Genomic DNA, 262095 nt, shown 5'->3' on the forward strand with positions numbered 1-262095 from the left:
CCTCGGAGCTCGCCTGCAGGCGCAGGTGCGGGGCCCGGGGCGCCCGCAGGGCTGCAGCGCTCCCCCCGCCCCCCGCCATCCGCCCCCCGCCCCCCTCCATCCGCCCCCGCCGCGCCCGGCAGACGCTCCCCCCCCGCCCCGCCCGGCCCCTCCCAGCCTCGCGTCCCTCGCGACCTGCGCCTCCCGCCCGCGCCTCGAGCGCCCGCCCCCCTCCCTCCCGGGGCGTTGACGCGCCGGCGGCCGGGCCGCGCTCCCACCACTCACCCCCTCACGCGCGCTCCAGCCCGGAACATGGCGGCCCTCAAGCTCGTCTCCGCCGCGCCCCGGCTCCGCGCCTCCGCCCGCCTCTCCGGGGGCGTCCGGGCCAAGGTAAGGTGCCGGCGAAGGGGGCCCGCGCCCACGCTCCGCAGCCGCGGTCCCCGGGGCGCGCCGCCGTCGGCCTGGCCTCGCCGCTCCCGCTGCCTGCGCGCTGCTGCCGCTGCTGCACCCCCGCGCCCCCCGATACCCCCCGGCCCCGCGGCAGGGCCGGGCCGGGCCGGGCCGGGGCCACGAGCGCGCCGAGACGCCGCAAGGGCCCCGAGGGCGGCCGCGTCCTCCCGGCCCGCATCTCCGCCACGCGGGGCTCGGGCGGGCAGGGGGGACGGCGGCGGGGCACGGGGCGGCACCCCGCCCTGGGGACCTGGGGACCTGGGGCGGCGCGGCCTCGCCGTGGAGGGGGCGGATGCGGGGCGTCGGGGGCTGCCACGCGGTCCCCTCCGCGACCTCCCGCACTGGGCTGCGCTGCACCGCGGCGGCGGCAGGGGGAGCCCGGGCTGGAGCGCTCGTCCCGGCCCCCCGGCCCCCCCGGCCCCCCCGGCCCCCCGGCCCCCCGGCGGCCCGGCCCGTGGGCTCGCGCGCGCCCTTGGGGCGCAGGCATCCCGGGGGAGCATTGCCATGTTCAAACTCGGAAGACCCTGTGCCGCCCCTGCTGTCGGCGGCCCGCCGAGGGGTATCCAGCGGCTCTTTTCGCCGCGACTGCTGGTTGATGAGTGGGTGCCTTGTTTGGGGCTTTTTGCGGGGCTCTGTCGGGACCGGTACGCCCACGCTCAGGCTGGGTCCCGGGGTCGAGCCCTCCGAGGTCAGTCCTCGCCCCGACGTGCTGGGTCCTGGAGGGGACCCGTCCTAATCGCCAGAGCCTCTTCCTTGCCAGGGAAAAGAAGAAAAGTGTGCTGCTTAGTGGCGCATTAAATACTAGTTTGGAGCTTGAAAGCCTGCCTTGCACGAGGTGCGTCCTCAGAACTGCCGCGCGCCCCATTTGCTCTGTCTCTCCCGCACCCAGTCTCTTATAACGATGAACACACAGGGGCCACCAAGTCCCTTAGGTAAATTCTAGGGGATGACTTAGAACTGGAACATTTTACTCGTAACTGCCTCTTAGGGAGCATTTTAGTAATTGCAGATAGCTTTGGGTATGTAAATTATTAGAAGGGCACTTGACTGACCTTCAGTCACATTGCTGCGGTCGGTCGCTGAGACCTGCAAACCAGGGCATTGCCATACCCTTGGATCCTGGTCAAAAACATTCCATCTTTTGGAAGTTGGTTATTTGCCCAAGTGTAATTTTCTCACTTTTCTGTACTTTGGAATGGCATTAAACCACTCAGGAAGCCCAGCAACCCTCTTCTTAGGTGGCAGAGTTACAGATTAGAGGCTTCGTTGTGCCTCACTGAAAGTTGGTATCCGGGTTCAAACTTTCCCCTTTTCGGGTTTGATTATCACAGGTTCAGTGCCTGCTTTCAAGTGTTTCTTCATGCTTGGCACTTGGTGTCCCTGCTGGTAATTTAGTCCTAGAGTTCATCTCTAACTTGGCTTAAACTGGAACATTTGTGTGCTTGTTTAACTTTTTTCAAATTTATACATTGGCTTTAAAAAAAAAAAAAAGATTTTGTTTATTTGAGAAAGAGAGAGAGAGAGAGAACAAGCAGGAGGAGGGGCAGAAGGAGCCTACCAGCAGACTCCCCGCTGAGCTGGAGCCCAATGCAGGGCTCCATCCCAGGACCCTGAGATCATGACCTGAGCTGAAGTCAGACACTTAACTGAGCCAGCCACCCAGGCACCCTCACATTGACTTCCTAACAAGATGAAAGTTTCTGGTTGTTAGGGACGATATTATATGCCTTATTCTCCATCCCTCTCAACATTTCACACATACTTTCAGACATAGTATAGTCACTCAACACATGTTTAATACATGGATGAAAGAACCCTGTGAACAAACTGGGTAGTAACCTTGAGAATTTTTCTGCTAAAAATAATCAACAGCCCAAATGAGATGGTGTGTGTGTGTGTGAGAGAGAGAGAGTGAATGAATGAATGTGAGACAAGTCTCTCAAACTTTAATGAGCCTCGATTATCTGGAGGCTTTAGCAAACATGTTTCTGGGTCCATCTCCAGAGTTTCTGATTCAGGAGGTCCTGTGTAGAGCCTCATACTTTGCATAGATGAGTTCCCAGGTCTGAGGATTATATTTCAGAACCATTGGCATGGGCTTAGAGTTGAGTAGACTATCTGAAGTTATCTTTCTTCCTCCATTATTATTTCAGAGGCAGTATTTAATACTATTCTCCATTCACTGTGGAAAATTATTACTGGAAAAAGGTCCTGAAACTACCATCAACACTTTATCTACCTTCCTTCTTTGAACCTGTTTTTTCCTAGGTCTCTCTCCAATACCATTTTCCCCTGAGCTGCTGACCTGGTACAACTTAACAGGTCGACTCCACCTGAATGTCACTTAGTGCTTCAAGCTCTTTCTGACCCGGAGTGAACCATAACCCATATCCAGCCAATGTGTAAGCTAGAAATCTTGGACCCCTTCTTTCCTTTCCTCTTTCTTCCACGTCCGGTCGATAATCAGTGTCATACATGCATCTTTTCCTGAAACTTCTTCGGGGTTGTCCTTGGCACTCTTTGCCAGCAACCATCTATTTCTTCCTTGTAGCTCCCCGGTGGGATATTAACATTTGTATTTAACTTTTTAATTGATTAATGACTGTTATCCTTGTTAGTTTGTAAGTTTCTTCAGTTCAGGAACTATGCCTGAAGTGGGTTTTTTGTTTTAACTCTGTATTCCAGTATTTAGCAGATTTGTTGCAAAATGGACATTTTTAAACAAATGGATGAATGAAAGAATGATTTCCTCTGTGACTTTCCTGTTTCAGGCTTTCATATGAGTTGTGACATCTCTGTTTCAAAAGTTTTGCTGTCCCTTCCTCATTGAAGGATGAAGTCAAAGTCTAGTGTTGTCCTTAAGGCCTTCTGCAGCCTGCCCCAGTCTCCCTTTCCAACCCGATCTTCACGAGCTTCTCTCCATGGGACCTGATCCTGCACATCCCTGAGCACACCGAGCCTTTTCACATCTCCGTATCTTTACTCATACTGCTTCTCTTTCTGGATTCCCCATCCTCATTAGTATTTTAACTCTTGGAAAATTCCTCAAGCTTTCTAACACACCAGGGAGAATGCATCATTCTTTCATCTGTGCTCCTTTAAAGTGCTGGGTATCACTTTCTTGTTGGAATAAAAAGAACATGTATGTTCCTTCGAAAACCGGCGACTACTTTAGAGAATTGGCCAAGTGACTAGTAACTCACTGTGAGTTCCTTGTGATTTGTTTATTCATATCATAAGTACATAACTGGTAGTGTTTAAGGTGAACAGTCTCTTGTTGACAGATTCTGGTCCAATAATGGACAGCTAAAGCATTTCAACACATGTCACCACCTCTGTTTGGCAATGATTGTGTATTCCCTTGCCAGGTGTGTAGGTATGTGTATCCACCTGTATATTACTGCCTTTTCTAACAGAGTCCTCTTCATTTCCCTCCATATGGCTTTTCCTCTCCACTTCTGTTTATCACATTTTGATGCTGGAGTGGGCAGTATCAATCTTTCTGTGTCCTGATTTATTTAACTGTAACGTGACAAGGTAAATATCACCGGGGTGTATATTTCCATATCATTAAGATAAGATTAATTTAAAAATAAAAAAGCAGTATGCTATATGGACTTTCCCTGAAAGACCTTCAACATGAAATGCATTTTTTCTAAAAAAAATTCTGGAGTATTGAATGACAAGAAAGAAATTTAGGCAAAAGAAAAAAAATGATAGAAGTGATTAGAAAGAAGGAGATTCTGAATTTGGAAGTCATGAGATTTAGCCTCAGTAGTGGAATCAGACCTCAAATTCTAAATGTAAGAATTTGAACTAGAGGACAAAAGGTGAAGATGGAGAGAATTTTTAAAAAGAAAAATAGAAAAAAAATTTGTTATGTAAGAATTTTGATTATTTCTTATACCTCAGTACCTTGACTGTTCTTTAACAGTACAGTCATTATATGTCTTTCCTCCAATAGTAATACCAGAAACTAGTGGCACCATAAAATGGAATTCTGCAGAAGGTGAGAGTGTGGAAATACAAAATGAAAAATATTACGTGGATGTAAAGGAAGACATTGGTGAAAAAAATCATCCCCAGGATACATAGATGGTAAAACTGCATAGTTCATTATTCTTCATTATTTTAGGTAACCTCTGCAGACTTGAAGGCTATTTATTTACTTGTGTGGCAGGTGGTGCTTGAGTCTTTTCACGTTATTGTTTTAGCATTTTAAAAGGTAGAGGTCAATTTTTAAGCAGTGTAGAGCTTCATTTGAATCAGGCATTTACAAAAAAGAAGATATCTCCCCTACTCTGTCTTAGAGAGTATTGGCAGTGATGCTCCTTGACTCCCAGAGGCTGGGAGAATGGGAGAGAATGTGGGCAGAGAGGGAGCCTGTTCATAAAGCAAACCCAGAGGCTTTCTCTGCAATGCTGTCTGCGAGGCTTTCAAGCCTTGAAGAGCCACAGGAAACATCCTGGTGCAACTAGTTTCAGACATCCTTCCTCTTTGCCTCACTACCTGAATTCATACTGCTGGATTGCCCAGTGATCTTGGAATACTTAGAATGGCAAACCTGACTACAAACAAAATACACATATTAATCTTAAGGCTGGAACCCATTTTTCAAAACCCTCAACAAAGATGGCATGGATTAATTTCCCACCGCATAGGTCATGCTAAAAAAAATTCTTTGTAAAATCAGTAATACATGGCTATGTGTATAGGTAAGGTAAAAAGAGGAGGTTAAATATGAAAACTAAAGCCCAGTCAATGACAAGTTAATCTTACTGCCCTGGTAGGGAATAGAGATGGTTGCATCCCCCAAAGGAAGCTAGCATCCCCACGGTATCTGCTGTAGTACAAACACAGGGTCGAGCGACTCTGATATACCATTACTTAATCCTTACTACATCCTTAAGAAGCAACTGTCATCCTTTTGTAAGCTTCCCATCAGCACCCCCATGTTCAGATTTTGTAATTTTCTCAGTTTCATGCCATTGTGGCTGAATTTAAATTTGAAACAAGGGTATTTTGTCCCTAAGATTACTGGAATGTGGCCCATTATGTCACACTATTGATTTCTCAGCAAATAGATATCAAATGTCAATATAACCAATAGATAATGAAGGTCAACAAATGTTAACTGAATGTGTGAAAAATGAAAAAAAAATTGAAGTTGGGTATAAATTCTTCATTAACCTGAGCCATTCTCACATTCCCTGTAGACATTTCATTTTTATTTCTTTTAGCTTTTGATTATCTGGATAAATGTGAAATACTTGAGTCTTTTTAAAAATACTTCTGAAGTATTTTTTTAAAAGATTTTACTTATTTGAGAGAGAGAAAAAGAGCAAGTAGGGAGAAGAGCAAAGGGAGAGGGACAAGGAGACTCTGCGCCCAGTGCAGAGCCCATCATGATGAGGCTCTAGCTCATGACTCTGAAAATGTGACCTGAACTGAAATCAAGAGTCAGATGCTTAACCAATTGAGCCACCCCAGTGCCCCCTTCTGAGGTAATTTTTTAAGGTGTGGGACAAACATTTCAATAATTTCTGTTTGTAATGAGAAAACTAATTATCAGCCAAAACAAAGCAACAGAATTCCTAACAAGTTTTGTTTTTCCTTGTGAATCCAAAAAGCGTCCTGGATCCATAGGAGAAATGACTTTTCTTTTGACTTCTCTACAGGACTCATGTTTCTTAGTCAATAGGTAGTTCAGAGTGACTGCACCCCCCTGACTACTTAAGGGTAGATGAGTTCTTTTATTTTCTTCCTCCGGCTGACGCCCTGACTCTTAACCACTTTTTTTTGATCTTTTTGTTTTGTTTTGTTTTTTGGTAAGAGATAAGGTTAGCATTTATTTATTTATTGCATGTTTTTGCATCTTTGATTTTTTTCCAATTTTATTGAGGTATAATGGACAGAACAACATTCTATCAGTTTGAGGTATACAGAGGAATGACTAGATTTGTCCTTCACTGTTTAGAAAAGGTAATGACAGTAGAGTTCTTCATGAAAAAATAGAGTACTCAAAGATTTGTTAATCTGTAAATAATCAAATAAAAGTAGAATAAGATTAAGGACTTTTAAAAAACATGGAGAGGAGCATTTTGTGGTAGAGGATGCTGTCATGAAGGCTAGAACCTGGGATCTGCTCCTGCTTTAACAGTGTTGGATACATTACAAGATCTTGCTCAGCTTCAGAAACCTGACCTGTGAAATGAATTGTTTAGATACAGTATGTGTTTTTTTTTTTTTTTTTTTCTATTTTTGAGAAGATAACCTTGACTTTTTATTTTACGATTCATCTTTTGGCCTCGTTATTGAGGTTTTCGAACTTTTAATTTCCAAGATTTAAAAAAATATATTTGTGCGTGTACATCTGTGTTTAAACAGAATCCGATAAACACCTTGGTACTGAGGATAGGACAGAGCAGTAAGCTCTCTGCAGCTCAAGCTTGTTCCTTGCTAGCTCTGCCTCTACTTATTTCCTGGTGGTGTGCCAGGATAGACCACTCTGTTTGCCAGACCCGAACTAAGGTTGAATTTAAGGGGACAAAAGTCATCCATGAAACCTCTGCCTTTGCATGTCTCATTTGACTTTCAGTATCGTCCTCTTGAAATAGGCTTATTAGACACTTTCTGTGAAAGAAATTTATAGAGGAAGAAAAGAATGCTAGAAACTCAATAATGCCTTTACCTTGATCCCATAGAATGTCAAAGACTGATAAGGCCCTGTGTGAGCTTACATTTACCGACTTGTTAAGGTGACAGCATCTGAGGAGTCAGGAGCCTTTCTCTTCGCTCCCTCTCTTTTTAGGTTGAATATATAATAAGAATGAAGGAGAGGTGATATTTATTATGGATGGTTACAACTCAGTCAACTCTAGTTTTCTCCTATCCATTTTGCAGATGAAATATAAAGAGGGAAACTGTTTAAAACTGATGATGAATGTTCACTAGATAACCTGTTTTGCACCAACTAGATCACTGTGGTATGACTAGCCATGCCTCCCTCACAAATAATCGTTTACTACTTTACTCAGCAAATACAAACCTAAAGCCCCATGGGGGAATGGGTCTTTTTGTGTACTGTTCATTATTTGTCCCCTTAGGAGGCATTTGCTGACCTAAGATTGGGTTAGGGGCCCAAGTATGTATTTGTATTTTGGTCACACTGTATTTGATGTTCTACAGAGCAGCAGTCATGTCTTAATATTTACTAGATGGCAGTAAACAGAAGCAGAATTGACACATAGTACGTTCTCAGTATTTGTTGACCAAATGCAAGGTTAGCTCACTATCAGAAACTGATGATTGATACCATCATTATTGTGAATTTGAGTCCCAGTTCATCAGCTATCCACTTTCAGTCTTTGGCCATATATGACACAGTTTTCATTTATACAATGGAAGAGAAGACATCCACCGTGATCACAATGGGATTCGGTGATAATCTATGGAGAGAGTATGTCCTTGTTACCCTAAAGATGAATTGCTTGCAGCCCCACTCTTTGTTTCAAAGAGCAGATAGTAAAGTTATCCTTGTATATGTAAAAAAGCAAATACGTTGGTATACATGCAAAATATAGTATCTCCAAATGATTTTCACTTACAATTTTTTAAAAATGTTTTAGGGATGTGTTTGCTACTTTTCAACCAGCACACGTCGCCATACCAAATTTTATACAGATCCAGTGGAAGCTGTAAAAGACATCCCTGATGGTGCAACAATACTGGTTGGTGGTGAGTAGTAGTACTGTTTTCCTTTTGGTAATGGTAACGTCCTTATGTTTTTAGCAAAGCAGGGAAATCAGAGTGGCAAAGCTGTGGAGATTAGAAATGCCAATTATTTTATTGCTGATTATTATTTTTATGAATAAAAATTTATTGCATATTATATAATTATTTTATCAGTGTCCTCATCTTGAAAATTTAGCAAGGTTTAGCACTTAATGTTTTACTTTTTCCTTTTGTGTTTCTTTTTCTATTATTTTGAAAAGCCAAAGCTTTAAATGATGATATCTCATTAATAGGTTTGAAAACACTCCTAGATCCTTGGGAATTCTACTTAACTTAAAACATTTGCACTGATCTCATTAGCTCTTACCCAGCCACTCCTTTTGTCATTCCTCATCCTAGGAGATAGAAGGCACATAAGCATCTATCTGTTGTTAAGCTTCTGGGTTCTGTTGTTGCACCCTGTTTGGAATGTCTTTTATTTTTTTATTTATTTTGTTTATTTTTTTAAAAAGATTTTGTTTATTTGAGAGAGAAAGGAGAGCATGAGCAGGGAAATGGGCAGAGGGAGAAGCAGACTTCTCTGCTGAGCAGGAAGCTTGATGTGGGGCTTGATCCTGGGACCCCAGGATCATGACTCGAGCTAAGGGCAGGTGCCCAACCAACTGAGTCACCTACTTGCTTCTGGAATGCCTTTTAGAACCACTGTCTCACACTCATTAAATTTGCTGCCTAATTCTTATAATTTTTTTTTGTTTGTTTATTTTATTTCTAGGCTTTGATCCCAGGAATCTAGGCTTATTTTTAGGACTGCTGTTCATTCATTCATCCATTCAACTGATCAGTCATAGAATGTTCCTTTTAAACTCAATACTATTTGACAAATTGTGGAAGCTATAAAGAAATAAAAGTCATTGTTCTAGGCTTCTGATTCTGCAAAATCTATTCAGGCACATGAAACAAACATGTTGAAAAAAGTTAAAAGGTTGAATTATAAAGTTGGGTAGTAGTAGATGTGTAGTTAAGTGCAAGATGTGCAGCATGTAGCCATATTAACTGGTTGAGCTTGGCTTTATTCTTATGATTTAAGGATTTGATGGTTATATCTGGTGCTATCTAATGGTGCAAAACATTTGGGTAGTTACTGAGTTGCTGAGATACAGCTATACATTTCGCTTAGTAGACCTAATAATGTGTTTTGTATTTTTTTTCTTTTTTATGGAAAAAGATAACCTACATTTCCCTAAAAGAATGTTACCATTTTCACAAATTGTTTGTCTTTTTCACTTACAGGTTTTGGGTTATGTGGAATTCCAGAGAATCTCATAGGAGCCTTACTGAAGACTGGAGTCAAAGAGCTGACTGCAGTCAGCAACAATGCAGGGTAAGTGTGCATATTTGTAACATGTGGCTTGAAAAAGATGACACTTCTTTATAATATTCATATAAAATTTATGAATGAAATGAAAATTGTCCTCATGAGCAATATGCACAAGCATCAAAAGACAGTTTTTAACAAGCTCAAAAGTTGGAGGTTACATTTCTTGAAATATTTTTGATACCACCCTTCATAATCATACATAAATCATATTTGCATAAATGTATATCTTAATCTGATATGCTTTTATTTTTCTAAATTTTAAATATATTGTTAAAATATATATACTTTCAATTTAAATCTTGCATTTTATAATTTAGAGACTTCTCTTTATATTACATTATTATAGATCGTTATGTATAGAGGATAATTTCAAACAGTTTGAAATCTGTTTCAAGTTTTTTAGTTATGCCATATTCTATAGGATATATAAGGATATCATTAATCATTAAAAATGTTGCTGGTTTTGGTGGAAGGAGGAGGATATGCAACCAGCACAGTAGGATCTCCTATCAAAATGGTTAACATAGCCAAAACATTTTAATAATGACATATATATCAAGATATATTCTGTTATGAAGAAAAAAAGCTACTTCTATATAAGATGATAAATTATCAGCTCTCTCTCAACAATGAAAGACTTTAAAGATCTTTAAAAAAAAATTAAAAATTAGGGGCTCCTGGGAGGCTAAGTTGGCTAAGTGTCTGACTCTTGATCTCAGCTCAGGTCTTGATCTTAGGGTGGTGAGTTCAAGCCAGGCACTAGGCTCCATGTTGGGTGTGGAGTATAGTTGAAAAAAAAAAAAAGTTAGCTATATTGGCAGTTTAGCCAAGCATCATAAGTACAATTTAGAAAAATAATAATTATTTAGGACATGGACCTGATCCTAATTTTTTGCTCAATTTTCCTTTGTTAAGTTTATTTAAGCTGTTATTTGCATTTCTCACCTTTTCTCTGCATATCCACAGTATTCCCATTTTTCAGGATCTGCCTTGAGTTCCTTTCTGAGTTCCTTTGGATACTTCTGGCTTTTCTTTGTATACTGAATTGTGTTCATTCTCCAATATATATTATGGACTGATTGTTTTGCTTATAGTTTTCTTTTCCCCATTGTGCTGAGCCTCAGGCTCAGTACAGAGTAGTGGAGCTGGATGGGACTGTAGAGATCATCTGTTCCAGTTCCCTCATTTGTAAATAGAGAAGTAACTTGTTCATGGTCACTTGACATTTCTTAAACACATCCTGTGCCACTTGAGCTTACTTTGTATTTATTAAAAATACTTTTGACTATCAGTACTTTGTTTCCAGATAGCTCAGTGCTTACAAGGGATGGTGTAAATCAACATAAATTCTTGATATAGCGTAAATACTGATAACAGTCATCGTTGAACACAAAGAAGGCATTTTGCACATGCTCATTGGCAGTTTATTGTCTTAATTAGGTGGGTTTAAACCCTAGAGGTCTATAGCAATGAGGGCTTTGTTTTGGCTATTAGAGTCAGATAAATGAGGAAAACTTACACCATTGCTTTGTGGGAGAACCAAAGACAGTTGGAATTATTGAGTAAATAGAAATTAGAAGTAATAACTGCTTTCTTGGGGCACCTGGGTAGCTCAGTTGGTTAAGCATCTGACTCTTGATTTTGGTTCAGGTCATGATTTTAGGGTCCTAGGATTGAGCACTGTGGGCTCTGTGCTTGGAGTGGAGTCTGCTTGTCCTTCTCTGCTCCTCCTCCTTAATACTTTTCATTTAGAAAAAGGCCTTTTATGGAAGGATCTGCCTGTGTTGGAAGATTTTCCAAAGCTAGGGACTTCTGATTGTCTGTTTTTGTTTTCTTTCCTTTTTGATTATCAACCTTTTGGCCATGAGGTATCACTCACCTTGCTGTGGAGTATTAACTATTATCTTGATGAGAAAAACCTTCTCCCCTAGGATCACTCAGATAAATCAGTACTTGATATGGATTGATTAGGAAGGTGGGAAAAATTGAAAACCTGCTTTTCATTGATTTTTTTTAAAAGACTTTACATAAATTACAAACCTGTATGAACCAAAAATTTTTCAGTAAACTATATATGTCAACGAATTAAATTAGAGAAGGGAGGAATACATGTATTAATCACGCTCATTTCCTCATGACAAAATTATTTTTTTAAAAGATTTTTTTATTCATTCATGAAAGACAGAGAGAGGCAGAGACATAGACAGAGAAGCAGGCTCCTTTTAGGGAGCCTGATGTGGGACTTGATCCCAGGACCCTGGGATCACGACCTGAGCCAAAGGCAGACATGTAAACACTAAGCCACCCAGGTACCCCATGGCAAGATTATTTTAGATTATAGTTCTTCAAAGTGGGAATTGAGACAGCTCCAAGGACAGCCCAGCTTCCATGTGGAAGCCTAGTTAAGTACAATGTGATGATGTGTGTGTGTGTGTCTGCTGGTGGTTGCAGTACTATTACTTTTATGTGGTATTACGTAAATCAGCTATGGGAATTTTATGAGAACCCAATGAGCAGTTTTCTCCTACACCAGTGGTTTTGAACCACTAGATAAAGGCAGGTGGCTTCTTTGCAGTGCCGTCTCTATTATTTGTTGAGGCAGGTGCAGCTCTGAATGGAGAACTGTAGGCCAACTTGTCTGATATAAGCATTTCCCCAAGATTAGATTATTTTGTCTTATAGTGGAGGACTAACCACTTCCTGGGATGTATACTTGAACTTCTCTGCTCAGCTCATGGAAGGGAGTATTCACTTGTTCCATATAACTGTGTCATAAATTAATGCTCTATCCAAATATACCATTTTTCTTTTGATAGTCTTGTTATTATCAGAGTAAATATAAACTGTAACTGAGATTTAAGTATGTCTAAAATGAGAAGAAACAAGAAAAATACAATTTGGTAAATAGTTGCAAATTCATTTGTATTAGAATTTTGTTTTGACAAGAATTTCCAGTTAATGAGATTTTAGATTCAGAAAAAGAAAAATATTTGTGGAACATTTATGTCTCCCATGAAATATTGTTTTGCTTTACATGAATATATCTCTTTATTAATTCTTGGCTTTAGACTTCTTTTAACCACTAAAATGTTTGAAATCTGCATTTGTTGTACTATACGAGAATGGTCAAATCTCTCTTTAGGTGTACTAGGAAAATGTTGGCTCCTAAATAAAGGCAAGCAAGGTAATCTCTTTGAAAGTCCATCAAAATTATCTTTGATATCAAAGAACTGCAAGATGTTTTAATATACACGTCTGTTAGAAAGGGCATGTTTCTCATTTGCAAAAGATGACATGTGTCTGTCTTCTTTCTTTATATTGTAAGGGCTTTGCCTTTTTTATTTTTGTATCATCAGTGTCTGATCCACAGTAAAGAAGGGATGCATGTTTGCTGAATATGTGAATTGAGAAGTATGTGGCAAGAAAGACACTCTTATTATAAGCTACCCAACAGCATGTTTTGAGGCATAAATACTAACTCTGTACCTGGTCAGGGAGTAGCTTGGGCTGAGCATCTTAAGCACTGCTTGGTTGCCATACCAGGTTGCTAGTCCAAAAAGAGAGCAAAGCCAAATATAGCTAGTTTCCAGAGCCAAGATCAACAAATAAAGAGAGGTCATCTCTAAACAGAGCCAAGTTCAAATGTGTTGAAAAGCCAAACAGATCCATGAGAGAGCAGTTAGAAAAATCTCTGAAGTCAGTGAATTGGGCAGGTACATTCTGGTGTATCATATGGACCTATATACATGGAGGGAGTTTAAAGTATTTGAAACTACAGAAAGCAACTGGACTGTATCCACTCTCATGGGTTATTTTATTGTAATGACTTTATTTAGATAGGGCTCCGGAGCATATCAGTGGTACTCTCATATTGGGTAACTGAAGAGAGTTTACCAAAGGGACTCTCTTTAAAGGAAAGGTCAGGTTGAGGGAAAACAACATGAGTATTGAAGTACCCTGAGTTAGTAACAGGAGAGCGGTTACCACCAGCCTTAGGCCTGAAGAGTGAGGGGAGGAAGCTGCCAACACCTGCAGGTAAGCTTTACGGAGAGGGCTGTCCAGTGTGCTTCAGCTTGCCAAGGAGGGAGTCGGGGGAATCGAAATCCTGACATCCTTCTCACACCTGAATCCCTTGCCATAGGGCAAGGTATTCAGTCTACACATCAGCCGTTCTAGCATAGGGCAAGCTGGAGATTGGCAAATAGAAAATATCCAGCATAAGGATGCGGTGATTTTTATTTTTTGTTACAGATGAGCCAGTGAGGAGGGGGAAAGTGAAATCAAGTAATAAATTCATTCAACAAATGTTCCATAAGTGTTTGTGTAGTACCTCTATATGTTGTGTAGACTTTTAGGTGGTTGGGAGTACAGAGGGGAACAAAACAAACCAAGTTCCCTGCCTCATGGACCTTATATGCTAGTGTAAGGAGAGGCAGACAATAAATAGCAAACATAACAAATAAGTAAAATTTCCAGTATGTTATAGTCTATGGAAAAAAAAGAAAAAAACAAGAAGGGGACTGGAAGGATGAAAGTGGAGGGGCAGGTTTCAGTATAAAATCCGGCAATAAGGGAAGGACTCATTGAGGGGACAGTTGACCAGAGATTTGAAAGAAGTGAGGGGTGAGTCTCTTCTGGGGAAGAGTTTCAGAGACAGAGAAAGGCCAGTGCAAAGGCCCTGGGCAGTATGCCTGGTGTGTTTGCCGGGGTAGCGAGGAGCTCAGCAGAAGAACAGCGAGCAAAAGGGAAGTGGGAGGAATGAGGTCTGAGATGTCAGGAGCATCCCATCTCTGGAGCCCTGCAGGGCTGCTCTAGAGACCTCTGCTTTTACATGAGTAGATGGATGCCATTGCAGTGTTTGAGCAGAGCAGTGATGTGACTGGACATATTTTGTTTTGTACTTAATCGTTTTGGCCACCATTTTGTGAGTGGATCGCAGGGGGCAGGAGTAGAAGCAGAGGAGTTGGCTATATTTAGGCAGGAGATGGTGTAGGTCACACAGGAGGAAGTGAGAAATACTCCCATTCTGAATGGATTCTGAAGATATAGTCAGGATTTTCCGATCTAGTTGGTAGTGTGAGAGAAGGGACAGATCACTCCATTACTTTTTTACTAAAGATCTGCAAGGATGGGAAGGATGGGGCAGGCTGCAGGAGCCGCTGAATTTAGGAGAATGGAATTGTTCACCTGAAGAACTGAAGGCCCGGCAAGGTATTAATTAGAGGTAGGTAAAAAACAGTGAGAAGGCATAGTTTATGAAGTGTGGGGAACTACTTTTCCAACAGAGACAGGTAATCTGTAGTGATGTGGAGCCCTCTAGTGGACAAGCATATTATTAATCTTCCAAGAATTCTCTGCATATTTCACAAGTACACCCTGGAAAATACCTGTTTGGGCTTTAGTTTTCTTCTGAAACAAGCAAGAATCAATCATGTAGGCATTCCTTTTATATTCATGGTGAGTCAGAAACATTATTAGATTCATAATTGGAAGGTTAGAACTATAAACAAGTTTAGCAAATGGTTGACGGTTACCTGGACTACGTTGAGGTATTCAGTGTGTTTGGACCTCCTGGTCTAGGTTAGAGACTTGGAAATGATACATCCTGGGAGGTAGGAGTCTGTTGAGTGGGGATGGGCACTTGTGGGCACGAGGAGTGTGAGGATGGACAGTGAAGCAAAGGTGGGAGAAAAGGAGGTTGTTAGGAGAAATGTCCATGGTTTGTCACACAGGGTACCGTACCGTCCCTCTCCAGGTCAAACATGGTGTGTCACTAGGAATTGTAGACTAATATCCCACTAGTCCATTCTCCCACTGTGTTCCACTGCCAAAGCCAGAATTCTGGAGTGGGTCAGCCTCTACATCAGGATGGGCAACAAACCTATGACTTTTTTCTCCCCAAATAGTACTTGAATTGTCCCATTTCTCTATTCCTATTGGGGCTACCTTAGTTCACACCCTCATCTTTGCCTGTTTGGATAATTTCCAGCCTCTTAACTGATCTCCCGGCCTTTTGTCACTGAATCTCTCCCAATTAATTATACACTCTCTTACTTTCTACTTAAAATTATCCACAGGGTCTCCCATATCCTTCAGGATGTAATAGTCCTTTCTTGGTGTGGCTCACGCAACAGGTCGCACGCTGGCCTGCCTTCTACCTCTTTTGCTCACTTCTGCTTCCAGTCCACACTACAGTCACACTTAATACGGAGCCCATCAGACCACTGTGCACCTTTGTGAAGCTGCTCATCTGCGTTTCTGGCTCGCTGCTTCCACACTCTACACTGCTCTCAAAAGAATTTTCTTCAGCTCTGTTCAAGTGTCGTTTTCCATGAGCCTTTTTCTGGACCTCTTTCTCCTCTCAGTTGGGCGACCTTCAGTGTTCTCATTACACCTGATGCAGACCTCTCTTGGCATGTCTCTCCTTCTGTTGTAATTATAGGTTTACATGTTACATGTTACTTGGGTCATGATTCTGGAGTCCCGGGATGGAGTCCCGCATGGGGCTTCTGCATGGAGCCTGCTTCTCCCTCTGCCTGTGTCTCTGCATCTCTCTCTGTGTCTCTCATGAATAAATAAAATCTTTTAAAAAAAATGCTTTGCCATAGTATATAATAAAGAGTAACACAAAAATATGATCCTGTCACAGATATAAAGTTTGAAGGATTTTTACAGGCTGCCAACCTATGTAACCAGCCCCAAGTTCTTTAAATGGAACATGACTGGTACCCTAGAAGGTCTCCCTCACACTCCTGCGAGTCACTGTTTTCCTTTCCCACCACTGAACTTAACTATTATCCTCATTTCTGATCTTATCCATTAGTTTTGTGTGACTTTGAACTTCATGCAAAAGGAATAATTCACTAAATACTCTTTTGTGGTTCTTTGGCTCAACATTTTGCATGTGGGAGTCCTCCATCCTTGCCAGGGGTTGTAGCTGATTCCTTGTCACTGCTGTGGAGTATTCCATTGTGTGCTCCCACCATAGTTTGTTCTGTGGTAGAGTAGTCCTGCCTATGTCTCTGCATCTCTCACAGATAAATAAATACAATCTTAAAAAAAATGTGGTTGGGATCATTTGACATTCCCCTCTTCTGTATGAGAGTGCTGGGTATTCTTGCCAATGCTTGGTAGTTCCTTCTTTTTTTTTTTAAGATTTTATTTATTTATTCATGAGAGACACAGAAAGAGACAGAGACACAGGCAGATGGAGAAGCAGGCTCCATGCAGGGAGCCCAATGTGAGACTCGATCCCGGGACTCCAGGATCACACCCTGAGCCAAAGGCAGATGTGCTTAACCGCTCAGCCACCCAGGCATCCCAGTTCCTTCTTATTTTTTTATTTTATTTTATTTTATTTTATTTTATTTTATTTTATTTTATTTATTTTATTTTATTTTTGTTTTTTATTTTTTATTTTATTTTATTTGTTCACGATAGACATAGAGAGAGAGAGGCAGAGACACAGGCAGAGGGAGAAGCAAGCTCCATGCAGGGAGCCCGACGTGGGACTCGATCCCAGGACTCCAGGATCATGCCCTGGGCCAAAGGCAGGTGCTAAACCGCTGAGCCACCCAGGGATCCCCTCCTTTTTTTAATATATATATTTATTCTTTCATGTTTACAGTAGTGTCTCTGTGGTTTTCACCCTATTTTTTTTAACTAGTTTTATAGCTTAAGTGTACTTCATTACCTGAGAAGTGCTTTCTTTAAGTGGCTAGAGTAGTTTTGAAACTCTTGAAGAGCATGATAAAGTGGAAAGGTATTCAGTCAATTATTAATCTGTCACATTGACTTTGCTTGAAATTCTAGGTTTGGGGATGCCTGGGTGGCTTAGTGGTTGAGTGTCTGCCTTTGGCTCAGGATGTGATCCCAGGGTTCTGGGATCAAGTCCCACATAGGGTTCCCCACAGGGAGAGTACTTTTCCCTCTGCCTGTGTCTCTGCCTCTCTCTCTGTCTCTGTCTCTCATGAATAAATAAATAAAATCTTTTTTAAACAAAAGAAATTCTAGATTTATTTTGCTTTGGAAAAGAATAGAAATAAAACAGGCACAGACTTAGAAACCTTCACTTAATGAAAAAAGCCAACAGTACATGCACCATTTCTAAGAATAAATTGAACTCCGATGTGTCAATGTAGGCTTACCCTGGGTAACAAAATGTACCACTCTGGTGAGTGATGTTGAGAATAGGGTAGGCTGTGCATGTGTGGGAACAAGGGTATATGGGGAATCTCTGTACCTTCTTCTCAATGTTGTCATAAGCCTAATGTTGCTCTAAAAAAATGTAGTCTTAAATGAAAAAAATCTTAAAAAGAATGAATTCAACTCCAACTTAGGTAGAGGTACTAAACTGTATTACATGTAACTTAGCAGATAACAGCATTATTCTTGCTGCCTGTAAACTTTTCACTGATTTGTGATTAATTTCCTGATTTTTTATTATTTTATTTTTTATTTTTTTTAATTTATGATAGTCACACAGAGAGAGAGAGAGAGGCAGAGACATAGGCAGAGGGAGAAGCAGGCTCCATGCACTGGGAGCCCGACGCGGGATTCTATCCCGGGTCTCCTGGATCGCGCCCTGAGCCAAAGGCAGGCGCCAAACCGCTGCGCCACCCAGGGATCCCAATTTCCTGATTTTTTAAATTAAAAATGTTTAAGCATTTTTAAATCTTCAGCTAAATATCTATGATAAAGGGAAAATGTTCATAGTTATTTATGATTTGGTTCTGTATTTCCAATGTATGCCGTTCTTTTCTAATTTAATTTACTTATTTATTTCAAAGAGTGTGCTTGGGCTCTCATGAGAGGGGTAGAAGCAGAGGGAAAGAGAATCTCAGGGAGACTCCTCCCTGAGCACAGAGTCGGATACGGGGCTCAATCTCACAGACACTGAGATCATGACCTGAGCTGAAATCAAGAGTCAGATACTTAACCAATTGAGCCACCCAGGTCCCCCCCTGTTCTCTTTTTTAAATATGAGAATGCCTTGTTCACTTTTTAGGACAGAATGAATTCCTCTGTTTGGAGCCAGTGGAGGTTATTAGAGTGGCATTGCCTTTGCATTTACATTTTTTTTCATAGCAGAGGGCAAGATCCAGTTTGCTTGTCTTCTACACTAGTATTACTTGGGAGCAGTGGAAAGAGTGAAAGGTGCAGGGCAGACTTTTAGGATTGGAGTGGATTTGAATACCAGCTACGTCACTTACTACCCAGGATATCTGTGGGCAGAAATCACTGAAAGGCTTTTGAGCTTAGTTTCCTCAGCTGTAAATTAATAGTCACCTTGCAAGGTGGGAAAGAATATGGAAAGAATATGCCCAGCAGAGGGGATTTCTTTAAAGTAATAATATTTTATGTTTTTGGAAGTCAGGGATATTAGTGTTCTATCCAATGCTCCTTTGACTGCAGTTGCTTGCATTTTCTTCTAGGGTTGACAACTTTGGCTTGGGCCTTTTACTTCGATCCAAGCAGATAAAACGCATGGTCTCTTCGTATGTGGGAGAAAATGCAGAATTTGAACGGCAGTACTTAAGTGGTGAATTAGAAGTAGAGCTGACACCTCAGGTAAGAAAATTTCTCTGCTCCTCTTTTACAGTAGTAACTTACCTTAAAATTTACCCTTTTCCTCTCTAGGGATTTTCTTTTGCAAGAGAGGTAAGGCAGAGAGGATGCGATTTTGCCAAAGAAATTTGTTTGTAGGTCACACCTGTTGATTACTAGAGGACTAATATTTTCTGTTGCTGTGCACCAAAAAAAGGGAGGAATTTCTAGTAAAAATGCCTGAGCTACAGGATAAATTTTTAAGTTTGGCACTAGGATGTCTTGTGCTGGCAGTGTGCAGTAGGACTTGCTAAAATGCTTGAGTATTGTCCTAAGAGTCGGTTCCTATGAATCATAGAGTTAGAAAACCATGAGGAATATGCTCCTGCTGAGACATCAGGAAGGTGAAGTCCATGGAGAGTAAAATGACTACGTCACAGAATAAGTGCCGGAGTCAGAGCTCAGGTCTCCAGGGATTTGATGTCCTTACCAAGCAAGCAGTTATTGCAGTTAACTCTAGCCAGTTTCCACTCATTTCATATTCTACATCTTAACTGGTTCAAGAGTTTGTCATAGAGAAAACTTCTGAAGCCATTTGGGTAAAACAAGGGCCTACAGGTTATATGCATTGGTCTTCTAACTTGACATCATCTGTCTTCATCTCTGAAATTGAACCTACCCCTTTCTTTTTGTTAACAGAATTATTACCACTAACTTCACTAGATTGGTGATAACGTGATAGAGCAGAATTTTAAAAATTAGTAATTAACTCCCAGGAAATGCTTGTCTAGAGAGAGCATGCAGGGGAGAACTTTTCTACTGAGGCTTCACAGCATAACTCAGGTCATACCTAATCCCTCTGCAGTGTTGGCACCTGTGCTTGTCATAGCTTTGCACTGTGCCTGTTATTTATCCAGTTTTCATTGAAAGTTTTTTAAAAATAACAAAAGGTATCCTGTCTTAGTCTACTTGTGCTGCTATGACAAAATTCCACAAACTGGGTGGCTCAAACAAGAGGGAGTGGTTTCTCATTGTTCTGGAAACTGGGAAGTACAACATCAAGGTACAGGCTGACATGATTCTTGGGAGAGGGGAGGAGGGGGAGGGAGAGAGAAAGAGGATGCCCTTGTGCGAGTACTCTGGGGCCTCTTATTATAAGACCCTAACCTTTTGGGTCAGGGCCCTACCCTTATGACCTCATTTAACCTTAATGATCTCCATAAAGGCCCTGTCTGGAAATACAGTCCCGTTGGGGGTTAGGCCTTCAACATATGAATTTGGGGTGGGAGGGGGCACAATTTAGTCCATAGCATATATTTTTCCTCTCCACATTGTGGGTTCAGGTGCGATTTCCTTTGGGTTCTGGAGTCTTTGAAAATTAATCTTTGAATTACTTCTATTATTTATTATCTTTTGCATTATCCCTTATTTTTTCAGAGGGCATATAAATGGAAGTTCCTTAGGATTTCTTTTATATTCCTTTTTTATTTTTATTTTTTTAAAGATTTTTATTTATTTATTTATTTATTTGGGGGGGAGCAATGGACATACATTTTTTATTGTGTTGGTGGTTACACAGGTAATATATTTACCAAAATTCATCAAACCATGTGACCAAAGTGGGTGCATTTTATTGCATATAAATCACATCTCTTTTTTTTTTTTTTTTTTTTAAGATTTTATTTGTTTATTCATGAGAGACTCAGAGAGAGAGAGAGAGGCAGAGACACAGGCAGAGGGAAAAGCAGGCTCTATGCAGGGAGCCTGACATAGGATTCAATCCCAGGTCTCCAGGATCAAGCCCTGGGCTGAAGGCGGCACTAAACCGTTGAGCCACCCAGGTTGCCCTACAAAACCGACTTCTTCAGGAGAATTTCCTTTATAATATCAAGTCTGTAAATTTCATTCAAGCACAGTGACTACTCAGTAGAACAGGGGAGACCACATTAATCTACAAAATATTCATTATTTGCACTAACCACATCAACATAAGCAGGAGAATCAATAGGGCTGCAGGTCTCAAGAAGATTCTTAAATTTTACCTACAACCCAAGACTACTTCCTTATAATTTCGCATTATAATCTGTGTTCCAGAACTCTCCAAACTTGTCCCCAGACCTTCCTTTAAGGCGGAACAAGTTGGATCACACCTAGCTTCAACTCCAGTTACTCTCTGACTTGTTTTCTTATGGGTTTTCTGTATCATTAACTTAAAGAATAACTGATGCCACTGAGGGGGAACTTACACAGTTTATTGTAGTTGGACCATCGGCTCCATTAACTTGAACTCCAACAATAAACGCTCTGCAATCTCTCTCATCTTTACTAATTTTCGTCCAACATTTCAATTTTAGTTACTAATTACATTTTAACTAAATAATACTTTTCCTCCTTTTATTTTATTTTTTTTCTATTTTAATTTTTTTTAATTTATTTTTTATTGGTGTTCAATTTACTAACATACAGAATAACCCCCAGTGCCGTCACCCATTCACTCCCACCCCCCGCCCTCCTCCCCTTCTACCACCCCTAGTTCGTTTCCCAGAGTTAGCAGTCTTTACGTTCTGTCTCCCATTCTGATATTTCCCACACATTTCTTCTCCCTTCCCTTATATTCCCTTTCACTATTATTTATATTCCCCAAATGAATGAGAACATACAATGTTTGTCCTTCTCCGACTGACTTACTTCACTCAGCATAATACCCTCCAGTTCCATCCACGTTGAAGCAAATGGTGGGTATTTGTCATTTCTAATAGCTGAGTAATATTCCATTGTATATATAAACCAGATCTTCTTTATCCATTCATCTTTCGTTGGACACCGAGGCTCCTTCCACAGTTTGGCTATCGTGGCCATTGCTGCTATAAACATCGGGGTGCAGGTGTCCCGGCGTTTCATTGCATTTGTATCTTTGGGGTAGATCCCCAACAGTGCAATTGCTGGGTCGTAGGGCAGGTCTATTTTTAACTGTTTGAGGAACCTCCACACAGTTTTCCAGAGTGGCTGCACCAGTTCACATTCCCACCAACAGTGTAAGAGGGTTCCCTTTTCTCCGCATCCTCTCCAACATTTGTGGTTTCCTGCCTTGTTAATTTGCCCCATTCTCACTGGTGTGAGGTGGTATCTCATTGTGGTTTTGATTTGTATTTCCCTGATGGCAAGTGATGCAGAGCATTTTCTCATGTGCATGTTGGCCATGTCTATGTCTTCCTCTGTGAGATTTCTGTTCATGTCTTTTGCCCATTTCACGATTGGATTGTTTGTTTCTTTGCTGTTGAGTTTAATAAGTTCTTTATAGATCTTGGAAACTAGCCCTTTATCTGATATGTCATTTGCAAATATCTTCTCCCATTCTGTAGGTTGTCTTTGAGTTTTGTTGACTGTATCCTTTGCTGTGCAAAAGCTTCTTATCTTGATGAAGTCCCAATAGTTCATTTTTGCTTTTGTTTCTTTTGCCTTCGTGGATGTATCTTGCAAGAAGTTACTGTGGCCGAGTTCAAAAAGGGGTGTTGCCTGTGTTCTTCTCTAGGATTTTGATGGAATCTTGTCTCACATTTAGATCTTTCATCCATTTTGAGTTTATCTTTGTGTATGGTGCAAGAGAGTGGTCTAGTTTCATTCTTCTGCATGTGGATGTCCAATTTTCCCAGCACCATTTATTGAAGAGACTGTCTTTCTTCCAATGGATAGTCTTTCCTCCTTTATCAAATATTAGTTGACCATAAAGTTCAGGGTCCACTTCTGGGTTCTCTATTCTGTTTCATTGATCTATGTGTCTGTTTTTGTGCCAGTACCACACTGTCTTGATGACCACAGCTTTGTAGTACAACCTGAAATCTGGCATTGTGATGCCCCCAGATATGGTTTTCTTTTTTAAAATTTCCCTGGCTATTCGGGGTTTTTTCTGATTCCACACAAATCTTAAAATAATTTGTTCTAACTCTCTGAAGAAAGTCCATGGTATTTTGATAGGGATTGCATTAAACGTGTATATTGCCCTGGGTAACATTGACATTTTCACAATATTAATTCTGCCAATCCATGAGCATGGAATATTTTTCCATCTCTTTGTGTCTTCCTCAATTTCTTTCAGAAGTGTTCTATAGTTTTGAGGGTATAGATCCTTTACATCTTTGGTTAGGTTTATTCCTAGGTATCTTATGCTTTTGGGTGCAATTGTAAATGGGATTGACTCCTTAATTTCTCTTTCTTCAGTCTCATTGTTAGTGTATAGAAATGCCACTGACTTCTGGGCATGGATTTTGTATCCTGCCACGCTACCGAATTGCTGTATGAGTTCTAGCAATCTTGGGGTGGAGACTTTTGGGTTTTCTATGTAGAGTATCATGTCATCGGCGAAGAGGGAGAGTTTGACTTCTTCTTTGCCAATTTGAATGCCTTTAATGTCTTTTTGTTGTCTGATTGCTGAGGCTAGGACTTCCAGTACTATGTTGAACAGCAGTGGTGAGAGTGGACATCCCTGTCTTGTTCCTGATCTTAGGGGAAAGGCTCCCAGTGCTTCCCCATTGAGAATGATATTTGCTGTGGGCTTTTCATAGATGGCTTTTAAGATGTCGAGGAATGTTCCCTCTATCCCTACACTCTGAAGAGTTTTGATCAGAAATGGATGCTGTATTTTGTCAAGTGCTTTCTCTGCATCTAATGAGAGGATCATATGGTTCTTGGTTTTTCTCTTGCTGATATGATGAATCACATTGATTGTTTTACGGGTGTTGAACCAGCCTTGTGTCCCAGGGATAAATCCTACTTGGTCATGCTGAATAATTTTCTTAATGTATTGTTGGATCCTATTGGCCAGTATCTTGTTGAGAATTTTTGCATCCATGTTCATCAGGGATATTGGTCTTTAATTTTCCTTTTTGGTGGGGTCTTTGTCTGGTTTTGGAATTAAGGTGATGCTGGCCTCATAGAACGAATTTGGAAGTACTCCATCTCTTTCTATCTTTCCAAACAGCTTTAGGAGACTAGGTATGGTTTCTTCTTTAAACGTTTGATAGAATTCCCCTGGGAAGCCATCTGGCCCTGGACTCTTGTGTCTTGGGAGGTTTTTGATGACTGCTTCAATTTCCTCCCTGGTTATTGGCCTGTTCAGGTTTTCTATTTCTTCCTGTTCCAGTTTTGGTAGTTTGTGGCTTTCCAGGAATGCGTCCATTTCTCCTAGATTGCCTAATTTATTGGCGTATAGCTGTTCATAATATGTTTTTAAAATTGTTTGTATTTCCTTGGTGTTGGTAGTGATCTCTCCTTTCTCATTCATGATTTTATTAATTTGAGTTTTCTCTCTCTTCTTTTTAATAAGGCTGGCTAATGGTTTATCTATCTAATTAATTCTTTCAAAGAACCAACTCCTGGTTCTGTTGATCTGTTCCACAGTTCTTCTGGTCTCGATTTCATTGAGTTCTGCTCGAGTCTTTATTAACTCCCTTCTTCTCTTGGGTGTAGGATCTATTTGCTGTTTTTTCTCTAGCTCCTTTATGTGTAAGGTTAGCTTTTGTATTTGAGTTCTTTCCAGTTTTTGAATGGATGCTTGTATTGCGATGTATTTCCCCCTTAGGACTGCTTTTGCTGCATCCCAAAGATTTTGGATGGTTGTATCTTCATTCTCATTAGTTTCCATGAATCTTTTTAATTCTTCCTTAATTTCCTGGTTGACCCTTTCATCTTTTAGCAGGATGGTCCTTAACCTCCACGTGTTTGAGGTCCTTCCAAACTTCTTGTTGTGATTTAGTTCTAATTTCAAGGCATTATGGTCTGAGAATATGCAGGGGACGATCCCAATCTTTTGGTATCGGTTCAGACACGATTTGTGACCCAATATGTGGTCTATTCTGGAGAAAGTTCCATGTGCACTTGAGAAGAATGTGTATTCAGTTGAGTTTGGATGTAAAGTTCTGTAGATATCTGTGAAATCCATCTGGTCCAGTGTATCATTTAAAGCTCTCGTTTCTTTGGAGATGTTGTGCTTAGAAGACCTATCGAGTTTAGAAAGAGCTAGATTGAAGTCACCAAGTATAAGTGTATTATTATCTAAGTATTTCTTCACCTTGGTTAATAATTGATTTATATATTTGGCAGCTCCCACATTCGGGACATATATATTGAGGATTGTTAAGTCCTCTTGTTGAATAGATCCTTTAAGTATGATATAGTGTCCCTCTTCATCTCTCACTACAGTCTTTGGGGTAAATTTTAGTTTATCTGATATAAGGATGGCTACCCCTGCTTTCTTTTGAGGACCATTCGAATGGTAAATGGTTCTCCAATCTTTTATTTTCAGGCTGTAGGTGTCCTTCTGTCTAAAATGAGTCTCTTGTAGACAGCAAATAGATGGGTCCTGCTTTTTTATCCAGTCTGAAACCCTGCGCCTTTTGATGGGGTTATTAAGCCCGTTCACATTCAGAGTTACTATTGAGAGATATGAATTTAGTGTCATCATGATAACTATTCAGTCCTTGTTTTTGTGGAATGTTCCACTGAACTACTTCTTAAAGGGGAATTTTAAGAGTCCCCCTTAAAATTTCTTGCAGAGGTCACATATTCTTTTAGTTGCTGCCTGTCTTGGAAGCTCTTTATCTCTCCTTCCATTTTGAATGAGAGCCTTGCTGGATAAAGTATTCTTGGTTGCATGTTCTTCTCATTTAGGACCCTGAATATATCCTGCCAGCCCTTTCTGGCCTGCCAGGTCTCTGTGGAGAGGTCTGCTGTTACCCTAATACTCCTCCCCATAAAAGTCAGGGATTTCTTGTCTCTTGCTGCTTTAAGGATCTTCTCTTTATCTTTGGAATTTGCAAGCTTCACTATTAAATGTCGAGGTGTTGAATGGTTTTTATTGATTTTAGGGGGGATCTCTCTATTTCCTGGATCTGAATGCCTGTTTCCCTTCCCAGATTAGGAAAGTTTTCAGCTAGAATTTGTTCAAATACATATTCTGGCCCTCTGTCCCTTTCCGCACCCTCGGGAACACCAATTAAATGTAGGTTTTTCTTCCTCAGGCTGTCGTTTATTTCCCTTAATCTATCTTCATGGTCTTTTAATTGTTTGTCTCTTTTTTCCTCAGTTTCCCTCTTTGCTATCAACTTGTCTTCTATGTCACTCACTCGTTCTTCCACCTCGTTAACCCTAGTCGTTAGGACTTCTAGTTTGGATTGCATCTCATTCAATTGATTTTTAATTTCTGCCTGATTAGCTCTAAATTCTGGAGTCATGAAGTCTCTTGAGTCCTTTATGCTTTTTTCTAGAGCCACCAGTAGCTGTATAATAGTGCTTCTGAATTGGCTTTCTGACATTGAATTGTAATCCAGATTTTGTAACTCTGTGGGAGAGAGGACTGTTTCTGATTCTTTCTTTTGAGGTGAGGTTTTCCTCCTAGTCATTTTGCTCAGTGCAGAGTGGCCAAAAGCAAGTTGTATTGGGAAGAGGAGAAAAAGAGAGGAGAGAAAGAAGGAAAGAAAAGAGAAAGAGAAAAAAAAAGAAAAAAAAAACGAAAAAAAAAAAAAGAAGAAAAAGAGAAAGAAAAAGAAAGAAAGGAGAAAAAAGGGGGGTGGGGGAAGGAAACAAATCAGAAAGCAAAAAAAAAAAAAAAAAAAAAAAGAACCACGGGGGAGTATCTTCTGATTCTGTGTACTTTAAGTCCCTTGGCTTCCCCTGGAAGTTGTCAGTCAGTCTAGCTGGTGTTCTGGGGGAGGGGCCTGCTGTGCTGATTTTCAGGTGTTAGCACTTGGGGGAGCTGCTGTGCCCCTGCCTGGTGCAGGGCTCAGTGGGGGTTGTTTACCCCGTGAGGCCCCAGGAGCAACAGCCCCAGTGGCGGGGCCAGCTCTGGAAACCTGGATTCAGCCCCCGCAGGAACTCCGGAGCTCTCCGTCTGCAGGGCCTGGAGGCTCCGGGGCGGGGCCGCTGATCTGCTCAGCTCGGGGCAGGAGCGTCCTCGCTGTCCTGGGCCCTCCCGGCCTCTGCCTGTCCCGGGAGGAGGCCGGATCCTGGGCTGTGTCCCGGCGCCCAGTGCTCCGGAGCCTGCGCTGTTGGATTCGCGTTCCCGGGCCGCCGCCGTGCAACCCCCTCCGCGGAGCCGCCGCCCGAGCCCCTCCGAGCTGCTCCTGGAACCGCGCAGGCCCCTCTGCACGGAGCCTCTTCCTCTGCCCGAGCCCCCCCGAGCTGCTCCCGGGGCCGCGCAGCCCCCTCCGCACGGAGCCTCTTCCTCTGCCTGAGCCCCTCCGAGCTGCTCCGGGTCCCGCTGTGCGCGCTGCAGCCCTTAGGGAGCTCGGCGCACTCTCCTGGGCGCGCAGTTGCTGTTACTGTCCCAGGGAGCCCGAGGGCATCCCCGCCCTCCTGGGTCCTGCTCCACCTCCCTGGAGCCCCTTTCCGCCCGGGAAGGTCGGTGCAGCTCCTGCGTCTCCGGGACGGGGCTCTCCTGTCCTGGGGACACTCGCCCCGGCCTCAGCCCGGCTCCTCGCGGGGCCCCTCCCCTTGGATGCCTTTGTTTCTTTACTTCTTTTTCCCCGTCTTCCTACCTTGATAGAAGCGTGAACTCTTCTCACTAGCATTCCAGGTGTTCTCTCTTTAATTCTCAGGCCGAATTCATAGATTTTCAGGATAATTTGAAGGTTTTCTAGGTAATTTGGTGGAGACAGGTGATTTGGAGACCCTACTCTTCCGCCATCTTGCCCCTTACCCAGATTTTTATTTATTTATTCATGAAAGACACAGAGAGAGAGAGAGAGAGAGAGAGAGAGGCAGAGACACAGGCAGAGGGAGAAGCAGGCTCCATGCAGGGAGCCCAACGTGGGACTAGATCCCGGGACTCCAGGATCACTCCCTGGGCCGAAGGCAGGTGCTGAACCACTGAGCCACCCAGGGATCCCTCCTTTTTTTTTCTTTTAAGATTTTATTTATTTATTCATGAGAGACACAGAGAGGCAGAGACACAGGCAGAGGGAGAAGCAGGCTCCCTGCGGTGAGCCCAGTGCAGGACTAGATCCCAGGACCCCAGGATCATGACGCTGAAACACTGAGCCACCCAAGAGCCCCTCGTTTATATTCCTTCTTTAAGCTTAGAGACGTCAGTGTCTCTTTCCCTGTCTTAGTGGCAGGTAAATAAACATTGGCTCTGATAACTTGTTTTGCAGCCTGTGAGCCAGAAAAGTGTTGATAAAATGGTAAGGAATAGGATTCTCTTTGGGATTTGCATGTAGGGGTTGGTGGTAACTGCAGGGAGCCTCTATGTTGGAATTGTCCACTTTTTTTTTTAAGATTTTATTTATTTATTCATGAGAGACAGGGAGAGAGAAAGAGAGAGAGAAAGAGAGGGGCAGAGACACAGGCAGAGAGAAGCAGGCTCCATGCAGGGAGCCCGACGAGGGACTCCATCCCGGGTCTCCAGGATCAGGCCCTGGGCCAAAGGCGGCACTAAACCACTGAGCCCCCCAGGCTGCCCAGAAATTGTCCACTTTTAGGTCTTTGCCAAATGGGACAGAGACAAAGTATTCAAGGAGGGTAGACATAAAAAATATCTTACAGTAGGGAGGGTTGTTATGGTTGACTTGATTATTTAATTTTATGTATGTTATTAACTCAAAATACAGTACAAAACAGAGTTATCTCTATTAGATAGAATAGAGAAGCTGTTGGCTGGAAGATTGTCAGTTATGCCTCATATCCTGCCTTCCCCAGATTATCCCACCCACTTTGATGACTCTGTGTCTGAAATCCCATCTTTTAGTTTCTGCTTTAAATTTAGTATTTAAAGGACCCAGTTAAAGTAGGAAATTGTTTTCAGGTTGAGATAATTTTAACATACTATTACTAATACTGAAACCAATTCTTACTATTGATTGACCAGTTATGTAGTGTGAATATGATGTAATTAGACCAAAACAGGTTTCAATGTTAGGGGGGGTGTTAGGAAATATTCAGGGCCAGAGTTATTCCCCAATGGGAAAGCAGTTAGAGGTGAGAGAGAGCTAGGAAATCAGGTTTGAATCACTGTTACCTAGGGAGGGGGTAAAGATGATCAAAAAAAGGTGCAAAGAACTTTGCAAACAGTACATTCTACTCTGAGATAAAATTTGAAATACTCTTAGCTTTTAGAAACCAAATTAGCTGTACTCTTCGCCTAACTTTGGATTTTTCACTAGTCAGATAATGTAGTAGATAAAATGCTTATAAGAATGTTTTAGAATAAACTCTAAGTAAATGAACTTATTACATTATTATTTATAATAACGGTAGTGTTATTCATGATAAGGTCAGGCTATATACGTAAATATGTCACACAGTAAAACACAAAATTTAAGCACATGTTTTAAAATACATATGGTTAAAGTGACATACTTCAGATTTGAAAATTAATTTTAAAATATTACAAACAGATTGACATAGAATATGATGTCAGGAGAGCAGTGGGAGACCAGAAAGCTGTGAACACAATTATACAAAGAAGGAGTTACATTTGAATGTGGATTAAGAATTGAGAGATTATTATCTAGAGGAACAATACTTGTTTTCAACTAATCTAGCATATAGTTAGTGAAATACACTAATATGCAATGCTAGGTACTATTTAGAATGCTAAACTTCTAGAGAAAGGAACCATGTCTGTAAATGTTTCTATATCCACATACAGAAGTACACTTAATGAACTTCTTATGATGTGTTGGTTGCTCACTTGCAGGGCACGCTTGCAGAGCGGATTCGTGCAGGTGGGGCTGGAGTTCCTGCATTTTACACCAGCACCGGGTATGGGACCCTGGTGCAACAAGGAGGGTCCCCGATCAAATACAACAAAGATGGCAGCATTGCCATTGCCAGTAAGCCCAGAGAGGTAAGAAGTACCCGCATCCAGGTAACACTGGGATACCTCTTTCAGCGTAGACTTCCAGGTGGACTCAGTGGGTAGACAGGATAAAATCACCTCTGTGTGAGAAGAGACACTGTCTTTCATTTATGTGCTTATGCTAGGTACAGTTTCTAGCTAAAACAGAGCATCTGCCAGTAATTAAAATCACACAGAGAAACCAGAATAAATAAATGAGAAGAAACAAAACTGTAATCCATATAAGATGTGTGAGTCAAGATTAGTTTTATGGTAGGTTTTAACAAATGTAGGAGGATTTATAATTTTTGATTATGCTTATGTGAAAAAGAGAGTAGATATATCATTGTATCATAGTAAACTTTTATTCTCAAGCCCCTTCTGGATGTGGATGAAGGAGGAAGAAAAAAAACAAAGACATCACAAGTTTGTTTACCATTTCGAAAAGCCAGGGGCAGTTGTAATTACATAATAAAATAGAGCATTTGTCCTTCATTTTATATACTGGACATACTTGAGCTAACTGAATAATTTAGTTTTATTTAAAGTGCTGGGGAGGTTGGCGTATCTTTCTACCAGGTAATTTCACTCACATATTAGAAAAGAACAGACCTCTAGATAGATACTTGAGAAACTCAGATTTGAGCCAGCTGTAAAAATTACACAGCCCAGTATTCCATTACTATAATTTTAGTCCTTCTCCCTTCTTCCTGGCCACACAGCTCAAGAGTGTTAGTGTAGGCTGGAGAAATACTGTGCATAGCTCAAAGGAAATGACAGCTTCATAATCAAAGGATCTCTTAAACCACTTGCTTATAGCGATTTTTATAAAATTTTTTTTTGCTTATAGGGATGTTAGCTCTGCACCTCCATGTTATGAGAGAAGATAAAAGGTCATCGAACATGCCCCTTGCTGTTCAGCGTTTGTCTCTAGCAGTGTCCTCCATCTGGAGCTTTGCCTTTCTGCTTAGAGTGACCTATATTGACTCAAAGCTTTGATTAACATTTTTTTTAATATTCTATCTTGCTTCTCTGTTTACTGCCTAATGGAGATTAAAAAGTTTTTGGGAAATAAGACAGGAGCCTAATTATTAAAATGGATCTTAGTAATGTAGATAATGATGCCTAGAAAAATTGGGTTAATACCTTGAGAGTTTGCTAGAAGTTAGAGCGTTAACTCACCCTGGGAAAACATAGGATAGACTAGAGTCTGTCCTGAATGCCTGGATTCATCTTTGCCTGGAGTCCGATGCACAAATCTAGTAGTTTTGTACTTTTATCTGAATTACCTAGGAACATGACAAATAATTTCTTAAAATGATTGTTGTTAGCTCTTTATTTCTCCTACTTATGGTAGGAAGAGGAGGTGAGTAAATCTTTTAATTCAGTGGTATTTACTGAGATCCTACTTTTTGTCAGGCACTGGCCCAAGTATAGTTAGAAAGGGTGATGATCTAGACCAAGTGCGCCTGCTAGTGGAGGAACTAACAGAATGAATTCATAAACATATTTTGTTAATAACAAAAGTGCTGTGAAGAAAAATCAAGTAGGGTAAGGGCAGAGAGAATGCTCACTGGCCAGGGAAGTGGTGTTCCAGATTGGGTACGGGGAAACCTCTCCGAGGAAGTGACAGTTGATAGAGATCTGAATAAAACAGGAGAATGAGTGAGCAAAGATTATAGGGTTGTGCTCTGGTCAGAAGGAAGAGGAAGGACAAGGTCCTGAGGCAGGCTAGCCCTGTTTGTAGAACAGCAGGGCAGCAAGACAAGAACAGAATGAATGAGGCAGAGAGCAGTAAGATGAGAGGCTGAAGGGGGGAGGTGTGAGAGCCAGATCACATGAGTTGGGTTTTACTGAGTGGTGAGGGCACAGTAGAGAGTTCACAGACGGGAGAATGAAGTGGTCTGAGTTACATCTTGGAGGGATCACTGTGGCTGCCAGGTGGAGAGTTTTTGGGAAGGTTCCAAGAGCAGAAGCAGTGAGAGAGATTAAGACACTGTTGTATTGACCCAGGTGGGCAAGGAAGTGGTTTAGACTGAAGTGGTTAACAGTGGAGCTTGTGGGAAGTGGTTGGAATCAGGACATATGTTGATTTACCAATGCATTGGTTGTGGGGCATGAGGAAGAACAAGAACCATGCATGCTGCTTATGAGATGGACAACGTATGGGAGTAATCCAAGAGCCTTGTCTAGGACTGGATGTATTTGAGACATCCTCTAGACTTCAGCAGAAGTTGCTCAGTAATCTCCAGCTGGTCTCCAGCTTGGGGAGGGTTTAGAGCTGGAAGTTTAGAGCTTTGGAGTCTTCAGCATCTTTAAATCTGTGGGACTAGCTGAGTGTCTAGGGCTGGATTACAGGCAGTGGATACCTCCTTTGCATTTAAGAAGTGGGAAGAGGAAAAGAAGCAGCAAAGAAGAATGGGAAAATGTTTAGTAAGTGAAGAGAAAAGCAAGGGGAATCTAGTAACTTGAAAGACAAGGGAAATTTTACAAAAGAGGAAGTGATCAGTTGTGTCAGAGTGAGAAGTGGGACATTGGCTTTAGAAACATGGAGGTCATTGGTGACCTTAAAGAATTTTTCTGAAAGAGAGGATTTTTTCTGCATTGGTGAGAATTTGATTGGAGTGGATACAAGAAAGGGCTGAAAAAAAGGGGGAAGTGGTGACCAGGAAACCTACAGCTCTTTTAAGTGAGTGTAATAGCCAGTATGACAAAACCAATCCTTTCCCTGTTTTAAAATTTTAGAATGGCTGGCATAAGCAGCTGCTGGTTTGTAGATCCATCAGGAAATGCTATAATTGGAATAGGAAAAAAAAGTCAGTTTTTTCACATTGCCTTGGATTAGCATATATTTAGATCTTTATGAAGTTTTCTAGATCTGTATACAACATAACATACCTGTCATCAGTCATCATTGGTGTTGGCAGTAATGGCTTTGAAATACATAAAACTCTTTAAAAAGCTACGTATTGATGTACAGTTTATAAATATCTTTAATATGATTTGTCTAAATTTCATGTTAATAAGATTCTCCTTATTCAATGATCCCATAAATTCACTGGAAAGTGGGGTAAGGTCTTTAAGGAAGCTGTTCTTTAAGAAAGGATTTCTGCTTTAAACCATAGTTGAAGAAAAGTCAATATACACCAAACTTTCTCCCGAAGCTTCCCCTGGTATGCATGCTGTTTGTCCACTAGAGGGTGCAGTACGAACGAGGATGGAGCTATGCCTTCCCAGGCTCCAGTCATGTGTAGGATGGATGTGTAGTATTGGCATTGTTTCCTCTCTTCTTTGTTTGAAATCCCAGAGCTAAATCCCTGAGAAGAAAAGAGGAACAAAATGCCATGGCATAGTTTTACTTTATGATTCCTCTCCCCTCTTCCGCCTCTATCTGTAGTACAATTAAAAGGCAATGCACATACAAAAATCAATAGCATCCATTAAACCAGTAATGACAGAAGAGGAGGTATAATAGAAGAACATAGAATACTCATAGTAGCATCAAAAACCATGAAGTGCCTATGAATAAACCTAAAGAAAATATATACAAAGCTTTTTTGGGAAAAATTAAAAGCAATTCAAAGAGGTAAAAGAAGACTTCAAAAAACGTGGGCATATGCTCTGCTCACAGGTGGAAAGTTATAGTATATCAGTTCTCCAGTTTTATCTGCAAATTCTGGGAATTCCAATTAAAATTTCAACAGATGGTTATAGATTAATTAGGAGAGATGAATAGATTTTTGTAACTATTTTGTGTTCAAAATACATTGGCCATTTTATGCAGCTTACATAGTTTTGGTTCCCCCTCCCCTGAAGTGGAAGGAAAGATGGGCTATTTTTCATGTTCTGTATATATAACTTATGCACACAAATAATAAAATGAGTGCTAACCTACAGTCTATGCCTTAAGCATGTAGAACTTCTAGTTCCTCAAGTTTACCAAGCTCTTTCTTGCTGCTGAGTCTTTGCATATGCTGTTCCCTCAGTTCCCCTTCCGCTACTTTGACTAAATCCTAGTTGCCTACCACTAGTCATCCTTGAGATCTCCATTTAGATTGTTCTCTCTCTGAGAAACCTTCTCTGACTAGATTTGTATCCTTATTGTCTGCTTCTGTCAGAGCATATAACCATGGCCAACTGGAACTCCTGCAAATACCTGACAATGCCCTCTTTGTCTCCTGCAGGTGAGGGAGTTTAATGGTCAGCATTTTATTTTGGAAGAAGCAATTACAGGAGATTTTGCTTTGGTGAAAGCCTGGAAGGCAGACCAAGCAGGAAATGTGATTTTCAGGTAGTATGATGGTTTTAAAAAATTTGAATGAAATGCATTCCAGCAACTTTACATTTCCTAAATTATGATTACAAAAATGGATATATTGATGTGTTTGGTGTTTAAAAACTTATTTAAAAAGTGGCTTACGACCAAACAGGCCCACCTGTCAGCATATGTATGTGTGTGCAAGGCTACTGCTGTGCAGTCTTGGTGATGTGGTGTACTTGTGGAAATCTGTTCTAATTGGTTGGGGCCCACATTGTACTGCTTGTAAGCTATTTTGAATCTAAATACTCTTGTATATAGTCACATACAAACTATTTTTCCATGTGGTATTTTAGTTGCCAGGACAAGTTAAGTGTTAAGATGTACTTAGCAAATGTGAGAAAAGCACACAATTGTATTTAATTTTGAAATTGTTATTAATATGCATTAAGGTAAAATGCCTAAATTTTTTTGATATTCTGGAAAGATCTTGCTAACAACCATTTAGGTCGCTTCTTTTCTAGTCCTGTTGGTGTCTACTAAGAAATACTTCTGTAGGTTCTATCTGAAAAGTTGATTAATCTGGATAATGCTCAACTTTCATTCTTGTTATTTGGATAGCCACAGATATTAAACCACAGGCTTAATAGATTTCAATATCTTTTGATTACCCTAAGCGTATTAAATACCAAATATTTAGTATCTTAGATTTATACATTAAATGGTTTTGAAAATTGTACTTTTGAATATACACATACAAGTTTTCCAAAAATTATTTATTTATTTTTCCACAAAATAAACAGTATTTTTGAAAATATACATACAAGTTTTCCAAAATGTTTGGTCTTGAAGACTTTGCTGGTTAGGTTACAGAAATAATTTTGTTTCTTATAATATGGTTATTTACTGTTTTGGTAATAATGTTTATCTTTACCAAATGCACCTTTGGTGAGATCATAGTTAAATTCTCAGTGACTACCCTCATGTTGTTTTGTTCATTTCTGAAGACCTTATATGATGTCAATATTATATTTAGTTTCTTGAATTCAGCCAGGTTTTGGTTACAACTGATTTTGGCAGGTACTCATTTTGCCTCATGTCTGCCTTATTTGACATCTTGGTGTAATGTTTGCAAAGTTAAGTTGCTTTTTTAAAAAGATTAATGAAATTGTAATAGAAGCAAATGGAAATGAACTATTTAAACTGTTTCCATGAATTTATCATGTGTTTCACTGCCTGGCTCTGATATCTAAAGACTGCACAAGGGCTCTTCCCATCATTGACTTATGCCTGTGGTTATTGACAGGAGATAAGACTGCTCATCAGCAATGGTCAAGTGACTTAAATTCTTAAAATACTGGTTTCTTTCTTTGTTTTCTTTTTTTTTTTTTTTTAAGATTTTATTTATTCATTCATGAGAGACAGAGAGAGGCAGAGACACGGGCAGAGGGAGAAGCAGGCTCCATGCAGGGAGCCTGACGTGGGACTCGATCCCCAGACTCCAGGATCACACCCTGAGCTGAAGGCAGATGCTTAACCACTGAGCCACCTGGGCGTCCCAAGATACTGGTTTCTAGGATGACCTTCACTTCTAATGGGACAACTGGTAAAATGTCTATCTAGGCCATCATTAGGACAGCCCTGCACAGCCTTGCCTCTGGCCACACTGCCCTTGGGGGTTTTGATGTTGGGCATGCCAGACATCTAGTGGAATCCAACATAGCAACTTGTGAAAGAAAGTACCCAAGGACTTCTCTCTCAGGGACACACCTGTCTTTATATTTATTCTTGAATCTAAGTGAGATAAACATTGGTGGCCTAAAAGAGCTAGTAAAAGAGAGAGATAACTTATTTTCCTTTATCATGTAAGTTTTTTTATCGACTTACACTCTCAGAAACAAAAAGTATATTAAATTTTTTTATGGATGGTGGTGGTGCATTAATTTAAGAACTTGAGTGCAAAACCATCAGCAAAATTGTCACTTTCTTGAAATTTTTACACCTCAGGGTCTGATGTGGGTGTTGCACTTCAAAAAATTTCATTAGAAATTGGTCCCCCAGAATGATCTTTATAGATGACTCACGCATTACCAGTGAATGTTTCATTTTATTTCAGCAATAGATTTCTCTTTAATAGAGAATATAATTACTATGCCTTCTCATACAAAGCCCTTGCTACCTTTCTTAATATTTTAACAAGAGCAAGTTTAGTGAAATATATAACTATAGAAATAAAGTGGCACCCGGTTAAAAGATTTAGGCAAATTAGTTTTAAATGAGTAGATTTATTAATATCTTTTTTATCTTTCTGAATGTAATCTATATTAGAATATGAAAAATAGTCCCTCTTTCCTTCAACCCCATAAAAGGTATAATTGAATGAAATGGGGCCATTATTTTTATTTATAAAATTAACACTTAGGAAAAATATAATACATTCTTTTTAAAAGATCTTAAGATTGTGGTTTATAGAAATTCTTTTAATCTGTAATCAAAGCTGAGAGAAACTCTTCTTATTTTTGGTTTTCTTTCCTCCTAATATAGGAAAAGTGCAAGAAATTTCAATTTGCCGATGTGCAAAGCTGCAGAAACCACAGTAGTAGAGGTAAGAGAAGAGGTCATTTCTGTTTTCCAGAGGTTGCTTTTTAAACTTGCTGTTATGTATTAGTTTAGAAAATTTATAACAGTTCATGTGTTTTCTGAAAGATAAACAATGGCCACTTTTAAATTTGGATATTGAAGGAGTCTATTTAAATATGTAATATTTGAAATTTTACTGTAACATTAGTTTTTTTGGGATCAAGTCATGAAACTAGCCAGCTTTTTTTTTTTTTTTTTTTTTTAAGATTTTATTTATGTATTTGACAGCGAGAGAGCTCACAAGCACTGGGAGTGGGAGAGGGAGAAGCAGACTCCTCACTGAGCAGAGAGCCTGATGTGGGGCTCGATCTCAGAACCCTGGGATTATGACGTGAACTGAAGGCAGATGCTTAACCAACTAAGCCACCCAGGTGCCCCTGAGACTGACTAGTTTATAACAGTCCTTTGGTACTTGAGTAAAATGCTCCTCTTTGGGTAAAATTGCAAGATGGATTTTTATATACAGAATCCCAGAAAAATAGTAAGTTATATCATTATTTTATATACAGAATCCCAGAAAAATAGTAATTTATATCATTATCTTATTGTAATTGATACCGTGAATTCTTTAAAGAAGAAGGAGGGTAATATAAGTAATTGCTTTGATGTTGTTTTGTTTGGAGCATTTGAATTAAGGAACTGACTCTTCTTTGGGCATCTCATGGTGTGTGGCAGAGACATGACTAATTCTGGAGCCTTTCTAGGGTTAAAGCTCTGGGATAAATCTAGGTTGCTTATACCTAAACCCTGACATTTTGTATTATATGTATTTGAACCTGAAAGGAGATTCCAAAATGATTCTTAACTTGAGGCTTTGAGAATCACCTTGGAGCCAAATTTTCATGAGTTTGAGTTAACTTCTCCTTGGGAGAGTTTTTTGTTTTTTGTTTTTTTTAAAGATTTTATTTATTCATAAGAGACAGAGAGAGACAGAGACACAGGCAGAGAGAGAAGCAGGCTCCATTCAGGGAGCCTGATGCGGAACTCGATCCGGGGACCCCAGGATCACACCCTGGGTGGAAGGCCGACGCCCAGCTGAGCCACCCAGGGGACCCGTCTTTGGGAGAGCTTTATAGAAACCTATCATGGGATCTGGAAATGAGAATATATGTTCATGGTTTTTCTCGTGGTGGTAGTGTCATGTGTGACATCTTTTGACTCCTGCATACATTTGGCCAAGATGATATTTCATGGAGGCAGTACCGTGGTATTTTTGAAAAATCAAATGTTAGAATTCTGTTCTTCTCTTGGAAAGTAAAATGTATTATTTTTAAAGTTCTGGAGGATGTGGTACTTTCAACCTAGGCATGGTGGTTTCTTTTGCAACAGCTTTAGTATATTTTTTGCATTCAAAATGGACAATGTGTTTTACTCTCACTATGCAATCTGTTTTTTTTTTTAAATAAATTGAATCATCTTAATGACCTGTCCATGGCACATGCGCGCACATGCATACACACACACACAACACACACACATATAATATCACTGAAGAAAAGCCTATAACATAGCTTAAAATAACTGGTAGTTTAACCCTATTGATTTTACTTCTGTAATACTTCCTGGAACTAATATTCCTTCTCTGAGTACCAAGGGCATTATGCATTGTCCTGGCTGAAGTTCTTTTTTCTTCTTCCTTCTTCCTCCTTCTCCCTCCTTCTTCCTCCTTCTTCCTCCTTCTTCCTCCTTCTTCCTCCTTCCTCCTCCTCCTCCTCCTCCTCCTCCTTCTTCTTCTGCTTCTTTCTGCTTCTTTCTGCTTCTTTTAGCCAATCTTGTTTCTTCTAGGAACAGAAAATGACCCTCTCATGTCTGAGAATCACTGTAGATAGTAGAAAAGAGAAGAGGTTTTTTGTTTGTTTTTTGTTTTTTGTTTTTTTTTTTGGCATAAGGGAAAGGAGATGAATTCCTTTAACCAAACCTGCAAATATGGTAAAGGCTATTCCCCTTGTCTGAGAACAGACATCTCGGTCAGTGCACTCTTTTTTGCTAGACCCAGACTCACTGTGGGATCCTTTTCAATATGAGACTTCAGTCAGCCACTCTCAATTAACTATGCCTGCAATGTCCAGCATGGTGGCCACTAGTTACATGTGACATTTGAATTTAATTAATTAAACAAAGTAAAATTCATTTTCTCTTCAGTAGCTGCATATGTCTAGTGACTACTTTTTTTTTTTTTTTTTTTAAGATTTTAGTTTTATCTATTCATGAGAGAAAGAAAGGCAGAGACATAGGCAGAAGGAGAAGCAGGCTCTCTATGGGGAGCCTGATGTGGGACTTGATCCCAGGACCCTGAGATCACACCCTGAGCCGAAGGCAGACACTCAGTCAGTGAGCCAGCCAGGTGCCCCGTGACTACTGTTTTGATCAACACAGATCTAGAACATTACCACTGTGAAAAGTTTGATTGGACAGAGCTTAGTTAGAGTGATGAAGATGAAATCTAATTTGTCATTCTAGCTTAGGAATCTAAGCAAAACAGCTTTTAGATAATGGATTATCATAAGCTCAATAATAGAAGAGATCCGAATGCTCATAACCTGAGTTATAAGAACTGTGTTCTCAAAAGAGGAAAATCATTTGGAATTGTGAATGGTGAGTAGATGGAATATTTTCTGATGTGAAAATTCCATCTTGACTTTGTGACTTCTAAGTCTGTGTTATTCTAAGTCTAGTGAGTACCCTGGATCTGCAGCTCCTCTTCTTTGCTATGTTCTGTGTACTGTTACCTGCATTGACCTCCCAGATTCTGTAAATCACATCTCTTCCTATCCTGCTTTATTTGATGGGGATCCTAGTGGAATGGATGATTATGAGCTAGTCTCTGTAGTGTGGTATTTAATAGGAATCTTCAGAAATCATAAATTACCCATATTTTATCTTGCCTGCTAGTTATTAACAATAATAAAATAATAACAGCTACTGTTAATCAAGTATTTATTATGTATTAGTCACTGCTATAGTCTTTATGTGCATTATTATTTGTGTAATTTTTTTTTTAAGATTTTATTTATTCATGAGAGAGAGAGAGAGAGAGAGAAAGTGAGGTAGAGACACAGGCAGAGGGAGAAGCTCCCTCCCATGCAGGGAGCCCGACGTGGGACTCGATCCCGGGTCTCCAGGATCAGGCCCTGGGCTGAAGGCGGCGCTAAACCGCTGAGCCACCTGGGCTGCCCCTTGTGCAAGTCTTATAATAGTCTTTCTTAAAGGTAGGAACCAATATTATTCTTAATTTTACAGATGAGGTCTTTAAAGTACAGAGATAAGTGATAAGTTTAATATTTATCTAAACTACAGATAAATATGTGACCTGATGTCACACAGCTAGGTGGACCCAAGACAGAAACACAGAGAGATTGATTCCAGGGTGTCTGTTCTTTTCCATTATTTTGTGAAATGTTCTCAAATCATAAATGGATGACTTTTCAAACTTTTGAAAGATACTGAATCTCTAGGAGTAGTACATTTCAATGCTATTAGAATCAAGTGGAGAGGTTTTTGGCAAATTTATTCCTGTCTCTTGTATTTCCTTGCCAGTTATTCTGATCATGGTCTTTTTCTCCTCCATGACCATATACCTCGGAGTTGGCTTTGCGAGAAGCCTCATCTTGTGATCAGTTGCTCTATGGGACCATTCATTCTTTAATTTGGTTCGTTCTATCTTGTAGCTTCTCTGAACCTTGCAGCTCTTCACAAATTTCCCTAAATACGGTGATTGAACATCTGTTCTAGTAGTTTCAGACAGTCGAAAACTTTTTTAGAAGTCTTAGCACATCTCCTTTCTCTTACAGAGGAGGAAATAGAGGACATTTCTGAAGCAGAGCCTGGGCTAGAGCCTGTCTTCCGAAGCTCTGTGCCGCTCCACAGTGTGGCATCTTTGTAGCCTTTCTCCCTGTTTACATCCTGTAACTTGAGTTTGAAGGAGGTCAGGATAGAATTATAAATACATATTAATGATAGTTCCCTTAGGCATCTCAAAATTGTTTTTGGCTTTAGAAGCAGAGGGGCAAAGGAACATAGAAGTCACCTCTTGCTTTTGTTGTTGTTGTTCATAGTTTCTTCTCTAATTAATTTACAGTAAATATTTTCTATCAATAAGTAAACCAGAGTGTTTATCTTGAATTAAAGAGAGCATAAAATTTGTCCTCAAAGTGAGTTATTTCCAGTTTCTCTAGAAGGGGAATGTTCCTCCTTTTCAAAAAGTCTCCCCTTTCAGATGTGTTCTTCATAAGCTTGTGAGTAGTATAAAGCCAGTGAGGTGACCAAGTGTGTGTATTTTCTCCTTTAATAAAATCAATATGAATATTGCATTCATATTTCTTAAAACCTGCAGCCACTTGCATGCTTCACCACAAAGTTGCAATGTAGTGAATGTCAGCTGTACTCCCCCTCCCCTGGCCACCATCCCCTTAAAGAACTGATTTGCTACTGGGAAAAATAGTACAAGTGGGTGCACATATTGGCACACATGCCAGAAAGATGTTTCTCTTTTTGGCCCAGATGGTGTTATTTCTGGACCTCCTTCTCTTTGAGTGGGTGTAGTCATCTTCCCTGATAAACTTCACAAGTTTAAGTGCAAAACCAGCCAGAGGATGACTCTTGGCATTGCATTCTGTGTGTATAATGAGAAGTGAGGACTGTCACGTCTTCCTACGGGAACTCATTTGGCTTTTGTAGGGATCGTCTTAGCTCCTCAATTCCCTGTGAGAACTCTCTGCCAGTCTCTTGGGTGCCTATCCCACCACCCTGGGTTTTACTTTAAAGTGACCATTCCTGCATTTTTTTAAAGCAACTTATAATAGGAAACTCAGGGGGAGGGGCTGGAGTACTTCACTCAGGAGACTGTTGAGCTTTTGTCTCCTGCAAGCAGCCTGGCATGCTGGCTCTGTCAGAAAAGGTCATCTGACTCAGCCACTGAAGGCTGTTGAGGCTGTCTGCGACGGAAATAGCCCAGCTGGCTTCGTCAGGTTGTGCCATGGCTGGTGTTAGAAGACAGCACATTTTATACAAAGCCTCTTCTAGTTTAGCTAATTTCAGCTTTTAGTAAAGCAATATATTTATTATCATGGTTTGAAAAAAATTTTTTTATTATATTCACATTATTGTATATTTATATATTTGCATATGAAAGAATTGCTTATATTATATACTTGATGCATGCAAATGTTGTATAAATGTAACCTGTGTGGGTTATGAAGCATAATAATACTTTGAACACCTACGAACCCACCTAAGGTAAGAATTAGAAGATTGCTCATACTCCTCATCTGCCTGCATCCCCTGCAGCCATAATTATAATCATTATCAGGAATATGGTGTTTTATCAGTCCCTTGCTTTAAAAAAACAATGCTCCAAGATGGAAGGTTATGGACATACTGAAAATTATTTCCCAGAGCACTATCCTAAGACTTCTGTTAAAAGAGGCAGCAAGCCTTGGGAACCCTGACTTCTATGTTCCAATGCTTGGCACATGCCATCTCTCCTTAGGAGATTAACTGGAGGAAAAGATGGCACATCTGCCATTCTTCTGAGCAGATACATGTTGTTTCTGATTGGTGGGTGAGGAAGGGCAAAGGTTGATTGCAGTATAAATGATATTAATTTTTAAAAATATTTTATGTTTTTAGATCTTTATTTTTTTAAGATTTTATTTATTTGAGAGGGAGAGTGAGAGAGAGAGAGAACATGATCAGGTCAGAGCGGGAAGCATATTCCCCACTGAGCAGGGAGCCTGATGGGCTTAATCTCAGGACCCTGGATCATGGCCTGAGCTGAAGGCAGACACTTAACCAGCTGAGCCACCCAGGCACCCCCCCCAAAATTTTTGTTTTTGATGTTCATTATGAAGGATGATAAACCTATACAACAGTAAGAAGAAGAGTAATAGGGAAGCCCCCTGAGTGTACCCCTTAGCTGCAATGACTGGCAGCCTATAATCACACCCGCCTCATCTACATCCCCATCTCCCTTTTTCTCCTCCTTTATTATCTGTAAAGAAGCACCAGACATTATATCAACCCCATTTTAGGGAGAGTTCAAGGAAGTTCAGAAATTCTCATGTGCCAGGCACTTTTGTAGGTTCTGGAAGTATGGCAGTGAACAAAACAGAGAAACAACCCAGCTCTCAATGGAGCTTACGTTCTGATGCTCAAGATAGACATGAAATACAAAACAGAAGGGAAGTACGTGGTATGCCATATGTTGATATGTGTAAAGGAGAAAAAAACAAAAAGCATGAAAAGGAACATAAAATGTCGGGAGAAGAAACTGAAATTTTAGGTAAGGTGGTCAGTAAAAGGCCTCAGGGAAATGACTTCGGTTAGAGACTCCCAGGAAGTCAGGACACCAGCTCTGCAGCTCTCAGAGGGGAAGAAGTCGAGGCAGTAGGAGTGGTAGGTGGAAAAGCCTGTGGCGAGAACATTCCTGGTGGGTTGGAGGAGTAGGGATGAAGTCTCCCTCGTTCAGTGCAGGGTAGCAGGCTGAGGAGCATTACATGAGAGTAGCTTTCTTGAGGGTAACAGCAATAGCTTCTTCTGAGGCTATGGGAAATATGATTTGTATTTTTAGTTCACTTTGTAAGAGTTCTCAAGAGATGATTAGACCTAAATCTGACTTTAAAACTCTGAGATGAATGGGGAATGATTTTGAGATTGGAGCCTCCTGGCTCTTGTGACTCTGTCCCTGTTTGGAGATTCCTTGTGAATCATCTTAAAAGTGATCAAACTGGTTGTTATTTCACTTTACGATTAGAAGGTGGGAACACAGTGGATTTTAATGGCATAATCACTTCAATGGATTCTACGAACATTTAATCTCCACCAAGCAGGCCAATTAATGTATCCATGTTTTAGAGTCTTTGGTTATCTTCCTTCCTGCTTTAGAGAATACAAAAATGCCTGTGGGATAAACATAATTCCTTTCCTCCTAAGTGACTTTTATTCTTAATCTTGACATTGCTAATGCCTTATGATATTACAGCTTCTAAAGCAGTGAAACTCATAACTTGTACAAGAGACCGTAAAAAGAAAAAGCATAGGTATAAACAGAAAAAAATTAAAGCTTTTCTCCACATAAGACAAGCACTTCTAACCAGTTAAGAGACCTCATTAGATTCAATTTCAAGCAAGCACATCCATACCCAGGCAACTACTGGTCCTGCCCATATGGAATTCATTCACACATACAAATCTCTGATTAACATGTGGAAGCATGATATTTATGAGAATTTGGCTGGAATGTCAAGTCTGACATTCACTGTATGATGCATAATATGCTAAATGTCTTTTACTGCCCTTAAGTATTTACCTGGTAAAGCTCTACTTCAGTTAGTTAACTAGAATGAGGACAGGAACTATTTATGCCAATCCTCTTTACAGCATCCACCTGGACCAGTTGAGTTGAACACTTGACACATATTCTTTTTTGAAAAAGGGTGGGAGGAGGTAAAAGAGCTGTTTGATACAATGTAGAGAGAATGAATAAACTCTTTCCTCCAACCCCCATAACCCTGGCAACCCTTGATCCTAAGGGAGAATGCAGTCACTTGCCCAGGTGTTAACTTTTCAGATGGTTGTGATAAGCAGTGGATATCACTTACATCAGTTTTTGTTTTTAGACCTGTTAAATTATATATGATCTTTTAATTTACATTTCTTTCTCTCATAGTTTTATTGTTGTAAGATTTTATTCATGCTTTGTATTTCATTTTATAATTATTACTAAATCACTCTGAAAGAGGTATCTCTAAGTTCTTATGCTATTAACCAGATATACAGTCCTTACATAACTGACTGAACTGATTAACTCTACTTATTTTAAACTATTAAAGTATTTAAAGATCATTCATGACTATTAGAGACCATTGAATTTTCATGAAATGCTACATTGGTTTGAAAATATCTGAATGCTAATAAAGATGTATTTAACAAATTGTAGTTGAGTACTTTGGCAAAAATTACCTCAAAAGTAGAATTACTCATATTAATATCTGCTGTTTCCACCAAAGAAGCAGTAAATACTAAAAAAGAATGGACTTGGTGAATGTCCGGTATTAACTTTACTGCCTTTTTTTTCTTGTATACCCTTATAGATTACTAAATATAATTCTTAGACTAATGACCATTTGCATCCAGAAGAGTAGCAGACTAGAAACATGGTTTATTGATGATAAAAATATATTAAATCAAGTGCTAATCCTGACATTTTATTTCCTGTTGCTTGGTAACAATGTAGCAACTATGTAAGAGAGTTCCATTATCTCAGGTACAATGGACTTCATTGCATTGTGGGGTAGAAATACCAATTACAGCAAGTCATTTGTATGCCATTATCCTTACAAAATTTTGGTGCTATTTTTTATTGTTAGTGCAGAGATCCTGAAAGTCATTTAATAACACATGGATGGATGTATTATTTTGATGGATTGGTGAATTTTATTCTATTTTTGGCTTTTTGACTTTGTATCTATTTATAATTTTTAAGGCTTTATAAATTTGTATTTTATCAACTTACACTGTAGAACGTAGGCTTTCGCATTTTACTGTAAGTATGTATATTCTAAAGGATGATTCATTAATTCTTAGTGAACATTTTTTATCCATGACCACCTAGAGAGGGGAGAAAAAATATCTGGGCAGAATTTCTTGCCTCACGAAAAATAATAAGGGTGTATTCCTCATCCTTCTCTAATATAAAACATTCCTAGTTTAGTACCTACTTCAGGAAAAGGAAACCTGTGGAACCAGTATGATTCATTTTAAATGAAAAGACTGATTTATATTGTAACTATGTATGTTCTATACACTGTTAGTTCACAGCTCTTATTTAAAAGGGTTGCAGAACTATTGCCCGTGGCCTCTTTTTTGTACCACATAGAGCTAAGAATGTTTTTATATTGTTAGAGGGTTATTTAAAAAAGAATATATGGCAGAGTCCACAAAGCCTACAATATTAACTGCACTTTACAGAAAAAGTTTACAAAACCTTAGTTCACAGCATGATTTACATTTCTGTAGTCTGAATGTCTTAAATGTCACTCAGTATTATTTCTTGAAAGACGCAGTGGGCTAAAGTAGAACTGAAATAGAATAATAACTGGCTTGAAAAATATTAATGAAAAATTAAATTGAAGAATTTATGTGGTAGTGAAATGAGTGTGCAATCTAATCTGTCAGACCTTTGGGAGACAACCATAAAGAAAGGGAGGTCAAATACAAGAGCTTGTGTATCTGCCCACAGTTGTTACTTTCTTTAAGATCTCAATGCTTTTGTCAGTAAATCTGACTTTAGTATTATCATGAATCTGGACTGATTTTATTAGAAGTGTCTAGCCTTTTCCTGCCTTTTTAACTTGTCTCATACTTGAAGGCCAGTTTCTTGTGTACACAGTGCACAGCCAGGTGAATGTTGGTACCTCAGGATTTCTGCAACCTGAGCCATGTCCAGCATGCAACTCCAGCCTCCGCCGACCGGCAGAGTTTCCAGAAGCTGTGAAGATGGTCTGGAGTTGGAGTCATCCTCTATTCATGGTGTTGGGAGGGGCCCTACAGCCCTGGACTTTCTTATTCTGTGGAATTGTACTCTCTGCATCCCAGAGAGAGGAAGGAAGAGAGTAGAGAGACTTTGAGCCTGTTGAAGTTGATTTTCTCAGCTTTCCGAACAGTGGCTTTTAGCTTCCTGGTTTTTTTAGTCAGAAACACATTTAATATTTATCTGGTTATTTCTTATTTGTTAGTAAGGTAAATCTGGAAATTTGGAATTTAACCAGGGCTGCCATGTGTTTTCTTATATAGCATCAGTCCTCTTGAAGGGATAGATAAGGCTGGAACTAGCCTAAATGGGTTCTAGTGACAAGAGGCAAAAGTCTGTTAGGTTAGCTAGATTTAACTTAACTCCTCTTTCTTCTAAACAGAAGCTCAGAGAACTCCATACTTGAGTAGCATTTCTGCAGTAGCATGCTTTTTATATCACTTTCTGTTTGTGTCATGCTTTATGTTTTTCAGAGCCCTTTGACATGTATTAACTCATTTGATCCTCTTATCACCAGGTGACATAAGAGAAGCAGTTTTATTACAATATTACAAATGAGAAAACTGAGATATGGGTAGGTGTCTGGGGACAGATCACTAGGAACTTGAATGGCCAAATGATAAGCACACTTGGAAGACTTGGTTTAAGTCTTGACTTTCCATGCTCCATCTGCCACTGGCAGGCAATCATAGTACCAAGGCTTTATTTTTGAGATGCTCATCAATAAGAAGATTTATAAAATTGAAAACATAGGTAGGTAGATATGTGGGATTTTACAGGAGGTTGGACTTAAGCACAAATGAGAGTCATGATTGTAGCTTAAGTACTATGTGTAGAATGGAGGTTACAATGACATGAAGGGAGGCAGGGTGACAAGTGAGGAGATGTCTACACTGATTCAGGCAAGAGGTGATGGTGGAGTGCAGATAGGGAATTGAGGTGGGCAGTATTGTGCAAGAGGAATCTATCAAACTTGCATTGAATATGGGGTGCTGAGTAGAGGAAAGGCAGAGATTGACTGGTTGTTCTAACTCTTGAGCAATGATGTGTCACTTCCTGAGATAGGAAACCTGGAGGAAGGGGAAAAGCAAGGATTCTGCTAGGCTTGAGTTGGCTTTTTTAGACATTCAGGTGGTAACTTTGCAGGTGCACATGGTCATGTATGTGTAGTGCTCAGTGGAGAGGTCTGGAAGGGGGTTATACTATTGGGACTAACCTACATATATTCGATAATTAGTCATGGAATGGAAAAGACCATTTAGGGAAAGAAGTCCTGGGACTAAGCCCTTAGGAGTCTCAGTATACTCAGTATATTTCTTTTTTTTTTTCTTTTTATGAACAGAATTTGAGATTAAGAATTGTGTCTTTGTCTCTCACGAGCATAGTGACCTTGAACAAATTACTTTAGAATCCCAGCTTCTTTATAGTATTTCCTGTCTGCCCATTTAATGGGTCTATTTTGAGCACAGATGAAAAAGGGCATTTGAATATGTTTTCTAAAGTTCTCAAGTGTTATGTTCCCACCTTGATCCCTCCTGCTGCTTTAGTCAGTAAACTTCTGATGACTGCTGGTGTTCTCATTGACCCAGTGAGGGTGGCTTTAGAACTCTGCAGTGGGTGGCAGCTGGCAAGCCTCACCTTCTTTTCCATGTCTTCCAAAGTTCTTGAGATCCAAGGGAATGAAAATTCCATAACGTCTCCAATTTCTAAAATCTTAACTGTGTTATCAAAAAACTAACCTAGATTGTGCTTCAAATATATTGTTAGCTTTAATCATCAGTAAATTCCCTAATATTTAAGGCTCGTTATAATCACTCTAAATATGTTGATCCTTTCATTCAAAAACTGTGATGACTTTTAAGGGGAAACTCATGGACACCTTGGAGAAAGGAAGTTCTTATAAATCTGTCATAAGCCTAAGTTGCATATGCTCAAAAATTGATGAACTCTCTTAGCTGTCATGTTTTAAATGAAGCATTAATTAATGACCTACTTATCTCTTTCTGTACTTTTGTTCAAAAGATTCAGATATTTTGGTTTGGGTTGAAAACTAAAGTTTGTTCCTGAGGAAACTTGCTTGTGCTGACTATCCATCTTGACTTCTTTTGAATGAAAGTAGCATTTGTTACTCTTTTGGGAGCAAGAGAAACAAAATGAATAAAGAGTGACTCAGATATTCATGGATGATTTATGTTCAACCGTGGGCACACCACTGCCTGCAAACATCAGAGCGACTAAATGTTCAAAAATAGATATTTTCCATATTCCTTAGGATGGAGCACACTGTTAAATATAAATAAATTAGACTGCAGGTGTGTTTTCACTGCTTCCTTATGAAAGCTTTGCCTTACTGAATTTTTACAAACTCACGAAAAAAGTATGTCTTATTTTGTTTGTTTTTAGATGAAAAGGTTTGAAACCATTACTTAATTTGGGAGAAATAATGTAAGATTAGAAAACAAGAATAATTTAACTGCTAGAAAGTAAAGGTTTTTGACTCTGTGGTTCATTCCATAAAGAAACCAAGTCCACTTATGTCCAAGAATGGAGGTAATGTCTTTCATTCAGTTTCTGAAATTTAGTATGAGGACGTGGTGTTTCTGTCACTGAGTAAGTCCACATTTAATTGCTTTGAAGAGAATTTTAAATACAAATCTCATGGGAGGAAAGAAGTTTAACAGGAATGTGAAGAACCCTTTTCCATGTTTTCTGTGAAAGGGAGCTGGGTTATTCGTTTAAAGAAGCTATTTTAGTTTCCTTAATAATTGGGGGGAAAGGATACAAGTTTTGCATTGTATTGTAAAAAAGTTATTTTCAGTTTAGAATTTCATTTTAAATTTTGGAAAAGCTTTGCTGGCTTAGACAAAACTCGGGGAAGAAAAATTCATCATTACTAAACTCAGACAAATACAGGTTGAGTATAAAAAGCTGCAGGATTAAAACTGTTGAATTAGAAAGTTTTGGTATAATTTAAATTTCTCTCCGTTTGAGGAATTTACAAACTGTCATTCATTTTGAGAATTGGCCAATCTCTGAAGTGGAATTAGACCTTTAGAAACAAAGGAAGTATTAAATTGAATTTTAAAGGCGTTCTATAAATCCATTCCTGCTATGAAAAGTATTTTAGCTGCTGAGTTATTAATAGCTTTTTTCCTCAATGCTTTTGGCATTATGTTTGCACTCAAAATGTTTTTATTTTTCTTCTTTGCTCATATTTTTAAATATATAAAGTAGCATTTTACATATACATTGATGGGAACTAGGTTTTATAAGGATGTAGGAAAATAGAATGGAAAACTTTTTCTTCATGAAATTCATTCTTAGGAAGTAGAAGGGGCAAAAGAATGCTCTAAGTAGAATGAATACAGCTAAACTATGCCCTACACAGGGTAGTAGACTATCATTGAAATATTTTCAGCAGTGACGATAGCAGGTGAAGGAGTTATATAGCCTTGCAAATAATAAAAATAACAACAGAGACAAGTACTATTTATATCATGCACTTAAGTGCAAAGCACTTTACTTCATTATAATTATCCAGTGAGTTAGGTTTTATTGTCCTTATTTTATGGAGGGAAGAAATGAGGATAGGGAGGGATGCTTGGGTGGCTCAGTGGTTGAGCATCTGTCTGCCTTTGGCTCAGGCCGTGATGCCAGGGTCCTGAGATCGAGTCTCACATCAGGCTCACCCTCACCTCAGGGAGCCTGCTTCTCCTTCTGCCTATGTCTCTGCCTCTCTCTCTCTCTGTCTATCTGTCTGTCTCATGAATAAATTTTTTTTTTTAAAAAAAAGAAAGGATAGAAAAAAACTTCATGATAACAAAGCTAGTAAGGGGGGAGGATTAGATCTAAACCCATTTCTTTCTGCAGCGGCCGAGATAGCTCAGTTGAGAGAGCGTTAGACTGAAGATCCATTTCTTTCTGCCTCCAAAGCTTATATGCTTTAGCAAAAGTAAAGGATAGAAAGTATATTTTAAGGTGCATTTTGTTTTATACTTTGCAGTATTAATGTTTTATTGTAATTTACTGCCTCCTTGCTGGCAGGGTCATAGATCTTCAGTGAATTGAATTTTTCAGTCAATTCAGGGTAGCTGCAGGACAAAGTGAATACTTTCATAAACACAAAATTAGAAATCATTCAGTAATACTAACTTCTTAAAATTATAAGGTAAAGTAGTCCCCTAAAAGCTATCAAATGAGAGCCCTCACACTTGGGAAGCTAGAATGGTTTTTCCTTCAATTAAAAATGAGGTGGATAGTGTTATACAATGGTTTGATTCTAAGCAATGTTAGGATTCTATATGATAAATATTGGCAATGATTATCTATTTAAAAAATACAGAAGACCACCCTTCCCATTCACAGTTTCACTGTGTATGGTTTCAGTTACCTGTAGTCAGTTGCAGTCTAGAAGCAGATGACTCACCTTCCGATGGTCAGTAGGAGCCTAACTACATCAAAACGCCTACACCATTCACCTCACTTCATGTTCCTGTGTAGGCATTTTATCATCTCATATCCTCCCAAGAAGAAGTGAATACAGTACAATAAGATATTTTAAGAGAGTGAAAAAGACCACATTCCCATAACCTTTATTATAGCATATTATCATAGTTCTATATGATTACTAGTTATTAATCTCTTTCTATGCTTAATTTATAAATTAGACTTATCATAGGTAAGCATATATAGAAAAAACCATAGTATATATAGGGTTTGATACTGTTCTCAGTTTCATGCATCTGCTGGGATTCTTAGTCCATATCCCACATGGATAAGGAGAGACTACTGTAGGTACTTCCAGTTTCTGGTCTGGCATCTAAGGAGCCTAGAAGTCACTGGGCCTGTCTTCACAATAGGAAAAAACTGAACAAACTAAAAATCAACCAGTGTTTCTTATAGATTGATCAGGGAATTGAGGTTGCAAGGAAAGCCATTGGCTCCAAAATGGGACAACAGGCTGAAACAGAGAATCATAGCATACTATTTCATACTATTTCTGCCCAGGACAGAAATCTCTGAGGGAACCAATACTGCGATAGGAAACCCTAAACTAATTGATGAATTGCTAGAGGTTCAAACTTGAGAGTTAAAAATTTTTGGTGGCCCCATCTTGCACCTTGAGTTGGTGGGGTACACTTTCTTAGGTTTTACCTCTAGGCTCTCTAGCAGATTCTTACTATAGAGATTGGAGAAAAATCTCTCTGTGCTTCTGGTGGGAGGAGGGGGAAGTAGCCATATTGAAATACACCCAGAGCATTCTTACTTTATTCTTTTAAGGCCTGCCTTCAAGGGAAACTTTTTCACCAGAGCCGAGCCTAACTGACTTGAGGAAAAGTAGCCTTCTGGTGTGGGAAGGGGAATACCTAACCCTGCCCTCCTCTTATCTTCCTGTTTCACTTAAGGAGGGAGAAACCACAAAACTGAGAAGCACTAGTGAAAATCACACTAGTGGGGTAGGGGGCAAAGGCTCACTAGAAGACAGACCTAAACACAAAACTATAGATTTTTCCCTGTCCTCCTCACCATGGTGGTGGTCACCATGGCTACCGCACAGCAGAGCTCCTATATCATGATAGGGAAATATAAATCTTCTTGTCTGAGACCTCATTTAAGAAGTCTCTAGGAAAATCCAAAACAACAGAGGAGACAAAAATAAGGACATTGCAGAAAAATTTAGCCTCTGACACCTACTGCTACAGCAAACAGTAAGCACAGCTTAATCCCGAGCTAGCTCACCATAAAACCTGACATTGAGAGCATATTTATCTCAGTTTCTTTTACCCAGTAATCATGTATGGTTTCCAACAATTTTTGTTGGAAACCAAAAATTATAAGGCATGTTAATAGCAAAAAACGTTTGATAAGAGAAAGCAAGCATTAGAAACAAACTTAGATATGGTACAGATGTTGGAATTACTAGAATGGGAACTTAGAACAACTAGGACTAATATTCTAAGGGTGCTAATGGAAAAAGAGGACAATGTGTGCAAGAACATGGATAATGTAGCTGAGAGATGGAAATGCTAAGAAAGAATCCAAAAGAAATGCTGGAAGTCAGAAACACTCTGACAGAAATGAAAAATACTTTTGATGGGCTCATTAATAGACTAGACATAGCCAAGGAAAGAATTAGTGAGCTGAAAAAATGTCAAGAGAAACTTCCAAAACTGAAATGCAAAGACAAAAAGGAATGAAATAGAACAGAATATCCAAGAACTGAGTCAATTATAAAAGATGTAACTTGTGTAATGGGAATACCAAATGGAGAAGAAAAAAGAACAAGGAATAGAAAAAAATATTTGAAGCAATAATGACTGAGAAGTTCCCCAAATTAATGATAGACACCAAACCACAGATCTGGGAATTTCAGAGATTGCCAAGCAGCTTAAATACCAAAAAGATTTACAGTTGAGATATCCTATTCAAACTGTAGAAAATCCAAGATAAAGTCTTGTAAGAAGCCAGAGGAATAAAACACCCTATATATAGGGAAACAAGGATAAGAATTAGATCAGATGCAGATATTTATATGTCATGTATTGTGAAGGAGGGCTAGGACTCCAAGCATTTGGCACTCTCTGTCTTGGCACACAGGTCTAAGGATATTTGGGTGTAGATGGGCCAAAATGGGATACAGAGACACTTCCTGCACAGAACCAAGGGCCTTGAAGGAACAATGGAACTGGACATCTCTTGGCTTGATTTCTTTAATGCCTATTCATATATATTATGAAATTAAGACCATATTGTGTATTTTTTACTACATAAAACATTAGGAATGCTTTTATAGGTCATTAAATATTCCTCCCCAAAAAGCTATTTCAATAGTTAACAACTCTGTTATTGAACTTCTATGTTGTTTTCTATCTCTCCCTATTACTGACAATATTTTAGTGAGTATCCTTGTTTCTGTGCACATCTGATTATTTTCTTTGACAAAATTCCTAGAGGTGAATTTTTTGGGTGTTTGCATCAACATTTTACAAACTTTGGATAAATATTGTAAATTGAAGGTAATTTCAGTGATCCCATAGTGACATATAAAAGTATCACTTTTGAACCATTCTTGACAACATGATATTATACTTAAAATTGGTTTGATAACTTGCTAGGTAAAAAATGCTGCCCTCTGGTTTTAATTTGTTTATCTTTGATGACTAGGGAAGTTGAGTATTTTCTGGCTATTTATATTTCTTTTGTGATTTTATGTGTTGCAGGCATTGCTGTCATTATTTTAATGAGGATGGCTCTGGTATTTCATCTCTAGGTTCTTGAATCTCCTTAGATGAAGAATTGTATGAGGGAAGAAGAGGGAGTGCAAGATTGTGGTTGATGTGTGATCTGAAACTAAGCTCTGTGGGTTTGAACCCAGCTTCCTGGGGGCATCTTCCTCTGCTCCATGCTAGGGAAGAACTTGATTGGCTCTAGCTGGTAAACTAGAAAAGGAAGAGCATTGAACCCACAGCAGTAATTCGGTTATGGAAGTAAAGAAGGATAAGGCCATTAGACGTAACCATGATTGGCAGCTATACTCAGACCGAACCCATTCCTAAAATAAGGTGTGAGTCAAGTGCTCTGTTGATTCACTGTTTTGAGACAGCTCTGTAAAACTTATGGTCATGATTTCCCACAAAATCGTCTTGCTGCAAATGAGGACATAGATTCTGTTGAGAAAAGGAAGGCAAGAAAAGGCCAGAGGAAATTCCAAAACCATTATATTATGTTAGAAATCTTCACCTATGATATCCTCTCCCGAAGATTATTGAATAGCAAGGCACAGTATGACTGACCTAAGGGATACTCTTACAAAACTGTCTTATTGCAAGAAAGGACAAAGATTCCTTTTACTAATTTTACTTTCTGCTTTAGTTTACCTAACAACTTTTGACCTACTTATTGATTTATTCCATGTTGGTGTTAAGAATTTAGCTTGTGATTTTAAAGTCACTCCTATTAAAATAATAGTGGCTTTCCTCACTCCTTCCAGAGACCTTGTCAAAAATGTTATTTTTTCCACCTCAAATATAGATCTCGTCTACAAATACTGAAGTGATAATTAGGGCTTATGCAAGATTGTTTCATTTTAAAAATTAGTTGCTTTTTTTTTTTTTAAAGGAGTTAATTTCCTAATCTTTCTTGTTCAAGAGTATAGCTTTAAAAAGAAGGCATTTTAAAGTCATGGCTTACAGAAATTATTTAAGTAAGAATTGTGTGAGAGGAAAAGTGATAAATATTACTCATTGACTCCTTTTGTGTTATTGGTTATATTTCTTATAAACGTGTTTCAGCATGTATCATTATTGTAGTTTTAGCATATAGCATATGGCAGCCTTCTAAAATTAGAATATATTCAGATTTCCAGGTGGCCTTTTAGTAGGCTCCTAGAAAATCCAGGTGCAGAACCAAAACTTAATAAAAGTGAGAGGATGTAATTGCCAAGTTGTTAAAAATTTCTTTTCTGGAGAGAAGCCACAGTATTCAAAAGAAACTGTCCTAGCAACATATTAGTCAAGGTGAACACTCTTGTGAGTTTTTTGAAATACGAAGGAAATCACATTTCTTTTTTGTTCAGGATAGCTGTTGCCACTTCTGATAGCTTTTCCAAAATTAGGTTCCTCATCTCATAAAATAAAATTTTCAGACTTCTTTCTGCCATTCCCATTCCTGCATGCCCTAAATCTCTTCATTGGTACCCTCTTGCCACATTTCCCAGATCATGTTCTTTCCTGACTCCAGGACTTCACTCTTGCCATCTCTTCTGTCAGAAATGCCCTCTCCACTTTTCTGCTTCCTGAGTGGAGCTTTCCCTCTGTGGTAGCATTTATCACCATGCAATACTGTGATTAGCTGTTTACTTGTCTCTTTCATTAGACTGGGAGTGCCTTGTGGGACCTTGTCCTACTCATCTTTGTATCCCCAGCACCTGGCACAATGCCTGGCACATATTAGATCCTCATTAAATGATGTTTGAGTCACTGAGCCAGCAATTTTAAAATATGAGCATTGCTTTGCAGGCTTAGAAGTGTTCTGCCCACATTCTACTTGATTGGCATCATTATCCTGCTGTGGTCTAAGGAAGCAAAAATGCCTTATACTCAGTGGTTCTTCCTGACAGCTTTATATTTGAGGCCTTTGTCAGGCCCTGAATTGAGAGACTTGATAATCTGCTGCCAGCTGTTCTGTAATTCCTTTCCTTTTACTGTGACTAGCTTCCTCTGGCTTCCCTGGGATCATTTTATCTCAAGGTGTGCCTTTTAATGCTGCCTGGGATAGATAGCGTGTCTCATTCAATAGGTTTTTATTACGCAGTTAAAGCAGAACAAGCCTTATGGTAGTTAACTAGATATGTAGAGGGTTATCAATTGGTGGCAAATAAACTGGCCTTGTAAATGCAACTGCCTGTTTACTCAGGTGAGAATTGGCACAGCAAACATGCATGTATGGAGGAGTATTGAAGGTATACTAAGTGGCATGAAATTAAAATCATGTGTTGCATTTAACAAAGTACATCCAGTAAGAGGGGGATGATTTAGTTCAACAACCTAGAGTAATTAAAAAGATACATTAATTTGCATACTTCTGGGTCTTTTTATAGCACATCCAGGAACTAACATAGACTTACAACACATAAAGGCTGGAAAGAATATTAGACATCATTTAAAACTCAACTTTAACATTTTGGAGATGAAATGACCTTATGGGGTTCACATAAGAACCACTGCTAAATGACATTAGTTGATAATTTTTTTTTTTTTTTTACATTAGTTGATAATTAAAACCAGAATTTACATCTTCTGACCCCAAGTCCAGTACTCTGTGTCATTCTCTGTTGTCTCCTTATTTTTTAAGTATAGAAATCAGTAAAATACATAGCATTAGAATTACATGGACAAAATCAATCTCTTACAAAGTATTGGCACCAGCAAATTACCGTTTATTATCAACCATAGCCACTTGTCTTTAATGGGGGGAAATTCTGTTTAAAAGATGAAGGTGCTTCTTTAAGTTATCATTTTTAAGTTTTCAATATGTTGTTGAGTTTCAGGGATGAGCTGTACATGCCAAAAAGACGTTTTAGATTTGGGAGTTCATCAGCTTCATTCACCATAGGTGTTTCAGTCATTTCAGTGAATGATGATATCGGAGGCAGTACTGGCTCTGCTTTCCTAGTGATGACTAGAGGAAATTTTTTTGTAGGAAAAAACTGGAACCAAGTGATACCAGCCATAAAACTGATTGTGTGTACCTGCTGTTTGTATGAAGGAAATGGCCATTGTTGTTACTGCTTTTTGTTTTTTGATTACTAACATTACAGCTGAGAATGTGATGAATATGTTTGAATTTATTTAGGACTTAGAGATCTAGTTTTAGAAATTATACTCATGGGGTGGGAAAAGTATCTTGTTTTGAAGTTCATTTAGTTTTGCATCTTATGTCTACCTTTCTTATACTAAATCGGGGAAAAGAAACATGGCATTTTAATATTTTTAATGAAATTAAATAGGATTCTATTTTGCTTACTGCTTTATAGAAATGAAAACATATAGAGAACATTTAAAAGGTAAAATGAAAAAAAAAATCTCTTGTTCTATCCACATGGTAAAGGATTTTAAATTTAGGAATTATTGAGTCATTCACAAGGTAGATTCTAGTTTCTGCTAGATTAAGCAACCAGGAACTGTGTTCTGGAAATGCTAGAGTTTAACCCAATTCTGCTTTGCAGTTTATGTGTTAAATACTGAGTTCTTACATTATGAAAAGCTCCAAGGATGATTAACAGCCCCAAATTGAAGAAAACAGTCTTAAAGACTTTCAAAGTTTTAGTTGGTTTGGCATCACTAATAGGCAGTTTTTCAGTGGCTGTAAAAACCCAACACAGACTTTCTTTCTATTCCTTCCTGTTTCTCCATAACTCTCTTCATTGAAAAGTGTTCCTAGTTTAATTCTTTTAATTATATCATGTCTCCCTGTTTTCCTTGGGGTATGTGATAATGGTGTAATTTTTTCCTTAGTATTGTAGATAAGACTGGTGCTTTGAATGAATGTGTTAGAAGTGTTTTAATTCCTCTGGGTAGAGGTACTCTTTTTAATTACTTCTCTGGATTTGCTATAGCCCTAATAAAATTTCCTTTTAGAAGAATATATGACAAATACAATTTGGATATTTATAATACTGCCTGAATGTTATTAAATCACATACTTAGTGAAGATGGGCATTTTTGGTCAAATTTTTTAGAAATGCTAGCAAAAAAATCAGCATGGACTAGACTGGATATGGTATTAGATTGGATGAAAATGAAAAGAATACTTTTAAATTTTTTCTTCTTAATTTTTTAAAAGATTTATTTACTTTAGAGAGAGAGAGAGCATGAGCGGATCGGGGGGCGGGCAAAGGGAGAGGGAGAGAGAATCTTAAGCAGACTTTGCACTGAACATGGGGCCCAATGTGGGGCTCGATCCCACAACCCTGAGATCATGACCTGAGCTGGAACCAAGAGTTGGCCGCTTAACCAAGTGTGCCACCAGGTGCCTCGTATTTAAATTTGTTTTTAAAAAATGATCTCTCCATTACAAAAACCATTGGGATAGTCCATGAAGTAATATTCCTATTTTTATTGATCAATATGGCCTATTAATTTCATGGCTAATCATAGTTCCAGTAAATTAAACTATTTTTAGGTACAGCTTTCCTTTTAATGAGTTCAAACTGCTTTCATCCATTTTCCTTCTCATACCATGTTTCAAATGAGACATTATAGTAAGGAAGGATTGTTTCTATTTTATTATGAGGGACATTAGGCTGAAGGTGTATATCCTGAACTCTGAGACTGGACACAAGTGGAGAAAGGAATATTTTTCTGGCATTTTTTCGGTATTTCTGTCACATGTAGTTTTTGTGCTGGTGCTTAGGTAAACCCTTTTAATTTGCTCTTCCAAAAAATTATTAGGCCAGATATTATTTTACATAATGTGTTCCCTGTTGAATTGCATTCAGTTAAAATGGCCCATTTTATTTTCCTAGCCAGTAGAGACCTGATGGTATTATTTCTGTCTTAATAGTATCCACTCTTTTTCTGGCCTTGTATCAATTTGATAAATGTACTATTTAATTTTTACCGATTTTGTTCCAGAAATGATATAAAGTAGCTTACAGAACATACAAAACAACATCATTTAAAAGTAGGGCTAGGGACTCCTGGGTGGCTCAGTGGTTGAGCATCTGTCTTTGGCTCAGAGCATGATCCCAGAGCCCCAGGATTGAGTCTTGCATCAGGCTCCCTGAATGGAGCCTGCTTCTCCTCCCTCTGCCTATGTCTCTGCCTCTCTCTCTCTCTCTCTCTGTGTCTCTCATGAATAAATAAATAAAATCTTTTTAAAAAATAAAAATAGGGCTATAAAAAGAAAGAAAAACAATGGTAGGGCTTGAAAATGGAGCTGAAATTACACTGAAAAATCGTACTGTCATGGCAAACATGTATGAGCACAAAACGTCAAGTAAAAATGAAAGTACTTATGTAGTTTGATAATATATACCATTATGAAGGAACCTAATGGTCAAATCAGGTGAAGTATAACTGTTCTTCCCATTAAACTAGACAATTTTATCTTGGCACCCTGTTTTAATTGCGCAAAAGAACTCATTTGATTGTAAGAAGGAGAAACTGACTCTCTAGCAATGATATAAAGATATTGGTTGCTCTAGGGGTAGGCTCTTCCTGGAGCATTAAAAAACTGTTTGGACTCCTTGAGTATTGTTTTTGCCATTCAGACTTTTGCTAAATCCTTGGGAGGTCATGGGCCTGAGATTGTCTTCTCTGACAGAGATGGAGATATTTCTGTTCAGAATTGTCCATTACACAGAGACTCTTTACTTTTGCCACAGTAGACTCAGAATGTGTTCCCTTTCTTTGCTTAAGGCTTTGATAAAGATGTTGAACAGGATGGGACCAAAGACCTTACCCCACTAGAGTGGAGTTCTCTTCAAATCTGGAGTCTTGCTGAGGCTAAAGGGTTGGGGGGGGGATGTTTATGGACCAAAGCCCTGAAATCTCATGAAGAATTTTATAAATAAGGAACCTTTTGTGTGTAGCTTTCACCAGATTTATAGAGAACTACACATTTCCCCCAAGGTTAAAAACCACAGCATTGGAGACTTCTAAGGATTTGTCAAGCCATCAAATCCTTCTGTGATTCTTCAAGTACTAATCTACCCATCTGTACAGCACATCATAGCAGACTTCCTGTTTTTTTCATTACTGTATCTAGTAGGAACTTAATTCATATTTATGGATTTTTAAGTGAATGTCTCCAGGACACATTTCCCTGCTAAGTCTGTACAACTGTTTTGTGAGGAACTTGGTCAAGTTCTTTGTGAAATCACATACTGCTTTTCTCCTGGCCTACCAGTGTGCTAACCTGATACGCAGATTAAGGCAGTTCATTCTGCATGGTATGGTCCAGAGGAAACTTGTACTGGTGCCTCACAATATTCTTTTTTTTTTTTTTTTTTTTGCCTCACAATATTCTTGTCTTTGTTTCATGACCTTATAGACTTTTTGTTTAATAATCCATTTTAGAATACCATTGTGAACCAAACCCCTGTTTTGAAAAGGAGTCTTCCATCTGCCAACATCGCTACCATTTTTCACTTGACTAATTCTGTGACCATATTTTCAAGGCCTTTAAGAATCCTGGGATATCATTTTGCTATGGCCTGGCATTAGTTTAGAGAATCTATCTATCTCTTCTTGGAATTCAATTCCTCCTTAGCTGTATTAGTATTGCCCTTTCCTTTTCCCTGATAGGGAAGTCAGGATCAAAATGGAATCGAACTGCTGTCCTTTTTTCTGTCATCTGTCTCAAGCAGTGCTGATTATCATTTCTGAATTCTCCATCAGCAACAGCAAAATCACCCCAGAAACCACTCTTTCATCATCTGTAGCATTTTGGATATGACTCGTCGCATTCCAATTTTGTACCTTTTGACACACTTCTGAAGGTTTCTTGTAACTCCCATTTGTCCCAGATCATATTTGTCTCTCTTTTGTATGAGCCCTCATAAGAAACGAGGAAACACATAGCTATCCACATTATACCTCTTAAACTCTTCTTCATGTGCTATTCTCTTTATTGTCGGGCAGTCCATTTTCATATTGTCAGAATAGGGATTTTGAAAGCCTCTTACATCTATTTGTCATTTAGAGTTTCTGACCACTTGATCCTGCTTTTTTTCTCTCTCGACTTTTTGAAATCATTTCTTCAAAGACCAGGATACATTTCTATGTATGTCCAGAATTCAATTCCTAGTCTATTACAAATTCTAATTTTACATTTTGACTTTTTCTTAGGGTTTCCATCATTTCTACTTTACCAAGTTTATCTTTATTCATTAGAATCTTGATTTCTATCACTCCTTCATTCTGAAATACAGAACCTGTCAGAAGGCAATACAGAATTTATCAGAGGAATATGATGAACAGAAGATGTTCAAATAATTAGTGTCTCTCATGATATAACTATCTTGTTTCTGAACCAAGAAATTTCTATTTCTATTAAAAATATACCCTCTACATCTTTAGTTTGGTGAGCACTGATTATATGGCCATTAGTGTGTTATTCTTTCTCCTTCTGAACTCACTTTAAATATACTTCACCGCATTTCAACACTAGGTCTGTGTTTTCCCGGGCATGTGCATATTTTTCTTGAGGTAGCATGTTCTTCTGTCAGCTTGTTTTTGCTGAACATTGTAGAATATCTTATTGGCATGAGATCCAGTCAACCAAATTTCAATAATGACTATGTAATCATATTTACCACTGTTGTAAGGTTCAACTTTCTTAATAGGTTGGAGCCTATTAAGGTTCCAAATTCCTTAGTAGCCACTTATCTTTTCAGTTTTTGTGCATTTGTATATAGATATCTAAGACCATATATAATTTGTACCAGGGCCTTTTAGCTTTCATGTCATTTCATCTTATAATTTTGCACTAATCATATCATCCCTGGCATGAAACTCAATGCAGCATGCACCTTCCTGCTGCTTGAATTTTTTTTCTCCTTTGGATTCTTAGGAAGGATGCCCTACATGCTCCCCTCCCTTTTTCTCCACATTTTCTCTTCATCGGACCTGGAAACATCCAGAGCATTTCTGAATCTAACTTGTAATGTTTTCTATTATTGCTCACTGCTTTCCCCTTCCATTTTTCTAGTGTATGACAGCTTTTCCTAATTTGGGATCAGTGTTTTTCATGATTATAGACATTAGTTGCTTGTTGTTGTTGACTTTTTTATTTCTTGGCAAAAGAAGTATGTTCCTCCTAACCTGTTTTGAAAGTTAAAAGGACTCAGCAAAAAAACCTGCAGTGTAATTCTCCCCCCCCCCAAAAAAAAAACAGCCCACAACTTGTATCACAGTGAGGTTTGCAGGGTCAGACCCATTTTTTGTGTCTATCATAGATTCAGGTTGTCACTAAGATAAAATAAGAAAGTTATTGCCTTGCAGCTCCTCTGTTCCCTTACCTGAGTTATAAATAATGTTTGCCAAGTAAAAGCAAAAACATTGTCGCCCAAGGATGAATTCTTATCCTTCTCTGAGCTTTAAAATAAAACTTTTCAGAATTATGAAATAGAGTACAGGGCAGAGAAAGCAACCTTTTAAAATAAAGTTCAAATCAATAATAATTAACATTTCCTAGCCTCTATTTTCCTGCTAATGACTGAAGACAAGTACTAATTAGAGAAGCCTCAAGTGTCTGGGTTTCTAGATGAACCAGATGGTGCTGCATAAGAACTACGCCTAGTGCCGGGGAGGAGTCTGGGTTCTTAGCTACCTGTCCTACATCTTGATCTTGTCTGAGGACACTTATTAAATCTGCTCACTGCTTTGCACTGAGACTGTTTCTTTGTTCCTTATTTTCTGTCTTGCCTACTTCTGATTTCAGGAGGCACACTTCTGCCATGGTTAGTGAGTACTCTTGTGAGCTTTTATTTTTACTTTTTTCTTAACAAGCTCATTTTATTCCTCTTTTTTTTTTTTTCAGATTTCCTTTACCTCCCATGTTATCACCTGATTTCACTAGACTGTTTCCCCCACATTGATTCTTCCTCAGAATCACTCAAGACCGCAGAAGGCTGCAGTCCCTTCAATAGCTGTTATTAAGATAGTTCTTCCAGTTTTTTTTAAACTCTTCACAGATTGTCTGAAAACATATGTTTCCTTCTTTTGGTTTGTACTTCAAATGTTTTCTTCCTTTGCTATTAGCTCTGCTAACCAACTCTGAGAAAGTTTTGATTTTTATATAGAAATTTTCAGTGCTGTTGAGTGTTGATACTGTTTGGACAAATGCTGCACATGTATTTTCTACAATAGGAAAATCATTTCTCTCAGGATGACAAAACATAGAACTGATGACATTTAACCAGATTCTTGCTTCCTTCTAAGTTCTTTTGTCAGGACACATTCTCTCACCCTATTTGTTGTCAAAATCATAATGTCATTGCCCTCAGTAAGGAAACTTTGTCTTAATTTGGTGTTTTTTGGCAAAACTTTCTTTATTGGAATCAAAAGACAATAGTGATTGGTTATCATCAGCATTTCTGTATTAAGAGAAGTATTACTATTTTTTTTTTCCTTTTCCATTACGTTTCTTGTCCTACTGAAGGGCAAAGGCAAGGAGACCAATTAGGAAGCTGCTGTAGTAATTCAAGCAAGAGAGATGAGGGCGTGGACTTTTGGAACAGCATCCAGCATGGAAAATAATTTGTATTATCTTTAAAAAGCATAGGAAAAAGAGGTTCCTTAATTTATTTTATAATGTTGTAAGTGCTTTTAGAGTTTAGAAACCACAGTTTTTCTTTGAGTCCCTGTTTTCTTTTTACATGTCCTTTTGGTATATGTCTGACTAATTAAGGAATTTATGACATCCTCCACTTAATATATTTTCTAGTTTGGGAAACTCCTTACTTAATGTCTGCTGCATCTTAAAAAAAATATGTAGGTTTTCCACCCTTTGATATAGAAGTAAAATGAAAGAAAAATAACTTGGACTGTTACCCAGAGATAATAATTATTAGCATTTCGGTGTATTTCCTTTCAGTCTTTTTTGTAGGTATAGAGACAGTTTTGCCAAAGAGCATATTAGTAAATATTTATTTGTACAAAATCTTGCATTTTATGAAACATTAAATTATGACATGTCATTATGTATTATGAAAGCAAAGTATTGATCTACCATGTGGATGTATCATATATATTTTACCATTATCCTATTGTGGACAACTTAGGTTGTTTCCAACTCATTATTATTTTACCAAATGCTTTGGCCAATATTTTCATGAATAATAAGTCTTCATATCCTCAGGATATGAAGTCTTCATTATCCTCAGGATAATGAGTTCATGTATAAACAAGTTTTTAAAGTCCAGAACTTTTTTGAAGGCGTGAATTGAATAAGCATAAAAATATGAATAAACCCTACTGGCTAAAAGTTCCAACTACTGGAAGAAGTGTGGTAATAATGCCTAGCTGCTCTGCATTTCCTGTATCCACCTCCTCTTTACCTGGTAACCACCCTGTGGGGAATACCAAAGCATAGAGAAGTCTTGGTGGGGGAGATATAGATTACAGTGATGGGGAGTCCCCTTGCTTCCCCCTAACTCATTCTCAGATGAATGCACGTCTACAGCTCTGTTAACTATTTCAACGTCGATGTCAACATGTTTACTGACTCTTATTTGGAGTTTTTGTTTGATTTTGGTTAGGACTCTTCTAATTATCATTGAAGATAGCTTTTATCTACCGCATCCTCCCCCCCCCCCCCCCCCCAGCTATTTGGGAACACTGCATAATAACTAAAATGACCTTTGTAATCCCTGGTATTCTTTCATTGGAGGAGGAATATGGTATGGGCATACAGGTTAAAATAGCATAAAAAGTGCCTCTTCACCTCAGAATTTCGGGAGGTAATTTCAGATATTTGTTTAGGTGGCATGTTTAATATAATTCACCTTGCACAAGTTAGATTATTTAAGCAAATAATTCTTTGCTTTGGATATGGCATATACTAAACTGAGCATATATATGACATCTACTGAAGAGTCTTTAAGATAATATTTTTTCTTGACACCAAAAAGATAATTCTTTGACCCCAACAACATTGGCCGTAGTTTTTCTTGATCATTGTTATTCTGAGGTTCTTTTTATGTTGATATAAAAATTCTTTTTCGTCTTTTTTTTAATGAATTATAAAATAGACTAACTTGGAGTATTTCATACTGCTATAAAATGACCTTTTGCTCTGTGAATGACTTCAATTCTAATTACATTGAGTATTTCTAGTTATTAGTTAATATTTCCTTTTCAGATTTCCATATTGAAATTAATGATCTGTCTTTAAAATTATTTCAGCAGTTGCAATTCTATCATGATTCTATGAAGCTAATAACAGAAATAATTAAAAACTGTTACAAATAGCATTTGTATCTATATTTAAAAAGCTCTTCAATTGACCAAGCAGATGTTGTTACAGATTTTTGTCTTTGATATGATAAATCTCCCATTAAATTTGAAAATCAGGGTTTAAGGGATGTGCTTTCAAGTTTTGAGCTGCAATTTGTGAAAGTTCAAGCAGCTGTACTGAGAAAACATTTGACAAATCTGAAACTGAGACTCTTTTAGGCAAAGACTAAGTTCTGGAGCTTTATGTTCTGTATTTTATTTTCAGATGCATGTATTTGAATTTCTTTTTTGTGGGTCTAGAAGTGTCTGTGATTAGTGTACTTTATCTCTCTTTGATATATATATGTGTGTGTGTATTATATTATTTTTTAAAGATCCATTTATTTATTAGAGAGAGAGAGTACATGTGTGTGCACACACGCACTTTGGGAGAGGGGTGGGGAAAGAGGAGAGAGAGAATCCCAAGTACACTCCCTGCCTGAGTGTGCAGCCTGATGCCAGCTGATCTCACAACCTCAAGATCATGACTTGAGCAGAAATCAAGAGTTCGATGATCGACCAATGGAGCCACCCAGGCATCCTTATATATATATTTTACATTTTATACACAATCTTAAGTTGGAAGTAATGATGCATATACTTCATTTTTTTTAATAAAAATGTTCATTTTAAGCTCTCACTAAATTTTTTTTCTTTTTACCTAGGTTGAAGAAATTGTGGATATTGGATCATTTGCCCCAGAAGACATCCATATTCCGAAGATTTATGTACATCGCCTTATAAAGGGAGAAAAATATGAGAAGAGGATTGAGGTAATTGATTTAGCTTAGTATATATGAATCTGATTATCAGAGAGAGGTGCCACTGGGGCCATTCGAGATGATAGGGAATTAGAGCTGAATGGAAAGTCTTGCTTTGGATTGTAGTAGGAGCTTCTCGTGTGTCCATCCTAAGAGGACATGATTGTCTATGTTATTGTCCAGCTCAACAGTGACTTGTGTTTACAAAGTGTATATCACGAAGTTATGGTATTCTCTAGGCTGTCTTCTAGTCTTCTGTAACTCTCTTAATTTACAATGCATAGTTTTGACTGACTGCCCGAGCATTGAGGTTTTAGCCTGGCTGCACTTAGTGTTTGATTATCCTGAAATACCTGTCTTGAAGATGCTTTGCACTTCATAAAGTCCAGAACATCATTCCCATTAGCATCAGGCACTGGGTAGCTGGTGGATATGAGATTATGTCAGTAATCTCCAGGAGCAGTGGAGGTATTCTTAGGCTACTGAGGGCATGAAGAATGCTCAGCTGGGCCAGAATTGATATCAAGATTCACAACTGTCTAAAGTGTAGCAACAGAATAGATATCCAGTAGGAGATATTGGGCAATCAGAGATACCTTCTGCCATGTTTCAAAGACATCTTGCAATTTAATACTAATGTCAGGGGTCTCAGGAGAGAAGATGTGGGACATTTGCAAATAGGAACCAGAGTCTATGTCAAGGAGATTTAGTAATGGAAGTAGTTTCCTGGCTAGTTTCTGGATATTTTTATGATTCCTGTGATGCTCTTGTAGCAAAACCAGTCCAGACTCTGCAGGTGGAAATATGCAATTGCCAGTAGCAACACCTCATAAAAAACATTCTGACAACCCTGCAAAAACAGAGTCCCAAGGTCTGTTCCTTTTCTTTGTTCTGGTTCAATCTTTGAGCACCTGAGAATTCAGTTTCAGAAGTCTTAAGAGTGATAGTAGTAGCAGTCAATGTGACAGTAACAGGAATTATTTGCTTCAAGAAACAGAACAAGTATATCTTCTTCTTCAAACAAATCTGACCTCTTTCACTTTCTAAAACATTTCTGTCATCAAATACCACCCATGTTATTCTTTTAAAAAAAAAAACCTCTCTGTTCTCTTGTAGATTTACCTCATAGTAGTAATGGGAGAGACTTAAATTTTTTTCCAGTAAAATTTTATATTTCAGCAGTGATAAAATACAAGGTATAACTCAACTATGAGTAATCTATTTCTGTCTATTTTAAAGCGTTTATCAGTCCGGAAAGAGGAAGATGTAAAAACCAAATCCGGTAAACCTGGAGATAATGTAAGGGAACGTATCATCAAGCGGGCAGCTCTTGAATTTGAGGACGGCATGTATGGTATCCTTTACCTATTCTGGGGCTGGACGGAGACATAGCCCTCACTTTTTCTATATTCATCAGCCTACTGGGCCTCCTGCTTAGTGATTCTTCTTGCTAGTCCACTGTAACTTTTAAAGCAGTGGCTCAATTTTTACAAAATGCGGCATATAGCCTAAAGATATCAAGATCTATGAAATTGGAATTATAATGTTTGCCTTCTTGAAACAAAAGGGCAATCAAAATTTGCTTAGCTATTTTCTAATATACAATGGATTTCAGTACAATTTGGCATTTTGCTAAAGGTTATTGGGAAAAGAGATTACCCAAGATGAGAGTTTCAAATCTCAGAAGTACTAGTTACAACAGTGCTATTTACTTTCTCTGTGTTTTGATATTTGCATACTCATTGAAACATAAGATCCAACTTCTTAACAACCCTGGTTTCCTTTGACAAAGATCCCAGGAGTGTACCTTTTTATGTCTAATGCTTTGTAAGAGTATTCAAGGAATGATTCAAATTCTGCTTTAGATACTTTGTCAAAAAAAAATAAAAGAGGTAGGTTGAGATAATTTAGTACAGTTATTTGGTTTTTGACTGTGTTTAACAGTGAGTCTCTTGGCCATTTTGCTCATTTTCAATATGTCAAACATTGAACTATACAATAACAAATATTGCATGTAAATACAAATAGTGTTTGATAAAATAAATATTTGTTGAGTGGTAAATACACTAAAGCCATAGTTAAAGGCCTAAAGGAGGAGCTAAAAATAGGACAAAAGTGTCTACGTTCTATGAGCTTCCCCCACCCATGAATATCATCATTCAGACTGATCCTGACTGGGGAAACTCTTTTTCTACTTTATTTTTACCTCTACTGTTTTATCTTCCTTTGTTTCCCAGTTTATACCTTGTGTTACGGTGAGAATTCACATGGGAGAGGGGAATATAATAGCACTTCCTCTTTAGCTCCTGTGTCTGCAAGATAAAACGTCAACCAAGTTAACTTAGCCATGAAAGCTGGCCCTGGGTTTTCTTCTGACCCCTAGTCAGTTGTTTTCCCAGTAACATTTAAACACTGACTAAATGATAACACTGATTTTAGATAACAATGGCTTCTACATGTTCTTTATTCACTGTTCTTGTACAGCATATGAAAAATACTTGCTAGTTGATATAAATGGTCTTTTCATACCACCCACTTTTTTTTTCAATCCAGAGTACACAGACTTCTTTATGCCTGATATTTGACCCACTAAAAAGCATTAACAAACTGGAAAAATTATAGAATATGATGAAAGAATTCAGGCAGTGTCTTGGTTAATTGAATCTTCCTGCCAGCCTTCATTGTCTCTAATATTGCAGCATATACAAACTTTATTTTTTCTGGCTCTGATGCATAAAGATCTCACTGTTACTGGAATCTCATCAGAGCGCCATCATTCTTTGCACTAGTTCTGGTGAGTACTGCAGTGTGAGGTGGTGGTGGACAGCATGAACAGCAGTTCCAGGCAATGTGAGTATCTCTGATCTGGTTAGCCTGCTTGTGTTGAGAGGCAAGATTAAATCTACACCATTCAGACAAATTAGGACCCAATCACTTTAGGAAGAAGAATCAAACTCTCAGCTCTTTGATGACTTAGCTCAGCTACTTTTTATATGGTCTCAGTTATATTCACTGAAACTTGGACACCTCCTCCTCCTTCTTTATATCTTAGAGAAGATTCAGTTTCCAATGAATGTTATCTCAGTGACCCAAAGGAATCATTACGGCTTTAGACAGACATTTTGGTATTGTCAGAAACTTTCTTTTTAATTTAAAAATGACAGCCATTTTTGAGAATATTAAATCATTGTCATTTTTAGTTGGGAGTTTTGAATAGTGAAAATTACTTTTAAACAAAGGTCAAGCCATGTTTAATAATATGTCAGGCATAATAAGTCATAATACACCAGTTCAAATTTGCTAAGCACATTAATGAAAATAAAATATGTCTTACAATAAAAATGACCTCTGAAGCTACTACTTTGATATCTTTATAGGAAAGCATATTAATGTTATTGGAATTAGGATTTTCTTTTTAAAAAAGATTACAAAATAGCACCTGGAAGGTGATGGGAGAATGTATTCCATGATTACATTCAGAACAAGTGCCTTTAAAGTTCAGATTTATACATGTGGCAGATTTATGGCATAATCTCTCTACCTTTTATTCAGTGGACCTTAACATCTTTTTTCCCCAGCTAATTTGGGCATAGGGATCCCGCTTCTAGCCAGCAACTATATCAGCCCAAATATCACAGTTCATCTGCAAAGTGAAAATGGAATCCTGGGTTTGGTAAGGCAGAAATTAATGTTTTATTTATCCAGTCTTGATGGAAAAATGAGATAGTCCATATAGTAAAGTCTTCTGAGAGTAGTTAGCTTAAAGTTCTCAGCATTATTTTTAAGGTGTCTGACCCCTTCTGGCTGTTCCTCCTGGGTCAGTTTGTCGGTGTGTTCCTGCTTCAGAGAGCCCTCACAGTGTCCTGTTTACATAACTTTCTTTTGTGTGATTGGACAAAATAATGAAGGTTATCATTCATACAGAATTTATTAAGAATTCTGTAGTAAGCAATGACCGATAAAACTCTGAATGAGAAATTGAAAAGTAAGGTTTTTGCTTGAGGAAATGAGAAATTTTTTGACAGTTGATTAATTCAAAAAGTTCTTACCTGATTATTTTGAGGCCATGTTGTTAAAAAGGGAAATTTTTTTTCTCTTCCTCAAGATTAACCCTGCAGATGAGTTCAACATTCTTATAGAATTTGGACATACTTTTAATTCAGTCCATAATAATAAGAAATACTTTTGCTTCCTGGATGACATTTTTTATGTAATATTAAGTATTGGCAGACATTATTTATAGTTTGGCCTATTTATAAGATTTCTAATCTTCTGTTCTCAGTAGATCTTAATTATTATTGTATTAAAAATTGTATATAGGGAAAGTGTGTATCTAGTCTTTAAAACATAAATAATGAGGGGCATCCGGGTGGCTCAGTGGTTGAGCATCTGCCTTCAGCTCAGGTCGTGATCTCGGGGTCCTGGGATGGAGTTCCACATAGGGCACCCTGCAGGGAACCTACTTCTCCCTCTGCCTGTGTCTCTGCCTCTGTGTCTCTCATGAATAAATAAATAAAATCTTTTAAAAAATAAAACATGAATAGTGATCATTAACATAGTTAATACTGATTGAGGCAATAATCATGACCATCCTTAAAAGCATAGAACTGATATAAGTCTGGATAAAAGATTCATATTGCAGTCGAAGACTCACATATCTTTAAAATGTGATTATTTATAGAGACTGGTTCTCTCATTTTCAAGACAAGGGAAATGAGTTGATATGTATTATCCATGGTCGGTGTTTAAAGGGAAAATTTACGTAGTTCTAAAACATTAGTTGCTACTTCAGTTTATTTAAATGATAGTGTTTAGTCTCCCTCTCTTTTTCTTTTTTTTAAAGATTTTCTTTATTTGAGATAGAGCTAGCAAGAGAGAGGCAGAAAGAGGGAAAGAGAGCATGAGTGGGGAGAGATTATTTTGAGGCTGAGGGAGAAGGAGAAGCAGGTTCTCTACTGAGCAGGGAGCCTGACTTGGAACTTGAGCCCAGGACCCTGGGATCATGACCTGAACCAAAGGCAGATACTTAACCAACTGAACCACCCAGGTACCCCCACGGTCTTTCTTTTAAAAGTATGTTAGAATTTCCCAGCTCAGATTTCCTCACTCTTGGTTCTGTCTTATGCCTTCCCCTGCCTTTTTCCATTTCCTCCTGTTTCATTTACTGTATCTTATGTTGTTATGAAACTACTCACCCCATTCAAGTAATGTAGATGCCTTATAAAAATACATATAAAATTAAAAAGCAAAACTGAGAGTAACCAAGGAAAGGGAAAATATGGGCATCAAAACTTAGGTGTTGTGAGAGATGAGGTCCAAATTAGAACTTTTAGATACTGCATACCTAAAGGATGAAATTTTGCCTCTCTAGGTCCTTCTAGTCAAATAAGGCAGACATTTTTTATTATAGTCACTGATACTACCAGGAAGATTTATGAGTAATGTTGACTGCATAGTAGGTACTAAATAATTACTTTTTGTTTTACTGACCTATATTTCTAATAGCTCAAATTTTCTTTCAAACTTTGGTTATTTTTAGGACATAATTTTTATTTATCATAGTTATTAGTATAGGAAAGACTAATCAATATGAGAAATAGCCATGAAAATACTGGAATTATTTTTAAAAGGTTCACTTCAAGTCTTTTGATAGGAATTTCCTACCGTTTTTAGAGAAGTTATTTATGTTACGATTTTAGTGTATAATTCAGTGAGAAGCTTCTTTTACTAATTCAGTGTGTGCTTTCCCAGGGTCCGTATCCACTACAAAATGAAGTTGATGCAGATCTAATCAATGCAGGTAAACTCCTTCATCACATGTTTTTCTAGTGTTTTCCTTTGCTGTTAATTTAGTTCTTTGCCGAATAAGAGAAAGGAGTTGGACTTGATTCTTTGTCTTTTTCCCGGAGTGTGCTCCATTGTGTTTTTCACTGAGGCGGGAAGAGAAGCCTTCCTAGTCTCTTCTTTGCCTGGTTTGCTCGTAAGAGATCATCTTTTAGTTAGAGAAGACTAGGATAGGGGAGAAATTGCAGGTGGAGCTACATATAATGGCACCCAGGCTGAAAAATGTCTGCCTTTTTATGATGAGGAGGATGACAAGTGGATCCAGAGGCCAAAGAAAAGATCTGTCACACTGGGATTTTTATTCTGAGCAATACTTAGTGTCCCTTCATCATCATTGAAGGAGAGCATCCTTCAAAGGTTCAAGGATATTTAAGGATTTATTCTGCCACTAAGTACAACCCAGTGATGTGAACAATAGTTTTTTTTTTTTTTTTTGAACTGGCACTCTAGTCTCTCTTCTTAATTTGCACATTTATATGCTTCGCCTTTTATTATTAAGCCTTTTATTTGACTATGACATAGAGTTGCATGTAGTAAGAGCAGCCCAGAGGGGGAAAAAAACCAGGCCAGATCCTTTGGCCATCATTGCTGCCCATACTTGAGGCAACACTGCCACCTTGTTGGGGCTGAAGATTATCTTAGATTGGGGCTCCTCATAAGAAGTGAATTCTTATATTCCAGCATGATTTTCTTTACCTTTTTACTCTTCCTCATTCTACCCCCACAAAAGTATTACTCTTCACATTCAAAAGTAGTACATGTAAATCTCAGAAGAGAAGCAATATTAGCTGAACATAAAGGCCAGCTGCCATGTGGAATTGATGTTTGATACTTAGAATTTTTGGAAGTAAAACCGCTTCTGGTTGAATAGTTGAATTAGCTAACATGACTCAACCCTGAAAGGCCCACTGTGATAAAGCAATGACATTTAACTAAGGCTGTAATTTAATTGTACTGTACCCTTTAGCAATAGCTCATTGATCTGTGAAAATATTTGCTGCTTGGTTTAATTAATTTATGATGTTAGTGAGTTATTTGCAAAATGAATAACTTCATTTTCCAAATTTTCGGCCTGAGTTCATAAAACCCACTTTCCTTAGAAAAGTAGTTAATCTTTTCAATGATTATTGGACAGTAGGCATTTTTGATTCCACGAGCTTAAAAGTAGCTCAATCCTACTGAAGCCACTAGTTTAATATTTTAACTCCCCAAATACCATGTGTAACCTTAGACTGCCTTGTTAAACAATAATTCATTGCTTTTTGGGAAGCTAAGCTACAAATCCATTTACTAATATTTTAACTCTTTGGTCAAAGTTCTGTTCAGGATTTATGTTGCTTTGGATTTTGGAGAACTGCCTAAATTAGGGAGGAAATACTTTGAGTGAAAGAACCCAGAATACATATTGGTAGTCTCCTCAACTCCCCAAATTTGTAAGTTACCTGGAAGATTAGCCCCTTGTTTGTGTTAATTTAAAAAGATTTCTATAGAAATCTCTTGTAATGAGTACAAAAAGTTCTATTTCTAGCTATAATCAGTGTTTTAAAATAACTATTTCTAGGTATCCCTTCTAAATAATAATCTCATAGGTTATGTAGAAATAAATTATCACCGTATGGCACTATTTGGTTTGGAGCATACTTTTTCATACTTATTATACCATTTGAGCCTCAAGTGAAAACTTATACAGATTGGGAAACTGAGGCCCAAAATAATAATATGCTATATACCCAAGATCCCATTGCTAGAGACTGGACTCACACACAGTATCCTGGCCTTTTCCTCTACACATTGAGTTATACCCATTGCTGACCTAAGTTTTACAAAGGTACAGAAGGCAGTGCTTAACAGCAGCTTTTCAGAGGTCCTGTTAGGATTTGCAGTATTCCGATGCAATTGTGAAATTTCCACTGAGTCTCACATTTTAGCTTTCATACTAATGTACATTTTGCATTCTTCTCCATTTCTTAATTGTCTTTTACTATACCAATGGTGTTTAAAATGACTTACCTTTAATTGAAACTGCTTTAGAAAGAATGGCCACATTAATCTCATGAATAACCTTATAAATATCCCTGGCCCCTGCCATGTGCCTCTAAGGGCAGTGGTTCTCAGTGAGTAAGTGGGGGTGATTTTACTTCCCTGGGGATATTTGACAATGTCTGGAGACATTTTTGATTGCGAGTGTTATTGTCAAGTAGCAGGTAGAGGTCAGGGATGCTGTTAAGTTATCCTACAATAACTGGAACAGCCCCGCCTCAAAGAGTTCTCCAGCTCCAAATGTCAGTAGTGCCTTCTCTAGAGGCCCTTGTGCCACAACTGAAGAATCACGGACCTGCAGACTAAGGTACAAACAGTATAGCATTCAAGATCTACCTGATAGTCACACCTGCTCTCTCCAGCTTCATCTTCCATTACACCCGCAAGGATTTCTGTATCCACCCATCCTGGACTACTGGTTCTGTTCTGATTATGACTCATGCTTTCCTTCTTCCATGCTTTTGCTCTTCCTCTGCCTGTCACCAGATTTTTTTTTCTGTCCCCTTCTTTTTTCATCCCCATCTCCTTGACAGTAATTTCCTATCAAAATGTGTTATTCCTATTCTTCCAGTTCCAGTTCATTTGTCCTCTCCAGATCCTTCTTTGGTTCAGAAATGCCCCTCCTTTGAACCTGTAACGCATCTAGTGTCTCACATTTTGCTTCGTAATTATTCATGTGTATTTATATCTAGCTGAATAGTATATTCCTTTTACTTTAGGGCATTGGTTCTTAAAGTGTGGTCCCCAGACCTTCAGCCTCAGCATCAGTATCACCAGGGACTTATTAGAAATAGAGATTCTTAGGCCCCATCACAAGCCTATTGAATTACAAACTCTGGCAATTCAACTCAGAGATCTGTTCTCCATGAATTCTCATAGATGTTAAAGTTTGAGGAGTTTTGGGTTAGGTCATCTGTGTTTGGTTTGTAACACTGTTCAAGGCACATAGGAAACATTTATTTAATATTGAGTGAATGACACATGCTAAATCATGAGCCAAAGGACTCCATAAGTATGAAATTAAATAGCTGTTTTTGCCAAAATATTGTGAAAGTATTTAGACATATACAGAGAAAAACTGGAGGAAACAAAAATCAATCAGGAATAGTCAAATAAGAAAGTTCTTTTTCTTTAAAATATTGATTGTATGTTGATTATAGTTATTTCTTAACAAATTTGAACATTGTAATTGAAAAACATGGGTTCAACTTTAGGATATCTATTTTTATTTAGATATTGTATATATAAAAATACTGACAACTAACTTGGCTTCCAGAGAATGTAATTTATAACATGCCAGAATGTATTAGCAGGTGCCTGACAACTGTTTTTTATGAGAGTTGTTTTCTGTGCTCTTAAATAAAACTATGCTCCATAAATCACATGGGGAGAGTCAAACCTCTCTCACTGATCTCCAAGTTTCCTGTGAGTGGCAAATAATGCCTTCTATGTACGGTCAGCTGGCAGAGATTGCCCTTTGGAAGTCATTGTGATTTAGCACTTGGAGAACAAAGAATTGAGATTTTTATGTTTCTCTGCTTTTTTTTTTTTTTGTCCTACACATTCTTGCTCCTTGTTTATCTACCTCACAGGACCAGTAAGGAACAAAATTTGCTGGATAAGGAAGTTGTGTTAGGATCAAGTTTAGTTGTGTTATGCCTGTCCTGAAACCTCCAGCTCCCAGGCTGGGTGTATAACTCTGCCATATAAACCAGTTGTTGGATCCTGTAGTATTTATCCCTAGAGGGGCGATGGCATTGTCTCTTTTATAAGTAGGTTTGGAGTGATGAATAATAAAAATGACAGTAATAAAAGCTTATGTTTATGGAGTCCTTTCTTTGTGCCAGGTGCTATGCCTGCATTATTTCATTTAATCCTCCAAATCTTATGTGCTTCTTAAAAGCCCCTACTGACCACAGCAGAAAGTATTTTCCAAACCTTTCATCTTTATAGTACTTTGAAAGATGTGAAAATGTTTCCCCTATTTAGAATCAAACCCCTTTGGGGAATAAATATTTCAGCATGATATATAAATAGCCTCTTTCTCTCTACTTGTGCTCAGATGGAGAGGGATATTGATAGAATTTAGCTTTCAGGCAAGGCTTGAGAAGCGGAGCGAACAGCTGTGTTGCACACCTGGGCATGCATGGTCTGACCACTCTGGTCCTGTTGTATCTGGGAGCTTTTCTCTCTTCCAAACCTGGAATCATAACTCTTCTTCCCCTTCTTTTTGACTGCTTTATTACACTGGGGTAACGCATGGAGTGTTCTCATACAATTGACTTCTATTTGCCAAAGTAGCATGTGAGCATTTTTCTAGTTAAGATCAGAAGCTTCCTCCTAGGCAGTGTACACACAGAAAATGGATCACAAAAAGAAAGCAGCTGAAATATATGTCAGGTGATATGATTGGTTGTTTGGGGACTGGATGACCCTGAAGATCCTGTCCAGCTCCGAACTTTCATTCTGAACTATAAGTTTTGGAAGAGGTCTTCCCAAGAGGACCTCTTGGAAGTTACCATTAAATATGTGAGGCAGTATTAGGGTGCTATTCCCTGATCTCATCAAAGTCCTATGATTTTATGAGAAACTTAACAGGAGCAAGAAAGGAAACATAAGGCAGAGAGAGAGAGAAAAAGAAGAGATTCAGGCCTAATGATATTAAAGAAATAAGGGGCACCTCACTTTCTAGATTATTTCTTGATTTCTAAGAAATATCTGAGGAGCAGATATTTGTGTCCTTCCCTTCAGAGTTGGGTTTCTTCATGCTTTTTCCACAATCTCTTTGCTCCAGTGACTTATAGCAGCACTCGATCCTGACAGGTGCATCCCAGGGACTCCTTTTCCCTCACTCTCATCAGCATTTAGCAGGGAATTGTGGAGGGAGTGGGGCTGGGGGCAGGTAGGAATGTTTAGAAGCAACAGGGGGTGCTTTATCTGTAGAGAATTTCAGAAACAATAATAAAATTAAAGTTGGTTTGCTTTCTGTTATCACCATGCAGGGGCAAATCTGAACATTGCCACTGACGAAGTACTCCTCTTCATAGGGCAGCAGTGCCCACTGTGTCCCCCGTGCCCCCATTGACACTGTGGTTTGGTTAAAGAGGCCTTAGTTCTTTAGGAAACAGAGAAGGTAGAGACCTCTCTCTGCATGATTTCTACTCTTAGAAATCTAATAGCTTTTTCTTTCCTTTGTTTCCTTTCTTATGTATGTGTATTTAGGCAAGGAAACAGTTACTGTTCTTCCAGGAGCCTCTTACTTCTCCAGCGATGAATCATTTGCGATGATTAGAGGGTACGTGACAACGGAGCCCCTCGTGTTCCACATGGCATGGAATGGACTGAGTCATCCCCTGAACGTGTTAGCAAGGCTCCAAAACGTAACCACATCTCCCAGCCAGAAAATGGTCATAGCTCATTCAGCTGCACCAAGATGTGAAATTATTCACATTGAATGTTGGGAATTGGAACATTGAGCTCACAGTTATTAAAAGAACCCCCCAAATGGAATCTATATCTATGTGCTGAGAATACCAAAGTCAACATTTTTAAAGTTCTTTCTGAGGATCCCAACATTTCCTACAAAATTGTGTTTTCATTTTCTAGCTAGCGTTTCCCTTCAAATCAAGCCACATTCCCCTCACGGAGGGAAACAAACGCACTGTGTACACCTGTTTTTAATTTGGTTTTGGAGACTATTTAGGCTATAATTTTTTTTAAAGAACTCTTAATGGTTATTTCTCTATATCAGCTTGAGCTGATTGATTTGGAAATAGGTGTTGGTGGGAGAAAGCAAATTTATTTTGGAGGGTATAGAATTATTTTAATTGCTGGCAATTTCAAGCAAATGGGACATAAAGCTTGTGAAGTTTGCTTTATATTTCCTTTTTCTCTCTCAGGGGGCATGTCAATCTAACAATGCTCGGAGCAATGCAAGTTTCCAGATATGGTGACCTCGCTAACTGGATGATACCTGTAAGTGGACATTTTTCTTTTGAGTTGTGCCTGGGTTGCCATAATTATTTTTTAAGAAAAATCTTGTTGCATTGCTGTGCTATATTGTTCTACAATATAATGTAGAAATAAGGACATATTTTAATAATGACATTTAATATTTCAGTCAAATTTTGGTAAAGCAGCTACTGAGAACTATTTAACTTTGCTTATTTACTGTCTAGTTGCGACTAAAAAGGTAAGATCAGGGCCAAAACCTAATTTTCCATGAGGAACAGAGAACTGGGGAAGATTAAGAATAAGTGGGTTAATTCTGATCAAAATAAGAAATACCAATATTTGTTATAGCTAAATTTTTATAATTAGAAAGAACAATTAACAAGTTCATTAATTTTATGTTAATTCTATATTTTCTTATGGTGATTAAAAACCTCTCTTGATCGGTCGATCATAAATAATCATTCACATTGTCTTACCTCATAAGTAATCAATCACATTGTCTCCTGTAACGGAATACAAATCTTATGGTGTTTAAACATGCTTGTGAAATGCAAACAATTTTCATTTACTAACAGCCTAAATCAAGGAAAAACCACTTAGAATCAGCTTTGGAAGAAGGACTATAATCAGTAGACTTAATTTATGAGTGTGTTTTGTTATGTTCCAGCTTGTTGCTTTGTGATATGTGTATGGCAACAAGATATAATTCATGTCTGTGATTATGAGCTCATTTTGGTTGGTAACTCAGGTTATACTTTGTGTGTACTTAAGGATTTGTGTGGTTTTTCTGTATTGTCAGCCAAAAGGAATTTGTTTAAATAACTGATACTTGTGTTCTATGATTTGAGAGTTTTTCTGAAATCTTATATTTTTTCTCCAGTAATTTCTTGGGGAAGGTAAATTAATATACTTGATGACAGTGTTAGATTGTGTTTAGCTCTTTTGATCTAATATACCATTAAATATTATTTTAAAGTTTGAATAATGATTAAAGTCCTAGTTCTCAACTTCATTGCATATTAGAATCACTTGACAGTTTTAAAAAATATTATGATCCCAGAGTTTCCAATTTAACTAATAAGGGATGTAGCCTAGGCACTGGGCATTTTAAAGCAACCTTGGTGATTATATAGCCAAGTTTGAGAATCAGAATATTAAAGAATAATAAGTCACATTTAAAACATAAGGAAAAGGGGCACCTGGCTGTCTTAGTTGGTAGAGCATGCTACTCTTGATCTTGGGGTTGTGAGTTCAAGCCCCACACTGGGAATAAAGTTTACTTAAAATAATAAAGTGTAAGGGAGAAATATGATTGAACCATTAAAATAATAAGAACCTTAGTAAATTATGGAATATATTGTTATTTTTGTTTAAAAATATTCATCATTCTAAATCAGCCATCAAGAGTTGACATCAGGGAAAATCTCCTGAATGTTGTACAGTGAATCAGATTGACAGTTTATGGGAATACTTATTTGTGTAGATAATGAGAATATATTTTTATTTTTAAAATCTAAAAAAAGGCCATATGGAGTAGTAGAAGGAGTGTAAAAATGTAAGCCCTGCATTCTAGCCCTGACTCTATGCAGTAACCAAGGTGTGATCTTGAACATGTCACTTAAATTCTTCATGTTAAACCATCCTTATCTATAAAATGAGGAATTGAGACTAGATGATTTCAGGTGTCCTGTCTGGCTCTCATAGCCTAGTGGTGAAGAGCAAGGGCCCTGTAGTGAGACAGATGTGGGTTGAAACCCAATTTTTGTCACTCACTAGCAGTGTAACTGAGGCATTGCCTGCTTTTCTTCATCTGTAAAATGGGAATGATAGAATACTACCTACTTTATAAGATTACATAAAGAAGTAAATGATACAACGTATATGAAGTACTTAACACTTTGTATATGATGTATAGGGGTTGATGCATACTTCAAACTAAATAAATGGCTTGTTATTATTTAAGAAGGAGAAGTTGGGGGTACCTGACAGAAAAGGGAATAGAATTAGTTACTATGAACAGAAACAATAGAGATTTAAATATGCCTATTTCTCTGGACTGTTAACAAGTTTTGAAATCAATTTGCACAGTGGTCATGAGTATGGAGCAGAATAATGTTCAACAATGTTCAACACATTTTGCCTTCAGGGAACATGGGCATCTTTAAAAAGTCAGTGTATGTTTTGTTTATATTATAGTTTAGCACATGGGGAGGCTAGAAGCACTCAGAGTATGCATTCTGTAGTTGCCCTATGAAGGAAAGATTTTTCAGTATATATCACATTTTTACATATCCTGTGAGTGATTAAAATATCAGTGTTTGTTACTTTATACTCTTCTTAATACTCTAAGAACTTATGCATTTCCAAATGACTGGACCCTAATAGGGCAGTGATGGAGAACTCTGGAGGTCTAAAGGAACAAAAACGAAGCATGAATTGTATTCTTGTGTCTGTTTCCACTCTTCTTGGTAGTGGAAGTTGATAATGTCATTTCTTTTCTTTTCTTTTCTTTTCTTTTCTTTTCTTTTCTTTTCTTTTCTTTCTTTTCTTTTCTTTTCTTTCTTTTCTTTTCTTTTCTTTTCTTTTCTTCTTTTCTTTCCTTTTTTCTTTCTTTCTTTCTTTCTTTCTTTCTTTCTTTCTTTCTTTCTTTCTTTCTTTCTTTCTTTCTTTCGAGAGAATGTGAGCAGAGGGCAGGGGTGGGCACAGAGGGAGGGGGAGAGAGAGAGTCTTTTACAGGCTCCTGCCTACCTAGCTCAGAAACCAACATGGGGCTCGATCTCACAAATCTAAGCTCATGACCTGTGCCAAAACCAAAAGTTGGTTGCTTAACCAAGTAAGCCACTCAGGCACCCTGGTAGTATCATTTCTGATGAGATTTTCTTTTGTTCCTTTAGTAACTGATAATCACTTTTGGATTCTTCATATGTGATGCATAATGTTTATTTTGACTCTTTTGAATGCAGAATAGCTTAAGAGTCCAGACCATGAGCTTCAGTTTGTAATAAATTTGATTTGAATTTCAGTTCTCTCCCTAACAAATCATACAATCCAGAGTATGTTTTTGTTAGGATTAATTGAAAAGAAAATGAAAGTGGCCACTAAAAGCACTGCATAGATACAGTGGCTATTATTTTTTTCTTCTTCAGTGCTCTATTGCTTAACGTTAAAGAGAATATTTGCCCTAAAGTACACTGGCATAAGCAAGACTGTGTTTTACGGAAGCTAGTACAGACTGCTTATCCTGAGTTCATATTCAAGTACCAAAAATTAAACCCTTTGAGGATGCATTTCTTGCTCTTATTGGTTATGGGTAGGATATAGCCTGTCCTCTTTAAAGTTTCAGTGAGCAGTCTATTTCTATTTGTCCCAAAGATTTATGTTGATTATTAAAATGTAGATATATTTTTATTGCAAGATCTGGCAGTTAAGAAGCTGAAAAGTTCGGCTTTATTATATCATTTTTCATTTACTTTTATCTTTTTGCTGAGTTGAATAATCTTTCAATGGTTGTAAAGCCTTGAGTTTCTCTGCATCATGGCATCTCCATCAATCATCACAATGTCAGATTACAATAAACATTAAGCTTTTAAGGCAGGTGAATGGTATGGATACTATTTGTCTTATCCTTTAATAGCTTCTTTGTATGCAGTGTTAGTCTCCTATACACAGATTTTTTATTTTTATTTTATTTTTTATATTTATTTATGATAGTCACAGAGAGAGAAAGAGAGAGGCAGAGACATAGGCAGAGGGAGAAGCAGGCTCCATGCACCGGAAGCCCGATTACACAGATTTTTTAAAATTCTGCCCTGAGCATCTGAAGAGAGAAAATGTGACAAAATAGTAGTTGGCTCCTTCAAGTTCTCTGATTATCGTGATGATGGTAAAACCCCAGGCAAGCTACAAAAATGTGGACAGATGTGTAGCCCATTGAATCTGCATTCAGAACTGTTCTGGCTTTCCTAATGCCTATTTTTGGAAAACAGCTGCCATAGATTATTGACTTGTGAAGGGAAGCAGATGTGCATGAACAGCAATGGAAGCTGGTTATTGAAAGCATGCAACTGTGGCCTGCTGGACAGGGCTGCTATATGGGAGTGACACAATAGCCAAGGGCTTGCTCTTTTTGTGTGGGGAGAATTGAAACGAGGGAGTCTTAAGGCAAAGGAAGACAGGATGTATTGTGTTTGTTTTTCCCTCACATTTTAAAAATTTCTTTGTGCCTTTTAAAAGAAGAAGTACAAATTGATGTACTCATGTATGCTACATGTATGAGTGCATAATATTGGTTTGGTATTCTAGTTGTGTCTTTTTAAAATAAAGCTAACTCTCTAGTCTTCTGTTTGTACACTAAGGAGGTTTGTGTTCAAGATTTAAATGATGTTAATGATATCTCAGTAAAGCTGGGAAAAATTTAAAAATTAAAAGATTTAATCTAGTGGTTTAATTGCATCAACTATAGTCTAAATATTAAATCCATAGATGATATAAATATAGAAATATAAAGATTAAACTATAGATAAAGATAAAAACCTACAGATATAGAGATAGATTTAACATATTTGTCTTGTTCTGTAAACCATAGGTAAGGAAAATGGTGGAGAAAATATGTATATATGGTATTATGCTTTTACGCTTATTTGGTAATACTTTTACCATAGTGTAATTGTAGTGGAAAGTGTAGAACTTTGGAGTTAGACTGCAAAATACTGGTTCTGTCACCTATTAGTGGTAGGGCAGGTGATTTTATTTTGGTATACTCATTTACAAAATGATAGTGTTTAACTCATATGCTTGTTCTGGGGATTGCATTCGTTCATTCAACAAATATTTATTAGGCATGTATTAAGGGCCATGTACTGTTCTTGCCTCTTAAAGATGCAGCAGTTAACAGAACAGATGAAATTCTTTGTACTTACAGAGCTGATGTTCTAGCAGGGGTCAGCACATATGGCCCATGTGCCGTACCTGACCCACTGCCTCTTTTGGAAATAGTTTTACTGAAACACAGCCCCATCCATTCATGTATATATTACCAATAGCTGCTTTTATGCTGCAACAGCAAAGTTGAGTAGTTGGAACAAGAGACTGTATGGACCGTAAAACCTAAGATATTTACCATTTAACACTTTATAGAAAAGTTTGCCAACTCCTGCCTTAGATCATTGGTTTGAAAAGTTTCTTTTCTAATATAAGCATGTAATGGTATAAATTTCTCTCTACATGCTTTATTAGTCACATCCTGCAAATTTTTACATATAATGTTTTCATTTTTTCTTCAAAATATTTACTGATCTCCCTTTTTTATTTTTTTCTGTGACTTAGTGGTTATTTGGAAGTATGTCATTTCATTTCCAGATATTTGGTGATTTTCCCACATAACTGTTAATTTCTAGTTTAGTTCTCTCGAAGTCAGAGAACATAATTTTATGTAGTTTCAGTCATTTTGAGTTTGAAATTTGTTATGGCCTAGGATATAGTCTGAGTGACTGTTCCAACTGCATTGGAAAAGAATGTGTATTTTGCTCTTGTTGGGTTGAGTGTCCTATAACTCAGATCAAGTAGGTAGATAGCATTCAAGTTTTCTATGTCCTATGAGTTATTGAGAAAGGAGTAATGAAATCTTAGCTATAATTCTGCATTTGGCAATTTCTATTTTGAGTTGCATTATCTTTTGGCTTTGTATATTTTAGAGCTCCATTATTGGTTGTAGGAGTACACAGTTAAAGTGGTTATACTCTTTTAACAAATTAACCACTATATCCCACATTATTTCTGGTAATATTTTGTATTCTAAAGTCTATTGTGATATTAATATAGTAACTCCATATGGTATTTTTTTTTCCATTCTTCTACCTGCAACTTATTTATGTCTTTATATTTAGGTGAGTTTTGTAGTTAATACATAGTTAAGTCTTTCTTCATACTTATAGAAGTCTTACAACCTCTGACTAATTGGAGGTTTAGGCCATTTACATTTATTTGATTGTCAACATGGTAGAGCTTAAATCTATCACCATGTGATTTTTTTTTTGCCATTTGCGCATATGACTTTTTTTCCTGCTATTATTGGGAGAGTCAGTGAAACATTTTTTTATGATTCCATTTTATCTTCACTATTGACTTATTTTTCTTATTTTTTTCTAGTGGTTCCTGAAGGGTTTTATTTATTTTATCTGTATTACATACCTTTTGTTTATCACAGTCTTAGTAATACCATATCACTTTACAATTAATGTATGAACCATATAACTATGAACTTCTCTTCCCTGCCGTTACCCTGTTTTGCTGCTATCATACATTTTATTCTGCATTTGTTTTAAACCCTGTGATGCTTTGTTACTATTTTTGTTCTAAACCATCAGCTCTTACTGAGTGTTATTCTATATGTTGGCAAATTGAACACCAATAAAAAACAAATTTATAAAAAAAAAATAATAAACCATCAGCTCTTTTAAAGAGATTGAAAATATGAAAAAATGTATGTGTTGTATATTTTTATTATATAGTATACTTCAGATATAAAAGTTATATATTCCTAATATTTTTGCTCTTTCCTGCTCTTCTCCTTGAAGGATCTCCTTTGATGTTTCTAACAGTGCAAATCTTATAGATGTCACTCAGGTTGATTCTTTCAATATTTGTTTTTCAACTTTGTTAACGTTAGTTGAGAGAAGGCTTTAGTTTCAGTGGAGTTAGCACCACTACTAACGTGATTTCCTTTTGAGCACTCTACCTGATGCCCCATGTATTATGAGGCCTTTCCCCTCCAGTTAGCAGGAATATGTACTGTTTCCAGACCTCTGTGAATCCTGGACTTTTTTTTTTTTTTAGTTAATACCTCCTAGTGGCTCTTTTTTAGGCCTTAAATAATTTCTTCTCATGTGTATATGCACATCGGTACTCTGCCAAAGACTTGAGGTAAATCCTTTGCAAATCTTGTGAGCTCTCTTTCTGTATAGCAACCTCTGTTTTGGTATTTTGAGATATCTAGTCAAATTCTAGTTGATTTGGTCTCTCTGAACCCAGCAGGACTACTGGGTCCTGCCTGAGTTCCCCTCCCTGCACTGGATTCTTCCTTCCAGGCAGTAGGCTGAGGCATGTACAGGCCCACTCCATTGGTTTTCCTTCTCTCAGAGATGACAGTTCTGTACTGCCTGTTTTCTCCTATCTGAAAGCTACTTTTTCCCTTATTCAATACCATTAATAATATTTTTGAACTTATAACTTATATCTTCATATATTTCTTGGATGATTTTCTTAGTACAAATCCCTAGAAGAAGTATATGTTGGTCAATTTTTTAGGGTTTTTGATGCCTAATTAATTACTGTACAGAAGAATTATCCCAATTCATACTCAGAATGTTTTCATTCTGTTACCAGTGCTGCTGTTTTTTCTTTTTATTTATTTTGTATTTCTTTAAACTGCCATCTAGGATGTCTAAAGAGCCAGCAGTGCCTTACTCCGCTGCCTTACTGCACATTTAACCTCTTCTCTTTTGTTCTGGAGGCCTTCCTTTTGGCTTTTAGCAGTTATTATCTCTTACCAAATATTGTTCAGTGCTGCTGTCTTTGGTCATTTTAAAGATCACATTCATGGTGATTATTCTCAGTATAGTGAATGTCTCTTTACAGACCACTGTAACAAGCATGTGTGTGTGTATTTTCTGTATCCAATATGTTGAACAAGCTCTACCTGTGGGATAAAATAAAAACACAACTATTTTTATCTCCCATGGTGTCTTTATTTTAGTTAGGGAAGCTCTCCTTCTGTGTGACATTTCAGCTCATTCTCTGATTATATAATAACTATCACTGGGTCACTTTAATATACAAACTCCACTTTGATTCAAGACTTAAAGAGTCCAGTTTCCTAATATTTTCTTAAAAGATCTAGTTAGTGTCCTTTGTGTACACTGAACCAGATGAGTGCTGATTTTTTTCAACCTATAATGATTTCAGTGAACCAAAAAAAAAGGATGCCTGGTGGTTCAGTTGGTTAAGCATCTGCCTTCAGCTCAGATCATGATCCTGGGGTCCTGGGCTCAAGCCCCGCTTCGGACTCCCTGATCAGTGGGGAGTCTGCTTATCCCTTGCCCTCTGTCCCTCCCCCGGTTTGTGCTTTCTCTCTTAAAAAATAAAGTGAACGTTGCTTCAACATATTTAAAAGCAATGTATCTCCCCTTCCTATGGCTCCCCAAGTAGAGGCAAGGCTGGCTGGCTGGCTGCATTTGGGAAAGGTTTTGTGTGGTGACCTGCTTTTTCCTTCATTCACCTGCTCCCCCCAGTTCACTGTTCTGCACCTACCTGGGTAAAAATCAGGAGAATGAGAAGGCAAAGAAATAGGGCGGGAAAGTTCTTACACGGTTGGTAATGCTATGAGCTGGTTCCCTGCTCTCTGGTCCTTTCAGAGAAAGTGGATCATTTTTCTTTGTGGGGGGGTCTTTGGGCCCCCCCATCTGGACCCCTTCTGCAGCATCTGTCCTAGAGAACAATGGCTGAGTGCTTCTCCTGCAGCTCCCAGTTTTATTGTGGTCCACTTCACACATAGGTTCTCATTTGTGAGGCATCCCATTGAGAAAATGTTAAGAGCATCTTTAGACAGGCCTTCTTATGACTCATACCTGGGAAGGATCACACGTTTCTTGTTCACTTTCCATAGCAGTAGTGTAGTTACTTCTCCCAAATGGTCACTTCAGCTTCCTCAGGTAGAAGTCACCATTCCCCAGTTGTGTCCAGACTCCTCTTCTAGGGGTAGGATCCTCTGGAGTTGTCATCCAGGCTGTGCTGCGGGTTGAGCGAAGGGCACACATACACTTAGCCCTCTCCTTAGTTGCTGGGGCCGAGGGAGTAGGACCACAGCATGCTTTTCTTCCAAATCCTTCACACACAATCCTCTATGCTTACTGAATTCTGATTTTGCCGAGCATTCTGCATCTTGGAGCTTGTTTTGGACCATTTTCTCTGTAAATTCTGCTTCTGAGATCTACCTCACATGCAGGTATCTCCTAGCTATAGTACTTGTACATTCATCAAAAGCAAGATAACCAAAGTTCCTATCTCTGGTTCCTGTACATCAAGACGATCCCCCAGCCTATTCTGATTCCCAGCTGTCCTAGACAGAAGAGAGGACCATGGATGAACCTAGCCCGACACTGTTTATTCTAACTGGGAAATAAAAGCTGCACCAACCCCTAGTTTGCCGGGGAGTGGGGGGAGCGTGGGGGCGGGGGGGGGGTGAGAGAAGAGGAAGAAGAGGAGGGGGAGAGAGGAAGGAGTGTCAAAAAACAAACAAACAAACAAAATTGCTCTGACCCAATGAACAGAACTTTACTTGCTGTGCCAATTTAGAGACCGATTTAATGTTTGCAAAATTTCCAAGAGCAAAGAATGATTCTTTCCTGTACAGCAATTTAACAAATGAGCATACATTTTTTAAAAGACAAGTTAGTATTTGTGAAATTTATTAGAAACATAAGCTGTTTATTATTGCTCTTTGCTTGGATACTATATTTAGTTATTCAAAAATGCTTTTATCTGTGACTATCTGGAAAACATCTTGAAAAAAAATTTTTTTAAAGATTTTATTTATTTATTCATGAGAGACAGAGTGAGAGAGAGGCAGAGACACAGGCAGAGGGAGAAGCAGGCTCCGTGTAGGGAGCCCGACGTGGGACTCGATCCCGGGTCTCCAGGATCACGCCCTGGGCTGCAGGAGGTGCTAAACCGCTGCGCCACCGGGGCTGCCCCAACATCTTGAAAATTAATCCTTAGTTTTATTATTTACATCTAACATTTTTGGGCTAAAAGTATATTTATAGACTAACATATTTATACATTAGTTTTATAAGGAATTTTCCTCTTACATGGAGGATACTGTGTGTTGGTGATTAAAAGCTATGATTAACGCTCAAAAGCCACAGCTAAATTATAAGTCTAATATTTTTACAAGGAAGGAACTAATAGCTATTGAGCACATGCCATTGGCCAGGTATTATTTATTTGTATATTTATTGTCATTTAATAGAATGTTGTGAGTTAAATATAACCATTGCTGTTATAGGTGAAGAGATATATCAGGAGTTAACTATTCAAGTTTATATATGTAACTCAGTTACGAAACAGGGATTTAACCATAGTTTCCTTTGCTCTTATTTATTTTGTATTGCACCACAGTGTTCTTTTGGGAAGTGTTTGATTAATGCCTTTCATGGTAGAAATAAAACTACCTGCAAAATAAATAAATATTCTTACAGCATTTCTGGAAGCTTGATAAATTATTGTTTCATTGTGTGGAACAAAACTTCTATTGCAATTGGAAGGATATGGGCTGTATATATGATATTAGTTCAAGCTGGAGTTTTGAAAGGTGCTGATTGACCATTTGCATGTTCTTTTTTCTGCATCTTAATCATTTTTTAAAGTTCGCACTCTCAAATTCTAAAGTCTTCACTGCCTAATCATATAAAAATAGCATAAACCTCATGTATGAAGTATTCTATCCATTTTATTTACCATTTTGTTTTAATTTACCAATTGAAGAGTTCTTTGGAAGAGTTCAAGTCTTCTACCAGGATTTTCAAAAATAATGTTAGCTTTTAATATTTGTTAAATGGGAAACATTGAAACATAACTGTAAAAATATGGGAATTATTGCAAAGGGGAATACTAAATGGAAGTTTAAAAAAATTAAGATCAGGAAGGAACAATAGCAAATTCATTGGCAAGTCAGGCTCACTCAGCCTAGGTGCCCACCAGTGTTAATCTTCTAAGTAGGTAAAGGGACATGAGAATGTGTAAACTTTTCTTTTTGGAAATCTCAATTTTCAGTGATCTTAAAGAAATGTTGTCTTTTATTTGCTATCTGGGTCTTTTTGGGCTCTGGAGGAAAGGAATTCTTTCCCTCCTTGCTATGTTGTGTATGATGTGTTTGTGAACAACTGCTTAGTTCTAAGAACTTCAGCTGTGTATTGGAACTCATGTATTCAAACCAGAAGCTGAAAAAAAGGTTAGCTAGAAATCTGATTGATTCCAAGCTATGGTGCTACCTGGCCTCCCAGCAGCTATTGTAAGAATTTCTTTGATCATATACCTTCCATTTTCTCTGGAGTTAGAAGACAGACCGCTGTACAAAGAATGGGAGTTTGGTCACTTCCTCATCTTCTCCTTCGTAGTCCTCCTCCTCCCTCCCCTCCTCCTCCCTCCCCTCCTCCTCCCTCCTTTCTCCTTCTCTTTATAGAAAGAATGAGCAGTGAGTGAGTTTGATATATGCAATTATTATCCCTTTCATTAGTGATGTATTTGTATGACTGCAACAGCCTGTTTCATTAAACAACCCACTTAAAAGAAAGGGAGGAAACATTACAAATGCTAGATGAAATCTCTCAGAAAACCATTTATTAATAATTTCATAAGTAATGGTGCTGCCGATATAACTTAGCAGGAAATAAAACTAAAGGGCTGAAGACGTGACCCTGCCACTAAAGGCTAATGAATCTTGAAGACTAAGTTTTATGAAATAACTGGATTTGGCATTTTTAGTTGAAGTCTTTACTTCTTGCTTTACTCTTTTGGTTTAGAGATCATTTTTGATCAGCACTTTTATTAACATAAAAAGTTTTATTAGAGAAAATTTCAAATATATACAAATATAGAATAATAAAATATATACATCCAGTTTACACAATTATCCATTCATGGCCAATTTTGTTTCATCTATATTCCTGTTCACTTGCCCCTTCTCTCCAGATTATATTGAGGTAAATACCACATATATGATCCTACACCTTAATGTTTTAGTATTACCTCTGAAGTTCCTTTTATAAGCCACAAATCTGTTATCCCATTAACACGAAGGAGTTAAGGATATAATTTTAATATTATCCAGCTATACAGCACCCTAATTTTATTGATGGAAAACTTGAGTCCAGAAAAATGATGACCCGACTGAGGTCACAAAACTAGTTAGTAACTCAGGAAATCCTGGAACTCATCTCTCCTGTTTTGTAATACAATAGGAATATTGTTTCCATTATGAGGAAAAGTTTACTTTTGAAAAATAACATGTCAATACAAAGAGCCTCCAATTTTCCTTTCAAGTACACTTTGAAGTATTTCTCTATCTGTGGAGTTATTTAACCTTTTGAGACCTCAGCTCTTTTTTTTTAATTTTTTATTTTATTTAACTTTATTCATTCATGAAGGACACCGAGAGAGAGGCAGAGACATAGGCAGAGGGAGAAGCAGGCTCCATGCAGGGAGCCTGATGTGAGACTCGATCCTGGGACTCCAGGATCACACCCTGAGCCAAAGGCAGACACTAAACCACTGAGCCACCCAGACATCCCTAGACCTCAGCTCTTTATTTTTAAAATGTGGTAAATGAGATGGGTTTTATTCAACAAATTTATTAGGAGTTGTATTAGGTATATTAACCACTTTGGGTAGAGTACTAAGCAAACTTAGTACAACCTTTCTCCTTAAGAAGAATCTTATTTCTGTGGTGAATATGGTAAAAACGGGGTGAGTGATGGTACTGTGTAAAACCTTTTGTGCACTAAATATTAAATATGTTGATTCAGAAATAACTGACAGATGTATAATAGTTAAGTCTTCTGGTCCAGGAATATGGTGTATTTTGTCATTTATTCGGGTTTCATTTTACCTCATTCATTACCTTTATTCCTAATTATTTTTCAGCTTTTGCCAGTGTGTCCAGTTGGATATTTCATTTCAGTTTCTAAGTGGTCTTGCTAATATAAAGGAAAACTATTGGTTTTGTATATTTATCTTGTATTTATTAACTTTTAAAATTCTCTTATTAGCTAATATAATTATTTTAGTATTTTCTTAGATATTCTATGAAGTATTCTTATCTATAAATTTTTTTCTTTTCTAAAGTGCATATCACTTACTTTCTTTTCTTTAACATAATATCCAAAACAATATAAGTAAGTAGTAATGATTGAGGATTTTCTTGATTTCGATAAGAATTCATTTAGAATTTTCACTTTTAATATTATGCTTGCTCTTTCTATTTTTATACTGTTTATACTGAATGCCCTTTATACTGTTTTAGAAGTTTCCTTTTATTTATAGTTTTAAAAGTGAATGGCTGTTCAATTTTATTCAGTGTGTTTACTGATTTAATCACACAGTTTAACTTGTTAATGTCATTATTTAAATAAGATATTGATAGATGTTATTTTTTAATACAAATGATCAATTTTTAACAATCTGTAAGATATTTTTATGCTAATTGGTCACCTCAGATTTTGTGACCTTTCTTGTGGCAGTTTTGTTCATTTTTATTTTGCTAGCAAGCATATCTTTTGGATTGTCACATTTATTTGTTCAGAGCACTGTGCAATATTCTTGTTTTAACTTCTTTAGTATCCTTAAAAACTGTTACTATATCTACTTTTTATTGCTAATTCTGTAAATGTGCATATTCGGTCTTCTCTTTTAATTAGACTTGTAAGAAATTTGCCTACTTTAAAGTTAGTCCAGTGTACTTTAAGAAATCTGTACATCTGGCGTCTGAGTGGCTCAGTCTGTGAAGCAGCGACCTTTAGTTCAGGTCATGATCTCAGGGTCCTGGGATCAAGCCCTCTGAGCCCCATGTCATCAGGCTCACTGCTTGGAGGGGAGTCTGCTTCTCCCTCTCTCTCCTCTCATCCCCCCCCTTTCAAATAAATATATAAAAAAATCTTTAAAAAAGGAAATCTGTAATTTATTAATGTCCTTTTTCTTATCTAGCTTCTATTTAATGTCATACTAGTTCTAGATTTATAAATTGAGTGCTTTATTTTCAGGCTTTCTAATTTTTTAAGTTTTTTTTTTTTTTTAATTTATTCATGAGAGACACAGAGAGAGAGAGGCAGAGACACAGGCAGAGGGGGAAGCAGGCTCCTCCCAGGGAGCCCAGTGGGGGACTTGATCTCTGGAGCTGGGATCACTCCCTGAGCTGAAGGCAGATGCTCAACCACTGAGCCATCCAGGCATTCCTTCAGGCTTTCTAGTTTTAAAAACATTTAGAGTTCTGCATAATTTTATATTGCCTTCTATAAACTTAGATATAAAACTCTTATATTTATTCATTTCTATGTAATTTTTAATTTTAGTTTTGATTTCATTTTTGATTCCATTATTTTTAGAAAGTGTTCCAGCATTTGATCATATTAGCCCTGGGATGTGTATTGGTAGACCCACAGAAACAGTGCTAGATCTGATCATGGCTATATTGTTAAGAACCACGTAGAGCAGCTAGCTCCTTTTTGGGGGTCATAAGATATAGCAACATATCTTGCAACCCTAGAGATAGCTCCGTAAATTCACATTATGAGAGGCATATGACTTTGTGACTGAGTGAATATCAGTTTGACATATCACATCTTATCTCTTTCTAGACCTTCATTATTAAAATTGAATGCCAGGCAAAATCATCAGCATTTTACATTTAGCTTTCTTCCTCCTTTCTTTTTCCCTCGTCAGCCAATATAGTTGAATTTTCCTAAGTAAAAGACAAATAGCATTTTTGAACTTTATTATACCCAGTATACTCAACATTGCTTATTTTATCACTTCATAATAACTCAAATAGATTATTAGAGTATTAGTAATAATACTTTAAACAATATTCCACATATATGATTTTTTCAAATTATATATATCTGTGTAAGTCCAATTTCTTTAAAAAATATATGGAAAACAGATCACTAATTTTGTTACAGTTATGCATAAAAAGTAAGTAAATATGTTTTTGCATGAAGTCCTGGCACAGAGTCCTTTGAGGGAGACCCACACACTTTAATTCAGGAACATGGAGATTTGACATATTTTACCCATTCATTATCTGTTTTGCATATTTCTGGATCATAGTTACAGCCCTTAAAATTAACAGTATTGGATAAGGAATTTCTTTTTTTTTTTTTTTTTTTGGATAAGGAATTTCTGATTGGTGAGTTTTCAGTATGATTTAGGTGCTAGTAGATCTGACTATTTTTGTTTAAACTGAAACTACATAGGACATTCTCCAGGATTACTGTCTGCTTCTTGACTAACTCTATTAATACCATCTAACAGATTAGGAACAGTAAGAAAGAAAAATAGTGCAATAAATTCAACAAAATGAATATTTTAAAATAAGAATCTTCTATGGGGATTCAATTACCTCTTTCTGGAAGCTAGAGACTTTATCCAATTTTTTTTTTCTGACTTGCTCTATAACTTTAATGTATTTAACTTTTTCTTGTTGATTTTTCTTTTTGTAAAGGAAAGCAGCTTGAATTATATCTATTTTCTGCAAGTACTGTTTAGGTGAGGAATTATCTTCATAAAATTGTGTTTATTAAAAGATGCTTAGCATGGAGAAAGTAAACCATAACAAGAAAAAATAAATAACAAAGCAAAAAATAAAAATGGTATTTATATGTCATAGAACAAAGGTCCAGTCTATATTCTCAGTTTTTGCAAATTTGTGATAATATGGCTGCAGAACACTTTTATAATGGTTTTCTTTACCATGTTTGATTTTTTTCAGACTTTCTCAGAAGTCTAAGCTATCATTAGGACAAGCTAATCAAAATAATAGTAACTTGGATAGTAAAGTTTATATATTTGGGGAAAAAATAAAACACAGCAAGGGAAACTATCAAAATGAAAAGGCTGTCTACCAAATAGGAGAAAATATTTGTAAATTGTGTATCTTATAAGAGGCTAATATCCAAAATATACAAAGAACCTCTACAACTCAATTGCACCAAAAAAAAAAAAAAACAAAAAAGACTACAAATGGGCAGACGTTTTGACTACTTTTCCAAAGAAGACATCCAGATGGCCAACACACACATGAAAAAGGTGCTCAACATCTATAGTTATCAGGGAAATGCAAATCAAAACCATAGTGAGATACTGCCTCATACTTGTTAGTATGGCTTTTATCAAGAGGACAAGAAATAACAAGTGTTGGCAAGATTGTGGAGGAAAAAAAGGGGTCCTTGTACACTGTCGGTGGGAATGCAAACTGGTACACCCACTGTAAAAGACAGTATGGAGGTTCCTAAAATAATTAAAAATGAAACTACCACATAAACGAGCAAATCTCTTTCTGGGTATTTATCTGAAGAAAATAAAAACATTAACTCAAAAAGATATATGCACCTCTATGATCATTGCAGCTTTGTTTACAGTGGCCAAGATATAGAAATAGCTTAAGTGTCCATTGATGGATGAATGGATAAAGAAATTGTGGTAAATCTACAATGGAATATTATTCAGCCATAAGATATGAAATCTTGCTGTTTGTGATAACATGAGTGGACCTTGAGGACATTATGCTAAGTGAAATAAATGAAAAGAAGACAGATACTATATGATCTTTCTTAAATGTGGAATCTAAAAAACAAAAAGCAAGTTCATAAATACAGAGAACAGCTTAATGGTTGCCAGAAGCGGGTGATGGAGCCATGAGAAATGGGTAAGGAGGGTCGAAAGGTGAAAAGAAAAAATTAAAAAGACATTAACAACAACAGAAACCCACATATGCAGTTTTCAGAACTATCTTATTTTTTATCCAGCTACTAACTTGTGACTTTATGTTAGAGTACTCTGCAATGGTAAATGTTGGGTCCTGCAAAGAAATAAAGTTCACTTATGACAAGAAAAAAAAATATTGTAGCCAAAAACAAAGCACAGATTCATTTAACCATCATAAATTTACTTGTTTTTAGGGAGTTAGAGTTTGCAGAGTTTTTTTAGCAATAAACTGGAAGAGTTATTAGAAGAGGCCCTCACAGAGGGAAATCTGAGAACTAATCTCCGTGTTGTTCTTACTTTGATGAAAAAACAAAAACCACAGGAACAAGCCACATACTGAGATTTTTAAAAAAAAAAATAAACTGTATTTTGGAATAACTAGATTTTTAGAAAAGTTTCTGAGCTAGAACAAAGAGTTTTCATATTCCCTCCCCCAATTTCTCTCATTATTACAGTATTCTATTACCATAGTACATTTGTCAAAACTAAGAAATACACAATTACAGTGGAGTCAGGATAGGGTATCCGTCTTTTTTTTTTTTTTTTAATTGTAGTAAGAACACTTAACATGAGATCTACCCTCTTCAATTTTCAGGTGCACAATATGGTATTAGAGCTGTAGGCACAGTGTTGTACAACAGATCTCTGGAGTTTATCTTGTATAACTGAAACTTTATACTCATTGAACAGCTCTGCATTTCCCACTCTCCCGCTAGCCCCTGACAACCATGGTTTACTCTCTGCTACTATGAGTTTGATTACTTAGATACTTTGTGTAAATGGAATCCTGAGGTATTTGTTCTTCTGTGACTGGCTAATTTTACTTAGTATATTGTCTTCTAGGTTTATCCATGTTGTGGCATATGGCAGGATTTCCTTCTTTTTAAAGGCTGAATAATATTCTATTGTATGTATACACTGCATAGTTTTTATTCATTTGTCAATGGACATTTAGGCTGTTTTATATCTTGACTTCTGTGAATAACGCTTCAGTGAACATGGGAGTGCAGGTAATATTCCTTTTTAAAAAAATTTTTTTTTTCTTTATTTATGATAGTCACAGAGAGAGAGAGAGAGAGAGAGAGAGGCAGAGACACAGGCAGAGGGAGAAGCAGGCTCCATGCACCGGGAGCCCAACGTGGGATTCGATCCCGGGTCTCCAGGATCACGCCCTGGGCCAAAGGCAGGCGCTAAACTGCTGCGCCACCCAGGGATCCCCCTTTTGATATTCCTGATTTCAGTTTTTCTAGATATATGTCCAAGAGTGGAATTGCAAAATCATGTGGTTATTCTGTTTTTAATTTGGTGGGAAACTACCAAACTACTCAAATTATTCTTTATGAGTAGCTGTACCATTTTATATTCCCACCAATAGTGTACAAGGGTTCCAGTTTCTTCACATTCTTGTCAATACTTATCTTTTGGGTTTGTTTTTGTTTCGGGGGGGTTTTTGATAATAGATATGAGATGATACTTCATTGTGGTTTTGATTTGCATTTTTTTGGTGATTAGTGATATGGAACATCTTTTCATTCAACTGTATGTAGGCCATTTCTATGTCTTCTTTGGAAAAATGTCTATTCAAGTCCTTTGTCCATGTTTTAGTTGAGTTCAGTTTTTTTTTTTTGCTGTTGTAAGAGTTCCTTATATATTTTGAACATTAACCCTTTATCAGTTGTATGGTTTGCAGATATTTCCTCCCATTCCTTAGGATGCTTTTTTATTTTGTTGTTTCCTTTGCTATGCAGAAGCTTTCTAGTTTTATGTAGTCCCACTTGTCTACTTTTGCTTTTGTTCCCTTTTGTTACTCCATAAGATTCCAATTTTATTCTTTTCCGTGTTAATAATCCAGTTTTTCCAACACCATTTGTTGAAGAGTCTACCTTTTCTCTGTTGTGTATTCTTGGTACCCATCCTGAAGATCAGTTGGATGTATATGGTTGGATTTACTTGGGGCTCTTTTCACTGCTACATTACTCTTAGTCTGTTTTTATGCCGGTATCATTTTAATTACTGTAGCTTTGTAACATTTTGAAATGAGGGAGTGATTTCAGGAAAACAAATTCAGCTTTGTTCTTCTTTCTCAAGATTGCTCTATTTAGGGTCTTTGTGCTTCCATATAAATTTCAGGATTGTTTTCTTCTTTTTTTATAAAAAAATTCCATTGGTATTTTGATAGGCATTGCTTTGACTCTGTAGATCACTTCAGGTAGTGTTTTTTTTGTCCAAAATATTGGACATTTTACCAATATTAGGTCTTTGAGTTTGTGAATATGGGATGTCTTTCCATTTATTTGTGTCTTCTTTAATTTATTTCATCAGTGTTTTATAGTTTTCAGTGTAAAAGTTTTTCAGGTACGTTACTATTAATATCAATTTTTTCCATTATTGTTCTCTTTTTTAGGATCCATAAAAAAGAATACCATATTACATTTAATTGTTGCATCTCCCTCATCTTCTCTGGGAGAAGACTGTTTTTCTGAGAAAAAGACTTCTGTGTGATAGTTTCTATTCTTGCCTTGTTTTTCATGACTTTGATAGTCTTGAGAAGTACTGGCCAGATGTCCTGTAGAACATCCCCCACTCTTGTATTATACATCTCCGTCACAATTCCTGGGTGATGAGGTACATTGTCAATGAGCAGTAATATTTTGAGAGAACTCTTTTTGTGTGTGTGTAGTAAGTCTCAACAGTAGGCTTAAAATATTTAGTAAACCATGTTGTAAACAGATGGGCTATCATACAGGCTTTGTTGCTCCATTTATAGAGCACAGGCAGAGTAGATTTACCATAATTCTTAAGGGCCCTAGGAGTTTTGGAGTGGTAAATAAGCATTGGCTTTTTTACAACTTCAATTCACCAGCTGTATTAGCCCCTAACAGAGAGTCAGCTTATCCTGTGAAGCTGTGAAACCAGACATTGACTTCTCTTCTCTAGCTATGAAAGTCCCAGATGGCCTCTTTTTTCAAGAGAAGGTTGTTTAATGTACATTGAAAATCTCTTTAGTGTAGCCATCTCCGTTATTTATCTTCAGCCAGATCTGGATTGATGCAGCTTCTGCATTAGCACTTGCTGCTTCACCTTGCACCTATGTGTTAGGAAGATGGCTTCTTTCCTTAAACCTCATGAACCAACCTCTGTTAGCTTCAAACTTTTCTCCTTCAAGTTCATCACCTTTCCCAGCCTTCACAGAATTGAATAGAGATAGGGCCTTGTTCTGGATTAGACTTTAGCCTAAGAGGAATGTTATGGCTGGTTTGATCTTTTATCTAGACCACTCAGGCGTCCTCAATATCAGCAGTAAGGCTCTTTTACTTTCATATTATTTGTGTGTTCACTGGACTAGCACTTTTAATTTCATTCAAGAACCTTTCCTTTGAATTCACAGCTTCACTAACTGGCACAGGAGGCCTAACTTATGGCCCAGCTTTCAACATACTTTGCTCACTAAGTTTAACCATTTCCAGCTTTTGATTTAGAATGAGATGTGTGGAACTCTTCCTTTCACTTGATCATTTAGAGGCTATTGTGGGGTTATCAGTTGTCTTAATTTCAGTATGGTTATGTCTCAGGGAATAGGGAGACCTAGGGAGAGGGACAGAGATGAGGGAATGGCCAGTGGGGGGAACAGTCAAGTCAAAATACCCACAACTTAATTAAGGTCATTATCTTATGTGGGTATGACTGATGACACCCCAAAACAATTAACAACAGTAAAATCAAAGATTACAGATCACCATAATAATGATAATGAAAAAGTTTGAAGTATTGTGAGAATTACCAAAATATAACACACACATGAGTTGAGCAAATGCTGTTGGAAAAATGGCTCCAGTAGACTTGTTCAGTGCAGGGTTGACATGTACCTTCAATATGTAAAAACATATAGTATGTGTAAGTACAATAAAACAAAGTATGCTCATACTAACCCACAGTCATACAGTTTTAATAATAAAGGTAAACAACTTTTTTTAGAGGAAAAAAGTAACTCCTTCCTGAACAGCTATGTGTCCGTGATTACCAAGAAACTGTTTCCTTCCAAATTCCAGACCTAACACAGTATTCTGTGTTTTTATTCTTGGGAATAAAAATAAAATAATTTCTAGCAAGTACGTCCCAGCTCCAAGTATTTGCCATGCATGAGTTCCAGATGAATGTGAATCAATACAATTGATTTTTATTTTTTATTTTTTATGAGAGACACACAGAGAAAGGCAGAGACATAGGTAGAGGGAGAAGCAGGCTCCCTGCATCAGGAGCCTGATGCAGGACCCGATCCTGGGACCCTGAGATCAGCACCTGAGGACAAAGGCAGATGCTCAATCACTGAGCTACCCAGGTGCCCCAATAAAGTTCTTACTGCAGCTCTTGCTACTCACCTGAGGATATACTAAATTTAAAATACTCAACTTAGGTTCCAAATAAAATGTATCTGAAATAATCAAGTTTTTTTACTCACACATCGGTTTTTATTTTTTTAGAGATTTTATTTGGATTTTATTGGACAGCACAAGTAGGGGGGAGCAGGAGAGGGAGAAGCAGTCTCCCTGCAGAGCAGGGGCTTGATGTGGGGCTCAGTCCCAGGACCCTGGGATCATGACCTGAGCCTAAGGCAGATGCTTAGCTGACTGAGCCACCCAGTTGCCCTACACACGGGTATTTAATACTATTTTCTCATGTATGTGATATCCATCTCTAGTATTGTGGAAGTTAAATTATCACAACATCAAGATCAGAAACTTATGAAGTTTAGGGATTTAAAACACTGGTGTATCAAGAAATGAGTTAAAGTTTCTCTATATTTCTACTCTTGATCTTTGTATTTTACTTCAAAAAATATTTTAAATTATTTATTCTATTCTCAGTATTTTGAGAATGAATACTTCATGTGGGATGCCTGGGTGGCTCAGTTGGTTAATCATCCAACTCTTCATTTCAGCTTAGGTCATGATCTCAAGGTTGTGAAATCGAGACCTGTGTTGGGCTCTACGCTGGGTTGGAGCATGCTTGAGATTCTCTCTTTCCCCTGCCCTCTGCCCCTCCCCTCTGAGCTCTCTCTCTCTCCCTCAGTGTCTCTCTCTAAAAATAAATAAATATTTTAAAAACACCTCACTTTTCCTTTTGTTCCCCAGCATCAGCTCTCTTGTCTCTCTCTCTCTTTCTCTTTGGCCATCTATGAGCTGGCTCTTGAAAAGATAAAGTAGAAATTAATGTTCCCTCAATGTCCCTTGTTATGTATCTTTCCAAAATATTAACTTTATGGCAAATTCCCTGAAGTAATTCTCTCAACCTATTATAGTGTCTGAAAAAGTTCTTTGTTTCTACCTTATTCTCCCCAGTTTGAGAAGGAGCCGTTTTGCCTTTTATGCACTTTCAGTTCCTAGGTCCTCAAAGGAAAATTTATGCTTTTTGATTTCTGATGCCAGTGATGTTAGTGGCTTCCTCCCGGCTCCTCACCACCCCCTCCCCCCCCCCCCCCCCCCCCCGCCCACCTCAACACACACACAGTGACATTACTCCCTAGCTTTCTCTGTTGTTCTCAGAGGTGGGTTATTCTCAAAAAGACGGTGTGCTTCTCCTTCTTGGGGTTAGACTACACACTGGTCCCAGGATCTGACTCTACGTGAAATGATGTTGCCCATGGTTCTCCTAGTCCTGAAGATAAGGTATACTTTCTGAGAAAAGCAGAAGTGAGACTTCCCTTCATAGGTCAGAGCCATCAGGTGGCCCCACGTTACAGATCAGGACTTGCACAGGGAGAAAAAACTTAAAAGACTCTTCAGTAATGACTTATTTACTTAATACTTATTTATGTATAATAATCCTTAATCATTTTAAATAAAAACAAATCCCTTCATATGTATCCTGGAGTACTTGCTCAAGTTCTTTCCATTGATGTCTTCTCTAGGAAGCCTGATAAAACAGGTGAACTCTCTTAGCCAGGTTCTTTGATGTCTGTTTTCGTCTCTGCAGAATTATGAATTAACTCTATGAGAACTAAAATCATACCTTCAAAACAGAATTTTTCCCCTGTTTATTTAACCCAGTAAAATAGAACAGAGTGTTAATCTATCTGATCTTACACAAAGAAGTTAACCTATGCAAAGTGCCTCATTTATAACCAAAAGAGGCCTAGTCACACACTGGTTATAATTTAGGAAAAGAAAATGTGAAAGTTTCATACTTCTAACTATTCACCTAATAAATGCTTACTAATCTCCTGTATAAAGGTGGAGTTAATGATTCACAGTCGATTTTTCTGTGTGTTGTGATTTTTTCTTTACTTGGAGTGATGAGGTTTCAGAATTGAACTATGAAGACACTACTGAGTGGTATTTATACTTTTACAAAATGAGAAAATTGGGGCAGTTAATAGCTAGGAACAGAACTCACTTTTTCTATTTGAAGTTAATTGATTTCTTTAGTGTACAGGCACTGACTAATCCAAATAAATATGGTCAATCAGAATATGGTAGTCATAGCTTTGGAGCCCACCATTGTATTTTCAGTTGCTAGATGATAGTGGAATTGGGAAGAGACTGCTCAGGGATTAGGGTTCCTCTCATGAGGAAGAATTTCAATTATAACTACCTATATGGCCTGGCCACTACCTGCCAGTGGAACATCAACCCTGATCTTAATGCGGGTCATTTGGCAGATTCTACAATAGGGATAAGTAGGGACGCTGTGAGAACACCCAAGAGAGATCCCTAGTCAAATCTTGTTGATGGGGTGGGACAGAGGCATGTAAGTAAATACATTCTGGAAGAAGTAGTTATGTGATATGTAAAGAGTGAGCTGGAGTACACTTAATAGAAATGAGGTGGGACCTTATGGCATAATGTGAAGCCATATGCAGTCCATAATCAACTCACTATTCCTGGCACAGAAATGGGATCTGAGGTGTGAGGAAATGGGGAGGGTTGAGGCAAGGTTGTTCCAGGCCTTGTATCCCAACTGAGGTGCTTAGGCTCTGCCCTGGCACATTGGGGAACTACTGAAAGGTTTTAAGCAGAGAAAGAACAATAAAATACTCATTTTAGAGAGATTATAGAGATTATAGTCATGGCTATGGGTTGGAATGGAGAGACAAGGCTGGACACAGGTTGACTAATAGGTATGTTATAGCACTGTAGGGAGAAATCATAAGGCTCTTAAGTGAGAAAAGTTCGAATTCAAGAAATACTGGAAAAATTGGAGTTTTTTGTGATTGAATGGCTGATTGCACATAGATAAGGAACGGCGAGAGATAAGGAAGTTTCTGGTGTGGACCTTGATGTGAATGATTGGCTACTAACTGAGATTGGGAGTTAGTAGGTAGATGAGATTTGCCTTGGTAAAGATACTTATTTTTGACCGTACTGAGCTGAGGCATGAGTTGAGGTAAAGGTTTTTTTTTTCTCACACAGAACCGAAAGAAGGATCCCTGATTAGCAGCCAGCTCTCTTCTGTGCAGTAATTTGGGGACTGAGATTCATTTATCCATGGCTCCACCATTTTCAACATGTAGTTGACAGATGGGAAGAACATGGAGCATAGTTCTTGAAAGATTTTATGATCCAACCCTGGAACTATTATGTCACTTTCACCCACTTTCTGTTGGCCAGAACTTATTTACATGACCAACCCTAACCTCAAGGAAAGCTGGAAAATGTCTGTGCCCAGGAACAAGAGGAAACATTTTTGGGAATTAGCTTATAGATTGTGCCACCTGATGACTAGAGACAGGGGAAGATGGAGAAACTGGAGCAAGATCCCTGAGAGAACAGGAATAAGAGAGTACTAAAATGAAGTTTTGAGTTTGTCCAGTTGCAGCTTTTTGACAAGCTTTTCTTTCTTTTTTTTTTTTTTTTAAGCCCATATTATGATTGGTGACTGATGTTTGTTATAATTTGTTAACTTATGTGGCAATAGAGACTGTAATTATATTTCTAGCTCCATACTAGCTGGTTTACATGATCAGTCCCTCTATCCTGGGAAATACAATTAATCTTTGAAAGGAAAATCACATTTTTCTTGTTTTTGAATACAAAGTATAATGCAGAAAAGAGAAATATTTGTGCTGTAACTTTGTTATAACTTGGCAAAACTAAGATAAATTATAAGTCCTTTTCTCTAAAACAGAAGTCTGACTTCTCCTTTACGTTTAAACACATAATGATATTACATTTTTTTATTTTCCTTCACTCCTGCCCTTTAGCTAGGAGCATGTTTAGAGGCCCTTTCTTATTTAGAGCATTTTTTAATAGTGGGGAAGTGAGATAGAAATAAAGAGGCTTACATTTGGATTGAGGTGGGTACTTAATGCTCTGGTGTTTCATTTTGAGCCACAAATCCTAGTTTTATTAATAAATCACTCTTCCCTTTTTCTTCCAGTCAATTAATGGTTTTCAGTGAGTCACATGGCATTAATTTAAAATGCCTTAAAAATTGTTTCTATATATTGTATGTTGTTTCTCACCTAAGACCAGAATATAGGTGACAAATCTGCAGATAAGCCATTACTACTTATATACTAATGATAAAGGTGATGGAAGACTCATTTTTAGTATGTTTTATAACGTATTTTAAACAGCACTTCACAGAACTATTCAAATGTATTCATTTTACCTTTTTTGTAAAAACCTTAAAACATCACCAAAGGTCATGTTTAGAACTTGAATTACTGTCTTTGGGAGTGCAATTTAATATTTGTACTTTGATGCATTGAAGGTTTTTTTTAATGTTTTTTTTATTTTTTTTAAGATTTTATTTATTTATTCATAGAGACAGAGAGAGAGAGAGAGAGAGAGAGGCAGAGACACAGGCAGAGAAAGAAGCAGGCATCAGAGAGCCTGACGTGGGACTCTATCCAGGGTCTCCAGGATCACGCCCTGGGCTGCAGGCGGCGCTAAACCGCTGTGCCACCGGGGCTGTCCTTTTTTTAATGTTAATAACAATTCTTTTACTTTCAAATTCTCGTGTTAGGAAATAGGATCAAAGTAATAAGTATATTATATTTAAAATAATTGATTTCAGTTTAAATCTACTTTCTAGAAATAAGTTAGATATCTGTATTCATCTTTTATTCTTAATTCCTATTTTGGTGCCTGGTTTATAATTGACCTTGAATAAAAAATATTCATGAATTGAGGATAATGCTTGAGTCAATATCTTTTTAGGAAACTTTATAAGTGTGTCATAATAAAGCATGCAGCATTTCTAGTTCATCTTATTGCTGTGTTCTTTGCATACTTGATACTGGAGTCAGTCCTTCACTGTGCAAAGATGAGTTGGCCATGAAACGAGTATCCAGCAATCATCTCTCCATTATGCTAGCCAGAATACATTTCAGAGCTGAAGTTGCACCATTCAAGAAATGTATGTTTGCTGATGAGACTTTAAAGAAAGCCACACTTTGTGTCACTCTGGCCCAGTTCTTCAATCATGCCCAGAATCTCTTCTTCATCACAGGCCTATTTTTCTCCAAGAATCACTTTCCCTCTTGTGATTTATTTAAAGGTATATTTTTAGCTTCATAACCTCTCTGTTTTATCAGCTTCTTGTTTGTATGTCAAATAGGATGTTGGATTTGGAGGAGGGAGATAGAGATGGCTGTAAGGTCTGTATCTCATCTCTATAAAATGGCAAGCATTGTGTTGGACATCTGGATAGGTAAATTTTGGTATCTGGCACAGTCTCCTGCTTCAAAGAGCAGTAGTATATTATCCTCCTAAGAGACCTGCTCCCTCCTCTCTTGTGCAACTGTAACAGTTTTAACTCTATGCCATAGAACTCATTTAGATGCCACATTATTTTATCAGTCATACTAGCTGCTATAGGAAATAGGACTCCCAATTTCAGTGGCTTAGCACCTTATGTGTTTACTTTTCACTGTTATTGTATAGCACAGTGTGTTTCTAAATAAGTGGGCTCTGCTGTACCCAGTCATTTACAGACCCTGAAGAACTCTGAAGGAGCTCAGTCATTCTCCAAGGTCACCTTGGATGTCAGTGTCCAGATTGCAGAAGGCAAAAGAGCATGAGGAATTGCATGTGAGAGTTTCTTATGGGCAGGAGCCTGGAAATCAGATATTACCTCCCTTCATTGTCTAGAACTCAGGTACATGGTCACCCCTGACTGTAGTACAGAATCAGAAAATGCAAGTTGTTGAGTCCCAAAAGAGTGGCTGCTAAAATGGGTTGAAGAGAAGTGATGAATTTCCCACCTGCATTGGAGAGTATATGCCTCCTCTAACCCTGTTTCTTTCTGCCGGTATAGATAGAATGAACTGTTTTCCTTCAGTAATTGATTCTGTTTGAGAAATCATCTGGGAACTGAAATGGAAGGAAATAGGTTATTTTCTTTTTCAATACAATGAATTTACTTTTAAAAACAGGAAAACCAAATATTTGAAGGTGTTTCTGTTAACCTGCTAGAAATACTTTCCATTAGGCGATGCTGCTGCTCTCTTTGCCATGTGGCATGGTGCTGCTGTGAGACACCACCTCTGAGAGATCCCCTGCCCGGCACCAGCCACCTCTTCCTGCCTCTGCTTCCCCAGGCACCATCAGCATGGGCATCCTCATTGCTCTACTAGGACTTGAACAGGCCTATGTTATTAGTTTGATCCATTCACTCCTCACTCATCCAAGCACTTATAAGATGGGGGAAAAAAGTGGAAATGCACTGTGTTATAATTATATCCTAATTAGCAAGGATGAGCAGGGAGGGGAAAAGGCACTTAGCACTAGGCTCTTGGGGATGAGGAAGTGGTGGCAATGCTTATTTTAGATGGAGGAAGTTTGGAGCACCCGTGTGGCTCAGTCAGGCATCGGACTCTATTTCAGCTCAGGTCATCATCTCAGGGTCATGAGATTGAGCCCTGCATCAGGTTCCCTGCTCAACAGGGAGTCTGCTTCTCTCCTTCTCCCCCTTCCTCTTCTGTCACTCATACTCTTTCTCTCTCTATCTCTCTCTCTAAAATAAATAAATAAACCTTTAGAGGGAGGAAGTTTGCTCCAAATTTCCTTAATTACTTGTGGACGCTTTTCCTTCCCTCGATGATGAAGTTTATAAGAAGCCTGTTGTCATCAACTCTAACTCTAGCACTCTGTACAATGACAGGCTCGTACTAGATTCTCAGTAAACCGAATAGCCTGGATGGTGATATAAGTCAATGAATTTATAAATTTTATTTACTCTTCAGTTTTCCATATATCATCTCATGCACTCCTCATAACAGCTCTATGATAGGGCATTCTTACTCTTGGTTTATAGATAATGGATTCAGAGATAATTCAGAGAATTTGCCAGTGTCGTACAGTGGGTTCATAGACTAGATCTCAAGTGTTCTGCACCTAATCTTAGGTATATGGGCAAGAATGTTCCTTTTAGCAGAAACAGAGATGGTTGTTCTGCCATGTTCTGTAGCTCTTTCCGTTCCTGCCAGCACAGTGTTTTGTATCCAGTAGGCGCTCTATAAATACCTTAAAATAATTGACAATGATTTAAAACATGTAAATGGGGCAGCCCGAGTGGCTCAGCAGTTTGGCACCGCCTTTGGCCTAGGGCCTGATCCTGGAGACCCGGGATCGAGTCCCACATCGGGCTCCCTGCATGGAGCCTGCTTCTCCCTCTGCCTGTGTCTCTGCCTCTCTCTCTCTCTGTATATCTCTCATGAATAAATAAATAAAATCTTAAAAAGTGAATAAAACATGTAAATCAGATTCACCTGAATTGGGACATGCTTGTTGTTAGAGGCTGGCATAAGCTTTTACCCACCATTATTGTGCCACAGGCGAAAAAATTTGCCTCTGGTATATTCTAATTCTAGGATTTTTTAAAATGCTAGCTTAGTTTCTGCTTTTCTTTGACTTCTTCATTCTGCTAGCACTTATAGTCTTCCCAAGGACACTGTCTTGTGGAAGCTGAGACTGGCTGCATGTTCTTACCACAACAGGTTAATTCATTTTCCAATGGACTTGCTTTAGTGTCCTTGGCCCTAAAATCTCAAACTTCCTTAGTATTGGAGTTTATGATAAATATTCATTGGTTCCATCTCTGAATTACTCATATTTCATCCCATAAAGGTAGAGAAAATATATTTCTCTACAGAAACATTATTTTTATTTTATCCCATAAAGGTATTGGTGTTCTCTACAGAAATACTATGAAAATAATATACCTAACTTATTAAAGTTGCAGCTAACTAATGAAGGCATGGCTCCTAGAAGTATAAAATTACACATTTCCATGTAGGTATTCTCACTCAAACGTACATGTCTGAAGACAGACTTACTTTGTACATTCCATTTCTGTCCTCCTCCCTAACCCCTTCCCCCGCTACCCTGCAGCCATTTCCAGTTCCTGCCCATCTCATTTAGTGGCAGGCTCCAAACCATGAAGACATCCTGACCACTTGTTCCTTTCCTTTATATAATGCACATCTAATTCATGTTCGTCCAGTGTTGGCATTGACCTCTAAAATTTTTCTGAAATCAGAGGATCTGAGACCTCTATGTTTGAAAGCCAAGTGTGAGTGCATTGCCTAATCTCCTTGTAGCTATGAAATTTTGGGGAAGGAGCTGAGAGTTTACTGACAAATCAGCAAGAGGACTTGGATTAAAGAATTAAAAATTTAAGGAGATTTCAATGTTAGAAGACATTTCTCTTCAATATATTTGAATAAGAATTTATTTCATCGTCTCTGGAAACACCTGATTTTTCCAAGACTCTGTAACCAGGAGACAGAACAGACAGTGGGAATTATTCAGAGTATGTGGCCTGTAGAATATGGCTGGTAAATGTTTAATGAATCAGGAGATGGACAGGTGAACAAAAATAGAATGGTGATGGTGAAAGTCCTGAACTCTGCTTCTGTTTTCTGTTTTTGCTTAACAGAAATAAACGTTTTGTTTTGTTTGGCTTATTTTCCTAGGAGCAAGATAAATGCCAAGTTTTAGAAAGGCAGACCCACCTCTTTATATTAATCATTACTAGGGAAACACCATTAGTGCCTTAGCCTACTACCTAATGGCATTTTAATCTGCAGGAAATCCAAGAGAGTGCTTTAAAAAGTGTTTGTAATTGAAGACTCAGTGGTGCCGATTATGTGTTTAAAAAGAAGGAAGTGCATGTCAGGGGTATGTGGATTTCAATCTCCTATTATTGCAATAATGATAAAGTGCCAGAATTCTGAAATGGTTCTTAAGATTTTTCTTATCCACTGATTGTCTTGCTGCCAATATATCATCAAAATACCATTAGCCACATATAATAAAAGTAATATCATAGTATTTGTCCTGAACTTATCCTTCAATCATAGAATAATGGACTAACAGAATATTAATGTCGTGTAGCTACTAGAACTAAGCAATAAAGGTCAATGAGTTTTTCTCACTCATTAGTCCAGTGACTTATTCTTGCCAATTAATTTAATTCTGCCACATACTAGAAGAAGTGAGAAAGAATTATATCTTCTTTTCCATTTCTGTTTTGTAGGGGAAGATGGTGAAAGGAATGGGAGGGGCTATGGATCTAGTGTCCAGTGCGAAGACCAAAGTGGTGGTCACCATGGAACATTCTGCAAAGGTAATGTGTGCTGTGTTTGGAAATTCCCAGTATGCCAAAATCCTATATACCAGGCCACACAACCGTGGTTTTTATTGTTTTCTCAGGCTTGTCCAAATTGATAGCATTTATATTTTAGAGAGAAAGGTTGCAGATAAAAGCTGTTAGTTAGGATCTTCAGCTAAATGGTTCTTGAACTTTGAGTGAAAGACACAGTGGGGTGTCTTTAATTATTTGCATATACAGTAAAAGTAAAAGCTATAATGTCTTCAAACTCAGTGAAAATGTCAGGGCAGATGTTGAGATTTGGGTTTAAAGATGATTATTGTGGCTGCTCTCTGCACGCAAAATGAAAAACACAACAGAATATGGCCTTTTCACAACATTTATTTTCAAGGGGACAGTATGGCTTCTTACCAAAGTTGTGTGGTGCCATTTTGGGAAGCGTGAGAAAATGGTGGGTGGTGACAGCAAGTGTCCTTATTTTGAAAAGTATGATACTTTTATTTTGATAAATTATCAAATATTTATTGAGTGCTGATTATGTGTTTAGTACAACCAAAATTATACAAAAATCATGGATCTTATGGAGTTTACATTTGGTGGTGGTGGTGATGATGATGGTGGTGGTATCATCATCCTATGATAATAATAGCTACCATTTGTTGAGCTTACTGTGTACCAACAGTAGACTAAAGCACTCTGTATATATTTGCATGGACAGGCCCATGAACCTGATACAGGTATTTTTTATGGTTTCAGAAACAGCTTCAGAGAAGTTAACTTGCCTGAGGTCACATAACTAGTGGAACTGAGATTAGAACTGAGTGTCTGTGATTCCAACGTCCAGTCTTCTAACTCTAGAGCTCTCAATGTAACTATGTTCCTTGTTCCCAACTCAGTGTCCTTGAATCAGTTGAGTTGAGCCTAATTGCCTTCTTGACCTGAATCCCTGGGTTTCTGATGATTTATAAAATTGATACTGGGTGGTACTTTCTTCATTGTCTGTACCCTTTGTTCATTCACCTTTATTTTTTATAATTCTTAGTTTTGTTTTGTTTTAAAGATTTTTTATTTATTTATTCGTGAGAGACAGAGAGAGAGAGGCAGAGACACAGGCAGAGGGAGGAGCAGGCTCCATGCAGGGAGCCTGACGTGGGACTCAATCCTGGGTCTCCAGGATCAGGCTCTGTGCTGAAGGCAGGCACTAAACCGCTGAGCCACCCGGGCTGCCCTAATTCTTAGTTTTAACACAAAATCTACCTGTTCTCACCTTGAGACCTGCAAATTTGAATGGAAGTGTTAGTTCATTTGTCCGGTTTTTTCTTAATTTTTTAATTAATTAATTAATTTATTTATTTTTGAGAGAGAGAGAGACAGAGAGCATGAGAGGGGAGGGGAAGAGAGAGAGAGAAAATCTCAAGCAGGCTCCACGCCTAGCATGGAGCCCGGCACCAGGCTCAATCTCAGGACCCTGAGATCATGACCTGTGTTGAAATCAAGAATCAAATGCTTAACCAACTAAGCCACCCAGGTGCCTCTTGCCCTATTTTTATTTGGAGATGCAGTATCATGGGAGAGCATGGAGCTGGAAGATTTGCATCTGTCTTGCTTCCCATGAGGGAGTTCTGTTAGAGTGATGTGTGCCATGAAATGGTTTTGTTGTGAAAATTGTAATAAATATGAAAATATCCTAAATTGTTTTGTAAACAGTGGAAAGTGAGCAGTAGAGCATAAATATGAAACAATAGAAATGAAACCAACACAGGTGACTTCCGAAAGATGCCTTGCAAAAGCATCCAGAATACTTCGTTTCAGAGGCAAAAGGATGCCAAGCATGCAAATCAAATCCAAATCTTTTCTGGAACATAATGTCTAATTTGGAGAAAACTCATTCTGACTTCCTTTTTGTTGTTACTTTAATGTTGATGCATAGGCATTGAAGTGCGACTCATTTTAGATTATTTTTGTTCATTCGTTTTCTAAACATTGAGGCCTGTATTTAGCAAATTCTTTCTCTTTCTCTCAATTTTTTTTCCAAAGTCTTTTCTTTCATCTCAGCCAGAATTTCTAAAAAGAGGAAAAGAAATGATTCTTCAAACTTTTGATTAGAAATCCCTTATTAGGGATCCCTGGGTGGCTCAGCGGTTTAGCACCTGCCTTTGGCCCAGGGCGTGATCCTGGAGTCCCGGGATCGAGTTCCATGTCGGGCTCCCGGCATGGAGCCTGCTTTTACCTCCTCCTGTGTCTCTGCCTCTCTCTCTCTCTCTCTCTCTCTCTCTCTCTCTCTCATGTCTATCATGAATAAATAAAGAAAAAAAAATTAAAAAAAAAGAATGAAGCTACCAATTTCCTAAAAAAAAAAAAAAAAAGAAAGAAAGAAATCCCTTATTAAAATTTTTTACAGAAGCAAGTTATTTTTACTATTTTCTTCTTTTTAGGCAGAGTTTTTTGGTGTCTAGCTACCTTTTTTCTAAGGCTTCTTTTCATCTCCTCCTTCATGTCCTCCTTCTTCCACCCTCTAAAAATGGCAAGAAAATGAAGGAGCGGTTTGAGTCTTCATTAGCTACAAGTCCCTGTGCTTGGCATTGTACATACTGAATCTCGTCAGCTTCTCAGTGACCCTCTTCAGTAAGACTGGGATGTGGGCAGGTTGAGAAACTTGTCCAGGTACGTGATAGAGCTAGGAGTCTCACTCAGTTGGGTCCAGTCTGTGTTCATCATACCCCATGCTGCTGAGGACGATGCTATGTCCTCACCAGAGCTACCTCTGCACCAGTGTTCACCCTCATCTGCCCTTTTCTGGAAGTTTCAGGTCTCAGAATGTTCACTTTCCCTTTTTGAATTTCCCCTAAGGCCCTCCTGCTTTGGTGAGACAGATAACCTGCAAAAATACCTGTTACTCTAGGCCCAGAATGCTATTCCTCAGATACCTACTTCACTTGCTCCCTCAGTTCACTCAGGTCTCTGCTCAAGATATCACAGAAGCTTTTCCCCAACTATTCTAGAAAACAGAAGTACCCTTCTCTTGTGATGGACCTTCATCACCTTCTTCACCAGAATGTAAGTTCTGTGAGGGCAGGGGTGCTATCCATTGTAAGAGCTGAAGAGAATCATGTCTGATGCACATTAGGACTCAGTAAATACTTGCTGAATTCATGAATTCTTCAAATAAAAATGATACTTTGAACAAGTAGAGCACTTTTAACTTTTTTGAAGCAGTTTCATTGCTACTGCCTCCACATCTTATCATTACAATACTCTTGTGAGGTAGGTCTCGTCGTTTCCCTTGCAAAAGAAAACAAACTCAATGTCATAGAGGTTAAATATTCCCATAAAAGTTAAGTACAAAATTAGGAGCAAAATCAAGCCAAGAATCCATGTATCCTGCCTTTGGGTTCCCATTTTTTTTAATAAGCTTTTTTGTCTGGCAGGTACCATCACCACCAACAATATAAAAGAAAGTGTTTTGTTCTCAGTATTGTGCACTGGAAATGTTTCCTAAGGGTATAACTTTCAGAGCACAAAAACAGAGAAACTCAGTCATAGTTGTCATTTATTGGAAACAAGCAAAGCTTGGGTACCTATTTTAGGTAGAGAACATAAATGAAAGCTCTATTTCTAAAACAGGTTTAGATTTTATTTTTATTACAGTAGGAGGCCTGGATCCTGAAAGGATAAAAAGAATCATAATTATATTGTTAGGATGTTGGGAATAAATCTTTATGAATAAGTTTTGATCAAGTCTAATCTATATCTGATAGCAAAGGTGTCATACAGAAATCTTGAATGCAGTTTTATGTTGTCTTTACTTTTTATGGAGAGAAATAATAAAAAGTAGTTGAAGTTTATTAGTCCTATTTATTTTGGACCAAATGTGTTACCAAAAGCCAACAAATGTGAAAGATTTTTTAAGAAAATTCTTCCCTGGGAAACATTCTTTCCCTGAAAATAATTTTCAGCAGCATTGAGAAGTATATTCCAAGGTAAATAAAGTATTTCTTTGTTGGAATAATTTATAATTAATATGATTTCAGCTGGTTTAATTTTTTTCATTCATAAAAACTTGTAAATATTTTATAATTTGTTAATAAGACTATTTTGTGACTAGGATCTGTTAGAAAAAAAAATATTTACCTTTAAAAAATAGAAATCTGGGATGCCTGAGTGGCTCAGCAGTTTAGCGTCTGCCTTTGGCTCAGTGCGTGATCCCAGTTCAGGGATTGAGTCCCACATCAGGATCCTGTGAGGAGCCTGCTTCTCCCTCTGCTATGTCTCTGCCTCTCTCTGTGTGTCTCTCATGAATAAATAAATAAAAACTTAAAATAAATAAATAAAAATAAAAAATAGAAATCCTTACATGGTTTTACCTTTTTATTTTTCCATTAATGATGGAAATGCCTGCCAAAAAAAATTGTATAATGGAAAAGAAAAAAAGCAGAACACAGTCCAACAACCAATAAATCTCTTTAAAATGTCATATAGAAATTTAATTAAGCTAATAAATCTAAATTCTGAGGCTTTGAGTATCCAGTTCTTGAAAGGAAAACTAACTCACAGAGAAGCTTTCCTGTGTACCACAACAATTCATGAATGGAAAGAAAATCATTCCTGTTCACGCCTGGGTTGTACCATCCTTAGGCTAGAGATCATAGGATGCAACCTTTAGAGAGAAAATAAAAGGCCATGATAAAGATTTTTGTGTTATATTTAAGAAAAACAGCCTTCTAGTCTAAGATCTCAAAGCCCTGAAGACTGTTTTCAGGGTAATGCCTTGCTGTTTGTACCGTCTCATTTGGTTAGCCTTCCCCTGGAGAATGTGCCTGTAACCACAAACTGTTATTACATCCACATATAAAAACTATTTGTAGTAGCACCTGTTCTCTACTTCAGAGCTCACTGACTCTTTCTACTTAAGTCCTTTGTGCTTTGTTGGAATCCCTACCAAATAAGTGCTGTGCAAAGGCCAAAAATACCCCAGGAGCATAAACTCCATGTGAGTCATATCATCTTGTCCTTTTACCCTGCACACCCCGATTTCCTTTAGTTAGCCAATCCCATTTTTCTTTTCTGCTTACCACACCAATTGTCATAGTGATCTGACAGTACTATGTTTTGTAATATGACATTCCCTAATAGATTATGTCTGTGAGATGTGTGTTGGTATGTGTCTGTAATATAGAAGCTGCTTTTCACTTGGTTTAAGCATTGAGATCAGTGGGGAGAAGGAAACGCAAGGGACAGTGACATTCAGGCTTCTTTTATTATGTTTTGGCAAAAGCCCAAAGAGAGATCTGTCATAGGTTTCGTTGTGCCACCAAAGTATTGCATATACTCTTGTAAAAGTTCAGCCTATGCAGCCCCTGTTTTGAGTGAGTTAATGCCAGCCCTGAAGCTTTAGGAAGGAGTAACCAGAAAAGATAGAATAACCGTAATTCACTCTGCTTCTCTCTTGACTTACAAATTTGTATGCTTCATATTGCAGTCCTGAGATGTCTTTGCTTCTCCCTTTGATCATACCTTTATTTATCTCCCCAAAGTCTTATAAGCCCTGTCACACACTTCTGCTGGCTGTGCTTCTCCTAGTGAGCTCGAATACGTTGGGAATATTCAAGTATCTTGAGACTAGAAAGCAGCCTCCAGTGGTCCTTAGATACTCAGTCACATGGTATTTTACAACGCTAACTCTGTTGGAGTTCCTTCAATCAGAATTACAATATTCAAGCAGTAAGTCCTGAAGAATAGGGTGAGTGTTACCATTTGAATGTGGGGTGATGGAGTATGTGGTGGTGTTTGTTTCCGGTAGCATGAACAAAAAAAGGCTTTAAGATTTGGTTCCTTAAAGAACCAACTTTTAGAATTTGCCTTCTCTGCACTTGATCATTAGAGCTTTCCCAAAGAAGTTTCTTGAACGAAGAATATGTTGTAGCCACATTTAAAAAGCATGTAACAGAAAAGATAGGCATAAGATGGTGTTTTATGTAAAACAAAATCTTACTACATGCACGCTCTGTTGCCTCAGGTGAATAAAAATGCTGATATCAAATGCAAAAATCATCCTGTTGTGAAAAAGCGAGCTTTTGTTTGGGATTAAGTTAATTATGATAACGTGAAGCTTACCTTCATGATAACAAAAGTGATTTATTATCATTTAACTGGAGTTGTTTGTTACTGAAGAATTTAGGTGCAGGATTTCACACAGATATCTAAAGAATTAAAGAGAAATCACCATGAGGCAAATAATAGAAAGTACTGAGACCCTAAGTCATTTAAAAAGAAAACAGTGACTTCCCAGGTCTTGCATGAAGTCTGTAAGGAATCAAGGGGGGAAGAAGAGAAAAACGAGAGAAGCAGATGGAAGAAAGAGATTTAGTTTTTCATCAAGGTTATAATGAAGTTAGCAATAAAATAAAAAGGGCATGATGAAATCAGGAGCCTTCGGGGCTAGTCAAAACATTTTTAATGCTGCACTTTGTATTCGCTCCTCTGCTTTTTCTGGCATTTCTTCACAGGAGAAGACAGAAAGAAGCAGAATGAGAAGGATGCACCAGACCCCACTGACGCTAAATATTTGTGTGTAGATTCCACCTCTCCTACTTTACTGCCCTTTCAGTCATTTTGTGTAATTCCTCCAGTGATCAGGGAAGAAGACAAGGCCATCATAGAGGAAACCACAACACAAAGAATTGAAGGGACCCAACAGACCATTCAAAGACAGATGAAAGAGAAAAATAGTCTTTGGACTACACTGTATCTCTTTTTTAGGATTTATTTTGAAAGGTTAAAAGCTCAGCTTCTTTGTGAATCATTGATCTATGCAGCTTCCATGCCACATTGTAAGGCTCAGCCCAGCATGGTTAGAATAGAGCGCTAAAGTAGAGGTTAGTCCTATTTTGGCTTCATAGCTAATCTGTTTTGAATATTGAAATTGTGACATTTTTCTATTTTTTTGCCTCTCGTTTTTTCTTTTTCCTTGATCTGGGTTGTGTCTTAGAGCTAAATGCGAATGGAGTCCTCCAGCTACATTGTTCTCACTGCAAGAATGCCCTTGTTGCCAGCGTCCTAGGCCAGCCATATATGGTTTCATTAGCTCTCTGGGTCTCAGGAATTGTGCTTAGGCCATTTTCTGCATAATTACATGTCTAACTTCAAATAGGAGTTTAAGAGCTCCTAAGGAATTCCCTAGTAGACATGTTAAATATGTTTTGTATAAACAATAGTAGCAAACACTTGCTGAGCACTGATTAAGTGCTGGACACTTGTATCTCATTTTGCAGTAACCCCACAAGGTAAGGCTGATGGGGCAGTGCAGGCATAGGAACTTTGCACAGCCAGCAGGGAACAGAGCCAGACTTTACCTTCAGGTTCCTTGGCTCTGGCCACACTCTTAACCATAGGCTATACTGTTTATATAGTGGATAGTCTATAAAAGGTCTCTACTGGCAGCATGCAGCCAGTTCTGTCAGTTAAAATTCCTAATTCCTCCTAAAATGGAGTTGGTTGTTCATTAAAATCCAAGTAGTTACTTTCACACAAGATGCAGATCTTGCTCAAATAATGAGAACAAAGTAAGAGCACCCTGCAAAAAAAATGTTCTTCAGAGGCCCACAGATTGTTCACTTTGTTCCCAGGCAGGCCCGGAATTCATTGTGACATGCCTTATTTGAGTTATATTAAATGTAAGGAGACCTGACAACTGTACAAGCTTGAATATTCATCATTAATTTCAGCTCTTTAATTAAGCTTCTCTGACACGTGCAAACTTTCTTTGAAACTGGAAGGGAAAATAGAGCATTAAAAATGAAATGAAAATGAGGTTTTATTTCTACAGTTATAAATATTCTTATACAGTAAGATTCAGAAGCCTATAACTTGTTATTAAAGGTGTAATGTCTATTCTATATGTATTTTGCACTCATTTTGATTAATAGAGTAATAGTTTGTCGTTTTGAAATCCATCTGGGATTCCCAACAGACCTTCCATTTTCCTCCCCATTCATTTATTCAAAAAATACAGAATACTTTTTATGCCATGCACTGGGGTAAGTACACTAAAACCTTTTAATTCCTGGTGCATTGGTGAATTGACAGTTTATCACAAGGAGCAAAATCTTTTAAATTAAACACAGTTATCTGAAAGTCCTTGCTTATAACTGTATACTTGGTCTGACAGAAATCTTGAGAGAAAGATAAACCAGGTAGCAGGTGCATATTTTAGTAGTAAAACAGCCAGATAGCTAAAGATGATGATGACATCATGTGTGGTGTTTTTAGATCCAAAAAGAAACAATAGAAGCATTTTGCCATTTTTTAATAGAAGATCTATAATATGATGGGGTAGCCTTCAGCCTCAAGGGAAATACTAATTTAGGCTCCTGTTGCCTGATACTTAGAAAAGAGTTTAATCATTATCATAATCAGATCATCAGAGCTAATGTTTACAGCTGTGTTCCATACATGTACCCAGAGGCCACCTCTATATCTGGGATGTGGGGAAGGGGGATAATGGGGGGGGGGGGGACTGCTTCCCGTTCTTTTTTTTTTTTTTTTTTTTAGTATAGTTGACACACAATGTTACAGGAGTGTCAGATGTATAGTATAGTGATTCACCAAGTTTGTATGCTCTGGTGAGCATAGCATAATGTACATCTGTCCTGATACATGTATCTATTGTAGTATCATTGACTGTACTCCTTGTATTCCTTATGCTGTGTCTTTAATTCCTATGACTTATTCATTCTGTAACTGGAAGCCAGTACCTCCCACTCTTCTTCACTGACTTTGCCAACCCCGTACTCCCCTATCTGGTAACCATCAGTTTGCTCTTTGTATTTATAGGTCTGACTCTGCTTTTTGTTTATTCATGTTTGTTTGTTTTTAGATTCCACTTATGACTGAAGTCGTATGGTATTTGTATTTCTCAGTCTGACTTATTTCACTTAGCATAGTAACCTCTAGGTCCATCCATGTTGTCTCAAATAACATGAATCCCATTCCTTTTATGGCTGCATAATATTCCTCTGTATGTGTGTGTATGTTACCATGTAACCACATCTTTATCCATTCATCTATTGATGGACACTTAGTTTCTGCCCTATCTTATAAATAATTATAAATAATGCTGCAATAAACATAGAAGTGCACATATCTTTTCAAGCTAGTGTTTTTGCTTTCTTTGTGTAAATACCATGCTTTTTACTCTTAATACTTTTTTATTTTATGTTTGAAGAAAGGGTACAGTAGCTAAAAGAAACTGAAAAAATACAGATTTCAGCCAGCTCATACATTTTACTAATGTGAACAAACTGAGTCTCAGACAAACTCCAGGAAAAGCAAATAACTGTATGAGAATGTGAATATAATCATGGTATACTACGCTGCCTGGCCCTGCAGTGAACTGTATTACATGGTCATTTAGGGAGAGTGATGTCCATTCTAACCAGGAAGTTAACTACAAATTGTGACCTAGCTCTACTGAAGAACTGCAGAGAATGGGGAGAATAGGGTTTTATAAGAGAGTTAAGTCTTCATATGCCACAATAAGAAGTTAGTAGATAATATCTAAAATAGATTAAACAAGAAATAAATAGCATGGTAAACATGATATTTAAAAATGAAGAGGTAACAGGAAAATATGTAGAGATTTAAAAGAAAATGCTAAAAAAAAAAAAAGTAAAATGGTTCCTGTTGAGAACAGGTTTAACTATAAAGGGGAGGCTAGGCACTGCTGTTTTCATATATGTTTTACTTTTCTAACAAAACTAACTTTATAAAGGGTATTATACATTTGTGTTTCTTGTGTGTTTCCTATCTTTGGTGAATAGTAGCTCATGTATGTCAAAGAGACCCTTCCTTCCCTGAAAGAGAAAAATAAGCAGGACACTAGAAGTGAAATTTTAGAATAGGAGGACTGGGACTTGAGAAGTCCAATTTGTAGCAACATGTTTCCCAACTAAGTCGTTTATGACTTTGGCTATTCATTTGGTATTCTTCCTATATTCTTTTAGGAACAGAAGCTGTCGCCAGAAAGAGCAAAAGCATGACTGTGCAAACATTTTGAAATAGCCTGTACCTAGGAGATGATTTCTCTGATAGTTCCTGTTTGTCCTATTGTTATTCTACTTCTAAACAAGAATTGCTCCCTAACTACTACTCTTTTTTTTCAATGTTTCTCCTTTAAAACAGGGAAATGTACATAAAATTATGGAGAAATGTACGTTGCCACTGACCGGAAAGCAGTGTGTCAACCGCATCATTACTGAAAAGGTACGGTGCCTGTTTTTATTCCCTCTAATGCCTACCACCACTTTTTTATTTATAAGGCATTCTTAGAAATTTTTTGCTACCCTCTAAAACTGTGTTGTGTTGATAGTCATAGGATTAATTTAATCCATGGGTAGCCTGAATAGGAAAATTCATCAATTTAATGTTTCTAAATGTAGAATCCTTAACGTGCAAGTGTCTGGAAATATGCATATACAGGCTTGAACTGCTGTCCTTGGTAACTTTGACAGTGTATATAATCAAAAGTTTTATTCATCCTTTTACTTGGACTATTAGATGTCTAAAATGGATGATACGTATAAAATCAAGAATATACTAATCATTCCTACCTTTCTTTGTTGCTTTCTCAAATCACAAGTGCAAATTGTTGGATTTCATTTTGGGAGAGTCAGTTGAAATTCCGTTTTAATCATGTGGGTTCAAATTGCAGTAAAAGTCCCACAGTGAGCCAAGAAATTTATTCTATGGTTCTTGCATGCTTTTAGTTCTCTTTTGTAAGTGGACTTCAGAACACACCAGCCATTTTAGTGCTTCTCTAGATTTTTTTTCTTAGCTGGAAAATGTTGGCTAATGGTACAACTCAGAGCTGCTCAGATCTGAGAGCAGCCTCACTGACAGTTGTCTGTAGTCATTTTTCTGACCCAGATTTGAACCTAGGATGTTAGAATGATGTAATTCTCAGATGGGAGCCTGGAAGGTGTCTTTTGGATTCGATCTCTTGATAAAACCAAAAAACAAAATTATCTGTATCAGGGTTGGTTTGTTTGGATACTGTTCTTTTTGCTGGAGCCACAGGGATAGCATCCTGGCATGAGTCTGGTTTGCTGCCCCTCACTGAGGTGTGGTAAGAAGCACCCTAAAGCAGCCCTGTGAGGGGGGAAGTTCAAAATACTTTACACACAACACAAAAAAAAACCTTTACAGAGCCACATTTTAAACAGCATTCTGTTCTAAAGGGTGCCTTGCCCTAGGACTGTTTAAGTGGAATTCCATAAAGATCTACTTATGGAAAACAGAAGTTGGATAAAAGGGCAGAATATTTTATTTCACCATTTATTCACCAAATCTCACCACTTCTTGAACCCTTCCAAAACTAGGTGATAGGACTTACGGGAAAGAATCCATTACTTTGAAAGTGAAGACAATGTAGTCCTCGACTCTGTTATCTTTGAAAAGTGGTAAACCTTCTAAGGATAATTCCAGCAACATTCCCCACTTGCTCTTCTTCTCAGTAAGCCCCCTCCCCTCTCTGCATTCCGTCTGTGCTCTGGCCTTGTCCTTACCAGGTCAGTGCTCTGATCTGCAGGACCTTCCACATGACTCTGCCTCCCCAAACCCTGTCCAGCCTTTGAGTCTAGTGGAGTTTTTGTCTCTATCTGTGGCTTCATCCTTACAGTGATGTACCATTCATTTTGGCCCCTACATTTCCTTGTGATGTAACATATTTAACTTTACTGCCATATTTAAAAACTCGAATATCCTTTCTTCCCATCCACATTATTGTTTTATACATTTATTCATTTAAGAAGCATTTTGTAAGCATTTTGTCTGAACTAGAGTATTCTTAACAGTGTGCTACAGGAAAGAGAAAGACAGTCTCTGCCACGAGGGAGCACATTCAGGGAGGCTAGACACCACCATGCCTCCAGCAGGACCCGTAGTTTGAGCCGTATACGTGATAAGGGCCAGGATAGTGATATGTGTCAGATGGTGAGTTAGGAATGTGCAAGGAGGCTGCCCAACAGGCTGGGGAGTGTCGGGAAAGCTGCTAATGGTATCAAATACAAAATTTTCTTTCTTCCCTTTTTTTTTTTTTTTTTTTTTTTAAATGTTTTATTTTTATTTTTATTTATTTATGATAGTCACAGAGAGAGAGAGAGAGAGAGAGAGAGGCAGAGACACAGGCAGAGGGAGAAGCAGGCTCCATGCACCGGGAGCCCGACATGGGATTTGATCCCGGGTCTCCAGGATCGCGCCCTGGGCCAAAGGCAGGCGCTCAACCGCTGCGCCACCCAGGGATCCCCTTTCTTCCCTTTTTTAAAAATAATCATTTATTTATTTTTAGAGACAGAGCATGAATAGGGAGGTGTGGAGGGAGAAGGAGGGAGACACTTAAGCAAACTCTACCCTCAGTACAGAGCCTGACACAGGGCTCCATCACATGACCCTGCAATCACAACCTGAGCCAACACCAAGAGTTAGATGCTTACCCAACCGTGCCACCCAGGTGCCCCAAATATAAACTTTTCAAGTGTTTTGCAAGGCATTTTACAGACTCTCCTTCTCCTATCTCTGTTTCTCTCTTTCTCACTTCAGCTGTATTAAAATGGTGCGAATTATGTTGTCTTCCTCACCTCCCCACCCCACCCCCCACCCCCGTGTTCTCCTGAGACTGCACATCCTGTTTCTCTTCCTGGAGTTGCTCTTCCCACCCTTTATATCTGGCTCATTTTTGCTCATTTTTTTATGTCTCAGTTATATTTTTCTTTCTCGAGTCTTCCCTATCTCTTCAAAAGCTTTGTGGGTGCTTCTCTGAATCCTAGAACATGACCTAACTCAGCACTGACCACTGTATTAAAATAATCTCTGAGCTCTGCCTGTCTCACTCATTACTGTTTATCCAGTATTTTGCATGGTGTTTGCCTGTACACAGTGAATGCTTGTTGAATAAATGTACTCCACTTCTCCTAATGAGAAAATTGATTAGATGAGTGATGAGTCTTGAACGGTAAGTAGGAGTTTACAAGTGAGAATAAGACCAAAGAGGCCCTTCTAGGTGCAAAGGAAAGAAAATAGGCAGTATCATGGTGGTTTACAAAATAAATAGCCTACCCAAGGACCTGCCAGTGGAACAGAGTAGAGTGAGGGCAAGACCAGGCTCCAAAGGCTACCATTGAAAAGACAGTGAAAGGCTAAATTTATGAAGAAATGTGGGAGTGCCTGGATGGCTCTATCAGTTGAGCCTCCAACTCTTGATTTCAGCTCAGGTCATGATCTCAGGATCATGAGATCAAGCCCCATGTAGGGCTCCTCACTGAGCGTGGAGCCTGCTTGATACTCTCTCTCCCTCTCTCTCTGCCCATTCTGCTATCCCTACTCACACACACACACTCTCTCTCTCTTAAAAATAAATGAATGAGTGAATGAATGAATGTGAATGCCTTGTTAAGAAATTTGGGTTTTATCTGGAAGGCAGTTGGGAGCCCTTCGGTGTTTTTAGATCAATTAGATGTGCATTTTAGAAAGAACCCTGTAGTTTCTTTTTTTAAAAAAAAGAAAAGATAGATTTATTTATTTATTTATTTATTTATTTATTTATGAGAGAGAGAGAGAGAGAGAGAGAGACACAGACGGGAGGAGAGAGAAGCAGGCTCCATGCCGGGAGCCTGACATGGGACTCAATCCTGGGACTCCAGGATCGTGCCCTGGGCCAAAGGCAGGTGCTAAACCACTGAGCCACCCAGGGATCCCCGAACTCTGTAGCTTTTATGCATGCAAAATAGAGAGAGAAGAGATGAGACAGAGTCCAGTTAGAAGACTCCTGCAGTGATCTAGGCCAGAAATGTCAAGGTTGTAAGCCACAGGACAGAAGGACAGATTTGAGAGACCAAGATGAACTCAACCTAGCTAGATGGTGAATTGGACATGGGTGCCAAAGCAGAGGATGCTTCCTAATATTTCCTAATGAAGCCGAGACTGTAGGAAGAGACGAGGAAGAGCAGTGGGAGATAGGAAAAGAATGGGTTCTGTTTGGATATACTCACTTTGATATTCTTGAACATGTTAACATCCTGAATATCCAGTCAGAGATATTTTTTTTTTAAGATTTTATCTATTTGTTAGAGAGTGAGCATGGGTGGGGGCAGGGGGGAAGAAGGAGAAGCAGACTCCCCACTGAGCAGGGAGCCTGACACAGGCCTAGATCCCAGGACCCTGATCATGACCTAGCAGAAGGCAGATGCTTAACCCAGTGGACCATCCAGGTGTCCTTCCAGTCAGAGATTTCTGATAAACAATTAGAGCTGTGGGTCTGGAGCTCAGAAGGGAAGTCAGTATTGAACTAAACTTGTGGAAGTATTAGCATATGGGGATAATTGGAACCTTTACTATAGATGACATTGGATAGCAAAAAATGGACAAAGTGAAAGGCAGCCGTGGAACTTCAGGTAAGGGAATAGTGCATATTTACCCCTGTGCTCTAGACACAGTAGGTACTCAAGAAATCTTTGTTGAATGAGTGAATGAAGATGCAGTACCATTAAGGGCAGTGAATGCTTTAAGCCCTGCCGTGGCAGATGTGGTACTAGAATTCCATTTTCAACTTTGAGGAAGATACCATTGGTTTGCCACTTGAAAGAGGCCTTGGAGATGTTTTGACCCTGATTTCCTAGTTTGGGGCTGCTAGAATGAGGTTGTGAAAGATGCTTTCTTCTCCAGAAGCTGGGCTATGATTAACTGCTTTATCTGTAATGTAGCCTCCATTTTTATCAAGGTTTTGTTTCTACTTTACACCGCTAAATGGAAATCTTCCTAAATATTTCAAAAGTAAATTTCCTTCATTTTAATAATAGATGCTTGGCTTTTCAGTATATGACCTTGAGAACTAATTAGGGTTTGGTAAAGGTGTTAAAAGTTTTTTAAAAGCCATAGATTTTTCTCTCCCTGATCACTGAAGCCTTATATTCATGATATCACAGTTATCTTCTCAAATCCTTCCCTGCCTATTCTTAATAACACAGTCTGGAGGCTCTTTTTTTTATTTGCTCCATTTTGATAAACTTATAGTTGTTCATAATGCAGGAAAAGGAAAATCAGTACGAATAATGTTCCAGACACATTTTCTGTAAAGCAAAAGTGTCCATTTAAAATTTTTTTAAAGTTGTCATTTTAAAATTAAATAATCTAATGCAGCATTCAGACGTTCCAAAATGACCATTTTTTCCCCTCTCAGAACACATATTTCTGCTGGAAAAAGAGGGTTTTTTTAGGAATATAAAAATGTGCAAACAGGAAGATAATTTGCCAGAATATTTCCTCCAAAATTTAAATCCTCTTTTCCAGTAAAATCAATCAGGTCATCTATGGATGCATGAAATAGAGAATGCAGGTATCACTGGTCCTCTTACTATTTTGCTTGTGGGCAATAGCCAAACTGTGGAAGGAGCCTCGGTGTCCATCAAAAGACGAATGGATAAAGAAGATGTGGCTTATGTATACGATGGAATATTACTCAGCCATTAGAAATGACAAATACCCACCATTTTCTTCAACGTGGATGGAACTGGAGGGTACTGTGCTGAGTGAAATAAGTCAATCGGAGAAGGACAAACATTATATGGTCTCATTCATTTGGGGAATATAATAGTGAAAGGGAATAGAAGGGAAGGGAGAAGAAATGGGTAGGAAATATCAGAAAGGGAGACAGAACATGAAGACTCCTAACTCTGGGAAATGAACTAGGGGTGGTGGAAGGGGAGGAGGACGGGGGTGGGGGTGAATGGGTGACGGGCACTGAGGGGGGCACTTGACGGGATGAGCACTGGGTGTTATTCTGTATGTTGGCAAATTGAACACCAATAAAAAATAAATTTATTATTTTAAAAAAATGTTTTGCTTGTGGGGAAAAAAAATTAGTTGACTGGAGAAGAATAAACATTTCAGGTCTTTGATTTGAGTTCACACACAAGTGGCGATAAGTTAAGCTATTAAGGAGAAAGAGCGTGCAGTTATGGTGCCCCTGCTATGTCTCAGGCATGTTGCTAGGTACTCAGAGGATGTTTATTATATTTGTCCTGCATAAGGATCTTGGGAGATAGGGTTTTTTGATATCCATGTATACATGCAAAGACTGGTTCACCAAAGACCAATTAGCTAGTGTGTGGCAGAGCTGGAATTCCAGTCTAGCTTGAAAGCCAGAGTCCTTTTACTCTACATGGGGCTGAATCTTCAAATTAAGCCTCCTAACTGGGAGTCTGTTTAAAATGGCAATTTAGGGTTTGACTTCCAAGCTAGCTGAAAATAAAGATCAGCCTGTGAATAATAGTTGTGAATATAAGGTAAATTGGAGGAGAAGAGGGATATGGGAAACATAATTAAATCTGGGTAAGAGGAAACCGACTGTGAAAGCCAAGAGAGGGAATAGTGTCTGTTGCTCTGGAAAACAACTTATAGATCCAGCAAGTGGAATTCGGGGGGAAGCAGTTTGGGGCTCTCATGGTCAGAGCTTCCCATGCATTGATCATCTAATCTGTCCTGAGGCAAATGGGCCTGCTGACACAGAAAGCTTCCTAACAGAAAGCCCCCAGTGACCATCTCAGAAGAATGTTTTAAAGGATTCCTGAGTGGGAGGTTATCTTAAATGACTTTGTCAGTCCCTTCCACTCAGGTTGTCATATTGCATAGTGTAACAGCAGGTGTCCTGAATCAGTTATGATAAATTGAGTCAGCCTCCTGAGGTCACAGTATACTAGTTGGCACTACCATCATGTGGTGGTACCAACCAGAATGTTGTAAAGGAAAGTTTGCAGTGGGAGGTTCGCCTTCTCATGTTTGTCTTAAACATAAGCATCTTCATTTGGTGTGCATACCAGAGAGAGATTCTCATGATATCCTCTTGGACCTGTATGTCTTCACAGGACTTAAAGGGAAAGTTGTAATATTTAGCTGATCTTTCAGGATCAGGATAACTCTCCATTTATAATTGCTCACAGGCACTTCCGAGTGCCTGCCTGCCTTTTATTTCCTGTAACTCTTTACCCAGCTCTCCCCACCATCCTTGTGCATTTGCCTTCCAAATTTCTCCTCCCTCCCTACTTTTCTTCATTCCTTTCTTTCTTCAAATCATCGTTATTCATGTAATTGAAATTTTGACCAGAAGTGTTAGACCTGACTAAAGGAAAGTAGTTAAACCACAACAACAAAAATTGGTTAACAGAAGTGGCAAGTGCCATCAATAGTCAACACTCATTTATTTTCTGGCATCAACAGTGCTCTGCAGCTAATTGCCGATTAGGGAGTTGGCATTTATTCGCACCAAAATATAATTGTTAGAGTTGACATTTTCTCATTGCTGATTTTCAGAGTCTTTTGTCCTGGATCTTGTCTCTTCTTTAAGAACTTGAGAGGTTATTTCTGTTTTGTATTATAAAATAATTACTGTAATAGAAATTGTCATCATTTTCTTGATTCCAACAGGCTGTGTTTGATGTGGACAACAAGAAAGGCCTGACTCTGATTGAACTCTGGGAAGGCCTGACTGTGGATGACATAAAAAAGAGCACCGGGTGTGATTTCGCAGTAAGTGTTTCTGTGAACAAATCCAGCCACTTGTCCTATATCATGGGCTTGATTAATGGGTGTTTACAGGACATGAACCATTAATTTGTGATCATTTTTGGAGTTGACCTTTACAGAGAACAGGAGTGAAAGGGAGGGTGCCTTCAGATGAGAGCAGGTGGGAGCAGGAGCGGGCTCTGACTCACGGCCAGTGTTTGGCTCAGGAGTCAGAACCACCAGGGGCTGCTGGAAACAGGAACTAGGCTAGGCTAGGCTAAATTAACTCGAAAATTTGAGCCACACACGTGGAGAAATGGTACTGCCTTATTTTAAACTTAGCTATGACTTATGGCTTTCTCTTTGATTAACTTTGATGCCTGATTATTCCATCCATTGAACATATTAGAGTGTTGAGCTCTGACATTGACTTATAGTCACAAAATAGGTATATCCTGTATTTAAAGAAAAACCTAGGGCATAAAAATTAAGACTTATAAAGCACATAATACTTTAGGGGAGTATATATTTAAGAAATCCCAAATCTCTTTTTAAAATGAAGAGAATACTATTATAATCACTCTTTAAGTGCTTGTTAATGAATCACTGGTCTCCTACCTAATGGGAATTGAGAGGATGGCTCAGTCCATTTGAAGTTAATCAAAAGTAAAGGTGAAAAGTCTCTGAAAACCTGCAGGAAAAGAATTTGCTTCTCACATACCTTTTTAAGAAGGGATCTACTACTTAAAGTGAAATATATTTGTAATGGGAAGAAATTTGCAGCTACCCAAACTAGAGAAAGCAATTTAACAAAACTTACTCGATAAATCATGCATATATTTCATAGACTTCTTCCTTAGGTACTACATGCTTGGCTGGTACCTATTAGTGCATAACAAATGTCTGTAAAAACAATTTTGCTGCATAATTCATTATCCACATATAACTGTTTCTGGTCCTGTATGAGGGTCTTTGTCTATTAACCTTTTTTGAATTTCCCTTTGGAAAAAAGAAGTCTGTCAGCAATACCTAGCACAAAAAGCACATCTTTAATTAGCTTTTCAGTAACCCCTGGGGGGAAAAAAGAGATTTGTTTATACTTGAACTATTTAGAATTCCTTACTCCAGTGATAAAAACAAACAATTCTTCTTACATATCAGCTCTTCTTTGTATGTTTTCCCTCTGCGGATAAGTTAACCTCTTCTTCATAAGGTAACCATTTTGAAATCTACGTCATGTTCAATTCTTTGCTACAAAAGAGAGTATGCAAAGAAAAGACCCTTACTATCTTTTTTTTTTCCCCATTCATATATAAGTAAGTCAAGATGAAAAAGGTAGAGTTTTACAGTGTTTGCTTTTTTTTTATTTTCTTTTAAGTGGTAGTTTTCATGTCCGGGTGCACCAAAAAATACTTCTGGTTTCTGTTTTAGTACCATATCACCCCTCCTTTTCTTTGGACATTGACATGTAATCGTGTTTCCTCCAAATTAGGCTGTTGAGATAAAATGTTAATTTGTATGTTAGCATTGTCCTGAAAATGAAAAGGTGTGGTAGCAGCTGAACCATCTCAACAAAAGAACTCGCTTTTGAGGATCTGATGATCAATGGCATCTCTTTAGACCCTGACAGATGAAATCACATAGAGCAGATTGTTTTTCTGTAATGCTAGGGACTGGAATGTTCTAATTAATAACATGTTCTGTGGAATAGCTGGGTTATCGATAAAATACATTTAATCATAAAATTACCTTGAAGATAACATTTCCTTACTTGATAATTCAGAAGATACTTCATGTCATACTTTAGAGGCTATTCCATATGATTATTACTGTATGGGCAGTATTTTAGTCTCTATGTGACTTTATATAAGTTAGTCAGAATTTCTTCTTGAGAAAAGACTCACTCAGTCTTTGCTGTGTATCTGGTAATAAACATTCTAGAAGGGAATAGTTAGACAACCAGGTTTTTGCATAAAAAAGGGGGGGCAGGTAAAAACCTAGGTCAAAGTAATTTTGAAAATGTTTAGCTAACATCTTCTAATACTAAAGCTGTGACCAGTTAATGAAAATGTCAAATTTCTGTATATCATTCACTGTGTTACTGCCAGTTACTTGATGTGCCAAAGTAGAAAGAAAAGGGGAAAATGATATCCCACCACTTAAATTGAATTGTCTCCAAAGTCTCTCTTTCCACTGTGTAGTTAATTCAAATGGTTATTCATTTCTTTCTTCTTTAATACATGCTTATGTTACATAAAATAGTTTTTTTCTTTACCATATATGTCTGTGGACTTTTTTGAAAAATAATATTTCCTTCTGTTTTTTTTAATTAAAAAAATGTTTTTAAATTTGAGTCCATATTTGAACATCATATGGTAAAGTAAACTTCCAGAGGTCATTAGTAATCCCTGATTATTTATTAAACATCCAGTTGTGTCCCATATTGAGTTATGAAATATGAATAAAATAGAACAAATTGGTATAGTTCCTATTCCCAAGGGCCTTGGTGTAATTAGGAATACACCTAAAACACCAGTGGCAAAAAATTAAATAAGAATACTGTTTATTCACCACTGCTATTCAATATGTACTGGAAGTCCTAGCCTCAGCAATCAGACAACAAAAAGACATTAAAGGCATTCAAATTGGCAAAGAAGAAGTCAAACTCTCCCTCTTCGCCGATGACATGATACTCTACATAGAAAACCCAAAAGCCTCCACCCCAAGATTGCTAGAACTCATACAGCAATTCGGTAGCGTGGCAGGATACAAAATCAATGCCCAGAAATCAGTGGCATTTCTATACACTAACAATGAGAATGAAGAAAGAGAAATTAAGGAGTCAATCCCATTTACAATTGCACCCAAAAGCATAAGATACCTAGGAATAAACCTAACCAAAGATGTAAAGGATCTATACCCTCAAAACTATAGAACACTTCTGAAAGAAATTGAGGAAGACACAAAGAGATGGAAAAATATTCCATGCTCATGGATTGGCAGAATTAATATTGTGAAAATGTCAATGTTACCCAGGGCAATTTACACGTTTAATGCAATCCCTATCAAAATACCATGGACTTTCTTCAGAGAGTTAGAACAAATTATTTTAAGATTTGTGTAGAATCAGAAAAGACCCCGAATAGCCAGGGGAATTTTAAAAAAGAAAACCATATCTGGGGGCATCACAATGCCAGATTTCAGGTTGTACTACAAAGCTGTGGTCATCAAGACAGTGTGGTACTGGCACAAAAACAGACACATAGATCAATGGAACAGAATAGAGAACCCAGAAGTGGACCCTGAACTTTATGGTCAACTAATATTCGATAAAGGAGGAAAGACTATCCATTGGAAGAAAGACAGTCTCTTCAATAAATGGTGCTGGGAAAATTGGACATCCACATGCAGAAGAATGAAACTAGACCACTCTCTTTCACCATACACAAAGATAAACTCAAAATGGATGAAAGATCTAAATGTGAGACAAGAATCCATCAGAATCCTAGAGGAGAACACGGGCAACACCCCTTTTTGAACTCGGCCACAGTAACTTCTTGCAAGATACATCCACGAAGGCAAAAGAAACAAAAGCAAAAATGAACTATTGGGACTTCATCAAGATAAGAAGCTTTTGCACAGCAAAGGATACAGTCAACAAAACTCAAAGACAACCTACAGAATGGGAGAAGATATTTGCAAATGACATATCAGATAAAGGGCTAGTTTCCAAGATCTATAAAGAACTTATTAAACTCAACACCAAAGAAACAAACAATCCAATCATGAAATGGGCAAAAGACATGAAGAGAAATCTCACAGAGGAAGACATAGACATGGCCAACATGCACATGAGAAAATGCTCTGCATCACTTGCCATCAGGGAAATACAAATCAAAACCACAATGAGATACCACCTCACACCAGTGAGAATGGGGAAAATTAACAAGGCAGGAAACCACAAATGTTGGAGAGGATGCGGAGAAAAGGGAACCCTCTTACACTGTTGGTGGGAATGTGAACTGGTGCAGCCACTCTGGAAAACTGTGTGGAGGTTCCTCAAAGAGTTAAAAATAGACCTGCCCTACGACCCAGCAATTGCACTGTTGGGGATTTACCCCAAAGATACAGATGCAATGAAACGCGGGGACACCTGCACCCCGATGTTTATAGCAGCAATGGCCAGAATAGCCAAACTGTGGAAGGAGCCTCGGTGTCCATCGAAAGATGAATGGATAAAGAAGATGTGGTTTATATATACAATGGAATATTACTCAGCTATTAGAAATGACAAATACCCACCATTTTCTTCAACGTGGATGGAACTGGAGGGTATTATGCTGAGTGAAGTAAGTCAGTCGGAGGACAAACATTATATGTCTCATTCATGTGGGGAATATAAATAATAGTGAAAGGGAATATAAGGGAAGGGAGAAGAAATGTGTGGGAAATATCAGAAAGGGAGACAGAACGTAAAGACTGCTAACTCTGGGAAACGAACTAGGGGTGGTAGAAGGGGAGGAGGGCAGGGATTGGGAGTGATTGGGTGACGGGCACTGGGGGTTATTCTGTTTGTTGGCAAATTGAACACCAATAAAAAATAAATTAAAAAAAAAAAAAAAGAAGCTGACCTGACAGGGAGAATAAGAAGGGCCTGAGTTGGAGGTATGGGGAGACCAAGACAGACAGAGAGACACAAAAAGGCAAGCTTTTAGAAAAATGTTCTATTTGATTGTAATGATAAAAAGTACTTTTTGGAAGAGTTTTTGAAGAGCTCTTGCTATACCCAGATGTACAATGTGGCCTCTGAATAAAGAGAGAAATCATGGTTAAAAAAAAAAAGAATACTGTTTATTTATGTTTGCAGTGAAATATGAAAGAAGTCAGCTGTAGATATTCTTTGCTAAGTTGAATAAATTTATACTCAGTACCTGTTATGAACTGACATTATACCAGAATTAAAGAGTATACCATTGGGATTTCAATGGACTGGAAAGATAAATTGTTGGCTTACTTTCTATGCTTAAATCATATAGTCTTATGCCGCCCTGTAGATCACCTTAGTGGGATAATCTTGCTTGAGCTTAAGATGAGCTTAAGATGTTGATGAGACTGTGAGAGAACAGGATGAAAAATGGTTGTTAGGTAGATGTTTTTCATTACAAAAATAGGCCAAATCAATCTACATAAAGCTTCATCTTTTTCTTTTTTCATAGAGGTCAGAGTCCACATTGAGGATACAAATGATAGTAAGAACCCAAAACAAGGTCAATATGCCAAGGAAAATTATCAGATGTTTAGTTTATAAAATTAAGATGTCCAGTTTCCTTTTAAAGGAAATGGTACAAAGCATCTATTGGAAATTATCTTTTTCCCAGAAATATAGTTTTATTTCATTAAATTATTTCTACAGATGCTCTGTTGTTTAAAAAAAGAAAATGGGTTGTTTGTGAGACACACTTTCTAAATACTCAAAGCCATATGCCTTTTATTCTTTTCAGTAGAGTTGAAGATCTGTGCACATGTGGGCTGTGATTTTTGTCTATTTATTGTATGTCTATTATTTTGTCTATTATTATATATCTGCTCTTGGAACTGGCAAGTCTGAATGAGCTGTCATTTATTTTAAGCTATATATGAAGCCATTATTCTGATCATGTCATTCTTTGAGTAGAAAAATGGAAAAGGGGGCATTAACTCTTGACATTGTGAAGAGTTAATACAGAAACAATTTATAAGTGAACTAAAAATATTTAACCTCATCACAGCCAAATAATTGCCTACTCCTTCTATTTTTAATACTATCTTAACCTCTATTAAAACCGTTCTTCTGGTTTTCTGAAGCTTATTTAATCCTTGATTCATTCCTTTGTTCATTAATTAAACAAAATGTTAACTGTTTATTCTGGAAGGCAGAGTGCCAGCTATGCTCACTTCCATCACTTCATTCTTGAGGTGCTCAAAAAAATCATTTGAATTCTAATATCTCTTATTGTGCTTTACATGGGCACTGTTCCTTACTAGGATTCACTGGATATTTGCCAGATTGAACAGAGACATCTCTACCTGGCATTACACCTTGAAAGATACTAAGTCAAAAGATACAGTCAAAATTAAGCTAAACCACTTACAGTTTGGCTAAGTTTCTTTCTTCTTCCACCACCTCTACCATTGATCTAGACCTGCCCTCATTTTTCTCTGCTTCAAGGCTTGTAGGAATGCATGTACTATTCTGTATATTGATAATTATGGTCAATCTTTAATATTTGTAATGCTATTACCTCCTTTTTAAAAACAACTTGGAATCTTTTTACTGCCTTTATATCATTTCCATTCTGAATATGAAATTTCTGATAAAATTTGCCACATCATACTTCTCTTCATTCATATATATCCAGTTTATCCAATGACTATATTGTTTCTTAACAAAATTGTGAATTGATGACTTATTTTTATCATTTTAAGACTTGTGCTTTCCTCAGTGTCTTGTTTTAAGTAGTCTCAGAGGAATCAGTCTCAGAGCTCAGTGGAGAGCTTGGTTATCTGAACCCTTTATTGTCTCCATCTGCTCCTTCTCCACCCCCTATTTGTTGCCAGTCTTAACGATCCTTAATTTAGGAACTATAATGTGCAAAAAGGTTACAAACTACTAACTACACAATATGTAAACAGAAAAATTATCAAATTGATTTAGAATGGAAACTAATGAGGAAACGCTCAAAATGTAAATCGAAAAGTCTGTCTAGTTGGTTTAGAGTGGAAAATAATGAGGAAACTCTAGGTGATGTCCATGGCAAGGCTGTTTGTTGCCAAAATCATTCAAGTTTGGAGTTGTTTATGCCATGTGGTTATTTTTACAATTTGGTCATTTTTTTTTCTCTTTCTTTTACCAGGTTTCACCAAAACTCATGCCAATGCAGCAGATCACAACTTGAAATGCGGCATAGACATTTGTCCCACACTGCGTGTTTTTCATTTTAATCACATAGGATTTCATTGAAAAGATATCAGTAATCATAATTGTATATCTCATGAGCAGTTTTTGACTAGTTTTCTTTAAGCATTTTATACTACATATGGCCATATAGACTTTGTTCTCTCAAGTGTGCTATGACATTTAATGAAAGACAAAAATATATATATAAATGATTATCTTACTTGTTTTATAAGTGCTGAGAAGGCTTATCTTTACAGTTGGTGCTCACATTGGATTTATCTTTGTCTTTTGTGATAGGTACACTTAATTATACTCAGATGGGCCCTTAGGAAGACTTTCTTTGATGTTCTTTTCCTCCTAACTAAATCATAACATGTAAAAAAAAGAATGAAGGAGAAAAATAACTCCACCCAGAGTATACCCAAGGCAGCATTGTACTAGTCTTGATTGATAACATATGTGTGAATTTTGAGTAGGAGACATGCTGTCATAATGATAATGTTTTTCTTTTGGCCTCCTGTGACTTTTCTTTTAGAGCCTCTGATTTTGTGATTGCATCTTATTTCCCTAAAGCATCCCTTATCCTCCCTTATTTGTATAACTAAATAGATGTGCAGTAAGGCAAACAGGAACACCTCTGTATAGAAGAAGTAACTGGTTTATAGGAGAGACCAAGGGGTACAAGGTCTTTTGGTGCTGATGTCCAACCAAGAAGTTGCCTTTATAAACCAACCATCTGTGCTTTGCTAAAGACTAAGGTTTATCCTGAGAAGAGGGTTGTAAACCTAATTGATTTAGTCAGTTTTATCATTTTAAAATAGTACAATATTTGTGTGTATTCAGAGGGGTCCCTAAGAGGCTTTTTCCATGTTATTGAGGCCTAGTGGGCTACTTGTACAGACCACCTCTGAGGCCACGAGGGGCTGTGGGGTAATTTATCATGAATCCAGTCACAATAACAACAGAATTAAAAATTATTTTTTTCTTTCTTTTCAAGCTCTCTTATTTCTGTTTCAAAAAGTTTCTAAATATTGAATGCCTTTTTCTACAGAACACAGTTCTTTTTTCTGCTTAGGCTATTTCCTTGAATAAACTACTTTTAATTTAGCTTTATACAAATAGAGGAAATGCTGATGAGCAAGTCAAGGATTTGAAGAACAGTGAATTTTTATTGTTAAAAGAATAAACATGGTGAAGTGGGTTGTGTAAGGAAGTTGTCCTCAGAAGTGTCATCCTTACCACCCGTTTGCCCCAAGGGATACTCTAAGCTCCGGAGTATCAAATGGGGGAAAGGTCTAGATAGCCTAAAAATGGGTCAGACGGCTGTCCTCTGGACAGAGGTAGGCACATAGTGCAATATATCATTGCTCTGGCACCAGATATAGGAATTTTATGCATATTTTTGGGTGATGGTTATCTTTAAAACTCACCCAATCTTCAGGTAGAACTACAATTGTGTCATGTATCATATTAGAGGGGAGAGAGGATTTTTTAGTATCACACTCTCTAATATAGTCTTAACTGACTGGCTGTAGGATTGAAGGCATATTCTCCCAGTACTGATAAAAAGGACTCTCTTGGAATTTGTGAGGCCCAGAGAAGAATACATATCTGTTAGAATTATAATTTGGAAAAATGTGTGTTATTGATGGTTGCTATATTTGCAGACTTGGTTGCTTATAATTCCAATCCATTACTTTAGGATAATATGATTCTAAGAATGTTCCCAACTTTGAGTGGTAAAACCTAAGTAGATGACTTTATATTCTTGATTAAAGAATTCTATAGATATTGGACACATTAAGATATAGTGTAAATAATCCAAACTGATGTAGATCACTGTGATTGTCCTTTTTCTTGTTTGGGAAAATATACTAGAGCTTAATGGAAAGACCAACAATAAATCGTTCACATACTTTACTGCTTCTTATCAAGTTGTTGCTTTTTTTGTTTGTTTATCTCACCAAAGAACGTAATTTCTCATGAAAGAATAAATGAAATGTGCATCTTTCACCAACACTCCCCTTTCCCCTTCTCTCTCTGTCTCTCTCACAAATGCATACATACACACATCCTGCCAGCTAAAGTCCATTTGGACATGAAGAAGCTGAAATACAGGTGCATTGAGTTCTAAGTAAGGAGCATCCTAGTGGGATTTGGGTTCTTGGTTCTCAACATGCCTCAGGCCAGCTTCCCTCCAGCCATGTTTTTGTATGAGCCCACAAGTCTCCCATTTCACTTGGGGTGGGTCTTTGTCGGTTTTTGTCATCTGCAACCAAAGTATGAACTCAAACAGCTTTTGTATTTCTTGAGTCTTGGGAGGGATCTGGTCTCCTGCAGAGGTGATACAGACAGAATATGTGTAAAACTGCTTGTAGCTGGGCCCAGAGAACACATATAAGAGCAATTACCTGTGTTACCAGTGGGTAGGAAGGCTGTGGTTAGAGGTTTTCTTTTTTTTACATTGTCAGTATATTCAACACAACTTTGAAAGTTATTCCAATGGAAGTATAGGCAGAGATTTATTCAGTGGATGGTTTTCTCAGCACTAATCTTTTTCTCCCAGGGTGCAATCTTCAATTTCTTAAACTTACTTGCAGATTCTCCGTCTTTAAAATAGACAGTATCTACTGCTTTTCACTATGGCTCTGCATGGTATAGTTAATATTCTATAAAATTAACACATAATATATTGATTAATACATTAGAAAACGTTGCAAAAATTCTGATAGATTTTTTTAAATGCTGTGTCATAATATTACCTTGGGACAGAATTGTTCCCATCCTTTTATTGTTTTTATTTCTTTTTCCATCCTTTTATTTTTTAATAACTACACTGCCTTCCCACTAATTTAATACTAAATATTAAAGTGGGTTTAAGCATAAATATCGCTAAATGTCATATGATCTAAAGGCATGTCTGTGTGGCATACACTTGAATTCTCTTGTTTCCATTATGTTAGATATGTCTGTGAAATCACCCAAAGACACCCTTGACACCCTTTATGGACCATGCAGCATTCTATGAGAGGGATGCCTACACCAATCCAGATAACTAGTTAATAAGACAGTTTCTTCTCTCAAAACCATAATCAAACAAAAATGATATTTGGTTTTAGAGGTTAAATATGCTTGATTATCATGGTCACTATTGCCTCTACTGGGGTGCTACTCTGTCTGGCCCTTGTAAATGACCACAGGCAACTATCCTTGGCCTTCTGCACCATGACTCACACTGAGTCCATGGGAAACACTACTGTTTCCACTGACAACCTATTGGAGCCCGGGTACCTGACATAGTCATTTTATTTCTTTGGCTCATTCCTAGGCATTCTCTCTCTTACCCTTTAAATTTTTCAGGAGGAAATCTGACACCAGTGCAGAAGTTCACATGTAAACTCTGATGTTCCCTTTGAAACCCTTCTTTCTTAATCCGGGCAAAGGAGGTAGCATCTCCCACCTACCCTTCTTGGCATTAGAGTACCAAACAGCTACTTCCAAATTTTCTCCATAAATACTCCTCTAATCTCCAGTCTCTAAGCCCCGTATGCAGTCAGTATAAGAGTTTAAGAGTTGTCTAACTGGTTCTCAGCCAAATAATGGTTCAAAATGTATGCATAGTGGCCTCACTGGAATGTGACATACATTGTGTGTGTGTGTGTGTGTGTGTGTATTTAACATCTTGTATATTTTTGTAACAGATCTATGACTTGTCCTTGGTAGGTTTCCAAATATGTATATTGAATCAATTTCCTGTTGAGAACATGAGGTGATAGTAGGCCAGGCGTAAGGATTTCCCTCAGCTAAATAATTAGGTAAGACCTCTACGGAAGAGATAGGGAAAGACACAAGAGATGGAGTCTAGAAACTACAACAAAGGAAGTGATAATCACTTATATTTGTTTAGCATTTAATACTTTACAAAACACTTAGAATATGCTGGCTAGCTTATTTCATTCTCACAGTAATCTTCTAGGGAGACATTATTACCTCCATTAAAATTAACTTCATTAGTCTGAGAGAAGTAATGTCCATCAATTCTTTAATCAAATTAGCCTTTCAAAGCTAATGTTGGGTTTTGCCAAGGTAGTTAATGAGATGTGAATTAAATCCCCTGAATAGAACTAGATTTGTTGCTCTCTGGTAAGCCATAAAACAGAGAGTCAAAACCTTTAAACCTAATGGGATAGATCTTGAAGCTTTGTTCTCCTTGTTCATACAGCTCTTGTGTACAACCCAGTTTATAAGAAAATGGGTAGTTGTCAAAAAAAAGGATAAGGGCACCCACTAAATGAAATGTCACTGTGGAAGACTTGAAATTACTGAGATTGCTTATATGAAAGGCCCTGTCCTGTGTAGGCAACCACAGGTAAGAATGCTCACCTGGCATCAATAGGAGGAGCTGATGAGCATTGCTTCATTTCTGAAACTAAACACCTTTCTGAAATTTAGTTTCCTGGGCATTAACCTTTACCCATGTTCATAGTCAGAGTTGTGGTGCAGATCCATTCAGTTGAACTCCAGAGAGGAGGTTGAAATTGGCAGCCTGAAAATAAATGTTTTTGGTGACATGGAGGAGAGTATCTCTCAGTGAGATTTAGTGCCATTCCCTTCACTGAGGAAGAAAGGGTCCATGGAAAGAAGAAAATGGGTCACAGCACTGGAGCCTGTGGAGCTATTGGAGGTAGGTATAGGGCTGGGAACACCTGAGAGTCATCAAGACATCATATGAGAACATCTGTTACTACCCTTTCTTTGAATATAAGATACCATCAATTTTTTTATTGTAGTAAGAATGTTTAACATGAGATCTACTGTCTTAAAAATTATTGTTAACTGTAGGTGTAGTACAACAGATATCTAGACTTACTTGTCTTCTATGATTGAAACTTATACCCATTGAACAGTAACTCTTCATTTCCCCCTTACCCCATTCCCTGGGAGCCACCATTCTACTCTCTGTTTCTATGAGTTTGATTGTTTTAGATACTTTCTGTAAATGTAATTGTGCAATATTTGTTCTTCTGTGACTGGCTTATTTCACTTTGCATAATGTTCTCTCAGTTTATACGTGTTGCATATGTCATGTCCTTTTTTATGGCTGAATATTATTTCATTGTATGTATATACCATATTTCCTTTATCCGTTTATCAGTCAATGCACATTTAGGTGGGATTGCTGGATCATATATTATTTTTAATTTTTTGAGGAATCTCCATACTGCTTTCCATAGCAACTGCCACCATTTTGCATTCCCACCAACAGTTTACAAGTGTTCTAATTTATTCACATCCACATCAATACTTGTTTTTTTTTTAGGTTTATTTATATTAGCACATGCATGTGAATGCGGGGGAGGGACGAAGGGAGAAGGAGAGAATCCCAAGCAGACTCCCTGCAGAGCATGGAAGTCCAGTGCAGGGCTTGATCACACAACCCTGAGATCCTGACCTAAGCCAAAATTAAGAGTTGGACATTCAACCAACTGAGCCACCCAGGTGTCCCTTCTTCTTTTTTTTTTTTTTTTATGGCTATCCTAATAGGTGTGAGGCTATGCTTTATTGTGGTTTCAATTTGCATTCCTTGATTGGTGATGATAAGTATCTTTTCATATACCTGTTCGCAATTTGTATGTTTTCTTTGGAAAGATGGCTATTCAAGTCCTTTGCCCATTTTTTTAATTGGGCTACTTAAATTTTTGCTGTTGGCTTGTGGAGTTCCATATATATGGCCCCACTATTCAATTTTTGTTTTTGTTGCCTGTGCTCTTGGTATCATATCTAAAGTCATTGCTAAGACCAATGTTTGGACTTTATATGTTTTCTTCTAGGAGTTTTATAGATTCAAGTCTTAAGTTTAAATCTTTAATCCATTTTGAGTTGATCTTTATGTATGATGTGATATAAGGGGCCAATTTTGTTCTTTTGTATATGGATATCAAGTTTTCCCAACACTATTTGTCGAGACTCTCCTTTCTCCATTGTTATTCTTGGCACCCTTGTTGAAGATTAGTTAACTATATATGCATGGATTTATTCTTGGGCTATTCTGTTCTGTTGGTCTGTGTACCTGTGTACCAGCGTCAAATTTAAAATGCATTATGATTGCATTTGCTTTTTATCATTTATAAATTTTATTGTAGACATATTAAGATTTTTTTAGCCTTTCAGTCTCAGATGAGTTTGCTTAGTATTTCTTTTTTGTATTTAAAACAAAGAAGAGTTGTTAATGGATGCTTTATTCAGCTAATAGATATCATGAGCCATTAATGGCCCAAGGCAATCCACCTGTCTTAAAGTGTGTGCATTTACAGTCCAGGTGCTTCTCACTGGGAAGGGTTCAGATTGTCCAGGGGACAGGTTAGGGGTGTGAATCAGGTCAGAAGGGTGGGAGGGAGCTGAGGTGCCTGCCTCAGCTTCGTCCAGAGCAGTAGGGCTGCCAAAAGATGAAGGAGCCAAGTGAATTGTAGGATACTGTCATTTGTGAAATGCATTCAAATTTCAGAGATGTTAAAATGTGGGAAATTATTCATCTTAGAATCACTAAATTTGAGGCGGTCATGTAAGGGCTTTCTCAATTAGCATAATGTTTTATTTAAGAATATGTTAAAGAAACATTTTATTATGACTTTTAAGTATATACAGAACTGATTACATAGGAAAAGACTCTTAGGGACCTCCTTTCTGAATAGGAAAGAATCAATGTTTGTAGTAGTGTATATGTAAATGGTGCTTTAAAAAGTTCTTCCTAAGTAGTCGGAGTGCTTATTACATAATCTTTCTATCATGATTTGCCTTCCAGGTAATTCTCTATGTTCTTCTACACTTTTATCCTTTCCATAAACAAAATTTTTGTCCTATGTTACACATTTACCCTAAATGTGAAATGTTTTCATTATTGTAATTAAAAGTTTTTAATGTATCACAGATATCCAAATACATGAACACACATATAGAAGGCCAAAACATTTGAGGATGCACTTACATTAAGTCAGTAGTATCAAACTCTATGTGAGCATTAACAGAGAGATCAATGGTATTTAAGATGAAATTTCTGTTAAATAAATGTCTCTTCCCCCAGCTTCCACTCAAATTCATATGTTGAAATCCCAGTCCCCAGTATGATGATATATGGAGGTAGAGCCTTTTGGAAGTAATGAGGTTTAGAGGAAGTTAAGCAGGTGAATCCTTCATGGAGGAATGAGTACTTTTGTAAGAAGGGGGCCCATTTCCTCTCTGCCATCTGATGACACAGGAAGAAAACAGCCATCTGCAAATGAGGAGAAGGGCCCTCAGCAGACACAGCATCTTAATCTTGGACTTCGCAGCCTCCATAACTATGACAAATAAATGTTTAAACCATCCAGTCTATGGTATTTATTATAGCAGCCTGAACTAAGACACATGTGATGAACTTGGTGAATGCTCAGGAAGATAAAGAATTTAAAAGAATCAAAGTATGGGGGAAGAATAAAGTACTTGGAATATTTAGCTGAACAAGAGAAGCTAAAAGAGTGATTTAATAAGAACTTAAAAGAAGTAGTGTGTAAAACTATTGAAGAATGCCCTCAGTCCAAGAAAAGAAAAGAAAAAGAGGGGCAAGGAATTTAATATAGACATTAAGCAACATTTCCTGAGAGTGAGATTTTAAAGAATAGGAATTAAATTACTTACCTATTTGCTCATTCATTTATTTATTGATTTAATTGGTAGGAGTTGAAGGGAGAGGAACAGGAGAAATATTGTGTAGTCTGATTTAAAGGCAGTCTTAAATCTAGTTTCCTAAAATTTTGATATTCAAGGAAATTTCTATGGGCTTTAGAGTCTAGATTCTCTTTTAAATTTAATAACTTTCATAATCTCAAGAAACCTATTGACATAGCTCAGCAAACTTGTTAATTTTTGGTGATGGGGTGAATAGAATGGATGAATTATTGAAAATCCAGTTGCACAGGATCATAAATTTCTGACTCCAAATAACAGCAAATAAATACTCAACTGGTTTGAGTTATGACAGTAATAATTTGGGGGTCTCTCTATTTCTTCTTATCTCCCTCCCTTTCATTTTTTTTCTCTTAGGTTTTTATTTTAACATCTTTTTTGAGCACTTTATCAGGTCCAATCAGTAGACATTACATGGTAAATTGAACGGAGAACTTTTAATGTAAAGAATTGTTAATTGTAACAGAATTTGAGTATTGAAGAATTAGCTAGTAAGAAGGAAATAAGTCTCAACAACTCATGAATAGTAGATTTAAGGATCAGCCATAACTCTGGGTTTGAGGGTGACAAGACATGAGCGACTCCTAACTCTGGGAAACAAAGGGTAGTGGAACAGCAGGCGGGTGGGGGAATGGGGTGACTGGGTGACAGGCACTGAGGAGGGCACTTGATGGGATGAGCACTGGGTGCTATACTATATGTTGGCAAATCGAACTTCAATTTAAAAAAAAAGTTCTATTGACAAAGCTTAATGTCATGCTAGTTGACAGAGGAGTACTATTTGCAGGGCCCACTCCCATCATCTTGGAGAAGACAATGAAGAGAACATTTGGAGCTGAGAGGCTCCAATTGATAACTGACATAAGTACCTGCTGTAAGCAAGCAGTGTGCTGGGTTCTAGGGATCTAGCAATATGAATGTAGAGAAATAGCTCTTAATGAGATGATTACACTTAAGAGTAAATTTATAATTGTGCTTAGTTTCCCTTTTCTATGAAGAAAAAGTATGTGCACCATGAGAGACTGTTTAGAGGGGTCTTGAAGTTAGATTTCATACTTACCTCTGTTCAGCCCATCCTTAAATATGTGATAGGTTGTTCAATAAAATGTGTAACCATGTTTCAAAAAAAAAGCTGAAGTGACTCTTAACAATCAAAACCAAGACAAGCAAGAGGCATACCACTCAATGGCTATTGTAGTCATTTGATTTTGGATGTCTTATTTTTGAAAGATATTACATAGATATAGTCTGTTCTGGGAAAGGGCCAGTTGAAATACTGTGGTGATTCAGGAAACGTAGCAATGAGAATGTTGCTGACAAAACTGAGCCAGCTGTGTTTTCCAGAAAAGAAGCAATTGTGAAGTGACCTCATTGTCATATAGTGTCATGGAAAAGCAGAAATGTTCCAAGAACAGCTGAGCTTGTGGTAGAACTGGACATCTTTACAAAAGTTAACTCAGGCATAAACTTAGAAGTTATATTCTTATGGAAGAAGCGGAAAAAATGAGGGCTTAAATTCAGAGTCATATACATAGAGTAGATGCCTATGTTTATCTCCTATGACTTTCCATTTAATAAGGAAACATGTTTTTCATTTTTATCAGCCCCACAGCAAAAAGACTGATCTATCTGTATGTATATAACAGGAGTATGTATTCCAGAAAGAGTAATTAATTCAATAAAATAAAATAATTCAATAGAAATAATTCAATGAAACTTTCCAAGGAGGTACACCTGCCTAATCCTGTTCTGCAAGCATGAATTTTTTTTCAAGAATACAAGAAGAAAGCATTTGAACCTTTGCCCTGTAATCAACTTATGGCCTTCAGCCTATGACTTGACCTCATCAGGAAAGGTATTAATTTGTGGATCAAGTTATATGACAGGGACTTGGTTTAAAATACTCTGGCAAATGGGGGCGCTTGGGTGGCTTAGTTGGTTCAGCATCTGCGTTGATCATGATCTCAGGGCCCTAGAAAAGACCCCTGTGTCTGGCTCCCTGCTCAGTGGAGAGTCTACTTCTCCCTCTCCCTGAGACCCTCTCCCCACACTTGTGCGCTCTCTTTCTCTCTCTCAAATAAATAAATAAATAAGTAAATAAATAAGTAAATAAATAAATAAATAAATAAATAAATAAATAAATAAATAAAATCTTTAAAAAAAATACTCCGGGGAAAAAAAACAATAAAAATTGGGAAAGAAATTATAGATGGCAAAATTTGGGTAATTATTGAAGCTGGGGGTAATTGGTATATGAAAGTTCGTTATACTGTTCACTTTATGAAATTTTTCATATTAAAAAGGCTTTGAAAGGAAATATATAAATGAATATCCATTTCAACATCTTTATAATAACTACAGTTCTGAATAAGGAGATTTAATCATGGTTTCTTGGATTTTGGATAAGAAATTTAATTAAAAGGAACTGGAGTCTCGATGGAGGAGAGAGTATGAGGATGGATTCTTCAGATTGTTTTATTCTTCCAAACACCAATAACACAAATTTCAGCGCTAAATAGATTAAAACAAGTGCAAAAAGCATAAAAAGACAATCAGCATCATTAACCATCAGGGAAATGCAAATTAAAACCACAATGAGATACCACTACACATGTATCAAAATAACTGCAATATAAAACAATGATGACACCAAACGCTAAAGATGTGGACATACTAAGTAACTCCTACGTTGTTGGGGATGTAAAATAAGATAGCCACTCTGGAAAACAGTTGGGCAGTTTCTTTTAACACTAAACATGAAATTACCATATGTCTTAGCAAATACTACTGAGCATTTATCCCAGAAAATTTAAAACTTACGTTGATACCAAAACCCATACATAAATGTCTATGTTGTTTATTTCATGAGAGCCAAGAACTGGAAACAGCTCAGATGGATGAATGGTAAAACAAACTGTGGTAAGTCCAAAGTGTGGAATACTACTTAGCATTAAAAAAGGAATGAATTTACAACAACAAGGGTGAATCTCCAGGAAATTATGCTGAGTGAAAAAAGTACCAAAAGATTATATGCTATATGATTTCACTTATGGAACATATTTGAAATGATACAATTTTAAGAATATAGAACAGAAAACTAGTTGCTAAGGGTAAGGGACCTGGGAGGAAGAGTGGAAGGGAGGTGGGTGTGGTTATTACAGGATCACTTGAGGGGTCTGTGCGGTGATGGAACTCTTTTGTATCTTACCTGTGGTGGCCTATACAGACCTACACGTGTGATAAAATGCTGTAGAATCAAATATACACCTATACACAAATGAGCACAAGTAAAACTAGAGAAATAGGAGAAAGATTGGCAGATTGTATTAATGTCATTAGCCTGGATGTGATACTGTAATATAGTTTTGCAGGACAGTGTCATTGGAGGAAATACATGTACTGGAGAATTGGGCATCTTAGTATTATTTCTTTCAACTGAAAGAGAAATAAAATCTCAATAAAAATTTCAATGAAAAAATTAATGCAAAAATAACAAAGTTCAGAGCCTGCTTGTTTAATTTGCTTAACACATTGGTAGATATTCTTTCTGGTTTCCATGTGGAATAAAGAAAAGGTTGTGATCTCACGTTAATTAATAAGTAGTTGTTTTATCTATGTCACCCGCTAGTTGGATGTCTCTGAACAAGTTTCTTAAACTCATTCGGCCTATTTTCTAATACGTAAACGGATATAATACGGACCTTTCCTCACAGGTCTGTCCTTGGTATTAAAAATGTATCTTAAGTGCCTGGTACATGGTAGCCACTCAAAAAATTCCCCTTCACATGGGAGATTTTTTTTTTTCATTTTTAAATTGTTTTTAGGACCTTGCTTTTCTATTTTTGGTGTCTTTTGCCTTTGGAAGTTTTCTTTTGTGTTTGTGTGTCTTCGAAACATGAAAAATATTTATGTACAATAAACTCTGTTTAAAAAAATTGAGTTTGGAGAGAAAGTTTAAAACCAGTGGCCAAAAAGAGATATTGAATTATCTGTGGTTTTCAATTATCTATTCTCTTCCTGGCCAAGTGTAGCATATGAATTCAAGAATTACTGGTGATTTAAAATGCTGAACAATTAAGCCATTAAAGATGAATGTAAATTCTCATGGTCGTCTCTCATCAGTTTTTATTTATCACCAAGGACACCTGTTGATTTAAAAATGTAAAAGTACTCAGTGAGAGCTTGTTCCTGGCCTTATAATGAGAAGTTTTGAAAAACCAGCATTGCACCATCAGTAATTACGTGTATTTCTGAGTCTGCTTACTTCTGTGAAGCAATGAAAGAGCAAAAATGAGACCTTTTTTTGAAGGTAAAATGAAAAAAAAATTACTCTTTTAAAAAGCAAGCAAGCACAGAATATTTTATTTCTAGTAATGGTGGTATAGATTGCCGTAGATGAAACTGGCCACAGAAAGCAACTGGAAAAGCTGAATAAAATACCCATCACCACCACCACACACAAAAAAATGCCAAAGGTATCAGAGTATACAATGAACCAAAATTTTCTGAAGCCATAAAGCAGCACAGTGCAGTTAGTCTTATATTCTTAAGCTTGACATTCTATGGCATTTTTCCCCTGGAGGCATTTGGTAATTTATAAGATTTGTAGACCCAAAGCACTGAAAAAGTAAATATAAAGTGACAGCCTAGGAGTCTGAAAAGCTTTGAAGAGCTAAAACTGCCTCATGAAGTTGGGACGACAAAAATTAGGAATTAGGGCCAGCTGAAAAGGAAAGATCTTAGTAAATATCTTAAAATTCCACTTAGTTCCCCAGAAGGGCTGTACCTAAGACGTAAGGATGGACCAGAAATAGACAATCCGTTATAAAGACAAAAATCCATCTTCAAAACCTCTCAGTCCCTGAGTAAAATAAGGTGATCTATGCCATGATATGACCACTCAACAGAAAGATAAAAAACTCTTCTCAAGGGGACCTCAGAAAGAGCCTTAAATTATTGCCTCAAATTTTAACAGGTGATTCAGATATTAGAATTCTTGGACACAGTCTTTATAAAAAATTAATATATTCAAACAAGTATATGATGAGATAGAGAATTTAACCAGAGAAATTCTAACATATAATAAATTGAAATTAATTAGTAGATGAATGTAAGAGCAGACAGTAAAGGAGAGGATCAGTAAACTGGAAGATAGAATAATGCAAATTTTCCAGACTGAAGCAAAGAAGGAATAAAATGATAAAAAAAAATACTGAAAAGTGTGTGACACATAGAACAGAGTAAAAAGATCTAGTATCTATAAAAATGTTGGAGAAGAAGAAAGAATGGGACTAAAGATTTAATGGGCAAGATACTGGCGAAGAATTTTCCAAGACTTTAAAAATAAGCTACATATTTAAAGAAGCTCCACCAAACCTAAGCAGCATTAAAAACACCCAAGCAGCATTAAAAACAAAAACAGTAACCTAGGCATATCAGCAGCCAGTCACTAAAAGTCAAAGACAAAGAAAAATCTTACAAGCAAACAGAGGAACAAACGACACATTAATTTTAAAGGAGGAAGGATAAATTGGAGAGTGAATTCTTAAAAAAAAAAATTGATGGAATTAAGTTCCATCACCTGTGGGGCATGCTGGCAGGGGGTAGGGGTGGCGATGATTGGGGGGTGTGTTCCCACATAACACCCAAGAATTCAATTCAACTCATTTCTGACGCTATCTACCTGGATATAACATCAGATTCTACAGGTTAAGGATTCCTGCCTGCAAGACTGCTCCCTACACCCTCCTACTTCAGATACCAATCACAAGCCCAAATTGTTACCTATACTTCTGACTGGTTGTAAGTCAGAGGTTCCCAAGACACCCCTCCCCCACCCCCGCCTTGGGTTCAATTAATTTGCTAGAGTAGCTCACTGGACTCAGAGAAACATTTTATTTACTAGATTACCAGTTTATTGTAAAAGGATAGAAGTCGAGAGCAGCCGGAAGGAAGAGATGCATGGGGTAGGGGATCAGAGCTTCTATGCCCTTTTTAGGTACAGCATTCTTCGAGCATCTCCAAGTGTTCACCAATGCAGAAGCTCTACAAACCCTGCTCTTTTAGGTTTTTATGGAGGCTTCCTTACAATCATGACTGATTAAATCATTGACCATTGACAATTTTTTTAATAATTTATTTTTTATTGGTGTTCAATTTGCCGACATACAGAATAACACCCAGTGCTCATCCCGTCAAGTGCCCCCCTCAGTGCCTGCCACCCAGTCACCCCCCGCCCTCCTCCCCTTCCACCACCCCTAGTTGGTTTCCCAGAGTTAGGAGTCTTCCATGTTCTGTCTCCCTTTCTGATATTTCCTACCCATTTCTTCTCCCTTCCCCTCTATTCCCTTTCACCATTGACAATTGATTCAACCTCCAGCCCTTCCCCCTTCCCAGTGGTCAGGATGTGGAATTGAAAGTTCCAACCCTCTAATCACGTGGTTGATTCTCTTGATCCCCAAGTGGGAGCCAAAACAAATCACCTTATAACATAACAAAAGACACCTTTTTCACTCTCAACACCTAGGGAATTCCAAGGGTTTGGGGAGCTGTGAGCCAGGAACTGTGTGGACAAAGACCAAATGTATATGAAAAATACATTTTGATCATCTGAATAATCAAACATATATTTCTTATAAATCACAATATTGCAGTCTACTTCCTGGTATTTGAGCATGTATTCCTTATAGGAAAACAATCATAAAAGTCAAAAGATAGCAGGATACTACTAAAATCTCATTCAGCTATTAGAAACTATTGAGTCTAGCATGTATCACATGAAAATGTCTCCCAGAGCTGGGCTATTCAAGTTTGTAGGCTTCCATTCGATCTAGTTAGGTTTCAAAAGCAGAAATGGTCTCAGTAACATATAGATTCACCCCTTGCCTTCCCATTTAGCAAGTCCAATGCATAATTCTTGAAGAGATTTTCAGGTCTTCTCTTTTACAGTACTAAGTAGGGAAAATATTCCCCAGTAAGATCCAATGTCCATCCCCATAATACTATCAGGTAAAAGAGTTGCAACCACTTCACATAAAGCCTGTTCAAACATTCAGATTCTCCTACAAACTTCCACCTTAATTCTATCAACTCTTATATTCCTAACTCTAGCCTCCAGTAGGGCTTGTATCAACAGGCTTTGATTTTACAATCCTGGGTAGGGGAAGTGTTCCCTGGCCAAACATAATATCCATTCCCATAAAGCTTTCAAGTAAAGTTGACACAACCTCCTTATATAATACTGCTTACACATGCCAACTTTTATAACCCTATCAACTCTTGTACTTCTACAGTTTCTCATTCTAATTATAGACCAAATCAGGATTTCACCAATGGATTTTGGTACCACTGTTCCTGAGACCACCATATCAAGAGGAAACTTCTCTAACCTCTGGTCATTTTAGCTACTTTTGGGTAAAAGACTTTGGGTCCCCAGTGAGGGATTGAGGGATCCAAAAAATGATAAAGGAAAAGTTATATAAGACACTAGAACAAATGGAAATAAAATCATAATGGCATATTTAAGATAAAATACATCAATAACCACAGGAAATGTGAATATATTTGTTCTGTTAAATGAATAAATTATAGATTCATGACTGTAGCCACTAAAAAAAATAGTGAAAGAATATAAACTAACAACAAAAGTGGTGGATTAATTCAAAAGAGGGCCAGAAAAAAGGGGAAGTAAAGTAAAAGGAATATTGAACATGTGCAACAAATTGAAGAAAAAGTGGTATACAAGCACAAATGTACCAGAAATAACAATAAATACAGAATAAATATACCAATTAATTTCTTAGTGGGCACTTGGGTGACTCACTGGTTGAGCATCTGTCTTTGGCTTGCACTGTGATCCCCAAGTTCTGGGATTGAGTCCTGCATCAGGCTCCTCACAGGGAGCCTGCTTCTCCCTCCACCTATGTCTCTGCATCTCTCTGTGTATCTCATGAATAAATACATAAAATCTTAAAAAAAAGAAAATGAAAAAAAAAAACAGATTTGAAAAGATACATGCACTTCTATGTTTGCTACAATATTATTTATAATAGCCAAGATATGGAAGCAATCCAAGTGTCTCTGTTCATAGGTGAATGGATAAAGAAGATGTGATATATAGATATAGATGTCACATAAACACACACTGGAATATTACTTAGCCATAAAAAAGAAAAATCTTGTGATTTGCAACAACACGGATGGATCTAGAGTATATAATGTTAAGTGAAATAGAGAAAGATAAGTACCATATGATTTCACTCATGTGGGATTTAAGAAACAAAACAAATGAAAAAAAAAGATACAAAAAAAACCCAGATTCTTAAATATGGAGAACTTACTACTTGTGGTTGCCAGAGGGGAAGCATGTCGGGGGATGAGTGAAATAGATGAAGGGGATAAAGAGTACACTTACCATGATGAGCACTGAGTAATGTACAAAATTGTTGAATCATTATATTGTACACCTAAAAGTCATATAACACTGTACGTTAATTATACCTGAATCAAATAATTATTTTAAAAAGATATGTAAAGTTTGAAAATACAATGGTAGTATTTGCATTAGTATTTATTCAATAAAGCAGAACCACTAAGAGAAAAAAGGAAGAGACTTCTAAGTCTCTTAGTAAGTAAATAAGTAATTAGAATTTATACAATTAATGTGAGAGTTAAGGTAGAATTTTCTTTTTTTTAAGATGGGCGAGGAAGAGAGAGAATCTTAAGCAGGCCTCATGCCCAGCATAGAGCCCAACCGGGAGCTTGATCTCACAACGCTGAGATTATGACCTGAACTGAAATCAAGAGTCGAACACTTAACCTACTGAGCCACCCAGGTGCCCCCATCACCTTACTTTCTATAGGAACTTAATTACAGGTGTTTTAATTACAAGTGATAGTTTGAATGACTGTTCTTCTACTGCATGCCATATACCATCAGTGTTCCCTTTACCTCTGGACAACACAACCACTGATTTAAGCCTAATCAAAGTCTTTAAGCCTAATCAAATTAGAAAACCATTTCCAGATAAGCCAGAACTTAGAGAACCTAACCTTGTAGTTCTGTTCTGCTAGAATTATTACTGGTACCAATATCTGTATCAATTAGGGGAGTAGAGCCATATTGAGTGATAGAGAATAAATAATTTATTATCAGAATTAGAATGGACACAATGAGGAATGTACAGGGGGAAAAAGTTGCTAAATAAAGTCTTCAATCTATTAATTATGAAACTGGAAGAATGATATGACCAGAGACCTAAATATGGAAGCAAGGATGAGGGGAGAGTTATGGGATATTATGTTTGCCAAAATAGAGGTGACCTGTAGGTATTTAAAAACAGAATTAAAGGAAGTTACAATGTAAATGTCTCTGAGATGATTACTATATTAATAACTTAAGTTTCATAACAAGTACTTAAAATCATGATCTAACTCACAAGGAACATAGACACTGAAATGGTATATGGTAATGGTAAATGGTATCATTGGGTAAAGATAGAGATGTGGTCATATAGATGAGTGTGTAGATATCTTCTATATGTCCAATGACATTACTTTACCTGAGAATTACATTAAATTTGCTTTAAGCTCCTATTCCCATCAAAGGGAAATGCCAACATACTCTCCAAGATGTCCTCAGATTCTAGGGAGTTTACATTCTCATGGTCAGACTTTGCTGTAATTTCTTATTCCTTCTGAGCTCTTCATTTCACTCATGCCTCATATCCACCTGCTGTTCTCTTCTGTTGGTACATCCATGGGATACAGTTGCTTTCCTCAATTTCCCCATATCTTCACCCACACAAGTAACTTTTGGGCATAAAGATTTAGCTTAAGTTTGGAATGACAGAGAAGAGGTGTTTAGCAATATTTAATGGTCATCTGGCTATCTCTGCCCCCAGAAATCTCTCTGCATGTGATATTGCTCTGGAGGTTCCTGCTGCTATTATGATGAACAGCTCCTTCCCTTCATTCCTCTCCAACCCCCATTTTTTTTTAATCTTCAAATTTCTTTTTACTTTGTGTTTGTGGAACAGTTTGGTTCTCTCTTTATTTATATGTCTCCTTCCAGATGGTTATCTGGGGCCCCAAACTAGTTGATCAAGATATTTAACCAAGCAAAAAAACATCTTCTTCCCTAAAGATCAATAAAGCCACTGTAATAAAGCCACTGTAACAAATTATGGTTTAAATAGCAAATATAAAGCGATAGATAGATAGATAGATAGATAGATAGATAGATAGATAGATAAAGGAAGGAAGGAAGGAAAGAAGGGAGGAAGGGTGGAAGGAAGGAAGAAAAGTGAGAAAGGAAGAGAGGAAGGGAAATAGGGAGAAAGAACTGACTATCCACTTCTTCCTTTCACCATTACTCTCCTTCCTAAATATAGAATTTTTTTCTTCCCTTCTGAAAATATCAGTAGTGATAAACATAAATCATAAGCCTTTAAAAACAAGACAAATAAGGAAACTTGCCCTAGAAACAAGTCTGTAAGTTGCAGCTGATTTACTTGAAATGGGGCAAAGGTCCACTTCACCATTGCCCCGTCTACAGAAAGACACAAAATGTCATGAGAGAATTTAAGAGTGAAATTCAGCTGTCAGAATTTGTGTTGTATCTCAAAGCCTGGAAAGTAAACAAATTTCTGCAGGAAACAGGTTCTTTTAGGTGGGCACAGCTGAGGTCTGTAATGACAAATACAACTTGTATATGGTGATGGGATGGAGTTAGTGGTTATCCTAGAATGGAATACAGTGTTATTAGTAGAGAATGCTATCATTGAACAGGTTGAACAAATAATAGTTATTTTAGGTTTGGGCTATTTGGTTATTTTTATTTTTTATGTATAAAATGTTTTATTTTAATTTAATTTTATTTTTATTTCAGATTTGGTTATTTTTAGATTTAGATACTCAGTCATTTCCGTGAAAGTCATTCAGTCCTAAACACTGTGTCTTGTACCACCCTACCCACTACTTTTTTTCTATGCTACTTCCTACACACTCCTGTAGTAATTAGGGAGCCACTTGTTTGCAGCCTATACACACTCTATGCTTGCTCCTGTTTTGATATAAATTCTCATGCATTTTCACTACCTTTCTTCCTCTTCACTTAACTTCTACCTTAAGACCCAGATGGAGTCCCATCTCTTCCAAGCAGCCTGCTCAGTTTAATTCAGAGCACTTTATTAATCTCATATTTTCCATTAGTCTCACACAGATTGGAAAATAATTGTTCCCTAGGCTTTGTTTTTCTTTTGGAGACCCTATAATGCTCCCTCCCCCACCATACACACACAATGAGAGTCCATAATTTGGTGATCAATTAATTGGTTAATAGACTGATAACAATGATTAGCTTCTCATGCTTTAACCATTCTCCAATACAGAGTAAAGTTTAGCCATGGCCAACATTAAAGCATTGGAATTTTCCAGTGAAATTCCATTTTCAACCAGTGTTTTTTTTTTAAGGAGTGACAGTTCAATTTTTAGATAGGAAGGATTCTAGAGAAATAAGCAAAAAGCTATGCAAACTGTGAAATTCCACAAGTGTGTTGACATCTCTGTGCTTGCTAGAATGGGCCCTGATTAAACTTATTACCATTATTGTTCTGGAAAGTAACGGTTCTCCCTGCAGCACTGAAAAGGAAAGAGTGGAGGTGGGGGAAGCATGGTCAGCATGGTGTAATGAAGAAAGAGTACAAATAAAGGCTAAGGGATATAGGTTCTGTTTCTAGTTTTGCCATTTAACTGCTTTGTGACCATGAGCACGTGCCCAAATCTTGGAAGTTTGTTCCCCTTTTCTGTTAAAAGCACAGACATCCACTGTCCTCTAAAAGCAGCCTCCCTATAGACAATAAAAGATGCCTTTGACAATGGCCCAGAAAGCCTCTTGGACTCTTTAATAGTGGTCATTCCAAACAACACACAAAAAAATCTAGGGTCAGAGAGAGAGAGAGAAAAAAATTAATTTGATAGCATGAATAAATGTAGCTAATGCTTCATGGAAAAATTAATCTTAAATATCATGGATTCAGAATTGTAAAATATGGGCAACCCGGGTGGCTCAGTGGTTTAGCGCCACCTTCAGCCCAGGGCGTGATCCTGGAGTCCCGGGATGGAGTCCCACATCGGGCTCCCTGCATGGAGCCTGCTTCTCCCTCTGCCTGTGTCTATGCCTCTCTCTCTCTCTCTGTCTCTCATGAATAAATAAAAATCTTAAAAAAAAAAAAAGAAACAGAATTGTAAAATATAGATGCTGTTACAGTTTCTACAAAAACTACTTTACAATTATATACAGTTTTACTTTTTTTTTTTTCTTTTCCAAATGAATCTTGGGAAGGCTTTTACATGAAAGACAGCAAAGTCTTGGCAATGAGGAAAAACTCAAAGGTAAGAGAATTATATAATGGCTTGAATGAAAGTTGCAGTAGATTTCACTGCCATTTTCAGGTTTTTATACTTAATGGAGACCTGAATATATATAGTTATACAAACTTTTTGTGTGTCTGTATTCCCATGTATTAAATGGGAAGAGTATTTTATGACAGACGAGGGTATCACAAAGTTAAATATCTACAGGGACCAGAAAGTTAAAGGAAATGGATAAAATGAGCAGTAACAGGGAGTGGTGGGGAGTATAGTACCTTAGAGGTTTAAATTTAAACAACCTGATTGGTATCCATCGAGCAAATTGCTTGGCACAATATTGTAATTTCCTTTGATTTTTCATGTATATTTGATATGTGAATCTAGATTTTTGGCATTTAATGAAAACATTTGATCGTTGTGCAGACCAAACAAAGCCTGTCTGTGAACTCTACCTTAGAGTGTACCATCAAAAAAAGGGCATTAAGAGAAGATCATACCTGATTCTGTCTTCAGTTCCTCACTTTATAAGTACAGAGACCAAAACTACGAAAAACCACCTGGCCAGTAAGCAATTTATGTAATCAACAAATATAACAGACATTATGCTAGAGACTGGGAAATATTTAGTGAACAGGAGAGATATAGTCTCTAGTATCATGGAACTGTCCAACTGGACCAAGAAAACTATATCTCAGATATCAAGACTCTCAACAACCAATATAGATTCCTTCCAAATCCATTCTCGCCTCTCATAGTACAGAATCTGATGTTGCCCTAGGCTGGATCATGCACTGTCAGTCACTGGAGTGTTCACATAATTAGAAATATTCTGCAAGGTGATTAGGCTGTGTCATAGCCTCTTTCTTCAGATGATAAATGGTAGTAGAAGAAATGTATTGAAATGATGGTAAAGTCTTATTTTTTTTAGTACTTGATAGAAATGGCATTCATAATTTTAGCTTACATGGTAATTTCCTAATGTGATATAATGGTCTTAAATGTTTAAATAAATCTTTGGGAAATAAGTATTGTGTTACAACTTGGTGAGTGGTTGTTGAAATAGCAGAACAATTAACACCTTATTGATACTCATATGGTCTTGATCCATTCCCACTTAATAGCTTTTGCTCATTCTCTTCTCTCTTTACCTTTCTGGAATGCTTTTCTACATGTTTAAATCCTACCCATTCATCAAGGTCTTGCTCAATGGTGTCTCTTCAGAAAGTGGTTATCTCTTCCTCTGCTAAAACCTCATTGTGTTTATTTCTTATTCCAGTAACATGATGAGTTTCTTTTTTTTTTTTTTTACATGATGAGTTTCTTAAAGGCATAGATAAATAAGTGATTTTTTTTGCCTAACATTATGGAGTACATCTTCTTGTGTTTAGAATGATAGTATCATCTCAAATTGTGTGTTCACTTATAAATCTGTTCTACTGAAGTTCTAGTAGGGAAATGACAATAAATACAATAAGAATTAAGATAAGTCCCCTATAGCACTATGAAGGGCATACATAATGCCTCTCTCATAGGTTGAAAGGAAAATGCAATCTATTGGAGTGGGAGGATAGAAAGGGCCAGGAGAGAAAATCACTTTCAGATCTGCATGGGAATTTTTTTGTATGTAGTAGGATAGAGAAAAAAAAACTAATTGGATATTAGTTACTTCAGTTTAGGCAATTCCAGAAATAAATCATTTACTCTTTTTGTTGGAGAAGAAGCATTCTTTTGCTTCTCAGTACTTTTACATCATTCCATTTTCTCTTTCTCCTGTAAAAAAAATCTGCTAGATTCTACACAAACAGAACTAAGTTTGTATTAGGTCCTATTCTAGGTAAGCAGAATATTTGGGGAAAGAGAGAAAATATTGCCTTATCCATACCACTCGTCTCACAATATGCCCACTGCTTCCTAATAGCAGAGCAAGTATTACATGATGAAAGGATAGACACAGAGCATGGGGAAGTAAGGAAGGGAACTTTTGGAAGGAAGTTGTTGTAATAACATGAAAAATCATTGGACATATAATCAGCTATCTAAATTATAAAGCATAGCTCATGGCCCTATTTCTTCTAGAGAAATGTAAAAGTTAGATTTTTAAAAAACTAGGCAACAACTAAAATCAAAGAAAAACTATCTTGTGGAAAAATTTGGATTAGCTCTGAGGTTAAATTGATGTAAGGCCAGTATCAATGTGTAACTTGGCAGGTATGTAACAGAATAAAGGATTAATAAAAGACCAAAAAAAGTGAGGAACTTCTAACTGTAAAGAGAGCCATGGCATCAGGAATTTTCCCAGGAAACTTTAACCATGAAGTGCTGTTGGAGTCAGAAAAAGAACTAGGTTTAAAGACAGAGCCAATGGAGACTTCCTGAGGGATGTAGGGGATCTTTAAGGCCTCAGGTGCCAGACATAGCTACAGGTTCAAACTGAGGTAAAACACAACTCACTTCTCCAGGAGGGTTGTGCTAGCTTCGGCAGCACATATACTTCTCCAGGAGGGCTCTAGAATATTGCTAGATTTTCTGGAGTCACTGAACCTCATTTGAAAGATTGTTGGCTCAATGATCCCTTGGGAAATTGCATTCCTATCTTAGCTCCTGTGTACCTGTGATCACAGATGAATCTGTTACCTACTAATGACCTAAATCCTACCTACATTTGTTCAAAGAAATGGATTCTATTCTCCATCCTAGACTCTTCCTCTTACACCTGTTCTCATATTCTTCACCTCTGGATCAGCCAAATGTACTCTGATGTAATAATTATTTCCATTTAGTGAATATCTATGATGCATCAGATGCTGGTAAGAGATTACCTGTCTTATTTCATATTTTTTTGTAAACCCTACAAAGTTGAAGAGACAGAGGCTCAGAAAAGTTAACGGAATTGCTGAAGGCTGGTTATTAAACAGCAAAGGTAGAATTTGACCTTAGACATGTTTAGTTCCAATGCCTGCCATAAGCTTGAAAAGGAGTAGGAGTTAATACACCTTAAATAATTAAAACTATCACCTTAGCTGGCTAATCCTCAGCTGTACCAATAACATGTCACAAATAAGTGGTCAGGCAGCTGGTTTTTAACTACCGCAGGGAAGTTTCAAATGAAATACTGTTGTTATGCAGATTGCCTGGCTTAGGAACAAAAAGCAAACAAAATCCAAAGCTGTAGCAAGGACTTTGAAGATAAAAAGCTTTTAAAATGGAACAAATGATTGTTTAAAAATGCTATTGAATGAGTTTCCAGGGATGGCTATTGTTATGTTTTAAAAACAACAGCCAACTTTGTGTTCTTTTAAGAAGCATCAGACTGCTATCAATTTCAAGAGGGATGGGAGGAGTCTGGTTCAATGAACTTTCCCAAACTGTGAGCAGCAATGTCATAGGAAACCCAGGTTAGGAGCTCTTCTGGAAAAGGCAATTTCCAATCAACAGCAGTTGATTCAGTTCATTCATTCTTTCATTTACTCATTCAGTGTTCTTTTTCATTTTTAAAGTGCTGAAATACACAGAGGAGTATATAAGCCAAATGTAATAACTTTAAAGAATGATTATAAATCAAACACCCAAGTAACATGAGGAATATACTCTTAGCAGTTCATGCCCTCTGAATGCCTTTTCCCATCAGGTCTCATCGAAAAGGTCACTTTTGAGTAATGACCCATAGGAAGTAAGGGAGAAAGTTGTGTCTTTCTGAGGGAAGAGCATTCTAGGCAGAGGGAGCAGGACTTTTCAAGACTCTGAGAGAGTAGTAACTTAGGTGTGTGCAAGGATAGTGGAAGTTCAGTTTCACTGGAATAAAGATAATGAGAAAGAGCATTATGAAATAAAGCCAGAAGCAAAATGGAGGGCTCAATTATGTAGGGCCTGATCCTAATCATGTGAACCTTGTAGGTCTATAAGGACTTAATGTTTTATTAGACTGATATGGGATCTATTGGAGAGTTTGAGCAGAGAAGTGTTAAGAACTGATTTACATTTTAAACTGATCAGTCTGGCTAAGGGCAGAAGCAGAAAGACACTATAGAAATAGCATTGCAGGGCAGCCCTGGTGGCGCAGTGGTTTAGCGCCACCTGCAGCCTGGGGTGTGATTCTGGAGACCCAGGATCGAGTCCCGCATCGGGCTCCCTGCAGGGAGCCTGCTTCTCCCTCTGCCTGTGTCTCTGCCTCTCTCTTCGCTCTCTCTGAATGAATAAATAAATAAATCTTAAAAAAAAAAAAAAAGAAATAGCATTGCAACAATCCAAGCAAAAGATGATATTGGTTTAGCTTAGGGTGGTGGTAATGGAAGTAGTGAGAATAAGTCAAAATGTCCATGTAGTGTGAACAGGATGTGCTTACATTTCTATTATCACTTATCTATGCTTAAATATGTTCACTTATGTGTACTTATACATATCAGTTTCTATGATTTTTATTCTTCTTGCATCATAGATATGTGATAATTTCTTTAGAATTTCCTTTTTGTAAGAGTCTGCTATTGGTAAACATTGTTTTCTTTTTTCTGAAAATGAATTTATTTCTCCCTTATCTTGGGTGGCAAGTATTTTCTCTGCAAATTGAAGATACCATTTCCCTCTCTTTTACCTTCCATGGTCTCTGTTAGTCAAAATGTTCCTTTGATGGTAGTCACCTTTTTCTCTCTGACTGCCTTAAATCTCTCAGTGGTATCTGGTATGATTTGATTAGATAGGCATTTCTTTGTATTTATGCTGCTTGGGATTCCCTAAGATGTCTATATCTATGAATCAGTGTCATTTTTCAGTTATGGAAAATGCTAGCCATTATCTCTTCAGATATTGCACAGGTTTCTTTCTTCTCCTCCTCTTTCTGGACCTCCATTTATATGTATGTTATGCCTTCTTACTCATCTTCTCTTTCTCATAGCTGCTCGTTCAGACTCTGCATCTGTGCTGCATTTGAAGTGTTTTGTTTGGCCTGTTTTCCAGTTTATGGTGTCTTTGTTTAGATGTATCTAATATGCTAGTAAATCCATTTATTAAGTTGTCTATTATAGTTACTATATCATTTCTGAAAGTACTATCTCACTGTCCTTCAAATCTCTTACACCATATTTCATTTTATTTTTTTTTAAAGATTTTACTTATTTATTTGAGAGAGAGAGAGAGAGAGCACACAAGTGAGGGGGGGAGGGGCAGAAGGAGAGGGAGAAGCAAGCTCCTGGTTGAGTGGGGAGCCTAATGTAGGGCTCATTCCTGGGACCCTCCAATCACGACTGAGCCGAAGGCAGACACATAACTGATTGAGCAACCCAGTTGCCCTTCTTATACCATATTTTGTACTTCAAATTTCCTGAAATTATTCTCAAACAGGTATTTGATTTACTTGAAATCATGTGTCTTACTATTTCAACATTTGAAATTTTGAAGAGCTCCATTGGATTTTACTATGAAGACTTATTTCCTTGGGCATTTTTGGGTTTTGACTGTGTGCATGACCATTACAAAAATATTTGTGGGAGTTTTCAAGGCCTAGAGTGTTGGTACATTCTTTCAGGAAGGACTCAAAGAGAGAAGGATGAAGCATTAACAGTCTGGAAACTTTTTAAAGATTTTATTTATTTATTTATTTATTTATTTATTTATTTATTTATTTATTTAGAGAAAGAGAGAGAAGGGGGAGGAGCAAAGGAGAAGGGAGAGGGAGAGGAAAAGAATCCCAAAAAAACTCTGCACTGAGTGCAAAGCCTATTACAGGGCTCAATCTCATGACTCTGAGATCATGATCTGAGCTGAAACCAAGAGTTGGATGCTTAACCAATTGAGCCACCCTGGCACCCCTGGAATCTTTTTAAAATGAAGACTGAGTTTCAGATTTTTGAAGACTCTGTAGTTATTTTTTTTAATTAGTAGACTTTTTTTTAAAGATATTTATTTATTTATTTATTTATTTATTTATTTATTTATTGGAGAGAGAGAGAGAGAGACAGAAACACAGGCAGAGGGAGAAGCAGGCTCCATGCAGGGAACCCAACATGAGACTTGATCCTGGGTCTCCAGGATCAGGCCCTGGGCTGAAAGCAGCGCTAAACCACTGAGCCACCGGGGCTGCCCCAGACTTTATTTTTTTAATAGCATTTTAAAGTTCACAGCAAGTGAATGAGAAGTACAGAGTTCCCAACATATCCTCTCTCCCACCATACACAGCCTCTCCTACCATCTATATCTTGCACTTGTGTGATGCACTTGTTACACTTTCTTAGTGAATTTAAATTTAGCTTGCAAACTGTCATAATGGCCAACCTTTTTAAAAAAGATTTATTTTTTTTGAGTGGGGGTGGAGTCTCCACACTAAGTGAGGAGCCTGACAGGGGATTTGATTTCATGACCCTACGATCACAACCTAAGCCAAAACCAAGAGTCAGATGCTAAACTGACTGGCTGCACCACCCAGGTGCCCCAGACCAACTTTTTTTAAAAAATAACTTTCTAGGGACATTTTCCCCATCTTTGTTCAGCACCAAAGCAGCTTTCTTGAAGTATCCTCATGTTGGGAGAAGAGGTAATTTGTGTCTGGTTCAGACTTAAACTGTGAATGGAGCTTTAGGAGGGGAAGGTCTCCTATTAAAGTCCCCAAACAGCAGGGTCTGGGTGTGACTTCTGCTCCTGTACCAGTGTGGCCATGAAAACTGAAATTCAAGTGTGCCAAGTTCAGCAAATGCTCTGAGTAAAAGCGATTTCCTCTTAGGAGGTAAAACATCTATGTTTTCTCCTACAGGTAGAATTTGGCCTGAGGTATCCCCACATTCTTCCAAGATCTTCAGTACAATTACTAAGGCTTAACAAGTATTTTCCTCAGTCTTTGTAGTTGTTTTCAGTTGAATACCCGACCAAACATTTGATCAGAAACATAAGTCCATTCATTTTTTTCTCTCAATCAATAAATAATATTTGAACATGTATTATCATGCTGGATATTTGAAGGAGGCAGTTATGTGTTATATGTTATTCCTGTCCTTGAGGATCTTGCAGTCAAGTACGGGAGGAAGTATGTAAAGACTACTTAATGTAAAATTTTGGTGAATTGTTGAAAAGTTCAATATTATTTGTAATGCAGTATCCATGTGCTTTCCCCGAATGCAGTTAGAGTAATTAAGAACTCAGCTCTGTGACAAGAGATCTGTGAATCATCATTATTCTCTGTTCCAACACTTCATTTTTTTCTGGAGATAACAGAGCTTCAATAGAAGAAGACTGAGGAAAGACACAGGTGGATATGGAGGTTCAAAGGATATTATTACTGGTTTAAACTCTGTTCTGTTGGGGTCATTAAAACACTGATATATTTTGCTCTTTCCTGTCATCTGGACCCGCTTTTCTTATGTGAACCATGAATATAACCTTCCTGGGGAGTCTACTATCGCCAACATTGTCAAGGAGATCTTATAGATGTCACTTCTGGTACTAATTGTAATAATGGGTGTCACTTATGGGATCATTATTTTACAGTTTCATGTGATCATAGAGTAGTTCTATGGACATTGAAAAACCTGCATCAGACCGGCATCTGCCATAAGATTTAGAGTTCACTTGACACTTTCAGGTATACTTTTTCAATCCCAGGAAAATACTCAATGCATCTTTCATTATTAGGACATTAGATTTTATTTAAATAGTATAGAAAAAATCCACCAAATCAACTTTAAACAGTGATGTATTTGATACCATATTTTATTTACACAGCATTCTGAGAACAGCAGATCTGAAAGGCAAACCAAGGTTAATGTTCTGGCAATCAGCTAAAGTTAATTGATGGAGACATTTCAGAGTAAAATAAAATTATCTTGACAGCTTTTCATTAGGATAACAACCTGACAGTCAAGGACTACCTAATTTTTCCCTAATCACGACAAACTATTATTAATAGCAGCACATGTATTACATCTTGAGAGACAGATCCCTGCAGACTTTAGAGAATAGATTGGGGAAATATCCTCCTCCCCATTAGCTAGATCCTGGGCATTCCTAAAATGATGAAATAAGAGTAGTTTATTTCAAATAAAGTTCAAATGGTATTTAACTTCTTAAATTTAGAACATACGGCAAAAATCTAAAAATATGAGGAGTGTTAAAAAGTAATGTTCCAGAAACTTTCACCAAATAATTGTAGCCCACATGAGTAATTTTTCTTTTCTGTTTTTGAGAGAATGACTCACTGATCAGAAAATTTTGCTTTACTCACAGAGTATACATTATATACTTGATGTGAATAAATCTTTTATGACTTTGGAATGGGTCATAAAGTCATAAGATGTAGAAGAATAAGGAAACTCTTTTTATTTGGACACATTTTATGGGATAGACTTGAGAACAGTTCCCCAACTTTCTGTTGAGAATTTGACATTCCCCTAAGCCTTGAGGTCATGCCCTTATATATTGGTGAGTGCTAGAAGAAAGAGGAGAGCATGGAACCTGAAGAAGTTTCATTACTTTGGTCCATCATTACATCTTTCTGAGAATTCAAGAAAACTCCAGAAAAGTAGTATGCAGAGAGGAGCCTGGTGAGAGGCCATTCAGGTAAAGTGAAACTGAACACAAAATTGGAAATTTTTTACTAAAGGCAAACAGGCCTGCCCCTAACATTTATGTGGCCTGGGAATTTGTAAGTAAAATTTTGTAAGTTAAAAATCAGTTGACAAACCGTTAAATAAAACATCTTCCTATCTTGAAATTTTACCATGATAAGGTTCAAGGCAAGGCACCCCCAAATATGCCACTTGGTAATACTGATGATTTTGAATTAAAGTTACTTAAGAAAGAGCCAGTGCAATAAGGACACTCTGACCCCGACCCTCCTTGGTCCTCCTGAAAGCAGGAAATAAATTTCCCATGTTGAAGGGTACTCTACCTGAACCTGGAGGACAAAAGGCATACTCATCACCAGAGTGAAGGAATTCAGGGCCAAGAAGACTGAATAAACAAACTTTCCTTGTTTTGTCAATTCTTCATAAATTATTTCTTTGTCTAAAAGGCTTAATAAAAGCTGCCTGCTTTGGTCCCTTCCTTGAATGTCATATTTTTATGAGCTCCCAAATGTATGAAATTAAATTTATTTTTCTCCTGTTAATCTGTCTTATGTTAATTTAATTTAGACCAGCCAAAGAGCCTAGGAAGGAGAAAAAGAAAAGTTTTCATCCCCTACAGCCTTCAAAATGATAAATAGAGCATTTGTATAAAGCTATTGTTTTTATACAGCTTTATGAAACTTAACATTCATAGTTATCAATTAAATTTAAAGGCAAAAATATATACTGTAACTAATAAATATCACACCTCTAAATAAAAATAAATGAAGCTGAAATTGTAAAATATTTTAAATATTCAATTTTACTAAATATTCATTTTTTTAAGTTTTTGTTATTTATTCATAGAGTCAGAGAGCGAGAGAGCGAGAGAGAGAGAGAGAGAGAGAGTGAGAGGCAGAGACACAGGCAGGGGGAGAAGCAGACTCCATGCAGGGAGCCCGACGTGGGACTCGATCCCGGGTCTCCAGGATCACACCCCAGGCTGCAGGCGGCGCTGAACAGCTGCTCCACGGGAGCTGCCCAATTTTACTAAGTATTCCTATAAAAATGTTTGCAATTATATTATTCATCTTCCAGCTAGTTGCCAATGTAAAGAAATGGTATCCTGCTTCTTGGTGTTATACCCAAATGTACAGACTTAAGAAAGGAATTGTTTAATATTGCAAAGTATTCCTCTGCTGAGTGCAACTCTTGTGAATATTGCACCAACACATGAATATTTTCAGAATCATGAATTGGAACAGAAAGAAGAGCAAAAAAGAAGATGTTCAGCACTACTGGGAAATGATGCTTTATTCTTCAGGAATCTGTTGCTGTCTGAATCTCATGATACATGAGTGGAAGGATTTGACAAATTAATTAATTCATCTTAAAAAGTTTTTGGCAAAAAAGGTTTAAGAATTCCAGAATCATCCAATCCATTTTTTGGAAGCTTCTGGGAAACACAGCCATGTTGCATAAAGAACTTTCAGTGATGACCAGTGGAGGCAGGCACAAGTGTAGCACCAGGGCACCCAGGAAGAAAGCTTCAGGAGAGCTTGTTCCCTGATGGTTTGGGTGGGAGAGGGGCTGTGGATGGGAGCAGAGGTGGAAGAAAGGGAGTTATTTGGAGGTACAACTCTTCTGTGAGGTTTCCACACCAACAAACTTTGAAATAGAATTGTAATTGCTCACGTGACTCTCTCTAGATTTGTAGCATATGGTATGTTTCATGGAGTGTTTTTCCTTCATCAGTGTCTGTCAAGGGTTCTTCAAATAACCTGAGACTCTCTTAGAATCTATTAAGAAGCAGTTTCAGGAAAGCTCTCTAGAGCCCCATTTCAGCTGCTACAATAAGGTAAGATAAAAGGAATGGAAACTATCTACCTCAATGATAGGCTCAGCTTTTAAAGTATTTGTTACGTCTGGGTCCTGTTTTGTTTGTTTTGTTTTGTTTTGTTTTGTTTTGTTTTGTTTTGTTTGGCAAGAGGACAGAGGTTAAAGCTGTGAAAAAGAATAGCACAAACCCACATGATGATGAAAAACTGGGCTTTTATTGAATATTCTTTTATTTCCAAAGACATCAGACCACAATGTTTTGCACATTTTTAATGAATTCCATTTTTTTGGCCTGTACTTTTGCAACCAAACAACTAGATAATTAGTACTTAAAAATGGTAATACTAAAAATTCAAAGAGAAGGAGAGTTTCTATGGAAATTATTCTATGTACATATGATAGGTAAGTGTCTTGATTTGAAATGTGAGGTAGTCCCAGAAGAAATACAGGTTTAAACTGCACTAATAGCATGAAAAAATCCACTAACCTACATGAGAAGGACGCTATTTGTGTTGAAGAAAGTCTTGCGTTATATTTATCCAACAATGAGAACATAATCCTTTATATTGAAAGTATGGTCAGAAACTGAATTAAAAACTTGAAAATCTTCATTCTGTTGTTTGTGTTTTATTAGCTGGAACATAAGCATCAGGTTTGGAAGAAAATGAGCACATGTCCCCTTTCAGAACAGGAGTAGGGATGGTTCACTGATAAATATTCAAACGGTGTAGTGATGGTATATATGCCAAAATATCAGAGTCTAAATCAAATATCAGAATCTAAATCAAAATCACTTTCCTGAGCAAATACATAGTCTCTAACGGGGTCTTCTAGACAAATTCAAATGCCATCTGCTATGTTGAAAGGATTGGGCATAATGAATATGTTCTGAACACAAATATTCCATGATACAAGTGGGTTTATGTAGACACTGGAATTCCTGTAGTACTGAGAAAGAAGTTAGACAGGTTAGAAAAGGCAAGAATCCTGTTGGAAAGACAGTGGTATTGTTTTGACTATCTGTTTAATAACTTTTCACTGAGAAGCTGGTTCCTAGTATAACACCTTTCTATAGTCTTTAAATAATCTGTAAATTCTCGAGAATTTACTTCTCATGGCAGGCTTCTTGAAGGCCTTGGAGTTTTTTAAAATGTGTTTGGTGGAGTTACCAGGCTCAAGAGACTCTGACTCACAATGCCTGTGCCTTTATTACTTAGCAAGAGCCATCAAACTAAGTACAAAAGAACCGGAATTCCAGGTTGACTGGAAAAACTCTTTAGGAAAAATTAAGATCTTAGCTGCACCCAGGGAGAGGCCCCAAAATGACAAGACTATTTATTTTTATTTTTTAAGTAATCTCTATACCCAGCATGGGACTGGAACTCACAACACTGAGATCAAGAATTGCATGTCCTACCAAATGAGCCAGCTATACACCCCAAGACTGTTTTTCAATGTAACTCACACAGATTAGGCTCACTATTTATTATCACTATTTTATGTTGTTACCATCACTGAGCTCATGATTTTCTGCTAAACACTGAAAGAGGTAAGTTAATTTTTTTCTGGACAATCAGGTGTCCTTCAGCATGCTATTGTTGCTATGCCTTTAATGACATCCTAAAGACTTGAAAGAGTTAATATTCCCCTCAGTATCAGAAAGCGACTTAAGTTTCCACAAAAATTTAGATTCTCATTATTATGATTAGAGATAATGAGGATAAATGTGCAGAGATAATTGGTGCATAGCGACTGCAAAAGGACAACAAGGATGGACAACACTGTTTGGCAGGACCACACATTAATACATGGGGAGCAGCTGACAAGCTCTGAATGCTTTAATTCCGAAATCTGTTCTGTTTCAGGTTTATACGGTGCCCATCACCTGGGCCCTATTCTTTATGACTATGTGCTGAACATTGACTGACTCAAAACTATTTTGTTATGAGCTATTCACATCACCTTATGGAGGCTGGTTTATATTATGACCCTCAATTTTCCTATAAGCCATTGAACATGAAAACATATCTTAGAGTAAATTAGTTCCTAAGAGGGAGTATGACACCATGAAACTCTTATTGCTTATTCTCCTCTAAGCACTAAACTAGGAAGTGATTTTTAATTTTTTACTCCCTCTGTCAGTACTATTCCAAGGTAAGAACATTTACCATAGACCCGGTGGTTTGGAGGAGGCTAGGGTGATGTGTGGGAGACTGGCCCACGCTTTCAGTTAAAAAGACCATGACCTGAAAAGGCAATTGGCTTGAGAGAAAAGAGAAGGTTAGCACTAAAGTTAGCACTAAAAAAAGACCTAGAGGTGACAGGTATCAATTACCTACACACCCTCTTGTTATCTCCAAGATATGATAATGGAGACTGCTTTCTTCTCTGGTCACTTAACACACATTCTCTCGTCTCTTTATCATTTTTCCTTTAACTGTGGGGCTACCCTTGGTGTTCATGTTACTGTGATTTAACTTGAGTAAATTCATGGAGAAAGGAGAGGAACACACATGTGTGATATGCCTAGAGTCTGTATCCACTTATAATTATACCTACCCACTAACACTGCTTTACTTAAAGACTATGATCCACCAAGTATTTTGCCTTCTCAAAGAGCCAGTCTAGAATGCCATATTGCAGTTTGTCACCATTTCTCCTTTAAACATTTTATCATCCACCATTCAGATACAAACATCTAAATTTATAGCATTTTAACAGCGAGTATGTCTCTTGTATATTCCAACAAATGCAAGTGGTTAAGCTGTGTTTGGTGAAAACCCGAGGAGCAGTATTTAATCTTCCAGATTCCTTCCCTCCCCAGATGATCTTTTTTTTTTTAATTTTTATTTATTTATGATAGTCAGAGAGAGAGAGAGAGAGAGAGAGAGAGAGAGAGGCAGAGACATAGGCAGAGGGAGAAGCAGGCTCCACGCACCGGGAGCCCGATGTGGGACTCGATCCCAGGTCTCCAGGATTGCGCCCTGGGCCAAAGGCAGGCGCTAAACTGCTGCGCCACCCAGGGATCCCTCCCCAGGTGATCTTAAAGAAAACTTCAGTTTCAGTTTTCTCAATTGTCAAATAAGGACAATTGTATTTGTAATTATTACTTGAGATGATATATGAAAAAGTGCTAACTGCTATTTGAACAGTATTATAAAAATTTAGTTCCAATAGGCATGTAAGAAGAGAATCCCTCTACGTTGGAGAAATGTCTTGAACTTCATAAAGAGTGAAGTGAAATTTTAGAAAAGGTTTTATGTATTTTGCATTTATGTATTTTAGTCTTCAAAGTGTTTTTAATCAGTTTTATGAATAATAGTAAAAGGATAACTTGTAGGTAACAAATACCAGTGATTTAGGGACCAGGGACATATTTTTTATTGAATAAAGTAGAATCCAAACCTTAGGTTAATATATGCCTTCAACAACTGTGTGTCTGTGTGTGTGTGTGTGTGTGTGTGTGTGTATGAGAGAGATGGTTAGAATCAATGCCAATTTCTTTTACATTTATTTCTTGATTTAAAGCATAAAATGTTTTTCACATGTCCGTTTACAGTATCATTTAGCCATATGAACCTCTTCTAATTCTGAATATCGCAATATTTACAGGCCACATCCTTCACAGATTTATAGGAAGCCCATTTTGCTGCTTCCTGACACATACATACAGGAGACATAATTGAAGTCTGAACTATTATTGCTTCTTGTCTTTATGAATAGTGCTATGCTTTTGTTGTGGTTAACTAGGCAATGAGAAATGAAGGTTACGAGGTCTTGATTTGCCCTGCCTTGGTTTCCTTGGGAGAACCACAGGATATTTCATGACCTTGGACAGTTTACTCCAGATCATGAAAATGGCATATTTATCTCTAATGTGACTGCTAGGGAACAGGATTTTAATAGTGTTATATCCACAAATCTCTTATGCCGAAGAATTTGGTCTTGCTGGTAGTTCCGTTACTAGCATGAAGAAACAATAGATACTCCTTAGTAATTGAGATAGTTACCATCTTGACCGTGCCAATGATCTGGAGTTGGTTGAAAATTATCATGTGACTTGCCATAGGGAATTCTGGAATCTCTTTTCCCCCATAATGTTAATGGAGTGGTTCTTAACCAAGGATGATTTACTGCTTCCATTCCAGGGGACACTTAGAAATGTCTGGAGACAGGGGCGTCTAGGTGGTTCAGTTGGTTCAGCATCTGACTCTTAATTTTGGCTCAGGTCATGATCTCAGAGTCATGACATCAAGCTCTGCATGAAGCTCTGTGCTAAACATGGAGTCTGCTTGTCTCTCTTCCTCTGCTTTCCTCCCTGCTCATGTTCTCTCTCTTTTTCACTCTCACAAATAAATAAAATCTTTAAAAAAAATGTCTGGAGACATTTTTAACTGTCATGACTGGGGAGGGATTGCAGACATCTAGTAGGTAGAGACCAGAAATATGGCTAAATATCTTACAGTACACAAGACACCTCCTCCTCTCACATTTATACACAAAACAGAATTATCAGGTACAAGATATCAATAGTGCTGAGGTGGAGAAATTCTGTGTTTGAGGGTTTCAGAGTAAAGGGTTTCAGTTAAGTTATGGGGAACAGGGAGAAAGAACCACAAGCCTGGGTCAGATCCATTGCACATTGTCTACGAAAAAGAGTCAGGTTTGGTGGTGATAAAGTATGATTCAGAGTATTCCTGTTACAAGAAATTCATAGGTCCCCCATTCTCCCCTTGGTACCACATTAACACTGCTTACACTTGATTGCTGATTCTCTAAAATAAAACATTCAGTGTTCACTTTCCCATTTCTTGATAATCTTTCAGGCAAGAAAGAAATCCAGAGCAATTAATGACATGCCACATTCCCATCATATTCCTATCCACCCCCAATACAAACATACAAGGGACTGTAAATTGTACATAGGTGCATTATTGCATGTCAGCCTTTGTGAGGAGGTTTTTAGGAGCTGCACATCATCTGCACACAAAATTTGCAGGTGGTGTGGCAAAGCAGCTGCAGAATAACTGATCAACTTCCAAGGATTATGTCAAGATTCATTCATATTAAGTCAGCCTGGGATCTGCAATCTACTATAAACTGAACTAATTTAATAAGGGCATCTGTTATGTTTCCTTCCGCTTTGCCTTCAGCAGGCATTCCTTTTTTCTAACAAGTGAGGTTTTTGTTTTTGTGTCTCATGACAGCACCTCTTCTCTCCATGAGGCACTGAGCCTTTGCCAACTTTCCAGCTACCTTCTAAATAAATCAACTGTGTTCTATCAGGTGGCAGAGAGGGCATTTTGAATTTTCTGTGGCAGATGGTTTGACACACCTAATTGAAGTAATATATCTTCCAGATAGTCTTGATATGCTATAAGGAAATGTACAGCATGTCACATTGTGACAAATCTCTGCTGCCTGAAATAGGAAATTTGGAGTAAATGTGTTGCACTCAGCATAGACATGGCATTTTTCAAGGGGAAAAAAACCCACCTCTAGATATTCAGCTTTATTAAGGCAGACATTTCTGCCAGTTACATATAAGAAGGGCATCAAGGGCTCTATTAGCCTATTTGGGAGTAGTGTTATAATGAACTGAATAAAAAAAGGCCACCTGTTCAAAATTAGGCATAATCCAAGAAAGGAATGGCTTTCAAAAAGCCCAAATAGAGGCACATAATTTAGAAAACCAAACTCCCTTACTGGCTTTCAAGATCCACAAAATGGGACTACGTTTTCTTATAATAGAATCTCACTGGGGCATAATGGGGAAAAAAAAAAAAAACAGCTGACTTAAGAGTTCTAGCTTCTGAGAAAGTTTTCAGGTATGCTCAAAATTATCGGGGGAAAGACATTCCATGAAGAAATTTTCAGCTTCCGCTAAGTGAAGGCTATTATATATTTAGGTCTGGGTCTTCAGGTAAGAGAACTTTTGCAGTGGAGCAACAGATGTAAAGACTATCATTTTATCAGAAGCTGGATGATGCCTGTATTCAACCTCATAGGTTTTGGGGGGGATTGGTGGTACAGTGAGTGAAGAGAATTGCTATCACGGAACTGGAGCAGGACTGTGGTCCTGAGAACCAGCCAGAAGGAAATGGTATAATAATGTATTAGAAGGGAAAAAGAAGAAAGAGGTTTATGAGAGCAGAAGGAACCTGGAGCCTGCAGCCTCCCCACACCCTACAACTCAGCACTGTCAAGACTGAAATGATTGATAGGTTGGCCCCTTCATCCTGCCTGGGCCTCACAGATTCAATAGGCTCACTCTGCCCCAGACCCAGGCCACTGTCCCATAGGGCTTACTCCAATTTCTTAGAGGTCCTTATTCTTTATAATAGGTAATTATTGGTTTGGAAGATCTCTCCCCACCTGAGGACTTGCTGAACAATTTCCAGAATTTCCAACATTTCCAGAACAATCTGTATAGGTCTTAAATATAGTGCTTTAAAATAAATTTGGTTGCTATTTCCATTTCTCTCTTCAAATGCTCAAATGTTACCATCCCAGACAGGTCTTCTCAGATTATTTTGTCTAAAACACCAGGCCCTAATATTCCTCTCTATACCATTACCCTGATCTAGTTTGATTTATGGTACTGTTACTATTTAACATCATTTTATGTATCCATTTGCATATTTTCTGCTCTCCTTCCCTGGACATCCACATTTCCTCTCTCTGCCCCATCAAAAGACCACAAACACAGGAACCAGATAAGTTTGTCTTTTTCACTGTTGTATCCTCAGAATCGAGACCAATGCCCAGAAGGTAGTAGCTGGATAAATAAATTCTTTGCATCATTCTCAACATTGATTCTGACTTTCTGACCTGGAAATGGGTATGTGCCTCCCATGTGCTTGACATTATTGTGTATGTTGCATGGGTCAAGAGAAGTAGATACAACAACAGGTGTTTAACAGGTGGGGGTTTGTTTTTCTGACCTCTTTTCATGGATGGGTATTTTTTTTTTTTTTGATCTCTTCTCTTCCAAATCCTGACCCTGACATGATGAGATTTTCTCTTTCCCCCTCAAACCTCTGCTCTTTCTGATTTTAATACATCTTTTCGGCTCAAGTCTTTTTTTTTTTTTTTTTTTCGGCTCAAGTCTTATGCATCCCTGACTTTGACTTCCAGAGACCTGCTCTGCTTTGTTCAATATTATGGCTAAATTTCTCATTTCATCACCAGCATCCATTGGACTTATTCTTTCTCAGTCATCAAGACCTTCCTGTTGCCAAATACACTTGATCCTTGTATAGCTTATTTGCCACTAATGCAACTGATGCAACTCGTAACTCTTTCCCCCTTGTGGTTTATGTATACAATGGAATATTCCTCAGCCATTAGAAACGACAAATAACCACCATTTGCTTCAACGTGGATGGAACTGGAGGGTATTATGCTGAGTGAAGTAAGTCAATCGGAGAAGGACAAACAGTGTATGTTCTCATTCATTTGGGGAATATAAATAATAGTGAAAGGGAATATAAGGGAAGGGAGAAGAAATGTGTGGGAAATATCAGAAAGGGAGACAGAACGTAAAGACTCCTAACTCTGGGAAATGAACTAGGGGTGGTGGAAAGGGAGGAGGAAGAGGGGTGGGAGTGAATGGGTGGCGAGCACTGAGGGGGGCACTTGACGGGATGAGCACTGGGTGTTATTCTGTATGTTGGTAAATTGAACACCAATAAAAAATAAATTTATTATACAAAAAAAGAAATATTTTCCTCTTGTGGTTTCTGTGCCCTTATCCATTCCCAGTCCTTCTCTTTCCTTAATGGCCACCCTCTCCAGTCTCATTTACAGGTTTCTCCACTCTCCAACTATCACAAAGTGGAATCTCTAAGCTAGTGCTTTTCAAATGTTTAATGTGCATACACTTACACAGGGGATTTGCCAAAAGGAAGATTGTGATTCAATATGCCTGGGTTGGAGCCCGTGGTTCTGCATCTCTAATGAGCTTGCAGGTGATGATCACACTGTTAACACAAGGCCATCTATGCCCAGCAATCAGAGGGACCTTTAAATTTTTTTAAAGATTTTATTTATTTATTTATTTATTTATTTATTTATTTATTTATTTGAGAGAGAGACAGAACGAAAGAGCACAGCAGGAAAAGCTGCAAAGGGAGAGAGAGAATCAGGCTCCCTCTCTGCTAAGCAGGGAGCCCCATGCAGGGCTCAGTTCCAGGACCCCAGGATCATGACCTGAGCCAAAGGCAGACACTCAACTGACTGAGCCACCCAGGTGCCGCTAGAGGGATCTTTTAGAAAGTCAATTGTGCCATGTCTCTCTCCTACTCAGAACTCCAAGTACTTCCCACTACACATTGAATGTATCATAGCCTTTTCATAAGCTGGTCCCTTACCTACCTTTCCAACTTAGCCTCAGGCCATTCTTCTGGCTCCGTGTACTTCAGCCACACTACCATCTTCCAGTTCCATAAATACTCCAAGCGTTGTGGTTAAGAGTATGGGTATGAGAGCCAGACTTCCAGGGAATCAATCCCAATTCCACCACCACTATCTTTATGACCATGGGTGAAGAACTTAGCTTCTCTGCCTCTGTTTCTTCTTCTGTAAAATGAGAATGATAATCTCACCCACCTTATAGAATTATGAAGTCTAAAAGAGCTAATGCATATAAACAGTTATAACATAGCATGTGAAGAGTGTCTAGTAAATATAAACCATTATAACCCTTCCTCCTCGTTTTTCCTTCTCCTTGCCAGCATCTTTTTTTGTTAGCCTTTAAGAGATGCTATTTTTTCTGCCAAGAAATCTTTTCCCTTGCTCTTTGTATACTGGCTTCTTCTCCTGATGAATGTCTGTTCCTGACCTCAGTTTGTATGCTGGCATGGCCTGACCTGAATTCCTAAAATGAAGGGAATCTAGACTCTAGAATATAGACACTAGAAGTTGACTTATGGGACTTTTAGCTCAACTACCTTATTTTACTGATGCAGAAAGTCATCATAGTATCCTAATGATGACTGAGCTAACATTCCCAATTATGCCTTGTGCCCTGATGCTGATTAGCTCTTGTATGTTACTTTAGCAGAAAGTATGCAGAACTCCTTGCTGTTTCCAGATTCTTCATCCAGCCCCCACCACACACCTCTTTTTTTTTTCCCCAGGTGCCTTGGTCTAGTCCACATAAAATTGCCTGGAAGGAAAAGAATTAGTGTACGCCTGGGTGCTTTTGGAAGGTGCCAGGAAGCAAGCTTTATGAAAAGACAGTTGAGAATGAGATGAGAAGAAGACTGACTCATTTTGATCACTGGCCAATTTTCTGGGATTTAAGAATAGATTCAAGGTTTAGTAACCCATCCTCTCCTTTGTCTTAGTCTGAAGAATGATTTACTGCCATCTCTTCTTTCTTCCAAGCCCACCTCCCTGCTTTTCCCTATGTATTATTGCCAAATTAATTTTCCAGGGACTCATCTTTGTATATGTCACCTTGTCTGTTCAACAATATTCAGTAGTCCCCTTTCTGCTTATATAATATATTCCTAACTTTTGGCTTGGAGTTGAAGGCCTTCCTTATTATAGTCCTATCCATCTCTCCTATTCTGAGTCATGCTCCTGTTATGATCCCGTCTCTGCTGGAAATTTGCTCCACTTGGTTCTTCAAATGCTCTTTCCAGCCTCCATCCTTTACTCAGAGTGGTCCTCCTACATGTAAGATTATTCACCACAGAGTATGATCAACAGTTCCTTCCAATGCTTTGGTGGTAGGTAGTCCACAGTGGGGTACATGGTATGCTATTCTACGAGCCCCTTCTGAGTGTTGAATTTATAATATGTGGCATTAGCTATTAGCAGACTTTAGCTTGAGGGATGGGATCACAGCAGATCTAGAAGGAAAATGACTTAAGATCAGGCTAAAACTGCTTACTCTGAGGTACCAAAGAAAGAACCTCTTAATCAAAAAGTCTGCATGGAGCGAAGACAAGGAGTTAATGTTAGTAGAGAGTTTATCTAGCTCAGCCCAGGAAAAGAGAACTTGAATGTGAAGGACACAGGAAGCTAGCATGCTCTTTAAGGGAATGGCCCATGCTGCAGTGGTCTTATCTAAGACTATTTAACTCCTTCAACCTATGACTATTTTACTCATTTCTCTTTGATCCTGCCTCACTAACTACACATCTGATTATGAACTCAGGTTCCTCTCCTCCTCTCTCACCTCCTCAGGTATCTTGAGTCCTAGCAAAAGGCTGCCTTTCCTGGTCCAATAGGATTTTGTCACAGGAAAAGAATATGCCCTCATAAACATTTTGATATACTGATTTATATATCACTCTTTTGTGAATACAGTTACTGGAAGTCACTTCTCCACTTTCTGACCAGCCCTGGCCACCATAACTAAACTGAGCTTCTAAATCTGTAAACATGAGACCCACACCTTGGAGCAGGGTAACCCTGTTGGGTCCGAGCCTTGTGAGTGAAAGGCATCCAGGCCTCCTCCTCAGGCTTTTCACCTCTACCCTCAACAATATTCATCATTAATACTCACTGGCCATTAGTAAAGATGCCTGTTTTATGCTAGTGCCCATTCTCCCCAAAAAGACTGGAATCCCCTATAAAAATAGGTCTTTATGAAAAAAAAATAGGTCTTTATGTCTTAATCCTAGAGACTGGCACATAACCTTGACTAACTAGAGTCAGTGTGATATTTATACAGTTACTGCTGATCTTCTACTACTAGAATATAACCTCCATGTCATCTGTTGCCTGTTTTGTTCACTGCTGTATCTCCAATGCTTAATAAAGACTGCCTGGCACATATTTGGTGCTCAAAAATATTTGACAAATGAATTATCTGAGAGGCCATGACATTCTATTCCTCTTCAGACCTCTTTATTTTAATTTTTTAAAGTTTAAACTCTATTAGTTCATATATAGTGTAAGATTAGTTTTAGGAGTAGAGTTTAGTGATTCATTACTTACATATAATGCCCAGGACTCATCACAAGTGACCTTCTTAATATAGGATCTATTTATTTTAAAACAAGCAAGAAAATGGGTTAATTTAACTTGATCATGCCCCCTACTTCCTGACCTTCCCTCCCTGCATTGTCAAAGTTTTAAAAGCACTTACTCTGGTTTCTGCCAAATGTAGTTTATTGTGCACATATGTGTCATGGACTGTTGTAAGTAATATATATACATATATGTATATATATGTATATATGTATATGTGTGTGTATGTATAATATGATATTTACATTCACTCATTTACATTCCCAGTTATTTTCCTCATTTAGTCCTCATTATTCTTTGAACTTAGGCATTACCCCTTCTTTTATGTTAAACAGATACCCTCCCTGAGGTTTCTTGCTGGAAACAGCATTAAAAATATTTCATTTTACTGCAAAAAAAAATATTCATATATATACTTTTAAAATCCTTACAAGCATTTTGTGAGGGAGATGTTACAATTATTCTCTTGTTGCATGTAAGTAAACAGGCATGGGTAGTGATGTGATAGCATTGCATGTGAACTCAGACAATCTGGCTTCAGAGTTTGTGTTCCTTTTTTTTTTTTTTTTTTTTTTAGAGTTTGTGTTCCTAATCACTAGACCAACTGTTTCTCTGATGGTTATAGCACCTGCCTCTTTATTTGGAAACTATCTAGTTCATGAGATTATAATGCATGTTAAAGGGGAGGTTTAGCCAAGATGTGGGGAGGAAGACTTTCCGGCACATTGTTAACAAATCATGTTAATAATGAGCATAGTTTATTTATCCACAGCATCATGAATAAACAAGCAGATCAACAGAAAATGGGATTAGGTCAGACAAAGCTCAAGTTCTGCCCTGGAAAGCTGCTAACCTAAAGGCATAAAATACACTGTGTAGGCTCTGAAAGTAAGAGCAACTACGCTTAGGGAATGACAAAGAATTGTCATACTTCACCACAAGCAAAGTGCTTGTCTCTGTCACTCTGCATGATGGAAAGAAAACTGGCCTATAATATGTTCTTTCCATGGCCCTCTCTTTCCAGACCAGGATTGCCCTTGCCACTTGCTGCTAATGAGGGTCAGGCTTGTCCAATATTCTTGGAAGTTGCCATAAGTTCCTCACACTAAAAGGTTGAAGCCCCAGCTGGCTTTGTGTGCCCTGAGCTCAGGGAGCCACTTGAATCTGTGTTAAAAGCATACCTTTTGGAGCCAGACACTTCAGATACTACTTAGTCCTAATTAACCTGGTTAATTAACTACCTGTAACTACTGTTTTCTCATCTATAAACTATGTACCTTATGGGTAGGTCCTCAGCCAACTCAGGCCATTGCCTAGCATATGGTAAGCGCTCTATGCACTGTATGTATATGTATCCTCCATATATCAGGTTCTAGAAGGACAAGAAATTTGCACTCTGGGCAGATTGTTAGGCTTCAGCTGTAGGCAACTAGCCTTTGCACTGTTTTCTTACCTCTACAATAATACCCAACCTCACAATTACTGGGTAGTCACTGTGTCAGATGATGTCTGCCCTATATTATAGAGTCCCCAGCAGGACACAGATGGTAAGTTCAATTAGAATAAATCATGGAGGGTCTAATAAAAGGACATTCACAAAAGTGTGGGAGTGGTGTAGGGAACTCGCAGAGGAATAAGGCAACACCCGATGGGCTAGTAAGAATGGAGCCATTACCCCTGGAATGAAAGAATGAGAAGCTTATCCAATGTTGTAAGAATCAAGCCTGCCCTCAGCTGGACAGCACTGGGCCAGCCTGTGAAGTGACCTTCATGAGAGAGGCTCAGCAAATACATTGCCTCGTTCTCCTCTTCCTGGCCTTGTGTTGGGGCTCCACAGTGACCAAACAGCCTAAAGTCAGAGGCCAATGGAGCCCCTTGCTGTAGTCCACATAGGTCAAGGTACAGAAGGTTGGCAGTGTACGCAAAAGGGTCAACAGAGATCTTTGTATAGATTAACTGTTTAATTTCTACAACATTCTTGTAAGGTAATTATTATTCTAGTTTTTCAGAAAAGGAAATTGATATGTAAGCAATGCAACAGTTATATATATGTATATGTATATAAAGGTATACCTGTGTATACATATATTACATATTTAAATAATATATTTTTATTCTTGGTTTTGTTCCAAAAATATACATTTATTATAGAAATGTTGGCAAATTGAATTTAAATAAAAAATTAATTAAAAGAGAAAATTTGGAAATACAAACCCCTCCCTCCCAAAAGAAAGTATTAATTAGATAACTTTATCATCAGAGGTTACCTCTATCAACATATTTGCATATCCATCCATTGCCTTTTATGACACATTTTTATTTTATTATATTTTACTGTATTTCAGTTTATTTCATCCTGGGTATGAAGGCATGTGTGAAGATTTCAATGTGTCATGCACTGTTCTTTGTGCTTTCCAAATTCCAGTAATTTTCAGTAATTCTCATAACAATCCTATGAGGCAGATACTATTATTATGCCCATCATATAAACTAGAGAGGCTAATGACCCCAAATAGCCAAAACAATCTTGAAAAAGAAAAGCAAACCTGGAGGCATCACAATTCCAGACTTCAAGCTATATTACAAAGCTGTAGTCATCAAGACAGTGTGACACTGGCACAAAAACAGACACATAGATCAATGGAACAGGATAGAATGCCCAGGAATGGATCTACAGATGGTCAAATGATCTTCAACAAAACAGGAAAGAATATGCAATGGAAAAAAAAGACAGTCTCTTCAACAAATGGTGTCAGGAAAACAGGACAGCCACATGCAGAAGAATAAAACTAGACCACTTTCTCACACTATACACAAAAATAAATTCAAAGTGGATGAAAGACCTAAATGTGAGGCAGGAAACCATCAAAATCCTGGAGAAGGAGAAAGGCAACAACCTCTTTTACCTTGACTGTAGCAACTTCCTAGTAGACACACCTCTGGAGCAAGGGAAACAAAAGCAAAAATAAACTATTGAGACTTCAACAAGATTAAAAGCTTCTTCAGAGCAAAGGAAACAACAAAACTAAAAGACAACCTACAGAATGGAAGAAGATATTTGCAAATGACATATCAGATAAAGGGTTAGTATCCAAAATCTATAAAGAACTGATCAAACTCAACAGCCATAAAACAAATAATCCAGTTAATAAATGGACAGAAGACATGAACAGACATTTTTCCAAAGAAGACATATAAATGGCTAACGGCTAAAATGAAAAGATGTTCAACATAACTCATCATCAGGGAAATACACATATCTAGTGAAAGTGGAGTTCAAATTCCGGCATTCTGGTTTGAGTCCCATTCTTAACCATTCTGCTCTACTGACTCTGAGTTTTATATATATAAAATATACATACATGTACATATATGTATATAAATATTTATATATTTTCATGTGTATATATATATATGTAGATAGTAGAGTTGGAATTGTGTTACACATTTTTGTTTGCTACTTTTGTTTATAACTATGTCTTCAGCATTTGTTAGTATTGTAGTTATTTTTCTTGATTAATCCCAAGGAGGTATGGAAATAAATATTTCAGCAAGGAATAGAACATGCCAGTAAAAAGCAGCTACACAATCAGGTAGAAAAAAAATGTACTCCCCAACTCACACATGCACACATACACACACCGAAGTAGCAAAAGGAAATAAGTTTATGTTTTTAGTCAAATATTAAATCACTTGACATGTAGTTACCCTAACATGAGTTCCTTAAATAAGATTCACTGTATTTAATTGGTTCTATGTGTTTGATCAATTGAAAAAAGGCAGAAATAATTCATTGGCAATAAATTAATTGCTATGGGCATTTGATATGTACAAGAGCCTTTGGGGATTTAGGGATACATAGGACAAGTCCACAAAACTCTCTTATTCATGGTCTAGTTGTAGAGGTAAGATATATCCGCATAGAGGAATGTTATATACTGAATGTTTGTCTCCTCCAAATTCATATGTTGAAGTCCCTAACCCTCAATGTGATAGTATTTGAAGATGAGGCCTTTGAGAAATAATCAGTGTTTGATGAGATCATGAAAGTGAAGCCCTGGGACACCTGGTTGGCTCAGTGGTTGAGCACCTGCCCCTGGCTCAGGGCGTGATCCGTGGTCTCAGGATCGAGTCCCACATCAGGCTCCCTGCCTGGAACCTGCTTCTCCCTCTGCCTACATCTCTGCCTTTCTCTCTCCCTGTCTTTCATGAATAAATAAATAAAATCTTAAAAGAAAAAAAAAAAGAAAGTGAAGCCCTTCTGGTGGGGTTAGTACCCTTATAAGAAGAGACATCAGAGAGCTTCCTCGCTCTCACTCTCTTTCCCTTGTGCCCTCAAAGAAGAGGTCCAATAAGCACACAGCAAGATGGCAGCTGCCTACAACCCAAGAGAAGAGACTTCTGATTGAAACCTACCGTGACAACACCCTGATCTTGGATTTCCCAACCTCCAGAACTGTGAGTAATAAACTTCTGTTGCTCAAGCCACCCAGTCTATGGTATTTTGTTGTCATAGCCCAGCACACTGATACAAGTAAGATAATTTTAAAAAGTAGTTTAAGGCATAAGTACTTAGAACTAAGTGAAGGACATAATAAATATGTTGGAGATGAAGGGCATCTAAACAGCTGTGGTGGTTGGATAAGACTCCCAGGACTTGGGGGGACTGGGGAGGAGGCAGAGGCTGCAGACTCACAAGCAAGATTACCTAATGACCATACAGATTTTAAACATGCCCACTTTGATTCACATGCTTGGTCTGAGCAAACAGCTCCTCTCAGGGCTCTGTGTTTGTCCTCCGTGACTGACATATTCGCTCCCTCTTCACATGGTTACCATTAACACCTGCTTAGCCTCAGGACTCCACTTAAATATCTCATCTTCGGGAAGCCTCATTGGCTCTCAGCCTTCATTATGGTCCCAGTTAAAGAATTCTCTGAACCTCTTCTTCAGAGCACTTTTCATAGTGATATTTAAATTATTAATTTGTATAATATTTTGTTAATGCTTGTCTGCCTCATTGGATTGCGAGCTCTTTAGGTGCCCAGTTTGGATTTATTTTGCTCCCCATTATGGTCCCAAATCTTGGCATAGTTTTAGTAGGCATTAGGCACTTGATAGATATTTGTTGATTGACTAAATGGATGAATGGCTATCTTCCCCAGTCCCCATAAGAGAGCCCTTAACTTGCTATAGCAGTGACATATTTTAAAGACTATATCTTTTTTTAGACCTGAAGTTAGAACCACATATATAATCAAAAGAAATAGGTTGTAGTCTCTGAGGCCATTTTTAAAAAGATTTTATTTATTTATTAGGGAGAGCACAAACCAGAGGAGGTACAGAGGGAGAAGGACAAGCAGACTGCTCCCTGAGCAAGGAGCCTGACATGGGTCTCAAGCCCAGAACCCTGGGGTCATGAACTGAACCAAAGTTAGACACTCAACCAACTGAGCCACCCACACATCCCTCTGAGGACATGTTTTAAAAATCTGTTGGTTGGCTTTGACCTATCATAGCCCTCTTTAAGAGCCTCAATTTTTTTTCTGATTTATAGAAATCTGAGAGGATGGAAGCTCATGGTCAGATGACAAAATAGACTTTGGTGGCATTGCTGACACATAATAGTAAAGGAGAGCTGGGATGTGGTTCAAATAGCCGTTCAAACTTTTGTATCTTATCACAGACTGAGAAAAGAGTTTTTTAAAAAATATTTTTAATTTTTTAGTAACTGCTTAAAAACACAAATACAATGGGACTAAGGTACAAACATTTCCACTAGAAGCCTTTCTAGGTACTGGCGGTAAAACAAATGGAACTACATTTCCTTTTGTTGTTTGTTTTAAGTGCTTTTTTGGGATCTGAGCCCCTTACCTATTTGGTAAGAGAAGTGGGGAGCTAAGCCAAGGACATTTCTTCCTTTTCTTTTGGGTTTCTCTGTGAGAGTCCTTTTTTTAAAAAATAGATTTTATTTATTTATTCATGAGAGACAAGAGAGAGAGAGGCAGAGACATAGGCAGAGGGAGAAGTAGGTTCCACGTAGGGAGCCTGACGTGGGACTCGATCCCGAGGGCTGAAGGCAGCGCTAAACCGCTGAGCCACCCGGGCTGCCCGAGAGTCCTTTGACTGTACTCAACCACTCCCATTTCCAGCTTCCTATGGTATCAGATGTTTGGGAGAAAAGGCAAAATCTGTTTTTGGTGACCTTTACTTAACAGTGAGTTCAGAAACCCCCACTTTAATGGCTTTGAAATTAATTGCCTCTAATCTATTTTAGGACAAGTTTCCATCTTTCTGAGATGACCCTGGTGGTGACAGTCCTACCCAGAACTTAGGGCTCTGGTTCCTGTCCCCATTCTATCTCCACAGAGCATATGGCCATCCATGATCCTTTCATCTAGACTGTGCATATGAGAAAGCTTGTCATGGTCAAAGCCCCTTTCTCCTTTGGACATTTGTGGAACTATAAGACCTTCCCTAACCATGACTTTTTGTGTAGGAGCTAAAAATGACCAAGTTACTATTGTCAATGGTTAAATGATAAAAAACAAGACTCAGCATGTTTACTGGTTAATAACATTTAAGAGACCTTTTCTAATACAAAAGTCCCTCCCAACATCTGCCTCACACTCATAATTACAAGCTGGCTGGTGAACTATGTTTTCACACAAAATATGCCATGAAGAAACATGACTCAAAGCTACCTCACCTGTCTAAATGCTAGAACATGTACCTTTCTCACTGGCCACTTATTCCATCTGATATTTAATAGTCAGAAAGTAATATTCTCAAAGGCCTATAAGCAACCAAATGGATTTCTCAATACCACTTATTAAGTTCATAAAGTTTATTTATATAGTCAAGATCTTCACTTTGTCCCTGTATATTCTTGCAGTGTACAAAATTATAACAACTTATGAGTATGGTTTCCCAGTTCATAATATAGTAGAAGCAATATATTAGAAAGGGAAAACCCATTAGAATGAACAAGAACACGATGATGGCCATATTGTGATGGAGGATGCAGAGAAATGAGAAAAGGCAGATTCAAGAACTTGAAATAAATAAACAGCACAGTAGCTCAGAGCCATTTTGTGCAGGGACATGGCCCTCTCCACTCATACTGGAAAGCATTTCTGTATTACAACCATGCAGGATAACAGTGTTGACCCTGAATTGTCAAGCAAAATAAACAGACAAAATCATGACAGGTAACCTCCGTTTAAGAGGCAGATAAGCATTCAATATATGTTTCACAGGCTCTTGTGGGTGAGTTTATGGTTAGCTATAAAATTCATTTATGTGAAACACTGTACTTTGTGATAATGTCAAATGAGGTGAAGTTACCTATTGAAAAGTATAGCTAATACAATCTTCATTTTGTAGACATACTGAATATTCATGAGATAAAGCTTCCTTAATAAAATTTAATAATAATGTGTTATCTATTTCTAACTTGGCTGGAATTAAGGTTGGAGATAGCTCCCCCTCTGCCAAAAAAAAGATCGCTATCCTATATACAAAATGTTGGCACCTGACTGGACTGGTTACCTCCAATTTGTAAGCTGTGGGGAAGATAAATTCTCCAATCTGTGTAAACGTCAGACAGTCCAATTAACAACAAATTGGAATAACTCAGTTAGCAAATGTTTTCAGCAGAGTAGAGGAATTGCATTTAAACAACCAAAAGTCAGGGGAAAACCTTAGCATCCTAAAGAGTTTGGCTTATCATATTTCAGTATTATATTTGGGAAACGAAAGGTACTCAGATGCTGCATACGTTGGTTCAGATTCACCTGCTTTCTCTGTAGAGAAAGACACCAAAGATATTTTTTCTTTCCTTGCTATTAGATTTGTCTTTGTCTGGCTTCTGGGGTACTGTGGAGATAAGTGCTTTGAAATTACCCAGAGAGAGGCAGATTAATGGTTTTGTTTTTCAAATATCTTAGAAAAGATTTGAAAATTATTATTTGTGAGGTTGTAAGTAGATACTTAATAAAGCATGGCAAATTGAGTATCCCTTCAGAAACACTGAATTAGCACTATGGACCAAAGACCTACAAAATACAAATATTCTAAGCTAAAGTGAGAAGTTCTTAGGATTCCTCATTTACCTCTGCTTCTGAAATTTCACTCCTAGAAATGATCCATGTTGTCTGCTGAACATGTTGTTTTGAGTTTTCTCTTCCTTGCAGCCCATGATGGGGGCTCTGAGGTGCCGGTGGGGCATAGGCAGTGCCTCATCTCTTCAATTTGGGGAGCTTAGCACAAGCTATTCGGAGTCGCAGGGTCAATCATTCCATATCTCTTTCATGAATCCTCTACCATCCAGTGTGATATGTATTTGTAGTGGTGCAAGCGTGAGAGCTAGTGATATCAGAGCTTGAGCTCTAGGAAGTCAAGGAAGTCGAGGAAGACTGGAGCCTTGTGACAAAAATTTGCTAATGGAAAAGATTTTTTTACACTCAGAGATACCCCATCCCACTCCTATCTGTGTGCCACAAATTCAATAGGTGCTCCTTCATTTTAGGTCCAAGATTCTACTGGTAAAAGTGGCCTCCCTTTATATCAGTTACTTTCCTAGTTCTGATGCCGTTGATGAAAGCCAGTTTCTTTTTCCATATCTGATTCACCAGCTTTGGGAGGAAGTAGCCTCTTGGAATCCATAGGAAATGTGATTGTCTGTAATAAGAGAGACCACCTTTTCTCCACTCCAAGTCAGTACCTGCATTGTCCTAGTAGTGAACTTAAATTATTGTGTACTACCTCAGAATTTGCCCTGCTGGCTTTTACTCATGATTGATGGGGGAATTGTAGCTCAAAATTATACATGAAAATAACTACTGAGTAATTTTTCTAAGACATTAGTGTTTAACACACTTTCAAATCTTTGATCTATTGTGAACTTCACAATGGTCCCATATAGAAGTACTACAGAGATATGTTGTATCATCCTTATTTTACAGATGAAGAAATTGAAGGAAAGTGACTTATCCAGTGCTCATTCCATCAAGTGCCCTCCTTAATGCCCAAGCACTGGGTACTATGTGGAACTGATGAATCACTAAATTCTACTTCTGAAACTAATAATCCACTATATGTTAATTAAATTGAATTTCAATTAAAAAAGGAAATGTTCTAGAATTAAGCCTCTGAATAAAAAAAACAGTGACTTATCCAAAGTTACACAATCAAGAATTGACAGAAAGGGGGCACCTCAGTTGCTCAGTCAGTTAAGCATCCGATTCTTGATTTTGGCCTAGGTCATGATCTCAGGGTCCTATGAGCCCCATGGGGGGGCTCCCTGCTCAGCAGGGAGTCTGCTCATCTCCCTTTCCCTCTGCTCTCTCTCTCTCTCTCTCTCTCTCTCTCCCAAATAAATAAATAAATCTTAAAACAAAACAAAAAAAGAATTGGCAGAAGGAAAAATGGATGGGTCTGCCATACTTTCTACTTCTGGCTGCTGACTCTCTTGGCCATGCTAGAGCATCATGTGATGCTGCAATATGACAACAACATTAACAACAGCCAAACAATGCTGTCCCTCGGATGTGAAGGTGATAATACAGATCCCACGAAAGATAGGGGCGAAACTATTCATCTTCTTGCTCCCCATGTAACATTACATTTCCAAGCTGTTTGGGATTCAGGACTAATGAAACCTTGAAATGAAGTACAACTAACTGGTCGTTCTGGCAATGAAGTCTTTGACCTGATTAGCATCAGGCTGTATCTAATCAAGACAATCACGTGTAATGAAGAGATTGATAAGCTGCTTTTATTAAAAGGTAGAGAAAATCAGAAAATGCCTACAAATATGTGATATACCAAATTAAAAATATATTATGTGCCCTTCCTTATTTTAAATCTGCTGAAATAAGTAAGTTTATTTATATATCTCTTCTTTGGAGCAGAAATTCTGGAACGAAACTGCCAAAGACAAGAGACTGTTGCTGGGACTCCTGCTTCCCCTGCTTTCCCTCATGTTACAAACACATTTCAAAGGAATCTTAACTTCCACACTCTTGTGGTCCTGTTAGCTCAATTAGAGGGGCCAGCCTGGCCTTTTTCACCGTGCCCTGTAGGAATACCCTTTGATATCAGTGGGGATCCTAGGGCTGAATGAGAGAATAGAATGAGAAGCTGGCTTCAGGGGAATATTTGATCTCAGAGTTGGGTCATGGCGAGAGCAGACACCACCTGTGAGGATAGTTTCAAGCCAACTGAGGCGATCAGCCTCTGCCAAGCTGACTGCAGTGGAACGCAGACGTTTACCTTAGCTAAACCTGAATGACTGCTGTGTATTCTCAATGAGCATACTCAGGGAGCCTAGAGTTCCAGACAGTCCTCATGCCAGATCTGCTTTCTGAAGCAGGAGGTTTGTTCAGGTTCCATACTCAAGCTTCCTGCTAAAAATGTCACAGAGAACAAGTACACTGCACAACCAACCCCAGAAACTGATTCAGTAGCTGAAACTATGGGATTGCTTGAACCCCACCCCAGCTTTGTCCCCACAACCACATCTCACTTAGATTCTGAGAGTACTGCCTTTTCTCCTACTGTCTATATTGAATGAGAGAAGAAAGAGAAGAAATAAAGATGGAGAGAGATGAAGAAATGAAGGGCATAGAAGTAGAAGGAAGGATGGGAAATGAGGCATGTTTCTGAGTGGCTTGCTTACCTGGGGAAAAAATAAGTATTAAAATAAGGCCTCATGCAAAACAAAAGATTTTTTTCTTTCCTTTGTATCCTTGACTTCAGACAACAAATTTTCCTTTAGTAAAGACCTTTCTCTCATCCACAAACACACGCTCAAGATTGATCTCACTACTCCTAATCCTTGGAACACTATTACTGAGGGCAGTCAGGTTTCTAGAAGTTCTTGATGGAAAAGCAAAGGGCCTACCCCTCAGTGAGTTTCAAGGCATGCTTTCCTCTCCTCCTGTGCTAATAAATGACCATTACAGTATACATAGAGTTATTGTCCATCTGATGTCCACAGCATATACAGAGCCAGCCTATCTTTGAAGTGCTTTGGTAGGAGACAATAATGGTACAGAATAAGGAAAAAAGGACAGAATGGGCCAGATTACATGAACCTCTCCATCTCTATTTGGTCTGGTTTTTCAGAAGCAAGAAGAAGATTGAAATATGAGGGAAGTAAATAGACATTGTGTTTGTCATAAAAAATGAAGGAGACCAAAAGACTGGGTGGTTTGATTGGTTAACCGCCTGCCTTCGGCTCAAGTCATGACCCCAGGGTCCTGGGATAGAGTCCCACACCAGGCTCTCCTCCCTCAGCCGTCCCCCTGATCCTGGTCTCTCCCTTGCTCCCTATCTCTCAAACAAATAAATGCAATCTTTTTTAAAAGAATGAAAGAAACTGTAACATTGAAAGCCATTCTGCTATGAAACAAGTGTGCAGAGTCCTTATAAATATGGCATATGGTTCAATGATTGTCACCAAGAAACCTCATATAAAAAGACACCGGAGGAAACAACAAATTAAGGCCTATTTCAACTTGAATTTCTGAAAAATCATGGTGTCTCACTTCCAAAAAAAGGAGCTTCAAAAATATTTTTGGCTCTCTTAGGCTGAGAGGATTAGTGTTGCCTAAATCAAATAGCATTAATGTCAATCAAATGGTGTCATTTAGAACTATTATCAGGAGATAATGAAGACCATCTCCAATGTGGTCTGCAAGATTTTTTGGAAACATTGCTTCTATAGCAGTGCATGCTGTTGTGCATGATCCACATGAGTGGTTTCCATTTTCAAAATGTAGTACTCTGCTGGGACAGAATTGAAGGAATAAATTATTTTCTCTAGTTAATGCCTCAGGTCAGACACCTTCCTGAATCAAGTATTGTCACCGGCAGAATTGCCTAAAAGCATAATGCATGACTCATGAGCACATATGGCAATGATATTTAAAACAAGGCCTGGGTGTGGAGTTCCATTTTTACTTATTGTGCCATTTGCACTAATGAGGGCTTCACAATGAAGACCAATACTGCCTGGGTAGCTCTAGCCATGCCTAAGGGAGGAATGAAACATCTATTAACAGGAAAGCATATTACTCAGTTACTCTTATGAAAATAGAAAAGAAAAACATAGTGTTAACTTTTTTCAAGTAGAGAAAAACAGAAAAATATTGACTTATTATTGCTTACTGATTTGATTTTTTTTCACCCTACTCTGTTAGAACCAGGAGGGCTTGAGCACAAGGCATGATGAGATGTAAGCAAAGCCTGGTTTCAGAGTGGAGCACCTGAAACCAGGTCATTCAGGCCCAGAATCCATGGGGACAAATCAATGCAATTTCAGTGAAGCTGAATGTCCCATCCAAAGAGAGCGGACAGTATGGTGAAGATCTCCCAGGCTATGCTTGAATACTCAGAGGCCAAGTGGGCATCATCATGGCTCTGGAGATGTGGCCATGGGAAGGGGAAGACACTGGTTCTCTGAGGAAGCCCATTAACAAGATCCCTGAGGGGTCTCAGAGCCTCCATGAGCAATCATGCTCTTCCTAAGGTCTCATCCCAATGGCTTCTACCATCTTCCTCTGTGCTTCTGTTTTGCAACTGCCCCATCCCACAGGATCAGGGCAGGATGAAATCTGAGCCAAAGAAGACTTTTTAATCTGAAGTGACATTAGGGGGCACTCGGGTGGCTCAGGCTGTAAAGTGTAAAGTAAAGTGTCTGCTTTTGGCTCAGGTCCTAGGATCAAACCCTGCATGGGGCTCCATGCTCAGCAAGGAGTCTGCTTCTCCCTCTCCATTTGCCTCTGCCTCTGCCCCTTCTTGTCCCCCTGCTTGTGCTTGCTGTCTCTCTCAAATAAATAAATAAAGTCTTAAAAAAATTAAAAAAATAAAGCGACATTGAGGCTGGAGTTAAAATGAAGAGAGTATAATGAATCATGGACGTGCAGAGTCAGACTTCATCTTTATGTAAAATTTCAGATTTTACGCATTTGGGGAATTGCTTTTCTAAAAGCATTACATAAAAGTATTATTTAAAACTATCCTGATTATTGGGTTTTATTGAACACCCTAAAATTCTTGCCTGAGCTGAGTGCGTATTTGCATCCTGTGGGTTTCATGATTTGATCTTTGCTTTGTCTTAAGGTGTGATTTAAACAGCAAGAACCCAAACTGATGTTTCTCCAGTGGATGCTCATGGGGCTTAGAGTACAGTATTTTTAGGTGGTGTGGAACAGACACTTTCTGCCATAATACACATAGATGAGATGGTGAGAATCAATTTTCTGTGGCTTTGATTTCTATTAGGCATTGGCCATCTCCTCAAGTACATTTTTATACATGATGTTTAGTTAAAATCAATTGAATTTCTTTAAAAGTGGAAACCAAGCCCAGTCATGTTCCATGACCCAGGCAGGCATAGGTCTACTTAGCATTAAAGATATAGGAGGGCAGCCCTGGTGGCCTAGTGGTTTAGCGTCACCTTTGGCCCCGGGTGTGATCTTGGAGACCGGGGATCGAGTCACATGTCGGGCTCCCTGCATGGAGCCTGCTTCTCCCTCTGCCTATGTCTCTGCCTCTCTCTGTGTGTGTGTCTCTCATGAATAAACAAATAAAATCTTAAAAAAAAAATAGGAATCCATTGCTCTTAGATTGAAATGAGTCCAGTAATTTTTTTATCCTCCATTTGGTTGGCAATGAAAAAGCTTTTTTAAAACATAAACAAATGGTTCAAAATTAATTTAAGAGTTATTAAATGAGTTTGCATCTAATAAAATAGAAGCATAGCAGCCAAGAACACTTTTATGTAGAGAAATAGGAAATCTATCCTACAGGGGAAGGTGGCTCAGAGTGGCTTCTTACTATATAGCCTGCTTTCAAACCCTGCCATGGTCAGTAACCATCAGGCCTTCCAAGGATTGGGCAAGATCTGGGACAAGTGTGAACACAGTCAAGATTTTTCTTTCTTTGTAATAACATTTTTCCCTTTAAATTTTTCCTACCCCTTTTGCATCCTCTTTTGATCACCCTATGTGCTCCAGCCAACAACTTGTGCTCTAGGTGCTTCCCTTTGCTTCCTGTTTCTACCTCCATCAATCAGGAACACATTTGATCACAGGTAATAGAGCCCCAACTGTATTGGCTTGGTCAAGTATGGGTCTCTTTTCTCACAGCCAGAGAAAAGCAGTTCATGACTGATAAGGATTATTATTTATTGTCACCCCAAGCAAAATTGGATCAATTAAAAAAAGAAAGGAGGAAAATAACTATTGGGTAGGCCAATAGTAGTATCTGCCACATACTTCATTAAATCTGACTGTTCAGTGCTCTGTTCTTCAAACAATTAATGTGGTCTGTAAATGGCATAGAAAATCTGTGCTAAATACTTTAAAACCCACCACTTGATTTAATCCTTGGAGCATTCTTACGGTAGATGTGTCTATTTCACAGAAAAAGTCAGAAGCCTAATGAAGTTAAATGGTTTGCTTCAAGTTATGGGGTGCATGGTAGAGCAGGAACCCAAAGCCCGACCTTTGGCTTTATGTCTAATACTCTTTCTGTTATATTAGTATGATAAACAGACCTGTGCCTTATATTAATGGTCTTTGGTGTAATCATTGGAATTTTACCTCTTTACCTTTTCTTTTTGTGGCCAATATTTTATGTCAGAGGAATGATTTTAATCATGAGAATTTAGGAACTAGTTAGCTTTTGAACATGCAGGATATAGATCTCAGCAGATGCTGGAGGCCTTGAAGATGATACTAAAATGGGTTTTATAAGACAGGCTGATGAATACCTCTATATTTTTGGTGGATCAATATAAATCAGGATGAAGTGGTAAAAAGCATTGCTTATTTAATCCTTGGGTAAACCTCAAATTCTGAAAGGGTATGAGATCCAATCATTACCACAAAGAAAATGCTTTTATGATGAGCTGATCACAAACTTATAAGTTGGAGGGCGAATGCTAAGTGGAGTAGGCCAGACAGATACTGTATGATACAACTTATATGTGGAATCTAAACAAGCAAAAAAAGTTGAACTCATACAAACAGAGAATAGAAAGTCACTTAGCGGCCAGGAGCTTGGGGGTTGGTGGAATAGAGAGAGGTTGGTAAAAAGTTTACAGACTTTCAGTTATAAGATGAATGAGGTCTGAGGATCTAATGTATAACATAATGACTATAGTTGATAACATTGTGTTGTAGAATTAAAATAAGCTAAGAGAAAATAGAAGTTAATGTTCTCAAACACACACACACAAAAGGTATACGTGTGAGGGGATAGATGTGTTCATTAACACCACAGGGAGAATTCTTTCAAATATATGGATATATATGTATATGTCAAATCATCAGGTTGTACACTTTAAGTATCTTACCTCTATGTTTGTTAATTATAGCTCAATAAAGCTAAAGAAATTAGAAGAAAAAAAGAAAACCTTTATTACAGCGAGGCCAGTTATGCAAACATTAATTTTTAGGATATTTATATGCTTTCCTATTACTTATTTTAATTATTTCAGATTGTGGAATGAATGTACTCATTTTTCTAAATATGGAAGCAACAATTTAGGCATGTGGCCACCATATATCATACTGCATTAGAGTCACATTCATGAGTAGTATATGATCAATCTCAACAAAAATATGTTAAATCCTTCATTGAAACAGTTAACCTAAAAAATAAATATCATGTAACTATTAAAAAGTGTAAGTTTTTAGAAGAATAGGGTTTTGAAAATAATTATTGAGATGGTCTTTCTTTTTTTGCTAGAGGACCTTAAGATAGTTTTGCTCCATCTCAGACCATCCTATCTCCTTCCTGGGGTTTACATTGAATTTACATAAAAATCCTTATAGCTGTAGAAATATGTTTCTCATCTGTGCAACATGTTTTATGTTTTATGTTTATATGAGATGTAAAATCTCAGCTATTTTTATATTTTATTTTTCCAAACATGTCTAAGTATAGCATATATTCTTAAAACAGACATCTTAAGTAGTTTTCAACCCATGGTTTTTTGACTAATTTCATTGCCAGTGACATTTTCAGTTTGGATTTTATTGATGATGATGATTCTTCTTCTTTTTTTCTTTTCTTTTTTTTGTTTTTTTTTTTTTTTTTTGGTGGATCGACATTGCTAGGATAGTACTATCCCTGAAGGACATAATTTTTTAAAATTACATTTGTTTTCTGACTGACAAAAAACCAGAATCAGTTTCATATTTTAATGGACTTGATCAAATACTAGATATCTTGACTCAAGTTTTTTTTTTTTTAAGATTTATTTATTTATTTGAGAAGGAGGAGGGACAGAGAGAGAGAGGAACAAGAAGAGAATCTCGAGCAGACTCTGCTGAGTATGGAGCCTCACGTGGGGCTTGATCCATTCCCTGAGATCATGACCTGAGCCAAATCAAGAGTCAGATGCTTAACCGACTGAACCACCCAGGCATTCCTTGAATCAGGTTTTTGAATAAAATTTTATTATTAGAGGTGTGTAAGTAGTAACTGCCACCTTACCATTCAGAGTCTCACTTTTTCCCTACCTTGCAACCCGCTGTGTGTGTGTGTGTGTGTGTTTCCTAGAGTTCTTGGTTGTTGTTGTTTTACTTCAGTTTTCTATATAATTCTTGCTTCTTCTTGCTATAACCTTTGCTGTGTCCCTGCCTTTCTCTACCACATCATAGACATGTTCTAGCCAATTCATTTGCAGGTGCAGTGGCCCCTCTTTTCACTCCTGCATTCATACTACACAGCTTCACCGCACAAGCAGCTCTCTGCATTATTCAACAGACTTCTCTGTTTTCCTTTCTCTTGACTGATGCCCAATAACAAAATGGCATTAAAAGCATCTTAGCTTTTTTTCTTTTTCTCTAGCTTCACTGAGATATAATCAATAAAATTGTATATTTTAAGGCGGACAATGTGATGATTTGATATACATATATATGGTGCAATGATCATCACAATCAAGTTAATTAATACATCCATCTCCTCACATAGTTACTATTTATGTATATGTATGTGTGTGTGTAGTAAAAACATTTAAAATTTTCTCTCTTAGCAAATTGCAAGTATCCAATACAATATTATTAACTATAGTTAATAATACTGTACTATACATTATATCCCTAGAACGTATTCATCTTATAGCTAAAAGTTTGTACTCTTTGACCAATAGTCCCCCTTTTCTCCTCTGGCAACTTCCATTCTGCTATCTATTTTGATGAGTTCCACTCTTTTTGCTTCTACATACAAGTGAGATAATACATTATTTATCTTTCTCTAACTTATTTATTTAGTATAATGTCCTCCAGATTCATCCATGGTATTGCAAATGGCAGGATATTTTTATAGACAGAAATATTTCGTTGTATATATATATATTTTTTTTAATGTGTTTTAAATCTATTTTCTTTATCCATTTATCCAAGAACAGACACTTTGGTTGCTTCCATACCTTAATTGTTGTGAATAATGCTGCATTGAACATGGGACTTAAGATATCTCTTCAAGATACTGATTTCTTTTCCTTTGGATGGGGTGCAAATATCTCTTCAAGATTCTGTTTTCATTTCCTTTAAATATATTCCCAGAAATGCAATTGCTTGGTCATATGATAAGTTCTATTTTTAATGTCTTGAGGGATCACCATACTGTTTTCCATAGTGGCTGCACCAATTTACATTCCCACCAACAGTGCACAAAGGTTCCCTTTTCTCTATATCCTTGAAAAAAACTTGGGTTTTTAATCCTTTATTTTTAAGTTGAATTAAAAAATATTTTTTTTGTATTGTCAAAGTGTGGCTGCATTTCATTTAAATGAGTAGAAAGAAAAAGGGAAAAAGTAACGAAGAACAGTGCTCTACCTAAGCAATGAATCTTTGTCTTGTTCTATAAATATCTAAAACTTGAATCAAAAGGGGTGAGGTGCTCTTTTGGATGCTGATGATTCTCACAGTGGAATCTTATCGACTGATTATTCCTAAGATAAGCTCCTCAGATCCTCCAAAAGTAGTTTAAGTGCATGAGGGTTGGGGAGGGGGGGGGGTTCTGGGTGTGTGTTATTACATTAAGCAGCAAATGGCATGGTTTTACTGAGAATACAAAGAGGCCACAACGTGTCCCTCTGAAGGGAATTTATTGTCATTCTTCAGGTTAACGTTTTTAATATTAGAATATTTATTACCAGTGAGGTAATGTTTAAATAAATCAGTCTGCAACTTTATTATGCAAGTGCAAGAGAGTCTAGGCCTTTGCATGTCGCTTGAGCTTATGTTAAGCTTAGCTCTTAGAGTTGGCTTTAAGCAATTTCACTGCCTTCTCCTTTACTGGGTTGACTGGGGTTTATCAATGGGATGATCTCCAGTAGATAAGGTTGTCCCAGCAGCTGCATGCTTGTCTAATAATGCCCCTTCTACCATCACTACCTGGGATTCTTCTTTTTCCCCCACAGTGTATTAGCATCCTTGATATACACGTAGGCAAAATTGTCCAACTGACCTAGACCTTGGCAGATTTAAGTGGAGACCAGGGAGCACTCAAGTGTCTCCTTCTGTTCATTTTCCCTGAAATTTGAGATCCATGTGTATATACTTTTCATTGAAAGTGGGTCACATTTTTTGAAAGTTTGCATGAAGGCTAGAAGGTTTTCTCCAAGACTGACATGGAAAGCTAATGGTCAAGGAACTTAAGTGTATTTGTTCTGTTTACATAGTGAAGGTTGATTGGCTTGGGATCCTGGGGCACTGATAAAAATAAAACTATAAATTCAACATGTATTAGCATACATGTGTTCCCATGTGTTCCCATGAAGATCAGTATGCCTTATAGAGGACCATAATGGGAACGTCCTGAAGACTTTCACCTGAAAAACAATCTGTTTTTAGGATTATCATAACCCTGAGTTGAGGTACACTCCCAGTTTTAACATAACCAGTTAGGAGCCATGGAGCCTAAGAATGACATGGACAGATGGGCCTGTCACTCCATTCTTTACCCTTGGAGTCCACTGGCTCCCTGGAGGTTAGAAAGATGTTCTAATAGCAAAATTCCTCAATTCTAAATAACTCTAGGAAGGAAATAGGCCCATTCTCCATTTATATGATAATTGAGAAGCTTCTACCACTTAACCAAAAATCCTCTCTCCTAAAAGAATGTCACCCTGACTATGACCTCTGAACCAGTGGTGTCTCAGGCAACTATTTTTCTTATAATTCCAGTGAACAGCTCCTGGGATAAGGTTTCATACTGATAAACAGTAAGGTTGTGATCTTTACTAATGGTGCACTTATTATTATACTTCCTAAGAGTCAGATTTATGAGATCCCAGCTGTTGGGAATTGTGATGGTTAATTTTATGGTCAAATTGACTGTGCCTTGGGGTGCCCAGACATTTGGAGAAACATTATTCTGGGTGTATCTCTGAGGGTGTTTCTGAATGATTAACATTTAAAGTGGTAGATTGAGTAAAGCAGATTGCCTAGCCTAATGCAAGTGGGCCTCATCCAATCAGCCTAAGGACTGCATAGAACAAAAAGGCTGACTCTGCACTGAGTAAAAGAAAATTCCTCCTGCCAGACTGCCTTTGAACTAGGACATTGGTTTTCCTGCATTCAAACTTCAATGAAACATTGACTTCCTGACTCTCAAGTCTGTCAGTCTTCAGGCTGGGACTGTTACCCAGCAGACCTGGGAACCATTCAACCTACATAATTGTGTGAGTCAATTCCTTATAATAAATAAAACCCTCTCTCCTTATTTCATGTATGTGTATGTGTGTGTGTATAATAGAGTTTCCTCCACTATCCAAATAGTAAAGCATTCCATGACATCTTTTATAATATATAAAACTCTCTCCCTATTTTATGTATGTGTACGTGTGTGCATGTATGTGTATACACACACACACACACACACACACATATAGTTTCCTCCACTCCAAAAGTAAAGCATTCCTATGACATCTTCTGTAAGCCAAAATGCTGTAGAGCAAAGAAGCAATTACCATTAATTTATACGGAAATTTTTTTTAGTGTTCTCAAACTCAAAAAGTAACCTCTCTTAGCCCTTTCTCACATTTTAGGATAAATCTTGCTGAAGGATGCACAGAATACATCAAAATAAAGCACAGATTCTCAAAGACATAGCTCAAAGCTCCCACGGCCTGATGCTGAGATGCTGAGTATAGTTCCTGGGGAAGAAGTCTGGCCACACCCCTTACAAGCTACCTCTGTAAGGGCTTCCCCTCTATCGTGGCTCCCTACAAAACCCACCCTGAGCACATTTTTCCTTTTTGCCTTTTTTTTTTTTCCAAAGTGAAAAATCCTCTTCAGATTTCTTTCAGTTAGCAAAACTAGGTACCAACATAGGTCTTTTGTAAAAGCAAAGTGGTATAATGTGAACTTTGAAAAGTGGGGGATATACACATCCTATTGGTTCTGTTTCTCTGGGGAGCTGTAGTACAGGAATCAATCTCACTTCCACTGAAATCTGTTAATCTTCTTTTTTTCATACTTATATGTTTTTATATATAAATATATGTGTATAGAGAGAGTATACACTTATTCTTATTTCTGCGTTTCTAAGTGCTAGATGTAGACATGGTCTAGTATTGTACAGGAAGAAAATTCCTTACACCTGGTGCAGGGTCTCTATCCTGCTGTGGCTCCTCCTTCAGAAGCTCACAAGGGCTGCCAGCTGCAGTCAGGCGGACAGGGTGTGAAGTATGTCAGAGGATCTAGCAGTGTTCGGCCCATTGTGCGAGGACCTAGAAATAATCTTCTGCTACTTGGGCTCTGTAGAAGCTACAGGAGGGAAGAGGAGAATGAGGAACGAAAAGAAGACAGGGATGCTGTGGACAGTTTGTACTTGTTTAGAATTGGCTTACAGGGGTGCCTGGGTGGCTCAGTGGGTTAAACGTCTGCCTTCAGCTCAGCCCCACATTGTAAAGCTCCTTGCTCAGAGGGGAGCCTGCTTCTCCCTCTGCCCCTCCCTCTGCTTATGCTCTCTCTCTCTCTTTCTCTTTCAGTCTGAATTAAATAGATAAAATCTTCAAAAGGAGGGAGCACAGTTTCCAGCCTATGGATATATTAAAGGCCCTTTCCTCTGGTTGTCTCCACATCTCTTTCTCACAAATGGTTTCTCTTCCACTCTTAGCCTTGGGGACAAGTGAGCACAGTCTGGCAGACAGTGGGAAATATCCAAGTTCTGCAGTGACTATGCCTCAAACACTCTCTCGAGACCAGAGATGTGACATTGGGGGAGATAAAGGACCTCTGCAACAGGAAAGTCTAAGTGGATTCCAACTTTTCCACTGTTAATTTCTGTCCTAGTTCCCCAGGAAGGAGGCCCTAAGTCATGGTGCTGCTCCACAATCCCTGCCATGTGCCAGCCTCTCCCACACGCTCAGGTGTTATTTAGGTGGGCTCCTCCCCCGCCATCACAAGGGCAGCCCTCCCAGAACACGTTAACCGTTACGCGTCCTGCCTACACAGTGCCAGCACTAACCATGAAAACGGACTTTTTTTTTTTTTTCCTTTTAAATGTGCCTGCTTTATATCTTCATTCTCTCAAACAGGAAAAAGAGAAATGAGTTACAAGGGAATTTGAGTTTATCAGTCTCTGGAAACCAGTGTCTGTGGAGGCTGCTGCTCCAGACTTCCCCTACTGTTATTCATCAACAGGGCAGGAAGCTGGCATCCAGGGAGGGTGGCCTCTGCCTGCAGTAGCCTGGGGCATGTGGCTAAGGTCAGGGGCACAAGGGGAACAGCAGGAAAGCTCATTTATATATTCTGGAGATTTGAATCAACATTGCTAGTTAGCAATACTCAGTGGGGTCTCCACTGGGCAAGACCTTCCCTTTCATCGTACCTGTCTGGCCTTTCCCCATGCACAGTCACTTATGTTGGCATTTATACATCTGGACAATTGTCATCCAAGAATGAATAAGAAGTGATCCAGACCCAACTGAATAGGGCCAGCCCAGGGCACGAGAATCTGGCTATCCCATTGGCTAAGGTCTTATCTAACATTTCTCTATCCAGAGTAATCTTTGCATGGCTTCCCATTGGTTCCTAGGAGCATCGTTACCACCTCTGTTCCTTTCCATCCCACTCAGGGTGCTGTGAACCAGAGGTATCCTGGGATTACCCTGTGAAGCTGCTCATCCTCCCCAGAACCTAAGATGGCTCTTTTAGACATCCTGCTTCTGTAGGACAGCAAACACGATACAACCACTGGCCAGAGACAGTAATCCAACGGCATAGTGTTCGAGAACTATTTTTCACTTGGCACTGGAGCATTTTTCAAAGCCAGCTCCATAGCTCCTTTAAAATGGGCTCAGGATAGCAAGCATTTCCTGAGTTGGGGGGAAGGGGTTCATTGTATGACTTCATCTAATTTTTCTTTTGTTTAGTGACAGGAAATCTTCTCTTAATTATTTTCTTCCTTCTTCCTACCTACTTCCTGGCCTCCATTCCAATTTAAAGTCCAAGAGTTGGGGCGCCTGAGTGGCTCAGTGGTTGAGCCTCTCCCTTTGGCTCAGGTTGTGATCCTGGGGTCCTGGGATCGAGTCTCACATCAGGCTCTGTGCATGCAGCCTGCTTCTCCCTCTGCCTGTGTCTCTGCTTCTCTCTCTCTCTCTCTCTCTCTGTGTCTGTCATGAATAAATAAATAAAATCTTAAAAAAAAAAAGTCCAAGAGTTGTCAAAACTTTCAGTGTGAAGAATCACATGCAGTGTTCGGACCTACCTTCAAAAGATCTGGAGTAAGTACACGTATTAGCATTTTTAATAAGAGAAAATTATGATGCAGGAGTCCTCAGCCCATAGTCTGAGAGAAACCGTGGAAACTTTGCTGCTTGAATTTGAGGAGTTATCAGTGATTGTATAATATCTGAATCCATTTTCAGCTTCATTGCTTTGATGTACTTTACTTTTTCCATTTTAGGATTTTAAAAAACAAAACAAAAACAAACTAAATGCAGAATGCCGGAAAATCTTGCCACTATCACTATATTGAGTGAATTTTTAAGATGTAAAAATATGTATCTGAACCTTGCTTCACAAAGTCAACTTTAAACCAGAACTTTCATTTCAATAAAGATTGGATTTAAGCAAGATTTTAAAGAAAAAGAAAATGTTATCATGTTTACCCTTCTGATATTAAAATTCTTCAGAATAAAATATATTTGGTTGTAGTTAAGATGTAAATGGAATTCTTAGGAACTAAGTAGGACTTTTTAAATCCAACCTGAGGCTTTTCTCTGTCTCCTTGTGTCTCTGTCACTGTATCTTTCTCTCTTATTTTCATTTAGTTAGAGAGGAAACTATTTTTTCCTTTTGGATCAGATTTTCTGTATTCAGAACATAAATGAGTCCCATGATGGAGTTTGTTTTCAGGGACACATCAAGTTACTAGTTGCTCCAACATATCAGAGGGCAAATTTTGCTTTTTAAAGATATTATTCTGATTAAGAAACTGAGAGATTCCTGGAAAATTAGATATTGATTAGATTTGATGTCACATGTAAATAAAAATTTGTTTATCAATTGGCATTTTAAATACTCTGAGGATTTTGGATATCTTGAGGAAACTTGTAACCAAGTTGTTGGTAAAGGGAGCACCAATTTGTCACATGAATAGCCATCCCCTAATTTAGCCTATGTATATATTTGGTCATCTGTACGCTCTATTCTATTAAAGTCAGGTGCAATGTGCCCTGTATGAATAACTATAGTTGAGCAAATGAGACAGAGGAGCATGGCTTATCTGGAGAATAGGAAGGAAATGGATCTTGCTGGAGTGGGTGGGGAAGGAGGGAGGGAAATGACATATTGCATGTTAAGCACTGAGCTAAGTCTTTATGTCTGCTATCTTATTTAATTATCAAAATCCTATCAGGTAAACATTATCATTGTCCTCATTTTATGGATATAAAAATTTTGAGCTTAATTGACTTGCCTAAAGTCACAGACATGGTAAGTATCAGAACTGGGACTTCAGTACAGACCTGATTCAGAACCCCTTGGTCTTTCCATTGCCCAGTGGCTGACTCTTGGCATGATGGAGGATAAACTATAGGATCCAGAATGAGTACACTGAGGATTCTCATCCTGTCATTTATTCATAGACGCAGCTATTTCCTACTTTAAATAATGTATAAACCTCTTTCAACAATAGTCATTAGTTAATCTTGTCAGTCCTGGAAACCCCCTTCTCTCCACCAAAATGCATAGGGGACCAGATCACCTAGGCAAGAAATTGAAAGTGACCTGATGTGACTATATATAGTCCATCTATTGCTCTGCCTGTAAACTGTCTGACAAAACTATCAACGGCATAGTTGCATGCTGCATATGGTCTCTGAATTTATTTTGTGACAGCTTTGTGAGGTATAACTCGTATACAATTAACCTCACATATTTAAATTGTGCCAGTTGATAGTTTTCACATACACACAAATACATAATCAAAATCAAGAATAATAAACATATTTATCATCCCTTTGTAATTACTCCCTCCCACCCCTAGCCATCTTGACATCCCTAGACAACCATGGATCTACTTTTTTTTAGTATTGATTGGTTTTATATTTTCTAGGATTTAATATAAAGGAATTGCATAGTATTTATTCAATTTTGTCTGGCTTCTTTAACTTAGGATATTTTTGAGATTCATCTATATTGTATTAGTCATTCACTTGTATCAGTAGTTCATTTTCCATTTATTGCTGAGCAATATTCCATTGTATGGACATATCGCAATTTATAATTTATTTATCCATTCACCTGTCAATTACATTTGTCTTCAGTTTTTTATTGTTTTTGATTGTTACAAAAATTGCTATGAACATTTGTGAACAAGTATTTATATAAACATATTCTTTTATTTCACTACCACTACATACCTAGAAGTGGAATCATTCCATCATATGCTAGATATATTTAACTTTTAAGAAACTTCGAAAGTAAAGCCACAAACTACCAAAACTGGAACAGGAAGAAATAGAAAACCTTAACAGGCCAATAACCAGGGAGGAAATTGAAGCAGTCATCAAAAACCTCCCAAGACACAAGAGTCCAGGGCCAGATGGCTTCCCTGGGGAATTTTATCAAACGTTTAAAGAAGAAACCATATCTATTCTCCTAAAGCTGTTTGGAAAGATAGAAAGAGATGGAGTACTTCCAAATTCGTTCTATGAGGCCAGCATCACCTTAATTCCAAAACCAGACAAAGACCCCACCAAAAAGGAAAATTACAGACCAATATCCCTGATGAACATGGATGCAAAAATTCTCAACAAGATACTGGCCAATAGGATCCAACAGTACATTAAGAAAATTATTCACCATGACCAAGTAGGATTTATCCCTGGGACACAAGGCTGGTTCAACACCCGTAAAACAATCAATGTGATTCATCATATCAGCAAGAGAAAAACCAAGAACCATATGATCCTCTCATTAGATGCAGAGAAAGCATTTGACAAAATACAGCATCCATTCCTGATCAAAACTCTTCAGAGTGTAGGGATAGAGGGAACATTCCTCGACATCTTAAAAGCCATCTATGAAAAGCCCACAGCAAATATCATTCTCAATGGGGAAGCACTGGGAGCCTTTCCCCTAAGATCAGGAACAAGACAGGGATGTCCACTCTCACCACTGCTGTTCAACATAGTACTGGAAGTCCTAGCCTCAGCAATCAGACAACAAAAAGACATTAAAGGCATTCAAATTGGCAAAGAAGAAGTCAAACTCTCCCTCTTCGCCGATGACATGATACTCTACATAGAAAACCCAAAAGTCTCCACCCCAAGATTGCTAGAACTCATACAGCAATTCGGTAGCGTGGCAGGATACAAAATCAATGCCCAGAAATCAATGGCATTTCTATACACTAACAATGAGACTGAAGAAAGAGAAATTAAGGAGTCAATCCCATTTACAATTTTACCCAAAAGCATAAGATACCTAGGAATAAACCTAACCAAAGATGTAAAGGATCTATACCCTCAAAACACTTCTGAAAGAAATTGAGGAAGACACAAAGAGATGAAAAAATATTCCATGCTCATGGATTGGCAGAATTAATATTGTGAAAATGTCAATGTTACCCAGGGCAATATACACGTTTAATGCAATCCCTATCAAAATACCATGGACTTTCTTCAGAGAGTTAGAACAAATTATTTTAAGATTTGTGTGGAATCAGAAAAGACCCCGAATAGTAAAAATAGGAATTTTAAAAAAGAAAACCATATCTGGGGGCATCACAATGCCAGATTTCAGGTTGTACTACAAAGCTGTGGTCATCAAGACAGTGTGGTACTGGCACAAAAACAGACGCATAGATCAGTGGAACAGAATAGAGAATCCAGAAGTGGACCCTGAACTTTATGGTCAACTAATATTCGATAAAGGAGGAAAGACCATCCACTGGAAGAAAGACAGTCTCTTCAATAAATGGTGCTGGGAAAATTGGACATCCACATGCAGAAGAATGAAACTAGACCACTCTCTTGCACCATACACAAAGATAAACTCAAAATGGATGAAAGATCTAAATGTGAGACAAGATTCCATCCAAATCCTAGAGAAGAACACAGGCAACACCCTTTTTGAACTCGGCCATAGTAACTTCTTGCAAGATACATCCACGAAGGCAAAAGAAACAAAAGCAAAAATGAACTATTGGGACTTCATCAAGATAAGAAGCTTTTGCACAGCAAAGGATACAGTCAACAAAACTCAAAGACAACCTACAGAATGGGAGAAGATATTTGCAAATGACATATCAGATAAAGGGCTAGTTTCCAAGATCTATAAAGAACTTATTAAACTCAACACCAAAGAAACAGACAATCCAATCATGAAATGGGCAAAAGACATGAACAGAAATCTCACAGAGGAAGACATAGGCATGGCCAACATGCATATGAGAAAATGCTCTGCATCACTTGCCATCAGGGAAATACAAATCAAAACCACAATGAGATACCACCTCACACCAGTGAGAATGGGGAAAATTAACAAGGCAGGAAACCACAAATGTTGGAGAGGATGCGGAGAAAAGGGAACCCTCTTACACTGTTGGTGGGAATGTGAACTGGTGCAGCCACTCTGGAAAACTGTGTGGAGGTTCCTCAAACAGTTGAAAATATACCTGCCCTACGACCCAGCAATTGCACTGTTGGGGATTTACCCCAAAGATACAGATGCAATGAAACGCGGGGACACCTGCACCCCGATGTTTCTAGCAGCAATGGCCACGATAGCCAAACTGTGGAAGGAGCCTCGGTGTCCATCGAAAGATGAGTGGATAAAGAAGATGTGGTTTATGTATACAATGGAATATTACTCAGCTATTAGAAATGACAAATACCCACCATTTGCTTCAACGTGGATGGAACTGGAGGGTATTATGCTGAGTGAAGTAAGTCAGTCGGTGAAGGACAAACATTATATGTTCTCATTCATTTGGGGAATATAAATAATAGTGAAAGGGAATATAAGGGAAGGGAGAAGAAATGTGTGGGAAATATCAGAAAGGGAGACAGAACGTAAAGACTGCTAACTCTGGGAAACGAACTAGGGGTGGTGGAAGGGGAGAAGGGTTGGGGGTGGGAGTGAATGGGTGACGGGCACTGGGGGTTATTCTGTATGTTAGTAAATGGAACACCAATAAAAAATAAATTAAAAAAAAAAAGAAACTTCGAAAGTTTTTCCAAAATAGTAGTATGATTTTACAATCCCATTGATAGTGTGTGAGAATTCCAATTGCGACACATCCCAAAGAATCTTGAGGTTATTGGTCTTTTTAAATTTCAGACGTTTTAATAGATACGTTGCAGTAGCTCGTTGGGGTTTAAATTTGTACCTTCCTAATAGCTAATGAGTTTGAACATCTTTTCATGCATTTATTTTTCATTCAAATATTTTCTTTGGAAACATGCCTGTTCAAAACTTTTGCCCCCTTTTAAAAATTAGGTCATGTGTTTTCTTATTATTATAATAATAACATGCTGCTTATATATTCTGTATGTAAGGTCCTTAGATATGCATTGCAAATATTTTCTTCAATATGTGACATGTCTTTTAATGAACAGAGTTCTTAATTTTGATGAAGTTTGATTTATCAAACTCAGGCTTTTAGTGTTGTACCTAAGCTATCTTTGTCTAGCTCAAAATCACAAATTTTCTCCTATTTTCTAGAAGTTATATAGATTCAGATTTTACATTTAGGTCTATGATCTATGATCTCTTTTGAGTTAATTTTCGTATATGGTATGAATATGGATTCAAGCTCTTTTTTCTTTGTCTGCCTCTCTATATCCAGTTGTATCAATACCATTGGATTTGGTATATCCCTGGACCTAGGACTTTGGGATCATGCCCTGAGCTGAAGGCACATGCTCAACAACTTAGCCACCCAAGCATCCCTATAATAAGTCTTAAAATCAGGGTTTGTAGGGGTACCTGAGTGGCTGAGATGTTGTTAAGCATCTGACGGTGAGACCTTTTTTTTTAATAATAAATTTATTTTTTATTGGTGTTCAATTTGCCAACATACAGAATAACACCCAGTGCTCATCCCATCAAGTGCCCCCCTCAGTGCCCGTCACCCATTCACCCCCACCCCACGCCCTCCTCCCCTTCCACTACCCCTTGTTCGTTTCCCAGAGTTAGGAGTCTCTCATGTTTTGTCACCCTCACTGATATTCCCCACTCATTTTCTCTCCTTTCGCCTTTATTCCCTTTCACTATTTTTTTATATTCCCCAAATGAATGAGACCATATGTTTGTCCTCTGATTGACTTACTTCACTCAGCATAATACCCTCCAGTTCCATCCACGTTGAAGCAAATGGTGGGTATTTGTCGTTTCTAATGGCTGAGTAATATTCCATTGTATACATAGACCACATCTTCTTTATCCATTCATCTTTCGTTGGACACCGAGGCTCCTTCCACAGTTTGGCTATCGTGGCCATTGCTGCTAGAAACATCGGGGTGCAGGTGTCCCGGCGTTTCATTGCATCTGTATCTTTGGGGTAAATCCCCAACAATGCAATTGCTGGGTTGTAGGGCAGGTCTATTTTTAACTCTTTGAGGAACCTCCACACAGTTTTCCAGAGTGGCTGCACCAGTTCACATTCCCACCAACAGTGTAAGAGGGGGTTCCCTTTTCTCTGCATCCTCTCCAACATTTGTGGTTTCCTGCCTTGTTAATTTTCCCCATTCTTGATCTCTGGGTCATGAGTTTAAGTCCTGTGTTGAGACCACTTAAAAACAAAAACAAACAAACAAAAAACCCAACAGGGTATTTAAGTCCTTAAACTTTTATCTCTCTCTCTCTCTCTCTTTTAAGTTTTGGCTTTGGCAGATTCTTTGCATTTCTATACAGATTTTAGAATCAGCTTGTCAATTTTTACAAAAGGCCTGTTAAAATTTTAATTCTATTTGCCTTGTATTTATAGAACATCTTAAGGAGAACTGACATCTTAACAATATTGTCTTATGATCCATGAATGTGCTATACCTCTTTCTTTTAAGTTTTAAAGATATTTCTCTTAACAATATTTATAATTTTCAGTGTAAAGGACATGCACATCTTTTGTCAGTTGTATCCCTAAGTGTTTCATTTTTTTGATGTTATTATCATCAAAAAAATCATACTGTTTTTTTGGGCAGCCTGGGTGGCTCAGCGGTTTAGCGCTGCCTTCAGCCCAGGGCCTGATCTTGGAGACCCTGGATCAAGTCCCACGTAGGGCTCCCTACATGGAGCCTGCTTCTCTTTCTGCCTATGTCTCTGCCTCTCTCTCTCTCTCATGAATAAATAAATAAAATCTTAAAAAAAATAAATCATACTGTTTTTTAATTTCAATTCCAAGTTGTTTGTTGCTCATACATAGAAGTACCATTGATTTATGTGTGTTGAGTCCCAGACTCACTGATTCTAATAGATTTGTTGAGGCTCCATAAGCTCTGCTACATAGATGATCATGTCTGTAAATAAGGACAATATCACTTCTTTTAAAATCTGAGGAGCTATTTATTTTTATTGCCTCATTGAACTGGCTAGGTTCAATAGAACAGAAGTTATTAAATAGAAAAGATGACAGTAAACATCCTCAGTTTGTTCTTAATATTGAAGAGAAGACATTTGGCCTTTCACAATTAAACACAATATTGGATGTAGATATTTTTGTGAATATCCTTTATCAGGTTGAGGAAGGTTGCTTTTATTGCTAGTATGCTGGGAATTTTTATCAGTAATCAAATATTGTCAAATTGTCAAATATTTTTCTGTGTCTACTAGAATGATCATTTGTTTGATTTTTTTACTCTATTAATAATATTTTAAATTATATCGATTTTCTATTTGTTAAAACAAACTTGAATAAATTCCCTAGAATAAATTCCACTTGGTCATGATATATTATCTTTTTGATATGTTATTGGATTTTAGTTGCTAACATTTTATTAAGAATTTTTACATTTGTGTTCATGAAGAATATTAGTCTAGTTTCATTTACATTTAATTTGATTATTGATATGGTGAATATACTATCTTGTTATTTCTTTTCTATTTATCCCATCTTTATTTTTTTCTCTATGCTCTGTTTTGGGTTAACTGAGAATTTTTAAATTATTCTACTTTATCTTCTTTGCTGGCTTATTAGCTATAACTGTGTTGGTATTTTCATTTTGTTTCAATTTGTAGTATAGATCTTCAACCTATCACAGTTTACCTGCATGTGATATTTTATATATAGAATAAGGACATTACAAAAGAATACTTCCATTCACTACTTCCAAATGTTTTCCTATTGTTATCAGACATTTAATTTACATATATGATACATCTAATTACAATTAAATTACATTTAATTTACATATATGTTTATGTTCCACAACACATTGTTATTATTTATGCCTTAAATGAACAATTATATTTTAAAGAGATTTAAATAATAAGAAAAACATCCTTTTCTCTTTTTCAATGGAGTTACCATTTCCAGTGTTCTTCATTTTATAGAACAAATTTACATCTGGAATCATCTTTTTTCTTCTTGAATGACCTCTTTCAACATTTCTTGTAATACAGGTATGTTAGCGATAAATTCTTTCAGCTTTTGAATATCTGAAAAAGTATTTTTTTCACCTTCATTTCTGAGCTCAACATTGATAGCTTTTGTTTCCTTTTTTTTCTGTACTTTAAGATGTTGCTTTACTGTTTTCAGGCTTTTCTTATGGAAAATCTGAAGTAACTCATTTTTGTTCCTATGCATATAACATGTACTTTTTTTCTGGCTACTTTTAAGAATTCTTCTTTATCACTGTTTTTAAGCAATTTGATTATGATGTGCCTTTGTGTAGTTTTCTTTATGTTTCTTGTATTTGGGGTTCATTGAACTTTTGGACTTGTGCATTTATAGTTTGCATTAAATATAAAAAATATTCTTTCATTATTTCTGTCACTTCTTATTTTTCCTCTGCCATGGAGACTCTAATTATATATAAAGTTTGGGAAGCTTGAAGTTGTCTCAAGGCTTGCTGTGGCTATTAAGCAGCAAAAATGTGGGTAATATGACTAAGGGACTAGCTTTTAAATTTTAGTTAATTTTAATTAATATATAAATTTCTGCAACAATGTGGCTAGTGGCTTAAATATTGGATAGTACCAATGTAGAGGATGAAAACAGAGAATAAGCATATAGACAAAAATTGCCTGGTGTTGGCAAATGCTACTACAAAGAAAATAAAGCCTGGTAAGAGATTGGGAGGAAGGCTGAGATGAATATGTGGTGCCTTCTTATGTAAATGTTCAGGGAAGGTCTCCCTGAAAAGGTGCACTTGAACAGAATCCTGTCAAATTGAGGAAGCAAAGCCAGTGTTTGTAGAGAGGAAAAGAAATTCTGGCAGAAGGAACTTTAATTGCAAAATCCCTTATCGGGGGCATGCTTGATGGACTCAAGAAACAGCAAGGAGGCCAGTATAAATGGAATAAACTGAAGTGAAAGGAGAGTGATAAAGACATGTAGGCCATGGTAAGGGCTTGGAATTTATTCTGATTAAATGGAGAACTATTTTATGTGTTGAGGAGGGATGACATGATCTGATTCACATGCTCTTGCTGCTGTGTGAAGAATAAATTGGGGATAGCAAGGATGGATGGAGAAAGACTGATTAGGAAGTCCATAATAGCCTGGAGGAGGGCAGCCCCGGTGGCGCAGTGGTTTAGCTCCGTCTGCAGCCCAAGGCATGATCCTGGAGATCCTGGATAGAGTCCCACATCGGGCTGCATGGAGCCTGCTTCTCCCTCTGCCTGTGTCTCTGCCTCTCTCTCTCTCTCTCTGCATCTCTATGAATGAATAAATAAGAATCTTAAAAAAAAAAAAAATAGCCTGCAGGAAACAGGATGACTATTCAGGGTGTTCAAGGCAAAAGTGTCATGAAGTGGTCACATTAGATAAGATTTTGCATAGATAAGATAGATAAGAAATTGCATATGTGGTGGAAGATCAATACAAGGGTCAGAGATGACCTCTAATCATTTGACTTAAACACTGGAAGGATGGAATTTTATTTACTGAGAAATGAAAGATTGAATGAGGAAGAGGTTTGCAGGGGGAAATAAAGCATTCAGTTTTAGATATAATGAGTTTACCTTTCTTTTTATACATGCAAGTGGAAATTTTGAATTGCTACTTGTATATAGGAGACTGTAGCTCAGTGGAGTGTTTGGTCCAGAACAGAAAAGTGTGGAGGTGGCCTGTGTGTGAATAGTACTTAAAGCCATGGAACCAAACAGCAGCCTCTAGTGAGTGAGTATTTATAAGGAGAAAAAACTCAAAAGCCTAACTTATCAACTCAATGCTTATTTAGCTTGCTTGGACCTCTGAACGCCACAATACCCTTTACTCAACTCTCTTGGTTTCTTTACTACCTGGAATTACCTGATAACAATGGTGGTCTTTTCATGCAGTTTTTTTGTGTTTTTGTTGCAACTTTAATGCAATGACCACTTGGGTAAGATTGAGCCATAAGGGAGACCACAGATCACCTTCAAAAAGAAAAAAGCATTTAACTCTTAGAGTTAATACTAGGTTAGGGTTACTAGGAGAGCTAGGAGCTCCTGAATAGGATGAGCCTAAAGAAAATCATTGATCACTTTAAGAACCAAGTACTTTCCTGGGCATAGGGGCACTGTGTATGATTGTGCACACTGTGTATGATTGTGCACACTGTGCATTGTGCAAATCTAGAGGATGCCTTTCCTAACGTGCACAAAGATTTTATATTTATTTTGACAGTTTTCCAGAAGATGGCAGGAAAGAGTCTTGAGGAAGGGATACATTTTTAAATTTTGCCCAAAGGCACCACATTCTCTGAATGTGATGCAGGTCCTGGGCACCCTAGTTTTGGAGGATGGTAGCCCTCTTGGAAGTCAAAAATTCAAATGTGAAAAGGGGCCTTCCAATGAAATCTCTTCCATGTTCCTCCCCTAGTCCTAACAAGCAGAATACAGATATGATTAGGGATAATTCCTCCCCAGTAGAGAGGAACACAGTCCAACCTGATGGTTTTGATTCTAATGCTTTGATAGTTTGACAGCTTATAACTGTCTTTTTATAAGCTTCCTGGACTATCTATTCTTTCCTCTCACAGACCACCTGGATGCAAGTCGAGAGAGGTCCTGTGGGAAAGTAGATTGAAGAAAGAATTGAAGACTTACAGATTGGATTTTAAGTCTGCTCTGCCCTTAATTGACAATGGCCTTGGTCAAATCATCTGACATCATCTCATCTTCAGGATTTGTAAAATGAGAGAACTGGACAAGCTGATTATCAAAATCACTTCTGGCTTAAAGATTTCAAGATTCTGAAATCTTCTATAAGATTTTATGTAGGGTTAATAGATATTTTTTTACATTTTTCCTGAATAATATCAAAGTTGAAAATATGAAAATTTGTATGCTATCCCAAATATTCCAGATTTAGAATAGCATAACCTGAAACCCAACAATATTGTTCTAGGTAAATGTAGGTTTATGAGGTGTTAGGAAAACCTCTTTCTGTCTGTACTATCCATCATACCATGTTGTGGAGGAAGAACAATTGACTTTGAAGATCAGTCAAAATTCCTGGGTGGAAGTTTTAGCTCTGCCACTTACTAGCCATGACCTTGAGCAATTTAATAAGCTTCTTCGACACTCTTCATAAATATAAAATTGGAGTGCTAGCATCCACTTGAAAGCATTACTGGGTAGACTAATCAAGAATCTGTTTGTAAGAGCTCTTGGTAAACTAATATGTTTTACGTATTCAAGAGGCTATTAGTATCATGCTGAGGACAGTTTTCTGTTACAGGGAAATATCAACAAGTGAAACCCACAAACCAAAGGTATTGTTTGATAAAGAGAAATTTTCTCTATATCATGGCATGTTATCTTCCCAACATCCCTGGGAGGTGAGTTTCATTTTGCCAGTTTTAAAGGTAAGGAAACTGAAGTATAGCTAAATATAGTTCAATTATCTTTGAAAATGATCATAAGTCTAGAAGAGCGACCCTTGATTTTATTTTTCTCCCCTACCACATCATGTTAGACAAAGATTCCATTTTGATCATTTAATTGTATGTTTTTATTTCTCTTCTCCTATTCCTTCCAGGTTTTCAGTGTGACATTTCCATTCATATTTTAAAGGAAAGATTTATTTGAGCCACACACATGAAGTGTGTTATGAAAGAAGTAGACACAGAATGTGGCTTATTCTTGATTCCCATATAAGGGGAAGAAAGACGGCCCCTTCTGTTTCCTGCCTGACTTTGGCAAAGGTGGTGAGGTTTATTTTAGATATTGCCAAATGTTTGATCTTTTTATTAATATCTTCTATGCCTGCATAGCAGCCATCCCCCAGAACTTCAGAAGCAATTTGTAGTCATTATTACTTAGCATGCTGGGTGTCCCTATGAGACAGGCATGGGGCAGGTGGTGTTATCTGCCCTGTTCACGTGAGAACTGGAAGTCAATGTGAGGCCTCCAGGCTGTTCTGAGGATGATTAGGCGATCCAGGAGCAGATCTCAGTTGTTGACTCAGAATCAATACTTTCACCAGCATAATTATTAGCTGGAAAAAAATTATTTGGGACCAAAAATAGAATAGTAGAACTGTATTACTGAAATCCAAACACATTTCTTGCTGCTCAATACTACTCTTCCTTTTACTCAAACAGGCTTCACATATTTTGAAGCACTTAATTATCCATCCATGCATGTACCTGCTCCATCCATCCATCCATCCATCCATCCATCCATCCATCCATCATTCATTTTTAGCATAGCACTCATATTCCAGGCACTCTCCTAGGCCCTAGATCTCCAAAGCTGAAAATGACTTATTCCTTGCCCTCAGAGTTCTTACAATCTACTGAAGGCTGGCCCATTAATTAATAAATTCTCTAAAAAAAAAGCAGATTCTGTAACAGATGCATGTATAGGAAGTAACGTGGTAAATAAAAACGAGGAAGTGATTAATTCTATCTGGGATCAGCTCTCAAGAGAAGATAAGCTGTTTTGCTAACAGCAACTCATGAGGTGTAAAACCCAAACAGATATTTTAAGATTTTATTTATTTATTTGAGACAGCGAGAGCAAGAGCGAGAGCGAGAGAGAGAGAGAGAGAGAGAGAGAGCACAAGCGGGAGGAGGGGCCAAGGGAGGAGAAACAGACTCTCCACTGACCAGGGAGCCCGATGTGGGACTCAATCTCAGAACTTGGGATCATGGCCTGAGCTGAAGGCAGATGCTTAGCCAAGCCACCCAGGCAGCCCCCAAACAGGTATTTTAAATTATGCTTACCATCAATCTTTAGAGCCAAGCTTCTCAATCTTCAATGTGCAGAAAATCACTTAGAGGTTTGTTGAGTTAAAAAATTCCTTGGCTTCCATCTCCAGCAACTCAGATTCAGGGGTCTGCAACTCAGATTCTTGCATTTCTAGCAAGCTCCCATGTCATGCTGCTGCTGCCAACCTATGGACCACATTTTGAGAACCACTGCTATAGAGGTAGCAGACTTTGCAAATCACTGTTTTAACCAGATGATTCTCATGGATCATTTTTCTAGGACCATAGAATCTCAGAACAACAGAGACCAAAGAATAAAAGCTCTTATTATTTTTAATTTTTTCTTTTCTTTTTTTTTAAGATTTTGTTTATTTATTCATGAGAGACACACAGAGAGAGACAGAGACATAAGCAGAGAGAGAAGCAGGCTCATCGTAGAGAGCCCAATGCGGGACTTGATCTCGGATCCCAAGATCACGCCCTGAGCCAGAGGCAGACGCTCAACCACTGAGCCTCACAGGCATCCCTTATTTTTTTTATTTTAAAGCAACAAATGTGACCTAGAAATTTTCAGTGATTTGCAGACTAGCTAGTTAATTGCAAAGTTGACTCTACACTGCTTTTCAAACAGTGATTTCCGATACATTTGCCTCCTAAAACTGGTCCTCTTTATGTTCCAGGTATAGGCTTTGGTCATTTTTATGAGTATTGAAGCACTGATGGAAAAGTGGCTTGTGAGAGTGGGTGTGGGCATCCATGTCCAGATCAGCTGCAAAGCAATTACTAGGATGAAGACAAAAGACCAACCTCCAGGGCAACAACTTTCAGAAGATCCTGCTTCCTGAGTTGTAGAGATGTTATAGGAATCTGTTTAGTGTAGCAACTGTACACAATTCCAAAGCCATCTTCTGTGTACCTCTGTTCCAATCGGAAATGACTGCTTCTGAACTTTGATGCTTCTTGAGAAGTTTATAGATAGAGCAACTCTTGTCCATTTTGACCTGGGTTTAGAGAAGTAGGGAAGGACTGAGTTCACAGCTTTCTGGATTTCCATTACTTTCATATTATAGAGCTGTTTTTATTTTGTCCATAAATTGTGTAGGAGACCAACCTCGTTTCCAAGCTGGGAATGTTGTTCAGCTTCTGATCTGAGGACTCCTTAAAATCTGGGCCTTGTCTTCTTTTTGCATTCCTAGGAGCCACACAGTGCTTGGTATGGTGTCAAGCCTCAGGAACTGTTGGCTGAATGGATGGATGAGCTGTGAATATATGAATGTGCCTAGTCAAAGTACTGACTTCTTCCCAAAGCAGCAAAACCAGGCTTACGGCTGAGGCAAAACCATGAAATAAGTAAGGTTTCTTCAACACCCACAAATAATGAATCATTTAGGGGCCCTTCCAGCACTCCTTGGTCACCCTTCCTAACTCTTTCAGGCATATGGTGCTTCTGTGTGGTTCACTGGTGCTCATGGTGTTTCCAGGGAGCTTTCCACTTAACGTTTTTGTCCTTTTAAGTGCATACTTGTCTTATTTGTTTGTTTAAAAAACCCACATAACATAAAATTTACCATCTTAACCATTTTTAAGTGTAGAGCTCAGTAATATTAAATATATTCACATCGTTGTGAAACATATCTTCAGAGCATTTTCATCTTGCAAACCGGAAACTGTACGTCCATTAAACAACCTCCCTTTTCTCCAACTCACTGGTAATGACAATTACCATTGTACTTTCTCTTTCATGAATTTGAGGACTTTAGGTATCTTGTGTAAGTGGACTCATATACTGTTTGTCTTTTTTAACTGGCTTGTTTTACTTAGCATACTGTCCTCAGAGTTCACCGAATGTTGTACCATGTGACAGAAGTTCCTTCCTTTTTATGGTTGGGTAGCATTCCACAATACATATATACCACATTTTGCTTATTTATTTATCCATCAATGGACATTTAGGTTGCTTCCATTTTTTTGGCTATTGTAAATAGTGCTTCTATGAGCATGGGTGTGTAAATACCTCTGTGAGATCTCGCTTTCAATTTTTTTGGATATATACCCAGAAGTGGGATTACTGGATCATATGGTAGTCCTGGTTTTTTTGTTTGTTTTTGTTTTGTTTTGTTTTGTTTTATTTTGTTTGAGGAACCTCCATATCCTTTTCTCCAGTGGCTGTGCCAGTTTACGTTCCCACCAACAGTACATGAGGCTTCCTTTTGTTCTAGATCCTACCAACATTTGTTATTTTCTGGGTGTTTAAAAAAGATATTATTTATTTATTCATGAGAGACACACAGAGAGAGAGAGAGAGGCAGAGACACAGGCAGAGGGAGAAGTAGGCTCCCTGCAGGGACCCCGATGCAGCACTCCATCCCAGGGCCCAGGGATCATGACTGAGCTGAAGGCAGACACTCAACCACTGAGCCACCCAGGCATCCTTGTTTTGTTTTTTTTTTTGATAGTAACTATCTTGATGGATATAAGGTTATATTGTGGTGTGTAATGGGAAATATATATTCTTCATTCCATTTTTGGCACAGAGCTCCTAAAACCCTTGGAATTTCCAAAATGATAAAAGGAATAAAGATGTCGTTTGTTATGTTAATTTGGTGACTTTTGGACCCACCTAAGAATGGGGCTGATAGCCAGAGAACCAATCATGTGGTTAGAGAGTTGGACTTTCAGTTTTATGCTCCCCTCCCCATACCCCCAATCCCCCCTCTGGGGAGGGGTGAGGAGCTGGAGATTGAACCAATTGCCGATGGCCAATAATTTAATAATTTGTGCCCATGTAATGAAGTCTCCATAAAAACCCAAAAGGACTGGGTTCAGAGAAATTACAGGTTGGTGAACATGTGAAAGTGCTAGGAGAGTAGTGCTCTAGAGAGGGCATGGAAGCTCTGCACTCTTTCCCTATGCTTGCCCTATCCTCTGGCTATTCCTGAGTTATATATAATAACATATATATATATATGTGTATATATATATATATATACACATATATATATATAACTTATATATGTTATATATAGTAAATCAGTGATCTAGTAGATAAATGTGTATCTGAGTCCTGTAAGCCACTCTAGCAAATTAATTAAACCCAGGGAAAGGGGCATGGGTACTTCTCATTTATGGCTAGTTAGGCAGAAGTACAGGTAAAAACCTGGACTTGTAACTGTAACTCATCTGAAGTTCAAGGCAGAGAGGTTGTTGCCACCCCCAATTTATAGCCAATAGATCAGAAGTGCAGGTGACTACCCGGGCTTGTGAAGGGTTTCTGAAGGGTGTGGGGGCTGGGGGACAGTTAAGGATTGAAGACTTACCTGTTGAACCTGATACTATGTTAATGATAATATTAATTTAATTAATATAACATGTATTAATAAATAGAATATCTATATTCTATAATAATAATCCTTACTGAACACTTACTATATACCATATATGATTCAATATTAATTTCTATAACTAATACTACAGAATGGGTGGTTTAAACAACAGAGATTTATTTTCTCACACTTTTGGAGGCTACAAGTCCAAGATCAAGGGGTTAGTGGGGTGGGATTCCTCTGAGGGTCTCGCTCCTTCGCTCATGGATAGCCATTTCTTTCTGGCTTTCTGGTCTTCACATGGCATTTCCTCTATGTGTGTGTATCCTAATCTCTTCTAATAAAGACACCAGTCATGTTGAATTAGGGCTCACCTCTTTGACTTAATTTTACCTTCATTACCTCTTTAAAAATGCTATCTCTGAATACAATCACATTCTGAGGTACTGGGGGTTACAGCTTCAACATGTAAATTTTGAAGGGACATAATTCAGTGCACATATGAAGTCTTTTAAAACTCTGTGAGGTATGTGCAATTATGATTCCTATTTTATTGATCAAAACCTGGAAGCACGGAGCAGTCAAGAAACTTGTCCATGATCAGTGCTAGTAATGGCTCAACCATAATTTGAACAAGGCAGCCTACTTCAGAGTCTGTACTGTGACTCACAAAACTATATTGCTTCTATTATTTTATTTGTAAATTCTGGACATGCTACTTTGATGAACAGAGAAATTAATAAAAATGTGAACAGGGTTTGTTTTAAAATTTTATCCAGAGCCAGTCTTAGGTTTAGAAAAATTCTTCCTGATTTTATGCTCTAAGAACTATAGACCTCTAGCACTTGGAAGTAATTTCTGCCCATGCTTTCCTCTGGTGTCAAATTTAAAAAAAAAAAAAATTTCTTTGGCTGCAATTTCATCCTCAGGGGATGGTTTCTGTGGGGCCTATTTATACTTTAATACCTGGGAGAACTGGGCTCTTTGGATGGAACATCTTCTGTGTGTACATCCTGAGTAGATTATGGGCACCTAGTCTTCACATTGCCTCCTGTTCATGGACAGTCCTGAAAAGCCGTAACCATAGTTACCAAGTGGCTTTGAAGTGACTTGCTCCAAAGGAAATTCTGAGCAGAACTAGAAGATTGCATTTGGGAGAGAAAGGGAAAGGAAATTAAAAAGAAGGGAGGGAGTCAAGAAGTTGGAGGAGGTGGGGAGGATGGGAAGTGAGCTAGGCTAAACTGGAAAAGAGGAACAGACTAAGTGGGCCTACCTTCTAGCTGAGGGGGAAAAGAATCACCAAATCTATCTTAACTGAATTCCAATCTTACTTTAGGGTTTCCGTATTGTATAATTTCTACTAAATTTCATACTCTAGCATTTCTGCTAACATAAGCTTTTTATCTACCCCCTCCCCCCAACTTTTGCAAGGTAAGGTAATAATTATTGCTATGTATTGACCTACCCGGTATTTGACAAGTGATTTATGCCTCATCCTTCATGTCTTGTGCAGAGGAAAGGAAAACAGATAAAAGGAAGCAGACCTTCTACCAGCTTTTAATGACACTGGGAATATTCCAACCTAGTCCTTTAAAGCTATGTCATAAGTAATTATAGAAACAGAAGAACAAAAAAAAAAAAAAAAAAAAGAAAAACCTGATAGGAGCTCAAAGGAAAGAGTGCTGAGGTATAGAGCTGCCTAAAATGCCTTTAGACCTTTTATCCCTTAGCTAACACCATCTGTTAACATGCAAAGAAATTCAGAGGTCCCTGGGTTATAGCTGCAGGTATAGAGGTACCAGATGGAACTATCTTACCAGCTGTAGAAGCTAGGGAATAATTATTTCTGTCTGTATTTTGTAGCCTGAAGAGTTCTTAGTAGATGTGGCAAAAATAATCAAAGCCAGATGGTTCTAGGGAGATGTTGTGCATGGCCCTTGGACCCCTTTGCCTATTTTCTGCCCTTTTGTCCCAATGTATATGACCAGCAAGCCTCAGATCCACTTGGTGAGTCATGGTGAATATAAACTTCAGGGATAAACCACTTGCTGCAACATCACTGGTATCCTAACTGGGATGGGGTCCTCTGCATCCAGGACACTATTTCAGAAACTGTCATGCATTTACTCTTTACCATCCATGGACTGGTCTCTACTTGTCATATCCTCAAACATCAGCAGTTTCTGAACTGCTCGCAGTCTGCCTTATGCCCAAAGCTAGCTCTGGGCTGTTTTCTCTGCCCCATGTGATCAATCTCGTCTTTTGAGTTATGTAACAATTCTGTAGAGTGCTTGCATATTCTATTTCTAATATTCTTTCTTTAGACCTTGATGGCTGTCTGTACCTTCAGGAACCCTGAGCAGGCTTGTACCCATCTAGGCCTTCACAGATTAAAGCTGGCTTGTCAATTAGGTGTAGCCAGCCCTGCTCCACTAATATTTCCTTGTTTTTCTTTGTCTTGTTGGAGCAGGCAGCCTTAAATGCCTTCAGATATGAGAAGATTTCTCATTTGGATTTTCTATCCTGATTCAACACTAAACATGATCATCCTAGTAGAATTTAATCTAATTGACCAGCAAGGTGACGCTATGTATATCCATTTATGTTGCAAACTTTAATTGTATATATATATATTTTTTTCTAATCCATAAACTGCCTGACAATGAAGTGCCATAGGATAGAGAGCACAATAGAGTGAAGATACAGTCCCAGCAGCAGTTTGGAAGTTGGATGGAACAGACTCATGAGAGCTGACTTTCAATATTCAGGAATTTTGCCAGGTCAGTAGTTTAAGCTTGGAATCAGCCACTGTGGGAATATTTACACCATGAAAACTGGGAAACAGTATAAATCAGGACTTTCCTCCTCTCTGATCCTGGAGAAATGGCTTACCCATGAGAGATTGGGTGAAGGAGGAGAAAAGTATGGAAGGACACGTGTTCTCCAATTTCCAGAGGAAAAAGTTTGTAAATAGGACTGTCAAAACTGCAAAAATATATATATAATAATAATATTAATTAATTAATTAATTAAAAAATAAAAAATCAATAATGCAAATTCTGAAACATCACAGTTCAACTGGTTCTCATAGTATATAAAAATTACAAATATTTAATGAAATTATATATATATATATATATATATATATATATATATGAAACACTGCTACATTTCAGTGACCTGTACTTTTTCAAACATCGTAGACAAAAATGTCTAGTAGTCCCTTGACCTCCGTTTGCTTGCAGTTGAGTCTGGATAGGACAGCTACTACTTAGCTAAGAGTATGTTCTGAAAGCTGAATGACTCTAATGCAAATATTCTCCCCAGAACTTGAGAAGGCAGCTTTGCTTTCTCAGCCATACTTATAGACTCCTTTGAGGTACTAGTTTATCATTAAAATAGAGCTTTTTTTTTTCAAGGGGATGACTTCAAAGAAACATTGATACTCATAACTCCCAACCCAAAAATGTGTTCTCCAAAGTTTTTCTTCAGTCCTCAGTCTCAGTGGTTTAATGTAAGTGTTGATATTTTAAGTTTATATCACATTTGAACTTCAGCCTTTTCATTGCTTTGCCATCATGGTAAAGATACCTTTCAATTATATTTCTGCCTGTGTTTTTAGTACATCAGCCCCTTGAGATTTTGTGCTTATGCTTGCAGAGTATGTCATGGAGCTTTTCTCAGTAACAGACACCAAAAGATGAATTTATTCATCTAAACTATAATCTGATGCAAAAATACTGCAATTAACAATTCACTGGATGCTTTGACAACTAGTTCCCAAAATGCCAAAAAGTCTGTTCGCTCTGTTATCTCCTAGGAACTCAGCCTTCAAGAGCCTTTGCTGCTGGTCCTAAACCATTGACAGACAGCTAAGAACAAAAGTTAAAAAGTAAATGGAACACCTACGAAATGTTAATCTCTTGCCACCACTTCAAATCATACCCAGGATATAAAATTCAAAATAAACCAAAAAGGTAAACAATTTAAACTAGTCTCTCTCCAAGTCCTAATATATGTTCTCACCTCCTGCCCTCCTTTTTTTTTTTATTAAATTAGCTAAGATTTTATCTATTTTTCTTTTTAAAAACTTGACTTTATTTGTTAGTTTTATGGTTGTTATAAAATTTATTAATTTTTACTAATATAATTTTTTGCTTTCTTTAAGCTTATTTTGTCATCAAAACTAATTTCACCAATTGTCTTTTTTTCTTCATTGGTATGAGGGTTTAAGATTATGAATATAGCTTTAGTGGCATTCTTTAGTTCTGTTTTCAGTAGTATTACATTCTAAGTGTTCTACAATTTCAATTTTGATTTTCTTTGATCTACAACTAAGCTTTAAAATGACATTTTAAAAGGGATATATTTCGATCGTCGGGTAGGAATTTCCAGCTTTAACTTGAGAAAGTAGAAATAACCGATGTGTGTTCAGAGTTTACTATGGGCTGTATTATAGCAGCAATGTCCACAATAGCCAAACTGTGGAAGGAGCCTTGGTGTCCATCGAAAGATGAATGGATAAAGAAGATGTGGTTTATGTATACAATGGAATATTACTCAGCCATTAGAAATGACGAATACCCACCATTTGCTTCAACATGGATAGAACTGGAGGGTATTATGCTGAGTGAAGCAAGTCATTTGGAGAAGGACAAACATTATATGGTCTCATTCATTTAGAGAATATAAAAAATAGTGAAAGGGAATAAAGGGGAAAGGAGAGAAAATGAGTGAAAATATCAGTGAGGGTGATAGAACATGAGAGACTCCTACCTCTGGGAAATGAACAAGGGGTAGCGGAAAGGGTGGGGGTGGGGGTGACTAGGTGACAGGCACTGAGGGGGGCACTTGACGGGATGAGCACTGGGTGTTATACTATATGTTGGCAAATAGAACTCCAATAAAAAATTTTTTAATGTATTAAAAAGAATGCTTTATTTTATTTAACTTTCAAACCAAGATTTTGAAATAGTTGCTAATATAAACTTTAGTATACATTTATTTCTCCCTTCTCAGCTCTCATCCCCACTCTGCTGTATTAAAAATAGAGACTGGGTCTGAGAAAAGTGAAAGAACTTGACTAAGTTCACAACCTAGAAAGTGGCAGAGCCAAGATTAAAACTTACCCATTCTGAGCCCAGAGGTGGGCTCCTGACATTGTTGCAGGAGATTCTATTTTCCTGCCTCATTAGTTATGGAGCTAGTCAGCTCCTTGATTGATTGGCGGGACTCAACACTGCTACTTGGGTTGAGTATCTGTACAGTGTCTCTTTAAGATATAAGTCACATTCCCAGTCAGTAGGAACAAAGAATGCTCTTTGAATCATTTTGCCCAAATGATTCCCACTTAGATTTATTAACCTACCTAATTTATCTTAATCCCCACCTTATTAATCACAGTGATTACATGGTAGACCGCTCAGTGTTACACAAAGCTATTAACTGACAGGTTTTTGCTGCATTTATACCTTTTGGTACATTCATTGTGGTAGTACTCAACTTATGAAAAGGTTATTGATAAGTGTTTCATAAATACCTTCAGTGAATTTCAAACTTGGCTGCATGTGAGAACCACTTGGAGAGCTTTAAAAATTTCAATGTCCAAATCTTATTTCAGACCAGTTAAATCAGAAATCTCTAGAGATGGGACCTAAAAATTAGCTAGTATTTTAAAATTGTGATGTCTTAGATAATGACAGTGTCTATGCTTTTGTTTCTGAAAAACAACACAACTGTAAGAGGAAAGTTGGGAGGGTCTGATATTGAGGATGTTTGAAGAAGGCAGGATGGATTTTTTTTAAAGGCTGTTGTAGCTGTTGGTTGTGCAGAAGTTTGCTGGTAATTCACCTAAGGTGAGGACTGAAAAAAATGCCCATGCCCTTTAGCAATGTGGAAATAGGTCAGTGGTAACCTACCATGGACAAAAGCCACTGCGGAGAAGGGGTGGGTGTATAATCAGATCAGGGTAGACTGAGGAGTAGATGGAAAATGAGGAGAGACAACTAAGGAAGAAAATTACTTTAAAAATTTGGCAGTGAAGGAGAGGAGTTAGAGATGTTGCAGAGGGTCATGTGGCTGAAGAGACTATTTTCATTTTTGTGTTTTAGGATGGGATAGACTTGAGGCTACTTGAAAATTCAGGAAGCACATTGGTGGCCCAGTGAGTTAAGTGTCCAACTCTCAAGTTGGGCTCAGGTCATGATCTCAAGGTCATCAGCTCAAGTTCCACGTCGGGCTCCATGCTAAGTGTGAAACCTGCTTAAGAGTCTCTCTCCCTCTCCCTCTGCTCCTCTCACACCCTGCTGTCATGGATGTACATGCTCTCTCTCTCTTTCTAAAAAAAAAAAAAAAAAAAAAAAGGGATCCCTGGGTGGCACAGTGGTTTAGCGCCTGCCTTTGGACCAGGGCGCGATCCTGAAAACCCGGGATCGAATCCCACGTCAGGCTCCCGGCATGGAGCCTGCTTCTCCCTCTGCCTGTGTCTCTGCCTCTCTCTCTCTGTGTGACTATCATAAATAAAAAATTAAAAAAAAAAATAAAAAAAGAAGAAAGAAAAAAGAAAAGAAATAAAGAAAGACAAGAAAAAGAAAAAGAAAATTCAGAAAGGGGTAGTTCCTGAAAAGGTAGGAGAAAGTAGGGCCTACCAAAAAGAGGATGGGCTGACTTAGGAATAAGTTCATCCTTTCTTTTATAACAAGAAGAATTAGAAATGTAAACACATGGGAGGTAAACACATACAGGAGTTTCTCTGTGAGCACCTATTTCTTTCTAAGGTAGCAATGGAGAGTGTGTGCTGTGGGTGGTTGTGGGCTGTGAGGTACATATACACGAGTGGATGTGTGTGTGGTTATGTGTGTAGGTGTGTGTTGATGATGTATGCTGAGGAAAGGTCCAGAGGTTTTAAGAATGGAAGATTTTTGAAATAATCATGATGGAGAGTGGGAGACTCAGTCAACTAGATGAAATAGGGAATTACCAGGTAGTGTTGAGGCCCAGTTGAAGTAACTGACCATGAACTGATAATGGTACAAATATGTTTCCTTCATTTACTTATTCAATAGTGAATGTTTATTGTTAAATAAATGAATAAAATAAACGAGTATGTATTGAGTGTTAACACTACTCTAGGTGCTAAGGATATAGCAACAAACAAAACAAACTCTATGTCATTACAGAGCCCACATTCCCACAGAGGAAAATAGGCAAAGGTTATATAAAGGAGAGCATCATATATATTATGATAGGTGGTGATAGATGATATCCAGAAAAATCATAGAGAGTTATGGGAGGATATCTGTTATACATGTTAGTTAGGGAAAGAGACATGTCAGTAGTGACCTGAATGAAATGAAGGAGTGAGACTTGTAGATATCTGGAAGCAGAAATTTTAGGCAAGGGAGTACCTGATAAAGGTAAAGGTAAATGCAAATGCCCTGAGGTAGGAGGAATGATCAGCAATGCTATCAGAGTGGCTTGGAGTCCTTGAGGAGGAGAAAAGGCCGGAATAGAAACTGTGGGCCAAATCATAGAATCTTCTAGAATATGGAGAGGAATTTGGTTTTTAATCAGAATGAGATGAGAAGCCACTGGAGGGTTCTGAGCCAAGGAGTGACATGATAGTGATTGCGTGTTGGAATTTTTCTCTAGCAAAACGCAGTTGCCTGAGTGCAAATTTGGAAGCATTCCTGGAATTGGGTTGGCAAGTCTGGAGATAGAGAAGTATTAAGCATTGTTGACTCTAGATTCTAACTTGGGCGAGCTCCTTGAAAGCCTATATGCTCCGCTATATAGCTGCTTTTAATCCTGAAAAATGCTTCACCCTCTGAGCATTTGGGCAAAGTCTGGGAGCCTTGGGGACAGGAGAAACACCAATGGTGTCTGCAGGTAGCCATTCATGCACTCATTTGGAAGATCCCAGAGGAATCTAGAACCTAATTTGGGTAAGGAAGGATATAAAGACAGGTAGAGGGATGGGATAGAATTATCAAGGAACTTGAGGCTCTGTGACCAGTCTAATTAGTGAGAAGAAAAAGAGACTATGATCAGAGGGGCAGGTGTGATTTTATTATTTTAAAGGTAGTGTAACTTCATGCAATTCCAAGGTCTATGGTGTAACCATGGAAGAGAGTGGCTAGGTGAGAAGGTCGAGTAAGGGAGAGGCTGTTTATTGAATTGGACAATATTATTATATTTTAGTATTTAACTTAAGCTCAATTTTTCCATTAATCACACACTTAAAATTTGATTCTAAGGAAATCTGGTAACCTTGACAAGCATATTACTGTAAGTAGGGCAGAGCTTAGAGTCCTGTTTAGAATTTTTAAAAAAGATTTCTTGGGTGGTATCCTATTGAAACAACATCGATGGGGGAGGTGTGTCTGGTGCTAGTGAAGTATGAGTGGGCGAGCAAGTAGGAGAGCTCTACTGTTCTTAGTCCTGGTAAAGTGGCTCACAGCTGGAAAGTTTGAGAATTGCTAAATTATTTTACCACACTCACCTGAAAAATGAATTAATTGGGAACACTTAGTGATGCAGACCTGGCTGATTACTGAATCATCTACAGAGCTTTTTTTTTTTTTTTTTTTTTTTTAAATCCATGCATCCATTTCCTACCCTAGAACTAACATTTCAGAATTTTTAAGGAGTGAAGCCCCTGTGTGTTTGTAATCAATGACTATGTATAGTCGAGATCGAGAAACCACTGGAACAATGCTTAGTGCACAGTTACTGCTTTTGCCTGCAGTATATATCCGTGCCTTCTTTTTCTGGCCATGCTGATGTGACTTAATCCTGGGACATCGTCCCTAACCCATTCTCAGTCTATGTGCTTTAGGCACAACTGTTGCTACTGTAACTCCAAGGCAGCAAGTTATCCAATCAAGACAGCTTGAGGTGGGAATCATACCTCTCTTGTTTTATAGACACTAGTTTATGAATGGCACAAGACCTAAGCCGAGGTCTTATTTTTTTCCAATCAAAGCTAATTCCAGGATTTTTGCTTCATTTATTGACTCATTCTCTCAGCTGTAGGTTTAGACCTGGGAGGATGTAAGCAGGGAATTGCTGAGAGGCATCTTGCCAACACAAAGAAAGTCTCTCTGGAAAGGGAGCAACACAGAGGAAAGCAGAGGCAACATAAAAACAGAGACCAGTCCTCCAGACAATATTTGTTAGATTAAGCCATTGCTGATTTTTATTTTAATTCCAGTATAATCAACACACAGTTTTATATTTGTTTCAGGTGTACAATATAGTGATTCAACAATTCTACACATTACTCAGTGCTCGTCATATTAAGTGTGCTCTTAATCCCCCTCACCTATTTCACCCTTCCTCCCACCTCCTCGCCTCTGGCAACCACTAGTTGGTTCTCTGTATTTAAGAGTCTGTTTTGGGGGCACCTGGGTGGCTCAGTTGGTTGAGCATCTGCCTTTAGCTGAGGTCATTACTTCGGGGTCCTGGAATTGAACCTCACGTCAGGCTCTGCTCAGCATGGAGTATGCCTCTCCCTTTGTGTTCTCTCTCTCTCTCTCTCAAATAAAAAAAAAAAGTCTCTTTTTTTGTTTGTTTATTTTGTTTCTTAAATTCCACATATAAAAAAAAAAATTCCACATATAAGTGAATTATATGGTATTTGTCTTTCTCTGACTTATTTTGTTTAGCCTTATACCCTCTAGATCCATCCATGTTATTGCCAATGGCAAGATTTCATTCTTTTTAATGGCTGAGTAATATTCTAGTGTGTCTGTGTGTGTGTGTGTGTGTCACATCTTCTTTATCCATTCATCTATCTTTTTTTTTTTTAATATTTTTTATTTATTTATGACAGTCACACACAGAGAGAGAGAGAGAGAGAGAGGCAGAGACATAGGCAGAGGGAGAAGCAGGCTCCATGCACCAGGAGCCCGACGTGGGATTCGATCCCGGGTCTCCAGGATCGCGCCCTGGGCCAAAGGCAGGCGCTAAACCGCTGCGCCACCCAGGGATCCCTCCATTCATCTATCAATGGATACTTGAACTGCTGCCATATAAGCCATGCCTGATTTTTGGTCACATGAGCCTATGGTCCTCATTTTCTCAGGTAATTTGATTTGGGTTTTCTCTCACAATTGAAGAGTTTGGTACCTAGAATATTGGAGTCCTGTCTACAGTGATGCTGAGGATCTCCCACCTTTTAGATGCTCTCCTCACTCCAGGTCATGTGAATTCATCCTTTCAGGTGGCATTTTTGTCACTCTGGCTCAGGAAATTTACATTTTTAGAATCTGGCTCCTGTGGCAGAGAGACAAGAAAACAGAATCAGATCAAGATGGGAAAAACATTGATTCTCTATAAGATTATGGTCCCTGGTGACCCCATGGACATGGTTAGACAGTGCAGCTCCTCTGAAATCCTCGTTAGCATATCCCAAAAAGTTAAGGAACAAATAGCCTCAGTCAAAAAGAGCAATTTGGGTTTGAGAATGCTAAAAGTAATTGACTAGAACATTATGTTCTGAACTCAGGTTTAAAGCATGATATAAACTAGACATAGTAATCTAAACATTTTTTTCTGAGTTGGTGTGTTTCTTGAATTGTTCCTCTTTGTGCCTTTTCCTGCTGGATACCCAGTTTCATCAGGTTATTAATGGTTTGTGAAATAAAGTGCTAAGTACTCCATGTCACAAGATGAGGAATCACTTTATTTTCTAAAGTAATTTTGAAGAAATCAAGTTGTCATTGAAGGAATATTGAGAACTATTATAATATTACCTACCTCATTGAGCTCCCTGCTTCTGATTTTATCTTGAATGTGTAGCTCCTGAAACACCACAAGGACCTGATTAGGAGACACATTTAGTTTTAAGTTAGTCTCATACTATAGATCCCAAGAGTCACCTAGGAGAAAAGTAGAATTGTACATCCTAGTTCACCTATTGTCTTGCTATTCATCAGGTAAATAGCTTTTCATTTCCTTGGGATGTCAGATTCTATCATTTTAGTGTCTATAGAAGAAAACACTGTAAAATTTTCTGTACCTGGACAGAACAATGGCTAACATTTCATAGTACAAAGTCCAACTATCTCATAAATTGAAATGCTAGTCAGTAGATAAAATTTGAAAATGCAGTCCAAAAGAGGGTTTGATATAATTAATGTCCTTTTATTTCTTTTGAAAATGGTATAATCTTATGATTCCTGGTGAAGGTCATGTTTTAACAGCTTTTCTCAAATGTCACAATCATTTCAGAATACTGCATAAATACCATTTTGGTATCAGTTTTCTTCCATGAAACAATTTTCCTAATAACCTGAAACTCCCTCTGAGCCACAATGTCTAACTTTCTTTAATATCAACATAAAACTCAATTTTAGAGGAAAGAAATAGCAAAGAACAATTGGCACTCAAATCCAGAGAACTTATGCTCAGTTATGTGCTCTTTTTTCTTCTACTTGTTATCATTTGTAGCTTAAAAAATAAAAGCAAAACAAAACAAAAACACCAAAAAGTTGCTAATATAGAAACATAAAACACTTTACTTCCTTACTTCCTGAGTACTAAATATGCCCCAGTTAGGATGGTGCATAGTCCACTGAAATGTGGAGACCACCTTCATTTGTCACTGTCAGTGGAGTCACACAGAATTCTAGGAAATTCTAAAAGCACATCTCAGCATGATTAAAACCATCCTGATTTATCCTTTGTGAGCAATAAGACACTCTCAGCTGAAAGCTCAAGGTTATTTCTTACATTTAAATATAGTTCAAGGCAAGAAATAAGCTGTAATGTGATATCTGAAATGCAAAACCCAGCCAATTAAGTACTGTTTGAAAATCCAGTCCTTTAACATTTAATGAGTATAGAAATGATTCTAAACACACACACACACACACACACACACACACACCCTACACTTACCTTACATTGGTATTCAACAAGAATATACATACACACCTACATCCATATCTCATATTGTTTAAACAAATAAGTTAGAAGATAATTTCTAATATAAGATGGGCCCTACCTGGGGTGTTATTAGTGTTCTCTTTGGGTCTTAGGTGTGTCTGGCCTCCTCTAGAGTTCTATAGAAATGGGCTTGCCAGGTATCCACTTACATAAATGATGCTGGGGTCCCCTAGGAAAGCATATATCTTAAGAAAACTGACAGAGACTCAATAGATGATAAAAAGAACAGTACTCTAAATTAGAGGGGAAAGGATGATTTGAGTACAACACAGCGTCTCTCATGGAAATTGCTTACCTAGAAATGTCTTCCTTGCTAAGGATTTGGACTCCAGTCTTAGAGTGAAGGTGACTTTTAGACTTTTTAAAAAAGTTAAGTATTGGGGCACCTGGGTGGCTCAGTCGGTTAAGCATCTGCCTTTAGCTCAGGTCATGATCCCCGGGTCCTGAGATTGAGCCCCATGTCAAGCTCCCTGCTCAGCAGGGAGTCTGCTTCTCCCTCTCCCTCTGCCCCTCCACCCTGCATGTACTCTCTCTCTCTCTCAAATAAATAAGATCTTAAAAACATTTTTTTAAACCTAAGGATTTTTTTAAAAATTTATTTATTTATTCATGAGAGACAGAGAAAGAGAGAGAGAGAGAGAGGCAGAGACACAGGTGGAGGGAGAAGCAGGCTCCATGCAGGGAGCCCGACATGGGACTCGATCCCAGGTCTCTAGGATCACACCCTGGGCTGAAGGTGGCGCTAAATCACTGAGCCACCCGGGCTGGCCTAAACCTAAGGATTTACCCAAAGAATTAAAAAATACTAATTCAAAGGGATAATGCACCCCAATGTTCATGGCAGCATTATCTACAGTAGCCAAATGATGACAGCCCAAATATTCATCAATTGATGAATGGATAAAGAAGAGGTGGTGTGTGTGTGTGTGTGTGTGTGTGTGTGTATAAAATAGAATATTACCCAGCCATAAAAAAGAATGGAATCTTGACATGTGCTATGACATGGATGGCACTAGAGAGTATAATGTTAAGTAAAATAAGTCAGAGAAAGACAAATACATGATTTCACTCATGTGGAATTTAAGAAACAAAACAAATGCAGGGTGCCTGGGTGTCTTAGTTTCAGTTAAGCCTCCAACTCTTTATTTTGGCTCAGGTCATGATCTCTGGGTCATAGGATTGAGTCCCATGTTGGACTATGTGCTCAGTGGGGATTCGGCTTGAGATTCTCTCCCTCTCCTTTCCCTCTGCCCCTCCCCCACTCATGTTCTTGCTTTCTTTAAATAAATCTTTTTTTTTTTTTAAAGAAACAAAACAAATAAGCAAAGAGAAAAAAAGAGAGAGAGGCAAACCAAGAAACAGACTCTTAACTACGGAGAACAAACTGATGGGTTACCAGAAGAGTGGTGGATGGGGGGATGGGTTAAATAGATGATGGAGATTAAGGAGGACACTTATGATGAGCACTGGGTGTTGTGTGGAAGTGTTGAATCACTATATTGTACATCTGAAATTACTATTACACTATTTTTAACTAATTTTAGGAATTTAAACTAAAACTTTTTAAAAAATGAAAGATGATATTCTAGACTCCATTTTAAGAAACACTTAAAAAAACAAGTCAGCCTATGAAAAGACCATGAAAATGTTCAGCTGTGAATTATCACTGTAAAAGAACTTTAATTTTTACTATGGTAACAGATTTTTTAAAGTAATATTTTGAATAAAAATTATTAATGATTTCCTGAATAAGAAGCTATTTTGTCATGATCTTGGTGAGTTATGAAGAGGTCATCACCTCAAGGTAGTGTTGCTTTGTAATTTATGTTAAATTTTAGCCCAAGTGGGAAAAGTGGACTTTCATTATTAGGAATTACTACTGTTGAATATTCAAATACAGAATAGACATGTTAGCTTAAACTATTGATTGAAATAACTGCCATCAGGAGCAAAGAAGCAAGACAAGGGCTCACCCTTCAGAAGACATCAGGAGTGTCTCAATAGGAGACACTCAGTGGAAGCTTCAGTGGTTTGAGGCAGTGCATCGTCAGAATTCATTTTTTAACCTTCAGTGTACAAAGGTGGCATTGTGCCAAGGAGTGGAAAGCTCTCACACAAACATACGGAGTCTGGGTGGGAGGTAAGAAGAGAAAAATAGGAGGTTCATTAGGTATATGTAAAAATCAGAGAATCAAAAGTATGGAAGCCACTTGGAATCTTCATAAATAGGCAGTGTTGCACTGGCACAACTGTGGGATGAGGAATTACTATCCTGTGACTACACTTAGGCATCTGCTTTCCCTCCAAGATCAAATTATTGATTATGATAATCAAAACTATGTAAAGAAATTTCACAATTTATATGCCTGGGAAACCTATCTGCCTTTTCATTAAAACAAAGTCCTCACTTTAATAAAAAATTCATCTCAGTGTCCTTTGGACAATGAGAATATGATTGTCTCTACCAAAATGTTTGAACTAGGGAGAATTTTTCCAGAACATCTCACTTGCAAAGAGTGAAAAATTTTCATGTTTTGTTTTTTTTTTAATTTAAATAGAATCCACACCCAGCCCGCACAGAGCCCAATGTGGGGCTCAAACTTACAACCCTGAGATCGAGATTTGATCTGAAATCAATAGTCAGATACTTAACCGACTGAGCCACACAGGCACCCACCATGTTTTTGAATGCTGTGACAACCATCCATGGGAAAGAGGATTGGAAACTAGAGGGGCTTTTCCTTTTAGATTAGAAAGTTGAGTCAAAAGTAATTTTGCTAGAAACAAAGATGGATACCCACATGATCCTTCTCTTCATATATCTAGGAGTATATAGGTAGTACTTTCTGGATAGCTGAACATTAATGGAGCATTATTCCATAATTTATATGAAGATATCAGCTGCTAATGGAAGAAATTTTTGAGGATAATTCAATTAAAATAGTGCGTGAAAATAATTGCCTAATCTTTATAATGGTAACAATATAAAGTATTAGACATTATTTGAGTATTTCTTTTCACAGAAGCCCCAATTTCTATTTGATATAATTGAGTGACTTTATCACTATAAATTGAAGAGGTTTTAGTAGTTCTTGTTAAACTAGAGGTATTAAATTTATTTGATTAGAGTTGTTTAAATTATTAGTATGATACTTCCTTCTTTAAAAGGATTTTTGTAATCCTGTTTAGTGCTGCCCATTTCATGAGAAAAATAAATCAAGATTTCAAATAGCTTAAAAGAATGATAAAGTGCTGCAATAACATGGTAGTGCAGACATCTCTCTAAGATTGATTTCTGTTCTTTTGGATATATACCTTCAATTTGCAACAACATAGATGAATGGAGAGAGCATTATGCTAAGTTAAATAAACCAGACGAGAAAGACAAATACTGTATGGTTTCACTTATATATAAAATCTTTTTTAAAAATGCAATTTTATAGAAACCAAGAGTAGAAAGGTGGTTTCCAGGGATTGCAGAGGAGTGGGAAATGGAGAGATGGTGGTCAAAATATACAAACTTAGAGTTATAAGATGAGTAAACACTGAGGCTCTAATGTTTAGCATAGTCACTATAGATAAAATGCAGTACTGTATACTTAAAAGTTGTTGAGAGTAGATCTTAAGTGTTATCACATTTTTCTTCTAAGAGATTTTTTTTAAAAAGAGATTATGCTTTTCCATAGGAATACAAGTACATGATCTCACTTATATATGATATCTAAAAAAATTGAATTCACGGAGAGAGTAGAAAAGTGGATGCCAGGGATGGAAGGTACAGTAAATGAGGAACTACTGCTCAAAAGGGCACAAAGTTTCAGTTTTGTAGGATGACTAATTTCTGGAGAGCTTACATATAGTGTAGTGACTATAGTTAATACTGTGTTATATACTTGACATTTGCTAAAAGAGTAGATTTTATGTGTTCTCACCACATACATACACAAATGGTAACTATGTGAGATGATTGATATGTTATTTATTGATTATGGTAATCAAAACTATCTAAAGAAATTTCACAATTTATATGCATATCAAAATATCGCATTCTAGATCTTAAATAGGTACAGTTTTTTTCAGTTATATCTTAATAAAGATAGAAACAAAGTTTCAATTACATTTAGAATTACATTGTTCAAAAAAATTACATTCTTCACATAGAAGTTGAATAACAAATATTAATAAAGAAAAAAGTAATAAATTTACCATAGAGTAACTAAAATTTCTGATGTTTTAATCAGAGTTTATCTGTCATTTCTGACTGTTATAAACATTTTACTGTCAAGAAAGTCTGTTCGGCCAATGAGTCAGATATGAAAAGAGGGGATTTAAGTGACTTGGTTTCTAAAGAAAATAACAGAACATGGCTTGCAAAAATAAAAGCCTGGGGTTTGAATTATGGGACATACTGGTCCCTCTTTCCTCTGTACCGTGCCTTCCAGGACTTGCTCTATTCCATTAGACATGCTAAGTTCCTTTATTTCTCATAAGGAAAGTAAAACATGGTACTGGGATTGGGCAAACATGTCTCATAAAAATGATGTAGAAAACCCAAGAATATTTAATGTAGAGAAGCAAATGAATTTAATAAAAACATACTAATCGTTTATCCTTTCTCACCTCCCCTACATCTTATTATTGTTCTTTGTCCTTCTCTCTTTTCCATCTATCCCAACTCTCTTGGTCATTGCATCTGGTCTATGGCTTCAAATACCACCTACATGCTGACAACTACCATATATATTTCTAACCTTGACCTCTTCCAGAAACTCTAGAGTTCTATTTTCAACCATTTACTTGCCATCTCCACATGGATGCATAAGAGACGTTTCAAACACAACTTGGTAAAAATGAAATGTCTATTCTGACTGCCCTCATTCCCCTTCTTCCTGAAACCTGCTTCTTAGGCATTCTTTCTCATCTAAGTTAGTGATAATTCCATCCTTCATTTGCCTAGGTCATAACTATTGAAGTCATGCTTCTCTCTGGTCATTGCAAAGGGGACATGATCCTCAACAGATATGTGGGAGGGTGATGGAAGACATCTGCAGATGGAGTCAGAACCAGTCTCATCTCAGCAAATCCATAGGAAGCCTTGGAGAGTAGGTGTTCCTTTGATGGTGAAGATTCTAGGCTGAGTGTGCCTTTTAAGAAGAGTCCTATACTTCTGGACACGTGCTGCTCTCATCAAGTATGTGGATGAGGGAGAAAAGGCCATGGTGAAAGTTATATTCTAAATGAGTAGCCTCCTCCAGGAGGGGTTGTTTCACAGTGTTTGGGAGAGTCTGACTCTGAACATGCTCAAGTGTTGGCAACTGTGAAGCGCACAGCAATGCCTGTTTTTGGTGACACTGAGAACAAAGCTTTTAATGATGGTCTCACCCACAGTGTGCAGTGCAAAACCCAACACCTGTGACTGTTCAGTCTTCTGTTATTGTGGAAATAATTACACTATTCATGGAACACAATAATCTGTAATATTTCTCAGAGGAAAAAGAACACATTCTGCCTCTCTTGGTTCAATTTCCAGAGCAAAATTCAACAGCTTTACTGTTCTACAGGAAAAACAAAACTAAAAGCAAAGCACATTGACAACTTAGATGAACAGAAAATGGCTGTGGATCTCACTGAATATATTTATTTTTAATTTTCCCTCTCATTTGGCTTTTGTATAGATACAGTGTATTTTAAAAGCTAGTATTCAACCTACTATAATTATTCATTGTTCCATGCAGTCGATGATCATTCATTTCCCATGTACTGACAGTGCTTTTGTATGAGTATGCTATAATCAATGGAACAAAAGTGGAGTTTTCATTTGCCCTGAGATTTAGTAGTTAGACCCTGCTGGAATATTGGGTGTGCTAGAGTTTACTTGTATCTAATCTAAATGTGACTGTGGAAAATATCAAGCAAAGGAATACAGGAACCAATTTTTGTTGTTGTTGTTACTTATTATATTAACAGGGTTAAGTACTTTACGTATATTGTCTCACTAATCCTCAAAAACAACCCTAAGTAGATGAGTTTATAGATGAGGACAATAGGCTTTATAGATGTTTAAATGGTTTGTTTGAGGACACTCAACTAATAATTGTCCAAGCCAGAGTTTTAACCCATGTCTCTTTACTTCAAAGCTTATGTATTTAGTTACGACACTGTAATGCTTCCCCCACCACAAAAAAAGGGGGGGGGAAATAAAACAACAAAGGAGTGAGATGAAAAATATAAAAGAAAGATGAATGGCCTCCCTTTCTAGGGGACTTGGAGAAAACTCAAGGCAAGGATAGACAGACAGAGGAAGGCTGACTTGACAAAGAGTCAAGACATCTTTGACTTCTACTGGAATGTTTGGATGGCTTGAAGCTAGACCTCAATGAACGTAGTAAAGAGAATATGGGAAGAAATATAGATATTTAAGAGGAAATGATTCCTAAGATATTTCCCGGGACAAAGAGAGCTTGCCATGGTCTTCATATACAGTGTTGTTAGTTGCCTTCCTTCTGGTAGAATTATTAACGGGGCTGGTAGGAGAACAAAGGCAATGATGCCTCAGCAGTTTAAAACATAACATGGGCTAGAAACCATAGTCCATGGATTTATAGTTGGGAAGAAGTAGTTTAGGAGTCTGACCTCCTGATGGCCTCAGTATCCTGAGTGAAATATATTTTCATCCTGGAGTAATAGAGGATCTGATTGCAGTTACTGGGTTTTAGTTATTTCAAATTTAGTTTGACTGAAATGGAAGAAAATTCCTGAAGTTTTGTCATTCATTAACAATGGAAAAATAGGGGTGCCTGAGTGGTTGAGCATCTGCCTTTAGCTCAGGTCATGATCCCAGGGTCCTGGGATCAAGTCTTGCATTGGGCTCTCCACAGGAAGCCTGCTTCTCCCTCTGCCTGTGTCTCTGCTTCTCTGTGTGTGTCTCTCATGAATAAATAAAAAAAATTTTAAAAAACAATGGAAAAATACTTTGGGAACATATTTTTCTCTGACTTTCAAGGTCAAAATTCTTCTTGGCTTTTTATTGTATTTTATTCCCAAAGAATAGAATAACAAAGTTAAAGGATATCTTTGCCTTATTAATTATAATTTTCTAATAACTCATTAAAAAAGAAATATAAGGAATTGGCAAAGTCTAAAAATGGCTAATTTCTGTCTGTCGCCTATGTAAGTAAAATATTGCATTGTCCTTGTGGGTTGTGAATAGAGAAGTAGTTAAGTGCATTTTCAGTATTAATGCTTAAGGAATTACATAAGAGCCTGATGCCAGGGTATAAAATTTTTAGGTCAAAAAGGCCTATATTTAAGTTTCATAATGATTTAGGAATCATTCATTCAGAACCAAGAGATAGCAGGAGTTAATATTAGTTTCATTGTCATTTTTGTGAAAGTGAAAATTATTTTTTAAATTAAAGAGGTTATTTGCATAGATATACTGCAACCACATATGTAAGAAACAAATACTTTAAGGCTTTAAAAAAATAGTATTAATTTCTTTTTTTTTTTAATTTTTTATTGGTGTTCAATTTACTAACATACAGAATAACCCCCAGTGCCCGTAGTATTAATTTCCTAGAGCTGATAACATATTGCTACAAACCTGGTAACTTAAAACAACAGAAATATATTCTCTCTCAGTTCTGAAGTCTAGAAGTCTGAAATCGAGATGTCAGCAAGGCCATGCTCTTTCTTAAGGCTCTCACGAAAAATTCTTCCAGCTTAGCTCTTAGCTTATGGTGGTTACTGGCAATCTTTGGGATTCCTTGGCGTGCAGATGCCCCCACGTTCCAGTCTCTGTCCTGGTTACCACGAGGCCATTTCTCTGTGTGTGTCTCTGTTTCTGTATCCCAATTTCCTTCTTGCTATAAGGACCTGTCATTAGATTATGACCTAATCCAGTATTACCTTAATCTTAACTTGATGACATCTGCAAAGACCCTATTTCCAAATGATATCACATACGCAAGTACTGGGGATTAGGACTTAGAAATAATTCTGTGGTCAGGATCTCAAAGCATGATTCTCTTTCTTTTTGTGTATTTTCCTTCTTGTTAGCTTTCTCTCAGGTACTCTGAAGGACAAAAACTCATCTTCCTCCTGTTTTTACAAAGCAAAACCAAAGAATCAGAGAAATCATGGACCGAAAGCAGTATATTAAGATTCAGAGTCCAGAATCTAGTCAGGAAAACAGAAATTATACCAATTATTTTAATATAAGGAATTGCAAGATGGGAAAGGTAAAAAAGCAACAGTGACATGACACAGATATGGTAGTTGCAGGAAGATCAAAGGGAAATGGTTGGAACTGGTGCTTGGGAAAGGAGACTTCACAGAGCTGAGACCCAAACCACTGTGGAGATGGTGTTGGGCCATCTACTGGTATTTTAAGGGCACAATGAGGCTAGTTTTATGAATGTGGAAGAAAATGGAAACTAGAACCACCTGCTGCTGCCCAGGTGATGAGCTGTTGCTGAGATGACACTGTGAGAATAGCAAATGCTCAGGAAGTAGCATGTCCCCTTCTCCTTCTGCCTGTGGTCAGCATCCCCCTAATTAGTATATCCGATTATGCCAGGACCAAACTGAGAGCCATTAAGCAAAGGTGAGACATGGTTTAGTCCTGGCTGAAGCATCACAAAGCAGAGTGTGGAAAAGTGGGTTTGGAGCTAAAAGCTACAGGCACAAGTTTGCAGAGCCAGTGTTTCAAATGTGAAAGATTAGTTAACACTGGAAGCTGATAGAAAGGTAGTAAAGAGGAGGAGTTGATGAAACTAGAGAGGAAGTGGCAGAGGAAGTGTGGAAGAAAGATCTCTTTCAGAACCAGGAAGTGGGGTAGAATGAATGAAGTTGGAGGATCACTTACTAACATTGGTATTTTTAGCACCTTAAACCAAGGGGTTTGAACTTAAACATTTTGGATGGAGATAAGGGCATCCTTCTAATCAAAAAGGAACTGAACAGATCCAAGTAGGAATTTCCTCAGAACCTGGGGCAGCTGCTGACAGTATCACTGTTTAAATTCCACAAATAGGGAAAACCACTATTTGTTATATGTTCCTGTTGTATGTATTGAAGGGAATGGAAAATAAATATGAACATATGTGTAACTAACTGATGTAGCAATCAACGGATTAAGACTTTAGAGAAAAAATAGTTTACATTTTATATTGCAGTGTTTCTCCATATATTGATTTATTATTATTATTATTATTATTATTTATTATTATTATTATTATTATTATCGCCCCTTTCAGACACTTTTTTCCTAGTTATATCTCTTCCCATAAAATTTTAATATCATAGATATAGTGTACCTCTGTTGATATACTGTGGCTGTTTGGAGAGACACAAACCATTGCAATGTCTTCCAACACCCTCCAAGAACTAAATTCTCCCTCTTGGGAGAACATTGCCCTGTTGAGAATTTGCATTATGATGGAAGTTGTTGGTACCTCACCCAGAACCCCTTCTTTGGTGGTAAACCTATGCCCCAGCTGCTGTGAGCGTTGCCTTAGGAGAATTCTCAAGAAGATTGCCCAGGCCAGAGAAAACCATCCCAATAGAGCTTTTATCCCCCTAAAATGCCCATCAAAAAAAACCCCATCAAAAAAAAAAATCAAAACTGGACCTATTTACAGTGAGGTACAGAAGACTGACCATCTGTTCCCTGAAAGCACTCCTGTAGGTCTCTAGTCGTGTGCCAAACCAGAAGCTGGCCCCTCATGCCATAGCTCCAGGACAAGCAAGTAGGCCTCTTTCACAGAGAAACTGGGAGTGTGTTTCAGTCTACTGTCTGTGCAGTACCCTAGGGGTCCTAGGGGTGGTAATCTGCCAAGAACTCTCAGATGGTTATGGTCTCATGGGACCCAGGATTATGAGGTTCCCTGGCGTCCAGAGCCAGGCAATCAGTGACCTGGGTGGGGGGCAGCCACAAAAACTAGAGCACCAGATGTGTCTAAATGCTCCCGTCAGGAAATACTGGTGTTCTGGAGTGTGGCAGGGGAGGACGCGAAGATGGTGCCCAACAGCTAAAATGAGGAAGACAGAGAGTAAACAGACATTTCCTAGAGGAAAAAAGAGGAGGGAAAGCCCAGATATAAATAAATAATAAGCAATAATACATAAAAATAAAACAAAATAAAACATACTGCTAGCTAGAATGAGGTCAGGGGAGAGCATGAAGATAATGCCTACTGGCCAGCAGGCCCCCAAATGTGCACTAAATTAGATGCCTGCTCCTTAGGCCATCACTTGAAGGTTAACAAATGAGCTTCTTTTGTATAAAGTCTGGATGCCTCTAGATCTGCTATTTCTGTGCCAGGCCCTGGGGTCAGTGAGTCCAAGCCAGTAAACCCTATAGTCTTAATAGGTCTTGTCAATGTGAGCCCCGTTGGTTTTCAAATCTGGATGTTTTGAGGGCTCTTATCTCGGGTGCAGTTGGGGATGCCTGATGTGGGGTTCAAACCCTTTGGTCCTCAGGGAAAGAAGCTCCAGGTTTTGAGTTTCTTCCTGATGCAGGTGGCTACTTGGGGGTGGGACCTAAGGTAGGACTGTGTCCCAGCCTCTCTTACCTGCTTTGATGTGGGCCTTCTGTCTTTGCCACATTAGGTAGGATCATGTCGTTTTTAGGGGTTTTTTTTTTTTCAGAGGAAGTTGTTCTATATTTTGTTTCAGACTCCATGTGTCTGTGGGAGGGGTGAGCCTAGGATCCTCCTATGTCACCATCTTGAGTGGGAACCACAAGAACTCCATCTTAAAGGAAGAGTACAAGCTAGGTGAGTAAGGATGAGTGGAGGACATGTTTGTTGGTGGACATCAAAATGAGTAAAGATGTGGAGGTTTTTGGAGTTGTTGAAGAGGCTGGGTATTCAAGTTAAAGGGTAAATCAGAAATGGGTGAATAGGGTAGTTATTTTAGAGAATGGCTATTCTATCACAGAGAAGTTGGTAATTGGGAAGTGTTATGAAGAAAACAAAGCAATTCAATTTGGTAACATCAGGAAATTATTTACTCAGAGGCAACTTGATTACTTAAGCACTTGCAGTGAGGGAGAGGAGACAGCAGAGGCAGGTACTTCTAGATCCTGATAAGGTGGGAAGATCAGATGGACACACACCGTGTGTAATAGAGGGGAGTGTAATGAAATATAAGGTGGTGTGGTTCATCTTTGCTGGCCATAGAATTGTAGAGAAGAGTGTGACTGATGTGGCTGACTGATTATGCAGATCCTGAGTGATAAAGCAGGGCAAAATAGAGATAAAACATAGAATTTGGAATTAAACCCATTCATAATTAAAATTACATTACCTCTTTATAGGCTATTGTGTTGTAGGGGAATGAGGGATGGGTGAAAGCAGATAGCTATTTGGACAACCTTTTCAATAGTTCTCTGTCTTCAGAGATCTGACATTTCCAGAAAAAGCAAGCCCAGAGCTTGTCAGATGTTGCGCTTTTAGACAAATGAGCTTCCTGTTGAGTTTCATTCTCCTTCTTTTTGGCAGCAAAATCAAACTGTAGTTTATAGATTGAGAAAGGCAGTGAGAAAACTTCATTGCAGATCCCTATGGTTAATGGTCCTGAGCATTTGAGGAAATGCGTCCATTAAAAAGTAGCAGAGGATGAAACAGCCTGGTGAGAATAAGAATAACCGAAGGATAATGGATCAAAGAGAAGGAACTCTAGGCATCTAGAAGGGATGGGGTGAAGGGAGTATAAGTTTAAAGAGAGAAAATGACAGTTGGTGCAGATTCTGTAGTTCTTGCTGATTCTGTCTTTTTACTGTTTCTTAGGTTTGTCCTCATCTCTCCATACTCATTGCCTTGGCCCCTGTTTGGATCACAGTTATCATTCTGTGGACTATTGCAACACTCTCCCAGCTTGGCTTTCCGCTTCATTCCTTACTACTCCCAACCCTACCCCAATTCATCTTCCACTCTGCTGCCAATGAGCTTTCTGAAATATTCATCCATTCATTCCATAAATATCTGTGAAACACCTCCTGGAGCCAGGCCCTCTACTGGGTGCTGGTCAGGCATTGACCAGCTAAGCATATTTGACTCCTGCCTCCAGGGAGCTAGAGTTCTTAATGGACAGCTTCAAACAATGAGTAGAGTTTTGAAGACAAAGTGTGGGAAGGGTGACAGCATCCCCAGGGCCATGGTGTAGTTGGGAGGAGGGAAACGGCAGGATCTAAAAAATCCTTGAGAGAGTGATGGCTGCACGTCATGTTAGAGCTTTTGGTTATTGGCTAGAAGGGGTGAAAAGGCTGGCCAGAGCAAGGTTGTTGATAAGAGGAGATCCAAGGTTCGTGAAGACCATTAAAGCAGCAGGAATTGAGAAAAGTTCAGAGGGTGCTATCTAATTGAATCTTTTCCTTCTCTTCTCTCAAACAATCCCCAGTTTTTAGGTTCAAACCCTAGTTCCTTAGCTTAGTGTTCAAAGGCTTTTGGACTGGCTCTTTCTCCCTGACCAATTTCATCGATTGTTGGATCCTTTTTCATGGGTTATTCCCCCTGGTTCCCGGTCAGAATTACTTGGGAGAAATATTAAAAATTCAGATTCTCAGGCCCCATCCATCCCCGGGTATTTTGTTTTATTAGCTCTAAAGTTTGCCTTGAAAATTAACGCTTCTAAACAGTGTCACAAGCTGACAGTCTAGATCAATGCTGTCTAAATAGAACTTCCTATGAAAATGGAATTTTTCCCTATCTGACCTGTCTAGTACAGTAGCCATTAATCACATGGAACTACTGAGCACTTGAGACATGGCTAGTATAACTGAGAAACTAAATTTTCATTGTAATTAATTTAAGTGAGTTAATTTAAATAGCTACCTGTAGCAAGTGGGTACCAAATCAGATAGTTCGGGTCTAGACTCTAGTCTGAGACATTTCTTGTGTAATGGACATACTCAGTATGTAGTTCCCTGCCTATAGGAGGCCACGCATCCCTATTCATCACCTCTTCCCTACATGGTCAACTTCCACATGGTTTATATATCTCTCCTCCAAAAGTATTGTTTTGACCTCTTGAGGTCTGGATAAGATACCCCTCCTCCAATACCATGAACTTATGCCTCTTTGTATCCCCAACATCTTGAGGGCTGCCTGGATACAGAACTGTCTGTACATGCTTGTTAAACAAACAAACAAACAAAGAAACAAACAAATAAACACTAGGGTGTAGAATCATTTAACTGAGTCAGGCGGAGGTAAATACCGGTAATTAGAAATACTACAACTTTGCTATATGGAACTCCACAAAGCTGAACTCCAGAGAATTAAACTGTTCATGATCTTTACTTGCTAATGAGGTCAATGTCATATCTTCAATCTCTTTGTGGATCAGTTAGCTTTGCAATATGTGAGTGGTGGTATGGTTTGGGGAGCCAGATTCCAATCAGTATTGAAACACTGACTCTGTCACTTACTAGCTGTGTGACCCCAGGGTAGATGCTCTTACCTAACATTTCTTTTACTCAGTTTGGTCATACGAAATGGGTTAAGCATGGTACCTATCAGTGTTGTTAATAAATTAATATTTATAAAGGACTTAGGCTAATATTTGACACGCATTAAGGAATTAAGTGTTTGTTAAGTAAATGAAAAGTAAATGGGTTACTGACTCCATTAATATCCCTAGTTAATGATCTTGTATCTTGATCAAAAGGGGAATTGGGGGAAATGTAGACAGTATATATACATTATTTATGTATTTATTACTGGTTTTGTAGATGTTTTATTAATTATGTCACTTCTCTATTAAGACTTTTTTATTTCAAGTTTTTATTTAAATTCCACTTAGTTAACAAAATATAGTATTAGTTTCAGGAGTAGAATTTAGTGATTCATTACTTACATACAACACCTGGTGCTCATCACAAGTGCCATCCTTAATACTCATTACCCTTTGAGCCCATCCCCTACCAACCTCCCTCTATCAACCCTCAGTTTGTTCTCAATAGTTAAGAGTCTGTTTTATGGTTTGCCTTTCTCTCTCTTTTTTTCCTTCCCCTATGTTCATCTGTTTTGTTTCTTAAATTCCACATATGAGTAAAATCCTATGGTATTTGTCTTTCTCTGACCAACTGACTTTGCTTAGCACAATATATCGCTAATGATTGGCAACTACCCTGGCCTTCTAGGACCCAATCAGGATGAGGGGGTGGGATAGCATACTCTAAGAGTCACTGCATAAACTACAGAGTGTGAAATAGGTGAGAAAGAGTTCTGGAAAAGTAAAAATGAAACAGCCAAACTTTAAATGAAATCTGGTGTGATTTTGATGTAAAAGTAAGCTTTCTGAAAAATGCCTCCTTTCAAAGCTCTTATCATTTTTTCAACCTAAGCCTGACATGGATTTTGGAAATAGAATGTGAGCTTCCACCTCTCCTTTCTCAAGGAGTTGCTATTGGGCATTTGAGTCTTTCTCATCTACTTAAATGACTCTTTCCTATTAGCAGCCTTCTATCTCTTCTGGGAAATTTCCTCCTGGCCATTGCCTATACCCTTGGTGGGGAGGCAGTCAAGGTGCCCTGTTCACCTCTAGAGGGTGGACATGGATCTAACACAGACTAACCAGACACTATCCTCAGAACTTTGAATTTTGAGGGAATGATACATGGACTGGATTTATGAATCCAGTCATTCATTCCTTGATACCTGGACCTCAAAGTTAAGAAATTCCTACAGCTTAAGGCTTTCAGTTTGTGCTTGTTCCTGAATTGGTTCTGAAATTCTGGCTTATTTAGAATATTAGCTACTAAATATACCTCCAACAAATTCCATGTTCTGTTTACATTAGTTAATGTTAGTTTTGGTGTAAAGGATCTAAACCGATGTGACTCCATATTTATTTAAGTCACCAGCTAATGAAATAACTGTTAAACTCTGTAATTTTTCCTCAAAGCACTGTGTTTTAGGATTTTGCTGTTGTTGTTGACTTTGAAGTAGAAAAGGAAGTTTCAAGGTTGTAGTGTTGGGACTTTTTGAGGTGAGAAGAATGCTAAATATTTTGGGATATCATATAAGAAATAAAGACTATTAAGGGAAATGAAGTCCCAAAATCCACCTCTAGAAGAAAAGTCTGCAAACATTTTCTGAAAAGGCCAGATAGTATATGGTTTAGAATTTGAGGGCCATACAGTCTTGGTCAAAACTCTTGAACTCTGCTGTTGTAGCACAAAAACAGCTATAGAGGATGTGCAAACAAATGAACATGGCTCTGTTCCAATAAAACTTTATTTACAAATATAGGCAGCAGACAGGATTTGGCTCAGAGGCTGTGTTTGCTGACAGTTGCCTTGGAATTGTGCCTAGTATATATCAGGCATTTAATAAGTATTCATCGACTGAGTGAATGAAAAGGGGTCACTTTCTAGGGGTGGCACAGTTCCTATTTGATGGCTTCTGTTTTCTCTGAGTATTAACAGCCAGGGGTCAGTTATTGAATAGAGTGGAATAGAGTTGGGGCTTTGAGATCCTTAGCAAAGTTCTGCAATGTCTGACTCCAAAATCCAATTCCTATACTTGGCTAGGAATAGTTTACTGAAAGGGGAAGGAAAGGAATTAACATCTATTTAAGGGTCTACTGTAGTGTTCCTCACAATATGCTCTTTGGAACACTTAAATCAGAATTACCTGAGGTGTTTGTTAATAGTTGGGGATTCTCAGGCTCCTCCTCAGAACTTTTGAATTAGAACCTCCTCCTCAGACCTTTAGAATCAGAACCTCTGAATGCACTGCTATTTTTATCAAGTTCCTAAAGTGATTCTTATGCAAATTAAGTTTGATGACCATTGGCTTAGTTGGTATCAGCAATTTAAAATATATTATGTAATCTTCACAACAACTTTATTCAATAGATATTACTAACCCCATTTTATAAATGGAAATACTGGAGCTTAGAGTCCCAGTGGATTGAGCAGTCACACAGTAAATGAAGAGTATGAAGTTTCACATCCACACTTGTTTGCATTAAAGCCCACACTTCCTTACTATGCTTTTCTGCCTCTAGCAGCAACAAAACAAAAATATGGATTAAATTCTTCTAGGACATTATCAATTAGTTCCTTCTGTGAAAAAATCTAAAATACTACCAAGGTTCAATTTGAAAATAAAATAGCTGGAGATGAAATATTTTGGACTGAGATTTGAAGACTACTGTATAAATTAAGGAGAGGCAGTCCTATAAAAATGCTGTAGTCATTGGGATGGGTGGTGGATTTGGAATGAGGAGGAGCTTCTCTGAAATGTGTCATATTTTTGTTTTTGATATTCTTCCACAACAGAGAATGCTGGAGATATTTTTCTGAGGCTGTTGCTGGAATCAATCTAATGCAAGCTTCTTTTGATGTATAAAGTGATAAACTAAAATTTATTCATATTGTGAATGAGATCCAGATAGTTTGTTTCTACAGTCATGTTGCATCGTATTGGAACATAACATATTTAGTGCCACTATGTAGGCCATGTCATCATTTCACGGAATTGTATTATATAGGCTGTTGCAGTTCAAGTGAAGTTCACTTAACTGCCAGTTGTTTCCAGCTATGTACTACCACCACACTGAACTGGGACTTCTGTGCTAACTCCTTCATGCAGGCCATCCCTTGGCCAGCAAGCCAGCTAGAAGCACATAAGCATAAGTGTGATTTTTCCTCTATCCAGTGAGGAGCTCTGAAACAGGGCTTGGTGAGATCCTTGAGTTGTGTCCAGAAGGTAAAAGAAAACACCATGTGTGTCTCCTGGAAATGAGGCATATTTGGGTCCTCCTGCTCTTCCACTGATTGCCAACTTATGTGTATCTCTAGTTGTACAAGTTTGTTGCCTGGCTAATTTTATTCTAAGATTTCAAAGTCTTCTGTTTTTGTTCAATACCTGGAAATACAAGACAACTATGAGAATTTGAGTGTGAAGGATCCTCTGAAATACCAGAGGAGTGGCATACTATAGTAACTCTACAAGAAAATGTGCCTGTTCTGAACTTATTAAAAGTAAATTCAAATCAAAAGCATGGAATTTATTGTCAAAATTTAGTAAAATTTAAAAATAATTCTGATTATATGCAAATTTCAGTTTATGGGATACCCTTTTGAAGATTACGTTCATGTATGATGTGATTCCATTCTTCTGAAATATTTGATATGTGCTGAATTGTACTTTAATTAAACTCCCTTATCTATTGTTGGGTTAAAAGCATGATCAGTACTTCATAAACTGTATATAAATTTTTCACCACAAATTTGAAAAATCATAGTCTGCCTTTTATTCAATGCCTACACCTCTTTCCATAAAACTGCTATTGGTAGCTTTGTGCCCATTCACTACCAACCTAGGCAAAGCATAGATGGAAAAAAAATCACATCTATTACCAAAAAATCATCTATTATAATATGCTCCCCCATTATTATCCAAGTAGTATATTGTGCATTATCTATGCCAAAGCTCAGCTTCTTTTTGCATGGAAAATTGAGAAAGGACCAGACAGCCGAAATTATAGTGTTTACAAAGGACAACTTTATGAGCCAGAAAGAAACTGCCCTAAATTCCTGCCAATGGCAGGAAAGAATGCCTTTCTTCTAAGCCCAGCCATAAGGTTCCATCTGCCAGGTGATATTGCAGTAGCAAGGAACAGATGATTCCATAGTCTGCCCTGATTTTCTTACCCTGCTGAGAGTCTAAGGTATAGGATGTAACAGGAGCAAAGGCTGAAGCTACAGTACTAAATGAAACCTGCCTGACCAAAGATACTACAGGGTCAATGCCCTGCTGATAAATGTTCTCTGAAAGAAGAAAGACATTTCACAGTGCCTTTCTTAAAGGGACATCCAAAAGAGCTGCCACAATTACAGCCAGGAGAAAACTCTTGGCTGAAAACAAATCCTGAGCCTCCTCCTGAGCTCTTATCCCTAAGAACACAGGTTCTCTGCTTTATGAACATCCCGTTTAAGATTATTCCGTATATAAGAACAAGTGGGTCATGCTGGGTAGGGGCAGTGGGAAAGATAGTTGGTCTTTGCACTGAGTTAGAAACAAAATTAGCCAGATCATAACAGACACCTGGAAACAGCAGAGTCCCCCAGTCAAGTAAAAGAAGGAATGCAGATAATTTTTAGCAGAGAGAGGTCAAGCACCACAGCAGTGATGTTTTGTAAGAAGCAACAAGAGTTCACATGTTGGGTACCATGCCATACAGACTGAAATCTGGATCAAGACTCCAGATTCCAGGAGAATTCTGGGGAGAAGATAAAAATCTCAGTACCAAAGGAGTGTAGGTAGGGAGCAGTTACAGGAAATAACACAATAAAGTTTCCAAGGGCAGGAAGAATGTCTTAGTCATTTGGGGGCCCCATGTCCTAGCTCAGTGCCTTGTGCATAGGAAGTGCATTTGAAGCTGCTGATCACTCTACTGCCTCTTTCTTAAACATTGACTTCCTTTGGCTTCTGTGGAATTACTCTTTTCTGTTTTTTCTTAACTCCCTTGGCCATGCCTTTTTAAAACCTCCTTTGAAGGGGTTCTTCTCACCACTTACAGGACATCTCTATATGAATGTCTCAGGATACCTCCAAGTTCAATGCATCCAAAATACATTGACTCTAATCTCCAAACCTGAGACTTCTGTGTTCCCTGCCTCAGTGAATGGCACCATCATCTGCCTAAGAACTTAAATCACAAGCTGGGTAGCAACCTTTCCTCTTTCATCTCCCTCACCCTCTCCATCCAACCACTCCAATTGACGTGGCCTTCTGCAAAGCTTTCAAAACTACTACCCACTTTTTTCTTACACTGACTGCACTACCCTATTCAGGCTACCATGATCTTTCACCTATATTATTGCAAAATTGACCACTCTCCTCGCTTTTATCTTTGCCATCATCCCCCTGTTATAGCCAGGCAGAAGTTCTAAAAAACACAAATCTAATCACATATTTTTCTCTGCCTAAATCCTTCAGTTCTCCATTATTCTTGGGTACCCACATTAAGATAAAATTGTGATTTCTTAAAATGACTATAAGGCTCTTTGATTTGGCTTCTGATTACTTCTCCAGCCTCCCCTTTCAACTTCTTTTTCCTTTATATACCCCTCAGCCCTTCCCCACTTTATTCTAGAAGCATATTGACACTGAGCTGTCTATAAAAATTTCAGTGCTTTGCACACTGCCCTCTGTGCCTCAAATGCTCTTCCCTTCTTTGTCTGGCTAGCTGCTATCCATTGTAGGTCGCTTTTTATATGTCACTCTTTTGGAACATGTTCCATGCTCCAAACACCTCAACATAGAACTTATTAGAGGATATAGTGATTGATTCTTACTTTCTTATGTTCTCTATCAGAATGTAATCTGCCTAAGGGCAAAAATGATCCATCTGCCTTGCTTATCATTATATTCCTAGAACCTAGCACTTTTTATGGCACATTAATTCTCTCCTAGTGAGTAGTGAATAAATGAGGGCTTATTGAACCATCTGAAGAAGTTTATAGAAATGGGGTTTGAAAGTAGACTTTGAACATAAAAACAAGGCAAGGCTCCATAGTTGTGGCCATTATAAGTGTGTAGCCCTTTTAGGAGTCCTAGAGGAACACCGTGGTGGATTAAAAATGGCTAAAAATTCTTTGACCCTTCTCCCATGGAAAGGTGAAAGTTCAGTTACCCTCCCTTTGACTCTGGGCTGGCTTGTGTCAGTTTGATGAGTAAAATGTGTATGATGGAGATGATGCTATGCCAGTCAGGACTTGGCATTTTATAAACAGACATCTTTTACATTATTCTTGTGGAATTCTAAGATGTCATGTAAGACATCCAGCTACTTCAGTGGAGGGACTATAGGGAGACGCTTTGAGACTGCACAGAGATGAAGAGGGGCCCAGCCAAATCCAGCCTTGCAGTTATTCTTGCTGAAGTTTTAGGCATGTGAGTGAAGCCCTTGGAGTTTTCTGGGACTTAAGGAAACAAACTACCAGGCACAAGTGATTCCAGTAGACTCCAAGTGAGCTGAAGAATTGCTTATTGAAGGCGCAAATTATTGACCCCCAAAATCATGAGATATAGGAAAATGATTTAGGGGTGGTTTGTTATACCACAATAGATAACCAGAACATTCGATGCTTCCTTTTCACTGGCTGTTAGAGATGCAAGGTAGGGAAGCAATTTCTTAATCCTGCCACGTTCTCCCTGCAGTAGCCATGGCTTTAGGCTTGAATGTGATGTGGGGAAAATGTATGCTTGGAGTCGTGAGCCTCAGCTCAGAGTCAATTTCCCATAGCAATAATTTCCTTTGTGGTTGAGTTTCAGATCAGCCCTTAAATACCTGTAAAGTTCACATGCATTTTGAAAAATTACTCTTTGAGTTCATACAACAAATACTTGGAAACTGACCAACTTGGGAACTGGAAATCGACTGGCTAGAAAGACCCTTATATCTATTAAGAAGTGGAAAAAGATAACATTTGGGGGTGTGACTTAAAATCAAGTCTTCAAAGAGAGGTTGACCTGTCCTTGCAACTTATTCCATTCCATCTCAGATTCTGGGGGCAATCAAACCCCTAGGTGAAGTGCATCTAAGCTAAAGAAATCTTTATCAGTAGGTCTTTTGTTTGGGTCTAGGAGGATTCTGGTGTGCCAATGCCCAATTATTCATAGCTCATTCTCCTGTACCATGTCATTGCCTGGTAACCCAGTCCTTTAAACAGGTATTTTTCTGACAAAAATCTCAGTATCCCAAAGACCAAATCTGTGATGCATGCTGCCACATATCTCTTATTCATCTAAGACCTCTGCAGTTCTTCTGATATATACAGCCCCGGAGATTGCTTGACCTCCCTCTACTCACAATAACATTCTTAGTTTTGGGATCCATTTGGACTTCCCCTCTCTCATCCTTGTGCTCTGTTTCCCTCTCCAGTTCTTACCACCACCTTGACATCCCCTCAAAAAGTTAAATCTCCAGTTGGTCCCAGTTGACAGTGTGCTTAAGGCTTACATTCAATTTTGTTCCCAGATTCCCACCCTTATTATACTAGTCAGGGTTATTTCAGTTGTAAGAGACACATATCCACCTAAATCTCATTTAATCTGAAAGAGAGAATAGATTGTTTTTTTTTGTATGCAACAGAAGGAATGAGATCATCCTCTAGGGCAACTGGATCCTGGGAGTCATCCATGGGATTATCTCCTGATCTCTAGCATCTGCTTCTTTCATTCCCTTTTGCCTTGAATGTGTTAGGAAACAAAGCTAGAGTTCAGGGCTTATATCCTTTGAGTAGTAAACAAAGAAGGAAAAAGAGTTTTTCATTTGTAGCTGATGCTGTCATTTTTAGCTCATCATTTCATGTGCCCAGACTGGAGCAATCATCATAAGGGTAAAATTGCCTGAATCTGAGCAATGTGCCCAGTTCCATGACCAGGGAGGGACCTATTACTGCAGAGGTGCTGGGCATAAGGGAGACCTCAGAGACAATGAGTGTGACCAAAAGAGACACCCCAACTTGTATCTGCAGCTCTTGTTAAGTTCTCTGGGTCAGCTGGGATTGTCCAAGCATGATCTGAGGAGGCACAGGTGAGAGGGACTGTGGAGTGATGAGGATGAACATGGGAGAGCAGGAATAGAGCAAGACAGGAATGTGTCCATATCAATATGTGCCTGAGGTCAGAGCAAAGAGGATAAAGGGAAAGAGCAATATGGATTTTTCCCAGAGGGGCCAGATCTTGACCATATGCCCATTTATAGGGATTTGTTAAGAAAGAAACATCAAAAATGAGTATTGGAGGGCTGAACAAACTTGGGATTGAGCTGTTTATTGCTGGTTAATGGTTATTTCCTGCAGATAATTCCTTTTTATTTGAATTGTGTTTATTTACTTGTCCTGTACCCCAAGGATAATAGCTGGACTTCGTTCAAGCTGTTAGCAGACTCAAGAAGGAGGACCCTGACCTGAAATAGAATACGAATAAAGATGAGTATGTTTTCTTTTTTCTGGCAAAAGTAGCTAAAGAGATGAGAAGTTATTTTCATTTTTTTAAAAAAGATTTTATTTATCTATTCATGACAAACACACAGAGAGGGAGAGAGAGAGAGGCCTAGAGACATAGGCAGAGGGAGAAGCAGGCTCCATGCAGGGAGCTCTATGTGGAACTTGATCCTGGGTCTCCAGGATCCGGCCCTGGGCTGAAGGCGGCGCTAAACCGCTGAGCCACCTGGGCTGCCGGAGAAGTTATTTTCAGATAACTGTGTGAAATGATGAGGGGAAGGCAAACACTTTTTTTTTTTTAATTCTTTTTACAAGAAGGAAATTAAATATTTTGAATAGATAGCCTAATTACCTTATTTAATAAGATCTTGCTAACTAAGAAAATAAAATGAACATATTTAAATAAATTAGGAGTTGGGAAGATGTAAAAATGGCTTTAAAAAACAAAGATATTGCATTTTGCAATGAGTTAGAAAACTATCTACTAATTTGCATTGTACATTACTAAATTGATTGTCTAGAATATCCTTGCCACTTTATTGATTAAAACTTAAGCATCTTTGGGGCTCCTGGGTGGCTCAATTGGTTGAGTGACCAGTTTGGGTCATGCTTTCAGGGTTGTGAGATTGAGCCTTGTGTTGTCTCAGGCTCCTCCATGGTCAGCAGAGAGTCTGCTTGAGATTCTTTCTCTCATTCTCCCTCTGCCCCTCCCCACCCCCAACGCATGCATGTACACACACACTCTCTCTCTTTTCTCAAATAAATAAATCTTTTTTTTTAAAGATTTTATTTATGTATTCATGAGACACACAGAGAGAAAGGCAGAGACACAGGCAGAGAGAGGAGAAGCAGGCTCCATGCAGGGAGCCCAATGTGGGACTCGATCCTGGGACTCCAGGATCACACCCTGGGCCAAAGGCAGATGCTCAACCGCTGAGCCACCCAGGCGTCCCTCAAATAAATAAATCTTAAAAAAAAAATACCTAAAGCATCTTTATAAGCTTTCACTGGTAAGACAATTGATTTTAAAATCACCTATATTAAATCTTGGAATAATGCTATGTTTGCTTATATTAAGACAAATAGTAAGTATGAATCTATTAAGACAAACTTTGCTTTGCTAACAAATTATTCTAGAACTGTAGTGCTGTTTCTAATTCCTGTCTTAGTTTTGATCCTAAATCTGGTGGGCAAGTTTGAGATTTGAGATGAGAGAATATTCTTTTTGTGGAAGTATTTCTTCTTTTTCACAGAAGGCAAGGGCACTATAGATGGCTGTTTTTCACAAAACCTGACTAGGGCTTCTTGAGTGCTCCTATGACAAATTGACTCTCCAGAGAAATTTGGATTTCTTATATGTAGTTCCAGTGAGTGCACTCATCCAGGTTAGACTATATGTCTTGGCTTAGGGTTCAGAATACATGGACATTATACTCAGATAGCAAGAATGGTGTAGATTTTTACCAATTTTCATCTGGAAAGCTTAGTTCAAATTGGCTGAAATGGGAAAACTGTCATAAAGGGAAAAGTGGCTTAAAGAATACTGGAGCATGTTTAAAATGGACACAACAAATAGTAGCTGAGCCACATCTAGGATCCAGTCTGTTAAAATGCAGATCGAACTAGAGAAAAATCGTTGTAAAGAGCAATTCTCAATATGTAAGAAACTCAAAAATCAGTCATCCTGCAGAATGCACAGGTTGAAAAATAATTTAAAATATCCATGAGTGTGCTGGATTGTATATTCATCTCAAAAACGGACTCATAGAAACAGGTGATGAAAGGTAATAAGAGGGCAGCCTGGGTGGCTCAGTGGTTTAGCACCGCCTTCAGCCCAGGGCCTGATCCTGGAGACCGGGGATCGAGTCCCACGTCGGGCTCCCTGCATGGAGCCTGCTTCTCCCTCCCTCTCTCTCTCTCTCTCTCTCTCTCTCTGTCTCATGAATAAATAAATAAAAGCTTAAAAGAAAAAGAAAGAAAGAAAGAAAGAAAGAAAGAAAGAAAGAAAGAAAGAAAGGCAATAAGAAGGCAAAGTGTTTGAGCTGCATATAGTGAGGCAGCTTCTTTGCAGACCGTCAAAGGACAACAGTAGGGCATGGTATAACTGCCTTGATGCAAAGCTATCTCATGAGATAGGTGCAGAGAGAAAAGTGAAGTAGTGTCTTGAGAGAGTTCAAGGGAGCATTTGTCGTCCTTCAGCCTTCCTTTCCCCTTGGTTTGATGATTTTTAAAAAAATATTTTATTTATTTATTCATGAAAGACGCAGGTAGAGAGAGAGGCAGAGACACAGGCAGAGGGAGAAGCAGGCTCCACGCAGGGAGCCGGACGTGGGACTCGATCCCGGGTCTCCAGGATCGCACCCTGGGCTGATGGCAGTGCTAAACCGCTGAGCAACCCGGGCTGCCCTGGTTTGATGATTTTAAGGAGTGTGGAGTGTTGACTAGGGTGCCCTGCAAATTCACTTCTAACCAGAATCTCAAAATGTGACCTTATCTAGAAATGTGGCCTTTGTGGGTATAATTAGTTAAGGATTTCAAGACGAAATCATCCTGGATTTAAGACGAGCCCTAAATCCAATGGCTGGTATCCTCATCAGGAGGAGCATGGACACAGACATGGGGAAGATGGTCATATGAAGACAAGGACAGAGACTGGAGTTATGATGCTGCATACCAAGGAATACCAGAAGCTACCAGAAGCTGGAAGGGTCAAGGAAATATCCTCCTCTAGAGACTTCAGAGCAAGAGTGGCCCTGTTCACACTTCTGATTTCAGATTTCTGGCCTCCAGCACTGGGAGGGAAAAGATTTCTGCATTTTTGTAACCACCAAGTTTGTAGTAATCTGCTACAGCAGCTCTTAGAAACTAATACAAAGAGGGAGCAACTCTGTAAAGCTGTCTGAGATAGTGGAAATCCCCATGAAGCTACTGCATCTGGCTACCTATAGGTGGACTTTCTGAATCATTGAAAACACTTTATTTGTTAGTAGAGAGGGACCAAGAGCTGATAACCACTTCATGTGTGGGTGAATCTAACTAAATGAAAATCTCATTATGTACAATCACATTTAAAAAAAATTACATCTGTGTGGGGAGTGGTATATGGGAAAGCAATATGTAAATTGTGTATCAATTCTCCAACTGACATCTGGCATATAGGAAAACTTTTGTAGAATTTTAAAAATAGGGGATATGTTCCACATGCCCTAAGATTTAAGTGGAGGATAATTCTGGGACTGGGGTAATAGGAATGGCGAATAGCAGCTAGGGCAGCTTGAAAGTAAGGTGAAGGAACCCAATACGAGTATTGAGGAACGTATGTAAACTGTCTAACAAAATGCCTAAAATATAAATATGACAGGTGTTTAATAATGTAAATTCCCATCCTGATTCCCTTTTCATATTGCTAATCATTATTCAACCCTTCAGAATTATGTATTTTGTGTATGAAATGCTTTTGGAGCTATGCCCCATTAATTCAATGTCAGGGCAAGGTCATATCTACACAAACCAAACCCCAGTAGAAAGTCTAATCTTCACTTGTTTTTTTATCTCATTGAGAAAGATACAAATACATATTTCATGGCAACTATTTTAAATTCTCCTATATACTTCTATTCCCCTTTATTCCCAAATTGGAGGTCTCGACTTGTTCTACCTCAAAGAATTTTGTCATCCATGCTATGCAGTTCCTGTCATCTTTGTTCTAAGACCAAATCTTGTCTATGCCATCTGTGGCCCTGTGACATGTTCCTGATACTTGGATGCAATCAGGCCAGGGGATGGGGCAGGTATAGTGCTTCCTTCTGTGTGATTTTCCCAAGAAACTACATATGGGAGAAGTTTCATCCTTTTTCTCCTTGAGGAAGAGAGAAAGAGGAAAGAAATAATCAGGCAAAACATATCAGAGAAAGACTGCAAATCTCTCCACATCAAATAATTTTATTCAATTATATGCAATCTAATAAAACTATCTATATTTGACTTTCCTGAGCAGCACATTTTTCTTCCCATCTCATGCCATTTAAGTGAATATGGAACCTTCATTTGAAACCTATCAGCAAAATTACCTGATTGTGCGTGGTAGGTGCCATGTGCTTGGATGGAGAAACAAAACTAAGATGAAAAACTTGCCTAGAAAAGTATTGCCAAGAGAAAAATGATATGTTGCTACATTTCCCTCTGCCCTAAAATGCCATTGTTTTGGTTATACCAAACCAACTCTTACTGATTCTTTAAGCCCCCTGCCATATTGCATCTCTGCTGTGAACTCTCTTCTGTCTCCCCCAGGGATAATCTATCATTGTGACCACACATAAGTTATTACACAGTTATTTCTACATGGATGCTTTGTAAACTATTGGTGTATCTGCCCCTGGAAGACTATTGGTCTCTTAGGGGTGAGGACTTTTATCCTTAGAGTCAATCACATATACAGTAAGCATTCTCTAATAATTGAATACAGTAAGTTGTTTTTATACTCAGTTTCTCTACACTTTTCCATGCACTTTCAACCATTTATAATGAAGGCAATTGGGGATACCTGACTTGTATAATGGTACTATCTTAACTACTGATTATAGGTTTTGTCTTCAATGGGTTTTGACATGTAACCTTTGATCAAATAGTATGATGGAGGAAGGATCCTTTGTTTTTTTTTTATTTATTTATTTATTTTTTATTTATTTATTTATTTTTTAGGAAGGATCCTTTGTGTGGCTATTTAATTCCATAATTCAAATGAATGACCTTCATTATTTTAGAAGGAATACTGTAGTATCTGTTATTCATAAATGAGTGGCTTCTCGGGAGACAAGAGGAGTTCAGAGATGAGGAGGTTTTGAGGCTTTGAATTCAGTAAAAGATCATGAGAGCTAACTTGAAATATGGCTGTTGGAAAAAGGTCAATATCCTCTGGTCCCTTTACACTCGGGCCTCCATCTTTTTCTTCTCAAGGACTACCCCCTCATCTAGACTTGAACCAGTCATTTTGGACCAAGAACTTATTTTGCTTGGTCCTTCAAAGCTTTGTTTTTTGTTTTTTGTTTTTTTTTTTTTTTTTTAACCTCAGAGGCTAACTCTGTGAATTACGTGACTAAAACTGCCAAGACTTTTGCCCTAGAAAACCGGGAGGCACAGGAGGACTGTACCATAGAGCAGTGACAGGAATGGTGAAACTTCTCTTTGTGAACCTGACAGAATGAAAAGAAGTAAACTTAGGGACAAGAAAACCATCTTCAGGATGCACAGAAAACTGGAAAAAAGTGAGAACTGTAGAAGAATGTCCTGCTTATTGCTGGCCAAAATGTCAGTTTGCTATTACTATATGCAGTGTGGACATGACTTAGTCTCTTATTGGAAAAGTTGTGAATTTGCTTCTAAGACAACCTACAAAGAAGCTACTAAAGAATAAAAGTTTCTAAATTATCTGCCACTGTATTACTAATGTGGTTGAGGGTTATCCATTGGCATGCAGAATTGAGTGGTCCAAAGTACTGGCCTCAGAGGTACACACCCCAACTATTGCCAGCGCAGTTAGTCTACAAATGTGTTCTCTCACCTAGAATGATAATAATGGGTTGTTTAAGTTTTGATGTTCTCCAGGTGGAAGAATAAAAGTGCAGCTGCTATATTACCGTCATAATAATAATGGCAATTATTGTTTCTGTTAATGGCAAGGATCTCAGAAAGCTAAAAGAACTTGAAAAGTGAAATTTAGTGGAAGCTGAAATTGCCAGAAGAAAAATTAAGCACATTATTATTTATCTCCCCTTTAATCCTCCTCTGGAGGGAACAGAGGGACAGAAATTTCAGGTCAAACCTTTTTATCAACAGTAGTTACACAGAAAGTGCATCATACGACTTCTCTTCCTTTCCCTTGAGCTAAAAATCAGGGTGAAACTGTTTTTGGACATTTTATCCCTTCAAAGAACCAGAACCTCTATTGCCTACTAAGAACGTTCAGAATCCACAGCTTTGCAAAAGAGATTAGCTTAAAAGAAAACATTATTATCTGGTTTTACAGAGACTTTCAGCCTTGCTTCAAGTCATGTGGTTTTCCCCCCTAAAAAAAAAAAGAATAAACACAAAGAATAGAAAAGCAGATATTTAGAAGGTCAAATGCATCACTAAACACAGAATATGTGAACTTTCAGTCTAACTTTCTTATTTCCCCAAGGATCCTCTGTTAGCTTATGGTATTGCCAGTGGGACATCCATTGAAAGGGAGTTCTGGAGCTGATGAGGATAACATGAGGGATACAATGGGGCATATTGTGGAGGAAGCTATTCTTGTCTGAGAGGCCAGAAAAAGCTTCCTCCATGAAATAATAAGAAAGAAGAAACCTGAATGATGAGTAGGAGTTAATGTTCCAAGTGAGGGAACACGATGTATGACATTCCTAGGCAAAGAAACTGAGAGAAAAGCAATTTGGGCAGAATGCATGGAATGTGAGGGAGAAAGGGGAGGGGACAGTTAGGGAGGTAAGCAGGCTTTGAAGGGGCCCAGAAGGTATTCTGAGGTTTTGGACTTTATTCTGTAGTAATAGAAAATGACTGAAGAAAAATTATGATCAGATTAGCATTTTGAAAAGATCCACCCAACTTCATAATTGATCCAGCTGGTGATCATGGATGAATGCCCAAACATTGGATGGAAGGTCAATGGAGACAGGATAGTAGCATGGTGCCAGGGATCACCTGACAAATCATTTTGTAATAGGAAAGAGAAACATATATGATTACAATGAAGAAAGCATAGAGCTGTCAGTCAACATCTTAACCAAGTGCTAAAATTTAGCATCTCGAATTAAGGAAATAAGGCAACAGATTCAGAATAATGCAACTATCTTGAACTTAAAAATTCAATGTAATAAAAAAATGGCTGGGGACAATTCTAAACTAAGATGTAAAAGATATAACAATGTAATGCAATGAATTAATCCAAGTAGAACCCTGACTGAGGGTGGAGGGAGCAGCCACAGAAACATCTGTGGGACAATTGGGTAATTGGAGATATGGACTGGCTATTATAGAATATTATAAAATTATTAATTTGTTTGATATGATATTGCGATTATACAAGACATTCTCCATATTCTTAAGATGTGTGGATTGCACTCATAGGGATGCAGTGTCGTGTTATTTACAACTTACTTTCAAATAGCATAAATAAAATGTGAATATTTTATATATATTCATTAAACTATTATATAAAAAGAGTGAAATAAAGCAAATATAGTACAATGCTAAAATTGTGGAATATAAGTGGAAAGAATATGCTATTTGTTCATTATAAAACTTCTTTGAAAGTTTTTATAATTAAGAGTTGGTATTAGGATTAAATATTATGGGATAAAAAGGAATAAAGAAAGCAAGAGTGAATGTGGCAGTCAGTGAGGTTATTGCAGTAGTTCAGGTAAGACCAGGAGCATAATCTATGGGAGGAGTGGAAGAGATAACTTGGATCACTTTTTAGATAATAGAATGGATTAAACAGAATGGATTAGAGGTGACTGTTTTGAATAGTACCTGGCACCTAGTAGGCACTTAATTGTTTCAGTGCATAAAAGGATGAATGTGTAACATGAAATTCAAGAAGAGGGAGACATATGCTTTATGGATTTTTTTACTTAGCCAACTGGGTGCATAATAAGACCATTAATTAAAATAAAAAACAAGAGAAAGATCACGTTTTGGGAGGAAAATGATATGAGCATAAGGTTTCTAACAGATCATCAAAGTAGAGACTTCAGGTTGTCTTTAATATATAAAGCTCAGGAGCAAATGATTTCAGAATTATTGGCCAATAAAATAATTGAATCAGAAAAATGGTCCAGGAAGAGTTTATATAATGAAAGCTAAAGGGAAAGTGGTCCAGGATAAAGCCCTGAGGCACTTTAACCTTTAATGTATGGGCAGAGATGGGTGGCTAACCAAAAATGTTGAGATTGAATGACTTAAGAAGTTGGAGAAAAACCAAGAGAAAGTGGCAATAAGGAAGTCAATATTTTAAGAGTGAAGTATTTGAACAGTATCATATATTATTGAAAGATCAGGCAAGATGCAGTTGAAAAGTGAATATAAAAACCTAGAAGACTTTAGTTGTTGGCCTAAGAGCAATTTTGGAGGAGTGGTAGCCTACATTGGATTGCAAAGTTGAGTGCGGGGAGATGATATGAGAAGAGAGAATTAATTTGAAGAGGTGGAGACTAGGAGCAGGAGGAAAATTGTTTTGAAAGGTGGGAGACATTGAACACCTATAAATGCAAATTGGAAAGTAAAGTTGTGAAGCAAAATTGTAGTTATAGAAGAGGGCGAGAATACCTGATAGCACAAAGTCTTTAAGAAGATTGGAGGTGGTGGGATCCAAAGCAGAGATAGCTAAAGGAGGTCCCATTACCTAACCATGATGGGCTTCCAGTTTTTATTGGTGAAATGAAGGACATTGACTGAAAGATTTCCAGGATTCTTTTATAGCACTATCAAACGATGCCTTTTGGTGTCTGGAGGAAGGGGAGAGACTTGGAGTGTGGATCCTATTAGGGTATCAGGAGGGTAAACAGGCAACAGGACACCATCAGACTTCAGGGTCAGGACTGATAGTCCTGGTGGCTGTGTTCATGAGGATGTCACCTGTGAGGAGATGAAATGAATGAATGGATACCCGTGAAAATCTCTCTAAACCATAAAGTGGTGGCTCTTGGTATTACTCCCACCTAAGTCAGAACAAGAGGAAATAGAAATTGTTTATTTTGCGGTTTTACCCATGGCTAGTCTCACAACTGCCAACTTTAGAGTCACTTTGAAGATATTTTTTTCAGCTGGCAACTGAACTTAAAATAGTTTTCTTGGAACACTGGGGTGGCTCAGTCAGTTAAGCATCGGGCTCTTGATTTCGGCTCAGGTCGTGATTTCAGGGTTGTGAGACTGAGGCTCCATGTTGGGCTCCATGCTCAGTGGGGAGTCTGCTTGAGATTCTCTCTCTCCTCCTCCTCCCCCCTGCCCCTCCCCCTACTTGAGTATACACACTTTCTCTCTAAAAATCAATAAATAAATCTTAAAAAATAAAATCATTTTCTTACGGTTGTTTTTATATGCCACTATAGTAAAAGAACTTAATCCTACCAAATGTGTGTTTTTTTTTTTTTAATTCTGTAATGACTGTCCCTGATACAAGGATATTGGAGAGAAGGAAGACTTAGAGTAGGAAAATAGTGAAAAGAGGGACTGGGGACCAAGATGTGAACATGAATCAGTGCAATGGAAAGGCAACAGGCTGTGAGACAGGAAATGATAAGCACTGATATTGGTTGTGACTCCTATAGGGTTCTAGAGTCCATTTTATTAATGTTAACATGAATCACAACAATAATAATGACCATTTACTGAGCACTTACTCTGTCACAGGCACCATGCAGACTATTCATTATCTCATGTAATTCTCAAAACAATACCATGGGGTACTATTATTATTCCTGTGTGGGGTTTTTTTTTTGTGGTGGTGGTAAAATATGTATCACATAGAATTTATCATTTTAAGCATTTTTTTGAAGATTTTATTTATTCATAGAGACCTAGAGAGAGGGGCAGAGACACAGGCAGAGGGAGAAGCAGGCTCCATACAGGAAGCCTGATGTGGGACTCGATACAGAGTCTCCAGGATCACACCCAAGGTTGCAGGCAGCGCTAAACCACTGCGCCACCGGGGCTGCCCTTTTTTAAACATTTTTAAGTAGTATTAAGTACGTGGACATTGTTGTGCAACCTTCCATCTCCAGAATTTTTTCATGATCCCAAACTAAAACTTTGTACCCACTAAACAGTAATTCCACTTTCTCCCTCTTCTATTTTATTCCCATTTTGAAGATGAGGCAGCTAAGGCTTAAAGAAAGAAACAAACATTTCCCAAGGGCAGAGAACTGATATGTGTCCTTAATTTTAGAGTCTAGAATTTATGGGTCTTGAAGAGTTTCATTTCAAGTGAATATGGAATTCTAGGCAGAATTGCCAGTGTATGCCTTAAGTTCCTGGATCCATTGGAATAAGAAGGATTGTGCTAAGAATACAAGTAAGTCTGAGTTCTGGAATACCACAGGCCCTTTTAGAACAGTTAACATTCTACTCTTAGAATCCTGGCTGAAGAGTTTCCTACTCTTGGTCAATTCTTTGGGCCTCTAGGAGTCTCTCCTTACCAAGGAATAGGGCCTTTTGAGGACAACCAGAAAGCTTTCTTGAGTTATCTTTCAGACAAGAATGGTCAGCTATAGAAGAATCTAGTAAAGTATATCCCATTTTATCCCAAACTATGAACTCCTTGAGAAATTAGTGATTTCTTCAATAATACCCTGACCAGCCCTTTTTTGGGGGCAGATTACCTGAGAATTTTTTTAAAAACTGAAAAACAGTACTGCTTTTCCTTGTGATTTTATTTGCTTCTTTTGCTTTTTATGCCTTTCTTTTTCCTGCCTCTTAACCTCTCTCTGTAAAGTCAAGCTTACCTGCAAACTATACATACATTGGTCGGCAGTGCACTTTAATATGTTGCTTGGATACAGATGTTTGGAACTATAGGAACACAATTTATACCTGATTCTGTTACTAAGGAAACCTGGGCAACTTCGAAATTTTCCTTCAGGAATCATGACCATAAACTGCCAAGAAATCTATTAAGAGTTTTGGAGGACGAAAAATATGTAAGACATGATTTAATTGTATTTCTACACTGGCAAGTTAATATTTATAAGTGTCTGTAGCCTTTTTCTGCCTGTGGTATAAATATTGCTACATGAGTCCTTTTCAGTAAGTTTGATCAAATTATATGTGGGGGTGGCCAGGGTTTAAATATAAACACAAATTACACTTGTAAAACATTTCCTAAAACAGACTATAAATGAAAGCATTGGTGCTTTAAGGGACATCACTTTCAGGATTTTAATTCTATAAGCCTTTCCTTCACAATCAGAGCATGGGATTTTGTAGGAGAAATGCTTTCCTTATGTCAACCCTACTGGAAAATCATCTCCAGGAAAAACAAACAAGAAGTTAATTTGCAGACTCTATTTTGTTTCTCCAGCTACAAGGAAACATTATGCCTGAGATTTCCTTCCATCCAAACCCTGATAGGTTTCCTTAATATCATTGAGGCTAAGCAAGAGGAAAGTTTAGTACAGCAAGAAGGACTCTGCTGCCCTAGGCTAGCTGATAGAGTCTTTTAACATGTATATGTAATTGTGTGCTGAAACAGAGGTCTTCGTGAGAGCGAGAATGTTCTCTTCCAGACTGTGTGTTCGACAAGGCTGCGTGTTCTTGTTATAGCTCTAGTCATCTTCTAAAAACTGTTGCAGCCCAACTGTAGGAAGTACCGTGTCTCTGAACACAGAGCCCAAACAGTGCTAAAAAGGGAAATGGAACATATGGTAATAAACTCTCTAAAGCTCGGATGCCTGGCTGTAATCAGCAACCAGGGCGAGAGAGGCATTGGCAAACACGAACTCTGCCCCTTGGGCCTCATTAACAAGGCCAACTGTGCCACTGCAGAGGAAAACAGTATCACATACTTGAGGGAGATCACAGTCTGTCAGGGCAAATCCTAGATTTCCCCTTGGCTGGAAGGACCATTAACTGGAAAAAAAAGGAAGCTTCCACAAGAAGCTGGAAGGAAACCACTGCCCAAGTGGCCTCTTGCCATTAGTGTCTCTATTTATTTGGAAATAATGATGATGAGCTTTGGAAAGTCTATTTCTGTCAAATGATGTATGTAAAGCACTGAATGTAAAGAGTCAGATTTGCTCTTTGGCTACTCCCAGCTCGGACATAATGGAGGTGGGAGGTCATCCTTCGCGTCAGTTTTCCCATAGGTGGAATAAGGAGGGCTCGTGTCTGGCCTCAGTATTCTCTAGTATCCTCCTATATCCCCCTAAGATCCTCCTGCATGCAAGGGACATTTTTTCTGCAGGGGTGAGAAGATCAATGGGTGATTTTTTTTTTCCAGTGGGTGATTTTATGAGCACTACCAAGACCATGTGTCTATATTTCCTTCTCCATTTCAAAAGGCTTATTTTTGGACAAGTAGTTCTGAGGCACACATATGTCTCTATATACTATGTACATTGTACTACTTCCTATTCTCTTCCTTTTTCTCTCTTTCCTCTTCCTCTTCCTCCTAATTTATTGTTGCTAATGATAAATTTTCCAAAGTCTTGGTACTATGCGCTAAAGATAGACATCAAAATAAGAAAAGGTTCCAGATTCAGTAATATCCCTGGTTCTACCGACTGATTCAGTCACAGTGGGCTCTGGTTACTCATTCACCATCATAGTTACTTACCTATTTGTAAGGAGGTTTTTTTGTTTTTTTTTTTTTTTTTAAGATTTATTTATTTATTTATGATAGAGAGAGAGAGTGAGAGAGAGAGAGAGAGAGAGAGAGGCAGAGACACAGGAAGAGGGAGAAGAAACCTCCATGCCGGGAGCCGGACACGGGACTTGATCCCGGGACTCCAGGGTCACGCCCTGGGCCAAAGGCAGGCGCTAAACCGCGGAGCCACCCAGGGATCCCCCGGGGTTTTTTTTTTTCTTTTTTCTTTTTTTTTTTTTTAAGTATTTACCTTGTAGTTCATGACTGCATCTTACTTCTTTGTCGGTACAAATGCACTTTATTTGGCAGCTTTCCTTTGAAAATAATAATCATTATTATTCAGCAGTTATCCCTTATTCTGTGCTTATTAAGCTCTTAAATATAGCATCACAATTAATCATTGAAACAAGTCTTTGGTATGAGTATCATTATCTTCATTTTATAGATGAGGAGACAGAGGCTGCTAGAAACTAAGTCACAGAGGTAGTGAGTGATAGTCTGGATTCATAGACAACTGCCTGACTTCAAGATTTGTGGCCATTTCATTATATCAGACTACCTTTCAAAGTGTTTAGAAATATTTTTAAGATCTTACAAGATCTTAATTTGCCTGGATTGTGAGAGGACAACTGAAGCTCTTTTGAGAGCTATAAGTTAATGCTGTAAGTATGCCAACTAGTATAGATATTGGCAGCCATAATGTTTATAGTGAAGTATCGAGTTGAGTATGAGAAAGTGGTTGAGAAGTCAAGAGAGTCTTGGATTCTACCCTCATTTCCACAGGTAATAAAGTCTAAGATTTTGAGCAAGTCACTAACCTATTTGCCCCCCTATTCCTACTCTATAAATTCATTAGTGACCTTTTTATGGACTGATTCTATGACTGCTTTAAAGAAGTAAAAACCTTCCATTAATCTGTGGTGTGGAGAAGTTAATTAAGATCTGTATAATATTTTATATTTCCTAAAGCCCCTTAAAGCTTCACTGCATCTTTTAATGACCCAGATGTGTTCTAGAATATATCTATGCCCACACTGAATGGCTTTGCTATGTTTCTCATGTGGGACTGGAGGTTGAATGGTGAGAAAAGGAACAGAGGCCATGATTGAAAATCTCTAGATCCCAACTTTGGACCTCAAGGTCATGATGCCATTCTATTGAAGTATCTTAGATCATCAACCTGGAGGAAAAACAGTCTAAGGATGGAGTAAAATCTGGGGTAAGTGCTTGAATTTCAGCTCTACCTCACATACCCACACACATATACTTCTAGCCATTTCCTATCCCATTTCCTGACAGAATGAGGCATATGATCACCAGTGCTATTGATGCCTTGGAGAACAGTTGGTCTTGTTGGAAAGCATGTGTTGGTAGATGCATCTTCTCTTGTTGAGAGAGCTACTCCAGGCAAAGTTGGAGAGAACACACTACACTGTCCCAAACTGGGACTGGTCCCACATGGGGCCTGTTGTGGGTGCTTTGTGGATTTTTCCCTCCCAAAGCCCATGGTAGTCCTTTTCCTTAGAGGGGATAAAGATGAGCCTCCTGCCACCACCTACTGAAGAACCACACATTCTTCCTTCTCTGTGAATATTTGGGCTAGTCTGCTTCAGACTAGCCCAGATATTTTTATCTTATAAGATAGAGGAGTCTTATTCTAATAACAATGCAAAATCTTTTATGGTAGGTCTGTAAATTTGGTCTCTCACCCTTCGGAAATTCTCACAATGAACAGTTATAAAAATTGCCAAACTTTATAATGAATACCTATACATTGAATAAATGAATAAATTCTTGTGTCATGAGAAAACACTAATTCCTCCATTTTTCCTCTGGATATTTTCTCGAACCACTTAGCTTTTTGTTCAGTTTTCTGCTCACACTACAACAGATCAGTTTTGCGGTAACACCTGCCCAGGTGAGATGTGGAGCAGGGGAGGTTTATTCTCACTTGTATAGGCTCATATGGTCAACTACTCACTGGAAATTTCCATATAGTTCAGATGTATCTGAAACACACATCTGAAACTTAGTATGTTCGTTGAGCTCTTGATTTTCCCTCCAGCACCAGTTATTTTCATATTCCACATATCTAAGTTATGGGCAACTGTCTTCTTTTAATTACTAGAGCCAAATATCTTGTGTCATCTTTGATGTCTCTCTTTCTTTCATACCCCATGACCAGTCTGTCAGCAAATTTTGTTAGTTCCACCTTCAAAAAGTATACAGAAACTAACCACTTCTCATCATCTTCACTGTCAATCCACCATCATCTCTCACCAGGATTATTTCAATAGCCTTTTAAGCTGGAACCTTGCTTCTACTCTACCCTGCTCCCCTATGGTCTATTTCCAACAGTGGCCATAGAGTCTTGTTAAGATATAAGTCAGATCATGTTATCTTCTGATCAAAATCTTCCAGGGAATTCCTGTATCACTTGGGACAAAAACCAAAGTCTATATATCATCTGCCTCCTTTATTTACTTTTCAGAACTCATCTCCTACCACATCACCCCTTGTTCATTCTTCTCCAGCCACACTGGCCTCCTTAGTGTTCTTTGAACATGTCTGGTATATTCCACAGAACCTTTGCATATGTTCTTGTCCAACCATCCACAGTCTGGCCCCTTCATCTTCAGGTCTTTATGCAAATATTTCCTTTCAGTGAGACTTACTTAGGCTACTCTATGTAATACTGTATCTGACCCCTGTTCTCCACCTACATATACATCATATTGAGCCTTCCTGCTTCATTTTTCTCATAGCATCTGTTTTGGTTGAATTGTGTTCCAAAACACATCTACTGAATGTGCTAACCCCTTATGCCTATGAATGTGACCTTATTTAGAATAGTGTCTTTGTCCATTTAATCGAGTTAAGATGAAGTCATTAGGGAAGCCTGTAACCCAATATGACTTGTGTCTTTATAAGAAGAGGAAAACATTATAGGAAGACAGAGACAGAGAGAATGCTAAGTGATGACAGAGGCAAAGATTGGAGCAACACGACTATAAGCCAAGGAAGTCAAGTATTGACATTCACCACCAGAAGTTAGAAACAGGCAGGGAAGGATTCTACCCAGAGTTCTAGAGGGAGCATGGACCTGCCAGCACTTTGATTTCAGACTTCTAGACTCCGGATTATGAGAGAATGAGTTTCTGTTGTTCTAAGCCAGCTAGCTGTAG

At 38.0% G+C, this 262095-nt stretch overlaps 1 protein-coding gene and 1 long non-coding RNA gene across 2 annotated transcripts in view; both read left to right on the forward strand.

Annotated features, from left to right (window-relative positions):
• Positions 1-208: 208 nt before the first annotated feature.
• Positions 209-133942, forward strand: OXCT1 (3-oxoacid CoA-transferase 1). The gene is made up of 17 exons (XM_077896096.1): positions 209-369; positions 8058-8166; positions 9454-9544; positions 18976-19111; positions 29778-29927; positions 34103-34209; positions 36721-36781; positions 65511-65618; positions 66846-66960; positions 69185-69279; positions 71358-71406; positions 76713-76785; positions 77390-77465; positions 107463-107552; positions 117717-117797; positions 125010-125111; positions 131981-133942. Exons 1-17 carry the CDS (start codon positions 292-294, stop codon positions 132020-132022), a joined length of 1563 nt encoding a protein of 520 aa, XP_077752222.1. The 5' UTR covers positions 209-291; the 3' UTR covers positions 132023-133942.
• A 122751-nt stretch (positions 133943-256693) lies between these two features.
• Positions 256694-262095, forward strand: part of LOC144312938 (uncharacterized) — a 6115-nt gene continuing 713 nt past the window's right edge. Inside the window, exon 1 of the long non-coding RNA XR_013378594.1 lies at positions 256694-257246. This is a non-coding gene — a long non-coding RNA (uncharacterized LOC144312938). The remainder of the gene's footprint in view (positions 257247-262095) is intronic.

This window comes from Canis aureus, chromosome 4 (assembly GCF_053574225.1).
Source record: "Canis aureus isolate CA01 chromosome 4, VMU_Caureus_v.1.0, whole genome shotgun sequence".
In the NCBI taxonomy this organism is placed as follows: Eukaryota; Metazoa; Chordata; class Mammalia; order Carnivora; family Canidae; genus Canis; species Canis aureus.

Bases quoted from the DNA above. Each gene is read 5' to 3' on its own strand.
- OXCT1 (XM_077896096.1), top strand. From the start codon at position 292: ATGGCGGCCCTCAAGCTCGTCTCCGCCGCGCCCCGGCTCCGCGCCTCC. The intron at 29,928-34,102 runs GTAAGAAGTACC...TGTCTCCTGCAG, and splicing joins TTGCCAGTAAGCCCAGAGAG to GTGAGGGAGTTTAATGGTCA. The intron at 69,280-71,357 runs GTAAGGCAGAAA...GTGCTTTCCCAG, and splicing joins AAAATGGAATCCTGGGTTTG to GGTCCGTATCCACTACAAAA.